At 41.4% G+C, this 248,123-nt stretch overlaps 4 protein-coding genes and 3 pseudogenes across 21 annotated transcripts; 3 read left to right on the forward strand and 4 right to left on the reverse strand.

Annotated features, from left to right (window-relative positions):
- Nucleotides 1-15,212: 15,212 nt before the first annotated feature.
- Nucleotides 15,213-214,809, forward strand: EPB41 (erythrocyte membrane protein band 4.1). Of its 16 annotated transcripts, none has more exons than XM_055332346.1 (21): nucleotides 15,213-15,411; nucleotides 104,049-104,509; nucleotides 110,473-110,685; nucleotides 113,126-113,230; nucleotides 126,384-126,426; nucleotides 133,971-134,046; nucleotides 137,126-137,344; nucleotides 144,491-144,578; nucleotides 147,463-147,615; nucleotides 151,418-151,515; nucleotides 154,979-155,151; nucleotides 164,686-164,891; nucleotides 168,105-168,161; nucleotides 169,321-169,383; nucleotides 174,437-174,613; nucleotides 199,475-199,924; nucleotides 201,109-201,237; nucleotides 209,579-209,680; nucleotides 210,838-210,918; nucleotides 213,799-213,903; nucleotides 214,554-214,809. In XM_055332346.1, the coding sequence occupies exons 3-20, from the start codon at nucleotides 110,632-110,634 to the stop codon at nucleotides 213,895-213,897; spliced, it is 2,373 nt and encodes a 790-aa protein (XP_055188321.1). In that variant the 5' UTR covers nucleotides 15,213-15,411; nucleotides 104,049-104,509; nucleotides 110,473-110,631; the 3' UTR covers nucleotides 213,898-213,903; nucleotides 214,554-214,809. The 16 variants fall into 16 exon arrangements, with proteins under 16 accessions (XP_055188321.1, XP_055188316.1, XP_055188315.1 ...); XM_055332341.1 differs by lacking the exon at nucleotides 15,213-15,411 and adding an exon at nucleotides 20,144-20,231 and having other exon boundaries at nucleotides 104,032-104,509; nucleotides 164,689-164,891; XM_055332340.1 differs by lacking the exon at nucleotides 15,213-15,411 and adding an exon at nucleotides 20,146-20,231 and having other exon boundaries at nucleotides 104,032-104,509.
- LOC129513904 (elongation factor 1-alpha 1-like) lies at nucleotides 116,165-117,744 on the reverse strand (the record flags this gene model as incomplete). The annotated part of the gene is made up of 2 exons (XM_055332358.1): nucleotides 116,406-117,744; nucleotides 116,165-116,217 (listed from the first exon to the last, which is right to left on the reverse strand). Coding segments are annotated over exons 1-2 (1,392 nt in total), but the record flags the coding sequence as incomplete, so codon positions are not given.
- On the reverse strand, nucleotides 119,063-119,686 carry LOC129513540 (zinc finger protein 575-like; annotated as a pseudogene).
- On the forward strand, nucleotides 149,647-150,187 carry LOC129513906 (chromobox protein homolog 3-like; annotated as a pseudogene).
- A 146-nt stretch (nucleotides 214,810-214,955) lies between the features above and the next one.
- TMEM200B (transmembrane protein 200B) lies at nucleotides 214,956-221,942 on the reverse strand. 3 transcript variants are annotated; one of them, XM_055332359.1, is made up of 2 exons: nucleotides 221,734-221,942; nucleotides 214,956-219,381 (listed from the first exon to the last, which is right to left on the reverse strand). In XM_055332359.1, the coding sequence occupies exon 2, from the start codon at nucleotides 219,359-219,361 to the stop codon at nucleotides 218,438-218,440; it is 924 nt and encodes a 307-aa protein (XP_055188334.1). In that variant the 5' UTR covers nucleotides 219,362-219,381; nucleotides 221,734-221,942; the 3' UTR covers nucleotides 214,956-218,437. The 3 variants fall into 3 exon arrangements, with proteins under 3 accessions (XP_055188334.1, XP_055188335.1, XP_055188336.1); XM_055332360.1 differs by lacking the exon at nucleotides 221,734-221,942 and adding an exon at nucleotides 221,214-221,306; XM_055332361.1 differs by lacking the exon at nucleotides 221,734-221,942 and adding an exon at nucleotides 219,985-220,085.
- LOC129513621 (collagen alpha-1(III) chain-like) lies at nucleotides 219,979-225,854 on the reverse strand. Its single transcript, XM_055331800.1, has 4 exons — nucleotides 225,682-225,854; nucleotides 224,747-224,959; nucleotides 221,392-222,790; nucleotides 219,979-221,139 (listed from the first exon to the last, which is right to left on the reverse strand). The coding sequence occupies exons 1-4, from the start codon at nucleotides 225,852-225,854 to the stop codon at nucleotides 219,979-219,981; spliced, it is 2,946 nt and encodes a 981-aa protein (XP_055187775.1).
- Nucleotides 225,855-231,300: 5,446 nt separating this feature from the next.
- Nucleotides 231,301-236,963, forward strand: LOC129513622 (DNA helicase MCM8-like; annotated as a pseudogene).
- The last annotated feature ends 11,160 nt before the right edge of the window (nucleotides 236,964-248,123 follow it).

Genomic DNA, 248,123 nt, shown 5'->3' on the forward strand with positions numbered 1-248,123 from the left:
ACTTTCGGGGTTCCCAGGGGTCTGACTTCTCTGCCCAGGTATTGGAGGACAGAGGACCGTGCTAGTCAGAGCTCCATGGATGGTAAGTGGCCACCGGGACTGGGTGGGGGCCTCTGAAGCACCAGTGTAGACTTTTCCTCCTGCCCACCTTGTGCCTCTGATAAGGACCCCTGGGAAATCCTCTTCCGTCTCCCAATACCTGGCTGCACCAGTGTGTCCAGTGTTTCCAGGGAACTGGAACTGCCCACACAGGGGCCTGTCTCTGAAGTAAGTGGGAGGAAGATGGCTTTTATGGCTACAGTGTGAGCATCTGTGTGCCCCTCCATTGCCCCCGCCCCCACCCGGCCCCAGCTGCCCCCTTCGGGCTGCTGAGGGCAGGTCCACCCAGAGCGAGGCATAGAAGTTTTTCTCTCCATGTGTTTGGCATTTTATTCAGGCATTCCTAGGTCTTTGCTTTCCTATCAGGGACTGTCCTTGTTCCCTATGCCTCCCCCGTGCTTCACCTCCTCTCCCCGCCCCCTCCCCCCACAGACACTGCCTCAGTCCCGCACCCCTGCCTCCCTATTGAAGCAGTGAGCTGACATCCTTGTAGAAACAAATTAATTTTTTCTTCCCTTTTTGGGACAGATGGAAAGAAACTGACGTCTTTGTCTCAAACCAAAAAAAAAAAAAAAAAAAAGGAAAGAAGATACCTCTTCTCCCTTTTGACAGTCATTTCCTTGGAACAAAAGCCTCTCCCTTGTCTGGGAGACTGTCACTCCAGCAGGGGAAGAACTACCATTCAGGAGGTTGGGGGTTTAGGCACCAGGATGGGCTTTGGGCACATTAGGGGTAGGGATGCCCTTTAGTAGACAAAGCACAGCCCCATCTCAGGGTGCAGACCCCAAGAAGCTCCAGATCTGAGAATTTTCTTCCTCCAGGAAATGGCTTCAGTAGCACTTTGGAAGATGTAAGGCAGTGCTCAGTGCCCATAGAGACTTCTGTGTTTGAATGCTTGAGGGGGTGGGGTATCAGCAAGGCGGGGGTCCCTCCTGGACACTCTTCGTGTGGGACCCTTCCTGCTAATGCCTTGGAGAGATGTCAGAGAGAGGGGACAATTTAGGGATGGGGGAAGACTTCTGAAGAAGGTGACCTTGGATCCAGGGCTGTTGATTCTCCCTGCAAGGGCTGTGTCCCCTTCAACCCTCTCTTAAGCTTGCCCTGGATCTGCTCACTGCCATTTCCAAAGGCTGTAACAGACCTGGCTGCTTTTTACTACTTTTCATACATAAATCTGTCCTGGAGTCAGCAGAGGCTGGGTCCAGGCCATGCGCATTTAAGGTAAAGCCAGCTTGTACTGAAATCCGCTTGGTACCAGGCTGTGTACCCCAGGCATTGGAACTCAGAAATAAGTCAGAGATACCCCTGCCCTCAGGAAATTCAAGCGCAGCCTGGGACACAAGGCATCAACAGATCATTGCATCTCAGTGCGAGGCATGCAGTGACAGGAAGCCCTAGGGAGGATGGCACGGGAAAGTATCTTTTCTAGCTTTTTACTAAAACCCATTTGTAGCAATTCTAGAAGACGTGGGAAATAGAGGGCTTTAAAGGATGTGTAGGAGTTGGCCACCAAGAAGAGGGGACAGTATGTGCAAAAGCATGGAAATGTTGAGGTGCTTGGCAAACCCGAGAAAAGCCATGTGCATCTCAAGTATGGAGCTTAACTGAGCACTTTCGAGTGCCAAGCTCTGTGCCAAGTGCTTTATGCACATTTTCCCATCCGAGCCTCATGACAGCCAAGTGGAAGTACTATTACCCTCATTTTAGACAACGGGTTCAGAGGTCAAGCCACTCATCCCTAGTCACAGAGCCTCAGGTCAGTAGAACTCCAGCGTCAGAGTTTCTGGTGAATTCCAGGCATCATCAATATAGAAGAACCTTAATTGCTGAAACCCCGGAATGAGGATTTTTGAAGACTTAAAACCAAATGGAAAAATCTGAAGGAAAAGGGCAATTTTCCCTGAACTTTTGTTCCTCCTGAAGCTCTCCAAATCTTCACATTTCAGAATGTACTGTGCATGATGCACTTTAAAGCTCCAAATTGACAGTGTAATTCTAGATCATCACAGGGCTCTCAAAACCATGAAGTAGGTCTGATCCCCCCCCACCAGGTTTCCACTCCCCTCTCTTCAGGAGGTGGAGGCAAGTTTTTGCCTCTGGTTTCAAAACGTCCTACGATTTCCTATCTTTTCTTGTGGTAATAGAAGTAGTGGTTAAAGCTAGAGTCAGATTTTGGCTTTCCCTCTCTGCCTCAGTTTCCTCATCTGTAGAACGGACTTTCTTCATGGGGACGTTGTGAGGATTTAATAAGCTAATGTGCAAACACAGGGTCCCAAATACAGGTAAGCTCTTAGCACAGGGCAAGTGGCTGTTGTTACTTAGAAGCGGTCCTGCAGCTCAAGGTCAGAGCTGGAGGCCTAGGGGGAAGACTAGATGAGCTTTCAGGGGCAGCAATGCAGAGAGAAGACACCGGGGACCTGGCCTGGGGATCCCACCGCCTTCTAGGCTCAGGAACCACAGCGGAGAGTGAGAAGCTGCCGGAGAAGCAGGAGGAGGATGGGGATAATATGCTGCCATAGAAACTGGAGGAGGAAGGCGTTCCCAGGGGGAGGAAGTGATGGATAATGTCAAGTGTCATATAAGAGAGGTTGGGGGTGGGGAGGGCAGGAGAGGAATAAACCAGAGCCTTCAAGTTCAGTTTCCTACATGGCTTGGGAAACCCTAAATCTGAATTCCAGTCTCCACTCTGAAGCCAACTGGCTGTGTGACCGAGGCAAGGGAGGAGTTGCCCTCTCTGAGCATCTGTTGTCTCTTAGACCTAAGACAAGGGAATGGGTCAGTCTCTGATGTTTCATCTCTAAAAAGAGTCCCAATTTTGCTGGGTTCTTGGCCGGTTGCTAGCAGTGTAATCGTAGGCAGGTCACTTCACCTCCTAGAGTCCCGTTGGAAGGCTAGAGATCCGGCAAGTGAGGCGCCTACCTAAGTGCCTGGCACACACAGTAGGTCCCTGACACAGAATCATTCTGCGACAATCGTGGGGAGCCAGAGGCAGCTAAGGAGGCTTGCCTAGCTTGGAATTTGAAACGCTCCTCAAGGTGAAGGAAGCCACCAGCGTCTGAGGAGGACTTAGAGGAGCCACAGTCCAGGCTAGGCTCCCCCCACTAGGCCTCTGCCCAAAGACCAGCCCCTCCGTTTTCAGCAGCAGATCCTTAACCCCCGGCCTCTGGCTGCCTTCTCCGCCTGGACCTAAGGCAGATCCAGGCTGGGAACCAGTTCAGAGGCTCCAGAGCCCCTAGGAAGTAACCCCTGCACCCGCCCCCCCCCAACTTCCAGGTCCTGGTTCTGGTCCCATTGCACCCATACAAAACACTACACACAGCTCTCCCTTATTTATTTACTCGTTATTATGCATTCCTTTATTTCATCCCTGGGCACCCTGGGGAGTGGCCCCCAGCTCTGAGCCTACCGAGGCTGGATCCCGGAGGAGGCCGCAGACGGCACAGCCCACCCTGCGGTTGTGGCGGCAGGTGGCCTGTGGCTTGGGACTTCAGACCCGGGCCAGGGGCTGCGGAGAGAGCCTTTGCCGATCCCGACAGACTAGAGCCCCGGGCCGGGTGTGGTCCAGGTTCCAGCCCCATCACTAGCCTGGCCGGGAGCCCACCTGGCGCAGGGTGCTCTCCTGCACCCCCGCCCCCCGGAGAGGCCATGTAGTAATGCCAGCAGGTGATGCCCCGCCTCGGTCCTCAGCTGCTTTCCACGGGTAGTTCACTTCATCTTCACAGCCTGACTGCGAGGCAGGCGCTATTAGGATTCCTGCCCCCACCTCCCAGATGAGGAAGCTGAGGCCCCGAGAGAGACGGGCCTGCCCCTGGCCACCCGGCTCATCCGTGGCTGTGCCGGTGGGGACCCCGCCTTAGCTCTGTCAGGTCCACTTCTAATGCCTGCCTCCCCCGAGGAAACCGATTACACGGAGGGCACCGGGGAGACCCCTGTGCCCCCCATAGACCCGGACAGAAGCTTCCTGGGGCTCGGGTCGGTGCCTCCTCACCTTGGCTGCAGAAGCGCGGGGCCAGCCTCCCAAGAAGCTGCCGTGACCTTGGCCGGGCCCTCTCCCCATCCCCTCCCTCCCTGCCTTGGAAGGCTTGCTTGTTCCGAGAATTTTTCAGCTCCCCGCTATGACTTTGCTGTGTGACCCTGGGTAAGTCACTTCACCCTCGGAGCCCCCCTTTCTCGGTCACCGGTGACCACACACACAAGGAGTTGTGAAGATTTACAAAAAGGCTTGTCTGTTTTGGTCACACAAGTGTTCCCAGCAAATGGCACTGCAGCCGGACGCGGTAGTGATCCCGCCAAGTGGATGGATGAGTGGAGGGCCTCGTGCAGAGGAAGTGTGCAAAAAGTGGAGCTTTTAACGTGACCTAACATTTTAGGTTGTACCTGCCCTGACCCACATCTCTTAACGCTGTAGGTGGGTCAGGGGCAAAGGACTTTGTCTTGTAACTATCTTGAGTTTCAGAAGATGGGACAGTGCACTGGAAACACTGGAGGAGTTTTCAAGAGGACGTCTTCTCTCCAAGTACTTTATGCATAACCGTCCCCTTTTGTCCTCACCAAGCCTGCCCTCCCTGGTATCCAAGAGAGGGAAAGAACGATCCCTGGGTGGCACTGGCCTGGGCCTTCTGGCCAGAACATTTGAGTCAAGGGGATGGAGTCCCTTGGCAGGTGTCGATGCAGGTGACACCCACCTGATGGCGCTCATCTCCCAGAGTCTCCCGTTGGACTAAGTCCAAAGCTAGGAGATGGAATATGGGTTTGACTCTGTCTCTACTTCCTTGCTGTGTGACTTTGGGCAGGTCTCTGTCCCTCTCTGGGCCTCTGCACAATGCAGGGACAGAGGTAAGAGTTGATGGCTTCTGAGGGCTTTGCCATCCTGGGACAGAACAGAGAACTTTCCCTCATGTTCTATGATCCCCAAAACAGACATCAACTGGTAAGATCCACTGGGCATTTGCCTTGAGGCAGAGGAAAGGGTACCTGGGGGGTCTGGTATTTGTATTTGAAGCTGCCCTACTTTGGGGGGTGAGGGGGACAAGCATGTCAAAATGAAGCTTGACTCAAACACCTGGCTTTTTGCCTACCCTACGTCCTAACTTGGTACCAAGGACCAACCTTCCATTTTCCCAATAAAGAAAAGCACTATTCCTGGTGTCCACATTGCTGGCTGTTTCTTTTGCTTACCTTCCATGGTCTCCTCAGGAGGGAGGGCCCTAGTCTGGGGGGTGACACAGAGCTGACAGCTCACGCTGGGTGGATAGTCTAGCCCTACCCTTGGGACCGGCTCAGAGGGAGATGCAACACCGTCCTTAAGAACCCTACCTGGGGCACCTGCCTGGCTCAGTCGGTAGAGCGTGTGACTCTGGATCTCAGGGTGTAGAGGTTACTTACGAAAAAAAATCTTAAAAACAAATCCATTTGATGGGAGACATACACAAGGCAGCTGCAGCCACTTCTTAAAGCATGCCCCAAAGCAAAGCTGGCTTCCAGAAGCCCCCTCTCTCCCCCAACCCTTCTGAATTGGCTCCCCCTTCTCTGCAGCCTACCTCCAATCTCAGTCCCTCGTCCTCCAGAGCCTTGCCCACCCCACGTGCCTCCTGGGCCTCCCACTAACTCCCCCTGCTTTTTCCCCTCCACCCAACCCCACTTCCATCCCATGCTCCTGCCCTACAGTGGCCCTTCTTTTGGCCATAGAAGCCCCAAAGTTCCTCTGGGTGCACTCAGGGAAGCCCTGGGTGTGGGGTTTGATGCCCCAAGAGACCTCCCCCCTCTCAGTGGTGGCTGCTTCTCATGGTTAATAAGTAATTCTCTGGAAGGGAAATTCCTGACTCAGGAGCTACCTCCCCCCAGGTGCGACCAGGTCTTTAAGAGGGCATCAGGGGGATCCCTGGGTGGCGCAGCGGTTTGGCGCCTGCCTTTGGCCCAGGGCGCCATCCTGGAGACCCGGGATCGAATCCCACGTCGGGCTCCCGGTGCATGGACATGGAGCCTGCTTCTCCCTCTGCCTCTCTCTCCCTCCCTCCCTGTGTGACTAAAAAATTTGGAAATAAAAAAAAGAGGGTATCAGGGCGTGGAGCCTCTCTTCCTTTGTGAGGTAACCTCCCTTCTGAGACCCTCAGCCTCGGCCGGGCTGCCCTGCCCACCCCAGGCAGGCCTGCTGTGTCAAGGTAACTAGCACCAGCACAGGTGGGCTGCCCTGACCCAACCGGGATCTCAGCCCCCCTCAGCTGCAGACGGTTTGGGCGGGGTGGGGGGTAGGGGGGTATGGGCGGGGCTGCAGACCTCCTGGCCTCACCTTACTCACAGGGAGGGACTCAGGTGAGGACGACTTCACAGAGGTCTGGCTGTGCCCAGAGCTTAACTCCCCATGGGGCTGGGAAGAACGGCTCTGAAGGGCGTGTGTGTGTGTGATCTCACAGCACATGTGAGAGCACCTCGGTGTTTCTGTGCGCACACAGTGCAGACCTTTTATTTGGCTTTGTGTATGCCCTGAAAAGGCATATCCACTCTGGGCATCACTTTTTCTTTTGTAAAACATGGTATTTTTATTTTTTATTTTTTATTTTTTTAAATTATTATTATTATTTTTTAAACGTGGTATTTTTATAGCTAACTTACCAGGACTCCCCTGGAGGACCCGGTGAGGCAACAGCTGTATGTGGTAAGCAGGGCACAGTGTCTGTGATGGGGAATTGATGGGGAAACGCAGTCTGCCCCTAAGCCCCTAACTTTCCATAGCTCCCAGTTGCTTGAAAACTCCAGATGACCTCTCCTGCCCCTTTCCAATGGGGGATTCCAGGAGTCGAAGTCCCATCTTGCCTGCGTGCGACCTCCAACTCCCTCAGAGGCAGGCAAGGATGCACTTCAGGAAGAGGACTGCCGAGGCCCAGCCCAAGGGCAGGCAGTGCTCCAAGCAGTGCAGCAGCAGGGCCCACTACAGTCATGAGCCAACTTCGCCGCCCTTCCGGGTCAGCTCCGCTCCCTCTGCCTCCAGGAAGCCTTCTCTGATTGCTCTGGACTGACCCTTCGCCCTGTTTAGACCCCCGACAGCTGCTATCTGGGCACCCACAGCATTGTCATATGCGAACCCTGCCCCTCCCTAAGGGGAAAGGAGAAGCCCATGAAAAGGGACACAGGTGTTTTCCCAATAATGTTTATGGTTATTACAGAATGCTCATCATAAAAACCAGATAAGTTTGGAAAGAACAGGCGAAAACATCAGTCATGGTTCCCCATTCTGTTAACATGTGAGTGTTCTTTTCTACCCGGGGTGGGGGGGGTACAGGTGATTCCAGAGCTCTCTGAGATGGGGTATGTGCTGTGTGTCACTGTGCCTGGCTGCAGGACTCACTGCATGTTCCAGGGGGCCAGGACCAAAAAAGTCAAGAGATGCTTCACTGAGTGTGTGTGTGTGTCCATACATGTGACACAGTCACATGCATATAGACCCACAGACTCGGGAGGCCACATGTACACACCTGACCGCACAAACATCCTCCCCGTGCACACACACCTTCTCTTACACAGACTCCTCCCTGGCACTTGTATACGTATTGCTCACAATCACGTGCACACGTGCGTTCATACCACAGGCACGCACACACTCCTCTCCTACCGGGGCACCCACTTTTATACACCTAGGTTTGTACACTGGAAGACAGCCCACCAGCTGGTCCCGGGAGAAGGGCGGCAGGGCGGGCTCATTTCGCAGACGCTGCTGCCGCCTACCGGCCACACGTGGCATCGTTCACCCGTTTTCCGGGACTGCGGGGTGGGGCTCGTCCGCCTCCCGGGCCCCACCGCATCCCTGCAAGCTGGGGGCTGGAGCTGGTTCCTGAAGGGGGCCCTGGAGCGAGGGAAGCATTCTGTTGGAAGACACTGGGTGAGTGTGGGCTGGCCGGGAACGATCACTGGCCACCCAAAGTCATAATAACGATTTCAAGTAAATAATTCTAAACACGAAAGTATTTTTATTAGGGGAGGCTGTTTATAATTTTTAAATTATTTATTTATTTACTCATGAGAGATGCAGAGAGAGAGAGAGGCAGAGTCACGGGCAGTGGGAGAAGCAGGCTCCACGCAGGATCCTGGGACCCCAGGACCACGCCCTGGGCTGAAGGCAGGCGCCAAACTGCTGAGTCACCCAGGGATCCCCTAAAAGATTTTTGTTTATTTATTAATGAGAGACACACAGAGAGAGGCAGAGACATAGGCAGAGGGAGAAGCAGGGTCCCTTCTGGGACTCCATCCCAGAACCCCAGGATCATGACCTGAGCCAAAGGCACTCAACCACTGAGCCACCCAGGTGCCCCAGGGGAGGCTGTATAATGCAAGGTGGGTATTTTTTTTAAAAATTTTATTCATTTATGATAGTCACACACACACACACAGAGAGAGGCAGAGACATAGGCAGAGGGAGAAGCAGGCTCCATGCACCGGGAGCCCGACGTGGGATTCGATCCCGGGTCTCCAGGATCACGCCCTGGGCCAAAGGTAGGCGCTAAACCGCTGCGCCACCCAGGGATCCCAAGGTGGGTATTTTTAACAAATGAGGAGATGGAGGCTCAGGGCAAATGACTTGCCCAAAGTCACACAAGAGCTTCCTCTGTTGCTCTGAAGAGAAAGTGAGGGAAGATACAGCAAAGCTGAAAATCTTTATAAGCTGGAGAGACCCAGTGCAGATCTCACCCCCAGGGGGACCAGGAGAAGTGCCCAGAGGTGGAGGACGTTGACCTGGAGGGATGGTTTCTTTACCTCAGAAGGTTCCCCTACCCTGAACCATTGCCTCAGATTCATTCAATTAAACTAATATTTATTTACAGTGTGGCAGGCTCTGGGCTCAGACTGAGGGTGAGCAGTGCATGAGCAGAGGAAAGTCTAGTCTCTGCCCTCATCCCGGTGTGGCAGCTCCAAAAGGGCCCCTTCCTTGCTCTCCCACCCCCAGGGGAGGGGCTGGGACCCCTCTGAACTTCTCTTTGCTGGCTGTGCTAAGCAGATGGGGGACCTGGAGTGACAGAAGGGAGATGGGGGGGGGGGTAGTTCGCCCAGCCATCCAGTGTTGAGATTGAGCCAAGAGCCTCCGACCTGCAGTCAGGCAGACCTACGTCTGCATCAAGCCTCAGCCGTGAACTAGAACTAGTCCAACCTCTTAGTCTCAGGTCAGCTAAAGCAAAGGTCTTGACCTTCCAACAGTGGTTCCAACTCATGGTTCCTCAGAAGGGAGCCCAAGCAGAGGGCGCCCCACACATCCCCTCCCGCCCAGCCCCCCTTCCCTGTTTCCCACTTTAGGATTATGAGATGAAGCGAGTTCGACAGCCCCTTGGAGCACTTGACCTCTAAATTATCCTCAGGCCTCAAAGTTGTAAGACTCAGTCCGTGTCTTACCAGATTCTCAGATGATGAGGTAGAGGAGGGCTGGGACCAGGTCTGAGTCCTCTCACCAGGCCCCCAATCCCGCAGGCCCGGCTGTAAGAGGAGGGGCTCAGGATGTGTCCATCCGAGATCACACATGTGGGTGACACCAGGCTCACAGCACTGCAGGGACTCAGCCAACAGCTCTGAACTGACTAAAGACCACTGTGCACACCTAGTGCCCGCGCTGCCCGAGGAGGTAAGGGCAGCCCGGGAAGGCTCCCCGGGGGCTTATGGGGTTGGACCTCCGTGCCTAGAAAGAAGGGTTCAGCTGGGTGGAACAGAGGCCCCCTGAGCAGTCCTGGCTGGAGCAACCCAACTGTTAGGATGTGGCCACAGAGAAAGTGGAGTGAGCGTGGACTCACTTTCAGATAGAAGTTCTGGAAGATCTGGGTGAAAGGCCTGCCTGGGATGGTATGGGGTGGCATGGGAGGGAGACAACCCAGATCCTTCCCTGGCTTCAGAATCTCCAAATCTCCCGTGGAGGGACCCCATACCTGACTCACTGTGAGTCTTAGGCAGTGATCAAGACTTCACACTAGCATGGGCCCTAGAGGAATCCTGACTTTGTGTTCACAAGGTCATGTATTTCTGTAAAATTTGCAAAAATAAAATATATTAAGTTGCATTGGCTAAGATCTTTCCACTCTGATTTCCTTTCCTTCCCATTTGTGTCCTACAGCCCTGAGCGGCTACAGGCATTTTGTATCCTTAACCTTTTGTTCTTTTTTTCCTTTTTTTTAAAAGTAGGCTCCATGCCCCATGTGGGGCTTGAACTCACAACCCCGAGATTGAGAGTTGCATGCTCTACGGGCTGAGCCAGCCAGGGGTCCCTTCATTTTTTTTTTCTTAAAGAGGCCCCCAGATAAGCTTTAGGCCCCTACAATCCCGGATCCACTGGGTCCTCCCTTTTCCCAGTCGCAAAGACAGGGCAAGGCTGTGAAAGGTCTCCACAGGAGTCCAGATGATCTCCTTGAGTCCTCTTTTTTTTTTTTTTAATTTTTATTTATTTATGATAGTTACAGAGAGAGAGAGAGAGAGAGAGAGAGAGAGAGATGCAGAGACATAGGCAGAGGGAGAAGCAGGCTCCATGCACCAGGAGCCTGACGTGGGACTCGATCCCGGGTCTCCAGGATCGCGCCTGGACCAAAGGCAGGCGCCAAACCGCTGCGCCACCCAGGGATCCCTCCTTGAGTCCTCTTGAAGGCACTGAGAATTGAGGAGCAAGAAGAGACTTGCTTGGGGACTCACAATCCAGGTCAGACCCACCTGGGCGCCCTCCCTTTCACTGACTCCTGCAGACCCCTAGCACCGAGAGGGGGCTACCCGCTCAGGAAGCCGGGAGGGCTGGGCTCTGTGGCTCCAGGACCACGAGGTGGCAGCAGACACCGTGTTTCCTTCTCCCCGGAGCCGGTTCCTCCACCGTTCTGGGGCCTCACGGAGACTGAATCTCGGCAGCAGTTTCCTTCAACTCTTTCCTGCCATCTCAGGAAACAGGGAGTCCCCGCCTCCAGCTTACTGGCTGAATAATGGTGAGCAGAATACTTTGCTTCTCGAAACTTCGTTTTACTTATCCATAGAATAGGGATATCTTAGCGAAGCACCGGCAGATATATGATAAGCTCACCATTAGCAACCACTGCTCATTCAATGGGGGCTTCTGGAGATGGTGCCTTCCCTGAGGAGTTCTCCCAGTGGGATTGGCCCCCTCCCCACACTGGAGCAAACCCAGAGGAACTCCTAGGAGGCCAGGCCTTCCAGAGCCCTTCAATGTTCATTGGTGGGCAGGCACCCTCTGCACCCATGCCTGGGTCCCTCCCCGGACTAGGGCATCTGACTTGGCTTTTCCTCCATCCTTCTCTTATAGGGAGCTCTGTAGCCTCGTGCCCACCTCAATGTCATCCTGGGGATCCGCCCCAGGCTCCAAATGGATTGTCCTGGGGTGGGTGTGGGGGTCCTTGAACCAACGCCTGCCGATTCTCCCTCTCCTCCCTCTCCTCCTGGAAAGACTGCCACACCCCTGCCAGGACACGGCTGTCTTTACCTCAAAGACCTCTTGGCTATCCCCAAGTCTTCTACCCTCACCCCACCTGGCCCTGTCTAAACCCGGCATTCACTCTGTGCCAGACATACCAAAGTGGTTTTTGTTCCCAGCACACAACCTCACCATCCAGGCCTTTATGCAGGCTGTTCCTCCGCCTGGAGCACCCTCTTCCATTTCCATAAAGTAAATCCATCCCTTAAAAATCTAGCTGGTAGGCCACCTCCTCCAGGCAGCCTTCCCTAATCCCTCAGTTGGGACCCTTTCTCCTCTCTGGGCTCCGGGTATAATGTTTCTTTAAGGCCCTTCTCATAGGAGGCCGTGAATCACAACGGGACTGTCCATTATGTTTGGAGATCAACCTTGTTTACCAATGGCTTTCCCTTTTAGTGTCTTGGACTCAGTAAAGGCAGGCAGGGTAGTGCCATTACCTCATTTGACTGACACAGAGACAGGCTAGGAGAGAAATATGACTGGCCAGGTCCCACACTCTCCCTTAAATGGTGGTCAGGACTGTGAGCACAACAGATCCCAGCCACTCCCCCTGCTTCAAGCCTGAGCTTGCTGGTCTCCACCATTCCTTGTGGCTTGGTCTTGTGACTCTCTTCCCCTCTTTGACAGAGCAGGGTGCCAGCCTGTTTTGAATGACGTGCTCAATAAAGTTTTGTTGAAGCAACAGATGCTCCCACATTGGCCCTGGCCCCTCTGCTTAGCCCCCAGTCCGTCCCCTGGCCTCTTTATCACCCAACTCAAGACCCAATCACCCAATCCAAGCTGGTGGCAGTGCTCAGGCTCTGGCAGGATAAGGAGCTGGCTGGAGGCCCAGGAAACTCAGCAGAGGAGGAGGGACACAAACAGGTGCCTTCCCCTGCCCCAGAAGCTTATCAGCGTCCCACAGGCTCCAGGCAGACTAGGTGCTCGGCTTAGGGAGGAGATCTGCCCTCTGCTTGTCACCTTCACGCCCTCCACTGGTCTTGAGCTGCATGACCTTGGGTTGTCACCTCCACTCTCTCAAGTCTCAGTCTTTAGAACACTTAAGGCCATAAACATTCGGTGAGATCCAATGAGAGTGCATGTTAAAATAACAGCAGTCTCTAAACGGGAGTTGTCTCCTCTGGAGGTCTTCCCGGCAGGGAGCAGCTCAGGTAAGGAACTGCTCCCTACAGTCTGGGAAGGGAGGTGGAGGCTTCATAGGCACAGGTACTGGGGGCAGGGGGGCCTGAAGTCCAGACAGCGACAGCACCACAACCCCCTCCTCCCTCCGCAGTGGCCAACAGGGTCAGGTTCACCCACCCAAGTGCAGACGTCACCTCAACAAGAAACGCACAGAGGCTGCCTAGGCAGAGAGGCCGTGGGGCCCAGCAGAGCTCTCTCGGTCTCCAGGGCCTGGGGGAGGCGGGAGGGGGAGGGGGAGGATCTGTTTATAAGACACAAAGAGAGAGGGTCACTCCGAGTCACACCCTTTATGCAAACTCACCAACAGGGACACGCCGTGACACAGATGCACCCCCCCGCCCCTCCACACACACACACACACACACACACAAGTACGGAGAGAAGAGAGCCACACACACGATCAAGATCACAAACACAACCCCGCTTGCACCCCCCACGCACAGACTCGGAAACCCGGAGCCCTCCCCGGCCACCCCAACACACAGGTTCACCGGCACACACTTATCAGGCCGGGGCAGGCGCTGGCGCTGCTGAGTCACCCGCGCGGCAGCTCGGCCCAGGAGCCGGAGCCGCGAGCCCAACCCCGGCCGGGGAGGGGCGGGGCCTCGGAAGGGCCTCCCGCGGCTCTGCGGGATTCTCCTCGCCCCGCCCCCCGCCCCCCACCCCCGGCCCGGGCGGAGCCTCGGGGCGCCGGCCCGGCCCGGAGAGGAAACCCCTCTGCAGAGACCGAATCTGGGCGTTCACAGCCTGCTCTCTCCTGGGTTGCCTGAATACACGTGGGAGCAATTAAAAAATAATACTGGATGCATTACTCGGTATTTGCATATGTATTTTCATCCTCTCATTTAATGTTTGCAACAGCTCTATATAAAGTTTGGGCGATTAATCCCATTTCACCCCCGAGGGAAAGTAACTTGCCTAAAGGCCACACAGGGGTAAAAAAGGCAGGGCCCTGACTCAACTGCTTCCAAAGCCCAAGCTCTTAACCACTGGGCATTACTACCTGTGGGCAGGTGAAACTGTAAGCACGTGAAAGGTGTGTCAATATCCTTAGGAGCCTGTATGTGTGTGTTAGCTTTCCCCGGGCGGTCGACAGGGCTAGGGACCCCTGAAAGGGTTCTCAAGTGTCCAGATTTCTGGCTAAAGGAACTAAAGCTTCTCTGGTGCTTTGGGGCCCGCCCACCTATATCAGAAAAAGTATCCGCTAGGCTAGATGGAGGGGCTCAGTCAGACCCTCTTCTAGACTGTGAGCTTCTTGAAGGCAGGGACCAGGGCCCTGAAGCCTAAAACAAGACCTGGCTTGGACCTCGCAGTGAATTTGGTGGGGGCAATACCTTAACTTATGACCTTGATATAACATTAACATCAATAATCATAATAAGTGCTAACACTTTTTGGATGCTCGTGAAACTGGCACTGTTCTTAATACTTTATATGGATCATTTCATTTAATTCTCACAACCACCCTTGAGGAAAATACCTTTTTAAAAAAATATTTTATTTATTTATTTATTTGAGAGAAAGAGAGAGAGAGCATGCGCCCACCCTGGGGGTGGAGAAAGGTGGAAGGCGGGCGAGAGAATCTTAAATGGACTATTTCTGAGCTCAAAGCCCCACACAGAGATCCTCAATCCCAGGACTCTGAGACCACAACCTGAGCGGAAACGTGGGGCCAGATACTCAACCCACTGAGCCATCGAGGGGCCTTGGGGAAAATAACCTTTGCTAACCCCATTTAACTGCGGAGGAAGCTGGCTTGGAGAGGGTTGTCCAAATCAAGGGCAGCGCTGGGGATGGAGACTCAGGCAGTTTGATTGCAGGGCCCATGTAATAGGAAGACCACTGAACTCCCAGGAAGTCACTTGCCCCCAGTGGGCCTGAGTTTTCCCCATCTGCCAAAAATGAGGTAGTGAGGGGAGTGACTTGGACCAGTGGTTATGTAAGCCCATCCAGTGCTGATGGGATGGACCATAAGGAGGCGGAAAGTCTCCGACAAGAGTGGCAGGATGGGGATGAAAGGAACAAGAAACAATATTTAACTGGACGCTATTGATTGGGTGCCAAACCTGTGCTTGGCACTTAACACATTATCATTAATTCTCAGAAAAGTATTGCAAGATGTATAGTTGAGGAAACAGATTCAGAGAAGTGACTTGCTCAAGGTCACACAGGACTAAATGGTGGGACAGGTGATCCAGGTGAGTCTCACCAGGGTCACTTCCTCAGGTTCCCTACAGCCAACTCCCTTCCTACCACCCTTCCAGCCCTTAGGTTAGAGGGCAGCACCACGTGGCAAATTGCATCATACTTTTGCCGTGTGACGTCAGACACCACACCACCCAATCCAGGAGCTCCTTACCCAATCCTCCCCCGACCCTCGGGTCAACTCGGGGCCGTTCGGAGCTCGGCCTCCGCGTCAGACCGCACCTGCAGCCCCAGCCCTTTCCCGGTTGCGACGCTCGCACTTCTCGGCTCCGTCCTCCTCGCCGCCCCGCCGATTGGCAGTTGCCTGCGCCAATCAGGAGGCCTCCCGGGCCGGGGGCGGGGCCTCACTCCGGAGTTGCCCTGTCAGTGCAGGTGGAGGCCCCCGGCGGGGCAAAGTGGCAGGAACCTCTTAAAGGGCGAGAGCGGCGGAGAGCGAGAACGCGGCCCGGCCCGGCCCGGCCAGGTCCCCGCCCCGTCCGGCCCAGGTGAGCCTGGACCGTCTGGGGACGATCCCGGGTCCCCGGGAGGGACGGGGTGAGGGACAGACGGACCCACTCCCGAGGGCCCGCGCCGTCCCGGTAGGGGCGAGACCTGGGTCTCAGGGTCAGGGGAAGGGGCTCTCAGGGTCCCGGCTTCCAGGGTCCGAACTGGGGTCCGCAGGGGAGACGTCTCGAAGTTCAGGGTGCAGGGAGGGGCGCGGGCGAGAAGAGAGGGGTCCGGGCGCTCGGGGTCCGGGGCTGGCGCTTGCCGCTGGAGGTCCCAGGAGGCCCCGGCCCGTCTGGGGCGGGGGTCCCGGGCCAGGTGCCCGCGGGCGGCTCCCTGCGTTGTGCTGCGGCCCCAGGTGCCCCCCCAGCCCCGCCCTGTCCGGCCCGCCTGCCCCCGCCGGGCCCGCCGCAGCGCTGGCCGGAGTGGGAGGGCGGGCGGCGCGCGGCGGGAGGGGGGCCCCGGGGCCTGGAACCCCGCGCCCGGCCCGGCCCTTACGTAACTGACTTTGAGTTTCCGGACTGAGGGACCCGTGAGCCGGGGTGCCAGCTGCGCCCGCCAGGGTGGCCCTCCTGTCGCCGCCCCGGCCCCGCACGCTCCCTTCCAGGCTCGGTCTCGGCGACTTTCCTGTGGGTCTCAGTCTCCGGCTTGCTCTCACCCCCCGATTCCCGGGGTCCCTCATCTGTCCTCTCGCTCTCTCTGCGGTCCTGTCCTTATCCTTAGTCTTTCTCATCCTAGCCCACACTTTCCCGCAGACCCCCACCTCTTTGGGGTAGAACAAAAGTTCTCCCCCTTGGCAGATTGGGGGCAGGATTTGTACAGACAGACCCCAGCCCAAGATTGCCCCCGAAGGGGGGAGGGTAGAACTATTCCTGTAGCGTTGGGGGAGGTTATTTCAAGGCCCATGGCTTCCCCCCGGGTGTGAGAGCTGCTGAATGTGACCCCTCAAGTCCCCAGACTAGGGCTGAAGGCGGTTCCTTGTCTGCTTCTGGAACCCTTTTCTCCAGAAGGAGGAGGCTTGGGGAATGCCTGGCCAGGCCTGGTGCTCAAGGCAGCTGGGAGTCCCTGAGAGCACTGCCTGGTGTCAGGTCTGGGGCAGATCCTCAGCTACTGAAGGGGAGAGGGCGGGGCCAGAGCACTGGCAGGGAGCCCCTGAGGTTTCAGCAAGCTCCTTACCTTCACCCCAGTTACAGGCCTGGGCAGGAGGCTGGGCGTGGGGAGGGGATCAACAAGAGGAGGTCAGAGGACTTTTGCATGGGGATAGGGGGAGGGTGGAGATAGAGGTGACAGACTGGCAGGTCTGAGGAGCATGTGCTGGGGTCACCCCCTGCCTTCAAGGCCCTTCTGAGTGCCAATGTGACAGACACCTCAGAAATAACTCCTGTACTCTACCGCTTTTGGGTGTGTGTAGACAAGCTGTTATAGCAGCCACGAGGTGGGAATGATTAATTCTGACTGGGACTGTGGAAGGAGAGAGGTGGAAGGTTTGGGAAGAGGGGGATCCAGAAGCTTTAGGGAGCAGAGAGGCGGGGGAAAGGAGACATCTGGTTCCCTGCAGGCTTCACATGCAACAGAACTGGGTTTAAATCTTGGCCCTGCCACTTTGCTGTGTGACCTTGCACGAGTTACTTCACCTCTCTGAGTCCCAGAGTTCTTCTTCAGTCAATAATCCAGACCTCACAGGCATTAGCAGAATCAAATGAGATAATAGTGTGCAGTGACCAGAATGAGTGCTGGTCTGGGAGGAGGCCAGTGGAGGGTGTTTTAAGAAGGAAAATGGAGTGAGGAGGCTCTGAGGTTTCTCTGCATATTAGGAGTCAGGCAGGGCCTGCCAGGTCCCAGCAATGTGTGGTGTAGCTGGAGCACCTGCATGTGGGGGCGATCCTTAGGGAGGTGAAGAGGTGCCACACCCGTCGGTCTCCTGATCAGCCCATCCCTTCACTGCTTAGACTAGGCTGACCTCCCTCCGGTAGGTGCAGGTGCCAGTAGAAGCTCCCAGGGCTCCCAGGCTGCCGCACCCGCTAGGCCAGTGAGGGTGGGGCCCCTGGTAGGGCAGGGCCGGCACCCCCTCTGCAGAGTGGACCCTGGCCAGGAGCCTGGCTGGCTGTGCTGGGCAGGAATATCCCAGCCTGGCTGGGAAGATGCTGACGCTGTATAGGCCTCTGGAGGCCCAGAGCTCAGCTGCCTGGGGTTGTGCCCAGGGGATGGGACCCAGACTGCAGGGTGAGGCCAGGGTGGAAGTGAGGAAGGGAGATGCAGGGAGACACCTCTGGAGGGGGAGGCTGAGCAGAACTTCTCTGCAGAGCCAGAGAGCAACTGCAAGGGTTGGTCCCTAAGCCCTTCCTGAGCACCATATATGGGTCCGCTAGCCGCAGAGCTAAATAGGGTACCCACAAAGGGCTCACCATAAAGGTCATGGTGGCCTTTGTTGGGGCTTGCAGAATAGATCTTTGTGATAGTTCCCCAGTGGGGGTGGGGCATTCAGATTTTTCTTGGGGCCTGGGATTCTGATGTTTAGTAAAGAGGGCAGGATTCTACTCCCATATAGTCTATGGGCCCATTACTTTTCTCCCCGGGTCTTAATTTCTCTTTCTGTGAAATGAGAAGGAAAGATGAGCCTACAGCCTCACAGGGTCTTTCAGCACCCATTATTATAGCTTCCAGGACATGGTTTGGGGCTTTGTCCACCTCTTACAGTCCACCACCCCCATGAAGGGGGGGGAGGAAGGATGGGGCCAGGGCAAGGTAGCATGTGTGCTGGGCCCTCATGTCCTATTCTTGGCCTGTGTTCTCTAATCATAATTAGAGCCACATTTACTGTACACTGTGCTCTGTGCTAAGCCTTTAAAATGCTGCATTAACTAATACTTAACAACCCCACGAGGGAGTAGATATTATTCCTATTTCTCAGGAGTTTAGGGTGGTGAATCTACTTGACCAAAGTCACACAGCTGGGGAGTGGCTGGGCTGGGATTTGAACCAAGTTCTGTCTGACCCCAAACCCCAGACTCAACTAGAGGGGAAAGTAACCACCTGGTAGGTACCGGCTCCCATAATGCATAGCCTTTACTTCCGGAACCTGCCTGACCCTTACTGGGTGAGCTCAGAGCTCTGGGTTATTTATCCTGGGGAGCTGAGGGATAGGATGCGCAGGTGCTCACCAGGCCCATTGTGGGGGGAGAACAGCAGAGGGAGAAACCTTCGGATCAAGGCCCTACTGGGGGTTTCCTCAGAGGGCAGCCCCACCTGATTACTGCCCAGGTAAAAGAGTTGGGCACTGAAAACCTACCTTGGATGCTGGACCTACCTGTGGATCTCAGTTTTTCCATTTATAAAGCTTGGATTTTAGTAGCTGAGTGTACACATTCCTTGGTCTATGGGTTGGTGGCTGAAGTAGGTAATGGGGTAAAAGTTTAGAGAGAGGGGTAGGGTAGCAGTGGCTGAGCCTGTGGAAGAAGAGTTTGGTTCAGGAACAGCTCGGATCCTGAGCTGACCATTTGATAAGTATTTCAGATGAAGGGGTGATGCTGGAGAGATTCAGAGTCTTGTCTGGGGCTGTGCAGCTAGAATTACAGACACAAGGGAAGACCTAGAGAACAAAATCCAGGCAGATGCCTTTTGGGATCCTGGCTTGAGCACTTCACTAGGCTTGAAGAGATGAAGTAACACACCTAAGAGCCCACAGAGCGGAGTCCTTGTGCTTCATTGTCCTCATCTGTAAAATGGGAATAGTCATCACTTTGCCTTGTCTACTTCCTGGGTCATTGTGAAGGTCAAAGGAGATGAGATATTTGTAACATCAGGTGAGAATGCTGGTTATTTTTCAGTCCAAAGTTGCAATTCTGGGTGTTTTTGGGGAAAGGGCACTTCTGACACCCCGTCTGCTGAGGGACTGTACCCTAGGGATGCACTAACAGAGAACAGCCCTAAGAATGCCACCACCATGTATTGGCTGGTTACCAACGTGCCAGACACTGGGCCCAGAGCTTCACCTCCTTTGTCTCTCTTAATCCTTACCTTGTCAGGCAGGTGATGGCCTGATCCACACCTTCAAAATCTATGCCTACAGCTCCCTGTAATGATAGTAGCTACCAGTTATGAACAGTTTACAGGGTGCCAAGCATTGTGCAGAATGTTTTATACATATTAACTCATTTAATGCCCACAGCAACCCTGGAGGTGGGTCCTAATGCTATCCCCATTTTACAGATGACTAATTGAGGCACAGAGAAGTTAAGAAGACAGGCCCCATGTCACAAAGCCAGTGAGTGCTAGCCAGGGTTTGAACCAGGGTTCATAAGTTTCCTCCTTGAGACAGCTCATCACAGTTGTAATTCATTTCTAAGTTACATGGTTGCCTCCTCACTGCCCTGGATGCCCCATAAGGGCAGGGGCCATGGCTGTCTTCTTCATGCCGTATCCCCAACACCCAGCACACCACAGGTGCTCAGTTAATATTTGTCTACAGGAATCCTGCTGCCTGCAGGGGGCTGGGTCTGGGTGCCATATCAGGTGATCAGATTGCCCACTATAGGGACCCTAGCAGGGCCCCAGAGGTAGAGCACTGATCTATGGGGTTTTTTTATTTTTTATTTTTTTTATTTATTTTATTTTATTTTTTTTTTTGATCTATGGGTTTGATTTAGGATTTTCCCCCTGCCCAGGAAGGATTTTTCCCCTTGCCCAGGAACAAGCGGGGCCCCAAAGAGCCTCTCTGTTGGTTGTGCTTATGTCTCACTGCTGTTCTTTGCTTCCATGTGTCCCTGTGATGGCTCCACGGCTTCTTCCTGATGGGCTGTGTGACCCCAACGGCTGCTGCTGGGTGAGTACTGGTTTGGCCAAATGACTGCTTCCTGGGCTTGATTCTAATACCTGTCCTGTAGCTCGGAGGCCACTGGGAGGTGTCAAGGGAGCCTAGTGGTAGGGGCGGAAGAACTGAAGGAGGGAGTTCTGTGACGTTTAGATCCTACCACAACCAGCTGACTTCTCTCCAATGCTTAACACACTGGGTGGTGATTTTTGAGACATGTGGCACAATGCAAAGGTCTTTGGGGCCAGACTGGTCAGGAATCCTTATTCTGCCCCTTGGAGCTGGGCCGCTCTTTGCATATCTGTTTCGAATCTCAACATTTACCTGACTCGGATGTTTGTTCTTTTCTTCACGTAAGCCCCACTAGGGCAGAGATTCTTGTGTATCTGTTCACTGCTGTATCCCCAGCATCTAGGACATAGTGGCACATAGTAGGTACTCAGTGAATATTTCTGAATGAACGAACTTATTTATTCATTCCCTGTCACTATGCCTCATCAATGTGCTTTGTGTTGGGTTAAAGGGTTGATTGCTGTAAAGAGACCAGCATCACAGGGACTCAGTGAACATGTGTTCTCTCTTTGCTCACTAGACTGGGAGGTCCTTAGGGTGAGGTCTCTGTTAAGTGAGGTCTGGGTCCTCTGAACTAAGGGTGGGGCCGAGGACCACACCCATCAATCAGCAGAGAGAGGACCTAAGCAACCAGACTCAAGGCTCTGCTTAGAACTGGGGAGGGAGCCTCTAGGTTTCACCAGGGCAGCTGGGGAGGTCTGGGGGTGAAGGTGGGAGGGGTGGGGAGGGACTCTGCCTCCCAGTACTGCCACATTCCTCACTGTGTGACCTTGGACAAGTCATTGACTTCTTTGTCTTGGAGACTTCATCTGCAACATGCATATCATAATGCCTCCCCCACATGGGTGTGGGAAGGAGCCAGTGAGAAGTGCTCAGTACTGGGACCTGCTTGGTAATTGTTGGTTTCTTCCCAGTCCTGAGCTCATTCTGGCAGGGGGCCAAGTAAAGTGTCCCTCTTTTTGGCTGCCTTCTCCTGTTTTAATTTCCCACCCAGCTGGACTAGAATCCAGGAGCCCCAGACTCTCTAGCAGTCTGGCTAGGGCTCTGGGCTGAGGGATGGGCTCTACCCAGTGTAGAAGTAGTTCAGGGGAGGTCCCAGTCTTTTGGTGGGGGACTTGATTCAGTAGCCTACCTTCTCTGGGTCTCAGATGCCTCACCTAGTAAAATAGAGTTACTAAAGGATGCTTCCCTTGAAGAATTATTTAATGAGCAAATGGGTGGGTCAGGCATTATTATCACTATTACTTTTGGGTCTGGCTAAGGAGGCTCCAAGGGAGGGCCCTGGAGAATCACATCCTTTCTTGGCCTCGGGATCCTGGGAGTCTAGTCATCGTATGTATTATTGCCATCGGATGTTTCTTGTATGCTGGGTGGGTTGTTATATGCTATTTTGGATGCATTATCTCATCTAGCCTTCCTGGAAATACAGGCATTATGGTCCCTGCTTTACAGGTGTGGGAACCGGTACCAAGTAAATCAAATGAGTTACCCAGAGTCACATAGTTACTTAGGGGTAGACCTGGAGCTCAGACTCAAGTCTGCTTATCCCAAGGCCCTAATTCTTAGTATAAAACTTTCTTACCTCCCCCAAGGGGCCAGAGACTGTGCCTGAGTCTGTGCTACCTCTAGTGCTCAGCACGGGGCCCAGTGAGGGCTACAGGACTGCTTCCTGAACACACACACACACACACACACACACACACACACACACACACACTGTACCCCCACTCAGGCCGGTGCTCTAAGAGTTTTGAAGACAGGGGACAACAGAAAGCAGGAGAAGGCCTGGCTCTGAATTCCCCATCTCTTGTTTACTAGATGTGTGACCTTCAGCAAGACATTTAACCTTTTAGAATCCTAGCTTCCTTATCTATAAAATAGGGATAATAAAAGAACCTATGTACCTCCTAGAGTTCTTATGAGGGTTAAGCAATGCAATGAGGTACACGGTGAGTGCCCGATGACAGTAATTATTGTTGTTATTATATCGTTATGAGTGTTATTTTAGGATTACAAAGATAGCCCTCTTGGGACAGTAGAGACCAGGTCTGGGAGGGGCCTGCTGGGGACAGGCAGGTAGCAAGCTAGTCTGACAGGTTCCAAAAGGTACCAGTAGGGTGAAAGGATGGAGGAGGCCTCTCAGAAGTAAGAACACAGCACCCTTTCCTAGCCATCTGCTTTCCCTCACATCTACTCTGTGCCAGACCCTGTGCTGGGCATGGGGCACTGAGATGAATCTGTGTGGTGTCTGCCTCCTTACTGCGACCAGCTCAGAGTCAAGCTGGGGGGAAGGACACAGAACTACCACCTCCACCTTTGATCGATGCACTGAAGTGTAAACTGTGAATATCTTCTCAGGCAAAGACCAAGAAAAGGGCATTCCTAGTGGAGGGAACTGTTTTGCCAAGGTACAGAGTCATGACCTGCACTTGGGGGAATGCAGCTAGAGAAACAGGCTCAGGAGAGTTAGGAGGACTTGTCCCGGTGGTGATGGGGAGCCATCAGACATGAAACAGGGGAAGGACATGGTCAGGTTTATATTTTGGGAGGATGGCCTGGTGTGGAGGACAAATGGGAGGGGGGAGGCAGAGGCAATTCTGCTGGTGAGGGATGCTGAGATGCAGCCTGGGACTGAGCCATGGGATGGGGAACAGTGGGTGGATGTGAGGTTTATTTAGGACCCGAGCCAGCAGGATGTGATCAGGCACTGCAGTGGGTGGACAAGAGAGGAAAGGGGTTAGAGTATGGGGTGATGGGGCTTGCTGGGGTCTCTGGCTGAGGGACATGTCCAAGAAGAGGAACCAGAGCTGGATTGGGGGAGGTGATAAAAGCCAAACCTCAGGCCACCAGGGCCCATGCCCTCCACTCCTGCTTTGAGGGTCGCTTGTGGTGACCCTGGATGGCCTTACAGGGATAAGATAGCTCTTTGGGGTGGGGGCCAGGCAGGGGTGTGTGTGGTGCAGAGAAGGCTTGGCTTCTAGCTCTACCAGTGTCACTAAATGTTTGCCTGACCTCTAGAAGTCACTCCCGCTCTCTTGCCCGCCTTTTCTGCGCCTTGATAGAGAGGACAGGAAAACCTGTTTTGCCTGCCTCACAGATTGGGTGATAAAATGCAATGTCTAGAGACAACAAATATTTATTGAGCACTGACTGTGTGCTGGATTCTGAGGGGCACAAAGATGACTCAGATGGGGTTCCTGTTGCACAGGAAGCAAGGAGCGCTTCTGAGCTAGCCCTAGCTGAGTGGGTGGTTAACTCTTTCTAGGCATTGGGTATTTTTTTTTTTAAGATTTAATTTATTCATTCAAGAGAGACACACAGAGAGAGACAGAGACAGAGACACAGGCAGAGGGAGAGGGAGAAGCAGGCTCCATGCAGGGAGCCCGATGTGGGACTCAATCCCGGGTCTCCAGGATCATGCCCTGGGCTGAAGGCAGGGCCCAAACCGCTGAGCCACCCGGGGATCCCCGGCATTGGGTATTTGAACTGGGATTTGAAGGATGAGTGAGAGCTCTCTAGGCAGGCAGTAGAGGGAACAACTTTGTAAGCATAGGGAACAGGATGTGTGAAGGCTTGAATCAGCATAATGTGCTCAGGGCTCTTATGTACATACGTGTGTACATACCTACATATGCCAGAACAGAGAGGGAGAGGTGATGTGGTGATGGGAGAGGAGGCTGGACCCAGATCATGCAGGGCTTTGGGGACAGTCACTTTGGAGGTGGTCACCCTCATAACTGCCTGCTCTCTTGAGACTGCTGGGGCCCTTTCCACCTTGTTCCCCTCTATCTCCCCATCCCTCACCCCCACCCCAGTCAGTCCCAGTGGCTGCCTCTCTGGGGAGTCAACAACCTGACTAGCTAGCTAGCTATGATGCTTATGAGCTGTGTAGTCGGCCTTCATCACCTGCCCTCTCTGCACCACTGTTCACCTTAGTAAAATGGGGACAGCAGGTCCTCCTCATGGGGAGGGGCGGCAGCTATGGCCAGATAATCCCCACCCACAGTGTCTCCATGTCATGGGCACCCCTAAGGGGCTCCAAGTTCAGTCATCAGTATTTGGATTTTCAATCTCTTTGCTCCCCCCTGCTTGCTTCCCCTGCCCGCCTCTCCTGGCAGCTGGCTCTGGCCAACAAAGGGAGGAAAGGATTAAGAAACAAGCCCAAATCTCCAGAGGGGTCCTGGCCCACTGCCCAGCTCGCCCCCATCTGCCCCTTGCCCCCCTTGGCCTCAGGCCCAAGCACTCTCAGTCTTGAGGCCTGGGCTCCCCCCAACTCCCCACCCCAGGGGCCCCTTCCTGGCTGGAGGCCAAAGCCAGCAGCCTTGAAACAGGGACAAATATTTTGAAAATCTGTGGCTTTATTTTTTTCCCTTAGAAGCTGATAACCAGGCCCTTTTTTTTTCTGGGTGATGGGGAGAAGAGTTAAGTGTGATGTCCTGTATCTTCGGGAGGCCCCACAGTCTGGGCAGAGCTGGGTCCTGGAGCCCCCTGGATTTTACAGTAGGGGCTCCTGACCACGTCCCTTATAGTACAGATGCAGGAACCTCATATCAGAGCAGGGGGCTGATGGTGCAAGGGTCATGCAGCAGGGACCCAGGTCTCCAGACCCTGTTTGCACTACACTATGAATGGGTATGATACAGTGACCTTGGCTGTCACTTCACTTTTTTGAGCCTCAGTTTCCTCTGCTGTAAAATGGGGCTGATTTTACTGCGAAGATTGGCAATGATGCAGATAAAGCACTTAGTCCAGTGTTGAGCACTCTGAGGCCGGGACCCTGGGATCATGACCTGAGCTGAAGGTAGACACTCAGCTGACTGAGCCACCCAGGCACCCTGATACAGTTTCTTTTTCTTTTTTTTTTTTTTAATTTTTATTTATTTATGATAGTCACATAGAATGAGAGAGAGAGAGGCAGAGACACAGGCAGAGGGAGAAGCAGGCTCCATGCACCGGGAGCCCGACGTGGGATTTGATCCCGGGTCTCCAGGATCGCGCCCTGGGCCAAAGGCAGGCGCTAAACTGCTGCGCCACCCAGGGATCCCCCCTGATACAGTTTCTTGTTGAACAAATGACACTCAATGAACCAGTGTCAAAGCCAGAGGCTCAGCATCTTTTACCCTCCTCCCCCGCTCCCCCCCTTCTGGTTGGCTGGAACACTCTAGCCTCACCCTCGGCCTGGCTTTGGCTCCTGCCCCCGGTCCATCCTGCCCTCCTGGCACCTAGCCTGCACTGTCTCTCTTCCAGGAGCCACATGAGGACGGTTTCCCTTTTGCTGCTGCCTCTGGTTAATGCCACTGCAAGCACTTTGGGAAGGCAGTCAGAAGGGTCTTGAATTACCCAGGCCTAGGCTGAGGAGGCAGGGGTGGAGCGTGAGCTTCCTGGAACTGTCCTCTGGGAGCTGGGACAACATGAAGCCTTCTGGAGGTGGGGGAAATGGGCAGGCATAGAAGAGAAAACCTAGTCCACAGCCCCCATGTGGTAGAGTAGAAGGGATGCCAGACTGGGGGCTGGTGGGCCTCATCCCCTCCCCCTTAGCTCTTCACCTGCCCTTGCTGAGCCTGTTCTCTGGTTTATAAAGGGAAGGGGATGGATTGATGTCAGAGGTTTCCACTAATATTATAGGATTAAAAAAAAGGATTTCGGAGCTGACAGACCTAGGTTTAAATCCCAGCTTCACCACTTACCAACTGTGGGACCTCTAGTGAGTTCTACCTCAAAGAGCTTTAGTTTTCTCACAAGTAAAATGGGGAAAATATTAGCACCTTCTCTTAAGATTACCTGAGGTGTGTGTGGGGGGGGAGGGCACGCTAAATTCCGGTTAAAATATTCAGTCCAGAGCTGACACATTGGAATTATTGTTGTTGTTATTCCATGATTAGTAGAGACAAGAAGGCCGGTCTGCAAACAGTTCATTGGGAGAGCAGGGCTTGAGAAATTTATTTGTTCATTCATTAATTCACTGGACGGATACTTGGGATTTGCATGGGCAGGACACAGAGAAGAGAAGCAGGGAGGCACCAGCAGCCTGGGGTCAAATAGACCTGCTCATTCTAGCTGTGTGGATCAGTTACTTGTCTTCTTTGGATCTCACTCCCTCATCGGGGAAATGGTGAGATGGTGAGCATAATCTTTACCTCCAGAGTTGTCCTAGGCTTAAGAGAGTTCAAGTACAAGTGGGTGATCAGTCTGTATGTGATTCCTTTCCTCTCTCCGCTCTGTCAGTGACTAAATGTATGATCTCAGGCAAGTCCTTGAATATACCCAGCACACTTCCACCCCAGGGCCCTTTCACTTGCTGTGCACTCGCCCTGGAACTCTCTGCCCCCAAATACTTTCATGACTTGCTCTCTCATGTCCTTAATGTTTTTGTTTAAATGTCACCTTCTCAGTAAGGCCCTTCCATCTTATTTAAAATGGTAACACTCTTTGCTGCCACAACAGGAACATTCCCTATCTTTCCTTTAGGCCTATTTTTTTTTCTCTCCATAGCATTTTATCATTCTTTGACTTACTGTATTTTATTGAACACTTGTTTATTGTTTGTCTCCCCCCCCCCCATTGGAATGGTCAGCTCTGTGACAATGGTGATTTTTGTCTGTCTTGTTCAGTATTATATTCTCTGTACTTAGAAGAGTGTTTGGCTCATGGTAGGTGCTAAATAAATAATTGTGGAGTGAATTTTTTTTAAGATTTTATTTATTCATTTGACAGACAGAAAGAGCACAAGCAAGGGGAGCAGTAGGCAGAGGGAGAGGGAGAAGCAGGCCCCTCGCGGAGCAGGGAGCCTGATGTAGGGCTCAGTACCAGGACCCTGGGATCATGACCTGAGCCAAAGGCAGATGCTTAACCAACTGAGCCACCCAGGCGCCTCTTGTGGAGCGATTTAATGAAAAAAAAAAAAATGAAGCCTCTTCTCTCTGGGTCTGGCACTCTGCTGTGCAGATAAATAATTCTCAATAAGTAATTGTACGAGTGGCCGACATGCTCTTCATTTGTCAGATAACACTTTTGGCTGGGTCAACCCTAAAGCCCTTTTGCTTCTGACATTTTCTGCTAGAGCATCAGTTTCGGTTGGAGTGCTCAAATCTTTTGTTCCTGAGACTGAGCTATGCAGAATTTCTAGTTGGGGCTGTTTGGCTGTTGGGCCCACAATGGTTATTATGCCATTATTGGTAATTAGCACGTAGGCCCAGAGGATTGAGCTTTTTGTTTTTCAGCAGAAATCACAGCAGAGAGCTGTGCCAGCCAGGGAAGCCCAGGCCTCATGCAGCTTCCTCTGTAATGACCCCCCCTTCCCAGCTATGGGTACATGGCATAGGCAGGCCAAGACACAGGTGTTTAAAGCTCTGGGCACCCAGGTAGTATCCTGGAAAGTTTCTCTTCCATACCCTCAGCTCTCTATGCTACAAGGCAGGGGGTTGTCTCCAATTCCCCTGGGAGACCTAGGTATAAGGTTTCCAGATACTCAGGAGGCAGGGCATTTTCTGATGCTTAGGATTCAGTAATAATATTGAAGGAACCCTAGGGAAGGAACCCTGGGTTCAAGTCCCTGCTTAGCTGCTTTGTTGTTGGGTCACCATAGGGATATCACTACCTCTTGCTAGGCCTCAGGTTTCTCATCTGTCAGAGAGAAAGACACCTACTTGGCCTCACTGGAAAGAGAGGCAGGATAGCGTAGTGGGCTCATAGCGAGTGCACTATATATCTTTGCTGGTATCAGTACAATGACCATTGTGAAAATGCAGGCAATCTGTAAACTATAAGAAGAGTAATAGCAATAAAGCCAGGAAGATGTAGATTTATATCCAGACTTGGACACTTATTAGCTGGGTGATCTTGGATAAGTGTTTTACTTCCTCACCTGTAAAATTGGAATTACAGTCATGTCTTTCTCAAGGGACTATAGTGAAGGTTCATTAACATACTGTTTATAAGAAGTACTTGGGGGCAGCCCCGGTGGTGCAGCGGTTTAGCACCGCCTTCAGCCCAGGGTGTGATCCTGGAGACCCAGGATGGAGTCCCACGTTGGCTCCCTGCATGGAGCCTGCTTCTCCCTCTGCCTGTGTCTCTGCCTCTCTCTCACTGTGTCTCTTTGAATAAATACATAAATAAAATCTTTAAAAAAAAAGAAGTACTTGGTATACAGCTTTTCTGCATAGATGAGGAAGAGAGGAGAATTGATTTGCTTAGACTCACATATCATCTCAGTGGTGGAATTGTGATTTGAACCCGGGTCTGCCTGCCTCAAAAGTCCACATTTCTTTTACCTCTTTTTGCCATTACCCATTTATGGGATGATAATAATGGCAATTTTTTTTGAAGATTTCATTTACTTATTTGACAGAGAGAGAGAGAGAGAGAGAGAGAGAGAGAGAGAGAACGAGAGAGAGAACACCCAACCAGGGGGAATGGCAGGCAGGGGGAATGGCAGGCAGAGGGAGAGGGAGAAGCAGGCTCCCTGCTGAGCAAGGAGTCCAATGCATGGCTGGATCCCAGGACCCTGGGATCATGACATGAACTGAAGGCAGACGCCTAACCAACTGAACCACCTAACCAACTGAGCCACCCAGGCACCCAGTGTTGGTTGCTCTTATTGTATGGGACTCGTTCATTCCATGATCCTCAGTGCCTATAGGAAGGAGATGCTCAATCCTGCCTGCTTCCCTGTGGCCCCTCCTCTGCCATCTCCTAGGTGAGGGTTGGGCCAGGCTGATTTTAGCAGTTTTAGAAGGGGCTCAGCTAGTTGGTGGCACCGAGTTTCTCTCCTTCTTTCTTGGGTAACCCTCTAGAAGATACCTGGGGCCCTGGGGAGAGAGAATTAATGGTTTAAGCTTGAGTGAGCTGGAGGCTTTGCTGGATCAGGGTCATTAGGCTCACTCCAGCTGTCGAGAGAAGGGGGTTAGGGAGGGTCACAGGAGGCCAGATCCTTGAGTCCCTCCTTGAATGTCCCAGGGCTATAGTCAGAAGCAGCCACAACAGCCTTTCCCTAGGGGTGTTGGGACAGATGCTGGTATTGCTCATTCATATCATTTCCAAACTGCTTTTCTGAGAGTGATATGAAAGCAGTGTGGAACAGTGGACAGTAGTATCAGACAGAGCTAGTTTAAGCTGTGTGATGTTGGGTAAATCACCTCATGTCTCTGGGCTGTAGTTTTTCTTTCTTTTAAAGATTTTATTGGGACGCCTGGGTGGCTCAGAGGTTGAGCCTCTGCCTTTGGCCCAGGGCATGATCCTGGAGTCCTGGGATCAGGTCCTACATTGGGCTCCCTGCATGGAGCCTGCTTCTCTCTCTGCCTATGTTTCTGACTCTCTTTGTGTGTCTCTCATGAATAAATAAATAAAATCTTTATTTTTTTTAAAGATTTTATTTATTTATTCAAGAGAGAGAGAGAGAGAGAGAGAATGAACAGAGGGGAGAGGCAGAGGGAGAGGGAGAAGCAGGATCCTTGCTAAGCAAGGAGCGCAGTGCAGGACTTGATCCCAGGACCCTGGGATCATGACCTGAGCCAAAGGTAGCCACTTAAGTGACTGAGCCACGCAGGTGCCCTGGGCTGTAGTTTTTTGACTGCAATTGAAAGTAATATTACTTTGTAGGACTGCTATGAGGTGTAACGCAATAAATGCATATAAAATACTTAGTATGTGCCCTGTACTTAGTAAATACCTAATAAATGCAGTTGTCATTATTCTTATTAATAAGTTATATCTAAGGGCCCTTCCAGCTCAGACATTCCTAGGTTTTTATAGCTGTAGAATTCAGCTTGGCCTGTAGCTTTTTTTTTTTTTTTTAAGATTTTATTTATTTATTATGAGAGACACAGAGAGAGAGAGAGAGAGGCAGAGACACAGGCAGAGGGAGAAGCAGGCTCCATGCAAGGGGCCCGATGCAGGACCTGATCCCGGAACTCCAGGATCACGCCCTGGGCCAAAGGCAGGCGCTAAACCACTGAGCCACCCAGTGATCCCTGGCCTGTAGCTTTGGAAGGGAAATTTAGGCGGACTCAGAAGGCAGAGAACAGAATCCTGCAGTAGGGATCAGAAGACTTGTGTTCAAGTTTGGGCTCTGCCACTCTCTGCTGTGTGACTTTGGACAAGTCCCTTCCAGTTTCTGTACCCATTTCCCCATCTGTTTAAAAGCTAGCAGCTGGAGCTTGAGGACCTCTAGGGGCATATCCAGTTCTAACATTTTGGGAATTAGAGGCCTAGAGGAAGTGTCTTAGCTACCATCTTTTACATTTTCAACTCCCTTCCCTTCTGCCCCTGTTTCTTCATAGCAGAAAGGACATAACTTGTTAACTCCAATGGATGTATTTCAATCACATTAAAATTTTTTAAATTTAGGGGATCCCTGGGTGGCTCAGCGGTTTAGCTCCTGCCTTTGGCTCAGGGCATGATCCTGGAGTCCTGGGATTGAGTCCCACATGGGGCTCCTTGCATGGATCCTGCTTCTCCCTCTGCCTATGTCTCTGCCTCTCTCTCTCTCTTTCTCTCTGTGTGTCTCTCATGAATAAATAAATACAATCTTTAAAAAAAATAAAAAATTTTAAATTTAATTATTCATGAGAGACACACAGAGAGAAGCAGGCTCTATGCAAGAAGTCGGATATGTGACTGGATCCTGGGACTCCAGGATCATGCCCTGAGCTGAAGGCAGATGCTCAACCACTGAACCACCCAGGCATCCCTCAATCACACTTTTTGTTCTTACTGTGCTTTAGAACCAAGCTTAATGCATTTTTTTCCAAGCAAAGTGCATTGTGTCAAAGAGGTCAAAGCATGCTCTGTGTTTTCAAATGCAAAAGACAAGATATTGTATAAAATTACTACATATGCTGATTACCTTTACATTTATCTCAAAAATGACCAGAACGGGCAGGCTTGTGTGTAATACTTTAGAAAAAAAAAAGTGCTGCAGTCAATGTATCCTAAAAAAATAATCATAGGTATGATTAGATAAAAGGATGTTTAAATGGGAAATAAAAAATGGGAAATAACCTAGCTGTCCAGTGTTTAGTGTTAACTAAATTATGGTATATCTACTTGAGGGCAGTATTAAAAATGGTGATGCAAACGTCAAATTATTAGGTTCCAATTGGTTCCAAACTCAGTTCCAAACAGTATGATTTAAGTTTTAAAAAAGCATTAAGTTGAACTATTCCTTCTTTTCTAAGATTTTATTTTTAAGCAATCTCTACACCCAACCTGGGGCTCGAACTCGTAACCGTGAGACCAAGAGTTGCATACTCCACTGCCTGAGTCAGCCAGGTGCCCTGTATTAACTATGTTTTCTATGAACAATTCAAGTACTACTACTAAAAATAATTGCCCAGGAAAGGCATACTACTGTATGAACAGTAATTTTTCTGCCTGATCATAGCCTGTTTATCATTTGTATTTAAAAGGTCTAAAATGACTGCAATTTTATGACCATGGGCAAGATGGAAAGATAACTCTACTCTTTTGTATTTTTTTTTTTTAACCAGGATTGGTTTTTATTCAGTAGTGACTGTTTAGAACACTTTGCTGGTGGGCCCAGCTTTTCAAAGCCCTCTTCATCTCTTGCCACTCCCCGACAACAGACAAATGTTTTCCATGAGCCCTATCACTGGGCCGTAAGGCCAGCTGTGTCCCTAATCCGCCCATGTCCCAGATTTGGGAATGGCTCAGACTCCAACTGTTTCCCCCACTCTACCCCCACTGTCTCCCAACCTCATCTCTTCCAGGTCATCGGAGGCCCCAGCTACCCTCCCTGGCCTTCCCCACTGATCACCACCTAATTTCGACACCTAATTTCACCCTCTTCTGTGCAGCTGGTGTTTGAGCTCAGTTTGCAATGGGAAAGGATTAGGACCCTTTCATGCTGTCTTTTTTCTTTTTGTTTTGTTTTTTCCTCAGTGCCCTTGACCGCTTTAGGGGCTGACAGGCAGCTAGCAGGGCCTGTATTCCCTAGGAAGGAACAGGAGGGGTGGTGGAGGAGGCAGTGGTGGGCTCAGCTGGCAGGCGGGATAGAAATGGCCCCTAGAGACCCCAACCTGGGTCTTGGAGCATGGCACAACCGCCACCCAGATGTGAGCATGAAGCAGGCAGGCAGGTTGCTGAATTTCTGCCTAGAAAATTAGCCTCAGGGATGGTGCTTGGGACTTTTACCCTTGGGACCCAGTGGCTGCCTCTGCGGGGTGAACTGGAACTGGATGTCTGAATTGCAGAGACACATGGGCACATGACTGTGGGTAGTGTGGGTAGCTTCTCTTCCTTCAGACTGGGCATTACTTATCCCCTCACTCTCTACTATGTGGTGGGCCTAGCTAACTCAGGGATTGAGGACTTTGCCTAATAGGTGATGGTGTATAACCTAATTAATAACAAAATCAGTCATGCATATATAGTACTTTCTAGTTTACAAAGCCCTTTCATCTCCAGGCTAAGAATTGAAAGTGAAAACTGGAATTCAGGTCTTTGTGATTCTAAAGCCAGTGCCAGCAGTTTTTGGTGTGGTGTTGCAGAGCACTCTCAATATGAGAGTGATTTATACTAAAGTGCCTTAGTCTAGCTATTTTTTCCTACCCTGAGACTCCTACTTTTTTTCAGGGTGGTGATTGCAAGTACTACACACTCCATCCAAACAGGCCTTTTGAAATATGTTATGTCATTGGCTAGCACTTCATGGGATAGAGACTATTGGTTTTTATGAATCTGAATTTGCTGGATTAGTGGTCATGGTGGTCATGGTAAGCCACCTGGTGATTGATCTTCAGGATTTATCCTCCATGGTACCAGATTTTCAGGTCTGATAAGGAGGAAGCCTCTGAGGCACAAACACGGTAGGGTGAGAGCTCCCTGAATCAAAAGTATGGCTTAACCTGAGAACCCGAGATAGGGGACCAGAATATTCAAGAATAGGTGCTTTACCTCTGGTACACAGAATGACCCTGGCCAAGTCACCTGACCTTACTAAGCTTCAGCTTCCTTATATATAAAATGGGGATAATTTGTTCACTTGTTCAACAAGTACTTATTGAATCTGCACTATTCCGGGAGATGAATAAGAGGGGGCAAAATCCCTGTCCTCTTGAAGCTTGCCATTTAGTGGATCTAAACTGCCACAATTTATTGAGAGGTGCAATAAATAATTAAATATAAAGAAAGTCAGGTAGAAGTAAGGGCTATGAAGCAAATCAAAGTGAGACAAGGTAAAAATAAAATCTTTAAAAAGGGGAGTGTAGAGCATGCAACTCTTGGTCTTGTGGTTGTGAGTTCGAGCCCCATGTTGGCTGTAGAGATTACTTAAAAATAAAATCTTAAGAAAAAAAAAGCAGGGCAAGGGTACTGTGGAGTATATTTTAGATAGGGTAGTCAGGTAGTGCTCAAGTGATTCACTTAGGATGTTTCAAACAGGTAATTCATGCCATGTGCTCAGCTCAGTGCTGACAGTTGAGAGCTTAACAAACACATTATGTCAGGCTGCGCTACATCTCTCAGTCCATATTTCAGTCTCTGAATAGCAGTAACAGTGAACACTTAGGTAGATCTTACTATGAGCTAGGCACTATTCTAAGCCCTTTACATATTTTAACTGACTTAATTCTTACAGTAGCTCTTATGAGGCTGAACTATCATTATTTCCCTTTATGGGGTTAGAGACAGACAGAAGTCCAAAGCATGAGGGAGGACTGAACCCAGGTGTCTGTGTCTAGAGGCTGAGCTGCAGATGGGAGGGGCTGTGATCAGATACCAGGAGAGCCAGAAGCTGGCATAAGGCAGGTTCTGGTTAGATGGCCTGGCTTCTTATCCTGACAGGTCTAAGCCTCTCTGCCTCAGTGTCTTCATCTCTAAAATGGGAATACCAGAATCTATCTTACGTTAGAGGGACTGTGCTTTCATTCTGCTCTGTGCGGTCTCAGCCTTTTCAGAGACCAGCCTGGCAGGGAGTGTGAAGAGTCAAGGGGCCTCCCGAAACTCCTTTTCAGGAGTCCATAAAGGCACATCAGGCAACTTGTCAGAGCAAGCCTAAGTTCAGCTGGCGTGCAGACCTCGGAAGCTAGGTCTTTATGATTTTGAGGGTGCCCGGAGTGAGACCCTTCCATGCAAAAAAGACAGGTGAAATCTTGGCTTGGCCACAGCGTTCAGCTTCCGCGTCGGGCCTGGCACGGCTGCCAGGAGCGGTAAAGCCTCCACGAATGTCAGGGTGGGAATGGCGCCTGGACACCACCGAGTTAGTAGGTGGGGAAACTGAGGCCCGGAAAAGCTAAGTGATTTAGCGAAGAAGGTCACGAGGTGCACGGGTGGGCGGTCGGCTGGCAGCATCCACGGCTTTGCTTGAGGCTTCCAAATCCCGGCGGGAAGGGCCTCCCCTCGGTCCGGGGAGCGAGCGGCCTCGTTCCCCACGTGGGTGCTGCAGGGGCCGGGAACACCCGGCCTGCGGAGCGAGTTGGACGTGCGCTTGCGCACTCGCGCCCAGCCCCTCGCCTTCTCCCCGCTCTTTCCCTCCCCTCCCGGGCGCTGACCGGCCTCGGGGAGGGGGACACTAGAGGAGCGCCCAACTTGGCCTCAGCCAATGGGCAGGCGGGCCGCGGGCCCGGCCCCCTCCCTCCCTCGGGCGCCGCCCAATAGAAATCTACTACAATGTTGTGGCGCACGGAGGGGGAGGGGCGCGCGCGGGCTGGCTGGCTGCGGGCCGGCGGCCTCGCCTCGCGGAGGGAAGGCGGGAGGGCGCGCGCCGGGGCCGCCTGCTCGCTCGCTCGCTGGCTCCCTCCCTCCGCCGGTGGGTTAGTCAGTCAGTCAGTCAGTCAGTCAGTCAGTCCGCCAGCAGCCGGCGGGCCGGCGAGCCGCAGAGGGCCCGAGTGTCGGCGCCGGCGCCTTCTCCTGCCATTGTTCCTCGGGCGGCTGCAGCGGCGGGCTCGGGAGCCCGGGCCCCGGGGCCACCGGTGAGGCGAGGCGGCGGCGGCGGCGGCGCGCGAAGCGGGGTGGGGGCGCGGAGCTGTCCCCGAGGGGACGGTCCTGGCGGCCGCGGCGGCGCCGCCGCAGCCCCTTTGTCTGCAGCCCGCCCCCCCCTCAGGCCCCGGGCCGGGGGCGCGGAGGCTGCGGGGCTGCAGGCGGGACGCGGCCGGCCTGAGCCGAGGGAGGCGGGCGGGCGGCGGGGGGGCGGCCGCGCCGAGGGAGAGCCCCGCAAAGTTGGGCTCGGGGTCTTCGACGAGGTCCGCCCATCGCGGCCCGCGGGCAGGAGCCTTGGAAGGAAACCAAATGGAGGAGGATTGCGGGTTCCGGGTGGCGAAGGTGTTGCGTGCAGCCGCAGAGCAGTTTCTTCGTGACGAGGTGGCCGGGCTGCCGGGAGACGTCTGGCGCGGTCGGAGGGCTGGAGGGAGCCTTCCCGCCCGAGACCCCCGCCCGGCGGGAGGACCCCCCGCGACCCCCCCCCCCCCGCGACCCCGAGGCCCTGCCGCGCGCCCGCCGGCCTTCGCGGTGCCCAGGGACCAAAGGGTTAAATCTATTCTCTCAGCATCGTGACCTCCTTTTTCAGTTCCTGCATCTGTCGGCTTGGAAGGATTTCCTCCTGCTCGCGGGGCTGCTTCTACCTGGGGGGAGGCTGGCCGTGGGCTCGGCCTCCCAGAGCCTCCCCTCCCCCCGCGATGGTTCCGGGGGCGCCCGGGGCGGGGGGGGGGAGCCGCCGGGACCCGGTCCATCCGCCTCAGGGTCGCGGGTTCTCTGGAGAGACGCTGATCTCACGTGCGACGAATTGCTGACAGACGGGTTTCTGGCCACATGATAGCCACTGTCATCCTGTTGTTCCTCTTCCCCGTGCCCTACCATACATGCCTAGTCTGGGGGGACTTCTGTTTTTTGTGTTTTTTTTTTTTTTTTTGGCATGAACTGCTGATTAGGAGATGGGTGTTCTGTTTTTTGTTGTTGTTTTGTTTTTTTTTTTTTTGTTTTTTGTTTTTTGTTTTTAAGTAGTCTGGGTGATTTCACAGTTGCTATTTTGTTCTTTCTGTTTTTAAGGAAAATCGCAAGAAATGGTTGTGTCTTGGATATTATTATAGTGGATTTATGCTCCGTTGAGGACATCCTGTATACGCTGTTGCTCACTACTGTTTTCTGTCTTCTCACTCCTGGCAGAAATTTTAGTTGGTTTTATGCTTTTAATCGAGCAGGTGATCTATATGTTATATTTCCCCCTTACTCTTTGTGGAAACTTGATGTACTCTTTTATTTCCTTTTTTCCTGTGAGTTGGAAGCATCCTGAGTTCTTTGCCAGTTGTATGATTTTTGGTTTTGTGGATAGTTTCTCGGGGGTGTTCTTGATATAATCCGTGTAGAGTATGTGGCAGGGTATCTGGCACACAGTCAGCACTCAATAAATGACATAAAAAGTGACTATAACTGAATGTCAGATTGCCTTGGAATCATGGTGCTAATTCAGAGTGCTTTCTACAAGAGGTTATAATTAAGATAAAGACAAGAGTTATTCATATCTCTGGGTATATCTGAAGTAGGGTATATCTTTACCACTATTAAAAGTGAACTCAAAAAAAAAATAAAAGTGAACTCACTGGGAGTGTGCTAATAACCTTCTGATTTCTTTTTCTGGTAGTAACCCGACAACACTTTTCTCCCTTATTTATATAGCTGAATTCAGGCTTGGAAATAAATGTTTTGAATTTTTAGGCCTCCCCAAAATTCTCCCAACATTTATACCAGTGTTTTAATGCCAAATGTCTTATACATAAGTCCCCAAACTACCTTTCCACCGCTATCCTCATTACTTGTGTTTTTCAACCAAGAAGAGCTTGGCTATCGGTCTCTTTGGCTGTGCTGTTCTGGATATGTTCTTCCTGACTGTTTTTGGACCTTTCACCTTAAAAATGCTCCACATATTAGGAATTTGAAGTATGGGGAAAAGTTCCATATGTGGAAGGAACGTGATGGAGTTTTTTTGTTTTGTTTTGAATTTTCTTAGAGATTCATTTGTATGGCTAGCTAGTTCAGTTTTCTTTAATGGGTGTTTGTTAAAAGGATTTAGGTCCTAAGTGTCCCATGGATATGGGTAGCCCTTAGTAATAGATGATGGCTGATGGTGGATTAAGAAAACTACTTAGGCTTCCATTCTACACAGAGCTAAGAACTCTACCAGTTGGCAAGTTTAAGTTTAATGCTTGTAAATTCTGACTGTCAGCAAATAGACTAAGCTAATAGAAATAGACTAAGCTAATCCAAGCTAGGAGACTCATCTTTTAGGTGTCTCTGCCTGCTTTATGCATCTTTTCTCTTTCTTGGTGGTCTAAGGGTCAACATTTCCTTAATGTTTGTTAAACGCTCAAATGATATTTGTTGTGTTCAAATAGTAGATATGTTGAACAAACCTGTTTTAAACTAGGCTTATCCTCAATACAAAATAACAAGATAGAATAATATTAGCAAAGTAGTAGAACAACATTAGCAAAGGAATACACGGTTTTGCATATTTAAACATGCTCTCGGGATCCCTGGGTGGCGCAGCGGTTTGGCGCCTGCCTTTGGCCCAGGGCGCGATTCTGGAGACCCCGGATCGAGTCCCACGTCGGGCTCCCGAATTAGCCTGCTTCTCCCTCTGCCTATGTCTCTGCCTCTTTCTCTCTCTCTCTCTCTCTGACTATCATAAAATAAATAAAAATTAAAAAGAAAAATTTAAACATGCTCTCATTTTATCCCTTCTCTTTTTCTTCTGAAACACTTGTAAGCTAATATCAAAATTAACAAATGATTTTATTATTTTGTTTTTTGAAGATACTTATTTATTTGGGAGTGCACGAGTAGGGGCAGAGGGAGAAGGAGAGGGAGAATTTTAAGCAGACTCTGTGCTGAGTGCAGAGCCCCACATGGGGGCTCTGCTCTCAGACCCTGACATCATGACCTGAGCTGAAATCAAGAGTTGGACACTTAACTGACTGAGCCACCCAGGCACCTCTAAACTGACAAATCATTTTAAATGATTCCTGTCTCCTCTGGAAAAAAAAAAAAAAAAGGTTGTGGCATTTGTTGAGGTATGACCTATATATTTTTTCCTGTTCTTTTTTGTCAGGTTTGTGCCCTACATTTAAAGTTCACCAGTGTGATGTTTTCTTGTCTGCAGCTTAAGTTTAACATTTTTGGAAATTACAGAGCTAGACTTCCATCTCGTTTTTCAGTTTTTATGGTCTTAATTTTAAACAAATTCATATTATGGGAGATAGTGTGCTTACAGTATTATTTGGTTTCCTTCCTACTTTTGCTAAGAATGCTTCAGAGTTAAGTCTGTCAGCAGTGTTGCCTAAACATCACAGGGTTCTTGAATTCTCTGCAGGTGCTTCGATACGCATATCCATAGATCGTGATTTAAAATATATGGTCTTAGGGCACCTGGGTGGTTCAGTGGTTAAGCGTCTGCCTTTGGCTCAGGTCATGATGCCTAGTGAGGGATTGAGCCTGCATGGGGCTCCCTCTTCAGCAGGGAGTCTGCTTCTACTTCTGCTCCTCACCCTGCTCATGTTCTCTCTCTCTCTCTAATAAATAATGTCTTTAAAAAATAAATAAATGCTTTTTAGTATTGCCTCTTTTTGAGATCTACTTCTGAAGAGTAAAGTCAGCCTTAGTAGGAGGCAAAAACCAAAAAAAAAATATATGATCTATAATATGTGATATGAGTGATAGAGCTTGCATATAGTGTCTTCTGAATGTTCAAATCCAGTTTAATATTAGTGATCTGATTTTATGACTTTAACATATCAGTGTCTCCTGGGGGGGGGTACTGAATTTGGTTCTGAAATCAAGAGGAGCACATGTTTAGACTACAATCTGTTTTCTTGTTATCTAAGGAGCTGGCCAGAACCAAGTGCTGCCGGTGTGTTTTTCCAAGAGTCTTATCAAATCCGTGATTGGTTACATGGCATGTTCAGATGCAGATTCATCCCTACCTTTGAAGAACTTGTTTTTTCCTCTATTTCTTGAGAATGGAATAATTTTATTTTATTTGTGAGCTAAGCAATGATAATTTTAAGAACTTTTTTTTTTTATGAATGGCTTTTTTCTCTAATACTCCCAATGTTGAAACTTAAAAACTTTTAAAAAAGGCCTCTGAATTTATCAGTTGTGGGCCTTATTTATGTAGAGGATGTAGACTTTTTGGAAGGTAATTGAGTCATTGCATTTATAATAGCTTTAAGTTAGAGAAGAGCCAGATTCTAAATATATACGTTAATTTTTGCTTTTATTTAAGTTTGTTGGAATGTCATTGGTGGCTTACTGTGTGTCCTTTTTATGAGTAGCTTCGTAGTATGTTCAGTAAAATGCAGTGTAACAAATACTCTGGTATACACACTGGGTTAAATTAGTATTTCAGTCTACTCTGCTGCTATTTAATGAATACACAGAGAGAAGGATTAAAGAAGCTATAAGCAACAAACAGTATTCAGAAACTGAAGGTGTTAGGAAAACTTTGATATTTTATTTTGAGTGCAGATCTTATTTAGAATTAACTGCCTTACTGATACCACTTCACATACTGGTTTTAGGAAAGTTTAGCGAGAGAATCTGATTATGATGAAAGTCTGTTTGCACTTATTTTTCTTAATTATTTTTATTTAAATGAGATTGTATCAGCCTTGAAGTATTTGAAAATAAATTGGCTAGCCCTTTGGACTTTAAAGAAAAACAAAATACCAACATTGGATGTGGTCAATACAATTCAAGGAATAACTTGGAGACTTGGAGAGTAATATACTCTACTCCCTAATCTTTATCAGCTTCCTCCAAAGTCACCCTAAATAAATATGCTACCCTTAAAAGTCCTTTGTATATAGAAATTCTGGCATCATGTTTATTTTATTATCTATTATTTTGTTATCGCACTTATTAAGACTGGTTCTCATACTGCAGTTATCTCTTGATTATCTCCAAGATAAATCCATATGGATTAAACTGTGGTTGTCTATTGCTGTCTCCCTATCATGGCTGAGGGTTCTTTGGGTCACTACCACAAAACTGAGTTAGGCCTTCCTTCAACTTTCAAGGGAATTTCTATTTGGAGAAATTAAAATTGTTTCTGAGCTATGTGGAGTGCAGCCTTGAGTAGGGTTAGAGTAATCTTGGCAGATTGGGTAGGAAGAGGCAAGATTGATGGAATAGATAGGAAGTATGACTAAATGTTTATATTGATATGTAAGATTGGAAGAAGCAGTAGATGCTCTATTAATCTTATCTAATTCTTTTTCTATCTGTATTTAATGTATATGTGTAATTCTGTTATATATTAATATTAATAGGGATGGGAACACCTCAATTTCTTTTTGGAAATAGGTGCAAATAATAAGATAAAATAAAATAGGGTATAATATATACTCCTGAAGTTAATTTTGATGTATAAATGCAACCTGCTTGCTTCCCTACAAAAGAAGGCTTCTCTGCAGCCTTCTGTTCTCTACAAAAATTATCCTAATCCAAACCAACTTTTGGTAGGCACTCTATATGTCTGAATTGTAGCACTGCATACAACATAGACTGAGGCTTACATATTTTCTATATTAATATATATATTTTAAAGTTTTTATTTACTTATTCTTGAGAGACACACACAGAGAGAGAGAGAGAGAGAGAGAGAGAGAGAGGCAGGCAGAGACACAGGCAGAGGGAGAAGCAGGCTCCATGCAGGGAGCCCAATGCGGGACTCGATTCCGGGACTCCAGGATCACGCCCCGGGCTGAAGGTAGGCGCTGAACCGCTGAGCCACCCAGGGATCCCCTCTATATTAATTTTCATTCAGAAAACTTTTGATAATATCTTCATTAAGTCATAAAAAGTTATGTTATAAAAGTTTTGAAATATTCTCAGTGATTTAGGAACATTAAACCACAGAGTTATTTTGAATTGGTTAAATTAAACCTGTGACCCACAAGTGAAATAGAAATGTATACTTTTGGTAATTTATGAATGTATAATACTATGTCCAGGTTGGGTTGTGATTGCTATTCAGTTATTAATTACTTAATGCTTTTACAAATAACCCTATTAGAATCGTTTTAACACAATGAGATCTTAACAGTGTATCTTTGAATACATCATTTTATAAAGAATTGATGTTTTCATTTATATGTCAAGTATTTTGACTTACTAATTTGAAGTTCTACATATATTCAAGTGAGAAGTGTTTCACTTTGATAATATACTTGGCACAGGTTATTGAAATTCATGTTTCTCTCTAGTTTTGACCAAATAGATATAGGTAGAACTGTCAAGAGCTCCAAGGATTTAAGCCTTCAAATTTTATTCATATATTTATTTTCGATTTTTGTTCATTTATTTTTAAGAGATTTTATTTTTAAGTATTCTTTGCACCAACATGGGGCGCAGACCCACAACCCTTGAGATCAAGAGTTGCATTCTGCACTGACTGAGCCAGCCGAATTTTATCTGTCAATCATTTCAAGGGGATAGGGACTCAAGGTAGGGATCTTAAAGTGATTTTTTTTTTTTGCTACCACCCACTTGCTATTTCTTGCCCTTTTATCTTTTTTAATGATTCAGAGAATTGGCATTGTTGCTAACTTACTACCTGTGAGTCCTGCTAATCTTGATGGTATTATGTAATTATATAAACCTTTCGCATGGTGTCATATGATGTTGTATATATGTCCTCCCACACATGTGTCTTTAGAGTAATTTCTTTCCATCTGGTGTTGGAAATGAGCTCTTTGTGAAGTTATTTTTAAATCTTCAAGCTTTCTGGCATCCTCAACTCTTGAAATAACATAGCTGCTTTTGAAGGCAAAAAAATCCACATAGTATATTTAGTGTTTTTTTCCAGTGAAAATGTAAATAGTATTTTATTTTAAAAATCATATCCTGTGTTCTAAACAGGCAAACGTATTTTATTTTTAGATAGTCTCCAGATAATTTTGTTAAAAGGTAGGAAATAATCAGTTGGTTGTTGCCAAGTAGATAAAGTAAAGGAGAAGTACTTAAGGGAAAGGATGCCAAGAATAAGAAACCTGTTAGAGGAAAGAGCTTTCAAAGATATTTATTCTCTGAAGGTTTATTGGTATCCTTTTCTGAACTCTTGCAGCATTTATTTGTTATATATCAGATTCGTTGTTTATTGTTTTATATTGTATATAAAACTGCTGTACCCCAATGAGATTGCCAGCTTCTGGAGGGCAGAGGGTCAATATCATGTCTTTCATTTCATCCTCATCCCCTAAACACAGATATTGTATAGTACAGTAGCTAGATACATAACATAGAGGGCACACTAGACATGTAGGGGTATAGTGAGAATATGATTTCCCAGGATAATTAAGATTTGGGATCTGAGTTGTAATTCTGACTGCTTCTGATTGCCTCTCTGTATATGTGTGTATCATATTTTCTTGGAAAGTAAGTCACAGATGTTATGACACTTTATACCTAAAACACTTTGGTATGCATGTCCTACAAACAAAGACGTTATCCTACATAATTATAGTACCACATTATACTTAAGAAAATTAACAATTTCCAGAATATCAACCAATATCCAATCCATCTATATATAGACACACACACATATATGGATTATGCATATATATATATATATCGATTGGATATTGGTTGATATTGTATGTACTGATATGTAATTACATAACATAGTGTGTGTGTGTGTATATATATATAGTATATATTGGTTGATTGTGTGTGTGTGTGTGTGTGTATACATATATATATGGCATGGAGCCCTGTATATGTGTATGTGTATATGTATGTGTGTGTGTGTGTGTGTGTGTATAGATAGCATCGAGTCTAATGTGGGGCTTGAACTCATGAGCCTGAAATCCAGACCTGAGCTGAGATCAAGTGTTGGTTGCTTAACCAACAAAGCCACCACCCAGGTGCCCCAATATCCAACCCATATTTTAAGAGATTATTGTCATCTACTGAGCAAGATTCATCCAATAATTCCTTTTTTCCAGATGCTGTTTTTGCTGACTTATTCTTGCTAGTTGTTTGTCTCTAATATGACTGTTAATGAACGCTGATATATTGTAGGACTGAAAAGATTAGGATTAGGGTGAATGATTGCATAATGATCATAGCATCATCTATAAATAAATATTCTAAAGAATATATCAGGTGGCCAAAGGGCAAAGTGTTTCTGTTTTGTTTGGTTTTTAGACTTTTATAATGCCTACAATGGTAGGCAACTTTTAAGATGGTCCCCAGTGATTCTTGCCTCTTAATATTCATGCTCTGTGTAATCTCTTCCCCTTGAGTGTGGCCTGGACCTAGTGACTAACTTCTAATGAATAGAATACAGCACAAGTGGTGGGATGTCATTTCCAAGATTAGGTTACAAAAGGCTGTGGCTTTTGTCTTGGTCCCTCTCATCTTGGGCACTATCTAGCTCTCTTCCTATCATTCGGATCACCAGCTGCCATAGCCTAAGAATGTATAGGCAGCCTATAAAGAGGCCCACATGTTGAGAAACCAAGTCTGTCAGCAGCAATGTTAAGTGAGCTTGGAAGCAGATCTTCTGAGGCCTGATAACAGCCATGTGAGTGAGCTTGGAAGTAGATCCTTCAGGCAGAGTTGAGCCTTGAGATGAATGCAAACGTGGTTGACACTTGACTGCAACATCATGAGACACCCTGAGCCAAAGGCACCCAGCTAAGTCGTGCTTGAATTCTAGATCCACAGAAATTGAAATAATGAATATTTGTTGTTTTAAGGCACCAAGTTTTGGGGGTAGTTTTTTTGAGATTTTATTTTTAAGTAACTACTACACCCAGTGTTGGGCTTGAACTTACAACCTGAAGATCTACAGCCTCATGTTCCACTGACTGAATCAGCCAAGTGCCCCATTTTGGGGGTAATTTTGTTGTAGATAACTAACATATCTACCATTTATTAATTTAATAAATATTGATCATCTGCTATTTTTAAAAAAGATTCATTTATTTTAGAGAGAGAGAGTAGGGGGAGGTGGAAAGAGAGAAGAGAGAAAGCATCTTCAAGCAGACTCCCCACTGAGTGCAGAACCTGACATGAGGCTCAATCCCAGGACCCTGAGATCATGACCTGAGGCAAAATCAAGAGTTAGCCACCTAACCGACTGAGCCACCCAGGTGCCCTGATCATCTGCTATTTACCAAGCATTGGGACATACAGTGAATAAAGTAGAATAGAAAAAATGTCTGTTCTTCTGAAGCTTACATTTTAGTGATAGAGAACAGATAATAAACAAGTACACAAATCAGGGGTAAAGTAAAAGATTTCTGTGGGATCACGGAAAGCAGGAAAAGGGGACAAAGAGTGAGGGAAGTGGGGTGGATACTTTAGATAGTAGATAGAGTGGTCAGAGATGACCTCTTGTACAAGGTGACTGTTGAGCAGAGTCCTGAGTGCTATCTAGAGTAGAGCACTCCAGGCAGAAAAACAATTGGCATAAAGGTTAAGCGTATTTGGTGTATTTGAGAAACATTAAGTAAGCCAATGTGGTGGGATCAAAATGATCTAGGGGAAAATGGTACGAGTTGAGTTCAGAAAAGTTGAGGTAGGACAACGAGTGGTTCAAGTAGTGCCTCTATGGCTATGCTATAGACCGTGTTTTTTTCTGACACAGGAATTCTTGGGAGGATTTTGAGCAGAGGAATGGCATATTCATTCATTTTATGCATATTAATTGATTATGCAGAATGAGCAGGACCTTGTGGGTGTATGTGATCACAAGAATACAGAAGACACCCCCTGACCTAAGGAAGTTTAATCATCTAGTATTAGAAGAAATGTCTGGGCATGCACAAAAAATTTAAGAATAGAGGCACTGTGTCATGGAAGCACATGTAGTTATGGGGAAAAGCACGAGTAAAACCTGGATTAAAATTCTGGCTCTTGTACTTGGTTTAATACATTTCGGTGACTGTTTACTGGGTGGTATAATATGCAAGATAAAATAATAATGCTAGTATTTATTGCTGACTTATTACGAGCTGAGCTCTGTGGTGGGTGCTTTATAGATATGACACAGGTGTTGAAGAGCATGAGCTCCAGGGCTAGAATGCCAAAGTAGAACATGGCACCAGACAGATGTTAGCCATTATTTTTGCATTTAAACCCCACCACAACCCTTACACAGCAGATGTGATTAATCCTATTTTACATTTCAAGTAGTAGGTTAAAAAGTTAAGTAACGTGTACAAAGTTGTACAACTAGCAAGTGAAAATTGTCTTCAAAGCCACCTTCTTTACTGTTGTACCTTTGCTTTCTCAGTATGTCTATGAGCAGGTGGGGAAGGAGAGATCTGGATACAGGCCTTTTTTTTTTTTAAGATTTTATTTATTTCTTCATGATAGTCACAGAGAGAGAGAGAGGCAGAGACACAGGCAGAGGGAGAAGCAGGCTCCCTGCAGGGAGCCCGACGTGGGATTCGATCCCGGGTCTCCAGGATTGCACCCTGGGCCAAAGGCAGGCGCCAAACCGCTGCGCCACCCAGGGATCCCCAGGCCTTTTGTTAAAGCTAATTATTTCTTAATAATTGTGCTCTTATGAAAGTACTTTCCATGCCTTAGTTTTCCTCTTTTGTAAAATGAATATCATACCTACATTACACAGAATACATAGTAATGACAAAGAAAAACAAACCTGATAGTGTGCCTGTTACCTGCAGATACTCAATAAGTGTTAGGTCCATTTCCCTCTTGGTAAAATATGGCCTCATGGAGATGGGAAATAATTTATGGTTAAGAAGGATAATTTTTACATCTTGACCCATATATTTTTTCTACTTAAATTGTGCATCTACGTGTCTGCTTGTTATATGTAAATAAATGTAATATAGCTATACAGAAATATATGTGGTTTTGTCTAGTGGTATTCTTTGGATTTGATTCAGACTTACACTGTAACATTTTTAAGCCTGTGTGTGAGTTTTCTAAAGACCCATTTCACAGCAACTCTGGTTTTGTAGCTTCCTTTCTGGGTTGGTAGGACATGATCATGTGGTTGATGTCCTCATTGTTGCTTTTATCTTTTGCAGCAGATGTGAAAGTAAACATATGAGGTTGAAAAACAGGAAGAGGTTTGGCTGATGTTCGTTGGAAGGGTATTTTTGCACGGGAGCTTGTACATAAGCCACCTGAAATCTGAAGTGCCTTAAATCTTTGTGATTTTTAGCAGATACGGAAATACCTTATTGTCATAAAGTAATAAAAAAAAAGCAAATGAAAAGAAAAAAGCAAATGATTGTACAGTTTAATGAATTCATGAATTTGCATATATTTCTGCTTGTAAACATATTGAGAAGTGACAGTGTGTTCCTGTTTTTGTTTGTACAGCAAACTGATGTATAACTTTATAATCACCCCAATTCTGGGTTCTTTTTACTTATGGAATGATTTTACAGTAAAGAAACAGAGAGTTTTTTTGTTTTTGTTGGATATCTGTTCTAATATCATTACACTTGATCTTCTTCAAAAGCCAAAACTTAAGACAGCATTTTTCTAGTTGGCTCTTGTCTTTGTTCCTAAGGGAGGGAATTAACACATATCAAATGCTAGCTATATATCAGGTACTATTCTTCATATATACTAAATATGTGCATATACTAAATGTAAATATTTCCATCTTTGACATTCAATTCACAATGAGTTTATTGCTTTGGTGAAATCTCTTCCTCTTTTTATTTCTCCTTCTCTCTCCTACCCTCCCTTTCTTCCTTCCTCCTCCTTAAATGATTCTCTCCCCTACTCTTGCTGAACAGTTTTCTATTAATAGTATTTCGGAGGCAGTATAATGTAGCAGCCAATAAAGAGGAATTTTGGAACCAGATAGACCTGGGTTTACAGTAAGGTTGTTTTTGATAGGGAAAAAACTTCTTTCTATTTTAATAAATAAAAGCTAGGAACCTCCAAAGTTGACTAAGGAGATTCTGCACAGGGGTTGGAATGATCCGAGCTCATGGCAAGGACTTTTGTTCTTAAAGATTCACTTCCTGAGGAATGCCTTGGCTGAGCTCAGGGGGTATTGCTTTCTCTTCAATTTTCTGTCCTGAAGGTGAGTCTTCTGTTAATACTCCTGAAGTACATAGCTGAGACCAGACTGGAACATTTAGTACTTTACTAAAGGATGGGAGATACAAAAGGGAAATAAACAAAGTTACTTGTGTGCTTTATTATAATCTCACTAGTAAGATAAAACTCCTTTTCAATTTGTGCCCTTTTATTGAGGTACCTCCCTTCTTGGCTTTTTTTTTTTTAAGATTTTATCTATTTATTCATGAGAAGCACACACAGAGAGAGAGAGACAGAGACACAGGCAGAGGGAGAAGCAGGCTCCATGCAGGGAGCCCGATTGGGACTCAATCTTGGGGCTCCAGGATCATGCCCTGGGCAGAAGGCGGCCCTAAACCGCTGAGCCTCCCAGGGATCCCCAGTTTGCTGTAATTTTATCTCACAGTTTTGCTTGAGAAGATTCTAGTACTTAATGAGGTCCAAAGTTTGGCTGAGAACAATGGTGACAAACAGCTTAGTGTGATGAGGATGGAACACCTGGTGCCCTGAGCAGGCTGAGTTTAAATGTTTGTATCACAGACTTTTTTTTTTTTTAAAGATTTTATTTATTTACTCATGAGGGACAGAGAGAGAGAGAGAAGCAGAGGCACAGGCAGAGGGAGATGCAGGCTCCATGCAAGGAACCCGACGTGGGACTCGACCCTGGGTCTCCAGGATCAGGCCCTGGGCTGAAAGTGGGCACTAAACCGCTGAGCCACCCGGGCTGCCCCATGTATCACAGACTTAATTCTGGAAGGGGATATGGAACAAGGTTCCTGGGTTTATTTCTAAGATAATCAAAGAGTATTAGGGTCAAAGACCTTTGGAATCACAGACCTGGTTTAGAATCGTGGCTCTGGGAATGCCTATGTGGCTCAGTTGGGCGTCTGCCTTTGGCTCAGGTCATGATCCTGGGATTGAGTCCTGCATCAGGCTCCCTGCTCTGTTTTCCCCTCTGCCTCTCTCTCTGTTTCTCATGAATAAATATATAAAGTCTTAAAAAAAAAAAAAAGGAAAAGAAAAGAAAAGAAAAGAAAAGAATCCTGGCTCTGATACTGGTTAGCTGTGTGTAATTAGGCAAGTTATCATTTCTGTTTCTCAGTTTCTTCATCTGTTAAATGTATACAACATTTAACATTATAAACCTATTTTTTAGAACTACTCAAAAGATTAGAAATAGTTGACCCTTGAGCAACTTGTGGGTGAGGGACACCGACCCCATATATAGTCAAAAGTCCATGTATAACTTTTGACTTCCCAAAACTTAACTACTAATGGCTTACTATTGACCAAAAGCCTTAGTGATACATAGATTTTGTATGTTATATGTATTATAAATGAATTCTTAAAGTAAGCTAGAGAAAAGAAAATGTTATTAAGAAAATCCTAAGAAAAGGGATGCCTGGGTGGCTCAGCGGTTTGGCATCTGCCTTTGGCCCAGGGCATGATCCTGGAGTCCTGGGATCGAGTCCTGCATCGGGCACCCTGCAGGAAGCCTGCTTCTCCCTCTGCCTATGTCTCTGCCTCTCTCTCTGTCTCTCTCATGAATAAATAAAATAAAATCTTAAAAATAAAAAAGATTTTATCACCACCTTTAAGAAAAAAAATCATAAGGAAAAATAAACATCCAAAAAAATTAAGAAAATCCACGTATAAGTGGATTTATCAAAAAAATTCACATATAGGGATCCTTGGGTGGCGCAGCGGTTTGGTGCCTGCCTTTGGCCCAGGGCGCGATCCTGGAGACCCCGGATCGAATCCCACGTCGGGCTCCCTGCATGGCGCCTGCTTCTCCCTCTGCCTATGTCTCTGCCTCTCTCTCTCTCTCTCTGTGTGACTATCATAAATAAATAAAAATTAAAAAAAAATTCACATATAAGTAGACCTGTATAGTTCAAACCCATGTTGTTCAAGAGTCAACATAAAATATAATAGGCTTAACATAGTACCTAGCACATAGTGGGCACTTTACAAGTAGAAACTAATTATTATTATTATTATTATTATTTTAATTATTATTATTTTAAATGACATTCTTTTAAAATCTAGCTTGTGGGCAGCCCAGATGGCTCAGCGGTTTAGCGCGGCCTTCAGCCCAGGGTGTGATCCTGGAGACCCAGGACTGAGTCCCACGTCGGGCTTCCTGCATGGAGCCTGCTTCTCCCTCGGCCTATGTCTCTGCCTCTCTCTCTCTGTCTCTCTCTCGCTCATAAATAAATAAATAAAATATTAAAAAAAATTAAATAAAATCTAGCTTGTACTTTGACTTACATATGTTCTGATTTTGGCTTTTATTTATTTATTTTGACAGGTTTATTGAGGTATAATTAACATACTGTACAATTTACCCATTTACAGTATACGATTCAGTGTTTTCTAGTATGTTCAAGGGTTTTGTAGCCATCATCTCGATCTAATTTTAGAACACTCAGAGTGTTTCCCCAAAACCCATTAGCAGTTAATCTCCATTCCCTACTCTGCAACCCTAGCACTAGGCAACCACTAACTACTTTATATGTCTATTGATTGGCTTATTCTGGACATTTTATATAAATGGAATCATACAATATGTGGATTTTTGTGACTGGCTTCTTTGACTTAGTATAGAATTTTCAGGATTTATCCACATGGTAGCATGTTATCAATAGCTCATTCCTTTTTTTTTGCTGAATAATATTATATTGTATGGATATACCACATTTTATTTTTATTTATTCAGTTTAAAAAATTGAAATTCTATATAATTAACATACAATGTTATATTAGTTTTGGGTATGCAACATATTAATTCAACAAGTCTATGTAATATTCAGTGCTCACCATGATAAGTGTAATTGCCATTTGTCATCATACAATGTTATGGTAATATTATTGATTCTGTATGCTGTACCTTTCATTTCCATGACTTACTTATTTTAAAACTGGAAGTTTGTGCTTCCAGTCATAATCTATTTCACTCCCTCTTCCCCCATTTTACTTATTTATTCATTCATCAGCTGATAGACTTTTGTGTGGCTTTCACTTTTTGACTATTATGAATAATGCTGCGTGAACATATGTTTTCATTTTTCCTGAGTATATGCCTAGGAGTGAAATTGCTGGTCATATCGTAGTTCTATGTTAACATTTTGAAGCACTGCCCTAGGCTGTTTTTTTAACCACTCTTTTCTCTTTGATTTCATGGTCTCCTGTTTTCTGTCAGCCTTCTTCACTGTTAGTTACCAGTAGCTTGCTGAACTATTTTTTTTTATCACATTCTTACTGTTTAGCTGTATCCCATCTTGCTTAAAGAGATAATGTCATTGCAAATGAATCTTTTTTTCTGTTCATATATCACCTATCCATGAGATGTTCTTTTCTATTTCATCACCTTTTTTTTTTACCTCTTATTTCTCACTGGCTGAAAATGGTTTTAAGAAATAAAAGTTCTAAATAAAATTCCATTGAAATTTGATCCAGGGCGTGGTACATTTCACCTGGTGATAAAAACCCCAAATCTTTGAAAGGTGAGAGGTCTTCAAACAGGTCTTTTTTTTTTTTTTTTACTTATTTATGATAGGCACACAGTGAGAGAGAGAGAGGCAGAGACACAGGCAGAGGGAGAAGCAGGCTCCATACACCGGGAGCCCGACGTGGGACTCGATCCCGGTCCCCAGGATCGCGCCCTGGGCCAAAGGCAGGCGCCAAACCTCAGCGCCACCCAGGGATCCCCAAACAGGTCTTTTAATACAGTGATACCAAAAATATGAGGCAGGCTAAATTATTTTAAGAAAAGGAATACAAAATTAGAGATGAAAAATATTTAGAATGAGAAAATAAGTCACAACAAATTACATTTTTTTTCAAATTACATATTTTTAAAAGTTGAAAAATAACACAAACGTCACAAAATTCAGAAGAGTAGCATAACATTTTAAATTAATTTTCTCCTATTTTTTTTGATTCGTGTTCCTCTAGAGATTTTCATATTATGGCTTTGTAATACCACTTGGGCTTGGCAGGGACCAGTTTAAATGAGGGCTCTGAAGCTTAAGCTTCTTTAGCTCTGCATAGTAAGTAATCTTAAGATATTAACCAAGAGGTTGAAATATGCCTTTTCTGTGTTCTAATCATTGATTGCAGTTGTTTATTATAAATTACTTCTGTGAATCATTACTTTTTGGACTTAATATTCAATTATACATTTATTTTGTACATTTCTATATCTTTCTATCAGAAGTGTTCAGTACTAATTAGTTCATCTTTGATTGCAAAAAGCTTTTTCATTTTTAAACACCAACCCCCTATCCCAAATGGAGGTATCTTTCTTTCCCAAATAGTTCGATAATATTAGTGTGGGGATAAAAAATAAGCCATGCCCGAGTTTGATATAGCCATGTGTTTTCAGCTTAAGATGTCTCTTCTGTTCAGTTTCAGACTAAACAGGCTATTTTTTCAAGTCCTCAATACATTTACCTCTTTCACATCAACTTTAATCCTGTTTATCTCTTCTTTTGGTATTAGTGCAGATCAAGTATGGTATTAAAGACTCTATGCTCTATAAGTCACTTAGAACTAAACTTGCTCCGTGGCAGTATAACCTTATTATCATTAATATTATTGGTCGTTTAGGTTTTTGGAGTGGCTTTCGGGAGGGAGGTCAGTGATTTACAAAAATAGCACAGAAAAATATGAGAAGTTAGTACAGTAGAACTAATGCTTTTTTCCCAAGGCATACACTCTTGTTTTATACATAAAAATTGAAACATTTTGTTAGATTTTTAAAAGCTCAATTGACAGTTTAAATATGAAGAGCATTGAAAATGTCTGATAATGTGTCCCAGGGAATATTTGAACTTTGTTTTGTCTTTCATATATATTTTTTTACATTTGAGCTTGAATCAATAAAAAGCAACATTAGGAAAGCATTTGGGATCAAAACATTGCTCTATTCATTGTGTTTTGATGTTGAATAGGTGGCAACATTTGTCGTTGAGTCTATCTTGTTCTGTTCAAAAAGCAGAAAGGAGACAGAAAGAAATAACGTTTATTGGGTAAAGGAGAGGGAAAGAAATAGCATTTATTGGGTATTCTTGTGCTAAGTACTTCACTTAGTTTTCTTACAGCTGTCCCATGAATCAGGTGATGGTATTTTCCTTTTATAAATGAGTAAACTAAGGCGAGGGGAGGTGAAGAAACTTGTCTAAAGTTCATACAATTAATAACTGGGTGCCAAGACTTAAATCCAGGTTTAGCTGATTCAAAACTGGTGTATAAAATTTTGATTAGGTATGATAGTCCCTTCTGTTACAGGTGGGCAGTGGCAGACTTTCATTTGATTCTACTTAGGATTTCACAAATCCTAATTTATTGTAATCTAAATTATTGAACTTATACTATGATGTTCTTATGCAACATTTTTGGAGTGAAATCATACTAAATTAATTATTCTCTATTTCAGTATTTCTTAAATCTTAACGTGACATAAATCATCTGAGAACTTGTTAAAATGTAGATTCTGATGCAGTAGATATGTGGGATCAGTCTTGGGATTTTTGCCATCTAACATGTGCTAGAAGACACCTGTTCGGCTGGTCTGGGTTACACTTTGAGCATTAAGGCCTGGTTAAATGAGAGAACAGTTGTCTCCATTTCAAGGTGATATAAAGCAAGGGTGAGAGTCTAGGTAGACAATAGACAGATAAGACATCTTGTGTTTTCCTAATTTTTGTTAAGGATGGCACTGAAAGTCTATTGATAGCTTTGCTCTGGTCTAGCTAGGTATTGATACTTTATGTTATTATGTATGCTTGAGAAGTAGGTGCAATCTTACTGTAGTTAAAGAAGAATCAAGAGCCAAGGTAATTTCTTTGCTTTGAATAGTTTTCTTTGAGTTTCCATTAATTATTTACTTTTGAGGATAAATAAAAATTTCATAGTCAGTCTTATCCTAGTTATGAAATACTTAATATAGAACTTGACTCCTACATGAATTAGTATCTTTTCTTGGTAAAATATTTGACTCACTTAAGTGTCTATGTGCATTCTTTTACCTGTTTTTGAAGAAATCGTTTCAATTACGTAGTAATTTAGTTATCAAAACTGTGTGTATTGTGGGTAGGGGGAAGGGAAACACTTATGATTGGATTTTTACAGTTATCTAATTTTGAGGTATAAATTACATATAGTGAAATGCACAAATCTCAAAGTGAACAATGAGTTTTGACAAGTGCATATATTTGTGTAGCCTACATCCTTATCAAGATATAGGACATGGGGACGTCTGACTGGCTTAGTGGGTAGAGCATGCAACTCTTGATCTTGGTGTGGTGAGTTTGAGCCCCACTTTGGGTGTAGAGATTACTTAAAAAAAAAGACACAGGACGTGGTATAGAACAATGGTTGTCAGACTTGAGTTTGCATTAGAATCACTGGTATTTACAAAGGTAGTATAGAGTTCTCATACCTATTACCCAGCTTCCTATAATGTTAACATCTTTCATAACCTTGGTACCTTTATCGAAAGTAAGAAATTAATATTGTTATAATACTATTGACAACTATAGACTTTACTTCAGTTTTTCACCAGTTTTTCCACTGTTGACTTTTCTTCTGTTCCAGGAGCCAATCTACGATACTGCACTACATTTAATGGTCATGGCTTCCTTATGTGATAATCTTTCCGTCTCTGCCTTTCATGCCTTGATACCTTTTTTTTTTTTAAATATTTTATTTATTTTTTTAGTAAACTCTACATTCAACACAGGGCTTGAACTTATGACCCCAAAATCAGTGATTCTAATGCAAACTCAAGTCTGACAACCATTGTTCTATACCATGCTCTACTGACTGAGCCCTTGGCTTTTACTTTTAAAGAGTACTACTTTTAAAATACTTTTAAAGAGTACTAGCCAGGTATCTTATAGAATGCCTCACAATTTGAGTTTGTCTGATTTTTTTCTTCCCTTCTTTCTTCCTCCCTTTCTTTCTTTTGTTTGTTCATTCATTTGTTCTTTCATTCTTTGGTTTGTTCTTTTGTCCTTTTTTTTTGCCTTGACATAAGAGCAGTTTATTTAAAAGGGTACATTTATTAAGATCAAAATCAAAATAATACATAAACAAAATGCCATATTAGTAAAATAAACAATTTGTCACTTTTGGGGAAGAGAACTCACTTTATTTTAACAAATCTTTTATTAGCTTTGACTCAAGATGAGTTGCCAGTAGAGTATAATTCAAAATTTACTACCATAAAAAATGGTCCAGATTAGAGGACATTCAGGGTCCAATTCTATTACTCTTGAAGATGAATAACTATCTTCTAAATACCTTAAAAATGGGTGAAAAATGGAAGGAAATTCTAACATTAGTCTGTTATTGAGATAAAATAGGTTATTTCTAAAGAAATGATGGGGGAAAATTAATAAGTTGGTCTTAAGGTTGTTTCTAATATTCATTTTTCCTGTAATACCAGTATGTTGCTCTTTGCTTAGTTTAAAAACTATAGGCGTATATCTTTAGGTGGACACAAGTGCTATATTTTGTCACTTTATATGTGCTAAAGTACAGTCTGTAACTTGGGAATACACTTTAAATTCATAATGTGTGCACATTGATCAAAGTATGAGAAATCTTTCAAAATTTGATATTATTGTTAATATCTGTTGCTTTGAGAGCATAATAAATTCTTCAAAGTTTGCAAACGTTGCCATTTGGCATTTATAAGGTAAGGGTGGGGCAAACTTGTCTAAGACAAATGTACAGCAGTTGGGAAATAACGGGTTATAAAAACTGGAAAGCTTCCAATATGTAGTAGGCACTTAATAAAGTTTGGCTGAATCACCATCTCTTAAAAAATGGCTGACTTATTCTCAAACCTTAATCTCAACTCTAGTTGAGTGATTAGGTCATGCTACTAGTACAAAGGAAAAATGAGGTATAAGAAATGAGCTAAAGAAAAAGAAGTTGGGCTGTCCCTGTTTTGGGGTCAAGGCAGAAAAACAGAAGCCACAAGTGTGGTGATGGGAGGTTAGCAAGATGCTGATCCAGGTGGGCCAGGGTGGGACTCCCAAAGAGAGTAGTAGAACAAGAGCAGGAGGTTGGACACAGGGCCCTGGGGGCCTCATGAACATTTATCAGGCCCAGGCATGTTTCCAGTGACAGCAGGCTCACCTTGTCTGATTTTTTTCACAATTAGGTAGGCTGTGCATTTTTGGGAAGAATAACACAGAGGTGGTGTGCCCTCATCATATGTCAGGGGATATATGATATCAATAATTATTATTATTGGTTATGTCAATTGTTACTGGTTAAGGTGGTATCTGCCAGTATTCTCTACTATAAAGTTTCTTTCTTTCTTTTTTCTTTTTTTGCTTTCCATATTCTAAGAAGCAAGTCACTAAGTTCAGCCTACAATTAAGGGAATCAAACCCTCTCCCTGGAGGGGAGAGTATGTAAGAATTTATGGATATATGTTAAAACCACTAGTAATTAATTAATATTTGGAGGGAAATACTTGGAAGCTATACAAATTTCATGGGTCTCCTTATAGTTTCTACATATTGATTTTTCTCTTCAGTGCTTTTTTCCCCCAGTAGATTGATTTTTATCTTTGTCAGGGATCTTGCCTGCAGTAGTTATTACTGTAGTGTTCTAATAATGATTCTCAATTTTTGGAGGGCTTTTTAAAACCAATTACTGGGGAGCCCCTGGGTGTCTGAGTCAGTTAAGCATCCGGCTCTTGATTTTGGCTCAGGTCTTCATCTCAGGTCCTGGGACTGAGCGCCATGTGGGGCTCTGCACTCAGGGTGGAGTATTCTTTCTCTCTCCCTCAGGTCTTTCCCCTGCTCGCAGAAGCACACACGCGCTCTCTCTCAAATAAATACATAAATCTTAAAAAAAAAAAAACAATTACTAGGTCTTATCCCTAGAGTTTCTAATTTAGTGGATTGTAAGTGGGGCCTGAGAATTTGCATTTCTAACAAGTCCTGGGTGATGCTAATGATACTGGTCTGGGGATTTGGGAACCACTGATTAGAATATTATCTTAATCTCAGGGAGTTTCCTCACATCCTTTCCCAGTTAATTCCTGCCTACTCAACCTTTACAAGCAATCACTATTCTGATTTTTATGTAATTACATTTTAAACATACTGAATCTATTTAGGAAAGCTCAACTTATGAAAATCCAAAATTTAAAAAAGATAAATATAGGGAGAATTGATTCTTGGCAAAAAAGTATTCCTTTTTGGAAAACAAGGAGGGGAGGGCTAAGGGAAGATATTCAGTAGGCCTTTTTAAGGCCAACCTCACTTTTCTAGTTTTTCCTGTTTCACTGGTTTTTTTTTTTTTTAATTTTTATTTATTTATGATAGTCACAGAGAGAGAGAGAGGCAGAGACACAGGCAGAGGGAGAAGCAGGCTCCATGCACCGGGAGCCCGATGTGGGATTCGATCCCGGGTCTCTAGGATCGCGCCCTGGGCCAAAGGCAGGCGCCAAACCGCTGCGCCACCCAGGGATCCCCTTCACTGGTTTTTATAATGGTGATGGTAGTCTTCTGTTTCCCAGACTTAATATTTTACTTTTTTTAATATCTTCATCCATCATACTCTCTAGGTCATCAAGTTGTTATGTCTTTCATTTTAATATGTCTTAGGCTTGTCCTTTCATTTTCATTCTTACTGATAGAGCATTAACCCAGATCAGGGCTAAATTGTGCATTAATTTCTTTTTATATATAAGCTTTTATTTTAGAATTTTAGATTTACAGGATTATTGTGAAGATTGTACAGTGTTCCTGTCTACCCCATACCCAGTTTCCTTATTATTAATATCTTAGTATGGCACATTTGTTAAAATTATTGAACCAATATTGATACATTAATGTTTTTTAAGATTTTATTTATTTTAGAGTGAGAAAGAGCAAGAGAGGGAGGGAGAGGAAGGGGGAAAGAATTTCAAGCAGATTCTGCTTTGAATGTAGAGCCCAAAGCGGGGCTTGATCTCACAACCCTGAGATCACAAGTTGAGCTGAAATCAAGAGTCAGTCGCTTAACTGACTGAGCTACCCAGGTGCTCCCAATTTTTCTTTGAAGATTGATTTAGTTATTATTTTAGAAAGAGCGAGCATGCATGTGCAGGGGAGAGGGAGAAGGAATGGGAGAGAGAGAATCTCAAACAGACTCTGTGTTGAGTATGGAGCTGAACGCAGGGCTCAGTATCACGAGGCTAAGATCATGACCTGAGCTGAAATCAACAGTCACCACTAAACCCAAGGAGCTGTCCAGGTGCCCTGATACATTATTATTAGCTAAAGTCCAGACTTTATTCAGATTTCTTCAGTTTTTTTCTGAAATATCCTTCTTTCTGTTTTAGGATCCCATCCAAGATACCTCATTGCATTTAGTAGCCAGCCATGTCTCCTTAGGCTCCTCCTCTTGGTTGTGACAATTTCTCAGACTTCCCTTATTTTTGATGACCTTGACAGTTCTGAGGAATGGTCAGATATTTTGTGGAATGTACCTCTATTGGGATTTGTCTCTGTTTTTCTCAGAGTTGGACTTGGATAATGTGGTTTTTAGAGGAAACCACAAAGGTAAGGTGCCTTCTCATTGCATCCTAATAAGGGTGCGTACTATCACATGACTTTTCTCTGTTCATGTTAAACTTGATTTTGACTTGAGGTAGTTTCTCTGGTTTCTCCACTATAAAATTTCTCTTTCTTTCCCCTTTCCATATCGCAGTGTTTGAAAGAATGTCACTATGCACAGCTTACACTTAGGGAGTGAAAAGTTATGCTCTTCCTCTTTGAGGGCAAAGTATCCACCTCAGTTACTTGAGATTCTGCAACAGAGATCTGTCCATTCTCCAGTTATCTATTTAGTCATTTATTTATATCAACATATATTTGTACTGATATGGGTATTTATTTTATATTTTGGGTTATAATTCACTATTACTTTATTTTGTTGCTTAAATTATTCTAGCTTTGGCCATTGAGAGTTGTTTCAGTTAGCCTCTAGGTTTCTCTGTCATACTCGTAGGGAGTGGAGGGCAAGTGAAAGAGAGGGAGGAGGAGAGAGAACAAGCAAGTTTTAACACTTTCTTACTTTCTGGCATTACACAGGGTCTTCCATGTTTACCTTGCATATTTCCTGCCCCAGTTTTAGAATCAGTCATGTCTTCATGACTGGCCCTGGTTCTTTTTACTAGAGAGTAGTATTAGAAGCAAGATCTGCACATTAACTATGTTTAGTTGGTCTTCTTGCCTAAATTTAGTCTTTTTCCTTTCCAATTTGTCCTGCCATATTCATTGTCCTTTCATAGTACAGGTAATTTCTCTCCTTAAGAGTTAACTGTAGCTAAGTACTTCTGATCAGATATCCTTAGTGTATTTTTTTTTAAAGATTCTCATTCTTTTTTTTTAAATTTTTATTTATTTATGATAGTCACAGAGAGAGAGAGAGAGAGAGAGAGAGAGAGAGAGAGGCAGAGGGAGAAGCAGGCTCCATGCACCGGGAGCCCGACGCGGGACCCGATCCCGGATCTCCAGGATCGCGCCCTGGGCCAAAGGCAGGCGCTAAACCGCTGCGCCACCCAGGGATCCCCCTTAGTTTAGGGATACCCCTTAGTTTATCTTTTGTGGCCATACCTAATTTCTTTCATTGTTAATTGTGTATCACTTAATTCCTTCTTAAGCTGTTCTAACCTTGGCATGATTTACTTTTCTTCTTTAACACTCCAAGTCAATTTACACTTTCCTTATTCTTGTCCTTGGGTTCTCTAGGTTTATGAATGCTTAGACTTGTTTGCTTATTATATTTGATAATATTTTTTAAAGATTTTATTTATTCATGAGAGACAGAGAAAGAGGCAGAGACACAGGCAGAGGGAGGAGAAACAGGCTTCATGCTGGGAGCCCCATGTGGGGACTTGATCCCGGGACTCCGAGATCACACCCTGAGCCAAAGGCAGACGCTCAACTGCTGAGCCAGCCAGGCATCCCTCATATTTGATAATTAATAGTCAAAATTAGAAGTCAAATCTCCAGAAGAAACTCCAGACATCATTTGGCCCATCTCTTCATTTAGAGGTAAGACAAGTATGGCCCCCAATCCTGGAGTGACTTGAGCATTTCATGGCAGAGACAGAACTCTGTCCTTGGCTTTCTCTCACTTTGTACAGTATTTTTTTCACCATGTGTAACTGGCCCTCCCATCTCTGTATCCTGTTTTAAAAAACTGAGATAAAACTTGTATGCATAAAACTTACCACTTAAAAATGTATAAATCAAGGGATGCCTGAGTGGCTCAGCAGTTGAGCATCTGCCTTTGGCTCAGGGCATGATCCCGGAGTCCCAGGATTGAGTCCCACATGGGGTTCCCTGCATGGAGCCTGCTTCTCCCTCTGGCTGTGTCTCTGCCTCTGTCTCTCTGTTTCTCTCATGAATAAATAAAGAAAATATTTAAAAATGTATAATTAAAAATGTATAATTTAATGAATTTTAATATTCATATCATTATTATTTAATTCCAGAACATTTTCATTACCCTAACAAGAAAACTCTTACACATTAATAGTCACTCCCTATATCCCTCAACCCCCAGGCTTTGCCAACCATTATTTTACTTAAAAAAAATATTTTATTTATTTATTCATGAGAAATAGAGACATAGGTAGAGGGAGAAGCAGGCTCCATGCTGGAAGCCTGATGCGAGACTTGATCCCAGGACTCTGGGATCACGCCCCGAGCCAAAGGCAGACGCAACCGCTGAGCCACTCGGGTGTCCCCCCTCCCTCTTTTAAAAAATATTTTATTAACCATTATTTTACTTTCTGTCTCTTTGGATTTGCATATTCTGGATGCCTTGTGGGATCATGTAATATACGGCTTTTGTGTTTGGTTTCTTTTACTTAGCATAATGTTTTCAGGGTTCATCCATGTAGTAGCTAGCATGTATCAGTACTTCATTGCTTTTTATTGCTGAGTAATATTCCACCATATGGACATACCACATTTTGTTTATCCATTTGTTGATGAATATTGTCTTGTTTTTACTTTCTGACTTATGAATAATACTGATATGAAGATTGGTGTAAAAGTTTCTGTTTGAATGCATGTTTTCAGTTCTCTTGGGTAGGACTGAGATTACTGGGTCATATGGTAATTCTGTTTAATTTTTTGAAGAAATGATACACTGTTTCCCACAGTTGCTGCACCATTTTCATTTTTTTTTTTTAAGATTTTATTTATTTATTGACACACAGAGAGAGGCAGAGACACAGGCAGAGGGAGAGGGAGAAGCAGGCTCCATGCAGGCAGCCCGATGTGGGACTTGATCCCGGGTCTCCAGGATCACACCCCAGGCTGCAGGCAGCGCCAAGCCGCTGCGCCACCGGGGCTGCCCACCATTTTACATTTCTACCAGCAACCTGTGATGGTAGGACCATATCAATTTCTTTACACCCACAGTTGTTATTTTCCTTCTAAAAAAATTAAAGTGGGTGTGAAGTAGTATATCATTGTGGTTTTGATTTGCATTTTCCTAATGACTAGTGATGTTGAACATCTTCTAGTGTACTTAACTAGCTATTTGTATAACTTCTCTGTTGAAATGTCTTTTCAAGTCCTTTGTCTATTTTTTAATTGGATTGTCTTTTTATTATTGAGTTATAAAAGTTCTTTATATATTCTATAGACAAGACCATTATCAGATATATGATTTGCAAATATTTTCTCCTAATCTGTGAGTTGTCTTTTCACTTACTTGATGATGTCCTAGGAAGCACAATTTTGGTGAAGTTCAGTTTATAAAGAAATTTTAGGTTGTTTGTGCTTTTGGTGACATATCTAAGAAATGGTTGCTTAATCCAAGGTCATGAATATTTATTCTAATGATTTCTTTTTTAAAATATTTTTTAAAAACTTATTTATTCACAAGAGACACACAGAGAGAGAGGCAGAGACATAGGCAGAGGAAGGAGAAGCAGGCTCCATGCAGAGAACCTAATGTGGGACTCGATCCTGGGACTCCAGGATCATGCCCTGAGCCAAAGGCAGACATTTAACTGCTGAGCCACCCAGGTGTCCTTCTAATGATTTCTTCTAAGAGCTTTATAGTCTTAGCTCTAATATTCATATCTTTGATCCATTTTGAGTCAATTTTTTGTATGGTATGAGGCAGGGGTCCAAATTCATTCTTTTGCATGTGGCTAGACAATTGTCCCAGCATCATTTTTTGAAAAGACTTTCCTTCACTGAATTGTCTTGGCACCCTTGTTGAAAACCAATTTGGCATAGGTGCATGGGTTTATTTATGGACCCTTCATTCTATCCCATTGATCTACAAGTGTGTCCTTATGCCAGTACCACAGTATTTTGATTACTGTAACTTTGTAGTAGGCTATGAGTGCTCCAACTGTGGTCTTACTTTTCAAGATTGTTTTTGCTATTCCTTGCATTTCCATGTGAATTTTAGGATCAGCTTGTCCATTTCTACAAAAAAGGCAGTTGGGATTTTGAAAGGCAGCAACTGCATTGAACCTGTAGATTGTTTTAGGGAATATTGGCATCTTAATACTGTTTATTAAGTCTTGGAATCCATGAATGTGGGAAGCTTTTCCATTTATTTAGGTCTCTGATTCTTCCATTGATGTTTTATAGTTTTTAGTGTAAGTCTTACACTTTTTTTGTTAAATTTATTCCTATTTTATTATTTTTGATGCTATTATAAATGGAATTATTTTCCTAATTTAATTTTCAGATTGTTTATTGCTGATGTATAGAAACACAATTGAATTTTTTTAAAGTAAGCTCTATACTCAATGTGAAACTTGAACTCATGACCCCAAGATCAAGAGTCTCATGTTCTACTGACTAAGCCAGCCAGGCACCCCAATACAATTGATTTTTTTAAAGTTTTTTTTTTTTTTTTTTAAGATTTTGTTTATTTATTCATGAGAGACACAGAGAGACAAAGACACAGGCAGAGGGAGAACCAGGCTCCCTGCAGGGAACCCCACGTGAGACTTGATCCCAGGACCCCAGGATCATGCCCTGAGCCAAAGGCAGACGCTCAATCATTGAGCTGCTCAGGCATCTCTACAACTGATTAAAAAAAACCCTACAACTGATTAAAAAAAAAAAAAAACACCCAAACAGATTTATTTGTTTATTTTAGAGAAAGAGAGGGAGCACGAAAACACATAAACAGGGGGAGGAGCAAAGAGAGAGGGAGAGAAGCAGACTCCCTGCTGAACACAGAGCTTGATGTGAGGCTGGATCTCATCCGTGTGAGATCATGACCCAAGCTGAAATCAAGACTCAGAAGCATAACTGACTGAGCCATCCAGGCGCCTTAATATAATTGGATTTTGAATGTTAAACTTATATGTCGTAACCTTGCTAACTTACTTATTAGTTGTAGTCTTTTGTGGGTTCCTTAGGATTTTCTATATATAAGATCATGTTGTCTGAAAAATGAGATAATTTTACTTCTTCCCTTTTAATCAAGATACTTTTTTTTTCTTGCCTTACTTTGCTGTCTAGAACCTCCAAAACACTGTTGAATAAAAGTGGTAAGAGCAGGCATCCAATTTTTTCCTGATCTTAGAGGGAAAACTTCCAATTTTTTTTCTCTGTGTTAAGATATATTGATGTTAGTTGTTTTTTCATAGGTTCTGTTTATCAGGTTTATCCTTCTATTACTCATTTGTTGAGTTTTTATCATGAAAGGGTGTTGGATTTTATTAAATGCTTTTCTACATCATGAAGAATCTTTTTTACCTTATAGGTGGTGTATTACATTGATGGACTTTTTTTTTAATTTTTATTTATTTATGATAGTCACAGAGAGAGAGAGAGAGAGAGAGAGGCAAAGACATAGGCAGAGGGAGAAGCAGGTGCCATGCAGGGAGCCCGACGTGGGATTCGATCCGGGGTCTCCAGGATCGCGCCCTGGGCCAAAGGCAGACGCCAAACCGCTGCGCCACCCAAGGATCCCCATTGATGGACTTTTCTATGTTGATCCAACCTTGCATTCTTGGGATAAATTCCACTTCGTTGTGGTGAATAGTCCTTTTTATACTGGATTTGGTTTGCTGGTGTTTTGTTGAGGATTTTTGTGTCTATATCTATAAAGGGATATTGTCCTGTTTTTTTTTTCTTCTTCTTGAGGAAGTGTTTTTATTTGGATTGGTTATTAGAGTAATACTAGTGTTATAGAATGAGTTAGGAAATGTTTCTTTCTCTTGTTTATTTATTTATTTTGAGGCAGGGAGAGGTTATGAAGGATTGGAGTTAAATTTTTAAACATTTGGAAGAATTCTCTAGTGAAGCCATTTACTCCTAGACTTTTCTTTGTGAGAAGATTTATTTATTTATTTATTCATGAGACAGAGGGAGAGAGAGAGAGGCAGAGACACAGGCAGAGGGAGAAGCAGGCTCCATGCAGGGAGCCTGATGTGGGACTGGATCCTGGGACTCCAGGATTGCCCTGGGGCGAAGTCAGGTGCTAAACCGCTGAGCCACCCAGGGATCCCCTAAAATTTTTTTCTATTTGGGGGCACCTGGGTGGCTCAGTGGTTGAGTGTGTGCCTTTGGCTCAGGTCGTGATCTTGGGGTCCTGGGATTGAGTGCCGCATCCCTCTGCCTATGTCTCTGCCTCTCTTTCTGTCTCTCATGAATAAATAAATAAGATCTGTAAAAAATTTTTTTTAATTTAAAAATCTTCTATCTCACTTATTTCCACTTTTGTCTTTTTTTTTCTCTTCTTTAGGTTTATTTTGCTCTTTTTTTAGTTTTTTAAGGTGGAAGTTTAGCCTGTCGATTTGATATCTTTCTTCTTTTTTATTGTAGATACTTAAAGCTATAAATTTCCCTCTGAGCTTTGTTTTCTCCTCACCCATAAGTGTGTTTTATTTTTATTTCCAGTCATCTGAAAATATTTCTAAGTTCCCTTGTTATTTCTTATTGGATCCATTTGTTTTTTAGGGATGTATTGTTTAATTTTCACATGTTTATGAATTCCTCAATTTTCCTTCTATTACTGATTTCTAATTTCATTCCCTTATGATTAGAGAACCAACTTTATATGGTTTTTATAATTTAAAATTTATTGAGGCTTGTTTTATGGTCTAGTTTATGGTTTAGGAGACTATTCTATGTGTGCTGGAGAAAAATAGGAATTTTTCTGTTGTTGGATGGCATTTTCTGTAAGATGTCTGTGAGGTATAGTTGATGTATTCTGGTGGTGTTTTTGTTTCTGTTTTTGTTTTAGAGAGGAGCGAGATTATGCATGTGAGGGGGAGGGCAGAGGTAAAGAGTGATAGAGAATCTAAGCAGGCTCCATGCCCAGTGCATGATCCTGCCTGATATCATGACCTGAGTTGAAATGAAGAGTCAGTCACTAACAGACTGAGTCACTCAGGCACCCCAGTTTATTCTGTTTTTAACGCCTTCTGTTTCTGTGCTGATCTTCCATCTACTTGTTCTATCCATTATTGAAAGTAAAGTCTGAAGTCTTCAGTTATTAATGTTGAATTGTCTACTTCTCCCTTCAGTTCTCAGTTTTTTTCTCATATATTTTGGTGCTCTCTTATTTGGTGCAGATATGTTATAATTATTTTATCTTCTTGATGGATTGGCTCTTTTATTATGAAATATCTTTGTTTTTATTTATTTATTTTTAAAAAGATTTTATTTATTTATTCATGAGAGATAGAGAGAGGCAGAGACACAGGCAGAGGGAGAAGTAGGCTCCATGCAGGGAGCTGGATATGGGACTCGATCCCAGGACTCCAGGATCACTCCCTGGGCCGAAGGCAGGTGCTAAACCGCTGAGCCACCCAGGCATCCCCTGTCTTTGTTTTTCATACAGTTATTAGCTTAAAGTCTCTTCTGTCTGATATTTACTGTTTATTGATATTTAGTGTTTGCATGATATGTCTATTTCTATCCTTTTACTTTCAATCAATTTGAGCAGATTCTCTGAATCTCAAGTTAGTCTTCTGGACAATGGATAATTGGCTCTTCCTTTTTAATCCATTCTGTCAATCTCTGCTTTTAATTGGGGAATTTAAATCTATTTATATTTAGTATATTTAATCATAAGGTAAGCTCTACACCTTTCCATTTTTCTATTTGTTTTCTCTATATCTTATGCCTCTTTTATTCCTTTATTATGTACCTTCTTTTGTGTGCTTTCCCCCCCTGCTCTCTTTCCCTCAATAATCCATTTCCATGTAGCGGCTCCTGTGATTTGTTCCTCGAATAGACTTTATTCATTCATTCATTCATTCATTTATTTATTTATTTACCTTATTTATTTTTTTAAGCAGTTTTAGGTTTACAGCAAAATTGAGAAGATAGAGGTATTTCCCATATGTTCCCTGCCCCCACATTTAAATAGCCTCCCCCATTATCACTATTCTCCACCAGAATGGCACATATTTTTATAATTAGTGAACTTGCATTAACACATCATTGTCACCCAAAGTCCATACTTTACATTAGAGTTCACTTTTGGTGTTGTATATTTTATGTGTTTCGATGAATGTAGAATGACATATATCCACTATCATAGTATCCTATAGAATAGTTTCATTCCCTAAAAATCCTGTGTGCTCCACCTATTTATCCTTCTTTTTTACCTAACACCTGGCATTCACTGATTCTTTTTTAAAGATTTATTTTATTTATTTATTTTAGAGAGAGAGCGCATGTGAACAGGGAGAGGAACAGAGGGAGAGGGATAGGGATGGGGGAAAGAATCTTAAGCAGATTGAGCTAACCGCAGAGCCTGACATGAGGCTGGATCTAACAATCTTGAGATCATGACCTGAGCTGAAACCAAGAGTTGGTTGCTCAACTGACTGAGTCACCCAGATGCTCCATGGCATTCACTGATTCTTTTACTATTTCCATAGTTTTGCCTTTTAGAATGTCATATAATTGGAATCATGTGGTATGTAGCCTTTTTAGGTTAATTTCTTACACTTGATAATATATATTTAAGTTTCTTCTATGTCTTTTCAGAGATTGATAGCTCATTTCTTTTTAATAATATTTCATTGTCTGGATATATCATAGTTTGCTTTATCCATTTACCTACTGAAGGACATCTAGGTTGCTTCCAAGTTTTGGCAATTATGAATGAAGTTGTTATAAGCATCCGTGTAGATGTTTTGTGTGAAAATAAGTTTTAAGTTATTTGCATAAAGACCAAAGAGCATGATTGCTGGATCAAATGGTAAAAACATCTTTAGTTTTAGAAGAAACCACCAAACTATCTTCTAGAGAGACTGTGCAGTTTCTCATTACCACCAGAAATGAATGAGAGTTCCTGTTGCTCCACATTCTCCCCAGCATTTAGTACCGTTAGTGTTCTGGATTTTGGCCATTCTAATAGGTAGGTAGTGGCATCTCATTATTGTTTTTTTTTTTTTTTAATATTTATTTATTTATTTATTTATTTATTTATTTATTTATTTATTTATTTATGAGAGAGAGAGAGACAGAGAGAGAGAGAGAGAGAGAGAGAGAGAAGGGCAGAGACACAGGAGGAGGGAGAAGCAGGCTCCATGCCGGAAGCCCGATGTGGGACTCGATCCCGGGACTCCAGGATTGCGCCCTGGGCCAAAGGCAGGCGCTAAACCCTTGAGCCACCCAGGGATCCCCCTCATTATTGTTTTAATTTGTATTTGCCTGCTGACATGATGTGGAACATCTTCTCATTTGGTTATTTACCATCTACATATCTTCTTTGGTTAAGTTATCTATTAGGGTCTTATGCTTATCTATCTATCTATCTATCTATCTATCTATCTATCTATCTATTTTTAAAAGTAAGCTCTATGGTTGAATTTACTACCTGGAGATCAAGAGTCGCATGCTCTACAGCCTGAGCCAGGCAGGTGCCCCTCTTTTGCTTATGTTTTAATTGGATTATTTGTTTTCTTATTGTTGAGTTTTCAGTTCTTTGTGTATTTTGGATAATGGTCCTTTATTAGATAGGTCTTTTGCAGATATTTTCTCCCAACCTGTGTCTTGTCTTCATTTCTTTTTTTTTAAAGATTTTATTTATTTATTTATGAGAGAGAGAGAGAGACAGACAGACAGACAGACAGACAGAGACAGAGACAGGCAGAGGGAGAAGCAGGCTCCATGTAAGGATCCTGATGTGGAACTCGATCCCAGGACTCTGGGATCACTCCCTGAGCCAAAGGCAGGCGCTCAACCGCTGAGCCACTCAGGCATCCCATGTCTTCATTTCTTGACAGTGTTTTCAATCGAGCAGAAATTTTTAATTTTAATGGAATCTAGCTTATCTGTTCTTTCTTTCAGGGACTGTGCTGTAATTGCTTTTCAAGACTTAAATATTTTTCTTATATTTTTGAATCAAAAGTCCTCATATCAGTTATCTGTTGTTACACAATTAATTGCCTCAAAAGCTAGTGACTTAGAATAATAACTGTTTTACTGTTCATGACTCTACGGGACAGGAATTTGGGTAAGACTCTGTGACAATGACTTGTTTCTGTTCCACATGGTATGGACCAGTGCAGCTTTTCTCTACTTCATGTGGTTTAAGTTACCATGGCTGGGCCAGAGGATAAAGGTGGCCTTACTTTCATGTCTGGTGGTACAACTGGAATAGTTCAGTCATTCAGAAGTTGGCTGGAAAGACTGGGCCTCATTTTGTGACTAACATTTTATCTTTTATTTTTTAAATGATTTTTAAAATTTATTTAATCATGAGAGACAGAGAGAGAGGCAGAGACATAGGCAGAAGGAGAAGTAGGCTCCTTGTGGGCAGCCTGATGTGGGACTCAATCCCAGGACCTCAGGATCATGACCTGAGCCACTCAGGTGCCCTGTAACTAACATTTTATGGGAAGAGTTATTAGTGGCTATCTTTGTAGCCCAATTACCATAGCTCTTAAACAAATGTTAAATTAGGTAGAGAACTATAAAATCTTAAATTTAAACTGCTGTTTTCTGTTTTTGATGTTACTTTTAGAATAATTATTGGAAGCACCCTGATGAAACTTAGGCAACTGACATTAAAATATATCATCTGGGAAATGATTAAAATAAACAGTTTTGATGTTATGTTTGGTTGGTTCAAAGATTACTGTTTTTTGGAAAATCACATCTCTTGGGGAAACTGTTCTAGTCTGGTTACAATTATGTTTGATTTTGAGATGAGTTATTCTAGTCTGAAGTAGGGAAACCAAAATATCCAGAGATTGGCTGCATGTTGTATAACCAAAATAAAATGTTTACAACTGTCTGACATGTGTTACACCAGGAAATGTGTATTAGGATATTCAGTGTGTTGCTTGATAAGAAAATGAAAGCATGACTTTTACTTTTCTTACTGAGGACTTTTCATGTCTGCAGGTCTTAATCAAATACCCATTACCCTGAGGAATGGGATATGAAAAGCACATAGAAAATCACTAGTTGGTGATTTTGGCTTTCAGAACATATTTTGCAGTATTTGACCAGATTATCATAATATTTAGTGTGGAGTCAAATAATGAGGAAGAATGAGTTGTCAGCAGTTATAGGCAGGTTTTTTTTAGAGGAGTGTTCTTTGGAGAAGCTGTTTTTTTTTTTTTTTTAAGATTTTATTTATTTATTTATTCATGAGAGACACAGCGAGAGAGAGGCAGAGACACAGGCAGAGGGAGAAGCAGGCTCCATGAAGGGAGCCTGATGTGGAACTCGATCCCTGGACTCCAGGGTCATGCCCTGGGCGGAAGGCAGGCGCTAAACCGCTGAGCCACCCAGGGATCCTGGAGGAGCTGTTTTTAATGAGTCCATACGGAGTTATAAGAAATACTTAATAAATATAATAATATAATTTATAATAAATAAATAATAAATAAATATAATTTATAATAAATGACTTAAAATGCTTTTTCCTCCTGATTTTAAAAGTAATAATTGTGGAGTTTTAGAAACTTGGGAAAGTATAAAGACAACACTAAAAATTACCCATAATATTACTAAGCAACGAGAATATTATAAACATTTTGTTAGATTTCTCTTTGACCTTTTATATTTTTCATTTGATGAGGTAATATGAAAATTTATTGATTTCATAGCTCCAACCCCTCCCTCTGATTTTATTGGGAAATCTTACTTTGTTCTTCTAGTTCTCATAGGAACTAGACAACAGGAAGCTCAGTTTATTGGAAGAAAAGAGAAAAGAAAAACTTCCTTTCTACTTATATACTGGGAGTGTGGGTTTTAACTGGTCATTGGAACAAACAAATGAAATCCAATGTTAGTTTGGCAAAAGCTTTTGACATAAGTTTCTTTGAGTCTAAGAAAATCAAGATTTCAAAACTAATTTGAAAAACCAGTTTTATTTATAAATCTATAAATTTGGAGGTAATAAAAAATAGTTCATTAGAATTGATATGAATTAAATTGGGTCTGATTTAATTGACTCTGATTGACTTAACTGACCACACTGTCCCTCTACTTATTTGGTTAGTTATCTTGTGATAATAATATTCAGACAATTTTTGGATAATATGAGTTTCTGAAGAGAACTGCACCTGGGACATAAGACATCTTTTTTAAGTTTAAAAACTTATTTTAAAATCTTATTGATAAAGATGGATTGTATGTCTCTATGGATGTGCCTGTCACGTGATAGGCGTTTGGTTAATATATGTGTATTATAATGAATGTTTGACGTTTAGAATTTTTAAACTGATAACTTTTAAAGGGACTATATCTCCAACCTAAAATACTGTTAATGAGAGTAGATCTAAGAAGGTATCTTTTACAGTGTAACATTCCATTACTCTAAAGGAAAAAAAGGACTTTTGTAACTCTGAAAGAAGGTATTGTGGACCAGTAGAATGTATGAAGTATAGATATTTAGTATTCCTTTTTTCTTTTATTTTCTTTAAGCTAGAAAATGAGCTAAAGCTATTGGATTGATGTGCACTGCTATTATTAGAACACTACACTATATATTAACAGCAAAATATCACCCATTTTAATAATTGTTTTAGTGGGGTTCCTTAAGTAGATTTGGCAACAAAATTAGAAAATAAATTTACTTTCAGTGATACAAATCTTGTTAGGCTGGCTGAGTTAGATTGACAACTAAAATTAGTCAAGATTTGCCAGAAATACTATAGTAGTGCTACTTAATGTAATCTAATTTTGCAAGATTGCCTTAGGCTGCTGTTATACTTGTGAATCAGTCAGAATGTCCTGACTGTGACAGGAGAATGGACATTGTATGATGTCTGGAAAGTCTATCTTTGAAAAAGATGAGTTTATGTCTTTCAAATAGATACTGCAAATGAATGTAAGGATAAATATGGCAGACACAGATTTGGGTTGTTGATAATGGGTAATACTTTTTTCCTTTAGTAAATATTTGTTGTTTTTTACTAATAGAGAATACTTTCATGATTGAAAATAATCTTAAAATTTACCTATTTCAACTTCTTATTCAAAACAGCAATCTCCTCTATTATCTCACCTATTCATAGCCAGCGGAAGTGGAACTTGGCAGAATGTGCCCTTAAACAACAATTCAGGATAACTAGGCATGATGTGAAAATTTTGGATATTTGATATTTTAGAGCCCACTTTTATTTTGGTTTGTTGATTTCTACTAGATGAAATTTTGGGATTTGTATAATGTGTAAGTAATGCTCAACTTGACCAGTAAATACTTGATTAGAATTTTACTTGCAGTAGTGACTCCTTTTTTCATTTTATTAAGGTAGCAACTGCATTGTCTTTCATGCCTATACTCCCTCCTCTCTCCAATATTCATAACTTTGACCAATAAAAATCAAGTCATGAAGAAGATGGCTAGCTGTTTAAATCTCCGGCCGTCCTAGGTTCCCTGGCCTATTTCATGCTCTTTGGTGTGTTAAAGATGTTTATAAGGGCAGAGTGTAGCGATTACTTCAAGTATTTTATGTTTTTAATGTGGAATAATTAGTAAACTCACAAAGGAGAGGTGGAGAAGCCTACATCACTGTTGGAAGATCCTGTATATGGAGAGAATATGCAGAGTATTGTAGGACAACAAAATGTGAGACAAGGGAGAGTGCATAATTATTCAGGAATGGGAATGGAGCAGCTGTGGGTATCTACAAATGGGGAGGCCAGATTAATGGGTAAGTGTAACTTTAAATTCTTTGCTTAATTATGAATCTTAAATAGACCTCTTAATCCCTCAAGGATGAATGGATTTCTTTTTGTTAGAGGCTGCTAGGGACTCTTCCAGTGTTTGGATGCCATTAAAATATGGTTATTTTAGATATGCCATGGAATAGGTAGAGCATCTTAATATTTAATTATAGGGTGTTTCATATTAATTTTAATTGGCTAAATTCTTTCAATTATGTTAGCCCACTGATGAGAATGCAGCTTGATTTGCTACAAATTGAAGTTATTTAGTAATTACATATGCAGTTTTCATAAAATATCCCTTTGAATTGTTATAAAAATAGTTGTGGAAATGACCACGTCTTGGTCTTTATACTATTCATGCCGTAGAAATTTTATTTTATATAACTCAAATCATGTGGAAAATTTGTTTCTTTAAGAGAAATTTGACACATAATCTGAGAGAAAACAAAGCAAATCAGGAGTTCTTGGAAATCTGCTAAAGAGAGTACTTACTATTATTTTACTTGTGCTAAGCGGTGAGATTGGTTACTGCAACTCTGAAGCTACATTATTTAAGTGCAGCAAGAATGGAATGTCTTTTAATGATTTAAATCAACTCTTGGTAACCTTTCACACTTTTTTATACTTATCATGTGGTATTTGATATATTAAAAGAATATATGAAACATAAAATATAATATAGGTAATATCTATAATTGTTACCCAACTTAAAAACTAGAACATTACTGGTAGTATTAAATCTAACAGTGTTGCCCTTATTCTTTCTCTTGCCTTCCCTCAAAGATAACTGCTACTATGTATCTTGTATTTTACATTCATTTAAAATATATGTGTGTATATATACATATCGTCTTAAAATACAGTATTTACTTTTGTTTTTGAACGTTATAAAAATGGCATATTTTGAATTCTTATGCTATTTGCTTTTTCCATTCTACATTTTTTAAAATTTTTATTTATTTATGATAGTCACACAGTGAGAGAGAGAGAGAGGCAGAGACACAGGCAGAGGGAGAAGCAGGTTCCATGCACCGGGAGCCTGACGTGGGATTCGATCCCGGGTCTCCAGGATCGCGCCCTGGGCCAAAGGCAAGCGCCAAACCGCTGCGCCACCCAGGGATCCCTCCATTCTACATTTTTAAGAGGTTCATTTGTTACTTTATGTAGTTGTTGCATATGTAGTTATGTAGTTACTTTCTTTTACTGGTGTATAATATTCCATTGAGTGACTATTCCACAATTACCTTGTGGTAATTTTCCTAGTCATAGATTTTGTAATGCTGCAGTGAACATTCTTGTACATGTCTACTTATATGTATGTGTGTGTTAGATGTGTAGGCATGTATAATCACCTCAAAGTTTTTCTAGGGTAGATATTTAAGAGAGGATTGCTGGGTCATAGAGTGTACATGTTCAACCTTATAAGAGAATACCAGGGATGGTACTAGGCATTAGTATTTAATAATCAGAACAACTCACAATTATCAACAGTTTAATAAAGAAACTGGTTTAGAGGTGCCTAAGAAACCATATAGGTATGAAGTGGCTGAACACGTTCAGACCCATGTTTATCTAACTTTTGAACCAGACTCTTAATCAGTAGTGTTTGCTGCTCTCTGGTAAGTGTTCCTAACCATGCTTTAGATATAGTATAACTGAGGTACTTTTTAGTGTAAATATTTAAGATCTATTTTAGAGGATAAAATCTATGTTTATATTAGTAAACAAAAACCTTCTTGGTCCCATGAAGTTGGGACTTTGTTTCCTTCTAAATTTATGCTTACTCAACCTTAACATACGGCTTTTCTTCTGAAAGTCATGAGATGGCTGCCTATCCCCCATTCAGCCATCTGTGTTCTAGGCAAGAAGGCAGAGTAGGGGGAAGGGTAGAAGGCCAAAGGGCAATGACTTCCATTTATATCTTACTGGCTGCCTCTATCTGTAAGGAGATGTGGGAGATGTAGCCTTTTAGTTGGGCACAGTCTGTCCTTAATTATATGGGAATTTTCTTAATAAGAAAAAGAGAAAGATCTGGGACAGGCACCTAGCAGTTTCTGCACAGGTATATCAAGGCCAAATGAAGAGATACAACCCTCTTTCATTTACTAAGGATGGTATAGTTGTTGGTTTTCAATTATTGAGGAAATGTATTTATGAATATCTACCTTGACATGTGATTAATAATTAGGCTGAACGTTGGGTTGAACCAGGTGTAATTTTACCTTTTTTTTTTTTACATTATCTTGATGTGTTGGTGTTTGGAAGTAGGGCAGGGTTTGAGCAAAAAAAGATATTAAAAAAATGAAGTGATTTGTTTTATGTTGGAGGAAATAAAGCAGGAGACTGAAAGGAGTATAATAATAGAGCAAAAACAAATCAGTTAGAAAAGACTTGAAATAAGGGGATAGTTACTAAGGGAATTCGGCCTACGCAGACAAGTTATTTAGGAAAAAGATACTAGTTTATGAATATTTCTTGAAATCAGGAGATATTATTCTTAAGAAACTAGAGCATGGCTTGATCAGTGTTAGCTATCCTTTGAAGTCAACCTATAGAGCAACAAACAGAGGTGACTTTGTCTCTTCACTCCTGAAGAGGATTGAAAAAAGAGGTCTACTTCATATTGGGGGTACAAGCAAGGATAATACCAGAAGAAAAAAAAATAGCCTATATTAAGTTGGGCCAAATTGCATTGTGTAATGGGACTTATACTTTACTATATAATGTGGTAAAATAAATTTACTTGTGTCCCTAGAGTGGAGAAATACTTTTTTTTCCCAGTTATTGCAAGTGATACATGCTCAATGTAGTAATTCTGGAAAATACAGAAAAGAGGAAAGGAAACCATCCCTCCACAGGAAGATAACCACAGTTATCTTTGCTATATTTCTTCAATAGTGTATTTCTAAACACATTGTATCCATAATGATGGTGTTAGACTATCAGTTATATATATTATGTAAATTTTGGAAGATAAATATTTCCAGATGAGGGCTGCTAATCTAGAAGTTTTTCTCTTCTTTTTTTTTTTTTTAAATTAATTAATTAAGTTTTTTGTAAATTTCTTGTATACATTAGGATGAAGATAAAGATTTAACTTGTCTTTTCTGGAAACTGTGACAGATTTCATGCAGAACCTCAGCTGTGGTTTCTCCATTACCCTATTTAGGTAGAAGTTGATAGAATGGCCAGAGGGAAGAATGAGCATATGTATACACACTGTAACCATTTAATAATGCCTTGGGCAGCTGAGGTCATCAACATAATTATCTGTATGGATCTGGATACTGGGATGGTAAAATACTTCTCTGTCATATAGTTATTTTCCTAGAGAATTAAAAAAAAATCAGGAAAGCTGAGCAGCTTACAAGAATGTACTTAAGAATGTCTCTTTCCTTAAATTGCCAAGTACAGTGTTTAGATTTGTGTATTTAAGCTCTAAAAGTCCTAAATAGACTTATTTTGAATCTTTTCCTGATGTCAGTATTTCAAGTAACACATGGGACAAATGTTGGTGTCATAGCTTTGCCAATCTCTCTTTTTTTTGCCAATCTTTTTAAACTTCACTTAAGACTACAAATTTTTGGATAATTTTAAACATATATAATAGAATAGTTGACAGTATAGTATAATGAACCCAGGTACCAATCACCCATCTTCGGCAGTTATCAAAGCAGGGCCACTCTTGTTCATCTCTATCATCTACCTGCTTTTCTTCCTACTGTGTTATTCTGAAGCAAATGCAAGACATACCATTTTATCTGTGATAATTTGATAATTTCCTTAAAGATGAATACACTTTAAAAAATAACCATACTATTTTTATACCTAAAAAGTGAGCAATAATTATTTAGTATCAAATATCCACTTAGTGTTCAAATTTCCCATTGTCTGAAATATAATTTTTTTGTAATTTGTTTGAGTTAGAATCCATTACAGGGAGTTGGTATGTCTCTTAAATTTTTTTCAATCTGTAGTTCTTCCTTATCCCTCTCTCTTTCTTATGATTTTTTTTTCTTTTTAAGAGATTAGAAGATTTATTTCTGTAGAATTTCTTTTCTTCTTCTTTAGTCTGTAGAATTTGTCCTCAGTCTGGTTTTGCCAATTTCAATTCCATGGTAGGGCTTAACAGGTTTCTTTGTTCTTTATATTTCCTATAGTTAAATCTAGACATCAGTTACTCTTGAAATCAAGAAAGACAAGTCATGTAGGGTCTGCTCCTCCCCCCACTCAAGTGTTGTAATTAATCAGCCAACTTGAGAAACTCCTCTGCTGCCTGGGCACCAGATGAATAGACCAAATGGCATGGTAATTTAGGAGCTCTTGTCTAATGCTGGGTGCATTTGTGTTTAAAAATGAAGCCTGACCTAAGAACTTGATGAATTAAACCTTTTTCAATATAGGTCGCATTAGTGTTAATTTAATTATTCGTAAAGACAAAACTAAAAAACTCTGGCATTATCCCCAGAGTTTCTGATTCAGTATGTCAGGATGAAGTGGGAGGATTGCATTTCTAACAAGTTACTAGGTGATGATGCTCCTGGTCAGGGGACCACACTTTGAGAACCTCTTAGGTGCTTATGTTTAACCGAGAGGGTCTGCATTAGAACCACCTTTGGAGCTTTAAAAACAAACAAAATACTCTTGAAGGTGCTAGGCTGGAGACTGGGCATCTATACTTTTTTAATATTTCACAACAATTCTGATGTGTACCCCAGATTGAGATCCACTGCTATAATCATTTATAGTTTATACCTCCATATTTTCTATTGTTTTCCAAGAAATGTGCAATCATCTTACATTCTAAAATGTTACAAACTTGATATTGTTATAAATGAGGTAAATGTTTCATACAGTGCTGCTATTGTAGAAGGCAAAGTACTAACCAACAAAGAGCCTAGGCACCTGTCCTCAATAAATCAGTATTAATGCTCTAGCTTGCTGCAAAATATATCTATGCTTTTTCAAGATTATTAATATTACCCAAAGGGAGATTGAAAATAGCTTGGTCTGAGGGACCTCAAAGTAGGAAACTCCTTTGTTTAGCATTAGATCCTGAACTTTTCATTAACCAATATGTTGTGTGAGCCAATGAGGAGTGATGACATTTCAACCACATTTATAGTAGAATCTTACAGATTAGACATGCCAGTTAGTGTGGTAAGTTTTTAGTTCTCGAGTAACATGTTTAAAGGAAAATTTCTTACTTCATGCAATATATTAATATTTTTACTTTATACATCACAAATCTCCCAGTTGAAGGGTTTAAAAATGTTTTACCAGTTTGAAAAAAACATGCAGAAAGTTGATTCAGAGTCCCCATGTTTAAGCACCTGTATTAAATAACTCGTGTGTGTCACTGGCAACAACTCTACATTATATGCATCTCCAGTTCAAGGAGTGCAGCCTTATAAAGTGTTTTTCAACCTTAGAAGTTAAGATTTTCAGCCTTCATTTTCAATGTCAGGATCACACCCTGAGCTGAAGGCAGCCACTTAACCACTGAGCCACCCAGGCATCCCAATCAGTAAATCTTTTAAATATATTTTTTATTTTATTAATCATAACAATATCTCTATATTGAAATGGTAGTGTATATGAAAGCCATTATTTACTCTTTAGGTGATATTGGTGCTTATAGCTTTTTGAACCCCTTGTTATAAAGGGTGCCTCCCTAAATTAATCAGTTTGACTGAAACTGTGACTTTACAGAAAAGTCACAGTAAACTGTTAATCTAACAGACACCACAACTGTTGTAGTATTTGAGAAAAATATTTCCTTGACAATTGTGTTTTACCTGCTTAAGGTTTGCTTTAGGACTTGTATTCATGATTTTACTCAGTCTCTGATTGTTTCCCTCCTTGAAATTAGGTGTGTGTGGAGTCAGAGAGAAAGGGATGAATCAATCTGCAGTCAGTGTTATGAGTCAGTTTCAGCTGCCATGTAAAGTGCTCCCATTTAGCTGTTGAAGGCTTGCGTGTGTAAAATATTTCTAATTTGTTAGGAACACACATGGCTGTGTGTGTATACATGTCATTGTGCTGTAGACTGTTCTTTATTAGAAAAGTATAGATCCCTGTGGGGTACTAATTACAGCTTTGGCTAGCAAGCTGCAGAAAGGCAAATAACAAAGGCAAGAGAAAAAAAGAGGAGAGAGGGAGAGATCTGGGCTTTGCTATTTTACACCTCTCGCATAAATGAGACATGGTGTGAGTAAACACAGCTGTATGGAAAAATTAGTTTTGAAGAACTGAAAGTAAATAACTGCTGGTTCATTCAGAAGATCTATACTACAAGTCTCTGAGAACAAGAACCTCTTCGTGAAACTAGAGAACTATCACAGATTAAGCTATTGGTTTCTCGGAAAGTTGCTTGACAAAATAGTCCTTGTGTTGGGTTGCAGTCAGTATTACCAATATTGTCTTTAGGTAATACATAACTACAAATAAACTTTAGGAATTCCATGATTAGAGAATTATGTTTAAAGGTTTATTATTAACATTACAAGGGGAACCTGGGTGGCTCAGTGGTCACCCATCTGTCTTTGGCTCAGGTCATGATCCCAGGGTCCTGGGATCGAGTCCCACATCAGGCACCCTACAGGGATCCTGCTTCTCCCTCTGCCTATGTCCCTGCCTCTCTCTATGTCTCTCGTGAATAAATAAAATATAACCCCCCCCAAAAAAAAACAAAGCAAAAAAAAAAACACATTACTTTAAGATACTTCACAAATAGTAAGAATCGTCTAAAAATATTTTTATTGAGCTCCTACTATTCAGTTACTCTGAATTGGTATTGTAGGATATAAGCCTTGCCTTCAAGGAGCTCACAGTCAAGTAGTATATGTGAAATGATAGAAGACAAAGAATTTAATGAAATACTGGACAATGTATAAACAAATTCTCTAAATTCCAAGGAGGAGAAGAGAGATTACTAAGGGCTTGAGTGAGGGAACAAAGGCTGCAACTTGAGCTTGGCCTTGAAATAGCAGTAAGAATTCTATAGGCAAGATGTGAAGAAAGCATTGCTTAAAAAGACTAGATTGTATGTAATATGAAGAATGGATAGGGATGTGGTTGAATTTGAACTAAATCAGCCCTGTTCAGAGGCTTTTGCTTTAAAGCTTTGGTTGGTATAAGCAGTGTATCCTATAGGTATGGCTTACATCTGTCATCTGATTTTGACAAGATAGAACCACACAATATAGTAAAAGGCTTTTCCATGAGGGATACTATATAGGGGAAGTTAGAGCACATTTGAAATGGTTTTTAGACATCTTCATGGATATGAACATTGATTTTGCTAATGACTGATTGCTCCTGGCTAACCATTTTCCCTCCCCTATATGGAGGGACTATCAACATAAAAAGAAAGAAAGAAAAAAAAAAAAAAGAATGCTCATTCTGCCTGACAGAAACATGGCAAGAACATTTTTATAACCAGCCACTGTTTTAAAGAATGAGTCTTTAAAATGGCCCGTTTGCAAAATGAGGAAATAAGAATCAATTTCAGTGAGTGTTTACAGTTAGCAGAACTTGTGCTGCTTCCTCAGTTCCTCAGACCCTCTTTATGTACCTCTAATTTGATTCTCTTCACCTTTTACTTAGTTGAAGCCACTATTCTAGCAAATACTTTTCTGTACTGTTTGAATTTCCTAATCACGAGAATGTATTACCTTTTTTTTTAAGCTTACGTATTTATTTATGTATGTAATTTCTGCACCCAGTGTGGGGCTGGAACTCATGACCAAGGTTAAGAGCCACACACTCAAAAAAAAAAAAAAAAAAAGAGCCATACACTCTTCCTATGGAGTCAGGTAGGTGCCCTGAGCATGTATTACTTTTATTTATTTATTTATTAAAGTGGCATCAGGGGGCACCTGGGTGGCTAACTTGGTTAAACGGTCTGCTCAGGTCCTGATCCCAGGGTCCTGGGATCAAGCTGCGCACCGCAGGTAGCACATTGGGCTCCGCTCAGTGTGGAGCCTGCTCCTCCCTTTTCCTCTGCCCCTCCCCCGGCTTGTACTCGCTCTCTTACTCTCAAATAGATAAATAGAATTTTTTTTTTAAAGAAAGTGTCAATAGGTATTAACTGATCAGTGGGATTATCGGATTAACTTTATATTCTTTACATTAAAAAAATTAATGCTTTAAAAAATTGTACACCTTTGAGTAAAACCTGTGGCATTTATACAGTGGAATATTGTACAAGTATTAAAAATAATGAGCTGGATATTTTTGGAAAAATATCCAATATATCTTAAGTAAATAAATATACTTAGATGGAAGGATTCATTCTGACTGGAAGGGTTAGAGAACTTTTTCTGGAAAACATGGTATTGACACTGAGCCTTGAAGAAAGGTTAGAATTTCAGTACATAGGGGATGCAGGGTTAGCCATTACAGAAAGCAGAGAGGCAGAATCAGGGAAGTGCAGGCTGTTTTAGGAGACAGCAAGTGGTTCCAGGTGGGATCAGTGGGAAAAAGGGCTGTAGAGGCTGCTTTTGGGCAACAAGGTTGAGTGATAGAAACTTGAGTAAGGGATCCCTGGGTGGCACAGCGGTTTAGCGCCTGCCTTTGGCCCAGGGCGCGATCCTGGAGACCCGGGATCGAATCCCACGTCGGGCTCCCGGTGCATGGAGCCTGCTTCTCCCTCTGCCTGTGTCTCTGCCTCTCTCTCTCTCTGTGACTATCATAAATAAAAATAAAAAAAAAAATTAAAAAAAAAAAAAAAAGAAACTTGAGTAAGCTAAAAGGGCCCATGGTTTTCCACTGAGCTGAATGCAAATACGCTTATTAAGGGACCCACCTGGAAATAGCCATAGGCCCTAACTAACCAATGGGCTACTTACAATCGGGGGCAGTTACCAAAAGGAAAATCCATATGTCCCCATCTATACATTCTCACTCTGCCCTAGAGCTGTGGCTCCTCACCACTGCCTCCTCGCAGACAGTCTCTCCTTTGAAGTCCTTCCTGCCTCTCCCTTGTGGTGTATTCAGTGAACTTCTATCTCTTTTGTTCTGCCTTGGGTGAACTCTTTCACCACCCATGGTGCTGGCCTCCACCCCATCAGAACGTCCCACATTTGGTGCCCGCACCTTTCAGTGGACACCCACAGAGACTAGAATGGTAGGGAGAGGATAAATCATAGCCAGGCTCAGGTGCTGTGGAAAAGGAGTTTGGATTTGGTATTGTAACAACTATAGAGCCTTTATAAGTTGATCTTTCAATAAATATTTAACTGAATGAATTAGAGTGACATAACTAAATATTTTAGGAATTTAACTTTTGTAGCAGGAGCAGGAGGGACTGGAAACAGTGACACGTTATTTGTAGTATCCTTCAGTACATCAGAGCAGAGGAAGTAAATTGGAAACATGTATAGTTGGACTCAGGATCAGTAGGATTTGGCAGCTGATTGGATTTAAGTAATTAGAAACAAAAAGGGGAGTAGAAGAATCCAAGGTTCTGAGTTTGAGAAAACAGGAACTGCCTTCTTGAATAAAGTATGTGGAATTGGGTCATTCTTTTGTTGGTGCTTGTGTATTATTATGAACAATAATAAAGACCTTGAATGATGTAGGATTTATTAGCCCTATAATAAATGGTCAAGATTGCTATACCTTTGGATTTTTGTGTTTCCTTCTACTTTACTTTCAGTATGTATATCCAGTAGAATCAGGACTGCTTCTACTTTATCTGTTAAATTAGGGCAAACAAACTTGTTAGAATTAGGCTTACAATGAAGGTAGATTTATTTATTTTGAGAGAGCATGAGCATGAGCATGAGCGGCAGAGGCAGAGAGAATCCCAAGCAGACTCTCTACTGCTTGGAGCCTAACGTGGGGCTCTATCCCATAGCCCTGAGATCATGACCTGAACCAAAACCAAGAGTTGGATGCTCAACCAACTGAGCCACACAGGTGCCCCTAGAGTGCTGTTTTTTTTTTTCTTAACTCCTGTGACATTTAAGGTTTTAAGATCAGTAGTCTTAGATGAGTAAGATGTTTTATTCCTAATGTGTATTTTATTTTCTATAGTTTCAGAGTATCTTGGTTATAAATATATACTATAATAAAAATTAGGGCAGCCCAGGTGGCTCAGTGGTTTAGCGCCACCTTCAGCCTAGGGAATGATCCTGGAGACCTAGGATTGAGTCCCATGTTGGGCTCCCTGCATGGAGCCTACTTCTCCCTGTGCCTCTGTCTCTGCCTCTGTTTCTGTGTCTCTCATGAATAAATAAATAAAATCTTAAAAAAAAGAATTAATAAGACTGTAACTTGGAGATTGGTTTGTTTTTCCTTAAAAAATATAGTGTTTGAGGGAACACTTGTTGAATGAAAGAGAAAATAGCACACTAAAACTAGAGAACTTTTTTTAAGATTTTATTTATTTATTCATGAGAGACACACAGAGAGGGGCAGAGACATAGGCAGAGGGGAAAGCAGGCTCTCTGTGGGGAGCCCAATGTGGGACTCCATTCCAGGCCCCAGGATCATGCCCTGAGCCGAAGGCAGATAGATGCTCAACTGCTAAGCCACCCAGGTGCCCCTAGAGAACTTTAATTTAATGAAAATAAGACAGACTGGGAGTCAGAATACCCAGTTCAGAGAGTCTTAGCTCAATCATCCTAGGACCTTGAATAGATCATGTTACCACTCTGACATTATCTTTTTTTGATAAAATGGAGATAATATCTGTTCTATCTACTTCACAGAGATAAAGTGAGATAATGTTGTTGACCAAATTGTGTTCCTTCTGTGTATTCATTAATAGGTAATACATTTCTCAGGAATATGTATTAATATACTGTTAATATACATATTAATATATACTTATTTCAGACTCTCATATTCTCACAAAAGAAAACTAAAAAATTGAATTTTAATGCATTTTACTGTCAAAACTTAAGTTTGATTCTCTCCTTCCACCAGTCTGTCATTGTTGAACTCCAAATACAAATATTATGCTATGTTTGTTAGTAGAATTGGTAAAGTCTTGAAACTGTCTCTTTTGATCTGATACTAAGGGTGTTTTTATATTATTTTGGTATCTGCTTAATCTGTTCATGGTAGTCTATATTAAGATATACTCAATTCTGAAGCAGTATATTTTTAGGAGAAAATATACTGTTGTCATCACCATAAGACCTATTTAATTTAGTTATATTAAGATATGTGTATAGTAGATAAAATAGTATGGATATAGAAAGAGATTCCACTTTAATGAAGCAGAATAAACTTATTAGCTAATATAGTACACTGGTCATTTATGTAATTTACAAATGTAATATTAAAACTTAATTTAATTTTTCTGTCAGAGTGATAGCTGAAATTTATTTGTATTTTCTCATTTAATCCTAACAAAAAATCCTCTGAAATACATGACTACTTTTCAAATGAAAAGACAAAGGTTTAGAAAAGTTCAATAATTTACCCAAGTTTCCAGTTTAGAAGAAGCAGAGCTAGGATTAGACCTCAGGTCTGTCAGAATCCAAAGCCTATTGCTCCTTAGTTGAGATCCTTAGAACATTTTGTTTATGTATCTGTTAGAGCATATATTGCAGGGGTGCCTGGGTGGCTCAGTCAGTTGAACATATACCTTAGGCTCAGGTCATGATCCTGGGGTCCTGGGATTGAGCCCTGCATCGGGCTCCCTGCTTAGCAGGGAATCTGCTTCTCCCTTTTCCTCTGCTGCTCCCATGCTTGTACTCTTTCTTTCTCTAATAAATAAATAAATTCTTTAAAAAAAACATATTGCACAGTCTATTTTGAATTATCAGTAGTTGGGTATAGGTCTCTCACCAGAGTCTTTGTTTTTTACTTAGGCATTTAAAATAAGTTGGCACAAAGGTGTTCTCTATTTCTTTGTTTAAACTTTCAGACATTTATTTGTTTTACTTGATGGATGACCTTGGGATTCTTAGATATATTTTGTATCTTTATGGCCTTGTATGTGGTATGTGGCAGTAGTACTTATTTAATTAAATTGTAATAGCATTCTTTATATTTAAAGAAACTTGTTCCCATTACGAAGATAAGTTTTTAAAAAGTAAAGTACGTATTTTTTTTTTTTAAAGAGAAGAACCAGAAACAAAGAAAGGACTTTACAACCAATGCATCTTATTTTGAATGCCAATTCTGTTTTTGTAAATGGGACACAATTGACTTTTGGGAAATGCCACTGGATCAAGAAAGCCTGATGAGGGCTCTGAGCTGCCTTCAGTCTGAATCCTGTGCGTGTGTGTGTGTGTGTGTGTGTGTGTATGTGATTTTTCACCTTGCATGACTGACTAAATGTAGATTTGAAAGAATCATTTCAAGTTGCTGGTAATAGTGGAGAAAAAACATAAATTGAAAGCCTGGGTTTTGATTTTGGCTTTGCTTCTAATTAGCAGTAACTCAGCCTAATTATATCTCAGTGCCTCTTTTTTTTAAAGATTTATTTATTTATTTATTTGACACAGAAAGAGAGAGAGAGAGAGAGAGAGAGAGAGAGAGCATGCGAACAAGCAGGAAGAGAAGCAGAGGGAGAGGGAGAGCCAGGCTCTCTGCTGAGCAGGGAGCCTGATGCGGGACTTGACCCGAGGACCCTGGGATCATGACCTGAGCTAAAGGCAGATGCTTAACCGACTGAGCCATCCAGGCACCTCATCTCTCAGTGCCTTTTGAGGGGGATGGATCAGGGAGTTTTCAACCCATTGTTGCAAATTTTGTTTTTGAAGATTTCTGAGGAGAAGGTCTATAGTTTTCATCAGATTCTTGGATGGTTCATGACAACAAAAAGATGAAGAACCATTCAACTAGATAATTTATGAGTTTTTTTAAAAAGATTTTTTTTTTATTTATTCAGAGAGGCCCAGAGAGAGAGAGGCAGAGGGAGAAGCAGGCTCCATGCAGGGAGCCCGATGTGGGACTACTCTCCGGGCTGAAGGCGGCTCCGGGCTGAAGGCGGCGCTAAACCGCTGGGCCACCAGGGCTGCCCAATAATTTATGAGTTCTGATTGAGGTGTAACATTCTCCGATGCTTTATTATAACTCTGATTAGATGAGTTTACACACACAGGGTTATGTAAACCTTTTGTGTTTACACTCTACATTGTTTTTGAGAACTCAGAATGATATCTAGCACCTTTAAACTATTTTGGGTATCCTCTAGACTCCTGAATAAGTCAAAAACCAAAATAATCACCTTCCACTTTAAACCTATTTCTTTTAAATTTACATTTACCCACTTATGACTTTAGTGAAAACCGGCATGTCAATCCTGATTTCTTTTCTCTCATGACTTATATTCAATGAGTAGGGCCTGGTCACTTTACCTTATGAATAATAATTGCTACCATAAAATGAGTATTTATCAAGTATCAATTACTGACCTAAGTAATTTACATTTTCTCATTTAATCCTTCAAAACCCTGGGAAATAGGGAAAATTTTACATATGGAGAAACTGAGGCTTAGAAAAGTTAAGGTATTGCCAAAAGTCCTATCTACTAAGTGGTTTTTCTTATGCTGAAGCTGGCATTGTAACCCACTCTGTTATACTGTCTCTCCTCAGTATCTTTTGAATCCAGTTATTTTTTTGGTCTCAACGACGGTGGTTCAGACTCCAGTGGTCTTTCTTCAAGCCTGTTATGAGTCTCTTTGTTTCCATATCCTCCCACCTCTTACAGCTACTTGCCAAAGAAAATTCTCTGAAAAGCAGATTTTGCTGTGGCAATTCCATATTTAAAAATCTTTTAATGGCTCCCTGTTTTACAGAGCGTAGGGTATAAATTCTTGAATGTTGCAAAGGAAGGCCTTCCTTCCTTAATCTACCTCTACTTAGTCCTAAGCCTGCCTCATCCTTTATTATTTTTCTGTCATCATATTATTATACTCTGTATATATGTAGGGACTGGCTTGCTGTTTCCCATTTAGGTGTTCATACTCCTTCTTACTGCTCATCCAGGTGACTATGCTCTTTGCTTCATCTAAACTCACTTCTGGGGTACCTGGCTGACTCAGTCCATAAAGCATGCGACTCTTGATCTCAGGGTCATGAGTTCAAGCCTCACATTGGGCATAGAGCCTACTTTTAAAAAAATAATAAAAATTTAAAAATAATAAACTCACTCCTACTTATCCTTTAAATCTTAGCTCAGGTTGTCTCTAAAAGGATTTTCCTTTTTCTTTGTGCTCTGCTTACTTTCTGCATAGAGGTTAGGTAGGAATGAGTAGGCTAGCTTCTCTCTGGACTCAGACTCCTGGGAGCTGACCCAGAACTGTATACTCTTAGGGAATCTGAGGTCATTGTCACTTGTGTTGAAGTTCATTCCTTTTAATGCTATCTTTGTTAGAGACTATCTGGACTACACCAGAAAATATTTGGAATAAACTTGAGCATTTTCGGGGGATCCCTGGGTGGCGCAGCGGTTTGGCGCCTGCCTTTGGCCCGGGGCGCGATCCTGGGGACCCGGGATCGAATCCCACGTCGGGCTCCCGGTGCATGGAGCCTGCTTGTCCCTCTGCCTGTGTCTCTGCCTCTCTCTCTCTCTCTCTCTCTCTCTCTCTCTGTGTGACTATCATAAATAAATAAAAAAAAAATTAAAAAAAAAAAACTTGAGCATTTTCAAGGACTTGGCATTTTAATTTCCTTTGCTGGTAGGCAAGACAATAATTTCGCTAATTGCTTTGTAATTAAATTGCAAAAGCATTCTTCTATGAGTGAATGTTTTCTTTAAAATAGTATTTACTGTGGGGTGCCTTGGTGACATAGTCAGTTAAGCATTGACTCTTAGTTTTTGCTCAGGTCATGATCTCAGGGTCATAAGATTGAGGTGTTTTAAACTCTGTGCTCAGTGGGGAGTCTGCTTGAGGATTCTCTCTCCCTTTCCCTCTGCCTCATTTCCCATCCTGTCTCAAATAAATAATCTTTTAAAAAATAAATAATCTTTTAAAAAATAATATTTACTGTGTAAAATTTAAAAAGTTTTTAGAAGAGTAATTCAAAGTTTCTGATATTGATTATTGCCCATCATCAATTTATTCTAAAAGGAATCAACCTCTCCACATCTGGAGTATTTGAATACATTGGATATGTAAATAAATCATTTGTATTCCTCTTGAAGATGTCTGGAGTCTTTTCATTTCATTACTCTTCACCAAATGACTTAAGTACATATTTTATCATGAGGAAAATAGTTTTTGGCTTTTGTGTGTATCAAGATCAGTTTCTTTCATTTATTCACTCATTTATTTGTTCAACTGCTATATATTAGTGCAGACTTACAAGTACTAGGGATGCAGCAACGAACAAAACGGGTAATATCCTTTATTCCAATGGAGTTTACATTCTAGTAGGGGTAGAGAGACAATTAACAGAATAAGTAAAAATTACACATATGTCAGTAAAGAATAATAAGTGCTACAGAGAAAACTAAAGCAGGAAAAGAAAAGAAGTGGAGCAGTGGGGGCTCCAATTTCAGGTAGGGTGGCTAAGGAAAGCCTCACTGAGATAGCGATATTTGAGTAAAGACCCAAAGGGAGCAAGCCTTGTTTCTATCTGGGAACCACTTTCCAGGCAGAGGAAGCAGTAGATATGAAGGCCCAGATAGTGTGCTTATTAGCATGTTTAAAGAACAGTGAGGAGAGGGGTGCCTGGGTGGCTCAGTTGGTAGAGTAACCAACTCTTGATCTCAGGGTCGTGAATTTAGGTTTCTTATTCGGCCTGGAGTCTACATAATAAAAAATTTTAAAAACCCCACGGATTTCACAGATTTTATTATAAACAAAATAAAAATACATTTTAGCAGGATCATTCTAGCTCCTTTATTGGAGTTTGCTATTCAGTTTTCAATTCAGCATCAGGTTATAAAAGGATTCATATAAGAACTTTCCTCATTTTAGTCATTTAGGATAATGTGTTTAATTCTGAGTACCACATTAGAAAGAAAGATACTTATACTCTGGAAACTGGAAGAATTTGGCCAGGATAATGAGGAACTAAATACCCCCAGATACAGATAGAAGGAACAGTTTAATGATCTTGGGATATTTAGCCTTAGAAAAGATCAAAGCAGAGAGGAGCAGTGTGAGGGGCAAAAAATGATGTATTAGGTTGAACTATATGAAATTGCTGTTTGTTTTTTAAGGTAAAAAAGTTGAATATTGACAATTTCATCTGGTTCAAACTAATTATCTTCAAAGATTTGAAAAACTGGAATGGAATCAGAAGTAGGCTTATTTTAGATGATGTAGTGGCTCAAATTAGAACTAGTGTGTGCAAATTATAGAGAGGCAGATTTGGGTTCAATGTAAGGGAAGATCTTTCTAGAGTGAATTACCTAACAATGGAGTATGTAAAGTCATCGTCCCTGCCATCAGAATTGTTTAAAAGAGTACTAGATTGCTTGCCTCTGGTTCGCAATAGGTCAGAAAGGATTCCTACACTGAATGAAAAGTTAGAGTAGGTAACTTATTAAAGTCCTTTCGGTGTTCTACAATCTTCATGTAATATAAACAAAAATAAAGCTTTTACTGGTGATTACGAAAAGGATTGAGATTTTTTAACTCAAAGATATATATATATATATATATATATATATATATATTTTTTTTTTTTTTTTTTTTTTTTTCTTCATTGAAGGAGTAATTGTTTTGGAGAGTTGTTCCTCCCCCATCTTGCTATAAATTGAAGATATAGGGCAGCCCCAGTGGCGCAGCGGTTTAATGCCGCCTGCAGCCCAGTGCGTGATCCTGGAGACCCTGGATTGAGTCCCACGTCAGGCTCTCTGTATGATGCCTCCCTCTGCATGTGTCTCTGCCTCTCTCTCTCTCTGTCTCAATGAATAAATAAATAAAATCTTTAAAAAATAAATTGAAGATATAATGAGTATTTGGTATAAAAATTATTTAGCTATTTCTTTTAATTTTTTTTAAAGATTTATTTATTTATTATAGACAGAGAGACAGAGAGAGAGGCAGAGACACAGGAGGGAGAAGCAGGCTCCATGCAGGGAGCCGGGTGTGGGACTCCATTCTTGAACCCTAGGATCACGACCTGAGCTGAAGGCAGACGTTCAACCACTGAGACACCCAGGTGCCCTTTCTTTTACTTCCTTAAAGAACTGTTCCAGTTATTGTAGGAAAATTATTTTAAACACGAATGCTTTTGTTTCTGTTTATAGACAGTTTATTTATTTTTTTTTTTAAAGGTTTTTTATTTATTTATTTACGATAGTCACAGAGAGAGAGAGAGAGGCAGAGACACAGGCAGAGGGAGAAGCAGGCTCCATGCACCGGGAGCCCGATGTGGGATTCGATCCTGGGCCTCCAGGATCGCGCCCTGGGCCAAAGGCAGGCACCAAACCGCTGCGCCACCCAGGGATCCCTATAGACAGTTTAAAAATTATTTGAACCCGGTTTTCTTTTTTAAGATTTTATTTATTATGGGAGACACAGAGAGGCAGGCTCCCTGTGGGGAACCTGATGTGGGACTCGATCCTAGGACCCTGGGACCACACCCTGAGGCAGATGCTCAACCACTGAGCCATCCAGGCATTCTTGAACCTGATGTTTATAGTATGTGATCTTTACTCGCACAATAAACTCTTTTATCAGGTGATTGAATTACATTTATAGACAATTTCAGATCTTTTGTTTTCAAGTCTGTGTTTCTCATACCACATTATCTATTGTTTCCCACTTCTCTTATTTCTATACTTGAAAACTGTGTTTTCTCATATTTTTAATATAAGCAGTATTAGTTTCTATATTCCTCCCTCATGATATCTACTAGACAAATATTATGTCATTATGTTGGTCTGGGAATTTCATGGTACTGTGCTAGAAAACAGTTTGTGCAGGAAGAATTGTATTTAAAAGACATAGGAAAAAAAAGGAATGAAGATATTTTTTTGCCCCTCCTCTAAAAGGAACAAGATTTTTTTTGACATGCTGATATCGGGGGTCATGTTTTATTTCCTAGTTGTTTAGTGTGGACTCGGTGATCTTCATTTTTAGAAATAAACTCAATAATTTCTATTTAACCCATTTTCCACGATGTGGGAAGTATGGACTTATTATTATGTATTTCTAGAACAAGGATTAAGTCATCTATTTCTATTTATACAAACTGATTTGGAGACATCAGTGTGGAAAATTGTGTCTGGGCAATATAATGAATACACTGGGAGGTGATGAACAGAGGATATAACCATGTCAAATGAAACCCATCATGACTAAGGGATGTAATTGAGAGAACTCAGAATAGATTTTTCTAACTTACTCTCATATTTTAGAACTATAAAGATTCTATGAAAGTCATTTAAATAGTTCCTATTTTTCTATGATGGGGAACCCTTATGGAGTCCTATAAGTTGCTTGGAAGAAAGCAAGTTCCAGTAATTTCGAACACTCATTGCTGGAGTGAGTCTTTACATCTTCAGCTTTTTAGTGTTGCCAGGTTCCTATGTACTACTTCACTGGGAGGGGAGAAAGAAAGCTGTTTGGAGATCATGTTGAAATATTGGTCAGATTATGTGTGTTTGTGCACGTGCATATGTATGTATGCTTCATGGAAAATGCTTAAGTTTCTGGGATTCTAAGTTCTTAGGATTAGAGCTGATTTATATGATGCCAACTGTCAGGATGTTAGACTAGAGTGTTATAAATATCTTATTACAGAATCGTACGCCCACTCGCAATTTTCCTTTCAAATATAGACAATTATGTATTAAAAGCTTTCAGTTCAGCAGAGTAAGTAGCAGAGGACAATTGTTACATATGGGGTGCCTGGCGGCCAAACTATGGCTATAATAACTGGATGGTGCTTGGAGAATTGTGTTAGTGTGATGTTTAAAAGGATAGAAACTATGGCTAGGATTTCCCATTTCATTTGGATAGACTGGCTTTTGAATTAGAAGCATCTTTTAGGGCATTTGGTATTTGCTTGAGATCACTTTAGCTAAAAGGAGACTCATCTTCCTTAACTCTGTCTTGTGCACTGTCACCCCAGTTCTGGTGGAACTCTGACTTGGTCCATATGATGTTGTAATGGAAATAGCAATGGCCTGAGGATCATAATGCCTGTGTTCCTACCAGCTGACTTAGTTATTAGCTAAAGTAATAGTTCTTAAGTTGAGAGTTATTAAGATCACTATTAGCTGAGTGATCTTAGGTAAATAACTGTACTTATCTACTCTTAGTGACTTCATATTTATTTTTTGTTTTTTTCCATGTAACTGAGTTTTATTTTTATTTATTTATTTTATTTTTTATTGGAGTTCAGTTTGCCAACATATAGCATATCACCCAGTGCTCATCACGTCAAGTGCCCCCCTCAGTGCCTGTCACCCAGTCACCCCAATCCCCTCCGCACCTCTCTTTCCTCTACCCCTTGTTTGTTTCCCAGAGTTAGGTGAGTGACTTCGTATTTGAATGAATTAGATAGGACTAAGGATTCCAAAATGCAGCTTAGAGGTTGAGAACAGGATGCTGAGTTAATGAACCTTCCAAATACAGGCAGTCCCCGGTGTATCGAGCATTTCCCAAATATAAATGGCCATGTCCATCCGGCTTACAGGAGTGGAAGTCCTCTCCTGCTTCTCTGTGACCAGGCTACCAGGCACCTAAACCCACTTCTACAGCCCCAGGGAGGGAAGGGCGGGGAGAGCAGGAAGGGAGGGCACCTGTCTGTACTGCGCAGAGGCTCCTGCTCAGTTCCCCTGTGCCTCCATCCCTACTTCTGCTCCCCACTTCCACCCAAGATCCCTGCTATGGACAGAACGAGGGAGCTCTTCCTCTCACTGGGTGGAGAGCGAGTGCAGGGGTGAAGCCACGGGAACCAGCACTACGACAGCAGCTTTCTTGGCAATTCAGCCTGGCGTTCACATATCAGTCTCTTGCATGTTAAAAACCACAAGACAGTCATAAGCGGTAGTTCATTTTTACCATTAGGACATCGTGTTAAGCAAAAGTTAGTGTGTTTGGGCTTAAACCCTAACTACCATTAATGACTTTTTCTAATGGGGAAAAAAATGTTCTGAATTCCAAACAACTTTCCTATAAATGACCATTTGCAGGGTACAGACAGGACTTGAGAGTCACTTGGAATGAGTTTCTTGCCTCCCAAGTGAACCGGGCAGTGGAAAGGAGGAAAACAGTCTTTGGTTGACAAAGCCACGTGCAGATCCCCCCCCCCCCCCCCCAGCGTGCCAGGTGTGAAAGGTGGAGCTCGGCAGGCAGTTAAGGGCTTTTTCAGTTGTAGATTTATATGATTTTAACAGTGATATCTGCCTTAGCATAATATCCTCACTTAGCATAATGTTTTTAAGATTCATCCATGTTATAGTACATATCAATTTCATTCTTTTTTAAGGCTGAATATATTCCATTGCATATATATATGCACCACATTTTACCTATTCATCTTACTCTTGCTTTTGTATTTAGACAACTGTATGGTTTCTCCCTTTATTCTTATTATCTTTCTTCTATCCTTATTATTCTCACTTCTTTTGATGGATTATTTGAAGTCATGGTATCTAGTCTGGATTCCTATCATTTTGGTCATTGAATACACTTTGTTTTGTTAATGTCCTGCTTAAAATGTAGTGCTCAGAATGAAACAATATTCTGTGGTTAATTAGAAAGAATACAGTGGCTCATTTATTTCCTATAATCTGGATACCACACTTCTATTAAGATTATGTTAACTTTTTTAGAAACCACATTGTATTTTTGGCTCACATGAATCTTTAAAAGTAATATTACCAAGTTAAATTTTCCTTATGATATAATTATGTATTTCTTTAAAATTATAAAATACTTAAGGAACAGAAAAAGATAAACATTACCCAATTTAGAAAATTGAACATTACTGATATAGCTGAGAGTCCTGGTACCTCGCCAATCTCATTTCCCTCCGTCTCTCGAGGTAACCACTATTCTAAATTTTGATATTATGCATTTCTTTGTACTTTTCATTACATATGTATTTCTAATTAGAGTCTAAGTCTAATTAGTTTTTCTATTTCTAATTATATAATTGTATTGCTTGTTTTTCAATTTTATATAAACAGTATTACATGAAATATGTAATACTTTTTAGTCAGCTCTTTTCTTCAAACATGAGATTCATCTATGTTGATGCATGTAGTTTTAGGTCATTTTCACTGCTGTAGTTCCCTTTCTATTCATAGTTAATGTATTCATATTTTCTGATTGATGAACATTTATTTTTACTTTTTTTCTTTGTAATTATTTCTCAAACTTCAATGCAGAAACCTTACATTTCTTTAAAATGCCGCCTTGTTGGTTTTAGTCCGTCTTTCCAGCTTGAGTTAGTTTTGAATGATGATCCAATCATATAGCTGCAAATTTGGTATGGACCCATGATTTATTAGTGAATCTGAAATCAAATTTGCAAATTACTTTGAAATACAGTTTTTCTAGGACTGGAGAACAAAACACATTTTAGTGTATCAGGTTACTATACTAGCCTCAACTGTCTTTGACTGTAAATTCTTCTTTTATATCGTTTGGTTTTGAAGAACATAGGTAATTTTGTCTTTGACACATGTTAACACTATTTAGTTTTTTTCTCAAGCTGTAGTTTGGATTTGACTTTCTCCCTCCTTCCCACTCTTTCTTGCCATTTTTAGAAGGGTTTTTTTTTCTTTTTCCTTTTTTTAAGCTCTGTCCTTTAGTGGCCTTAACCTTTTGGCTATTATTTTTATAAGAATTCTTTTGCTATACTGTCTTTTAAAACTTCATTATTGTACAGATATCCCCATAATTTCCCTGCTGTTCATGACTGTGTCTTTAATACTTTCTTCATTTCTTCCAAAAATTTCTGATTGTATAAAGACAATTTCACTGTCATATCCCAAGGCCTAGAAAAGAACCTGGCATTTACTACAGTAAATGAACATCTCTTTCTAGAATTGTCTGTCCTTATATGTTCTGTAATTTTGTAGAATCCTTGGCCATGTAATCATGCCTTTTCTTTCATGTGTTTTAAAATTTGTTTATAATAAACTTACACGTTTGACTGACCTACTTTTCTCAATATAAAAACTTTGTGAGGGGCACCTGGGTGGCGCTTTCAGTTAAGCATCCAGCTCTTGGTTTTTGGCTTAGGTAGTGATCTCAGGGTCGTGAGATCAAGCCCCATATTGGACTCTGCTCAGTGTGGAGTCTGCTTAAGATTCTCTCTCCCTTTGCCCCTGCCCCACATGTTCTCTCTCCCTCTCTCTCAAATAAATAAATAAATCTTAAAAAAAAAACCTTTGTGAAATTGTTATTTTCTGCCAAGTTTCCTGATATGATCATGTTATGAACAAATTGTTTTTTATTGCTCAGAATTAAGTACACAGTAATAGGATCCTTCCCTTTTAAGAGAGGGAAATGTGATCAAACTTAATACTTTTATTGAATTCTTTTAGCAAATATTGGGTTATCCGACATGTTCTACTGTTATTATTTTTAAGGATGAAAGAATTTTTTGGACTTTTGTTATTATGAAAACTTATACTTTTCTGTATGTTGTTTGGATAGAAGACATTTATTCTTCATTGGACAACAAATCATAACCTCCTTGGATTTACAGCTGTAGAATATTATTTTTATTTTTTGATTAAAAATGTTTTTAAGTTTTATTTTAGTTCCAGTTGGTTAACATATGGTGTAATATTGGTTTCAGGTGTATAATATAGTGGTTTCAGTACTTCATACATCACCTGGTGCTTATCGCAACAAGTGCACTCTTTAATCCTCATCACCTATTTCACTCATCCCTCCACCCACCTCCCTGATATACTCCACTGTTATTAAATCTTGTCTCTGTGACAGTGTTAAAACTGTGAAAGGAAGCATTTTACCTTCTGGTAGTCTGTGGTATATTTTTCACATTATCTGTTGTGGTGGTGGGAGACAACCATAGTATCTGTTCCAATCTTAGAATGTTTGCTAAAACAAGCCATGATCTAGTGCAAGTTTCTGATTCATACTTGTACACAAATCAGATGACATTTGATGTTCAGTTAATTTACTGTAGTCTTCTGGTCAAAGTGAAATTTTACCCATCTAAAAAATCTTAGAGAATTTCTTGAGTTTAGAAGTTAGTTAAATATTGCTAGCCTGAATTGGCTCTAAGATAATAAAATGAAAATAAGAGTGTAAGAAAAGATCCATAAGTCTTAGGTTAAATTTTTTTGCAGCTAGAAATTTTCAGGTTTAGTCTGCATTTACCTTGAGATTTTTGAACTTTTAGGTTCTTCCTTTCTGTTATTCCTTCAGACTAAACTATTTGTTTTTTTGCTTTCTAGAAGAGTTTAGATGGATACAACACCTGATATAAATAACAACGTTAAAGATTTTTGGTCTCTACCTCTAAAGAAAGACGATAGTCTTTATATTGGTGTAGTTTATTCACAGCCTCTACTTACTAGTCACAATGTATCTCATAGTAGGCCAGTCTGGTATTTGAAGGCCAAAATACTTCATAAGATATATGTGTTGCAGTTATTCCAGTAATACAAAGCATTAGTCTTACTCTTCTGTAGCACTTATTCTTATTTTCGACACAATTTAATACACTTGGCTATTTAGTTTCCTAGTCAATGTAGATTAGCAAATAGCAGATTAGAAGAGATTTTGGAAGCTACTTGTTGACAGGCCACGTGGACATCTGCAAGAAATCTGGATTAATTCTGCAAATAAGTGAATAGGAAAACTATTAAAGGAAGATACAAAAAATAAAAAAAACACAATCCTTTATGTATTCCTGTGATAGAGCTTACTGTCCCCACAGACTTTAGAAGCCCTTAAGGACATAAGCACTGCATAGTAATTGAAGTTCATGATGATGACTAAATCAGTAAAGGTTTAATTATGTTCTGTAGGTTATTTAGATGAAATGAGGAAACACATCCACTTTATAAAGATTCCCATTCAGAATTGCTAACCGGACACATTTTTGACACCCAAAGGGAGTAAAACTCAGTTCTTTGGAAAATGAATTTTTTGGTTTCACTAGTTCCTCAGTGATGCCTAGTAATCATGGGGATAGTATCCTTCTGGGAGGGCCCAGGTGATATACTTTGAGAATAAGTGTAGACATCGTCTAAGTATGAGCTTGAATTCTATGGAGAAGTGAAGAGCATTTCTTTAGTCTTAGAAGGAGATGAGTAAATTTGTTTATTTGAAAATATCTTTGAATGAACTGATTCAACGGTATTAGTCATCATAGAAATGTCTTAAATTAAAAATTAAGTTGTTGAAAACAGCATGTTCATGCCAAGTGACATTTCTGACTCATTCATTATGGCAAATATTCTTTACAAGTCTACCTAAGGAGTAGTTTAAGGTCAGAATAATTGCAGAAGGTTGGAGGGAGAACCACAAAGAAACTTTTTTGTGTATTTTAAATTACCATTTTTATCTGAAAACCACATAGGTGGTCACTGCTATTTTTCTAGAAGTATAAATTAGTACACTTAAATGAGTTATCAGGGAAAGATGCCTTCCTGTGGTTTTGAGGGGATTGATTTTTTTTAAAGATTTTATTTATTTATTCATGACAGACACACACACACACACACACACACACACACACAGAGAGAGGGAAAGACAGAGACACAGGCAGAGGGAGAAGCAGGTTCCATGCAGGGAGCCCGACATGGGACTCCATCCCTGGTCTCCAGGATCACACCCTGGGCTGAAGGCAGCGCTAAACTGCTGGGCCACCCGGGCTGCCTGAGGGGATTGATTTTATTGGGAAACTATTTTCTGCATATTTTTTTGAAACTTCAATACTTGAACGTTTTTTCTTTCCCTTTGAAAGAATGCCATTGGATTCCATTGTCTGATTAGAGAAGCAGATGGGCCTTTTATCCTTTTTTTTGTTTTTTTCCCCTTCTAACCCAATTGGTAATTCTGACTTTATAATATAGTCTTTTAAAAATAATCCAGTTACATCACTATTCTAATTTCCCTTTTGTTTTCTTTCTTACCTTCCTTCCTATCTGTAAAATCTTAGGATTGGGTGGAACCTTAAAGGTCAGTTAATGTAAGGACCCACTTGATGGAAGAACCTTTTCTCTGACATCCCTAATAGATGGTCATTCATCTTCTCATGGGGTGTTTCCAGTGATAATAAGCTCACTATTCCTAAGCAGCTCATTTAACTATTGATATCTCTAATTATTATGAATTTATTCTTTTTACTTTATTGAGATGAGCACTTTGTAATTTCCACAGATCAATCTGAATTCTGCCCTTAGAAATCACATAGAATTTGGCAGCTCTTGAAATTTGTGAGAATAATCATTTCCTTGCTTTCTATTCTCTTTATCTAGATTAAGTATCCCAATATCTTCTTTCTTTTCTTTTTTTTTTTTTTTTTTTTTTTTTAGAAAAGTAAACTCTATGCCCAATGTGGGGCTTTAACTCATGACCCCAAGATCAAGAGTTATATGTTCTACCGACTGAGCCAAGCAGGCTTCCTAACTATCCCAACATCTTCAATTATTTACCTGATGACATGGTTTCAAATTCCATCATTATCTTTTTCTCTTCTTCAGACAAATTCTGGTTTGAGCTACTAGATGGTATGATTGTGCTCTTTACTGGAATAGGAAAAAGAGAATCAAGAGTTTAATTTTGGATGTGTTGTATTGAGATGCTAATGAGATAGCCACCTCTCTTTCTTTCTTCTGTTTTGGTTCTTTTGCTATACCTCTTTTATTAAGCCATTTATCAGAGTGGATCTAGGAACGTGTATTATAAAAATGCCTCAGACTGAGACAGGAGACTGTCTGGGTTAATGAGAAGCAGGCTAGTGAAATCAGCTAGAAAAACTAAGGGGGATGGTTGTTCTTAAGCTTTGGTTGCAGGGCTTTTCAAATTTCTCGTCCCATATTGGTTTCAGCTTCCCTAGGGATCCCCATTGTGAATTTTTTCACTGATAACCTGAATTTACCCAATCATGTGTTGAATTTCTCTCTGCCTTTAGCCTCTCCTGCCTCTACTTTGTTTACCTACTTCCCTGCTTTAAAAACCTGCAGTGGCTCTCCACTGCCTTCAGGATGAAGTCTGAACTATGTATTTTTAAAGATTTTATTTTTTTATTTGACAGAGAGAGACTTGATGTTGAGATGAGAAGTGTAGTTCCGAAGGAGCTTGGTGGTGCCATCCTATCGCTGCTCAGGATGTGCGCTGTCTGTAATGGCTTGCTGCAAAACAAATGCTGGGGGCACCTGGGTGGCTCAGTTGGTTAAGTGTCTGATTCTCGATCTCAGCTCAGGCCTTAATCTCAGGGTGGTGAATTCAAGCCCCATGTTGGGCCCACGCTAGATATGGAGCCTACTTAAAAAAAAAAAAATTAATAGCCCACCTTCTCCAAGAAAAAAAAAGAAAAGAAAAGAAAAAAAAAAGCACAAACAAACAAATGCTAAATGCCATTTTCGCTTTTCATTTTTTTGGTAAAAGTGCAAATCCTTTTCAGATTTCTTTGAGTTAATGAAAACAGGCATAGATGGTCCCCACTTTATAATGGCTTGATTTATAATTTTTCTGACTCTACAACACTGCAAAAGCTATTATGGATTCAGTAGAAACTATGCTTTGAATTTTGATATTTTCCTGGGCTAGTGATATGTAATACTATACCCTCTTGTGATGCTGAGAAGCCATGCAGTCATGAGGGTAAACAACCAATATTCTTAGAACCATTCTGCAACAAGTTTTTTTCATTTTCAGTACAGTATTCAATAAATTACATGAGATATTTAACACTTTATAATGTAGTAGGCTTTATATTAGATGATGTTATCTAACTGTAGGCTAATGTAAGTGTTCTGAGCACATGTAAGGTGGGCTAGGCTAAGTAAGCTATGATGTTCTGTGGGCTAAGTGTATTAAGTGCACTCTCAACCTGAAATATTTTCAATTTACTATGGGCTTATCAGGACGTAACTGCATCATACATAAGTGGTGGAAGATCTCTACTAAGTAGGTCTTTCTTAAATAAGCAAAGTGGCATAACTCAAACTTTTGAAAAGCAGAGGATACCTGTATGTCTTGTCTCCCTAAGAATTGTGTATTACTCTTTTTTTGGGTCCCTTTTCAATTGCTAAACCCAAGCCTTATACACGATTAGTACTCAGTAAACCTTGATAGATGTTCACAGAGCTAATTTAAAGAGTATTACTAATACCTAAATCATTACATTTCATCCATTAATGGTGATTATAAGGAATTTTCTTAGTGGTGCCAGGCTGTAGTGTTTTTATAAAGTTTTCCACCAAAGAAGCATTAATGGAGTACTGACTGTACTAATGTTAGAGAGAGATACAAAAAAGATGAAAGATACCATTTAGCCCTTACAAATTTGCTCAGTATCAGATTTTTAAAGATCCGATTTGCCTGAAGTCAACAGGTGCACACTGTTAAAACAAGTGTATCTTGTTTTATACCAGATGGGGTGTAATTCCAAGGGTTTGGAAGATTAGGATTGAAATGGAATGGGAACTCATTGCTTTGTCTAAAATGCTGTTGTTGTTTGTGTTTTGTTTTTTTAATCAAAAGACTTCTTTTTAACATTAAGTAAAAAGATACCCCCTTTTGGATTTTGTATCCAGAAGGAAAGGAATATCATTTACTGCAAACAGGAAGGGCCTGTTTGTAGAGCATTTATCCTGTCTTTGCTGCCTTTTTTTTTTTTTTTTGTATCTTTTCCTCTGGTTACCCATCTTATCATTTGTAAAGCTAAGAACTTGGCTGCACTTGGCTGCACGTATAACAGGTTAATCAGGGTGAGTTTATTTGAGCTTTTAGTAAATGGTCCACAGGATATTTTCTTTCTGCTATTTAGTTTTTAATTCTGATCAGCCTCAGAGCTAACTGGAGATACTTGCCTGGTTTATTGTTTGCATTTAATATTCTCTGCTTAAATTCTCCTTTGCTTTTGTGGCAATTACTAATAGTGTTGCTACCCATGTGTGCATGGCTAGAAGGAACATGCATGAAAACTGTCCTTAATTTATTTTTCCTTGCATAAATTGTAGCATCTCTGTTGAGTATTAATTACATTGTCTGATTTCCTGCATTTAATATATGATACTACTTAAAGTTGGTTTCACTATGTTCCCGTAGAATTCTCTTGCCCTTCTGCTTGTATGCGTGTTCCTTATATTGTGCTCTTATCTGTTCTTTACTTATGTCCAATTATGTGGCAAAATGTCTCCATTTTGCATTGATAAATGTTATTCTCTAATTCTTTACTCCTTTTTTATTTAAAAATATTTATTAAAGGGTGCCTGGATGGTTCAGTGGTTGAGTGTCTGCCTTTGGCTCAGGTCAGTGATCCCAGGTCCTGGGGTCAAGTCCCACATCAGGCTCCCCAGAAAGAGCCTGCTTCTCTCTCTGCCTGTGTCTCTGCCTTACCTTCTGTGTCTCTCATGAATAAAATCTTTAAAAAAATTTATTGGGCACTTCCTATTTATCAAACACTTCTGCGTATTTGTGAGTTTCTGTTAAATAAGACAGAGACACTGCCGTCATGTGTCATACATTCTATTGTGGAGGGAAGACAATTCAAAACCAGGAAAAGAGAAAAGTAAATAAGATAATTTTAGACAGCAAGTGCTATGCAGAGAGTTAAAATATGGCGATTTGATAGTGTGTTGGTAGCTAATTTTTAAAAATTTGAATAGAGTTAACATGCAGTGTTATATAATAATAATTCCACTATTGAGTGTTTATCCAAAGGAAATGAAAATACTAATTTTTTTTTTAAAATACTAATTTGAAAAGATATATGCACTCCTATGTTCCTATGTTTATTGCAGTATTATTTACAATAACCAAGATATGGAAGCAACCTAAATGTCCATCAATAGAGAAATGGATAAGGAAGATGTGGTAAATATATATAATGGAATATTATGTAGCCATATAAAGGATGACCTTGTGCCATTTGAGATAACATGGATGGATTTAGAGGGTATTATGCTAAGTGAAATAAGTCAAATTGAGAAAGGCAAATACAATGTGATTTCACTCATAAGTGGACTCCAAAACAATAATAAAACAATGAATGAATAAACAAACAAAAAGCAGAATCAGACCTATAAATACAGAGAATAAACTAATGGTTGCCAGAGGGGAGGAGTTTCAGAGGGTTGGGCAAAATGAGTGAAGGGGGGGAGTGGGAGATAACAGGCCTCCAGTTATGGAATAAATAAATAACGGGATTAAAAGACACAGCATAAGGGATACAGTCAATGATATTGTAAAGGTGATGCATAGCTAACCTGTGTGAACGTAGTACAATGTATAAACTTGTTGAATCACTTTATTCATATACCTTGATTATTCATTCGTAAATGTGTCAAAGAGATCATCATACCAGTGGACATATCAAGAATACTAACTCTGGGCAAGTGTCATGACTACTTGGTCAATTTGGAATTGCCATAGGTCTATAGTTAAAATTTTTAATTAACTTTTGATTAGGCAACAAAAGGAATTCCAAAAAATGTTAATGGTTTAGCTTCCACATTTAACAATATGTTGAATTATTTGCTTCATTCATTAATTCAGCAGGCATTGTTGAGCATTTATTGTGTCAAGTATTTTTCACTGTTCATATTCTATTTTCTAAAAGTAGCTTTTTGCCATCTTTATATCAGGCATTTTGAGTATGTTCCAGAAGTAATAGTGTTTTTTTATGTCTTGCTACTCAAAGAGTGGTCATTGGGCCAGCAGCATTGGCAACCTCTGGGAGCTTGTAAGAAATGCAGAATCTCAGGCTACCCTCCAGACTTGCTGAATCAGAATCCGTATTTTAAAAAGATCGCTAGGTGATTCAATGCACATTAAAATTTAACAAGTACATATATAGCATATGGATTGTTACCATCTGTGTGTGTTTTTAAACAATTGAGTACTTTTACCCATTCAGCTACTTTGAGATTCCCTTTCATGTGAAAGCAATTATAGGAATATCCTTAGACAATCTTTTCTATTTTTAAAACTATATGAAAAAAATTATAAAACACAGGAGTAAGTAAATACTCTTATTTACAGAAAGATACAAGTAAAAGACTGTTAGAAGTGGAGCTTAAATGGTTTTCATATCTGCTAAAACTTTCACAAAAATTGTAATTAAAAAAAACATAGATTACGAGAGACCTTGCTGCAAAATTTGTTGAGTGGAAAGGTTTTATTATTTTTTTAAATATTTATTTAAAGATTTTATTTATTCATGAGAGACACAGAAAGAAAGAGAGAGAGAGGCAGAGAGAGAGAGAGAGGCAGAGACATAGGCAGAGGGAGAAGCAGGCTCCATGCAGGGAGCCCGATATGGGACTCCATGCCGGGTCTCCAGGATCATGGGCCAAAGGCAGGCGCTAAACCGCTGAGTCATCCAGGTGTCCCGGGAAGGTTTTAACACAGAGGTCCTTTCAGTACCTTTTCCATAGGGTGAATAATAAAGGCATATCTGAAACCCATGGAAAATAATGCTAAGTTCTCATCCTGTCCTTTATTTTTACAGAGGAATATGAAGTAAACTAATGTTCTCAAATCATTACTCTTCTAGAAAAAGTAGTAGTTTGATATCCAGGTTTTCTTTCTGGTTGTTTGATTACTTAGAGACTAAAGAAAAATAATTTTTGGAAAATCAATTGTCTACTCCTAATATGACGAGGAATGGAAGACAATTTTATTTCTTTTATTTAAGTACAAGTGTACCTCACTCAAGGGTAACAAATTAAGAATGTAGATTGATCAGTAAATGTTTTAAGTAGTATTTATAAAGACTGAATTGTATATTTTATTAGCACAGAGTAATTTTTATGATGTAGTAAATGAGAATAGAAAATGTGCTTCGGTAAATTTTTTATTGCTTAAAATATTTTAATATTTTTATTGCTTAAAAAAAATTGCCAGAGAAATACATCATAGGTAGAACAGCAAGTGTGAAGGGCCTAAGAAGGGAATGAGCTAAATATATACTTCATTAATTTGGATTGTGAACATTCAAAAAAATTGCTTCATCTAAACAGTTTGAAGCAGATGTTGAAGACAATGTAAATGCTGCTTTTTGAGTGGAGGGCTTTTACGTATAGCAGTGAAAGTGTGAGATCATCCATAGTCAACTTTATTTCCTGGTGTCACAAAAGTTCCCTTGTGTGTTGGTTTTTTTTTTTTTTAAGATTTTATTTATCTATTTTAGAGAGAGAAAGAGCATAAACAGGGGAAGGAGCAGAGGGAGAGGGACAAGCAGACTCTGTGCTGAACATAGAGCCCAACTTGAGGCTTGATCCCAGGACCATCATGACCTGAGCTGAAGTCAGACACTTAACCAACTGAGCCATCTAGATATCCCTGGTTATTCTTTAGTAAACTATATGTGACAATGTTCTTTGGCTATTATTGTGAGAACTGATTGATAATACTGGGATTTTGTGATCAAGAGGCTAGAAACTGACAAGGGTGAAGTATGTGATATCTACAGCCTACCTTCTTTGTTTTTGCTCTCAGTATTTGCTTTATGAATCTGCCTTCTATATTTTGTTCCTTAATTTTTTTGTTATTTTTCAATTTTTTTCTCTATTGTAATAGCTTTACTGTCTACTCCTAAAAATGCTGAGCATTCAAAATCATATTTTTTAGAAGGAAAAAAGGTCTTGAATTTAGAGCAGGGTACCTGCTTTAAAGGTAAGCAGGGTATTATGAGATTATATTTATTATTATAACATGAAAATTTAAGGATTTTTTAGTGATTATTTTAATTATATATTTCTTATTGGTGTCTGATGAATGGTCACAATTTGTATTTGCTGTTCTTAATAGAGAAGTCTATGCATTCTAAGACATATAAGGAAAAAGAACAATAAAGAGTTGCGGATCTTTGAATCTCATCATTTCTTGGAGTGTAGAGAAGTTTGCAAAGCATAATCCTTGCAAACTTTGCACTTTTATTAGATTGATACCCTCAAAGCATGGTACACAAATAAGATCTTTTTTAGGAAGGATAAAATGGTATTTGCTATATACAGTTCAGAGCATCGAATTTAAAATATGCATTTCTCTAAGTTGGCCTCAGGGGTAAGGTAATTTCTCCATGTGCATATATTTAGCAAGTCAAAGCATTAAGAATTTATTCAGAATGTATACAGGTAAGATATTTTTGTACTTTATTTTTTTTTAAAATTTTTCTTTAATTTTTATTTATTTATGATAGTCACAGAGAGAGAGAGAAGCAGAGACATAGGCAGAGGGAGAAGCTGGCTCCATGCACCGGGAGCCCGACGTGGGATTCGATCCTTGGTCTCCAGGATCACGCCCTGGGCCAAAGGCAGGCGCTAAACCGCTGCGCCACCCAGGGATCCCTATTTTTGTACTTTAATGGAAAGTCTCATGCTTAATGGACTGGGGTACTGTCTGTTGGTGATTAAATACCTAAATATGTTAATTTTGGCACACTTGACATAATTTAGGGTTTTGTCCACAGAAATCGGTTTTGATTATAAGAGCTCCCCTTTTCTGTCTTTTTAATAGCAACATCATGACAACAGAGAAGAGTTTAGTGGCTGAGGCTGAAAATTCACAGCACCAACAACATAAGGAAGAAGGTGAGGGAGTCACAAATTCAGGCCAACAAGAAACTCAGCTGGAAGAGTTTTCTCAAGAGGCAGCTGAGGGAGATAATCATTGTGAGCAGAAGCTGAAAACATCTAATGGAGATACCCCTACACATGAAGACTTAACCAAGAACAAGGAGCGGACATCAGAAAACAGGGGCCTGTCACGGCTGTTCTCATCATTTCTCAAAAGACCAAAGTCTCAGGTTTCTGAGGAAGAAGGCAAGGACGTAGAGTCAGCTAAAGAGAAATGTGAAGGAGGTCAGAAAGAGATAGAATTTGGAACCAGTCTTGATGAAGAGATCATTTTAAAAGCCCCAATTGCAGCTCCTGAACCTGAACTCAAAACAGACCCATCCTTGGATCTTCATTCATTAAGCAGTGCAGAAACTCAGGTAAGGATGTGCAAATGTGTGAGACATGTGTAATAAAGACAAGTTATACACCTTATTTTTCAGTTAATAACCTTTGGTGTTATTTCTTACTAACCAGCTAATTTAGGCATTGATTGATAGGAATAAGTAACATTAAGCTTCGGAATTTCTGTTGTAAAGAAATTGATGTAGTCAATGGAAACTTGACTTTTTAAAAGATATTCTCTGTACTTTTATATTTACATTTTATAAATCAAGTAAAACAAAATGAAAGAAAAGTATTTATCAAATGAGTTTATTTAGCCTATGTATCAGCTGTGATGATAGAACAAGTCCAAGATTTTTAATAAGAGAGGGGAAAAAGTGAGGTGGTTTAAAGTTCATTTTGTTGGAATTATTAGGCATGGGACAGTTTATCTGCAAACATGGCCCTTTTTATGAAAATCCTCATAGAAGCCATGTAATAGATTCAAGCCATCCAGAAAGAATTATGTGCTAGATTAGAGCCATGCCTGCCTTATCTTTATTGTTTTCTCCAACTAGATGATATAATAGAGTGTAAGTTATGGATAAGAAAGGCTAGTTATTTATTTCACCTTTGTAATAAACAATAGTTTGGGGCCTTAACTGTGTCACAGTTATGCCTTGCTACTCAAAGAGTGGTCCTTCGGTCAGCTGCATTGGCAACCTCTGGGAGCTTGTTGGAAATGCAGAGTGTCAGGCTCCGCTGCAAACTTGCTAAATCAGAATCTGCTTTAACCAAGATTGCTGGGTAATTTGATGCACATTAAAATTTAACAAGTACGTATATAGCATGTACTAAATATGAGTTGTGAATTTATTTATCTGTCAAAAAAACATCAAAAGTATTAGTACTATAACTCCGACTATTTTCTAGGAATCCCATTTGCTTCTAGCCTTACTATCTATAAATTAAAAACTATTTTAAAGGTGTTTTTATTTTTTTATTTTTTATTTATTTTTTAAAGGTGTTTTTATTTCTGAAGCATGTGAGCATTATTTGCATTGTTAAAAATATAAATCCTAGGGCAGCCCCGGTGGCGCAGCGGTTTAGCGTCACCTGCAGCCCAGGGTGTGATCCTGGAGACCCGGGATTGAGTCCCACCTTGGGCTCCCTGCATGGAGCCTGCTTCTCTCTCTGCCTGTGTCTCTGCCTCTCTCTTTCTCTCTCTCTCTCTGTCTGTCTCTATGAATAAATAAATTAAATATTTAAAAATCTTTATATATATATGTACATATATATGGGCTACATAGTTTTATTGGAGTTTTCTAAAAATATTACATGTATTTCTAGAAATATTACTTATATATTAAAAGTGCAGATAGTAAAATTTAGGTTAAAGTTGTAATTTTACATACTTGCTATTTGTGAAATGTTGAAAAGAAGATTTACTATATAGTATAGTTGTTAAAAATGCAGGCTATGAAATCAGTCTAGAAAATCATAGCTGAGTGACACTTTTGCTTTATTAGTTTCCTCCTCTGTGCAATAAAGATAAAATTCACCTCCTTTGGCTATTACAAGGATTAAACAAGATAAACATGGAATGCTCTTAAGATATTGCTTGCCACTCATTAAATGTTAGTTATTATTACTCAGTTCATCAACATGAACAGTAAAGGCAAAGAAACCCTATGTATTTTAATATCATGAATTTAATTTTATTTTAGAAATACCAAGAGTTAAATTTACATTATCTTTCAGGAAACCTTGTACTTTGAGGAGGTTTTTAACTGCCATTTTTCTCCTCTGCTTTATGTAGGGAAAAATTTATATTTTGTTTTAGTTAGCATTTGAATCAGGGCTAGTCTATTTTATCTAAAAATCATAGCATTTGTACTGAAGTTAAAACAGATGACGGACAAAGTTAATTTTAGATTTAACTAAAGTCTCATTCATTGAAACTTTATTAAATCAGAATAATGATAAATTATATGCAAGTGTTTATATATAAAGAAAAAGAAAAATAGTAATAATAAATTTCAAGGAGATATTGCTTAAAGGAGAAAACTCTTTTGGGCTTTTTAGAAGCTAGTATTTATAATCAAAACCTCATGGATCAGAACCTTGTACGTAAATGTTTATTTGTTTAACCATATTTCTGTATGTGTGGTAGAGTTTCACTTGAGTGGTCCTTTTCCATCCAGATTTTTTAAAAGTAAGTTTGCATTATAGGACTGTACCAGTCTTCATGTAGGGTACCTTGGATTTTTTGGAAGCCATGTATCTGTTTTTAATGTTATTTATTCATTCAACAAATACTTCCTGAAAACCTACTATGTATGCCAGGCCCCAAGCTGGATATCATTAGTAAATAAAAAGTACAGTATGACAGAGAGGTTTAAGATCATGAATTCTGGAGCCAGACTGGTATGTAACTTATTAACTGAATGATGCTGTTGTATGAGTTACTTTAACTTCTCGGGCTTCAGTTTCTTTTCTTTTCAACTTTAATGCAGTATAGTTACAATACAGTGCTATATCAGTTTCAGATATAGTGAATTGACAGTTCCATACATTACTCAGTGCTCATTATCAAAAGTGTTATTGATCCCCTTCACCTTTTTTTTTTTTTTTTGGTAATTGAGTTATTTTTTTAATTTTATTTTTTCATATCATAAACTTATTTTCTTTTTTATAAATTTTATTTTAATTCCAGTATAGTTAACATCAGTGTTATATTAGTTTGAGGTATATAATATAATGATTCAGCAATTCCATATGTTAGTGTTCATCAAAATAAGTGTGCTCTTAATCCACCTTCCCCTATTTCCCCCATTCTCTCCCCACGAACCATCTGTCTGTTCTCTATAGTTAAAAGTCTATTTTTTTGGTTTGTCTCTCTTTTTCTTTTCCCTTTGTTTTGTTTCTTAAATTCCACATATGCGTGAAATCATATGGTATTTGTTTTTCTCTGACTGACTTACTTAACACTGTATTCTCTAGATCTGTCCATGTTGTTGCAAATGCCAGGGTTTCATTTCATTCTTTTTTATGACTAAATAATATTCCATTGTAGATATATACCACATCTTCTTTATCCATGGACACTTGGGCTGCTTCCATAATTTGGCTATTGTAGTAATGCTATGGTAAATATAGGGGTTCATACAGTAAATATAGGGGTTTAGGTAAATACCCAGTAGTGCAATTACTGGATCATAGTGTAATTTTAACTTTTTGAGAAACCTCCATACTGTTTTCTGCAGTGGCTGCACTGGTTTGCATTCCCACCATCACTGCATGAAGGTTCCTTTTTCTCCACATCCTCATCAATGCTTTTTGTTTCTTGTGTTTTTTATTTTAAAGGTTTAATTTTAAGTAATCCCTATACCCAATGTGGAGCTTGAACTCACAACCCACAGATTAAGAGTCATATGCTTTACCAACTGAGCCAGCCAAGGTACCCCATGTTTTTTTAGCCATTCTGATAGGTGTGAAGTGATACCACATTGTGGTTTTGATTTACATTTCCTTGATGAGTGATGTTGAGCATCTTTTCATGTGTCTTTTGGCCATCTGGAGGTCTTCTTTGGAGAAATGTCTGATCATGTTTTCTGACCATTTTTATTTTTTTTTAAAGATTTATTTATTTATTCATTCAGGGAGAGCGAAGAGAGAGGCAGAGACACAAGCAGAGGGAGAAGCAGGCTCCATGCAGGAAGCCCGATGCGGGACTCGATCCCGGGTCTCCAGGATCACACCCCGGGCTGCAGGCGGCACTAAACTGCTGCGCCACCGGGGCTGCCCTCTGACCTTTTTTTTTTTTAATTTTTATTTATTTATGATAGTCACAGAGAGAGAGAGAGAGAGAGGCGCAGAGACACAGGCAGAGGGAGAAGCAGGCTCCATGCACCAGGAGCCCGATGTGGGATTCGATCCTGGGTCTCCAGGATCGCGCCCTGGGCCAAAGGTAGGCGCCAAACCGCTGTGCCACCCAGGGATCCCCCTCTGACCATTTTTAAAGTGGATTATTTGTGGGTTTTGGTGTTATGTAAAATTTTAATGCTAACCTTTAATCGGATATGTCATTTGCAAAAATCTTCCTCCATTCAGTAGTTTATGTTTTAGTTTTGTTGATTTTTTTTCCCTTGGCTGTGCAGAGGTTTTTATTTTGATGTAGTCCCAATAGTTATTTTTGCTTTTGTTTCCTTTGCCTCAGAAGATATATCTAGAAAAATTTGCTACAGCTCTGGCCTCTGTTTCTTTTCTGTCAAATCGGGATAATATTAGTCTCCTCCCCACAGGCTTATTATGAGGATAGAGTGAGTTCATATAAATAATGCTTTTAGAATAATAACTGGTCCATTTTAATTGTTATACAGTATTGTTGTTGTTGTTATAAAAGAAACATAATCCTTACTCTTGATGACTTTATAGTCTAAGGGAAGAGACAGAAAAGTAGTAAATATAAAATAATTATTTATTATAAATGTTATGAAGGCAATAAACAGGGTACTGACATGAATAGCAGAGTGAGGATAGGATAGATAGGATAACCAATTGAAGGCCTCTCTAAAGAGGTCACATTTAAAAGGATCATGAAGGATGAGAAGGAGCCTTTTAGACCACCTCCAACATCTAAGGCAGGAGCCAAATAATTAAGTCCTTTTTCCTTTATGTCAACCATGTATTCTGAAAGAAAGAATTAGTGAGGTTTAGTTAAGAATCTTTCAGTAGTTTTATTATATTGGAAGAAAGTATGTACCACAATGTTTCATTTACCTCTGTAACTTTGGGGTGACTTCATGAGAACCCTAGGAAACCCAGATTTCAATGTCTCTTGCTTCTTTGAATCTACTTCACATTGAGCATGATTGATAAGTGTTAGAATGGAGTTAACTGGCAGTTACAGTTATTAGCCTAGTTTATATGTTGCTTTATGCTCTAAATTGGTCCCAGAATCCCTCTTATCCATTCACAAGATTTAGAATATGTGATAAACCACATCTCATTTGTAACTCATAAAGCTACCTTGCTAAAATTGAAGAGCATGGGGCAGAGGTGGTAAGGTTTTGATAAACTTTAATAATATATAATCGTTGGGATGCCTGGGTGGCTTAGCGGTTGAGCGTCAGCCTTTAGCTCAGGGCCTGATCCTGGATTCTCAGGATCGAGTCCTACATCGGGCTCCCTGCATGGAGCCTGCTTCTCCTCCCTCTGCCTGTGTCTCTGCCTCTCTCTCTCTGTGTCTCATGAAGGAATAAATAAAATCTTTAAAAAATAATAATATATAATCGCATAGTCAGGAAGAATATATAATGCTGAGAGTAATAGATTGGTGTCTTCTAGTTGACCTGAAACCTTCATTTATTGATTTGAAAGATAGGATTCTACCTGAGAAATTTCAAGGATAGCATAGAATATGGATCTTTTAGGAGATCATAATATCTTTTATAGATAAATTATTTAATCTTAATATCACTTTTTTTTTAAGATTTTATTTATTTGAGAGTGAGAGAGTGAGAGAATGAGCAAGGCCCTGGTGGGAAGGGGAGGGGAGTATAGAAGAGAAGCAAACTCCTTGCTGAGCAGGGAGGCGAGTGGCAGTGCTGGGCTAGGTCATGACCTGAGCCAAAGGCAGATGCTTAACCAACTGACTGAGCCACCCAAGTGCCCTTCACTTACAATTTGTTTTTAACAGTTTTTCTTCTTCACTGCGTTTATTGGTAGAATTATTATGGTTATTAAAAATGTATACAGCAGGGGGCACCTGGGTGGCTCAGTGGTTGAGCTTCTGACTTCAGCTTAGGTCGTCTAGGGATTGAGTCCCACGCTGGGCTCTCTGCATGGAGCCTGCTTCTCCTTCTGCCTGTGTCTCTGCCTCTCTCTCTCTCTGTGTCTCTCATGAATAAATAAATAAAATCTAAAAAAAATAATAAATAAAATCTTTTTTAAAAAAATGTATATAGCGTATTTTGTGAAATGTCCTTATTCCTGACTTGATGTCATGGATATGTAGCCTGCTCAGGAAGAACACAGAGAAGATCCAGATTTTGAAACTAAGGAAGGAGGAGGACTTGAAGAGTGCTCTAAAATAGAAGTAAAAGAAGAAAGTCCTGAGTCCAAAGCAGAAAGAGAGTTAAAAGCTTCCCAGAAATCAATCAGAAGACACAGAAACATGCACTGCAAGGTTTCTTTGTTGGATGATACAGTTTATGAATGTGTTGTGGAGGTGAGTGCATTTTAATTTCTGTAGTCAGAACTCTTACAAATTGCTTTATGTAAGGTTGAGTAAGTAGTGTCAGTGACTCTTTCTGTGGAAATGTTAATAGTGATTTTCTGGAAGCAGAGGTCTGGAAGGATGATGAATGAGTCCTATTTTCTTCTCCAGTTTTTTCTGTATCTACCAAATCTTGTGAATGGAGCATGTGTTACTTTTATAATCCAAAACAATTTTGTGTAAACACAACTTGGTTTGTTATTTATAGAGTGATCTGCCAGGCAGCCTCAATTTCTGATATTAGTTCTAGCTATCCCCATAATCATATCTGTCAAAAAATGTAATTTCTGCTGTCCCAGATCTAAACCTGAGTAAGCCTTGGTTTATTCAATGTATATCTTTATCCCTATGAAGTAGTATATAAAAAATTTAAAGCAAATAATGTCATTTCTTAAAATACTCTATTATTTTCTGAAAAAATAAGTAATCGAGTCAGGATTGAAGAAAAATGTCAGTTACTTGGTTATTCTTTTGCTGCTTCAAGGCAACTTAAAATCCTTAAAAATCTACTAACCATTTTCTTAACTAGAGCAGTAATTATCAATTATGATATGCTTGATATAAAGCAATTATTGTTATAACTAATTGTAGCCTTCATTGTAAAACATATAATTCACATATACTTGTATTTTAGGTATATAATTATGAATTGAATTATTTATATGCAAATGCAAATATATCAAAGCACTAATAGTTGAAAATATCACACTATATCTATTAATAGACATTCCGTCTCCAAGTTTTAAACAAGAAGTCAAGAAAAATACACTATTGCACTTTGAAAATAGCAGCTATACCTGGTAACTAGAGACTTCTGGTCTACTCTTTCTGCTTCTCACCACTAGCTAGTTGAGAGAAGGGAAAAACTATTCTACACATTCTTCCCATTCAGACCAAGATCAGATATGGGTTCTTTGTATCTGAAACATTTGGAGGCAGATATGTTTCAGAATTCAGAATATTTTGGATTTTAGAAAGGCAGTAAGTACTTATGCTGCATATTTCATAACACACCCAGTGGGGTATGTGGCAGTACCAAGATTCATTTTTTTTTTTCTTAGAGACTTTATTTATTCATTTGAGAGAGAGAGCACGAATAGGAATGAGGAGCAGAGGGAGAAGCAGACTGCTGATCAAGGAGCCCTGCTCAGGGCTTGATCCTAGGACCCTGAGATTATGACTGAGCCCAAGGCAGATGCTTAACCAACTGAGCCACCCAGGCGCCCCCAAGATTCATTCTAAGATGGGTACATAAAGATCATATATAGCCTCATAACACTTAAGAACTTTGGAAACGCCCCCCCCGCCCCCCCCCCCCGGAAAAAAAGCCCAAAATTTTACTTTTTAGAGCTTCTGGATTTTGGAATTATAAATAAGGGAGTAGGGACCTTTTATGAAGAATTCTCAAATCATTTCTGTCATTTGGAGTGAAAACATAAAAGGGAATAAATGAAAAAAATGATTACCTAAGTGTGGAAATAAATTAACATCTATATGAATTACTAACAGTCATTAAAAATAACTGCTCATTGAGAAGAGACATGTATATCAAAAAATTATTTCTAATTTTTTGAAGCATTTAAAAAATATATTTCTCATTAGTATGTTTGAGTTTTTTCAAGAATTCCAGTGCATAGTTAGGGTACATATAAATATTCTTACCATTTTACATATGAGAAAGCTAATGTTCAGAATTATTAAACAAAATGACCTAGTTTGTTTAGCTTGTAAATGGAGGAGCCAGGACTTTTTGACTATACATCTTAGCTTTTAAGTTAGGCTAACTAGGAATATTAATACTCAAATTTGGCAGTGGTTTGCTTTTCTAGGTAAAGAAACATTAAGAAAATGATTTGTAACACAACTGAAAAAGCTACTGCAATAGGTAACATCTGTAGGGCATCTAAACTTTGTGTATTTTTCAGCAGGGAGTTGAGACATTGCTCATTCTCTTGGAACATTTGATCTAAGAACGGTAGAAAGTCTAATGACTTCCATTGTTGCTATTAACCGTCAATGTTGACATTAGATTCAGTGAACTTAGGTGGTCATGATGACAACAGCCCATAGCAAACTTCAGGAAATACTGCACAAAAAAATAAAGAATATGATGTTTAAGATGGAAGTAGGGAAGGGTTGATGAAGAGAAGGTAAAATTTTGCTTTGAATTCTAGCACTATTTCTAAACCACTGTAAGTGTGTTGCATATTTAAACTGACAAATTAAGAAACAGGATTTTTTTATAACCCACATTGTTCTACTTATGCTATATAAACCATCTGAAAGTGGTGGTAACAAAGGATAAAAGAAGAAATAGGGAAGTGATGTTTTATCTTATTTGGTGATAAATACAGAAATAAGAGGTAACCTCAAAATATTTATGTCTTTGCAGAAACATGCTAAGGGACAAGATTTGCTTAAACGAGTGTGTGAGCACCTCAATCTTTTGGAAGAGGACTACTTTGGTCTAGCCATTTGGGATAATGGAGCCTCTAAGGTGAGGAGACTGCTTGTCAAAATACTTGTTTTGGGGATCCCTGGGTGGCTCAGCGGTTTGGTGCCTTCCTTTGGCCCAGGGTGTGATCTTGGAGTCCCAAGATCAAGTCTCACGTCAGGCTCCCTGCATGGAGCCTGCTTCTCCCTCTGCCTGTGTCTCTGCCTCTCTCTCTCTCTCTTTCTCTCTCTCTATGTCTATCATGAATAAATAAATAAAATCTTAAAAAAAACCCACAAAATACTTGTTTTGATTCTTTTATTGTTGTTAAGAGTGTATTTATGCCTGCCTCTCCAAGGCACAGTGTACTTAAGAGTATTCTTGCTTATTCTTGTTTCTCAGATTTTCCTCTAGAGCAAACATTTTAAAGAAAAGGCCATTTCTGTTCTTTCATCATTGAGAGAAAAAATGTACTGTACTATCTTTTTAAAGGATAGGGGATGTACAGAGCTATGATGTCCTGATTAGCAAGTAGATACCAATAACTTCATATATTATGCAATTAGTATTGTATCTAATAGATTCATAATAGATATTTGTTGAATGGATGATCTATCAATATTATAGGATAATTATATATATTTAAAGTTTGAGAGTAATATTATAAAGGAGAATAAAGTTCCAATATTATTGAAAAGTCCTACAATGAATCTGACATTTTCTTCCAGCCCAAAAGGAAGCTAGTAGTTAACTTTTGAAAGAAGTAAAAGAAAATATGAGAACATGGAGGAGGAAGGAAAGGTTAAAAGTCAGGTATTTACTTCAGGGAACTTGAATTATTTCCTAGGCCACTTTACTGAAAATTATAGACAGTTATCTTAAAATCTAATGATGAAAAAAATCTTCAGTCCAGTTCCATAAGTCTTTGCGGGTGCTATCCTAGATGATAGAGATAGGGCTGTGAATAAGATAGACATGGTCCCTGCCCTCTAGAACTTATGGTTTAGTGTGACGAGTGTTATGCAAAAGGAAATACAAGATGCAATGACAGGGTATGGCCAGGGAAGTCTTCTCTGGGAAGGTGACGCCTGAGCCAAGAACTGAAAGATTAAATGGGCAAGTGAAGCAGAAAGATAATGACTTGTATAAGGGCCCAGAATTGAGAGAGTGGCATTGGAGGAACTAGGAGACTGGTTAAACATAGGTAGTGAGGAACAGAGTGAGAAATAAACCTGGAGAGCTACACAGGGACCACATCATGGAAATAGAGTTTTGTATACAATGTATTTAAAGCCGTTTTTGTTGGTTCTTTCTTTCTCCAAGGTAATTTATACTTATTAAGAAAAGTTGAGGGACAGCAGGCTTTAACAACTGCAGGCTCTATAGATTGGATTATTTGAGCTAGATAATGCAAGCTAGAAGACATGGACTTGCTCTTTGCCTAAATAGAATCTATTTGTAAAATGTACTAGTAGTTACCTAGTAGTTTGCAACAGTTTGTCCTCCTGTGTGAGTGATTGTTGTTTCAAGCAGAAGAGCTATGTCTACCAACACTAAGTTAATATTGTTCTTTAAGGACTCTTTGGTCAAACCAACTTGCACTGAAGCATCTTAAGTTTCATTAATAAGGGAAGATATAAAGTAATTAAAAAACTAAATACCCCCCCCCCGAATTATAGTGAAAAACATTCAGCAGCTGTGAGCTAGGAAAATTCTTCCATGGATCAAGGAAAATACTCTGAAAAGTATTTTATGTTATACAAGTTCAGTGAGATAAAGTTCAATGTTTTAACATTGTGGGTCCAAAAAAAAAAAAAAAAAAAAAAAAAAGAAAGAAAGAAAGAAAAAGAAAAAAAAATCCAAAGTTGATTTGAGGATGTTTGAGAATGCTTGAATTTGGCATATCAGTAAAGTCACTGAATACTTCCTTATTTAATATAACTGGAAATAATTTTTCAATGAACCATGTATAGTTAAATTTCAAGAAGTTAGCTCATCTAAAGACATTCAGCAGAGGAAATTCCTTTCCATTTGCAGTTGAGCTTCTAGGGCCTACATTGCTTCCAAAACTTTTAACCATTCTTGGTGTCATCCATACTTGTCCTGTCAGCAGGTTTTATTTCCTTTATAATACTTTTTAAAATATTAAAAAGCAAATGTTAAATTGTTTTATTTACATTCATTTATATATTTATGTGTAAAGTGATATCAAAAATGGCTAATATAAAAGCTGAATAGCAAAGTACTAACCCAGCTGTATAAAAGAAGTCATTATTATCCCTCTTAGATAAAAATATTTCTGAGAGAAAAAGCTGTTGTTTCATTTTTTTTTTGCCATTAACAAGTTTACTTCATAGTGATAGAATACAAATTTTATATGCAACACACGAACTTTGGTATTACAGAATTTAACCTGTTTCTATAAACTATCATACGGTGTTACTCTGCTTATCTAAGAGAAAGTGTGTTGTGCCAACAGACCCCTTTTTCCTATAGCATTGTTTTTACTATGTATTTTAGCTTTCTTGCCCTTTAACAAGATGAAAAAACTTCCAAGTTCCTATCAGGAAAAGTTAACCCAAATTTCAGTTTAAACACTAGAAATAAGGTTCTGTGCAACTCCAATCTTTTACCTGAATACTATAACAAGGCTACAGTGTTGACCAAAACAAGACACAGGTTTCTCATTAAACTTTTGTTTTAATGGGTCTCAAAATTCTGTGACAGATTTTTGGTCAAGTTGTTTCCATTAAAAAGTACTGATTTTAAAAACTAATAACTTAAAACTGCCACACACGCACACACACACACAAAAAATGGTCCACAAAACATTCTCCTTTCCTTCTGAAGGTTTTACGATGCATTGTTATCATTAACCAGTCTTTTACTATTAAACTTAAATGGCCAATTGACACAAACAGTTCTGAGACCGTTCTTCCACCACTGATTAAGACTGGGGTGGCAGGTATTGGGGATAATATTCATTTAGCCTTTCTGAGCTTTCTGGGCAGACTTGGTGACTTTGCCAGCTCCAGCTGCCTTCTTGTCCACTGCTTTTTTTTTTTTTTTAAAGATTTTATTTATTTATTCATGAGAGACACACACACACACACAGAGAGGCAGAGACACACAGACAGAGGGAGAAGCAGGCTCCATGCAGGGAGCCCGATGTGGGACTCGATCCCAGGTCTCCAGGATCACACCCTGGACTGTATACTGCAGTAAACCACTGAGCCACCCAGGCTGCCCCTGTCCATTGCTTTGATGACACCCACAGCAACCGTCTGTCTCATGTCACGAACAGCAAAACGGCCCAGAGGAGGATAGTCAGAGAAGCTCTCAACACACATAGGTTTGCCAGGAACCATATCAACAATGGCAGCATCCCCAGATTTCAAGAACTTGGGACCATCTTCCAACTTCTTTCCAGAACGACGATCTATCTTTTCCTTCAGCTCAGCAAACTTGCAAGCAATGTGAGCTGTGTGACAATCCAGCACAGGTGCATATCCAGCACTGATTTGGCCTGGATGGTTCAGGATAATCACCTGAGCTGTGAAGCCAGCTACTTCCATTGGTGGGTCATTTTTGCTGTCACCAGCCACGTTGCCATGACGAACATCTTTGACAGATACGTTCTTGACATTGAAGCCCACATTGTCCCCAGGAAGAGCCTCACTCAAAGCTTCATGGTGCATTTCAACAGACTTTACTTCAGTTGTACCATTGACTGGAGCAAAGGTGACCACCATACCAGGCTTAAGAACACCAGTCTCCACTCGACCCACTGGGACAGTACCAATACCACCAATTTTATAGACGTCTTGGAGAGGCAGATGCAAGGGCTTATCAGTTGGACGAGTTGGTGGCAGAATGCAATCCAGGGCTTCAAGCAGTGTGGTTCCGCTGGCATTCCCATCTTTACGGGTGACTTTCCATCCCTTGAACCAAGGCATTTTAGCACTTGGCTCCAGCATGTTGTCACCATTCCAATCAGAAATTAGCACAAATGCTACTGTGTCAGGGTTGTAGCCGATTTTCTTAATGTAGGTGCTGACTTCCTTAACTATTTCCTCGTACCTCTTCTGGCTGTAGGATGGTTCAGAGGAATCCATTTTGTTAACACCAGCAATTAGTTGTTTTACACCCAGTGTGTAAGCCAGAAGGGCATGCTCATGGGTCTGCCCATTCTTGGAGATACCTGCTTCAAATTCACCAACACCAGCAGCAACAATCAGGACAGCACAGTCAGCCTGAGATGTGCCTGTAATCATGTTTTTGATAAAGTCTCTGTGTCCTGGGGCATCAATGATGGTCACATAATACTTGCTTGTCTCAAATTTCCACAGGGAGATATCAATGGTGATACCACGTTCACGTTCAGCTTTCAGTTTATCCAAGACCCAGGTATACTTGAAGGAGCCTTTTCCCAACTCAGCAGCCTCCTTCTCAAATTTTTCGATAGTTCTTTTGTTGATCCCACCACATTTGTAGATCAGATGGCCAGTAGTGGTAGACTTGCCTGAATCTATGTGTTCAATGACGACGATGTTGATGTGAGTCTTCTCCTTTCCCATTTTGGTTTAGGTTTAGTGGTGGTTTTCACGACACCTGTGTTCTGGCGGCAAACCCGTTGCGAAAAAGCAAAGCTCTTGTTTCAGAATCATAATCTAGTTTCAATTTCCCTGAGAGTTTATAAGAGTCCCTTTTGGGGAAGTCAGTGGGTAAGTGAATTCTGGGAAACAGGGCTTATCATATTCAGGGCATTTGACAGGTCTGTAGTAGGGTCCACGTTCATATAGGATATCCAACAGGAACATGGTCAGAGGCAATGAGGTGTTCGATATTTTTTGCTTCTGAATTCACTGTGACCAAACTGGCTCTCAGAAATAGGTCAAAGCAGACTTTTTCTTTGGGTCAAAATTGAGGGTCTTTAAGCCGATCCAGGAAGTAGGGCATAGAAGGGAAAACAGTAACTTGCCAAGCAAATCTTGTACAAAAATGAATTTTGGGAAGACTTACCTTAGCGTTGTCAAGTTAAAGGGCCAATACAGTAGCAAAAGTCATCTTGGTGATGACAGTCCTTCTTCAATTTGCTATCTCTTGAGTCATACTTGTTCAGTATGGATGAATTGTCTTTTTGTCGCCATCCCTGGTATTTACCATCATCCTCATCCTAGGGATATGATTTGCCTCATTTCTGTGACGTTTCTCCTATTTCCTTTGTCCTAGCTTTTCCTTGTGTTTTGATAGAGTGCTGCTTCTGAGAAATGGCACATGAGATGTAATCTTTTTGAGACATTAGATGTCTGAAAAATGTCTTTCTCCTACCCTCACATTTGGTTGTTAGTTTGGTTGGGTATAGAATTTTACACTTGAAATTATTTGCCACCGTAATTTTGATGGTATTGCTTCATTGTCTTCTGGCTTCCAATGTTGCTCTTTTTTTTTTTTTCCCAATGTTGCTCTTGAGAAGGCCAAAGCCATTCTGATTCATGATCTTTTGTATGACCTTCCCATTGTAGAATTAAGCTAGTAGAATCATATTGTCTCTCTCCCTTCCTTTTTTCTTTTCTGGCCAAAATGGATGTACCAATTTAACTTAAAACAATAAGGAGAGACCCTGTTTCCCCACACTCCTCACCAAACCACAATGATAGCAGACTTTTTAGTTTTACCATATGAATGAGACAAAAAAACCAGAGTTGGGACTTGCTTTGGAACCACAGCCCCAAGTCCATGGTTTGGGGCCCAGTGCTAACGCTCTATGGGCGACATCTTTCCCTCTCCAAAACAAATGAGGAAAGAGTTCCTCAGCCTTGTAAGTTTGAGCCCAGTGTGGAGCCAATCTCCTTCCAGTTATCTGGAAGAGCCCATCTTAGACATGCCACCTGTTTATTGACTCAGGCTGGTGGCAGAGGGGAGTGTGAGCCAAAGGGAGGTCTCACTCTGCTCCCCCTGACTGTCAGCTTGGTGCTGGCTGCTTTAGTGAAGGAGCAGGACTCGTCTTTGGTCAGAGGCCTATTTGCCACTTGGAGAAGGGATAGCAGGCTGTGGTTTGGCTGCCTGGTGCCATGGGGGGTTGTGACATAGGCTTTGTGCAGCCAATTTAGAGAAGAATGACAAAGCCTTGAGGCAGTATGAGCAAGGTTTGGGGTGGGCATTGGTGGCATGGTGTGAGTGGCCGTGGGTTGCAAGCTTGGAGGGGTAGCAGAAGGCCTTGGGGCAATCAGGGCACAGATAGGGGTGGGCACTGCCATGTGCCATCCAGTACATGGCCAGCTTGGACCTGTAAGAAAAGACGCTGTCACAGTCCCAGCAGCGGTGTGGGTGCTGGAGTGGGGCTGCTGGCGGGGCCAGGAAGCCCCCGCCCAAGAAGTCTGCAGGCCCTAGAACCAACTGGCTGGGTTTCTGAGGTAAGCCCTGGTGGGGACCACCAACCTAAGTTACTGGTTCCTTGCCAGTGGAACTAGGATCTGTGTCTCTAGCCATGGACTCTGCATCTCGTTCCAATATCATACTGGCCCAGGAACCCAGAGGGAGGTAGGCAACACTGGTGATTATCAGGCTGATGGGGATAGGGCTGTAGGGTCTGGGTCTTGGTTTAATCTCAGTCCACTGATGCTATGTGAACTGCTTCCTTCTTGTTGCTAAATTTTATCCCTGGTATGGAGTGTAGAGGGGGCACCTGTGGAAGGCCCCTCCTGCAGTGGCTTCTGCAGCTGCTGAGCTGCCCTCAGACAGACACTGTGGAGTTGTTCCACCTGTCATGCTACTCAATTTTATTTTAGTTATCATTACCTATACATATCTACTGTCAGTAAGCCAGATTTCCAGATACTCTCTTTAGTAGTATACGAGATTCATGAAATCATTAAATGTGTAAAGCCATTAAAGTTTGTTAATCATTTATTCAAATTTTCTGTCATTCTGAAAACACAAAGGACACTAGAGCTACGAAATCTCCTGGGGCTCAATTCCCTCATTTTAGAGCTGAGAAAACTAAAGCATATAAAGGCAAAGTGGCTTCCTCCCAGCTACACAGTTTGTTCCCTCCTAAAATTCCTTGCCTCCTGCTCCTCCTAAATGATTTTCTTCTGCAGCTTTTTATTCCTCCTTCCTTGATTTTTATGTTTTATCTTTGTCTCTTGGTTTTTGTTTCCTGCCTATAGAATTAGTTCCTATACATTTTAAGTATCTAATTGGCCTTAATAATTAATCATTTCATGAATTGGGCAGCGTTCCACCTAGTAAGTTAGGGGGGAGCTCTGAAGGGCTACAGGAAAGGAAAGGTTTTTTAAGGTAGAGAGGGAATGGAAAAGAAATTCTTAGCAAAGAATTCACTGTTTTAGGCAAGGTCACCCTCTAAGGGGAACTGAAAGGATCTATTAGTAAATTTCTTAGTGCTGACCAGGAAATTCCCATGTTGACTTGTTACATTTCTGAGTGTTGAAACTGTAGTTAGGTTTCAACCACCTAAGTGGGGCCTTCACCTAAGTGACGCCATTTCAGGCTTATGGTTTTCTTTTTAACATTCCTCAAATTGTGGGAAAAATGTGAACTGTAATAGAAACAGAGATGACTACCCTCTTAACATCCCCAGTCTGTTGTCTTTTGTGTGTGTGTGTGTGTGTGTGTGTGTGTGTGTAAAGATTTGTCCTTTGTATATGTAAGTGCTCTCATGAGCTTCTGGATCTTTGCATTTTGTAGACAATCAGGTATTTTTAGCAGAGAGGAAAGTTAATTGAATTGACTTTTTCCTCACATGGAATGGATTGCTTGCTCTCTTTTCCTACTGACTGCATAATAACAGACATGTTGCCAGACTGATTCTGGCTAGAGAAGAGGAAAAGCAGTCAGAAGCAAACTTCTGTAGCCCTATGAGACTTTTATTACCACTATGAATCAAAGTTATATGAGTTAAATAGTTGTTCCCTATGTTTTATTCTTGCTTAGCTGTTTATGAATGAGTCAAGGATTTTTTTTCCTTGAAGAAAAGTCACCCACATTAATTCCTACCCCCTCTCCAAATTCCCTCCCTAGACAAATCTTGAGCTAATTTGGTACATAATGAGAATTTTAAATGAGGAGTTCATTCAATTCAATGGTATATGGTTTTCTTTCTTCTTTCTTCCATTTTCTGTGTTGATGAATTTTCTTACCTTAGGAGTCAATTTTTTTTTTTTTTACTTATTTATGATAGTCACAGAGAGAGAGAGAGAGAGAGAGAGGCAGAGACACAGGCAGAGGGAGAAGCAGGCTCCATGCACCGGGAGCCTGACATGGGATTCGATCCCGGATCTCCAGGATTGCGCCCTGGGCCAAAGGCAGGCACCAAACCGCTGCGCCACCCAGGGAATCCCCCACATCCAGCTTCCTGCCTGGAGCTTGCTTCTCCCTCTAGCTGTGTCTCTCATGAGTAAATAAATAAAATCTTTATTTTTTATTTTTTAAATTTTTAAAAAATATTTTATTTATTTATTCATGAGAGAGAACGGCAGAGACACAGGCAGAGGGAGAAGCAGGCTCCATGAAGGGAGCCTGATGTGGGACTCAATCCTGGTTCTCCAGGATCACGCCCTGGGCCGAAGGCAGGCATTAAACCGCTGAGCCACCCAGAAATCCCCTTTAAAAAAAAAAAAATTCTCTTGAGAAATTAGTTTACATATAACTGTCTCTAGTTCCTCACTGCCTATTAGTCTAACATTGGAAAATATGTAAATCATCATGCATATTTCAAAGAATTTTATAAAGTGAACACATCTGTGTAAATACTCCCAAGATTAAGAAAATAAACATTACCAGGACTTCAGAATCCCCTTTTGGGCCACCTTCCAGTCACTACCTCCATCCCCAAACAGTCATTACTCCCATCCCACCCTTTAAAACTAACAGATATGTTCCTGACATCTATCACCATCAGTTAGCTTTGCCTGTTTTTAAACTATGTTGTAAAAATGAAATCATATATATGTTCTCTTAGATATAACTTTTATTTTGTTCAGTATTTTTGAGATTCATCCATGTTGTGAGTAGCAGTAGTTCATTCATTCTCGTTTCTGTATTAAAAGTTTATTGTTTGAGTATACCATAATTTATGTATTCTACTGTTGATGGATGTTTGGCTTGTATATAGTTTGGGCTTTTAAGAATACTGCTGTTAAGGAACATTCTGGTACATGTCTTTTAATGCACATCTTTTTTCTCTTTAGAGAGAGAGAGTGGGAGAGGGGAAGGCAGAGGCGAGGGAAAGAGAATCCCAAGCAGGCTCCATGCTCAGTGGGAATCCTGAGATCATGACCTGAGCCAAGAGCAGGAGTCGGACACCTAATCAAATTGAGCCATGCATGGGCCCCTAATGCACATCTTGTCATATACATTTCTGTTGGATGTGTTCCTAAAGAGAATTGCTGGGTTATAGAGAACACATTTATTCAGCTTTAGAGGATAGTATCAGACAGTTTTCCACAGTGGTGTTACTAGGTTGACACTCCGCCAGTACTGGATGAGAGTTCAGCTGTGCCACATCTGCGCTTAGAATGACTCACTGCATTTTGATTTCTACCCTTATCACTCTAATGAAACTACTCTTGGCAAGAAGAATCTGAGTTTTTTATCCTTATGTTACTTGTCCATTTTGCAGCAATGATGATCTTGTCTACCCATCCTTGAAGCTTTCTGTTCTTGAGATACTAGGATACCAGAGTCTCTCCTGTTTTCTTCCTACTGTGTTGGTCATTCCATCTCCGTTTACTGCTCAGTTCTCCATCCTTTCCCCATGCCTTGAATGCAAGCGTTCCCCCGAAGGTCTATCTTGAGTTTCTTTCTTTTCACTCTACTGTGTGTTCACTGTAATTTTTATTTTTATTTTTCATGGTTTCATCTATCGTCTATATGGGGCAGATTGGGGATGATCCTTTGCCTTTATACCTTACCAACTCTTGTCATCCTTCCCGTGTATTCCATCTACTCAGGCATCCTAGCTTCTAAATATCTTTCTTCTCTGTCCCATAGACTTCATTTTTTTCAAGCCCTTTTTATCATCAGTATTAGCACAATTAATTGAGTGCTGGTTATGTGCTTCTTATATACATCAAATAATCCATAAAAACTCTATCAGGAAAGTAGGTTAAAAAAAAAGATTCATTTATTTATTTTAGAGAGAAAAAGAGTGGAGGGAGGGACAGAGGAAGAAAGAGAATTCTCAAGCCGACTCCATGCTGAGCAGGGAACTCGGCATGGGACTTGATTCCAAGACCCCAAGATCATGACCTGAGCTGAAACCAAGAGTCAGATGCTTAACTGACTGAGCCATCCAGGCACCCTGAGGAGGGTAGTTTTATCCCAATTTTATATATGAGAAAATTGAGATTTTGATGATCTTCTATAAGGTTACACAGCTAGTAAATGGTAGAGAGATTGAGACAGGATTCAAACTCAAGACTGACTTCAAAGTCTATACCCATAACCATTATTCTCTTCCTGTACTACAGGTATTCTCAACAACCTCTCATGTGGTCTCCCTTTCTATAGTCCTGCTTCCTTTAATTCATGTCACTCCTTTATTTTAAATCCTTCAATGGCTTCCCCCTTGCCTGAAACCTGATACAGTCCAAGTTTCTTACTGTGAAATAGTGTCTTCCATGATCTCTTACCATTCTCTTCCATTCTGTATCTCCTCTTCTCACCTATGTGTTCCAGATATGCTCACCTATATATAGCAACTGTGATGTGTCATGTTCTCTTATACCCTGTGACTTCCTCTTCTATTTGCCTGGTTAACTCTTGTTTGTCCACGAAGACACAGTTCTTTTGAGAACATTTCCTAACTGCCTTTTATCCCCAGTCCATTCTGGTGCACCTCCCCTGTGCTACTAGAACACCCTGTGTTCATACCCTGTGTTCTCTCACACATTGCTGTCATCATCATTTTCTTTTTTTATATATATATTTTTTATTTATTTATGATAGTCACACAGAATGAGAGAGAGAGGCAGAGACATAGGCAGAGGGAGAAGCAGGCTCCATGCACCAGGAGCCCGACGTGGGATTCGACCCCGGGTCTCCAGGATCGCGCCCTGGGCCAAAGACAGGCGCTAAACCGCTGCACCACCCAGGGATCCCTGTCATCATCATTTTCACACCTAGAACAAACAAATCAATTGTTCACTATTTACCTCTTTCATTAGACCGACAGCTCCTTGAAGACAAGTGCTATTTTTAAATCCTTTTTTGAAACTGTAGTGCTTAGCACATGGGGGCATTCCTCAAATATTTGTTGGCTAAATAAAATGCTGTGAATTGAATCATTTAAATTGAGTGTAAAAATACCTATTCTTGTATACATTGATTTTTATCTTTTACACATTGTTTTTTATTTGGATTTGGAGGTCTAGATACAGAAGCAATAATAATTTGTTCTGTAAGGTCACTTATACCCTGGAGTCACATGTGATTGACACAAATCTGGGTTTGCTCTCTTTATGTCAAATTAGTGGTAATTCTTGCTCCAGAGTCATAGAATGGCTGAAGAATCCCTTTAAGAAACTTGAAAGCTTCAGGTTACTTTGGGAGCTTTGTCTAAAAAATAGTGGAAAATATAGAGTTGCCTCATTATGGTGAGAGATGTTTTATTCCAAAGTGGTAAGAAGTAGCCTTTGTTAAGAGTTTTGGATTGCGTGGTATAAACGATGATTCTCAGAGGTTACATGAAACTTATTAATTGGTGCTTTTGAAGTCTTCCTTTGCCTTTGGGCCTACAGCAACTTAAAGTTCTTTAATCATAATGAGAAATGAGGGTTATTGGCTTTCTGACAAGGGTTAAACAAGTGTGTGTTTAGTTTTTATTCTAAGGAACAATTTTATAATAAGTTGTATATTTTAATACATATTTGTTACTCTTTGTGTTAATAGTGGGGAGAGGGGAGAGAAAAGGAAATTAATCCTCACTCCTGTGCTTATTGTCTATTGTGTTGACTACTTTTATACAACAGTTTAAGTAGTATATAATCAAATATAAGACTGTGGTGTTCAAATTCATTTCTTGGGCAGGGCAAATAGGATGGTAACCTTGTACCTTTTGTCTTTGTTTATAGAGGAAGGTATTTTCTAAATAACACTAAAATCCAGTTTTAAACCTTTTGGAGGAGGGAATGGAGAGGGATTGGGAGGAAGTAGGAGAGGGGCTCCTGGGTGCTGATAATGTTAAACTTATGTGTTCACTTTGATAAGTTATTGATCTATACACTTATATTTTAGGTACTTTTCTGTCTGTCCTTATATGAATGACAATAAACAAGGGTGCCTCGGTGGCTCAGCAGTTGAGTGTCTGCCTTTAGCTCAGGGCATCATCAGTCCTGCGTCAGGCTCCCCCCACAGGGAGCCTTCTTCTCCCTCTGCTTATGTCTCTGCCTCTCTCTCTGTGTCTCTCATGAATAAATAAATAAAATATTTAAAGAAATACTTTAAACAATTTAGAAATTTCTGTCTTTAAACATTTCCCAGGGAGCCTACAGAAGATGTTAATAGTGAGGCTCTTTTTAAGTGCCATTATTTTGCATGGTCCACCATGAGTCGAGGAACCCTGCCCTAATGATGTGTAGACTCTAAGTGGAGTTGGAGAATGGTAAAAGGAGAGATTAGTGTGGGAAAGAGTAGTCAGGGAAAACAACTTAATCATTCATCCGGTAAATATTAACTGAGCATGAAACATGTACCTGATGCTGTGTTGACATAGAAAACTTAAATGAGATTGGAGGTCAGAGTTAGAGGCAAAAATAAGATCGGGGTGATGTTTATTAATCTTGGTTATATCTCTACTGTTCTTTACAGAATGATAAAAATAGCAAATGCTTATTTAGCATTTTTTGTTTACTAAATGCTTTACATGTATGAACTCATTTATAATCTTGACAATAAGTCTGTGAGATAAGCCCTACTACTAGTATCGCAATTTAATTTCCTCTGGTAGATGAGAAAACTGAGATACAGAGATGCCTAAAATCACTCACCTAGGAAGTAGTGGAGCTGGGATTCAAGCCTGTCTGGCCCCCTACTTCTCTGCTCAGATTTACTATGCTTTGTGAAGTTAATGCAGAGAATATCGGAAATGTAGTTTGACCTGGAGGCTCTTACTCGAAGATGGTCAGTAATTCTGCTCTGGTACTCTGTGGTTTGTGTGTTTTGGAGCTCTGAATGCTTTTTCTTCTTTTTACAGACGTGGCTGGATTCTGCCAAAGAAATAAAAAAGCAGGTTCGTGGTAAGTGAATATAGCCCTTTTTATAGTTCTTTCTTTCTTTTAGTAGGTCAGAGGATTTTCACCCGTTTTCTGGCTATGAGTCACTTTAGAATCCTGGGTATGGCAGGTGGCTCTGAAAGTGAGATAAAGCCTTCCCTTGGAAGGAGGAGATTCCATGATAGAAAGATACAGCAGAGGTGGACACAATTGAGATGTAGGTCAGAGCTTGATTTTTTTTTCTTCACCACTAGGCAAAATTGGGGAAGATTGGAATGGTTGAGAAAAACAAGTTAGAGAAGAACAAAGATGAGAAGAGAAAAAAGATATGGGAGTCAATTCTCAAAGGAGTTTGCTGCCTGGTCCTGTTCCTTTTAAACTGTTCTGGACTATTGCATTCTAACCTTCTTCATATTTTCCTCTCTGTAGTTCTTTTTGTCCATTTTCAAGTCTTCTTCCAAACAGTTCTTCTTTTGCCAATGGCCCTCTGACATTGTGTTTTTTCTCCTGCTCCAAGCCTTCTAGTATATATTACTGTTGTACCCTCCTGCTCAGACTGCTGTCCTGAGATAAATATTTCTAGGTTGAATAAAGTATAGAATAGTATTTTGTAGCTCCAGGCCCAAATGGCTAGCTAAGCGGTGGAGACTCTTTTTCTCCTATTTATAACTAAATGTCCTTTTAGTTTAGTTTATTTTTAAGGAAACTTCTAGGAACTGCAATAGAGATTATTCATCATGGTTAGTAAGTTTTAACTCTATTACCTGAAAACAAATTTTATTTTTCATTTGTTCCTTAAAACAATCTTGCTGTTGTGAAATGTTTTCCTTTAGACACTATTTATAATTTGTATTCCTTGAGATAGGGAAACAGAATACTCCTTTGTATTAGCAACTCTCCATATTTGTTCTTTGCCTATAAAATGTTATTTTAAAATGCAAAGCAAAAAAAAAAAAAGAGGAAGAAAGAAAGAATAAAATGGAAGTCAGAACAATAAATTTTTGGAATATTTGAGGCATAACAAGAAAAACGTTAACTCCAAGTCCCTTTCAATGAAAATTCTTTTAATACTCAATATTACTCAGGAGCAAATGATTATACAAGAAGATTGATTAGGAGGAAAAGTTAAAACAGAATATATAATGAGTGGAGAAGGGTATCAGGTAGATTATCCCTCTGGCTATGGAAAAAAATCTTGCTAAGAAAAAGAACTTGTTTCATAAAAAAAATTACAAAAATCATAAAAACCTTCCTTTAACATATGAAAGGAAAACCTTGTCTATGGCACAAACTTAAACAGGGAGTGAAAATGTAAACATTAAGCCAAAGAGAAGTTCGACACTTATGTATTGCAAAGATTTTGTTTTTTTTTTTTAAATATTTTTCATCACACTCATAATATATACCCATTGTGAAAGACTTAAACATTATGGAAAAATATCATGGAGAAAGTAAAAGTCCCCTAAATTCTATCCTCTAGATACAATCACTGTTAAGTTAACATAAGCTACAAGATTTTTTTCTAGGTATATATGTTTTGGCTTTCAAAAATAGAATTATGCTAAACAGTATTCTTGTCCCCCACCATGTCCACAGGAGATACATTCCAGGTTTCCCGTTAGATGCCTGAAATTGCAGATAGAATTAAACCCTATATATATTGTTTTTTCCTATACATATGTATCTTGATAAAGTTTAATTTATAAATTAGGCACAGTAAGAGATTAATGACAACAATAATAAAATAGAACAACTATAACAAAATACTGTAATAAAATTATATGAATGTGGTTACTCTCTCAAAATATTGTATAGTACTGTACTCACCCTTCCTATGATAATGTGGTGTGATAAAATGCCTCTGTGATAAGGGATGCCTGGGTGGCTCAGCAGTTGAGCATCTGCCTTCGGCTCAGGGTGTGATCCTGGGGTCCAGGGATTGAGTCCCTCTTTGGGCTCCCTGCATAGAGCCTGCTTCTCCCTCTGCCTATGTCTCTGCCTCTCTCTCTCTCTCTCTTTGTGTCTCTCATGAATAAATAAATAAAATCTTTAAAAAAAAATGCCTGTGTGATGAGATGAAGCGAGGTGAATGATGCAGGCATTGTGGCCTAGTCTTAGGCTACCATTGATCTTCTGACTATATATCAGCAGGATCATCTGCTTCCAGATCATGGTTTACCATGGATAAGGGGGGACTACTGTACATTGTTATATATTATATATTTCATTATATTATATATGCAGTATGTATTATGGTATATATAGTTAAAAGTTTCTTTAAATAGGTGATATATATACATGGAATAAAATTAAAAGATATAGATGAATCAGATGCAAGGTAAATCACCCTTTTACCCCATCCTTTAATTCCTTGTGTTCTTTCCAGAGATGTTCTGAGTGTACATAGATATACACATTATTTTAATATAAATATGCATTTAATACATATTTATTTTATATGCATATTATACCTTACTATGCATATTTTACATAAATATGTATTTAATAGGTATATTTTATATGTATTTAATAAAAAATGTAACCAATATTTTAAATTTAACATAATTTAAATATTTTTAATTTGACATAATTTAACATAACATAATTTTAATTTAACATAATGGAGTATTCTTCATTCCAACATATATAAATTTATTTTGTTTAAGAATTTTTGTAATGATTACATAGTTGTAGCACAATATATATATAAGCAGTCCTTTTGATGGACATTTTGGGTTATTCTCAATAGTTTGCTATTACAAACAAGGTTGCAGTGAACATTTATATAAGTTTGAGTTCACTTATATAACTTATATAAGTGCATGCAAATATATGTTCCTGTAGGTAAGTTCCTAGAAAGATAATTAAAAAAATGAATATCTAAAATTGAAATAAGACACACTTTAAGAAAAGAAACGTGCAACTGATATACAAATAAGCATGCAGACTATATAAAGAATATTTCAATTAAAAAAAACAAAGCACTGCAAAACATTAAAAAAATAAATAAAATTGAAATAGATATTCACTAGAAAGATGTTTCCATATTAAAAACATATAATAAAATATGGAGACTAAGTTTTGTCTTTTTTGTTTTCCTCCTAGTCATATCTTCCTTTCTCCCTGGCCATAGATATCTATTTTCATGAGTTTGGGGTGATTCAGTCCATGTTTTTATGTTTTTTTCTTATATATCCATACCTATATACTGTAGATAATATTGCTGTGTCTGTTTTTCTGAAATTTCCCTCAGACCCATTCATCCATTTGAGTCTTTTTTGGAGGTTTGTCAGTATCTCTCTCTCCTCCCAGCTTAATTCCCTGGTTCTGAATAAGAGAGAGCTCCCCTACTCAATGTGGCTGTCCCCCTCTGTGCCTTTGCTCTGTAGTGCAGAGCAAAAACAAGTCCTTATACCTTCAAAAAAAAGGAAAGAAAGAAAAAAAAGAGAGAAATCCTTATGCCTTCTATGTATTCTGAAAAATACAGATAAATAACTTACATAAATTAGTTTTTAAAAATTCTATAGGTGTACCCCTTATAAATGCATCTTCTCTCCTTTCCCTGCAAGAGGTCACAACTGTCCCAAATTTTGTTTTAATGCTTTCACTGTATTTTTTAAATAGTTTTTACTACCTATGAATATATATCTAAAAATGTTGCTTTACCTTTTGAACATATGAATTTAATTACAGAATAGCTAACTTGTGTCTTGCTTTTCTTACTCAATATGATTTTTGAAATTCATCTCAGTTGAAAAGAAAATTTCACAAAACAATTCTTAGTCTTTACTATGAAGGACATGCTCTGATCTATTTGTATTCTACTTCATTTTTTAAAATGCTGTTTTTGACCTACTAAACTGATTTCACAATGGATCATGATCCACAGTTTAAAAAATACTTGATTAAGGATGTATACCGAAAAGTGGAATTGCTAGATTATAGGGTATGCTTTACCAGACATTGCCAAACTGCCATCCTTCACACTGATCGTAACAGTTTGCCAGTAACAGTAAATCAGAGTTCTTAGTTTCCTGTGTCCTTAGAAGGCAGGAATTTTTTTCAATTATTAATTTAAAATATTTTTGACATAATTCCAGACTTTTTTTTTATAAATTAATTTTTATTGTTCAATTTACCAACATACAGAATAACACCCAGTGCTCATCCCGTCAAGTGTCCCCCTCCGTGCCCGTCACCCATTCACCCCCACCCCCCGCCCTCCTCCCCTTCCACCACCCCTAGTTCATTTCCCAGAGTTAGAAGTCTTTATGTTCTGTGTCCCTTTCTGATATCTCCCACACATTTCTTCTCCCTTCCCTTATATTCCCCTTCACTATTATTCATATTCCCCAAATGAATGAGAACATACACTGTTTGTCCTTCTCCAATTGACTTACTTCACTCAGCATAATAATTCCAGACTTAATAGAAAGTTGAAAGACTGCGACAAAGAATTCCTGAATGTCCTTTACTAAGATTCCTCAAATGTTAATATTTTTACTACATTTGCTTTGTCGTCTTTTCTGTTTATCTATCCAATTACATACATACATATATGTATATATATATATATATATATATACACACAGATGTTTTTTTCTGAACCATTTTAAAGTTGCATCGCAGCAACACTATTCACAATAGACAAAAGGGAGAAACAACCCAATGTCCATCAATGGATAATGAGTAAGCAAAATGTGGTATCTACAGAGTGGAATATTACTTATCCTTAATAAGGAAATACTTATACATGCTACTGTATAGATGAACAGTGAAAATATTATATTAAGTGAAAGTAGCCAAATCTTAAAGGTCATACATGATTCCATTTATTGAAGTATCCAGAATATGTAGATCTACAGAGACAAAACAGATTAGTGGTTGCCAAAGGTTGGGGTGTAGGGTGGTAAGGGAGTGCTCTGGATATAGAGTCTCCTGTGGGAATGATGAAAAGTTTTTGAAACTAGATGGAGATGATGTACAACATTGTCAACGTATTAAATGCCACTGAATTGTACATTAAATATACTGAATTGTATACTTTAAAATGGTTAATATTATATGAATTTCACCTATTTCACCAATAATAAGTTGCAGTCATGATACCTCTCTACCCCAAAAATATTCTAAAAACTAGGAATTTTCTTATATAGCTATAATATAGTTATTAAAAGCAGGAAATTAACATTGAAATAATACTACAACCTATAGACCTTATCAGTTGTCCCAGTAATATTCTTTATAGCAAAAGAAAGTCTATGGTGATATTTTGCATTTAGTTGGCACATCTCTTTAGTTTTTTGACCTGGAACTTTCCCAGATCTTTAAAGTATTTTATAACATTGATAGTTTTGAAGAGTCCAGACATTTGCTTCTAAGTGGTCACTTTGAGCCTGTCTGATTTTTCTTCCATGGCACATGAATCTTCAGGTTATGCACTTTGCTGGGAATGCCACTGAAGTGTTGCTGAGTTAGAAGGCAGAAATTTTAATGTTAAGATTTTTTAGACCTTTTCCAGCCACCATTTTATCCACTAAACATTCTCCATAAGATATTACTAATTCTCCTGGGTGGCACAGCGGTTTAGCGCCTGCCTTTGGCCCAGGGCGCGATCCTGTAGACCCAGGATCGAATCCCACGTAGGGCTCCTGGTGCATCGAGCCTGCTTCTCCCTCTGCCCCCCCCCCCCCCGCTCTCGCTCTCTGTGACTATCATAAAAAAAAAAGATATTACTAATTGTATGTATCCTATTCTAGAAACAGTCACTGACAAAAGCTTAACTTTAATATTTTTTTAATTCCAAGTGATTACCTTTTTTAGTTTCTTTATTGCATTGAACCCTGAGCTAGTTTGCAGTGAACCTGAATATCTTCATTAGCAACTTGAATATCTAAATTTGAATCTCTTACATGGAAAAGAATGGGAACTGAAAATTTGGGTTCCTCTCCTTATGATTAACTGTTAACAAAAGTAAAAGAGTTAATAATTGGGACATTTCTGTTTAGATATGGTTATTTCTAAGACAGTTAAACTTCCTTATTTTGGGTTAAATGGAGAGAAAAATTCAGTCAGAATGCAGAAGTTTTGTGTGTGTTTTTCTTTTCATTTGATTTGTTCTAGTAACATAAGGTTATTGGTGGATCTGGATTAATAGATAATTTAATATATTAGTAACTTTTTTTTTCCTGGAGCTGTAGCATCCTCATATGACCTTCATAACAATGCTGTGAGATCTGTTACTTTATTTTACTCATTCACTCAACAAATATTTCTTGAGCATCTATGATCTACCAAGCACTGTTTGGACACTAGGGATACACACCAAATAAAACAGAAAAAAGTTCTTATGCTTAGTAATTTGCATTTTAGTGGGAGGAGACAAAGGCTATCCTTTAGAAAAGTTAAATGTTTATATTTAACAAGTAGTACCCCTACAAAATTCAAATGGTATAAAAGAGTATACAGTGAAAATAAGTCTCCATCCTATTTTCCCTATCTTCTCCATTTTCCTTCCTAAAAGTTCCCCTTCCTAGTTTCCCAACTCCTATAACTGGTTTAGTATATATTCTTATAGAGATTGTCTATGCATATATAAATGTACCCTAATATATACTTCTTTCTACCCCCTAATGTTCATGGTTGCTTTTTTTAATTTAAATTTTACTTTTTGAAAGATTTTTATTTATTAGAGAGAGCAAGGGGGAAGAGGCACAGAGAGAGGCATACTCTGTGCTGAGCAAGGAACCTGATGCGGGGCTTGATCTCACAGCCCTGAGATCATGACCTGAGCAAAATCAAGAGTTGGATGCTTAACCAACTGAGCCATCCAGGTGCCCCTTATGGTTGTTTTCTATATGTACTGTTCTTGACCTCAATATTTTTTCACTTAACAGTGTATTTTGGAAATATATCTTCTCTTGCTAAATAAATATATGTTTAGATTATCTCCAGATATTTGCTGTTACAACCAATGTCTTATAAATATATCATTCTGACCACACTTAAGCATACTTATATATTTATAGAAATAGAATTGGGAGGTGTTTACCCAATATGACTACTACTCAACCATCAAAAGAAAAAATGAAACCTTGCCATTTTCAATGATGTGGATGGGCCTACAGGGTATTAGGCTAAGCAAAATAAGTCAATCAGAGAGACAATTATATGATCTTACTCATATGTGGAGTTTAAGAAACAAAACAGGATCAAAGGGAAGTGAGGAAAAAATAAAGACAAAATCAAGAGAGGGAGAGAAACCATAAGGGCACTCTTAATCATAGGAAACAAACTGAGGGTTGCTGGAGGGGGGCCGGGGTGAGGTAACTGGGTGTTGGGCATTAAGGACGTCATGTGATGTAATGAGCACTGAGTATTATATAAGACTGTTGAATCACTGGACCCTACCTCTGAAACTAATAATATACTACATCTTAATTAATTGAATATAAATAAAATTTAAAAATAAAAAACCACAGGAAAAAAAACTTTGAATATACTAGGCACTCCTAATAATCACAAACTTAGGTATAAGCATACAATTCTTTTTCTGTTTACTCTTACAGGTGTCCCCTGGAATTTCACATTTAATGTAAAGTTTTATCCACCTGATCCAGCACAGTTGACAGAAGATATAACAAGGTAAATAATTTATTAATAGTTAAATATATAATAAGTAATTCTCATTATCATAAGCTCTGGGAATTTTTCTGTTTAGAACTGAAGAGAATTAAACATAGGATGGAAAGTATCTGGTCACTTCAAGGCAGGTTTGCAAATAAGTGAGCCTAAAAGCCTCATATATCTGTGATGTGCTGGAAAGAAATTGGCAGGGGAATTAACCTTACTTATCGTGGCTACTATGTCATGCTGTGTATAAGGCACCTATAAACCACATGCCGTCCAAGGGCAAGACAAAAATATAAGTGGTAAAATAGCTCTGCTACTTTCTCTTTTCAATACTCTTTCCCCGTGTTTTCTGTTATAGGGATCAAAAAAGCTGAAGTCTGAATTATTATTATTATTTTTAAGATTTTATTTATTCATGAGAGACAGAGAGTGAGGCAGAGGTATAGACAGAGGGAGAAGCAGGCTCCCTGCAGGGCACTCGCTCCCAGGACCCTGGGATCACACTCTAAGCCAAAGGCAGAGATGCTCAACCACTGAGCCACCCAGGCATCCCTGAATTATTATTATTTCATGTGTGTGTTATTATTTCTTCTCATTTCTCTTTTAAAGTGTATAATTAGGTACATAATCCTCATAAATTGAATCTTCCTCAGTAATTTTTGAGCTCAATTTATAAAATAAATCTTGTACTCTTTGAAAAAAAACTTCCTGATATTAGGAAAATGACCTTAATTGGATTCTATGTAAATATTAATTAAAAAATAAAATGGAAGAGTAGTATATTATAAAGAATACTACTTTACATATTTATATCAATAACACCTTTATTTATTTATTTATGATAGTCACACAGAGAGAGAGAGAGAGAGAGGCAGAGACATAGGCAGAGGGAGAAGCAGGCTCCATGCACCGGGAGCCCGATGCGGGATTCGATCCGGGTCTCCAGGATCGCGCCCTGGGCCAAAGGCAGGCGCTAAACCACTGCGCCACTCAGGGATCCCTCAATAACACCTTATGTGGATCCTTATACATAGTAGGTGCTTGGCAAATGTTTGTTCAGTGGAACTGTTGGTTGCTATGAGAAACTGCATTCTAATTCTCATTTTGCTATCCACTATCTGTCTTCAGACAAATATACAGTCTCTGTACTTCAGTTTTCAGATTTCTCAAATAAGGGAATAGCCTAAGTAAACTCTAAGTCTGATAAGTACAGTGAAATATTTTTTAATTGTTTCATTTATTTTATTTATTCATTCATTCATGAGAGACACACAGAGAGAGAGAGAGAGAGAGAGAGGCAGAGACACAGGCAGAGGGAGAAGCAGGCTCCATGCAGGGAGCCTGACGTGAGACTCGATCCTGGGTCTCCAGGATCAGACCCTGGGCTGAAGGCGGCGCTAAACCGCTGAGCCACCCGGGCTGCCCCAGTACAGTGAAATTTTAAAAAAATTATTCTGGGCAGCCCCGGTGGTGCAGCGGTTTAGCGCCACCTGCAACCTAGGGTGTGATCCTGGAGACTCTGGATCAAGTCCCACGTTAGGCTCCCTGCATGGAGCCTGCTTCTCCCTCTGCCTGTGTCTCTGCCTCTCTCTCGCTCGCTCTCTCTCTCTCTGAGTAAATAAATTATCTTTAAAAAAAATAAAAAATAAATAAAAAGATTATTCTTTGTCTAGTTAATCCTTTGCACATTCTTAAAGTTGAGATGCCATCTCTGCCTGAAAAAATTGTTTTGGTGATTTCTTTTTCTCAAGCAATACTTGTCTCTTCTTATTCATCTTTCTTCATTGAGGTTATGTATAAAACAGAACAAATCCCTAAAATTCTTTGCTAATTACCTACATTTTAGAGGAGTTTAAGATCCTTGTGATTTGGTTGGCATTCTTCTTTTTTTAAAAAACATGTATGTGACTAATCATAGAGAGCAAAAGCGATTGTTGATGCCTACATTATTCAACATCTTATTATGGTCAAAACAAGAATATAATTCTAATTAGTACAGGAATTTACAATGTCATCATATCTCCCAGCTTTTCTGTTTGGTGAAACAGTCTGTATTAGCTCAGCTAGAAAGAGTGACTAAGGAGGTCAGGATCATAGGTGTAAACATGATACTGACAGAGATGAGTGTCTAACATATGTAGGGGCACTCAGTTGGTTTGTTCTCCTGAACAGTGTTGACCCCAGTCTGAATTCCCAGTAATTTAGCACACAGGTGGAATTAATCTTACAAGATGATAGTGTGTAGAAGGCTACATACAACTTAGCCCATCTTGAGGGGAAGAGAACTGTAACTGTTCATACCCTAGTAAAAATGTGTCAATAATGCCATCTTTATATATGAAGGACAGTATCTACACATTTGGCAAAGCAGTATGATAGAGGAAGTCCAGTTTTGGAGCCAAACAGCCTTTATTACTATATGACATTGAGCAAACTTAGTTTTTGAGGCTGCCTCCCTCCCCATCTGTAATCTGGTAATGATACCCACCTCTTAAGTTTTCTCGTGAAAATTAGATGAGATAATCTATATGTATATGGTACTTAATGTACTCGGTTAAATATTAATTTCTTTTCCTCCGTCAGACTTTTCCCAACTTTACCTCTTCTTTTTCTTCCTTTTTTGTTATTGAGATATAAATGACATATGCCATTGTATTAATTTCAAGCATATAGCATAATGATTCAATATTTGCACATATTATGAAATGATCACCACAATAAGTCTAGTTCACAACCGTCACCATACATAATTACAAAAATGTTTTTCCTGGTGATGAGAACTTTGAAGATCTACTCTTAGCAACTTCCTCTTTCTTTTTAAATTGCCTTCCAAACATGAGTCCAACATAGTTACAGGATTGTTTAACTTTTTACATGGAAAAAATTTAAACACAGAAAAGAAAAAATAATAGTATGATGAACAATCATATACCCACCACCTAGATTGAACAATTATTAATATTATCTCATATTTATTTAATATCTCTTGTTTTTCTCCTTCTTCCCTCCCTCTCCGCTTTTCTTCCTCTTTCTCTATATTTTGTTTTTGTTGTTGCTAACATGGTAACATTTTTTTCTCTTTTGGCTCTAGATATTATTTATGCCTTCAGCTCCGACAGGACATAGTTTCAGGACGTCTGCCCTGTTCCTTTGCAACCTTAGCATTATTAGGTTCTTACACCATCCAGTCTGAGCTGGGAGACTATGACCCAGAACTTCATGGTGCAGAATATGTTAGTGATTTTAAACTGGCCCCAAATCAGACCAAGGAACTTGAAGAGAAGGTCATGGAACTGCATAAGTCATACAGGTAAATGTCTCCAGGGTTTTTTCTGTATTTGTTTTGGCAATAATTTTAAACTATGGCCTGGTTTTGAATCAGTGTTTGCAGTAGAGGGGATGTGGTGCTGTAGTGTCAGCTCAGGCCCCTTCACTGTTTGACTTTGAGCAAGTCATTTAAGCCCTCTGAACCTCAGTTTTCTCATCAGAGTAACAGGTGTTGTGTTGCAGGATGAAAATTAAATGAGGTAATAGGTGTAAAGCACTAAGCACTGTGTCTGACACATAGCAGTTGCTCAATAAATGTTAGCTATTGTTGCTTTACCTCCTCACCACCCCCCAGATTTTAAACTTATTATTCTATGTTAGGTACTTTAAGACTGTTAAAGCAGGGGTTCTTAGGACTTGTGTACATGGATAGACTTCAGAGAGCTGATGGAATCCCTGAAGGTATTTTGAAAAATCTTTATTAATTTGTTGCTTTTTTCCATGGAAATTATTGATGATGTTGAGAGTTGTCATAACAAAATGATCAAAAGCAAGAGCATAGGTCAGGCTGAGATCTTGGCTCTGCTTGGTTCTGGCCTTGTGACCTCGAGTTATTCACTTAACCTCTCAAAGCCTCAGGTTCCTTATATGTATGATGGAGCATATCATTTCAGAGGAAACAGGGTGACAGATAGGATTAGAAAGGGTAGAAAAACTTAATACAGTGTCTTACACTTTGTCAAAATTCAGTAAGTGTTAGCTAATATTCAAGTGCCAACATAATTTGTGTTTCTTCCTACTAGACATCCCATGGTTATTTGAGGGACTTGCCAATGCTAAATTTTACAGGCTGCCTTAGCTTATTAACGTGATGTCTGATGTTGCCTTGAGTTAGTAGTACCCTGAGTTATGTTAGTCTGAATTAGGAGAATCCAGGTTTCTTCTAAACCAGATATTTAAAAAATTTGTAAATATGTGAAACAATGTCACTTTTTTTACTACATTTTGGGAAAATATTGTTACTTTTCATATAAAAAAGTTACAAATGTTAAAATATGAGCTTATTACTCTTATTTTTTAAAGATTTAATAAGTATTTTTAAATTTTCTTAGTTTTAATTTCTAATGTAGTAAGTATTGATAGATATAACCCACATAAAGAAAAGCTCTTTGGAGTCCTCCATAATTGTTAAGAAAGTGAAGGGATCCTAAGGTCAAAAAGTTTGAGAACCACTGAACTAGACAGTGAGATAGAAGCATGGGCTCTGGAATCAGCCTGTCATACTTTGAGTTCAGATTCTATTCCTTTTTTTTTTTTAAGATCTTATTTATTTATTCATGAGAGACACAGAGAGAGAGAAGCAGAGACACAGGCAGAGGGAGAAGCAGGCTCTATGCAAGGAGCCTGATGTGGGGTTCGAACCCAGGAATCCAGGATCACGCTCTGAGGCAAAGGCAGGCACTCAGCTGCTGAGCCACTCAGGTGTCGCAGATTCTATTCCTTATTAACTTTAAGACTCTTAGTAAATTATTTAAGCTCTCTAAGCTTTAGTTTTCTTATCTGAAAAATAAGGGTAATATGAATTTTGTGATTGTTAAAAATGTGATGTACTTCGCAGAGTGACTAGTATATAGTGAGAGTATTTGCTAGAATAGTAATTCTTTTTTTTTAAGATTTTATTTATTTATTCATAGAAATGCAGAGAGAGAGAGAAAGAGAGGCAGAGACACAGGCAGAGGGAGAAGCAGGCTCCATGCAGAGAGCCTGACCTGGACTCGATCCCAGGACTCCAGGATCATGCCCTGGGCTGCAGGCGGCGCTAAACCGCTGCGCCACCGGGGCTGCCCTAGAATAGTAATTCTTAAACCCATTTTACAAGTGATGGATATGAATCTGGGTTTACAGAACTACTTTTTGGAACTTAACAAAATTTAAACCCAAATAAGTGAAATGACCTCAAAGGGGACAGGTACATGTGGTCCAATTGATGTTCTGTTAGGTATATGGATAGAAATTAAGCAATAATGGATCTCCATGACTAGAAAATTTAGATGTCTGATATCTTGGAATTTTCTTGCTTCTTTTTGGAAAGATTAGCACTTTTTTAGAAACAAAGCTAAATGGAAATTTTAATTATGTTCAACAACATGGCATTTTTACTAATCCAAAGAAACTTCTACTGAGGCAGAAGCATTTTACTATGCATTGAAAAGTACAAGCAAATACCACCCTGTTCTCAGATAAATAGAGGACCGCCTACATACACGAAACACTTAGTTAGTGGCCCTTTGCCCAGATAGAGACTTTGAAGTTATAATTAACACTATAAATTTATACTAACAAATCAAGCTTTAAAATTAATTGCCCTCCATTTATGGGTAGTAGGAAAATATGTAAACTTGTCAGTTGTCTCCCACTTAATTATTTGAAATCTCAGTCCTTAATTAGGAGATGTAACAAACATTATTAAAAGGTTGTCACATAACATTGGAACTTACTGAATGGCTCTGTATCTGGACCCCACTTGCTGAAAATAAATACAGAGAAACTTTGTTTTAATTTCTCTTTTTAATGAGCAAGAGTTTTAACCAGTGCCAGAGCTTTCTAGTTAGATACTTCTGTAAGCTTTCAAGTGGTAAATTATTAGGTGGTACTGAATAAATTCTTAATGGCTTAGAGGTATATAACCTCTTCTCAGCTAGTTTATTATACTTCAAGAGTTTTGGAAGATCTAGGAGAAACCATGATCTTTAAAATTTTAAGTTGAAAATAATTTAAATTTAATTTGTGGTATTAGATTTATAAAATATATGTGTTGTATTTGCATGTACAGTTCTGTGGGTAGTGGGATTATGAGATTTTCTTTCCTCCTCCATGTTCTTATACAATGAATTTGTATGATTTTTATAATTAGAAAAAGCTTCCTGAAACATTTGTTTTGCCATTAGGCAGGGTAGAGCAAGAAAGTCATCCATGCAGAGAAGCAGTCTGACTGATATATTGGGGTCCCAGCAGGGTGGAGAGAGTAGAGTATTCATGGGTAGGGGGCCAGCCTGGCATGAGAAATCAGAGCTCAAACAGTATTAAGAGAATAGTCATGTGCAGGCATATGGTGGTAGTTATCAGAGACAGAGCATATTGAGAAGGGCATCCATATGGTGGTAAAGCCTATATGGGGTGGAGGCCATCCACATAGGGAGGTACCTGATACAGGGTATTAAAGCCTGGGCAAGATGAAGCTGTCCATGAAAGGGGTAACCTAACACCAGGAGTTAGAACCTGAATGAGGTAAGGAGGGCATCCCTGTGTGGGGAGCACTCCCACATGGGAGGGTTCAGAGTCCAGTCAAGGTGAAGAGGGTATGCATGTAAGGGAGGAGTCAGTTGCAGCAATGAGAGATTGGTTATAAACAAGGTGTTGATCAGATTAGTCAATATATAAATGATAATGGGAGTTAGGTGTTTTACTATCAGTGAAGGGAGATACATATTATGAAGAGGTAGAAACTGTAGTATTGTGTTAAAACTGGAGGTTTCAATGCTAACTCATGATTTCTTATAGATAGATGTATAAGTAGGCACACACACATACATACACACATACTTATTAATATACTCTAACTCTACATTGTTGGGGAAAGGAGATGCTCAAAAAATGACAGCAGTGATCAGAAGGATACAGAATCCAACTTGGAGAGGCTCCCACTGACCAAATCTGGCCAATTTAAGCACTAAAATAAATAAGGAAAATAATTTATTATATTGCATTGAATAAAGTGAGAATGTATGAATCCATACTGATAAAATTAATAAATTTAAAGTTTGATAAGGAATTGGATATTCAAAAGATTTCCAAATACATTCCCACAAAATAGTTATTAATTACAAAGAGATAAATAAGAATTTCACAGAGGAGAAGCCTGGCAGACATCAGTGATCAAAATGAACTTGTCCATGAAGGGACGAATTGAAGTTGCATACCTGCTACCTGATAGGATACAGTGAGAACATGGAGCCACGTCTGTGCTATTCCTATCAAAGATGCAAAACCTGAATCAACTCATGGAGAAACATCAGACCCAAACTGAGGGACATTCTATAGAATAACTATCTTGGATTCCTCAAAAGGTCAAGATTATGAAAGTCAAAGAAAGATTAAGGAACTATTTCAGACTAAAGAAGAAGACCAGAGACATGAACTAAATGAAACTCATGAATGCTAACTAAACTGGGCCTTTTCTACTGTATAGAACATTTTTTTTAAATAACTGGCTAGACTTGAATGGGGTCTGAGGATTAGATAGTAGTAATGTAATAATATTTATTCCCTGCTTTGGATGGTTGCATTGAGGTTATATAGGAGAATATCTTTGTTTATAGGAATTACACCCTATAAGCAACACAGTTTTCCCAAAAATAGTAGAGGAAAAAATGATTTGCATTGTAGGTAACTTTTAAGTTTAAGCATGTTTCAAACATCAGCCAAACTTTAAATATAAGTATTATTTTCAACTAACAAAGAAATTCATAGTTTTAAATAAGTTAACTCTTCTACTACCTGCCCTTAATACAATTTGATTGATTGATTAACAATATCTAGTTATTTAAGTAATCTCCACCCTACATGAGACTTGAACTCATAACCCTGAGATCAAGAGTCACATGTTCTTCCAACTGAGCCAGTCAGGTCCTCCTGTCCTTAATACAATTTTAGAATGTGCTTACTTAGAGAAACATTTAAATACATGGTTTGAAACTTAAATCTGTATTTAAATTGACCCAATTAACATCCCTTAGAGTTGGAGGAGTAAGTATAGAGAAGATTTTATCATGATTGCCTCATTTAATATTTTAAAATCTGTCTTCAAGTTTAGGTGATCAAAATTTTTCTCTTCTATGAATTGTGTATAGATGTTCCATTGTACTATCATCAGAAACCTAAAGTTGCATCAGTTGAGTGGCTGACCCTTGATTTTGGCTCAGGTCATGATCTCAGGATCTTGGAATCAATCCCCATGTTGGCTATGTGCTCAGTAGTGACTGCTATGGATTCTCTCCTTTCCTTGTCCTTCTGCCTCTCCATCTCTGCTCACACACACACACACACATGCACACACTCTCTCTCTTAAATAAATAAATAAATCTTAAAAAAATTTTTTTAAAAAGGAACCTAAAGTTGCAATAATAATAAACATTTATATTTGCAGAGCAGTTTCACAACCATTTATCTCATTTTATCCTACTAGTCACTTTCATTCATTCAGCAAAGATAAAAAGTCATTGCCTAACCTAGTCTCTGGAATTAGATATTATTATGGATCTTACTTTATAGTTAAGAGATTGAAGGAGACACCAGGTCACCACTCTAAAGTGCAGGAGACATGATTCCAGCCTGAGTAATGTGACTAAGTGCTGACTAAAGCTTGCTGCCTTAAACTTGAGAGTCACAACTTGCCCATGACTATGTGATCTCTCAGGGCCTATTTCTTCGTCAGCAAAATCAAAGTGTTGGATTCTGTAATATTCAAGCTCCGTTCCACCTTCAGAATCATAAAATTGAAGCCATTGATAATAGTAACAACAACAAAAATTATAAAATGATTGGGAGTAATCTTAACTAGAAAAGTATGTAACTTTACATGGGGGAAAAAAAACTATAAAAACTTCCTGAGTTTTTTTTTTTTTCCTGTGGTTTTTAAAAGATTTTTATTTATTTGAGAGAGAAGGGGCAGAGTGAGAATATCAAACTGACTCCACACTGAGCTCAGAACCTATCCTGGGGCTTGATCCCATGACTGTGAGACCATGACCAGTTTAGAAACCAAGAGTCAGTTGCTCAACCGACTGAGCCACCTGGGTGCCTGGTTCCTGGGGTGTTTTTAGGGACTTGAATACACAGACTTGCATATGTGTTCATTTTCCCATTCTCCTTTTGTGTGTATGTGTGTTCAATTTTAGATCTAGTAGCAAATAGAACTCAGGTGTAATGATTTAGTGCTTGTGTGTGTGTGTGTGTGGGGGGGTTATTTGGGGAGGCTGAGTCATTAACAAATCTGCAGACTGCCTCCTGAGATTTTAGTTGTTGTTCCAAGGAACCTTTGTTCTTTTTAATGAGGGTAAAAGACAGATAGGTTTAGAAGAGACTTTCTTCTGTTAAATGAATAGGCCACTGCTGCTTTGTATAGTTTAAGGCGGTCCTCTGGGAAACAGCCATTTACACGGTTTTTCTTTAGGGGTGTGGCGGCATTATTGTTAGTATGAAGTTAAATTTGATTGGCCTGAATTGTGTAGCACTAGGAGTGATATCTTTTTCTCTAGAGCTCAATATAACAGCTCATGAGCACTTCTCAAAAAAGGGAAAAGTTATAAAGGAGAAGGTAAGACCATCACAGTGAGCATTTAGATAGTGAGACTGATTGTTTTCAAACAAATCAAATTCATTATATGCGTAGTAATGAAGACATCTTAATAACAGAGAAAGCAGCCCCATTATCTACATGCTTCTATTAACCAATTTATTTTGTTTAGATTAGTGGGCAGGACACCATCTGTTACCAGAAAATTTCTTTTCATCAAGCCTGCCCCTATTAAGAGTCGCCAGTTAAGTAACTTCAGCTGCCCTCCTGTTTAATTTCCATAATAATTCAGCAGTATGGAAAGAAAAAGGCAGCTAAGAGGATATTGTAAATTGTACCATGCCCTCAGAGGATTTAATTTGGTCACCTCCTTGGCAAGAAAAATTAGTGGGAGGAGTTTGTGTGTGTTAGAGAAAAAAGCTGAGGAGAGGGAGGGGTAATAGAAACGATGATGGTGAGGCAGCTTTTAAGGAATTAACAGGATACTTTTTAAAACTTTTCTTTTAATAGTTTTTTGGTGACTTTGTTTTTCTCCAAGATCTCTTTTTACTGAGGTATATTTCAATGATTTAGACACAGGTAGTGGTAAAACTCCTTTTCCCTAATATTTTATTTTCAGCACTATGAAATATATCCGTATACGTATTGGTGTGTGTGTTTGTGTGTGTATATATATATATATATTTATATTTATATATAATATATAAATATATAAATACATAATATAAAAAATATATATATACTTGTGTATGTAAAGTGCAACTAATATACAAATGTTATTATTGTAAACGTTGGTACTGTGATGCTGAATTTTCAATTTTTATTCTACCAAAGGTCCATGACTCCAGCTCAAGCTGACCTGGAATTTCTTGAAAATGCCAAAAAGTTGTCTATGTATGGTGTTGACCTTCATAAAGCAAAGGTAATGAATGATATATTTGGCCTTTATTAATATACATGTATCAGACCTGGGTCATATAATACTTGTTGCCAACTTTTATCTGGAGTATTATAAAAACATTCAAAAGAGATGGTTCTTGTTAGAATTTTGTTTAATCTTTTTTTAAGATTTTATTTATTTGAGAGCAAGAGCGAGAATGAGAGAGAGAGAGTGCGAGAGAGAGAGAGAGAGAGAGAGAGAGAGCCAGCAGGGGGAGCCACAGAGGGAGAGGAAGAAGCAGGCTCCCCACTGAGCAGAAAGCCCTGCATGGGGCTTGATCCCAGCACCATAGGATCATGACCTGAGCTGAAGACAGATGCTTAACTGACTGAGCCACCCCGTGCCCCTTAAGTGTATAATTTGAATTGCCCCTTTGTGATTCCACTATCAGAATGAAGTTTCACATCAAGGCCCCTATAAGGATCAAATATATAGAGCAGAAGTGTTATTTTCCTAAAATGCAGATGCATTTGAAAATATAGAGTGGCAGCAAGGCATGTTTCACAACCAACATCACCTACATCAAAGTCACCTGGGCATTTATTTAGTAAGTATGCAGATTCTCAGGGTCCTCCCAGATTTACTGAATTGCTTCGGACAAATTCTAGAACTCCAAGTTGAATGAACATCTTAGATTACTCTTTTACACCTGAATCTGAGAACCATTGGCCTGAGGTAGTGGTTTTCAAAGTGTGGTCTTCTAACCAGCATTTAGCATTATCCAGGAACTTGTTAGAAATACACATTTCAGGTCCCATCCCAGACTTAATCAGAAATGCTGCAGGTGGAGCCAAGAAATCTGATTTTACCAGCTCTCCAGGTGATTCTAATGCACATGGGATGAACCACAGTGGTTCATTTGGAAACTGCTGGGTTAGGGCATTGGAAACTTGAGCTTTAATCCTAGTTCTGCCTAATACAACCTAAGAGGATAAACTTAAAGGAAGTTGCTTGACTTCTCTCATCTTCAGTTACTGAAAAGGCCAGGGGTTGCAAGGGAGTGTGAGGAGTTTGTGAGGGAATGGGCTCAAGGAATGATGTGAGGTTCATTTAGAGAAACTTAACTAGGGTGCTTGATGAGGGGACTCAAAACCATGTCTAGTGGGAAAGCAAAGAAATGTATACTTAGCTCATAGAAGAGAAGGTTTAGGGAAGACATAATACCTATCTTTGTGTATTGATGGATTGCTGTGTGAAGTAAAGATTTTACTATGGCTCCAGAAACAAAACTAGAGCTAGTAAAATGGAAATTACAGGGAAATACTATTCAACATAATTTGACAAATTACCTAACAGAGCTTTTCTAAGATGGAAATGGGCCCCCAGCTACCATAGTAATTATTTAGTGGCTAAAACATGAAAGGTCCTGTTAGTCCAATCACACACCAGATGTTTGAATGTCCTTTTTTCTAAATTTCTACAAAACAATTATTCTAACCTATGCTGGAATAGCTCCAGTGACAGAATGCTCACTACAGGGGATCCTGGGTGGCTCAGCAGCGTGATCCTGGAGTCCCGGGATCAAGTCCCACATCGGGCTCCCTGCACGGAGCCTGCTTCTCCCTCTGCCTGTGTCTCTGCCTCTCTCTCTCTCTCTGTGTCTCTCATGAATAAATAAATAAAATCTTAAAAAAAAGAAAGGAATGCTCACTACCTTCTATTTCAGGGTAGGTAGAATAATTGCTTGGTAGGAATTTAGAAAGAAGGACATTCAAACATCTGATGTGTGATTGAACTAACAGGACCTTTTATGTTTCTCTCACCCTGAATAGCTGATACCTGAAGATTCTTCCTTCTTTAGATTCTATTAAATCTAATAAAAGTTTATTTTATGTTAGTGGTTTTCCTTAAAATGTTGCTCTGGATTGTTTTGGCCTGGGTGCTTCTGTGAATCTCTAAAGTAGATGGTAGAAAGATCAGAACTGAAATTGTTTAGTTTTGCTTCTCAATTCATGCTGTAGGCTGATGTCGATGAGGTAATTATCAGGAGTAATGAGGAAGTCAGGCAGCATGCTCCTTTCCCAAATGTTGTAAAGCAAATTGTTTCTCCAAAACATATAATTAGGAGAGAGATATAGTTGTACCCACAGGCTTTAAGACAGATCTTCTGGGAAATTCTCAGTTATAGAGTCATTGAGTTAGAGCTGTTTATTATTTTTACTTCTCAGTTGTGATTGTACATAACACATATAGGCACTAATGTGTTTCTCTATACTCAATTTGGGAAAAGGAGTAGTCAAGAAGCATTTAACTCTGGGTTTTGATTACCTATTTAAATAGTCATCAGTAGAGATTTACTCAGGTGAAATTTATTTTCCTATTTGAAAACACATGATTATTATTGTACATTTAATTTTTAAAAATTACTAAAGAGGCATGGAAATGTGACTTTATCTTGCTGTTCCTTCTTGACTTTGGGTTTTTATAATTTAATATACTTAACATCAATAATTAAAAGAGTCTGAGATTCTCTCATACTGACTTTATAGAGGAATACAGTCAACTCCTTTATGATTTTTGAATGAATGACCACATTATCATAAAAAAAGTTGTGACATTTCATGGTGGTTTTGAGGAATGGCGGTGATGGCTACATTACTTCTAGGAGTTCCTTCAGTGGTAAGACGTGTGCATGTCCATGTTTCTTGGACAAGAGAAGAGCAGATGTTCACTTCACAGTGATATAGTAACATTTTTACATAGACTTAATAGTTCCATGGATTATGATTGTTAATTTAAGCTTTGCTTTTTAATGTATACTCTTGTAAGGGTTTTTGGTTATTGATATCTTCAGATTATCAAATAATAGTCAACAGTGTGTTGAGCACTTTGCTGAAACTGAACTGCTAACACTATACTTTTTCAGGACTTGGAGGGAGTGGATATCATCCTAGGTGTCTGCTCTAGTGGCCTTCTGGTTTATAAAGATAAGCTGAGAATCAACCGCTTCCCTTGGCCCAAAGTTCTGAAGATTTCTTACAAACGTAGCAGCTTTTTCATCAAGATCCGTCCTGGAGAGGTACAGAATTCATGCTTCTTTCCTCCTGAATCAAATATGGACCATGTTGAAAACATCTCTTCATTCTTATTTTTCTTATGTCATCTAAGACATCTCTCTAGCTATTCAGGAGCTGGTAATTATGTTTTCTAAATTAATCAGCCCCGTAATGCTTCTTATTTTCCTTACTACTAATCTGCTGGACATTTCTCTTTACATAAGTTAATATACCATGGCCAAAAGTGAATCTTGGATTAATAAAACTTGTTCCTTGTTTACTGTAGGTAAAGTCTTGATGGAAAAATATTTATAAATATTTATAAATAAAGTAGCAAGAGATTTTAAAATCATGAGGTTAAGATACTCATGTTTTGTACCACTGACACCTTACCTCGTGCAATTAAGATTTATTTGTATGTGGAGCTTCTAGTAGTTACTAAGAATGTATTCTAGGTCAAGTTCTAGATTTTTAATAGAGATAACTGTTCAACTTCATACCAGACAACTCAGTTATTAATTGGTATTTAAGATTTGGGATATACTAATGCTGACCAAACTTAACTTTTACATTAAAGAGCTATGGCACAATAGAAAATCATTTAAGTAGGAATTTAAAAAGTTCTAGCTCCTACTTGCCTCAGCCACTAGTAAACAAAATACCCAGGACAAATCTAGGGCTCAGCTTCCTTATCATTTGAGTGGGATAATACCTTCTCTGTCACAGTTGATTTGAAGATCAAAGAGATGACAGCTATAAAGCTCTAAACAAGAAAGTAATGCACAAATGTAATGTGGCTTTTTTTGTGTCTGTATCACCATCTGCTGGTGGAAAATGGCTCATTATTTTAGCTTGGAAATATTGAATGTGCAGCCTTAAAAATTTTGGATAAACTCAATGAAGCATTTACTTAATACCATCATTATTTACCTGTGCTTAGTAAAAAGGAATCAGTGTCTTCCCTCAAAAGTTTCAAATCTGAGAGGCATTCATTCACCAAATATTTATTGATTGAGGGCTTTCTTTGTACTAGGGACTATTCTAGGGTAGGACTATAATAGTGAATAAAAGAGTTCATCCATTAACCAATCTTAGATTTTAATGTGGAAAGGCAGGACATTTACACACAGACATGCAAATAAATATGTTATTTAAGAACGATTAGGAACAATGACTGGATTTTCAGAAGTGGAGTGTTAACGTTTATAGAGGATGATATAGCAGTAGTGTAATATAGTAGAAACCATGAAAGTCTGCAACTTGATAGCTATGATAGTGAACAGATAACTTCTCTGATCTTGGTTTCTTCATGTGTAAAAATATGATACCGTCTAATCATAGCATTACTGACAATAATAGGCACTAAATATAAATGTCAGTTTCTTTTCTACCTTATAAAGTATGCTTAAGGTAGAAACAAAGAGGCAAAAGACTAACAGTATAGTGTTTCTCAAATCCTTGGCAGGTTATGATTTGCTTCAGTCAAAGAGGTCTCCAGATAAATTAGTGGTCAATCAAAGGAAAAAAAGAAAACACTGAATGATTTAGGAATCTGGTTTGAGCCAAAGTCTTTATTAGCTCCTCTTACTTAAAACAATTGCATAATAATGATTGATTAATTGGAGGAATCATGCTATCCCATTCCCTGATTATATAGTAGTCACATATCCCGGCTGAACACAGTGATAAGGAAGAGTGATGTCTGGACAGTCAAAAGGTCACTTAAGTATGTCTCAGAAAAATGTACAGTGTGTGTGTGTGTGTGTGTGTGTGTGTGTGTTTGTGTGTGTGGTGTATCTGTAGAGGGAGTAAGTTCTGAAAAAATAAGATGCATAAATAATATAAGATGCATTCCCTGGCTTTTCTGCTGTGGAAGTCACCTCAAGTGAGTAGATTTCTTTTGGTAAGTAAATTTCAAGTGAAAATTTTCAATTTCAATTGAAAAATTTCGATTTCTTGGAGATGCCACAGACCCGGGACCCAGAGCAGCTTGGAGGCAGTGAATAATAGCTCTTCAAGTCTAAAAAAAAAAAAAAAAAAAAAAAAAGGCCTCCAATAAAACTACATTGCAAAAAATGGGAAAGAAACAGAATGAAAAGTGTAAAAAAGTAGAAGAGGCAGAGCCTGAAGAATTTGTGGTGAAAAAGTACTGGATTGCCGTATAGTGAATGGGAAGGTGGAGTATTTCTCAAGTGGAAGGGATTTACAAATGCTGACAATATTTGGGAACCTGAAGAAAATCTAGATTGTCCAGAGTTAATTGAAGCATTTGTTAATTCTCAAAAAGCTGGTAAAGAAAAAGATGGTACAAAAAGAAAATCTTTATCTGACAGCAAATCTGATGATAGCAAATCAAAGAAGAAAAGAGATGCTGCTGCTAAACCAAGAGGCTTTGCCAGAGGTCTTGATCCTGAACGAATAATTGGTGCCACAGACAGCAGTGGAGAACTAATGTTTCTCATGAAATGGAAAGATTCAGATGAGGCAGACTTGGTGCCGGCAAAAGAGGCAAATATGAAGTGTCCTCAAATTGTAATTGCATTTTATGAAGAGAGACTAACTTGGCATTCTTGTCCAGAAGATGAAGCTCAATAATTGTTTGTGTTGCTTTTTATGTGTGTGTGTGTGTGTGTGTGTGTACACATACACATAAAATCTGGGTCTTTGTTTTTTGATTTATTAGTGTGAGAAAATAACATTCTAATGAAAATCAAGTTTGATATGTTTGTTTTGAAGTAGTATTGGGGGAGTTGTTGGGGTTTTTTGCATCTATAGCACTGGTTACTTTGAACAAATAAAAGCTTTCTGTAGTTGTTTCCTTTATCAGAAAAGAATATTTGAGACCGTGGTATATTATCCCCCTGCATTAGAGAACACCTTTTTTAAATGTTGGGGGAAATCTTCATAGTTGTTAATCAGTTAGAATTTGTGTTTAACTCCTATATGTCTAGGGATCATTTTGGTTTTTTTGTTTGTTTGTTTGTTTGTTTAGCGCTTTTTTGTGTATATACTTAAAAAATACATACATAAGTGGTTTTCTTTTTGTTATTTTTGAAACATTCACCAAAACAAAAACAGCATTTTATAACCATGGATAAGCCCATGTTTCTGGGATACTATCATTTTCAGCAACTTAAGAAATAAATCACTTAAAATTACATTGAAATTTTTCCTGAAGCCTTAACCTTTCAAATTTTGTAATTAATTGGACAATTTAAATGTAATGTAAGCAGTTTAAATTGAACAATTTAAGAGCAGCCATATTAGAATCCATATCCATAGTTACAGTCATATAAATGCAAGTTTATTTGCAAGATCCCTGAAAAGAAAATTTTATCACCACCAACAAACTCTTCATCCAAAGGACATTGACATGATTCATGGAGTGTCTAAGACTTTGTTCATGGAAACCTAATCATAACCAGATGGTTAGAAATGTTGGCAATTTAGCACCTGCTGAAATAAATGGGTGGACAGACTTCTATAATCCAAATTCTTGACCTGCGTGTTTTTTCTTCACCCCAACTCATTCCTAACATGTAGGCTCAGTCCTCAGTATTTGAGTTACTGGTTCAGCAGAAAACAGGAAAAACAATAACTTTGTAGTCAGAATGTTATCCAACTGTATATTATTTACTTTATTGTAAATACTAGTAAACAGTGGTCAATAAATAGTTTTATATTAAAAAAAGAAAAATTTCAATTTCTTAAACTAGTAACATTCTTTTTTTATTCACAATGTACTCTTCTGTAACATCATATTCCTCTGGTACTGCATCACTTCTGTTAACTAATCATGTTTCATGTTCATTCCTGTTTTTATAGCAAGAACAATATGAGAGTACCATTGGATTCAAACTTCCCAGTTACCGAGCAGCTAAGAAATTATGGAAAGTTTGTGTAGAGCATCACACGTTTTTTAGGTATTGTTCTCGCTTAAGTATTTTTCAAGGATAAATTATTTATGCATGTTTCTATTTTAAACCTGCTATTGAAATTCCCTTCTTTGTATGGCTGGGATTCTTTTATTTAGCTCAGGTGAGATCATCTTAAGCAAGACAAAGTAAATCCAGTTCTCCTCCCTTGGGTTGAAAAATATGCTTCAGCATTCCCAGAGCACCTTTCTGTGTGTGGTAAAGGAATATAGAAGGGAGGAAAAGAAATCTGTGTTTACTAGGGGCTCTGTAATCACCCTAACTGGAACTAAAATTAGTCTGTGAGGGAAAGTACCCTGACTTACCTCCACATGGAATTTCTTTAAGCAGTGCTTAACTACTTTCTGTGGGACTATTAGAACATGAAAGGTAGGAAGTTGATCCGTAATCTTGGCTCTAATCAACTCCAGAAAAGAGGTACCTAGAACCTTCTTTGAAGCCCAATTGTATCAGATAATCAGAAGATAAAAGAAAGTTTCATCTGTTCTGCTTTTTTTTTTGTTTTGTTTTTTTTTGTTGTTGTTCTGCTTTTTGAAAGACCACATTGGTAACCCCTTGTATTCATTTACCAAATGTTTTCTTTGTGCTTACCCTTTGTGTAGGCACTCTAGTAGGCACCGAGAGTATACCACAAGATAGTTCTAGTCCCTGTCCTGAGAGAGCAATCAATCTAGCAGAGAAGACAGACTTTAGACAAATAATCACCTGAACTGAGAGGAGAGCAAGCTAGTTGCTGTCAGCTTGTCTTTGGAAGAAAATTTTATTATTGTAAAATGCATCCATGGTAATAGTAAAAAAAAAAAGTGGTATAATGAACTATCCTTGTACCTACTCTTATATCTGTCACCCAACATCAATATTATCACCCAAAGGCCAATCTTGTTTCATCTATATCCTTACCCATTCCTTCTTACTCCCTCCCAGAGTATTGTTTTTTAAAGATTTTACTCATTTATTCATGAGAGAGACAGACAGAGAGAGAGGCAGAGACACAGGCAGAGGGAGAAGCAGGCTCCATGCAGGGAGCCTGATGTCAGACTCGATCCCGGGTCTCCAGGATCAGGCTGAAGGCGGCGTTAAACCGCTGAGCCACTCGGCTGCCCCCTTCCCAGAGTATTTTGAAGCAAATCCCAGATCTTATGTCATGTCATTGTAATAAAACTTGGCCTTTTTTTTTATTAAGATTTTTATTTATTTATTCATGAGAGACACAAAAAGAGAGGCAGAGACATAGGCAGGACTCAATCCCAGGATCTTGGGATCACAACCTGAGCCAAAGGCAGATGCTCAACCACTGAGTCACACAGATGCCCCAAACTTGGCTCTTTATGAATAGCTCTCAAGAGAGATAACTATGATATCCTTTAATTCTTTTTTTTTAAAGATTTTATTTGTTTATTTGACAGAGAAAGAGAGATAGAGAGAACAAGCAGGGGGAGCAGCAGGCAGAGGGAGAGAGAGAAGCAGGCTCCTCGCATAACAGGGAGCCTGATGTGGGGTTCGGTCTCAAGACCCTGGGCCCGAGCTGAAGGCAGATGCTTAACCAACTGAGCTCTCCAGGTGCCCCGATGCCCTTTACTTCTGTTTGTATTTTCATATCATACCTAGCAGTATAGCAGAGTAGACATGAAGACAAGTCAGGGAAAATAACATTTTAATTTTCATTTCAGGATAAACATGAAGGAATAACCAATTAAGGAATCTTAATTATTGGCATTGAGATATTTCTTTATTTATTGTCCTCTTCTTTAAAATCAAACCAAAAGGGGTTACCTGGGTGGCTCAGTTGGTTAAGTGTCCGACTCTTGGTTTCACTCAGGTCATGATCAGAGGGTCATGAAATCAAGCCCTGCATTGGGCTTCCTGCTCGATGTGCAGCCTACTTCTCCCTCTCCACCACTTGTGCTCTCATGCATTCTCTCTCTCTCAAATAAATAAATTTTTTAAAGAAAAATAATAAAATCAAACCAAGAAAATAGAGTTTTAAAAAAGGGGTGGAGCACCTGGGGGGCTCAGTTGGTTGAATGTCCAACTCTTGATTTCGGCTCAGGTCATGATCTCATAGGTTTTGGGAATGAGCCATATGGTGGGCTCCATTCTCAGCAGGGAGTCTTCTCGAGATTTTCTTCCTCTACCCCTCCCCCATACTCAGGCTTGCTTGTGCACTTTCTCTCTCAAATAAATAAATAAATCTTTAAAAAAAAGTAAAAGGGGGGGGGATGCCTGGCTGGCTCAGTTGGTAGAATGTGTGACTCTGGGTCTCAGAGTTGTGAGTGTGAGCCCTATGTTGAGTGTAGAGATGACTTAAAAAAAGTAAAAGGGTATGGATGAGAAAGAGTTTTTTGAATGTTTAATATCTGTGGTATAGATTTCAACCACAGCCAAAGTATTTATTGTAGGACAGTTTGTTTAAATGTTTTATCAAAATAAGAGAATATATTAACATGTGGCACTTCATCACTCAAAAGAAAGTAAATATTTGCTTAATTAAAATAAACTATCCCAAAGGGAAAAAGTGCTCTCTTTTTGAAAGTATTTGATGTAGCAGTTTATGTATTTATTCAGCAAACATTTATTGAGTGGTAAATTCATGCTAGGCACTATGCCAGAAGTGAAAACAGAGGTAAATAAATCATAGTCTTTATCCTTTACCCGTAGAGAGCCCATAGCCTTGTAGTGGAGACCAGCACATAGATTGTTTCAGGTTAGTGCAATAAATGCCTTGGAGGAAGAGTATAGCCCAAAAAGAAGATAGGGTTCCTAACTGCGGTAAACACACCAAATGACCTATTAAATAGGTTAACAGGTACTAGTTGAGTTTGGAGTGCTTTGGACAAAATTATTATCTTAATAGAGTAGAAGAAGTGCTCTGGGCTTGGATCCTGTTATTGCCCAACCTCTTACCAGCTATGTGATCTTTTTTTTTTTTTAATTTTATTTATTTATGATAGTCACACACAGAGAGAGAGAGGCAGAGACATAGGCAGAGGGAGAAGCAGGCTCCATGCACCGGGAGCCCGATGTGGGATTCGATCCCGGGTCTCCAGGATCGCACCCTGGGCCAAAGGCAGGCGCCAAACCACTGTGCCACCCAGGGATCCCCAGCTATGTAATCTTAAAGCAGTATCTTATTTTTGGAGGCTCAGTTTCTTATATCTATGAAATGATGAATATATTACATGGATGTAATGAATATATTACAGTGCTATAAAAGCATTTTGAAGACCATAAGGCCCTATCTATAGGGATAGATGATGATATTATTAATATAGATCACAATTATACATGTTGTTTTGAGAAATTGACATAGAATTAAAATAATGATTGCTTAATTGGAATGTTGTCTTAGTAACTATAAGGAAACTATGAAACTAATTCATGATTTTTGTCTTTAATCTCACACTCTCAATAGAGTAAAATAATATATATAATTATGTTTTCTCCTCCCTAGACTGACATCAACAGATACCCTTCCTAAGAGCAAATTTCTTGCACTGGGATCCAAATTTCGATACAGTGGCCGGACTCAGGCTCAGACCAGGCAAGCTAGTGCTCTGATTGACAGGCCTGCCCCACACTTCGAGCGTACAGCAAGCAAACGGGCATCCCGGAGCCTTGATGGAGGTTTGTATTGAATATTAATGATTTCTTGTGATTCTAACTCATTAGGGAGAGATAAAAGAAGTTCAGTTGTCTACATGGGAGCCAAATTAAAGAATCTCAGTGGTAAATGAAATGGGTCTTACTAATTGTCTGTTTCAGTAGAATCATCTTATGAAAAGTAGAACTGAATTTCAGAGAGAGTAGTAACTAGATCAAGGTTCTGCTGCTAGGTAGTAGTGGATGAACACTGTTAGAATTTGAATTCAAAATCTCTGACATAGCATGAAAACCTTATCTTGTATACTGAATGAAAAATTACTCTTGATTTAAATAGTTGTTTTTTTCAAGTAGGAAAGAGGAGAAGGGGTCTGACTCTCTAGAGCATTCATTTAAAAAGTTTAGATCAGGGCAGCCTGGGTGGCTTAGCAGTTTAGCACTGCCTTCAGCCCAGCGCAGGATCCTGGAGACCTGGAACCTGGAATTGAGTCCCACGTCAGGCTCCCTGCATGGAGCCTGCTTCTCCCTCTGCCTGTGTCTCTGCCTCTCTCTCTCTCTGTCTCTCATGAATAAATGAATAAAATCTTAAAAAAAAGTTTAGATCATTTGACCTGTGGCAATTAGAGACAGAGAAAGCAATAGTATTATTGGAGTCTCTAAATTTTGTTTAAATAAAATAGGGAATAAATAGATAAGTTTTATGATTGTATACACAATCATATACCAACATCTTCTGTATACCAACAGAAGATCTTTCAGAATTTTTCCTAGTCTCAAGGATTTGAGAGTATTCCTGAAACGAAGTAATAAGCCATATTCATTTCTTTATGCCACGTAAAAAAAAATGGCTAATAAATAAAATTTCAGAAGGCAGTAAACAAAATAGAGTAGTGTTGATTATATTTATTAGGGGCTCACCAGGGCCCAGCTCTATGCTATGTACTATAAAAGTAAGGTGGAAAAATGGAAATCAGAACAGGAGAGGGAGTTTTCTTTCATATCATTAAAGTGAGGGCCTTTATAAAACAATCCCTGTAAGTTTCCCTAATATGCCATCTCTAGCTTAGAGGCATATATATATAAAGAGGTGGGGGCAACCCAGGTGCCTCAGCGGTTTATTGCTGCCTTCGGCCCAGGTTGTAATCCTGGAGACCCGGGATCAAGTCCCACATCAGGCTCTCTGTGTGGAGCCTGGTTATGTCTCTGTCTCTGTCTCTGTCTCCCTCTCTCATAAATAAATAAAATCTTTAAAAAAAAAGGGGGGGGGGCCTAACAGGGAAAAGTCTCTCTCTTAAGATGAATCGAGAAGGATCTAGGAAAAGGAGGGAAAAACAATTTCCATACACTTGTTTCTAATTCTCGTACTGAGAAGACAGCACACAGAGAAAAGAAGACATTTGGAAACAAAACTAAAAAAAATTGAGAGTCAGGATGTGATTTCTGAAAGCAATACAAATCTCTCTATAGGTAGGTAAAGCTTTCTAATTTGTTCAAGATACCAAAGCTCATTAACACTTGAATCTTTGGTTATTTTTGCTATTAGAAAGAAAGGATACATCAGTATAATATCTAAATAATGAGTTTCTATTTAATGGAAAACTCCATGGGATATGGTATCAGGTCTAGCTTTGCAGTGTATTCTCCGTGAGATTGAACAAGTCACTTAAACTTTCCAACCTCAGGTTCTCACTGAAGATTGGCAGTAAAAACAATAAAAATAAAAAAAAAAAATAGCTACCCAAACCCAAGGTAAACTGAAAGTAAGACACTTTACTGGATAAGGAAGGAGATGCCTGATGATGTTACATAATAATGGTAGACATGAGGATCAAGTGAACATATCTAAAATTTACCTTGTCCGAAACAAGTTTTGATTTTCCATGTCCCCAGCTGTGCTTTTCTCTGACTTTCCCATCAAGCCTAGGATTAAACCTTGATTTTTTCCCCCTTACCATCTCTAATGCTTAAATTAATCAGTAATTTTGTCTAGCCTACCTCCAAGTGTATCTCTGACCACTTTTCTCTGTCTTCATTGCCAATACTCAAGTTCCAGCTGTCCTCACCATTCACCCAGATCCAGCAACAGCCTTCACCATGCTTCTGCTTTAGTCCCCCATTGACCCAATAGTCAGAGTGGTCTTTTAAAAATGGAAATCAGGGACACCTGGGTGACCCGGCCACTGTCTTTGACACAGGGCGTGATCCCAGGATCCAGGATCGAGTGCCACATCAGGCTCCCTGTGGGGAGTCTGCTTCTCCCTCTGCCTATGTCTTGGCCTCTCTGTGTCTCTCATGAATAAATAAATAAATCTTTAAAAAAAATAAATAAAAATGAAAAATAAAAATGGAAATCAGATAATATCAATCCCTCTAACAGCTTTCCACTGCAACCACAATAGGATCTAGATTCTTTAGATGGCCTGCAAGGCCTTACACAATCTGGCCCCTCCTACTTCTCTGACCTCACTTATTATTTTTTTTTTTACTTTTTTTTTTTTTTTACTCCATTCTGCTCATTCACTAGTATCTAGATCTGTGCTGCCCAACATGGGAGCTACCCACCACATATCGCTTTTAAAATTTAAATTGAATTAAAATTCAGTCCCTTAGTTACATAGCCACACTTCAAGTTCATAATTGGCCACATGTGGCCACAGGCTACTAAACTGGATATCACCATATTTCCATCAGAACACAAAGGTCTACAGGATGACACTGATCTAGACCCATGCCGAGCTCATTCCACCTCTAGGTCATCGTCCTTGCTACTCCCTCTTTGAGAATGTTCTTTCCCTGGATTTTGGGATGGCTGACTCCTTCTCATAACTCAGGTCTCATTTCAAACAAAGCTCCTTGAGGGACCTTCTTTTTTTTTTTTAAAGATTTTATTTATTCATGAGAGAGACAGAGAGAGAAGCGGAGGGAGAAGCAGGCTCCATGTAGGGAGCCCGATGTGGGACTCGATCCTGGGACTCCAGGATCATGCCCTGGGCTGAAGGCAGGTGCCAAACTGCTGAGCCACCCAGGGATTCCCCCCTTGAGGGACCTTCTAAATTTAGATATAGACCACTCAATCACAAACAGCTACCTGGTCCCCCGCATCCCCAGACACTCTTTATCCATTTTATTTTCTTCATAGTACTTATTGCTGTCTGAAACTGTTTTGTTTGGTATCTGTTTACCCATAGACAGTAAGCCCTATGAGGGCAGAGACCATGTTTGTATGTTTACAGCTGTATCTCCAGTGACTAGAACAATATCTGACATGTAGGGAAAGGTAAAGAACATTGTTGAACAAAGGAATAAGTGAATAAATATCTGAAAGAACATGGGTTTTGGAGTTAAACCAACCTATTCTCCAATCCACTTATCAGCTATCCAATCTTTAAAAAAGTTATTTAATCTTTGATCCAAATTCCTAGTGTCTTCATGATTGAATAAGACAAAGCCTGTAATCTGTCTTGTACTGTTACTATTAAAGCAGCCCCTTCGAACTCAGGACAGCAGAGAAACATGAGAAAGAAGCATGACTTGTATGGAAGCACAAAAGTCTTACTCCTTGGGTAATCTCTTTTCCAAGTGTGGCTGACTCATTCTGATTCCTCTTAAACTGAGCAAGATGTCTCTCAAATATATGCTCCCATAATGGAACCAAAGTATGGCAGCATAATTCTGTATGATACAAAATAAAATAACAATGCTGTGGCCAGAATATTAACAATAGTTTAATGATAGCTAATATTTTGGTGTGACTTACTAAATGTCAGCCATTGTGCTAAGTACCATATATATATATCATCTGATTTATTCCTCATGAAAACTCTCTGAGGTATTATTATATTATTACCGTGCCCATTTTATAAATGAGAAAGCTGAGGCACAGAGATTGAGTAACTTGCCCCAGAAGACAGATCCTAAATGCAGGGGTTGAGCTTGGAACAAGGTCTATCTGAGGGTAGAACCCAAACCTTTAACTTCTTTTTTTTTGTTTTTGTTTTTGTTTTTGTTTTTGTTTTCAAACCTTTAACTTCTATAACTGCATCTAGGGATCTTTTTCGTGGGGGAGTTCCTTATTTTTAGATTCAGTGTCTTTATTAGGTAAAGGACTATTCCAGTGTTCAAGTTCTTATTTTGATTTTGGTTATTGTGTTTTTCCAGGAAATGTCTCTTCCATCTAAAATTTTTTTAAAGATCTACCTATTTATTTTAGAGAGCAAGTGCAGGGGGGGGGTCAGAGGGAGAGAGAGTCCTAAGCAGACTCTACATCAGAGCTGACATGGGCTCCATCTCACAACCTAAGCTGAAACCAAGAGTCAGATGCTTAACTGGCTGCACCACCAAGGTGCATATCCACCTAATTTTTAAATTTATTTACATAAAGTTGGGTATCTTTTTTAATATCTCTATGAGCTATAGCAGTGTCCCCTTTTATGTTCCTGATTTTGGTAAGCTGTGCTCCTTTTTTTCTTGTTACAAATCTATTAATTTTATTTATTGCTTCAAAAAACCAACTTTTGGGTTTTTTTCATATTATATGTATTTAATTTATACCAGCTAATATCTCCATTATTTTCTTTCTACTTTCACTGAACTATTGTTTTTCATTTCTCAAAGTGGATGATCCCCTTGCTGTTTATTACTTCTTACAACTTAAGGGGCTTGCCTAAGGTCACATAGCAACAAAACTAGAAGTAGAGTCTAGGACTGTTCTCCCAGACTCATGTTTTTTACTCTTCACCATGATGACTTTTTTTTTCCAAAAAGAGGAAGAATAAAAAATTTTTTTTTTAAGATTTTATTCATTTACTCATAAGAGACATAGATAGAGAGTGAGGCAGAGACACAGGCAGAGGGAGAAGCAGGCTCCATGATGGGAGCCCAATGTGGGACTCGATCCCGGGTCTCCAGGATCATGCCCTGGGCTGAAGGCAGGCGCTAAACTGCTGAGCCACCCAGGGATCCCAGAATAAAAAATATTAATATTCATTGAGCACTTAGTATATGCAGGCACTGTTCTAAATATTTTACATGTGGGTACTCTTAAGCCTCTAAACTACATATAAACTGAATAGGACTAATTTTGTCTTTAGTTTTGTTTCCAAATGTCTTCCTTTTCTCTGTGTGCTGTCTTCTCAGTACAAGAATTAGAAACAGGTATATGGAAACTGTTTTTCCCTCCTTTTCCTAGATCCTTCTCTATTCATCTTAAGAGAGAGACATTGCTGGGCAGCCCGGGTGGCTCAGCGGTTTAGCACCACCTTCAGCCCAGGGCGTGATCTTGGAGACCTGGGATCGAGTCCCACGTCAGGCTCCCTGCATAGAACCTGCTTCTCCCTTTGCCTGTGTCTCTGCCTCTCTCTCTCTGTCTCTCTCACTCTCTGTGTCTCTCATGAAAAAGTAAATAATATCTTAAAAAAAGAGAGAGAGACTTTTCCCTATTAGACCCCCCCACGTGTGTGTATATGTATATACACATATGTGTGTATATATATATATATATATATATATATATACACACACACACACACACATACACACATATATATGTCTCTAAGCTAGAGATGGCACATTAGGGAAACTTTTACAAGAATTGTTTTACAAAGGCCCTCACTTTAATGATTCAAATGAACACTCCTCCGTTTTCAGTTCTATCTGGTGCTCAGAGCATCTGCTTCACCAGCTGAGAAGCTAAAACTGGTTCAGATCCCAGTTTATACGTTAGAGTGGTAAGTCACAAGGATAGCTAATAATGATGACAAAGATTTTTCAGCTTATATTTTTGTTGCACTTTTTGCATTTCAAACCATTTCCGTATATTCCTATTTAGTACCAACAACCTAAAGAATAAGAAGCATTTAGGAATTCTTGGTTTCAAAAAAAAAAAGGAATTCTTGGTTTAGGGGCGGGCACCTGGGTGGCTCAGTCGGTTAAGCATCTACCTTTGGCTCAGGTCATGATCCCAGGGTCATGAGATCGAGTCCCAAATCAGGCACCCTTCTCAGTGGGGAGCCTGCTTCTCCCTCTCCTCCCCACTTATGCTGTCCATTGCCATCTCTCTCTCTCTCTCTCTCTCTCTCAAATAAATACTTTTAAAAAAAGTAAATAAATAAAAGAAATTCTTGGTTTAATCATGAGGAAACTGGGGCACAAACTATATAACTTGTTAGAGTCACACAATTTGTTCATCCACTCGGTGAGTAGTAGTTGCAGTGATTCTTGCTAAGGGAGTACACCCATATCATCTTCAGAACTTTAAAATAAAACAAGTATCCAAGCTTCACTTTTAGATACTTCATCTGTCTGTGGTGGACCTGAGCATCAGCTGGGGTTTTTTTTGTTTGTTTTTCAAGATCTGCAACAATTCATGTGGGCCCTCTGGTAGTAGAACTATTGATCCACTATATACCTATTGTACCTGTACCATACTAGCAGAAATTGTGCTAGTAAGTAACAGGACCTAAAATTTAAGTCTCCTTTTACTTAATATGATGGTTGTGAGTTTTACTCCTCACTGCTGTAATATGTAACTGTCTCAAAGTTTCTGTTGTTTTTAGACAAGAGCAATATAATACTGGAATTAATGGGTCCATAAGATTATCACAACACTTCTTTGTCTAGACATTCAGAAATGGGAAATAATCGAAGTTTTAAAGTTAATCATTCTCTGTATATGCACCTAAATATTATAATAGCTAACAAATTCACAAAATTAAAGAGCCAAGGCATCTTAAAAAGCAATCACTACTTCCAATAAATATACTGAAAAGCATTGGCTCATACAATCTAAACGAGTGAATTATATGGTATGTGAATTAAATCTCAGTAAAGATGTTTAAAAAACAACAACCATAGTCACTGCCATGATTCTCTATTATGATCTGTACTTTGTAGTCTTCTTATTGAGAAAAGGACGGGATACCTGGGTGACTGAGTCAGTTCAGCAACTGCCTTCAGCTCAGGTCATGATCTCTGGGTCCTGGCATTGAGCCCCGCATTGGGCTCTCTGCTCAATGAGGAGTCTGCTTCTCCCTCTGTGTGCACACTTTCTCTCTCTCTCTCAAATAAATAAATAAAATCTTTTTAGAAAGAAAAAGGAAAGAAATTTGCTTCTCTCCAGGGCTTCCAGGTAAAATCCTTCACTTGAATTGCATATCAGTGTGTGCATAATTAATTTTTTCCCAACATACTGTTGAAATGACACTGACCAATGACAAAAAAAGTATGAGGACTTAGAGGTATGACATTAAAAGTTACTAATATTTAGTGTTTATGAAGTATTTTTATATCCATTGAATATGCTTCCCTTACTATTCTATAGAGTTAATATCTTCTACATTTTACAAATGATGAAACTTTATGCCTCCGTTTCTAACTGCCAGTTTCCACACTTATACCTACTTTTCCACAGACAGTGCAGATTGCCAGGGCTAGGAATACTACTGAAGGCATAAATCATTTGGCTCTGCAGTATTAGTATTGGATTAAAACCAAATGCAAGTGGCAAAATAACACATGGTGAAGCATGGGCTATGTTTCTATGATGCCAGGCAGAGTTGAATTAATTCTTTGAGAGGAGGTGTGAATACACATGTATAATGATAGTTTAACACAACTGTGAGCAAAATATTTTGTCACATTCCCCTGTGTTGTTAGATTTGGTCTGCCATCTGCCATTCTTGCATTGAGTAGCTTAGAGCACCCATGAGTATCAAGGACTTGCAAGAGGCCAGAGTTTTCATTGGAAGATAGATGATTCTTGTGTTTCTGCTGTTTTTCCTAAGTATGCTTTCTTTCACTGGAGATCACTACAGAGTCACAAGCATTTTTTTCTTGAAGTTGTATGTATGAAGTAGTTGTGAATTCCAAATTTTTATGTGTTTTGATGAATGGAATTCCTTTGTTTTAGCTAGTATTTACTCCTTATACATCAAAATGTGTCAAGATAAATTCGGGGCATTGGGGTGGCTCAGTTAATTAAGTGTCAGAGTATTAATTTTGGCTCAGGTCATGATTTCAGAGTTATGAAATGGAGTTACCAAGTTGGCTCCACGCTCCACATGGATTCTGCTTGAGATTCTTTCTCTCCTCCTCCTGCTTTGGCATGTTCTCTCTCTCTCAAAAAAAAAAACAAAAACAAAAACAAAAAAACAAAAACAAAACTTTTTTTAAACAATGGTAAATTCAGTATATTCAGTTTAAGAAAGCAGGAAAACATATACTAAAAATTCTAAGGATTTCCATGCAAAATAATTAAAAATTTAAAAACTCCTACATGAAAGGATAATGATCTGTTATCAGAAATATTAAATTACATGGAGGGGTACATGGGTGGCTCAGTTGGTTAAGCACTGGACGAGAGCTCAGCTCAGGTCTTGATCTGAAGGTCATGAGTTCAAGCCCTGAGTTGGACTCCACGCGCAGCATGTAAAAATAAATAAATCATGTGGAGACACACAGCATTCGTAGGCACTGCCAGATAAGTAAGGTTTTACTACAAAGTATGTGTAGGTTTTTTTAATCCCTGAAAGGATGAAGATAAGGCATAAAGAGTATGAATAGGTGGTTTTGAAGTAAGCAAACTGAAACTTAGATGCCTAATAGTCCAAGCCAAAACAACTATTAACTCTGAAAAGATTAAACTTTTGTCATAAACCTATATTGCATATTATCTCTAAAACAGTCTGTAGAGAGCCTTTTCCCTAAGTCAAGGTTTCTTAATCTCAGCATCCTTGGCCTGTATACACTAGATGTCAGTACCCCCTCCTACTTCTCTTCCCAGCTGTGACAATCAAAAATGTCTCCAGACATTCCCAAATAACCCCTGATTGAGAACCACTGCCCTAGATACATTAGAGAAGAGGAACTGTAATACAAATTGATAAGATTCTGAGAGATGGTAGGACAGAACTCAGGTTTTTTTTTTTTAGGGACTAAAGGCCATGGTTATGAATTCATATTATTTTAATCAAATGACTTATTAAAAAGGAAAATAACTGGTTCAAAGATTTGCCCTTTAACAAGCATCAGAAGAGTGCATATCTTACCAGAAGACCAATTTATCAAGTTATTTTGTAATCACTACAAGCAGGCTTCACAGAAGAAGTCAGACTTGATCCTTTCTCCCTAGAACATATTTTTTTAGGATCCTAAAATCATCTATAAATAAATGGATCTATATTTCAGTATGGCTTCATGAAAGAAATCAGACTTAACTAACCTCTGTATTTTTCTTTATAGACAATATTGGAAGTTTTTGAAACAGTATCAGAGTATGAAGTTGAACAATCTTGCTAACTTTTTAAAGAAAAGTGTTTTTAATTTCTATTCTTATTTTGATCCCCTCTGCCCACTTCTGGAACATGATAGCACAGCTCAGCTTTTCTTTGTAGCTTTTTTTATTGCCATGAGTTACCTGGCAAAGCACTAATGATTTTTTTTCATCTTCTGTATGATAGCCCACTGGACACTGTGTCCTGGATTCACAACTATTTTACCTGATGATTTTGAAGTAGTACAGTGGCTCTTACCTTCACTTATTCTTTTCCCTTTCTCACGTAGCAGCAGCTGTTGATTCAGACCGAAGTCCTCGGCCCACCTCCGCACCAGCCATTGCTCAGAGTCAGGATGCAGAAGGCACCGTTCCAGGTGCACCTGTCAAAAAAACAGTCGTTTCTAAAGCACAGAAGGAAACAGTGAAGGATGAAGAGAAAAAGGAAGAAGGGCCACCTGACCAAGCTGAGCCAGAGCCCACAGAAGTGTGGAAGGTATGCTATAAGTCTACATATCTGGCTAGTTCACTTTCTGATTTAGATATATTAACTCCTTGGCCAGGAAGGGTTTCAAAGCACTGATTCTTGTAGAACTCTAACGAAGTTATTTATTCTTTACTCTTTCTAAAAGAAAGAGTATGAATAACCCCATGAACCTACAAAATACTTTTATAAAATTATGTCATGAAGACTAAGTCATCCAAGTTTTCAGGTGGCCTACCTAAACTATTACCTAACTTACATCTTTTTATAAAAAGGTAAAGCACATCAGCACTGTGATCACCTGCTTTTAAAAATAATTTGGACACATCCAGAAGGAATCTTTTTTTTAAGACTAAGCTCTGCTAATAGGATTAAAATATAATTTGATTTCCTAAGATGAGTATACTTGCAACATACCCAGAGAATATCCCAGTTAGTATAACATAAGACACATTGATGTGGTTGTTCAACTCAAATTGTTTACAAAAAGGGGAAAATCCTTATGTAGGAGAGATTATGCCACTGAGTTGCTTACAGTTCTAAGTCGATTGTATCCACAGTCCCTGACCTTGTTGAAAAAAATGACCAATTAGCAGATTTCCCAGGACTAACAGTAACAGGACTGATCTTTTATATGTTGATAAGCTTTTTAAACAAATTTAAGCAGTGATGGAGTTGAGGTGTTCATATTTACTGACATAAATATAAGTATCACTGTTGACAGCAGGAGTTAATAGAGGCAGTTTTTAAAAGAAAAATTACATTTTTATATGTCTGTTAAGAAATTTAAAACTGGAAAAAAATTTTTTTTAAATGATATAAGACCTTAGTAAGTGCTCTCACCTTGCCACATGGATTAATCCTATTCTTTTGGACCTGGTTCAATATCTAGTTTATCTGTAGAGCAGTGGCCAATTTGGCTGTTTTGACTATATTTAAAAAAAAAAAACAACTGTTCAACATGACATGCCATTTTTACTGTCCTTTGAGGCCAGCTTGAGTCCAAAGAGAGAAAAAAATTGAACAAATGGTGGATATTTGTCCTTTAAAAAAATTTTTTTTTTACCTAGGCAGATGTGCATGACATTGGCCGTCAGCTTCAGTATCAACAGCGCCTTTTTAAGGTTGACTACCTCAGTATTTAATGTTAGGGTATCTCCTCTAGCACTTTTAGCTATCCCTCTATTTGTTGTACTAACTAGAAAGTGTTGGATTACTGGAGTTGTCAAAGGAATCTTTTTTAAGTGGCTAAGATTTCTTTGGTGTTCTGCTAGCATATTTGTTCTTTAGCCTATAAGTCAGACACAGGTGTCTTCAAGAATAAGTTCCCATTGCTCTTGGGACCTTGGCAGAATGAAGAGATCACTTCCTGGTATGTGCTTCCCATTTAAGTGCCAGTAGGTGGTTTCCTTGCCAGTTAATTCTGTGTAAGTATATGTTTTGAGATACTCGTGTGGAGATCAGCCTGAAAACTACCTCTGAAAACCTTCCATTACTGTAATAGTAGTGACAGAATTAAGGGTGACTCTGAGTTGATTTTATTTGTAGCAATAGAAAATAATTATGGAATTTACCTGAAGCAATAGGTATTATATAAAGCAAGAGTAGTAATAAAATAACCTTGTAACTTTGTAAATTTCATTATCTAACATGAATTTGGTGCCAGATAGAGGTAGCTTTTTGGCATCTTGAGTCATTTGACAAGACCTATTTTGCAGGTGTGGAATAATATTCTTCCCCTGTGTACACCATTATCTCATTTAATGTTCTCTGAAGAGGCATGACTACTTTTACTACTTGGCCTCCACTCTTAGACTGAATTAGAGGCTCTCAATTTCTTGCTGATAGAAAAAAGCAAAAGGTCATTATTCACTGAAACAAGTAATTATTTTAAACTACCATTTGCTAAACATTCACAACTCTATGGATATATTATCTTCACTTTATCAATAACAAACTTAAACTCAGAGAGGTGAAATAACTTGCTAATGACCACACAAGCTAATGTCAACAGGATTCATAGAGGAAATGACCCAAATTGTCAGTTATCCTGGTTGTTAAAAGTACTATCACTGGATGTGCTTATGATTTAACAGTATTGCAAAGTTTGGTGTTATGTTCTCTACATTCTGTCCTGGGGAAAACAGCACAGTGATATTGTACTCCAAGGTAATGCTGCCAAGTGTGATTAAAGAGAATGTGTCAAAACCACAGATTGGTTAGGTTCTATAAAGAAGTTAATGATACAAAGTGATTGATTTGATCCTTAATCAAAAGTTTTCTAATTTTGAAATACCTACTGCTTTAGGCATTGCTGACTCTAAAATGCTTCCTCTTAATGGTCTGTTTGGGTTTTTTAAATTTATATTTTGGATATATAAAATGACTATTTTGGATATATAAAATGACTATTTTGGATATATAAAATGACTATTACTAAAGGTATTTTGAAGCTAGACAGGAGGCCTTAGTTTTTCTCTTCCTACTATTAAGGACAAATCTTGTTCATCCACCAAACACATGGGCTCCAGCTCCCTGGAGAGGAGATGACAGAGTGCTGAATGTTGCAGCTGAGCCCTATGTGTGCTTATTTATAAATCAGCCTTGGAAGTAATTGCATGCATCAGTAACAATTTGGATTGAGTTTATTTTGATGTTTTGTTGTCTAATAAACTCAAGAGTTAAATTGCCTCCTTAAATATATTGATCAACTAACAAATTTTTTTTGTATTTACCTGCTTTGTGTCATATGTGGTTTATTATATCTGTGCTTTAACTGTAAAGATTTTGTTTCTGTCATGTATGTCATACCTTGATATCTTCATTTGTAAATTTGTTTTTAAATGTTAAAGTACTTCCAGATCATAAAAAAAAAACAAAGCAAAAACACATGCCTTATTTAAGCCCAAATTATTCTTTGTATAAGTACTTTTTTGTGAATAAGTATAAATATGTTTTCTTCATCAGTAGAATAATTATCTTAATTTTCTTTTATAATAATTTGGCTGTCTATATTACCTCTTCAGCCTTGAAAATACGATTGTGAACTAACAGATTACTGTTGAGAGTAACGTCCTTTCCTGTAATACCCCCCTAAGACTGCATCATGTTGATTACATATCAGCTCATTTTGCCAGCTTAAAGATGCGGCTTATTTGGAAATAATACTATTCATAGAAATCTACTAATCTAAAATGTTTTTGCCACTCTATTTCTTAAATGTAGGTGGAAAAAACCCACATCGAGGTCACAGTACCTACCTCAAATGGTGACCAAACACAGGTTTGTGCCAACAGGCCACTTGTTCCTTTTCTCCTCCCTCTCAATTTTTTCTTCTCCCCAATTCCCTTTCCTTAAAAAATATTATAAAATAAAGGTTCAATGAGCCAATATTTTATCATTTTTCTTTTTTTTTTAAATAATGGCAAAACAGAAGCTTGCAGAAAAAACTGAAGATCTGATAAGAATGAGGAAGGTCAGCCATTTTTCACTTTCACAAAACCACATTACTGTCACCCATGCTGACTTCTACAGTACATTAAAAAGACAGTGATCCATTCTTTTCATTGATTTCTCTTAATCAGAAATTACTTCAAATAATAGATATATATTTGTGTATATATATTTGCATATGTATACCAAAAGAAATTATAATCCTATACTATTTGTTGAAATTTTTCATTAAAATAAACTTCCCAGTAGGAAAATATCTTTTCAAACACAATGAAATTGGTGAAGACCAAACCAATCCTTCATATTTAAACTTTATAAGAAATATTTCAGTGGCACAATATTCTTGGAATCATTGACAATATTTGATAAATACTTATTATGGAAACCATCATAGCAGCAACTCCTGGTATTGTTCATAACTATGTGTTTTGCTGCTCTGTGCCTATTCTTCCCAACTGTAGAGTGGGCTATATCAGTTCTTACTGAAGAGAATGTTGACTCTACTCATGTATAAAGTACCATACCTTAGATCTTTCTTACAAAAGGTATTAGAGATACACCTACTGTGTTATTACTAAGTATGAAATATGTTTCAAAAAGGTAAATAATGTTTTAAAGCACTTCTCTGTGCCATGAAACATGGAATTTCAAAGCTTCTTAAAGTATTGTATTTTAAGGTAACCCCCAAACAGCTCAATTTCAAAAATGAAATAAGATAGCTTATTACGTAAAGAAGCCAATGAAGCCGGGAGCACTGTCTATTTAAATAAGATCATCACTTTCCTCCATCATTCATAAACAGGGTCATCCGTTTTCTAGTGGTAATGTGTTTTGTGTGTGTCCTTGTAGTTTTGTGACCATTTCATGTTGGCATATGCTGCGCTGTGGACATTTAATTTTTTTAGTTTGCCAATTTGCAGTTTTTTCCCGCAAGAACAACATTTTAATTTTTTATGCTTTTCTGTTTTTCCCTCTTTCATTTTCACAGAAAAAGAGAGAGAGACTAGATGGTGAAAACATTTATATCAGACATAGCAATTTAATGTTGGAGGTTTGTATGAACTTGAAGCTTATTTCAGTTGGTTGCCTATAACCTTCTGCATTCTTTGCTGATTGCCCTTTCTTTATGCTGCGTTTGGTTTTGCATGCCATTGCATGAGAGAATTTTAGGTTCAAAATGCTTTTGCATGTTGATAAACATGAAGATACGCAACCATCTCTCCTTCTGACTCTTTAGTTTCCATCTGTCATACTTATCTAAAAAATATATGATTGGAACTATCCCCTGCCTTTTGTGGTTCCATTGTTTATCACTTGGAGAAAATTCTACATCGCTGTTTAAAATTCCGTGAATTTTCCAAGAGTATACACTCCTATTATATGTCCCAAGCATCAAATTTGTACCATTTTTTTCATCTTTTGAACTGAGAAAGTGGAAAAGTAGGAGAAATGATCACAATCAAAATGGACTTAAAATATTGGGGATCCTGGAAAATGACAGGATGGTCAGGAAAAAAAAGATACAGGAAGGAAAGAGGCGACCTGATATTTAATCAGTAGTTAGTATGATATAAGATAGTTTAATACAAAAATAGGTCTGTGGGCATAAGATTATTATTTTAAAGACAAGAAAATTGAGCCTTAGAGAAAATTAATTTCCTTTTGGTCACAAAGCCAGTAAATTAGTAAAGCTAGGATTTCAGTTAAGGTCTATCTACCTCTATTAAACTATACTTATTCCATTCAGAAATAGCAACATACTGTCTACTATTGGAATTGTGAGGTCATTTTCTCAGTACTCAACAGTGATGAGAATTTTACCAGGCTTATATTATATTAGTATACTTATCTAGTTTGGAGCTCCACATTGGATGGGGAAATATAAAACTAATTAGAAGACTCGGGGAACTCTATGAGGAAAAAAAAATGAAGAACACGGAGTTATCTGTGTGGAAAACACTGAGGCTACATTAATTTACACCTCACAAAGACTCTTTTTTTAAATTTTTTTTTAATTTTTATTTATTTATGATAGTCACACAGAGAGAGAGAGAGAGAGGCAGAGACATAGGCAGAGGGAGAAGCAGGCTCCATGCACCGGGAGCCCGACGTGGGATTCGATCCCGGGTCTCCAGGATCACGCCCTGGGCCAAAGGCAGGCGCTAAACCGCTGCGCCACCCAGGGATCCCCCTCACAAAGACTCTTATATAAAAGTTGACCAAATTATCTTACTTTTGCTCAAGACAGAGCCAAAAGAAATGAGTATAACTCTGCTACTGGGGATTTAACTAAAGTTTGAAGGAAATATAAATGTAGAGGAAGATGATAAACATTGTTTTTGCCTTCAGGAAACTTAACAATGTGTAAAAGTAGGGAGGAGAAAAAAACAAATAGCAATAAAATGATTTCAGGTTATTTTAGAAGGTAAGAAGGAAATAAACTGTATGCTGTGCTTTAAGAAAGGAGATCTATTCTGAATAAGATGGACAGGGAAATTCTCTCTGGAGAGATAGCATATTAGCTGAGACCTGAAAGATGAACATATAAGAAATGTGCTAAATATTATTAAACTGGAAATTTGAAGAAAATTTTAGGTAGATCTCTGGTTTAATATAATCGCCTCTAATGGTTACTTAACCTTGTCTTATTTTTTGTCAAAACACATATTTTGAAAAAAAAACACATATTCTGAATGCTTGCTATATATAAGGTGCTTTAATAAAAGTAACAGAATTTGTGGCCAGCCTTTATGAATCATATACTGTGCAGTGGGCACAATACCAAATGCCTTATATACAGTTAACCTCACACAACATGAGGGTTTTTGGTTGTTTTTTTTGTGTTTGTTTGTTTGTTTGTTTTTAGATTTTATTTATTCATGAGAGAGAGGCAGAGACATAGAGGGGGAAGCAGGCTCCTTGCAGGAATCCCGATATGGGACTCGATCCCCGGACCCCGGGATCACGCCCTAAGCTAAAGGCAGACACTCAACCGCTGAGCCACCCAGGTGTCCCAACATGAGGTTTTTTTTAAGGCTGGACTCTAGGATATTTCAAACTCAGCAACTAGATCTCTGCTTTAGCCCATAACTGAAACTAGACGTAAATGGTTCTGCTTCTGGTATTCAGAAGAATTATGGATGTCAGTTGATGTCCTTCTTGGCAATGTAACATCTCCCAAACCCAAACATGCCTTATTCTTCACTGGTCCATCTTTAGTGCTTCCTCTTGACTGGAACCTGCAGTACCAATCATATATTTGTCATTTGTTCAATGAGGTGTGTTATGGCTTCTGAGACTCACAGAGTCCCTGTGTGTGATGTGTTTTTTCTCCCAGCATTTCACTGATAGCCACAAGAGGAGATTTCTAAATAAGTGTGTGTTTGAAAATTAAAACTACTAACTACTTTTTGAGAACATTTTATATTTAATGGTTTGGTTTGGCTGCTGCTAAAATTATAAGATGATAAACATTAAAAAGTATCTACCCTAAAAACAGCCAAAGTAATTTGGCTAGCCATCATTCTCTAGTTATGGTAAAAAAAAAAAAAAAATTCTCCCCTCTTCCCCCCCAAAGGATGTTCTCCCAAATTATCTGTCACTCTAGCGGGTTTTTTTTTTTTTTTAAAGTATCTCTCCTACCCCACCCCCACTAATGTTTTGTTCTGGCCAAATAAGGTCGAGTTCATTTTTAGATCTACCGCCTCCTCCTCCATCTCCCAGAGAGAACCTGTAGCAAGTGTCTATGACAAATTCTATTTGGAACAGGTCCCTTTGAGATCTTAATTTTACTCTGTGCCCCCACAGGTTTCTAACAGAGTCAGCTAAGAAGGATGGAGAAAGCTCCTTCAGAAGCTATTGATTTTATTGAAATGTTTATTTTCTCAGGTTCCAAGCCAATCAAAAGCTAGGCCAGAAAAGTAACAAATTACTACTCTCATATTAAGAGGCTAACCCAGAGAGTTATGGATTTGCCATAGCATCTCTTGTTCATTTTTGTTTTGCACCATTCATATTTGTAACTCTCCCAAATGTGTTAAATTGTTCTTGGACCAAACAGATTTAATTTCCAATTAGGAGCTGGGTCGTGGAGCTTTACATGCCTTGTGGGTCTCAGTTGTTCAGCTTACACTGAGTCTTTTACCAAGCTTGTTCACGCTTTTTTAAAGCTAATAAACATGCTTTTCTTGCTTTCAGCTAGAATAAAAGTGCACACTGTTGTTTCCCCATGGTAAAGCCCATATTCATGGGCTATACTCACAATTCACCCCAACAAGCAAGAGGTACTTTTATGTGGAAGCTACAGGATTGCCCTTTTTGGGTTAGTTTTTTCTTTGATCTCAAAGCAAATATACATGGTTTAGTCTTGTAAAAATAAAAAGAATGGACTAATAAATGAATTTTCTGAATGAATATTTCCAGAATCAAAATTATGTCATGTGTCTCACTAATACTTTTTCCTATGCCATTTCCCTTTGACATTGATATTGAAAAAAAAAATTTATTTACTTGAAGCATACTTTGCTCCAGAAAAATTTTTCAAATAAATTTTTATTTAAATGAGTTCCAGGTTTTTTTCCCCAGAATGTGGTGGTTTCCCACAGAGAAAGAAAAGAAAAGAAAGACTAATCCCAAAATTTACACAGCATATTAAAAGATATGTTTAATATTGTGCTTTTCTTGGATACAGAGCTGCCATGATATATAATAAACACAGAATTTTTAGCAGTCATCAAGTGACAGGCTCCCACATATTTTGATTTCAAGCACAGATATTCTGAGCTTTTTTGGAGAAGTATGTTGGACAAAGAACATTTCAGTTTTTGTCTTTAAATTGTATTTCCTATTTATTTCTGGCCAGATCTACCTTTTGAAAGTTTTATATGTCTACTGTTATATAAACCTGAATATTATTTCTAGCTTTATTAACCTTAGTTTTGATCCTTTCTCCCTGGAATATCCCATTTAAGAACTTGAACCTAGTTGTCCAGTATCCAAATCCGCTGGAACCGTTGAAATTTTAAATTGTCCAAGAGATATATAAAGTATTTGATGAATTCTTGTTAATCGCTTCCAATCCATTGAAAGTTACTGGAAGAAGATCCCTATTTTGAATTATACTAAGGGATGAAGTAAAGCTGTCAGAAGCTGTTGGAAGGCATAAGGCTTTTATTTGTTTTTAAAGATTTTATTTATTTACTTGAAAGAGATTGAGCATAGAGGGAGAGGGAGAGGGAGAGGCAGACCCCCACTGAGCGGGGAGCCTAATGCAGGGCTCAATGCTAGCTGGATCTAGGACCCTGGGATCTCGTGACCTGAGCCCAAGGCAGACACTTAACCACCTGAGAGCTACCTAGAAGTCCCAGAAGGCATAAGGCTTTTAGTTTGCATTAGTAGTATTGGTAAAGGAAAAAAAACATTATATTGCATATCTGAGTCATTTTTCATAGGTAGTAACAATTTGCTCTCAAGGCTTGAGCCAGGAATTCTAGTAATAAATTCTTACAACAAGAAAGGGCTATTCCTGTTTATCAAAACCAGTAATAGCCACCTAATAATAGGGAAGCAAAACTATCTCCAAGTAGAAATAGAGAGATGCTGTATGATTGCAACTCACCAAAGCAAAGCAGCCAGTGGTGGCAGTTGCATCTTTTATCACGTCCTTTGTTGAACAGTTGCTCCTTATCTATTGCTGTCTCCATCCTGCCTGAGCTGAGCCTCAATCAGTTCATATTAAGCTGAGACTAATTGAGCTGTGAGATTACCCTCTTGGGATGAGGAGTTTGAGATCTAGCACTGTCATAATGAGAAGAAAAGTTGGAAAATTAGGGAGTGAGGTTGATGGGTTACGTAACCACTAAGGGCTGTGGGGTTAGATGCCTCACTGCTTCCAAGAAAAGCACTTCATTAAAAAAGAAAAGAAAAGAAAAGAAAAGAGAAAAGAACAAGCAAATATGCCATGTCATATATTTAAAATTTGAATGCAATTTATGGATTAGTAACATCTGCCCTGGATGTGGTGTGTTTTCTACCAGTGCCCATAGTCTTGATGTGTTTTTTCTCTGAGTATTTATTATTCTGCATTTTTGTCCTTTCAACTATAGGATTTAGACAAAAGTCAAGAAGAGATAAAAAAGCATCATGCCAGCATCAGTGAGCTGAAAAAGAACTTCATGGAATCTGTACCAGAACCACGGCCTAGTGAGTGGGATAAACGCTTATCCACTCACTCCCCATTCCGAACACTTAACATCAATGGGCAGCTTCCCACAGGAGAAGGAGTGAGTACTTTGTCCATGTGACCACTTGTGAGAATGAATGAAAGAGGTGTTACTGTATATTAATGTTCTGTATATAAGTAAAATAAGGAAGTTTAGAGCTGAAATTTAGCTTTGGTTCCTCACCAGTTCATTGCAACTTTAAGGCATTCATAATCAAACATTTGTTTTTTTAAGTCATGTGGGCTACCCAGTCAAATTAGAGGAGCCATTTAGAGCTACCATTAGATGACTGAGCTCTTGAGAACTGCCTCCTTCTGGCTAGTGTGTGTTTACAAATTGACCATAAGCCAGCAGAACTTTATGTTCAAACTGTGCCTCCAAGGACCAGAGAGTTTACTAAATTTAGTAAGGTCAAAACAGGAACAGGATAAACATTTTTTTTAACTTTATTTGAACATTTGCACAACTTAGAAATGTCTGGAATGGTTGACCATAATTATATAATAAACTAAGAAGGCCTCTAAGTCAGAGAGTGCAAACCATCACATATTAATGATTTCATTTCAATTTTAGAAAAATTGTTGACGATTCGTCTTTATGAGTAGCATCAAACTTTTAACATGTTGTCTTGTAAGGTAGTCACAATTAGAAGAACTCGGAGATACCTTTCAGAGGCTGCTCTTTCTGTATTGTTGTCATTACCTATTGTAGAAATCCTACCTTTGACTAAATGAATCTGTGTGATGGAATATTTTTAAAGTTACCTTAAGCATATATCTAAAAATTCTTTACTTAATCTTTAGCTTATACAGTTTAATATTTATATGAGTAGTCATAATGATTTAATGAGTGATTATAATATTTTTAAAAATTATATGCCTGGTTTTTACCAATAGCAATTGCAATTCTAATTAAGAAAGGTAGTATTGTCTTAATAACTTAAACTTGTTTTTATATTCAGAATTCATGGTATATTATCCAACTTTGTTTAGTTTCTGGAACTGGAGATGATAAAAGTTGTCTCACAAAGGGTACTTTTTCTATTTTTCAAAATGCAGTTGAAATTGGCTAAGAATTCTCCCAGTACAATCGAACCAGTTTCACCAAGTAAGACTGGAGAATTCCTGAATGCTGGGTAGCTAGTTACCACAGGTGATAGGATGTAATTGTTCTTATTCACTGTCCTGTCAGCCTCCATTCCCTGATGTAAATGGACATCACTTTTGTATTCTAAATATAGATAATATACCCTAAACTGAGACAGTGACTTTGCTTTCTGTAAATTTAAACTCCAGGAGAAATGCCTTATTGCTATCTTGCCTGGTTAACCCTCTCTGTAAACCGTAACTGCATATTTTCTAGAAGTTTTCTTTTTGACTCTGTGGAAGTAATAAAAGGTGCTCTATTACTTTGAAAAAGTAACTTAATACTCTCTTGGATGAAGTTTGGTAAATTTGAGTCAGTCTCCATTTCCAGAAAAATATCTTATATCTTAATATAAACCTTCCAAAAATCATCTCAAGGCTGGTTGGAAATGGGTATGTCATCCTGTAGACTTTGAAGAAAGGACTTTTTTATAAATTAGATTAGTGGGGAATATTTGAGCTACTTTAGCTCTATGCTTATGTATATTACTCCTCTAAGTGAATAACAAAATGAATAAGAGCTGTACTCTGATAACCATTTATATAGGATAACTCCACTTTCTGGCATATCTTACTTTTTCTTTAATAATTAGGGCAATATTTCTGTTCCCTGGGGATACCTCTTCCGTCTTTGGCAGCATTGTTGTATTGCAAGGCTACTGAATTTTATATAATTTGTGTATGACCAGGTGAAGAAAACCTCTGTCCTTCCCTCGGAAAGAAAGGTTGGTGGGCCAGAGGTAAAGCTGCCATTATGACTTGTGCTTCTCAATCTAAATTTGCTCCTGTCATGGCACTAAGCAGATAATCCCCCAGAACTGAACAGCAGCTGCTGAGTAATTTTTTTTTCTTTTGGCTCTACTAGTAAATTCACACCCCACTGCCTTTTGACCTAACACATAACATTTCCACTGCTGCAGCTTTTGCAGCTTTCAATTTGCTTATTTCGGCGCATGGCTGGTTGAAAAGCTGCATGAAGATGTAAATATGTATTCAGAGAGAAAATGAATTTAATTGTACCCTATTCTTTTTATGTTGTCTTTCTTCTCCCTCTTTATATTCTTTTAAAAATCATTATAATTTTGCATCCTTTCTTTTCCTTTTCTTTTTTGCTGACCAGTCCCCCAGCTACTTTCTCCCTGATACATATCACTTAGGGGTGTGCAAAGAACCTGTATTGAAATACCAAACTGACCAGAGAAGGCTGGCCCAACTGAGAGAACTTAGAGCCAAGTTTTTCCTTTCATAGATAACATCTGTCCCGACTAAATGGCAGAGCATGGAAATTGGGGGAGGGGGAACACTTAAAAGTGTTAAAAGTACTTGCTTTAATGTGATATATAAGCCTTCATGATGGTTGTTAACTGCTATTATTTTTAATCATGATTCTGCAAGAGGGAGGGAGTTTACAGTTGTTGAGATGGCGGTGGGCTTTGTTTTTGATAGACCTTGGAGGCACATATAAACTTTTATACTCTTGTTTTTCTTTTGCAAACTTTAAAATGTATGGGATTAAGATTTTTATTCCCTTGAGCAAAAGCTAATTGCCGTACTGAATGAACTGTTGCAGTTTTTTAAGTCTATGTGAAAGGATATGAGGATAATGTTTTATATTCTGCCTTCTATTTGTAATAAAATAACTTTTCTGATGGTGAGAAGAATGCTTCATTATTGGTTTTGCCCAAGTGATCTAAGAAAAATTGGCAGCACTAAAACAATGAAAAATGACCTAAAATTCATCTGTGAGTCTCCTTGAAGGAAGAACAAATACTATAACTAAGGAAGTCAAGTAATTTCTTGAACTTTCAGAACTTCTAATGTTCATTCACTCAAAAAATTATCTATTGCGTACCCTACTGTGTTATAGAAACTTCGCTGGGATAAATTGCCAAAGTAAAGTAAGATAAAGAGTGTCCAAAAAAAAAAAAAGTGTCCAAAAAGATCTTCCCAAATCCTTTGCACATCCCCAAGTATCATTTTTGAGCATTTTTCCATCTGTCATTTTGTTCATCTTTCTCTGTCTTTCTTGATCTTCTACCGTGAAAGCAGACACAGGAACGTGCTCTGTTAGTGCAGGATGAAGAGAAAATTAAAAGGAAAGAGAGATCTGCTGAGAGAGCCTTGCCCCAGCAAGACAATGAAGAAATTCCTCCCAAGGTTTCTATTCCAATCCCCGAGGATCACAAGTCTCTCAAAAAGTGCCACCTCTACTCTAGTACTTTTCCATCTCCTCGTATTCCTTTTATGATGTCTTTTCTCGTGATTCTTGTGTTGGCTGTTTGGTGGTTGGTCTTTCTGTGATCGGAAAACAGGGTGCTCATCTGAAATGTCAAGATTAAAACCATTGAACTTTTGTCATTTACTTCTGCTGTGTTATCTCCTGTATGATACCCTCTGATCTTGATAGTTCACTGTCCTAGGGGAGCTCTTTGCATTCATTTTTCTGTCAATAAAATGTTACTCTTTGTAGAATATGTATTGTGGGGTACAAAGGAGTAGGGATGGATTGCCCAAGCCAGCTTTCCTCACTGACATTTAGCAAGTTGAGGCAAATCAGATTTAAGTGTACGACAGTACTTTCCCCAAAAGCTTTAACTCTTTTTATCCTGCATGTTCTTATTGTATACTCTTGTTGTGTCCTTCTCTCCAGTGTTAACATGCAAAGCAGGATACTCTGTAGAGAACATTTGATGGAATATTTCATAATCTATAGTCATTTGTGTGGCATAGGCTCTGTAGTTTAAGAAAAAAATTCAACTTGCTAATTTTTCAAAAGCCTTAAAATGATACATTTTAATCTATGAGTCCATAAACACTCCTTTTCTTGAGATATCAAATTAGTATATATACAAAGGCCTTTTTTGGAAAAGGGCTTTTGACTTCTGTGGCCTTCTTATGTGTATTTCTGAGACGTATATGGAAAAACACCTTTATCCTGCCTGGTGTATAGAAGGGGACCTGCAAAGGTTAAACTCCAACTTTTCATAAGTAGAATGTTGTTGGTTTAAGGAAAATGGTGCTGGTGCCCCCTTAGTCTCTAGCCAGGGCTGAATTCCCAGACCACCGTACCCATCTTTAAAAGTCCTGAAATACAAATTAATTCAAGATCTGTACATAAATATACCCTTCTCTGAAGTAATACTGTGTTACTTCTTTATGACTTAAGTAATTATATTGCTAGAAGCAATATTTAGCCATTATCATAAGCTTAAAATATATATTGATATATTGTTTTCCTGATTGACTTCAGACCTGTTTATTCTTACATTTGTGTTGAAATCAATTGTTTTTCATTGATAGCCTTGTTGACCTAAAGTTCTGTTGTGACAAGTATGTGTCCCTGTGTTTGCATGTTGATTTTTAAGGCTTCCCTGAAGTACATATGAGTGTGTTCTGTCTTCACAACACAACTCAGATGCCTAACCTGTTATTTTTTACCTCGGTATTAATCACACCTTGCATGTAGCTTACTTTCTATGGCACTTGAATGTACCAATATGGATGATTTAGTTAATGTTGTCTCAAATATTTGTTTTGAAATCTGAGTCCATGAGGTTATCAAACAGATTTTTGCACTCTGTTTTACTTCTCAACACTTTTTAGTTGATGAAACTTTAAGACTTTGTGTTTTTAAGATGATGGCTTCTTACAGCAAAAAAAAAAAAAAAAAAGAGAGAGAGAGAGAGAGAGAGAACACTAATGGCAAGAATCTTTTGTCCTTCAACGCCCACCACTATTCTATTTTTCTCTGGAGACATGTAGAAATAATTATCTGGTATTTCCTGAAAACTGCTATTCTGTCATTATAGGCTTTCCCCAAAAATGGGAAAAGAAGTAAGGGGTGGGTTAAATTTTAAAATCTGTTATGGGTGTGTATCTTTCATGTCACAGGCTATGTCTGTTTATAACAAATATTTTGTAACTAAGCATATTTCTTGATTTACTCATAATAAGAAGAGAGAGACCTCAATCAGCCTGACACGTTGCAAAGATGTCCTCTGATACAGAGAGTGATCATCATAAGTACTCCCCTTTATCTTTGAAATAGAAATGCAAGAGCTTTCCTTATGGAATAACAAAACTATAATATTGTTTAGGGTTCTAAAATTTTTTCAAGGAACTGAAAAGGAAATAATCAGAATTTTATTGATACTTTTATAACTGTTTATGATTATATTTCCAGTTTTCATCCTGGTAACAGCTTTTTATTAATTATTGTAAATTTCACCTTAGATTTTGTTCTGCTTTGTATTAGAGTTATTCTGAGTCCATTAAAAGTCTACAATAAGCCAATAATATTTTTCAGTTTTTGGAAGTAGAGCAGGAATCCTCAGAGATCCTTACTGATGTAAGTTAAAGAAGAGGCCCTTTGTTTTATTTAGGGTAAGAATGGTTGAGAGCAGAAGGGCCAAGTCTTTGTATTAGATTAATCTTATCAGCGCAGGTTCAAAAGATATACCCATCACAGTTATCAGAGGAAAAATAGTAGACATTATAGCTTTGTATTAACTAACATTAATACTGCTGATATTTATAACAAAGCTGTAAATTGTCTTAGTTTTCTTCTCACATCTCATTCCATTCTGAACACCAGAGACAGATCCAAATAACTGTGTGTTGGTTTTATCCTGGTTCAGCTTCTGAATGGCCAGTGGATAAGTAAAAAAACAATTTCGACTAAAGGTATCAATACAGACCAGTAAAAAGTCTTGGGGTTTTTTTTGCCTTGGTTTTGCTATTAATCATTTCTAGGGTGACTCTAAGAAGTTCACTTAACTACTTGGTGCCCAGATTTCCACCTAGGAACATAGAGACAGACCTACCTCATGAGAATGAATCTGTAAGGTATTCCAGGAATCAGAAGCTTTGGTTGTTGTTCGTTTCTTGGTCTTTTGGGGACTGGGAAGACAAACACTTAAAAACAGACATTAATTTCTTGGAATTTTTCATATGAAAGCAAGCTGTGAAATAGTTGTATTGATTTGCATCTACTTGTTACTGGTATTTGACCAGGCACTTAAAACTACTGAAGGTCAAAATGTCTTTCCAAATTCATCATACTCTTAAAACTCATCTTATCCTTTTGGTAGTCTTCCAGTGGACCAAACTTGAAAATAAACGCAGCATCAATCTTTCAGACCTTTTAGCCATTTTCTTATGCTCACAGAATATGAAGGAGATTCAGTTCACATGGGTCAGGTTTACAACTTGTTTACATCTCTGATACAAGTTTTGAAGGAGGAAGATACTGACTGTTGAGTAACATTAGACTGGGGATTTCCACTTGTCATCCAAGTTCCTAGTACATTTCTTTCTAGTAAATGTTGTAAATTTTTCTCTGAATTTTCTGTGGATATAAGCCAGTTTACTGTCTCCTACATTCCTAAGTCACTTTCGCCATATTTCCTACAGATAGGCATGGAGAATATACTAGGCATTAGAGGTTTGGTTATTTTTTAGAAGGCATCAGCAAGCAAAATTTATACTTGGGCTCTACCTAATGATCACATATTAACAAAAGGAAGACAGAAAATTAAAAAATAATATGAGACACTTTCTCATTGTTGCCGATTTTGTTGCGATTTTTTTGCCAAGAGTATTGAGTATAGTGAAGATATATAGAACTTCTCTATAATTTCCTTCCCTTGTATTCTTCACAGAAATTATAAAATCCCAAACTTCTTTACAGCATTCTCTACCACACTGAGAAAGAAATTTTGCTTGTTTTCATTGCACTTAAACTAACTCTGTTGTTTGTAATTTTGGTACTAGAAATGGAGACGAATCCTTATTCTTATTCTCCATTATGCATGGCATGTGGGATAACTGTATCGGCCTCCTCCACATTGTAGTGGATAGTAGATCAATGAGTCTGCTCTCATTTCTGTTTCTGTTACCCCTCATGCCTTAGGATCTCCTTCTTTACTGCAGCAGAGCATGATACAAACAAACAAACACTGGTGTGGACCCGGGATTGGGCACCGGCAACACTTAAGAAGAAGGTATGGCTGTTAGAGCAAGGAAACCATGTAAGGTTAGACCAGAAAGAAAGCAGAGGTGACTGTTATCAACAATTACAAATTCAAGGAATATTTTACTTCATAAATGGAATTCTTATACTAGAACTTGAAAGACAAAAAGAAGAAAAAAGTAGTTTATTATTCCCACAGATCAGAAATATAGGCTAAAAGCTAAATAACTTCAATCATAGCCTAACTAAATATGTGGGTGACAGATTATTAAGGAAGTGTATGCTTTAGGAATGCATTTCTAATCTTTTGTGATTGATATCTTAGAGGGTAGCCTTCCCCTTTATCATAGTCAGAATCCTGTTTGCAGTAAATAATAGAATATATCCAACATTTCAAAGATTAGAGGGCAGGAGAAACGTGTTACAATGATTTCTTAAACAGATCATTAAACGGTACAGTTTAGTCTCTCATTTTCTACTGTCTCCTTAAAGAAGAGTCTTCATATGGACAGGATCCCATCTCAATAAAACACAGAGAATAAGAATGAAAGGGAAACCATGTTTACTACTATGCATTCATTCATTGCCCATTAGGGCAATGTATTGCAGAGATGCAAAAAGGTAGCATTTTCAGAATTTTAGGGGTGGGTAAGCCCCCAATCCAACTCTTCTTCACTTCGCTTAACTCTTCTATACAGTATCATTTAGTGATTTAAAACCATTTATAGGACATTTATAGGTCTCTGGCCTCCCAAGATACAGCCTACTACATCTTTGGACAGCTCTGATTTTTGCCTACAAATCATTCTTATATTAATTCAAAATATGTTTCCCTATAGTTTTCATTTCTTGTTCCTGAATAGAGGCCTTCTGAAGAATTTTCTGTCTTCTATATTATAAGCTCTACACATTGTTAAATGTAACTCTCATATTACATTAGTCATAATTCTTACCCTCAGATAACATACCATCTGATATCCAGATCTGCCCCAGTCTTCCTCCTAGCATGTTATCCTGATTTCTTCTTTCTTTTTCTAGCTGTCTTTGTTTTATCAGCTCTTTTTCTTTCTGGCTCTGTTGCCCTTAGGTTGCTTGCCAATGATTTATTCATCTTATGTTTTTACCCATTGGCTTTCCCTCTCTCTTAAAAAAAGAACATTTTGAAATTCCTGGAAATCCTCAAGCTTCTTCATAAATGACACAGGCACGTGGGATTTTTTTTTTTTTTTTTTTTTTTTAGATAAAAGAGTGGAGGTGGGATAGTTTTGTAGCTTCGGAAACTTCTTGTAGCCCAGAATCTGTTGACAAGACAGACTCACTATTCTATTTTGAAGAAGCATACCGCCAGAGCCTGCATTCTAAGTTTGCTTGCCTTCTCTGACTGAGTAATCTTTACATACTTTAGCACCCTCATGTGATTTAATTTATATCATTGTGATATGATAAACTTATGGAAGCTTACTTTCTGTTTAACATTCTGATTATGGCTTAGATCCCCACCAGCAAAAGTGGTTTTAAAGATTTGAAATGTTGTTAATCCATCTCTTTTAGCTTGTACCTGTCTCCTCAAAAGCATGAGGTTCTCAAAGGTGAGAGGCTTTGTTTTATTCATCTTTGTTTGCCAGTCAATCACCTTTGTATCTCAGATATATAACAGATAATTAAAATTTGTTAAATTGGATTAAATGATCAGTCACAGATGGTAATGGATAAACTAACTTTTCATATAGAATCTCTCATATTGTTGGGACACAAATTTGTGCCAAATTAATCACTATATGCCTAATCAGTATTTGCAAGTAGCCCAAAAAACCCATATATGGCCCAGAAGCCACTATCTCTATTATTAATCCTGTAATGTGGTCCGTGGTTTATTTAAAGAATTTACTATGGTAGATGTTAGTCTCTCTTATTAATGTCTTATAATTTGAATCAGTTAAAAGCTCTTACCCATTTACTAAAGGTAACAATCAACTATTTTCCATATAGAAGATATTATTGAGACTGGGTGCTTGTTTGTATGTATAAATTCATTTTGGATGAATTATTTTATTCTGATACCATAAAGGGAACCTGATATTTGGCAATTTGTACTTATCTAAAATACATTGCAGAGAAGAGTTTGATCATTTTTTTCTTGTGTTTCATATGGTATAAAGACACCAAATGTATCAAACTCTTATGATATCAAGATTTTGGTATATCAGACAGACCAGGAGTTAGGAAACTTTTTCTATAAAGGTCCAGATAATATTTTAGGCTTTGCAGGCCATATGGTCACAGTCATAACAACTCAACTTTGCCTTTATATAGTGAAAGCAGCATAGACAATAAACAAACAAATGAACATGAACGTATTCCAATCACTATTTATGGACACTGAAATTTGAATTTCATATAATTTTTATGTGTCACTAAATATCATTCTATGTTTCCCAAACCATTAAAAAATGTAAAACCATTCTTAGCTCATAGCAATACAAAAACAAGGAGAGGGCTGGATTTGGACTGTTGGCTATAGTTTGCTGACCCCTGATATAGGTCTAGAGAACCAGAGAACTGGTTAATTTACCCTTTCTGCCTTTGTATTGTTTGAAAAGCTGTAGATGTGACCTTAGCATCTTTATTCAGTGTTGAAGTATTTTTGGTCTTGTTTATGACTAGAAATGGAAAACAAAACACAAGGCATTTATTTCTATTTATTTAGCAGTTGGGGTGCACCAGAACTGTAATCTAACATACCTGTAATCACCACAACACCCCTGCCTTTGTCAGTTTTCCAGATTGTTCAATGTTAACTGTGCTTTTAACATATTTGGTGATGAATTCAGTGAGGCCCTTTGGTTTGGTTTTCAAGGGTCTGCCTCCATTTCCCCCTAAGGAATAAAGAAACAAGTCTCCAGTTCCTCTTTTCTTTAGACAGGTTTTAGAGATATCTAACAAACATGGCAAAGGAAGTGAAATGAATTTTCACTTGGAAGCTTTAGTATACCTTACTCTTTCAAGTAGTTGTATAAATTTAAGGTTGGGAATCTAAGGAAAACATTTTAGAAGGGTTCTTCTTTCTAAATAAAGAGATTTCCCTAAGAGGAATTCCTCCAATTCAGGGCCTATTGGGGCAGTATTTACCAATAAGTCAGAATAAAATAAATTTATATTCTTTCAGAAGTGTCTTTGCTTCCTAGTTGACATGGACATGATTGTGTTCTGAAGGAGTCCTTGGTCTGTGTTTAGCTTTGGGAGGTGCTTTCTAATCAATCCATAAACTTATGTTCCTTTCCTTTCCCTGGTCCAAGATGCTTTAGCTCTGATACTAGGCTGAATAAATTGTTTATCCCTTAGCAGTTCAGCAAGATATTTAAGCCTGAAGAAATCTGCTAAGAACTTCTCTTTTGGAACGTTTTCTTTGATATTTTTCTCACGTTATTTGCTGTTAATATGTAAATTTTTTTTAATATGTAAATTTATCACGAATAAATCTTATTGAAAATCTGATTCTGGTTGATAGTAGTCATTAAGGAAATAGGAGCCAGCAATGTGGTACATACTCATTACAAAACAAAACAAAACAAAACAAAAAAACGAAAAGAAACCTCTGCTTCAGAGGATCAGTAAGAAATACTGACAGCCAGCGTTTCTAGAAGAGTTCCCTTATTCTTCCACATTTTCATTCTTCTCTGTGTCCCAGTAATTGTCTTTTGCTCAGTCCTAAAGCAGAGATACCCTTGACATGTAATCAGTTCTTAGAAGATTATTAATGTTTTAAAATCAACTTGGAACTCATTTGACTTATTTATACCAAGTTTTAAAAATAACTTTTTTCTAACCATCTTAATCAGTCACTACAACAACAGTAATTGTTGCATCTGTTAGAAGCATTTTTAATATGCTGAGTTTGTCTTTTGTTTTTTTGAAAAGCACTTTACAAATTAGTGGTTATTAACCATCCAGTATTGCCACCGTGATCATAGTGAACAGTGAAGAATGGAGTGGGTGTGGATATGTGGGTGTGAGGAGAGCGTGCTCCTGTAATGTGGAATTAACGGAAGGTATATACCACTTTATCTTTCACTTTACCTTGGGTAAACCTTATCTCTAATGTTACTCTCAGAGTTCTAGATTCTATTGTATTACCCAGGTAACTACTTAAAACCAACACTCAACATTTTGAAGTGGTTTGTTTATTAGTTCAAAGTATGTACTTTGTGGCCATGTCTGAGTAGTATAAAAATTTTGAAGAGTTTCTTCAAAGCCATGTTCTTTTTAGGAACTTCTTGAAAATGTTAACATGGAAAGCCATTTTAAATATTATAGGATTTTTCAGGAAGAGAAGACATAGCTACTTAATATCTAATAATAGTTTCCTGTTGTACTTAGTTTTGTGGAATCAAGATGTTATTTTCTAGATATTAAATTGGGACATAATGTTTTTTTAAGTACTTATTATGTCTTTAATCATTTTTGGAATTGGGACTTCTGAGAAATCCTGCCAAATATACTTGTGTTCCCTACTAAATGATCATAGTTTTTGTACTGGTTATAATTCCTTCCTTTCCATCTTCATTTCTCTATCTCAGCCCTTCTTAGTATCTTGAAATTAAATTGACCAACCAAAGACTTCTGGTCTTCTAGACATGTTTAGTATAACTTTTAATATTTGCTGAAAACTTTGACTTCTATAGCTCTATTCAGGTTTGAGAACACTCATTTGAGCTGTGGAGTCCTTGCTGGTGAGTGCAGTGTTAAGGCAAAATTTTCTATTACCTAATAGTTAAAATTTTGCATCAGGCACTGATTTTGAAGCTGTTTGCTTTTACAGTCACCTTTTCTGGGGATAATCTAATAACAGCACTATTAAGGAAATTATAAATATGTTTGAAGGATAACTGTCATTGGCAGATTTCATTTGCTGGAATTTGTGAGAGGCTGCGTAATGGAGTGATTTTCTTATACTAAGCAGTTTTACCAACTGTAATTTGATAAAGACCAACATCTCCTAAGCAAGCTCCTTTATTCAGATGTAATCTTTCTATGCCAGAGAATAGCAGTGAACCATGAAAATGACTCAAGTTTTGTGGAGAAGCTAGTGAGCATTACAAGGATGTATTTCTAGCTAGGACCAATAGCATACAAACTTTATTTTTAAAAAAAAGCGGGGGTGGATATAGCTAAGAGAAAATTTAGAATGAAGAGAAATGTATTGCAAGATAGAGAATGGCACACTAGAGAGGAAAGAGAATTTTTAAATCATCTTTTGCTAGCCACGTGGTTACTCTGTTGTTAGTTTATCCCCATCCTGAGTGTTTGTGATTCTAATGTCCTTTCTCAAACTGTCACTTGGCCTGAGTTTTCTACAGAAAGTGTACCAAAACTATTATTTATAAGGCTTTTGGGGGCTCGGTGGGGGACCAGGGAATGATTTTCTTTTTAGTGATTTTTGTTCTTTCTTCATTCGTTTCCTTTTTTGGCTGAAGAATGGGCTATTGCTGCTTGACTTGTCATCTTTATGTGCTGTTTATACATGGCTTTTACAAAAGAAGCTCTTACCACATCTGATTTATCTTTTATTGCAAGTGCCCATATAAAAGCATTTGTTTTACCAAATTTTTTTTTAAATCACCAGGTTGATGTTCCTACTGATTATTATACAACCATAGGAAACACCAGTATAATTAATTTTCAAAATAGGAATAAGATTACAGATATTGATATTAAATTAACGTATAAAGACATACGTGTTGGTTTTTTAAGAGCTTTTCCCCAAGGCATTTAAGCCGTTCTTTGCTGAAACATAAACTTGCCGTGTTTTGCTAAAGAGAAGAATGTAGAAACAGAGCACTCGCAATTAACTGATCTAATCAGGATTGTATTCTACATTTTTTAGTTTGCATGTTGCAGACCATTTGGGGGTATTATTTAAATAGATTGTTGATAAGTTAAGTGACTGTAATATTTATTGTTTACTTTAGTAAAGAACCAGGAGCTGGACACTACTGCTGGGTATCTTCCTTCTGTGCTTAGCAAGATAACCTCGATTCCTGCTGGTTCTGTGGGCATTTGCGGTGCAAAGCATTTCTTACTGGGTTTGCAAAGCAAGGGTAATGTGCTCTGTGGGTGTATGTGTGTCTGTGCACAACCCTATCCCTCAGTCCCATTGCCACCTTCTGTTCACTTCCTTTTTCTTATCAAATTCATTTTTAAATTATATAAATCTCATTAAAAAGTCTAACGAATACCTAAATACCCTTTTTGTGACATACAAAAACATTGATAACAGTTTAGTGTATTGACTTTCCTTGAGGTATTTGTATTTGAACAACCCACAAAGTCATTGCAAAGATGGTAACATTACAGAACTGATCATATCAGTAAGTAGTATGTGCAGGGCCAGTCATAGGTCTCTGGTAAAATAGAGGAACGCCTGACTGGCTCAGTGGGTGGAGCATGTGTCTCTTGATCTCAGGGTTGTGAGTTCGAGCCCTATGTTGGGTGTAGAGATTACCTTTAAAAAAAAAAAAGGAATAGTAAAATAGAATGAAGAGAATTTGAAAACCAGTGGTAGTTTAATAGATGTGGTAGATTTAGGGTTCCATTGTGGAAAGTAACTATAGAGGTAGTATGCTAAATCTTAGATTCCTTTTACTGAAAATTCAGTGATTTTAGGAAAAAATATCTACGAGTATAACATAGATATGATTTATGCTTAGAAACAGCAGTAAATCTATTAAGCTTTAAAATGGTTGTAAATTTTATGGCTAATCAGAAATATTTTTCTTTCTTAACAAACAGTACATATCTCAAAGCTATTAAAAATGGCCCATCCAGTGTTTTTCATGAGGATCTTGGCTCAGCAATATTTATTAAATATTCTTATAGTATGCCTATTTTAACTCTTAGATTCTGTAACAATTTCTTTCTTCAAAATTCAGTCAGGTGATGTTCTCTAAAATATAAGGAGAACTGGCTGAGAACTTGTTAAACTGAAAGGAGGACCAGCCTTAGTTAAATCTATAGGGTTGGCCCACTTTGAGTGCTCAGAAACACTTCCAAATAGGGACTAGGTGTCTTTCTTGCTCTGGTTCATGTTTCTTTGCAAAAAGTAATATTTTCAGAAATAGAGTACAAAGACAAATAGTATCTAGTATTTGCCGGTCACTTCACGGTGAACACCTCTGTAGTGAACCCTCATAAAAACCATAGCAGTGATCTTCTTGCTTCATATGATAAAACTGAGTCTCAGAGGTTGAAAGGCCTGCCAAAGAATAATCAGTTTTTAAGTGAAAGAACTGGAACTAGAACCCAGGTCTTTTGATGTTTCAGTCCAGTTACATTCTGTAATGCCACAGCTGTCTCCTACGTTACTCAGTCTCCAAATGAAAATGTAAAAATTACAGAGTGTGAATTAAAGAGAAGGTTAGAATTTGAGACCCTAATGACTTATAAAACTGGGTATTAAAAATGGCTCTCGAAAAGAAAATGGTTCTCTAAGATGCAGAAGCAACTGATGAATTGATTAATGCTGGACTCCTTTATCTTAAGTTGAATTCCCCAAGTTGAGTCCTGCACAATGTCCCAGAACCTGAAATAGGATCTCTTTCACTGTGTAGGAACCAGAAGATAAGGATGAGGAATGAGGCCTTTCCTGCCTTTGAAACAGGGATCTCAGGGATTTTGTCTGGTATAAAGGTCATTCAATAGGGGTGCCTGGGCAGCTCAGTTGGTTAAGCGTCTGACTCTTGATCTCAGCTCAGGTCTTCTTTTTTTTTTTTAATTTTTTTTATTTATTTATGATAGTCACAGAGAGAGAGAGAGAAAGAGAGAGAGGCAGAGACATAGGCAGAGGGAGAAGCAGGCTCCATGCCCCGGGAGCCCGACGTGGGATTCGATCCCGGGTCTCCAGGATCACGCCCTGGGCCAAAGGCAGGCGCCAAACCACTGCGCCACCCAGGAATCCCCTCAGCTCAGGTCTTGATCTCAGGGTTGTGAGTTCAAGCCCCGTGTTTATACATCTTACATATATTTACATATATAAATACATAAAATATTAATATTTAAAAATAATAAAATAAAAATCAATCAATAAAAGGAATTGAACTTTTTAGAAGAAAATAATTAGTAGTTTCCTAATAGTAGTTTATTGGGGATATTTAGATCAATAGATTAAATTCCCATTAATTAGATCAAACCTTACACACAATGTCAAAAGAAACCTAGATTGGTATCCAGAAGCAAACAAACCAAAAACATATTGTTGTCAAACCAATGACATTTTGTATCTCTAATAATTATTCATGCTTCATCAAAAAAATTATTTTGGGTGGCTCAGAGGTTGAGCATCTGCCTTTGGCCCAGGTTGTGATCCTGGGGTCCTGGGATTAAGTCCCATGTCAGACTTCCTGCGTGGAGCCTGCTTCTCCGTCTGCCTCCCTCTGGACATATATGAAGACAATTTTTTCACAGGTATTCTAAAGGAAACATCGAATACAATATTAGGGAAAAGCATCTTTTTCACAGACTTAAAATTCAACATATATTGATTCCAGGACTCTTGTTAGAGGTTAGCTTTATAATTGACATGATTATTGTCTTCTTTCTTTCAAAATTGTTCTGTCAGCTGTCTAATTCTGCTTGTGTGGACTCAGTAACATTACTGACTGGTTTATTTTGGTGCCTAGTGTAACATTATATATAATATATATAAATATATATAAATATATATAAATACCTGAGAATGCACCAACAAATTAAAAGTAAGTTAATCTTGAGACCAGCTCTGATAAAAATTGCCTTCTCCCCTAAGGTCCTACCATTGCCACCACCATAAGACAAATTTGTCTAGTGTAAATATATTTAACTGCCATCTCTACATATCATTTTCAATAGCTTCAGCCAAATCTAAGTACCCTAGGGGTTAAATCACTTATTTCTTTCATGTATTCCCAAATCGCACCAAAGATGTTTTTCTCTTCTGAGATGGCAATTAAAAAACCGTTTATTGAATTTGTTTAGTCATTCTGTCATACTTGATTTCAGTACAATAAGATTTAAGCCTGAGGTGCATGCAGGACACTCGATCAAAAAAATAAAAATATAAATCATTCTTATTGAAGTGTGATAGTGTTGATTTGTAGTATATATCACTAATCCAGAGTTACTGTTCAGATCAAGTTTTAGGATTCTTTGATATTTAATATTTTCTTTTTTTAAAGAAGTTTTCTTTTTATATCTTTTTTTAAAGATTTTTATTTATTTATTCATGAGAGAGAGAGAGGGAGAGAGAGAGAGAGGCAGAGACACAGGCAGAGGAGAAGCAGGCTCCATGCAGGGAGCCCGACATGGGACTTGATCCAGGGTCTCCAGGATCAGGCCTTGGGCTGAAGGCGGCGCTAAACCGCTGAGCCACCCGGGCTGCCCAATCTTTAATATTTTATATTGCCAGTTGCTATCATGACTGACAAGACAATAGTAATTTTCTTTGTGTGTCTTTACTGATTTCAGAGGCGGGTTATCTGATGAAAAAAATCTACTGAGGAGTTAAATCACTGATAGAACCATATTTTCACTCACCCTGTATCTTTAAATCAGAAAACATTAAAATATAATGAAGTTACACCTTAAAGTTGAGCTATTTCTTTTCCACCCAGATACATTAAGTCTATAATCACTGACTTTCACTTTTAAAATCCACTTACTAAGTTACTAAGGTTTTATATTATATTCTTATAAAACAGAATGTTTATGTAAGTTACCAATTGCTTACATTACTTATCATTTTTTCTATTAACTATTTTTTCTTTTAGGAAACTATTAAGGTTTCTTTTTCCTTTCTTTTTTAAAGATTTTATTTATTTGGCAGAGAGGGAAGAGAGCACAAATGAGACGAGTAGCAGGCAGAGGGAGAGAGAAGCAAGAGCTTATCCAGTAGAGAGCCCGACATGGGGCTTGATTCCAGGACCTGAGCTGAAGGCAAACGCTTAACCAACTGAACCACCCAAGCAATCCTGTTTTCATTTTTTTTTAAGATTTTATTTTTTATTTGAGAGAGAGTGAGAGAGAGCATGAGTGGGGAGGAAAGGGGGAGAAGCAGGTTCCCTGAGAGCAGGGAGCTCAACTTGGTCTCCATCCCAGGACCCCAGGATCATGACCTGAGCCGAAGGTAGATGCTTAACTGACTGAGCCACCCAGGTGCCCTTATTTTTAACTGTTTTTAAACAGTTGGAGGACATTGAGGATTTATCAGCACTTTATTTTTTTTTAAAGATTTTATTTATTTATTCATGAGAGACACAGAGAGAGAGAGGCAGAGACACAGGCAGAGGGAGAAGCAGGTTCCCTGCAGGGAGCCCGACGTGGGACTCGATCCCGGGTCACCAGGATCACACCCTGGGCTGCAGGCGACACTAAACCGCTGTGCCACCGGGGCTGCCCTGATGAGCACTTTATAAATTGTTTACCAGACTCTTCAAGTTTTGTAGATCAGTCATTTACTTATGAAACCAGATACAAAAGCTTGCATGAGAAAATAATTAAATAACATTTTTATTTTTTTATTTTTTATTTTTTAAATAACATTTTTAATAACAAAAGTAATGCATATTCATTTTAGAAAAGTTAGGAAATACAGAAAAACACAAAGAAAGAAATTAAATTATTTGCAATTCTTGGGGCCCCCATGGCTACTCAGTCGGTAGAACTTTCGACTCTTGAGCTCGGGGTCGTGAGTTCGAGCCCCACATTAGGCATAGAACTTACTTTAAAAAATTATTTGCAATTCTACTACTACTACTGATATTTTAGTATGCCTTGAAGTCTTTTTCATGTGTGTAGTAATACACATAGCAAAATAAAAATTTTAAGTGGATAAGAAAGAAAACATAGCATGTTACCAGGGAGAAGGTTTAGTCTTTGAAGTTAGCTTTTTCTTTTCCTTTTTCCCTCATGCCAACATTTTAATTATGGTCCTGAGGTGAAAGTAGTTCCCTGAAATCACATGGCAAGTTGGGAGTGATAATGCTGTTCTTCTCTTGATCCTTATCTGTGTACCCAGGATTTTAATACATAGAAAGATAAAGTAAGACAACAGCAGGTTTTTTTCTTCCTTCTAATACAGATAGGAATTGCTTTTCTGTTGCCACCCAGAGGTAAAATCAGTCTTCACTAAAGAAGGAAACAGGCAATCAAATGTGTGTGGGAAAAATAACTACCTGGCCCCTCCAGGAAAAAAAAAATTGTATGTTTTTTTTCCTTACGTGCCAAAATTTTAGGAAGGTTTTCAGGATTTATTTTCTTTGTCATGCTTATTGGATAAGATAGTCTTGTAAACAACTATGGTTCTTTCATTAGTCTAATGTATAAATACCTTGCTTCAAAAATAACCTGAACAGAAAAAGACTGTGGATTGCATTTAATGTAGTGGCAACAAAATAAAGCAGCCACTTCCTGCCCTTAATGATGTCTGGAATCTTTAAATCAAGGGAGCAGTAATTTATAATTCACGGGATCACATACCTGCACAGGGTTTGGTGATCCTGAGACATAATCCTTCTATGATAAATACTTTTCAAAAGAAAACCTCTAATTTAGAAAGCAACAACAACAACAAAAAAAAACTTTGTTTTTTTTTTTTTACCCCAAAGATAATAGTGAATTACCATACTTAGCAGGAACCATTCACTTTTTAAATAAAACTGAAATTTTTCCAATAGTGTTCTCAATTAAATATTTGTCTAACATTCTTGCTTCTCCTGTACTTGAAACCAACTAGATAGCCTGGCTGGACTTTGTACAGGCAGCTGGTCTTACTCTTGTAGCATCTTTCTTCTAGATCCCCCATCAGTCTAGATAAGCAATGGCTGAATTAACACCTTTGAATCACATTAAGTTTCAATTTTGTCAGTTACTGTGGGAGGTTCAGACACAGTCCTATATTTGTTCATACACTGAGATGATTCCTTCAAAGTTTCCAGGCCAATTTGGTATATGCTGTTGTGCAGAATCTTATATAATCCACTAGCCCTTGCTGATGGTCATAGCTAAAGGCACAACACTGTCAGTTAACATTCCTCACTTATGTTGTATGCCAAAGTTTGGGAGTCATGTCATGGAAGTTTTATATCTTCTTTTTGCTTCAATCTTTTCTTCTGGCTTTTCAGCCTTCTCCTTATTTTTAAAAGTATAGTGTTGGACACAAATCAGACTCTGCTAAGAGGACTTTGGGGAGTTTGGTACTTCTCAATTCAGACTCTAAGAGGACTTTGGACAGTCTTGGTACTTCTCAAAAGTACAGTCATGTTTGGTGTACCTTCTTTTGAACATAATAGGACATGTCCTCTGGTCTTACTTGAAATATTTTGTTGTCATGGAAGAAATGGATTTTAGAACTAGAAACCAACTTGGTTTTATTTTTTTAAAAAGATTTTATTTATTTATTCATAGAGACAGAGAGAGGCAGAGACACAGGCAGAGGGAGAAGCAGGCATCATACAGAGAGCCCGATGTGGGACTCTATCCAGGGTCTCCAGGATCACGCCCTGGGCTGCAGGCGGCGCTAAACCGCTGCACCACCAGGGCTGCCCACAACTTGGTTTTAAACCCTATCTACATCACTTAGCTAGGTCTGAGTTGCTTAATCTCTGTTTCTTCATCTATAAAATACAGAGTGACTACTTCATAGTGAGGTTGTGAAAAATAAAGTGAGAAAACACATTAAAGCGACTAGTGTACTACCTGGCATGTTGTGAACACGAATAACATCAGTTTTCCTCTTATTTTGCTGATGTAGGAGATAAAATGCTGGACGAGACTGTGGCTCTGATCAAGTGGGCCACTTTCTACATACTTTTTTTTTTTTTTTTAGAAAATGTGTGGGAAAGGCAGCGGGAGAGGGAGAGAATCTTTTTTTGTTGTTTGTTTTTATTGAAGTTCAATTTGCCAAAAAATAGTGTAACACCCAGTGCTCATCCCATTAGGTGCCCTCCTCAGTGCCCATCACCCAGTTACCCCAACCCCCCTGCCCATCTCTCCTTACACAACTCTTTGTTCGTTTCCCAGAGTTAGGAGTCTTTCATGGTTTCTGAGAGGGAGAGAATCTTTTTTTTTTTAATAAATTAATTTTTATTGGTGTTCAATTTACCAACATACAGAATAACACCCAGTGCTCATCCCGTCAAGTGTCCCCCTCAGTGCCCGTCACCCATTCACCCCCACCCCCCGCCCTCCTCCCCCTCCACCACCCCTAGTTCATTTCCCAGAGTTAGAAGTCTTTATGTTCTGTCTCCCTTTCTAATATTTCCCACACATTTTCTCTCCCTTCCCTTATATTCCCTTTCACTATTATTCATATTCCCCAAATGAATGAGAACATACACTGTTTGTCCTTCTCCGATTGACTTACTTCACTCAGCATAATACCCTCCAGTTCCATCCACGTTGAAGCAAATGGTGGGTATTTGTCGTTTCTAATGGCTGAGTAATATTCCATTGTATACATAAACCACATCTTCTTTATCCATTCATCTTTCGATGGGCACCGAGGCTCCTTCCATAGTTTGGCTATTGTGGACATGGCTGCTAGAAACATCGGGGTGCAGGTGTCCCGGCGTTTCATTGCATCTGAATCTTTGGGGTAAATCCCTAACAGTGCAATTGCTGGGTCGTAGGGCAGGTCTATTTTTAATTCTTTGAGGAACCTCCACACAGTTTTCCAGAGTGGCTGCACCAGTTCACATTCCCACCAACAGTGTAAGAGGGTTCCCTTTTCTCCGCATCCTCTCCAACATTTGTTGTTTCCTGCCTTGTTAATTTTCCCCATTCTCACTGGTGTGAGGTGGTATCTCATTGTGGTTTTGATTTGTATTTCCCTGATGGCAAGGGATGCAGAGCATTTTCTCATGTGCATGTTGGCCATGTCTATGTCTTCCTCTGTGAGATTTCTCTTCATGTCTTTTGCCCATTTCATGGTTGGATTGTTTCTTTGGTGTTGAGTTTAATAAGTTCTTTATAGATTTTGGAAACTAGCCCTTTATCTGAAATGTTATTTGCAAATATCTTCTCCCATTCTGTAGGTTGTCTTTTAGTTTTGTTGACTGTATCCTTTGCTGTGCAAAAGCTTCTTATCTTGATGAAGTCCCAATAGTTCATTTTTGCTTTTGTTTCTTTTGCTTTCGTGGATGTATCTTGCAAGAAGTTACTGTGGCCAAGTTCAAAAAGGGTAGAGGGAGAGAATCTTAAGCAGGCACCACACCCAGCCCAAAGTGTGGCTCGAACTCACAACCCAGCGATCATGACCTGAGCCAAAATCCAGAGTCAGATGCTTAACCGACTGAACCATCCAGGCACTCCCACGTTTTAGGTTCTTTCTAAGCATGCCTTTTCAGTTTTTGAATAGCACAAGATCAAGCAGAAGTTCTCAAGTTACCTGGATTTATTGAATATACTTTCAGCAAGTTTTTACTGAACATCTATTACATGCCAAAAACTGTACTAGAGAGATACAGAGCTAACTAACATAGGAAGTCCTTATCTCCACCCCACCCCATCCTCCAAGGAACTCACAGTCTAATAAGAAAGACAGATTACTAAATCAGCAATGACAAGGTGCAATAGGAACAAAAGAGGAATAGCATATGCGTACTTTAGGCAGTTAGGGGAAAACTTCCAGAACTGACACTTGAGCTGAGGATGGACTTCCAGGCAAAAGAAACAATGTTGACAATATTTACAAAGGTGGGGGGGGGTTTGCAAAGAGATCTATGCTCTGTTCTAGGAACTGCAAATAGTCTTGAATTAATGAAAAGAAGAGTGTCTGTGGAGGTATGACACGGTGAAGCTGGAGAGATAGGAGTCAGATTTTAAAGTATTTTCTTTCTTTCTTTTTTTTTTTTTAAGTATTTTCTATGTCTTACTAAAGGGTCTGAACTTTAACCAGAGGCAGTGAAGAACCACTGAAGGGTTTTAAGCTGCAAAATGAAGTTCACAGTGTTTCATTTTAGAAATACAAATTCTTTAGCAGCAGAGTAGAGGATGTGTTCAAAGAAGGTTTGAGATGAGAAAGAAGGAAAGAAAGAAGCAAGAAAGAAAAACTGGGCATTAGTAGTAAGCTAAGTGAGGCATTACGATAGCCTAAATGAAGACCGTAAAGGTGGGAATAGAAACAAACACAGATAGGGGGCGCTTGGGTGACTCAGTCAGTGGAGTGTCTGCTTTAAGCACAGGTCATGATCCTGGGGTCCTGGGATCCAGCCCCGAATCGGCTCCCTGCTCAGTGAGGAGTCTGCTTCTCCCTCTCTGTCTCCTCCCCCCTGCTCGTGCTCTATCTCTGTCTCTCAAACGAATAACTAAAATTAAAAAAAAAAAAAAAAGAGAGAGAAAGAAAAAATGGAATAGAATGGAAATGACTTGATGCAGTTTACGGGGGTTGGTGGGTGACTATAAGGAAGGCGTTGAAGATGATTTCAGGATTCTGGCATGGAAGACTGGATGGATAATGGTGCCACTTACCAATATAACAGAAATGATGGAGGAAGTTGGGGTGGCAGGTCTAGGCAGCTACAGAGATGAGTTTAGTGTGGGGCATATTGCATTCCATATGGCTGGGAAGATGTCCAGTAAGTAGTTGGCTTTGTCCAGATCTGGACAACAGAGCCAACTGGGGAGGTTCATTTGACCATATGTGAGAATGCTCTAAGTGGTAATCTAACCCAGCTGTTATTAATTTTCCTTTTATTGCCAATGACTAACACATTTTAACTGATCAGTAAATATTTGTTGAATTGATATTACTCTGGCTGCAGCTTTTATCTGTGGTCTCCACCATACATGCTTTGAAAAAAAAAAAAAAGATTGCTCGATCTAATTTTACTCAACAGTAGGCAATTTTGGGCCAGGTGTTGCTGGCCTAAGCAATGTTCAGTTCACAAAAGGCTTCTTGATGACAGACCACCATGTATCACTTGAGCAGACTGGTCTAAAATTGGCTCGAACTTGATTGTCTTAGGTATTTTCCTGGTTATAAATCAGCCTTCTCAATTGTGACAAAATTGTTTGGAAAAGCTGTGAAGTTTTTCTCCATGTGAGTGGGTTTAGATGTGCTATTCACAGTGCTAGAGCTAGCATATAGCAATTTGAAAAAGTCTATTTGTTTATTACCAGCTAATCTATTTTTGGACAGCTCTAACAGCTTGTCTGACTCAAAAGAAATGGTGAGAAAAGTGCCCTAGAAAGTAATACAGTGTGTAAATAATAACAACTAATTTATTCTAGTAAGTAAGGCCCTGGCATATTATAGGTGCTCAGAATGTTGGTTGAATTAAGTGACTCTATATGGTACTTGAGAATTTACAAAGTGCTTTCACATGTATTATTATATTTGATCTTCAGAACCCCATGAGTCAAACCAGGTATTATTCTCATTTTAAATATGAGGAAATTCATATACCCTTAGCAAGAATATTTTATGTACCTCTGATTCGTCTGCATACAGAAACAGTTTCTGTTGTCCTCTCAATTGCATTTTTCATGCCGTATGTAATATTCATATTCAGTCCTGCCTGGTCTGAATTCAGCTTGTACCACTCTGAGATGCTCTTGAGTTGACAGCTTCAAGATGGCTTAGAAGTAAAGTTGGCCTGAAGTTCTTGAGTGCAGTGCGTCTTTTCTCACCTTAATAGGTCACTGGTTTATATTTATCACCATGTAGGTTGGTTTACAAGTTAAAGAGCAGCAGTGATTTTTTAAAAAATAGAATGCATAGAACGTGATTTGAGTACTAATGTGTGTGAGCTGATCCAGGCATGTGTCACTGGTTCCAGGAATACCTTTTTAAAAGAGTCCTTTCCTAGGTGGTATGTACTATGGGAAGTTGATATTTACCAAAATTCCAGGCCTACATGGCTTTCTGGTGAGCACAGGTACATGGTTACTTTTCCTGACATTTGGCTTCAGTCAGACTGTGTGTTTTTCATATGGCTCATATTCTTTTTTTACTCACATGAATTCCTTCTCTTCTACCTATAGTATCTCCCCCTTTAAACTTTTAAGATTACATACATCCATGGTGATGTTATCTTGTCATCCACAATCTCTTGGAAGTACTGTTTTTCCTATGGTGTGAGGCACTTGGCCTAGGACGGAATTGTTTCTAGGACTTACTTCTTAGGGGTCAGACATAGGTCATTCATCTATGAAGAAATCTATCTCAGCTGCTGGGTCACTTTTATTATATACCTCAGTACTTTTGATATTTAATTGCGTGACAATGATTGGATTAAGTCTTTTCTGGATGTATTCAGTATTTTAATCCCTACCATCCAAAGTCAAGATTTAAGTTCTCCATTAGAGGCTAGTGTGATGATATTTATGGCTTGGAGATATGAAACGTTTTTCATCCTGATCAGGCTCCCAGTGAATATGTTTTGATTGGCTGATAAATTGCATTGTTCCCTGTGCATAGTAATGAGTTAGGTATTTAGGAATGGCAAAGTAACTCTTTTAAGTATGAAGAATATGTGTTATCCAGGGAAGATCATAGTAACACAAAGTACTTGGTATTGTGTGAGGCTCATCAAAATTATTTCTCAAGTTAACAGGGTTATAGAAATATGACCAAAATGAGGTCGGAACTGCTTAAGCACTAATATAGTGAACAGCAGTTCTTCCTTTCAACTACCTTAGGAGCTAAGTTTCTTGGTTTATATTAGTACTAATATTTTTGAGACCTCTTAAAAATCATTGTTGATTCTCAGAGTTTACTATATTCCCCACTTATTCCTAATCTTCTTGCTTTTGTATGTGTTCATTCATTTGTAGAATATGAATGGCATTCTCACAGAGGAGGTGGCTGCCATGACAAAGGAGCCATCTACCAACCCTGACTCTGAATGGGATGGTCCCAAGCATTCAGTAATCTCTAGTAAGAGCCAAATAACCACCCTGTCGGAGTCTCCACAAAGCTTTGAGTTTGGCTCCCTCTCCATAAGCAGCAAGGAGACAGAAGAGAAGGAGCAGGGGGCAGCTGGCTATCTTGATATTAAGGAAATGCCAAGAGGCTCAAGTGGGGAATGTATAGGAGTGGAGGAACAGGCCAGTGCCTTAAAGTTCTCAGTATCACCAGCTTCCTCTCAGCGACAACTTGGTGAAAAAAAGGCAGAGAGTAGTGAAGAACATGTTACACCAGGAGAGCCACTTGGAAAGCAAAATGGATCATTTCTTGACTCTCATGTGGGTAACCAGTTCCCCACCCTCATTCGAAGTTTCCAGGTAGTAACCGATTCAATGATGCAGGTCTAATGATTCACTTTGGGAGAGGGCCAGAATCTGTTCTGTGGAGGAGGTGGTGGTGGTGGTGAAGGCAGTGGCCTCTCTGCTTTTTTCAGAAGCAAAAGTCGAAGCCCTTGATTACTACAAATAAATTTATTCAGAGGAATTAACTCCATGGCTAGAAATGTTTTCTCCCCTGATGACTTAAAACTCTTGAGGGTAAATTCCAGCTATTTATCTCTATGAAGCTGGTTCAAGTGGGTTTCTCTTCCTTGCTCAAGTATGAGCTATATAAAGAAGCGAGTTTCTGAGACTCTTATGATGAACAGCCATTAGTGTTCTGAGGCCATGCCAAAAAAAATTCAAATACTCTTCATTAAAAGAGGGACTGATTGAAAACTGATTTCTTTTTGAGATTTCAGACCCCAAATAATTATTTATGTATTGCTGCCACATAGTACAGCCCACCACTCCCACTGACCCCACTCATAAGGGCGTCCATGCTCACAGGCACTAATCTATGCTAAGGTGGATGGCCACTTTATCACAATCAAATGGTAGTATTAGGGTGATCTGTAGTCTTTGGCAAGGTGAACTGATGGACAAGAAGTCTTTGATACTCCACTAATGTTCATTCTTCTGAAATTCTGAGATTAATCAGCAGGTGGTGGTAGAAGTGATGATTTTCTTTCCAGTTTTCCAAATATTGTTCCTTCTCAATAAATTCAAAGTGAATGTCTGACATTGATTTGAAAGAAGTTAATAAATTCCAGGATAAAGCAATCCAATACTATTGCTGTTTCATGTACTACCATTTGTAGTTAGTGGAGGAAATGTGACTAATTTTCTTAATTATAATGGCACAGTCACAAGGACAAACAAAAGTGACTGTTATTTGGCAAACAATTTTATATTCAAATTCTGAAGGTCAGTCTAAAGTGTTTTGTATATTACAGCTTTCCATTAAGCATATGAAAATGATTACAGTAATGCTGTTTTTTAATATCCCTCATGATTTGACACTTTATCAAGGCTACTTTGGAATAGTGTCCAAGTCTTGGGCAGAGGTTGAGCTAGCCCTTTGCTTGACTAGAGCTATCACTTTGATCAGATCAATGTCAGAAGATTAGTTCTCCACAGCCATCAGGAGACTCTGGTAACTTTGTTTCTTTACTGCTTCACAGCCTCCCCTGGTGAAGACTCAAACCGTCACCATCTCAGATACTGCCAACTTGGTGAAGAGTGAAATCCCAACCAAAGATGTCCCTATTGTTCACACTGAAACCAAGACCATCACTTATGAGGCTGCCCAGGTGGGACATGATATTATGTTTCAGAAGCAAAGACTGGAGTAAACACAATAAAGAACCTTCTTTCTCAATCATTTGCTACAGATAATGCCAGGCTTTTCTGGGTTAATTCCTTTTAGAAGAGATTACTGATCTTAGATATCATATACCCTAAGGATGATCTAAGGATGTCCCAAAGTACTTCATTAAAAGCAAAGTTGTCTTGCATCTGATTTCTTATATCCACCCAATTCAGTTAGGGAAGGCAGTCTAGTGTAATGGTTCAGCACATGGGCTTTGGGTCACACAAACCTGAGTTCAGGTTCTGGCTCCTCCACTTACTCCAATTACTACAAGTAACTGAACGTCTCTGAGCTTTGATTGCCTGCCACCCCCCTCCACTCCCCACCCATGATGTTATTATCTGCCTCATGATTTTATTTTTTATTTCTTAAAAGATTTTATTAGAGAGCATGAGCTGGGGGAGGGGCAGAGGGAGAGGGAGAAGCAGACTTCCCGCTGAGCAGAGAGCCTGACACCAGGCTCCATCCTAGGACCCTAGGGTCATGACCTGAGCCTGAGCCGAAGGCAGACACTTTAACTGACTGAGCCACCCAGGCACCCATGCCTCATTATTTTATTATGAAGATTATGTAAGATATGACACTGTATGGACTTGAATTAAGCATCATGTGTGAAAGTATAAATAAATAAATAACAGCTACAATATAATTTATGGGGCACCTGGAGGACTCTGTCAGAGGAACATGCAACTCTTGATTTTGGGATTGTGAGATCAAGCCCCACATTGGGTGTAGAGATTACTTAAAAATCAAATCTTTAAAATATTATTGTTATTATTTGTTACAATTAAATTTAAAATCACACAAGAGGGGCGCCTGAGTGGGTTAGTTGGTTAAGCATCTGCCTTCAGCTCAGGTCATGATCACAAGGTTCTGGGATCAAGTCCTGCATCGGGCTCTTTGCTCAGCAGGGAATCTGCTTCTCCCTCTGCCCCTCCCTCCTGCTCGTGCTCTCTCTCTCAAATAAATAAATAAAATCTTAAAAAAAAAATCACACAAGGGGCACCTGGCTGGCTCAGTTGGTTAAGTATCTGCCTTTGGCTTGGGTCATGATCTCAGGGTCCTGGGATTAAGCCCCCATATTGGCTCCCTGCTGCTCAGCGGAGAATATGCTTCTCCCTTTGCCCCTCCCCCTGCTTATGTACACACACTCTCTCTCTCTCTCTCTCTCTCTCTCTCTCTGTCTCAAAATATATAAATAGATCTTTTTAAAAAATAAAAAAATAAAATCACACAAGAATTTAAGTATTTAAAATTTTGTTTAAATAAAAATTTTGTTTACTTTTAGTAAAATTTTTCCATTGTTGGTAATTTGGATGAGCTAAGAGTTGCTTTATGTTAATTTTTTTTTCCTTTTTTTATTCACAGAGGCCAAAAGGTAGAAAAAGTTTTCCTTCTATAAACTGATAAACAAATATAAACAGATATTTGTTGAGCATTTATGTATTAGGCCAAAGCAATGTACAAAGTAGACAGAGGCCCTAGTCACTGGAACTTACGTTATAGTTAGGAGAAACAGATAAAACATATAAACAAGTTACAAATTTCAGACGTGATAAGTGTTATAAAGAAATTAAATAGGATAAAGAGTTAGAGAATATGAGATTATATGAAAGGTTGTTCCTCTGAGGCTGGCATAGTCAGGAAAATCCTCTGAGGAGGCCACATTTTGGCTGAAGCCTGCATGACAGGAACAAGGTGGCCATGTGAAGCTCTGACTGAGTGTTTTCACCTAAATCTTTGCAGCTAATCCTCACACCATGAACTGGAGGAGATATCCCTTTCAGGAAACAGTGTCACTTGCCAATTAAAAGCACGTGCTTTGCAATTAGACAGATGGAAATTGTATCCTAGCTCAACTAACTACATGCTAGTTGGATAACTTTAAACAAATCGCTAATCTCTCCCTCCCTCTGTTTCTTTGGCTGTCAGATGGGGCTAGTCTCACCTTCCATTGCAAGATTTGGAGGAGGATTAAGTGAAATGATGTCTGTACAGTGTTTGGTGTGTTCGTGGATGCTCAGTCACTGTTAGTATGCATCCCTCGTCTTGCTTGTGTCTATAGTGTGGAATTGGGTAAATAATGAGAGGTTGTTTAAAGTGTTTTAGCAGGGGTGATAAAGCAGCATCATTGAAGCAGTGATTTTTGGAAGATGATTCCTAAGGCTGTGTGCTAAATATTTTAAAGTAGGGGGATGCCTGGAGACAGGGATATGACTAGAGCAGGTCTGGAGAGATGCTTATAAAGAACTGAAGTGTAGCTGGAGGAAATGAGAAGAAAGAGCTGTGTCAAGAGAGCCAGAAATGAATGAATAGGACTTGACAGTACAGGGAGTTGAAGAAGGAAGGAATAGGAAATTACTTTAAGATTGTGCACATCATTATTAACCAGAGGATATAAGAATTATTTTCATAAGGTAGAAAACTCTTTAAATTGTGACTGCCATGGAAACAACCTAACTAGCCATCAGTAGGGAACAGGTTAAAGAAATTATAGTATATCCAATTAATATAATTCTGTGCAGCTATTTAAAAACACTTCTGAGGCAGCCTGGGTGGCTCAGCAGTTGAGCGCTGTCTTCGGCCCACGGCGTGATCCTGGAAACCCGGGATCGAGTCCCACATTGGCTCCCTGCATGGAGCCTGCTTCTCCCTCTGCCTGTGTTTCTGCCTCTCTCTGTGTATCTCCCATGAATAAATAAATAATCTTTAAAAAATAAATAAATAGGGCAGCCTGGGTGGCTCAGCGGTTTAGTGCTGCCTTCAGCCCAGAGCATGATCCTGGAGACCCAGGATCGAGTCCCACATTGGGCTCCCTGCATGGAACCTGCTTCTGCCTCTGCCTATGTCTCTGCCTCTGTGTGTGTGTGTGTGTGTCTCATGAATAAATAAAATATTTTTAAAGTAAATAAAACACTTCTGATAGGAATAACCTATGTGATAAATTAATAGATAAAAAAAGCATGGTGAGTGGCACCTGTGTGGCACAGTAGGTTAAGCATCCAACTGCTGGTTTCAGCTCAGGTCATGATCTCAGGGTGTGAGATTGAGCCCCGTGTCAGGCTCTGTACTCAGTGGGGAGTCTGCTTGAGAATTTTTTCCCTCTCCCTCTACCCCTTCCCCACCTACCCTCTTTAAAATAATAAATCTTTAAAAAAAATCCATGGTAGAATATGGTATAAATCATATGCTGTTTATAGGAGGGAAAGAAGAGGGTTGTATATGAATATATTATCCCTGAATAGGTACTCAAAAAATCCCAAAACAAAACAAGAAGCAGGGGTGGCCTCTAATGAAGGGGACTGGGACTACAGGACTGTGGTTAGGAGTGGGAGACTGACATTTCACCGTATTCCGTTTTGAAGCAAATTTTGTAGCATATGCATGAAAATTGTTAGGTCCCGCCTGCCCACAAAAGCCCACATGGTTTGAGTGTAGTCCCTACAAGAACAGGAAAAGGAGGCAGCTATTTTAAAATATACTCATGTGTAAGAGAAGTGTAGAGCCAGCATGATGTGCTAGATAAAGCATGTGGGCTTTGGAGTTAGACTTGGATCTTAATTCCAACACTTGCTAGTTTTGTGACCCTTGGCAAATTACTTATACTTTTCAAGCCTTAGCTTTCTCTTCTAAAAAATGCCTTTATAAGTTTATTCAGATCAAGGTAATGGTAGCTATATTATATTGTTACATATCTATCTTTATTTCATTTTAACCAGGCTTAAGATAGTCATTCAAAATACAAATACTTATTTATGCTAAACAGTGGAGTATAGTGGGGAAAGTACTGACTTTGGAATCAAATTTCTTAGGTTCACACCTGCTACATCACTTATGTATGTGGTCAAGTTACTCAATCACTGCGTGCCTCATTTTCCTCATTTGTAAAATGGGGCTAGTAATAGTTCCACCTCATAGGGTTATTGCAAGGAATAAATTAATGTGCATTTCAAATTAAGTTGTCACTACCATGGAAACAACCTAAATGTCCATCAATAGGAAACAGGTTAAATAAATTGTGGTACATCCAATTAAGGTAATTCTATATGGCTATTAAAAGCCTCTGAAGGGAATGATGTACATGATAAATGGGGAAATGAAAAAGCATAGTGCAAAGAAAAAAAAAGCATAGTGTAATATGGTATAAATAATATGTAGAAAATGTGCCTGGTAAATTATAAACACCAGGTAATTATTTGCTATTGTTGTTATTTATGTACTATATTTCTGCTTTAGTTTTTATTATCTTGCCAAACAAGTTAGCCCAGGATTTAATTGAAAAAGAAAAAAAACAAACTTTTAATTATTCTACAATTCCCACACTTTGGGGAACATGGTGAGAAGAGAGCCAGAACAGGATTTTACTGCTTATGTATATGTGCATGTGTGCATGCTTGAGGCAAAGCCTGTCTGTATACAGGGATGGGCACAGATTTTAAGTATTCAATTTGATTGATTTTGACAAATGTATTTACCTGTGTAATCAAGACACATTTGAGATATAGAACATTTCCATTGCTCCTGAAACTTTCTTCATAGACTATTCTAGTTGCTCCTGGCCCCTCTAGGCAGCCACTGCTTTGATTTCTGTAACCGTAGCTTAGTTTTGCCTCTTTTTGGACTCCATATAAAGAGAAGTGCACAGTAGTACACTTTTGTGTCTGAACATGTTTTTTTAGGTTCATCAAAGTTGTAAAAATCTGTAGTTTCCTGTTTTTTATTGTTGAGTAGTATCCTATGAGTGTACCACAATTTGTTTATCCTTTCCTTTGTTGATGGACATTTAAGTTGATTCCAGTTTGGAGCAAATGTGAATAAAGCTGCTGTGAACAGTCATGTGCAAGTCATTGTGTAGACATATGTTTTCACTTATCTTGGGTAAACACCTAAGAGTGGAATTGCTGGATCATAGGATAAATGGATGTTTAACTTTATAAACAACTGTCAAAGCCACAGCACCATTTTGAGGAAACATTGGTTACAAGGTCAGTGAAAAGAGTCCACATGTGGGAAGAGTATAAGTCAGAAATCATAACAATGTCTCCTCCATCTTTCGCTTCTTCAGAGACAGAAAGCAGGGAATAAGGGAGTCGGTGGGAGGTAGGAAAATATGATAGTGTCACTGATTTATTAGAGTGGAGCTTTTTTTTTTAAAGGTTTTATTTATTTATTTATTTATTCATTCATTCATTCATTCATTCATTCATTCGAGACACAAAGAGAGAGAGGCAGAGACACAGGCAGAGGGAGAAGCAGGCTCTATGCAGGGAGCCCAATGTGGGGCTTGATCCTGAGTCTCCAGGATCAGGCCCTGGGCTGAAGGCGGCGCTAAACAGCTGAGCCACTGGGGCTGCCCTTATTTATTTATTCATGAGAGACAGAGAGAGAAGCAGAGAAAGAAGCAGGCTCCATGTAGGAAGCCCAGAGTGGGACTTGAACACGGGAATCCGGGATCATACCCTCAGCCAAAGGCAGGGGCTCAACCACTGAGCCACTCGGGCTTCCTGAGGTAGAGCTCTTCAAAAAGGTTTAGCCCTCCTGGCATGCAAATTTTTATTCTTATGATAATGTAGAAAGTAATTTTACTTCTACAATCTCTTTAGATCTTTACAACAATGCCATGGTGGGGCTGTATTAACAGTATTGCCTGTTACAAATGAGAAAACTAAAGCTCAGAGAAGTCGGGATGACTTGCCCAAGATCCCATTGCTAGTTATGTCTGAGCTGGGACCCAGACCTCAGTCTTCAGACAAGAAGTTTCTTGTCCTAAGTTCTAGTCCAAACACTGATTAGCCATAGAATCTTGACAAATTGTTTAACTTCTCTGGACCAACGGAACTGCGAGGATAATAATAGTACCCACTTGAGATATTAAGAGGTGGAATTGAGGTAACAGTTGTATCCTGTGCTTGGCACATAGTAGGAGTACATTAAACATTCATCAAGTTTGAATCTAAGGTAGATAAGTGGGTCTGGGCTGAAGTGTTAGTGAACTAGCCAATAATCTAGCTAGCATGATGATGGCATGTATGTAAGATTTAGGTAGTACAGTCATGTCCCCTCTCTTCGTTTGGTCTAGATTCTTACCTGAAAGGGAACTCAGCCAGACTCTTCTTCCTAATTCTCTTCTCCTCCTCCTATCTTCCACCCCCCATATCAATGTTTTGCCTCAGTGAATGTGGTCCTGCTCAGAAACAGGTTGGAGGCCTCTGCTTATAATACAAATGACATATAAAGAGGGTGGGAAAGGATAGTAATGTAACACCTTTTTTACTGCAGAGTTCCTTTTTTTTTTCCTAAGATTTTATTTATTTATCAATGAGAAACACAGAGAGGGAGAGGGAGAGATACAGAGACACAGGCAGAGGGAGAAGCATGCTCCATGCAGGGAGCCTAATGTGGGACTCGATCCCGGGACTCCAGGATCACGCCTTGGGCTGAAGGTGGCACTAAACTGCTGAGCCACCCAGGCTGCCCGCTGCAGAGTTCTTTTTGAAAATAATTGCAATTCTCTAAATTTCCTCTGAGCCTGTGTATAATACCAGGACCAACTGGTCATTATTTTCAGGACAACATGGGCTCTGGGCAGCCCCTAGCACCCAGCCTACTCATCTTGTCTGTTTCCATCCCGGTCAGAGAACTGTTGGCAGCTCTGATTCCTGCTACCAGCCCCAGGGGTGCTGATAGCCATCTCTCTTCATTTTTGCTAGTGTCATTTCTCAGTCTGATCATAATACATTTGTTTTGGTCATAATATGGTGAGCTTTAGAGAAACAAGAAGTAGCTGCAGCCCTCATTCTCTGTATGGATTAGTTGCATAGCCCAGCATTCTAAATACTTTTAAGCCCTTTCTAATAAGGATGGTCCATTTCAAAAATAGGTTTTTTTTCTGTCAGAAATGTCATTGAGATTTCCTATAGGTTTCCTCCCATGGTGTCCTTTTTTTTGTTGTTGTTTAAGATTTTTTATTTATAGGGACGCCTTGGTGACTCAGTTGAGCATCTGCCTTTGGCTCAGGGTGTGATCCTAGAATCCTGGGATCGAGTCCCACATCGGGCTCTCTGCAGGGAGCTTGCTTCTCCTCCCTCTGCTTATGTCTCTACCTCTCTCTCCGTGTGTCTCTTGTGAATAAATAAATAAGATCTTTAAAAAATAATAAAAACTGGGGATCCCTGGGTGGCGCAGCGGTTTGGCGCCTGCCTTTGGCCCAGGGCGCGATCCTGGAGACCCGGGATCGAATCCCACGTCGGGCTCCCGGTGCATGGAGCCTGCTTCTCTCTCTGCCTGTGTCTCTGCCTCTCTCTCTTTCTCTGTGTGACTATCATAAATAAATAAAAATTAAAAAAATCCATAAAAAATAATAAAAACTTAAAATTTTTAATTTAAAAAAAGATTTTTTATTCATTTATTTGAGAGAGAGCATGCACGCACACACACAAGAGAGCACAAGCAGGGGGAGTGGTGGAGGGAGAGGGAGAAGTAGACACCCTGCTGAGCAGGGAGTCCAACACAGGGGCTCGATCCCAGGACTCAGAGACCAAAGATAGACACTTAACCAGCTGAGCCATCCAGATGTCCCTCTCCCATGGTATCATAAAGGGACACTTCCTACATCGTTTGCTCCAGGCTCCCATCTCAGTCTTCCAAGAAGACAGCCTGACATTCTCTGGCTCCTTAAACCCTGGCAGGGACCTTTCCTGGTCCTTTCTGGAAAGTTCTGCCCCATGATTCAGGACCTACCCCTGGCTTAGCACACAAGACTTTATACTTTTCCTGCCTTGGGTGGTGTGTTAAAGAGCTTCAGGTTTGTAGAGAGGACAACTTCCACTTACAAGTTTTGAGTCCTTGAGCAAAAAATCATCTACCTTCTCTGGACCTGAGTTGTCTTACCTAGGAGTGCTAATCAGCCTCTGTCCTTAGTATTTATTTCACAGGACTTGTGTGGACATCCAAAAAGACAATGTTTTGGAAGCCATTTGTGAACTCTGGCACGTTGCATACACATGTGCAGTCACTGTCACTCTTACTGAGCCTGTGGCTGTAATCTTGCCTTTTTCTGATCCATTCCTTTCACTGACCCAGCACCGAGTAAACTGACCCATCTAGCATTCTTAGAAGGAGCCTTGTCACCAGGGGATTGTTTTCTTTATGAAGTCATTACCATAAGGGAATCAGGTTTTTGCTTGAGAACATACAGCTGAAGGACAAAGCTGCCTCCTGCCACATTTGCCCACAAAGCTTTCCTGAGAGGCATGATGATGAGTTGTGTTTTTTTTCTGCAGACTGATGACAGCAATGGGGACTTAGACCCGGGAGTCTTGCTGACAGCTCAGACCATCACATCTGAGACCACAAGCAGCACAACCACAACTCAGATTACTAAGGTAACAGGCCAGTTAGAACTTCCTTCTGGAATCCAGTGGCATGCATGCTAAGCTTGCTGCCTCTCTGCAAGAAGGACCTTGGTCTGGAAGCAAGGGTTTCCAGGTCCATCCCTTCTGAGCCCAATGATTCCAAGGTCACAGGTGCAAAGGCCCTGCTGCTTCCCCAGCAATAAAACCAAGGGGACCCTGAGAGCACCCTTGCCTACCTAGTTAGTAGACTCCTAAAGTCACCTGTGGTTGACTTTACACATCTGCTCATCTCTCCAGTCATCTGGGCTGTGGAGGTAAGTTTAAAAAGTCTATTTAAGGACAGGTGTCATTGGCATTATTATGCAGCCATATTTTCCAAGTTAAAATTCAAAACTCAGGATCCAACAAAGAGTTTCTCTATCATGTCCAGTGCCCAGGCCATGAGGACTATAGTTTGCATGCTGAAATATTGGAATTATTAGAACATTTTTTATGGGGGCAAGCCGGAAAAATTATCTAAAATTGAAACTACTCCCTGAAAATCAGAGATACAAGTCCATATTTGCTGCAGCACTAAAGGAAAATATATTTTCTTGTCCATAAGAAATCTAGATTTCTAACGAAACTCTGTTATCAATGCACAGAGGACTGGAAGCTAGTTATTTAATGTGTCTAGACCTTGGTTTTCCTCATCTGTCAATTAGGGAAACCTACCCACCCTGAGAGGATTATTTGAGGATCCTTTGATACCAGTGATACAAAAATGCTTGAAAATAAAGAGCCTAATTTCAAGCTGCATGACATTTTTGTTCATAGTCTTCTGAGTTTTCCTCTTGAAAATAATCAAAACGTACAGGAAAAGAACAAAAAGAAACACCTGTCGGTTTTGTTTACTCACTAAATTTCTGTGATTTTTGAGAGGAAGAAAAAGGGAAAAAAATAAGTAGAGACTTGTGACTTTCCATTTTGCTTATTAAAGATTTTAGCAATCCAAGGGAATAGAGGTGTGCTCATTTTAGCAGGTGCAGCTAAGAGTTTGAACAAGTGGATAAGAAAGCTAATCTAAAACGGTACCCAGCAGCAGATTAAAATTTGGAGTAGAGCTTTCAGAATAATCTTTTACTGTTTCTCCCTCCCCTCCCCTTCTTTCCTTTCTTTCTCATGTAACGATCTCTCTTTGGTTTCAGACTGTAAAAGGTGGGATTTCAGAGACCCGGATTGAGAAGAGAATTGTGATCACAGGAGATGCCGATATTGACCATGATCAGGTGGGGATGCTGAAGAGATTCTGGGCATGGAAGAGGTCCCAGGGTGGGAAGATGGATGGAGACAGGAGTTAGCTTTCAGAATATGCCTCGGCCAGCTTCATCCCCAGGAACTCTCTGGGCTATTCTAGTGCTTAAATGAGAAGGGTGAAGGGAATCAGACCACAGAGGTCTGTGGGAGGGGGGCTGCAGGTGGGGGAGCATGAAGTGTAATAGAACACAGGCCTTAGACTCAAAAGCTTGGGTTCAAATCCTAGGATCTCCCCATATTCTAGCTCTTAACTTCCTAGGCCTCAGTTTCCCCATCTTTAAGATGGATGTTATGGCACCTTCCCCTCAAGGCTGTTGTGAGAATCGTGGGATGTTGGACTGTGGGGTGAGGTACATGGTGGGCTCTGGGTGGGTGGAGCTGTTGCTATTCGGGAATATCGTGTACTGAACCTGTGCTGAGAGAGAGGAAGGTAGCAAGACAAAAGGAAGAGGTAATCCCTGCCCTCAGAGGGTGGAAGTGGCGGAGGAGATGAGGGAAAGCAGAGCCAGATGGACTTCGACTTCAAGTCTGTCCTAGATCTGTCACTAACTTACTATGTGACCTTGGACAAACCACACTACCTCTGATTCCTTTTTGTCTCCTAAAAAGAGAGCAGGTTGATCTAGATAATTTCTAGGCCCTTCTGAGCACTAAAATTCTATGTTTCTGTATTAATTAGGTGCTAATTGTGTGCTGCAAGCAATTAGCAAATAATAAGGTCAGGATTAATGCTTCCCGTTCTCTGCTGGGTGAGGTTAGAACAGTAAAGCTGCAGAGAAGAGGGGGAGGAAGGGACTGCATGCAAATGCTTCTGGAATCACTGACAGCAGTGTTAGAGCAGTAATTCCATGGCCTTTATGCTGATGTGCCTAAAAAAAAAAAAAAAGAAAACCTGAGCTGCACTGCTGGCAGTTCCCTTGGTAGCAGGGTTGAGACTCCCAGCTGAGAATGCCAGGCTCGGGGTCCCAGCAACAAGGCTGCAAAGCCCAAGTAGGAGGCCTTGCAGCCTCTTGCCCCAGCTCAGGAGATCCTGCTGTGCTACCAGCTTCTGCACCCACCCACGTGGTCTGATTGCTTGAGCCCCTGCCATGTGCTCAGTCAGTGCCAGACAGCAAGAGCAGTGGGACCGGAAGGTGTTTGGGTTTGGAGTGAGACAACCTTGGGTTGACTCTTGATTCTGCAACGTACTGGTTGTGTGCCCTTGAGCAAGTTATTTTACTTCTCTAAGCTATAGTTTTACCACCTGTAAAATTAAGATAATCATAGATTTCTTTCTGGGTTGTTGTGATACACACACTTGATAGCTCAGATAGATGCTATGTCCCTCAGTTCTCCTGGGTATGAGGGATACGTGGTGAGGCTAAGACATGGTGTACTATGGGCAGGTGGGGAGGCACTTAAAGCAAGAAGTAGTAGTGCAGGCTTTCATGGAGAGATAGCTGTAGGCCAGGGTAAGCATAGAGGGGGCTTGGGCTGAGCTTTGACACATGAGCAGGTGGGTTGGGCAAAAAGGATCAAGGAAAATGACCAGGGGCCTATAAAAGCATTCCAAAAATGTCTTTCATAGAGTCAACTGGGAACTTCCCTTCATCCCTTGTTCCTCCTATAGATAGTTCTTTTCTTTTTTCTTTTTTCCTTAATATTTATTTATTTATTTATTTATTTATTTATTTATTTATTCACAAGAGACAGAGAGAGAGAGTGAAAGATATGCAGGCTCCACGCAGGGAGTGCGACATGGGACTCGATCCTGGGTTTCCAGGATCACGCCCTGGGCTGAAGGCAGGCACCAAACCACTGAGCCACCCAGGGATCCCCTCCTAGAGATAGTTCTTAAGAGCCAGTGTCCACAGGCAGGTGGTCAGATCTAGCTAGAGTCCTCTTTGATGGAAGGCATGTCTCTTGAGAATCCCCACGTCATCATTCCCCAAAGCTCTTCCACCTTGGGTGCTGTGAGCTTGAGGCTCAGAGACTTGCTGTCCAGCTAGAGAGTAGGGCTGTCATTGCTCTGACTTTCCCTCTGCTTCATTCAGCTTTTCTAAAATGATCAAAACTCCTCCAGATGCCAAAACAGGGTCTCTCAAAACTCAAGGACAGTGTAGTAAAGAAGAAAGCCTTATAGATTCAAGTTAAAATCCCTGCTGCATCACTTACTAGCTGTGAAACATTAACCACTTTATTTACCCACTGAACCTCAGTTTCCTTGTCTACAAAATGGAAACAGTGAGAGGTGCCTGGCTGGTCAGTGGGTGGAGCCTGCAACTCTTGCTCTTGGAGTCATGAGTTTGAGCCCCATGTTGGGTGTAGAGCTTACTTTTTAAAAACAAGTGGAAACAATGTTACTGCTCTAATTCACTGAGTTCTGAAGATTAAGTATAATAATGATGATGATGGTGGTGGTGATGATGTGCTTAGGCCAGTGCATGGCATGTAATAAGCTGTCCCATCTTACTTCCCTCTTTGTTAGCCAGAGATCTTTTCTTTTTATAGCATGCTTCTTTATTTCTCTCTTCCCTTCTGAACTTCTCGGTTACCCTACACTGAACAGAGATTTTGCTTTGTCCTTCCGACTCACTTCTTGAGTGAATCCTCCCAGACCTGCCCAGCAGGTACAGCTGTCACCCCTGAAGTCCCTCTTGCCTTGCCTGTTTCTGTGCTTCCAATCTAGGACCCTCCCTCTGCAGGATGGGGGGTATGGGGGAGAAGGCTGTCAGCAATTTGCCCCACCTCAATGCTCCTTGGTACTGCAGATGGAAAGATTCAGTTTGCCAGAGAAATGGTGTCCTGAGACCCCTACCTTCCTTCACCAATCAGGCTTTCTGCCTGATGGGCATGGTTTCTGTCTCTCTCAGGTCCTCGTACAGGCCATCAAGGAGGCAAAGGAGCAGCACCCAGACATGTCAGTGACCAAGGTGGTCGTCCATCAGGAGACTGAAATCTCTGAGGAATGAGCTCAGGTATGAGCTGTTCTTGGTGGGGTGGACGGTATTCACTGTGCCCGCCTCAGAGAACTCTGAACAGGGACATTACCCAGAGGCATCCACAATGGTGAGGGAGACAGAAGTTACCAAGCATTTGGCTCCAACAAAAGCAACAAGGTCTCCTTATATCATCCTGCCCTTAGCAGTGTCGGCAGTGGTGGTCCAGAGGACGTCCCCAGGCATGGCTGGAAACCTCCCCACTTCCTGAATCTTCCTGTTCCCTGCCTGCTTCTTCACCTAGCCTTCCCTTCTCTCTGTACTCTGTCATGGGTATCTTTGTGTCTAACCATGGGAGTGCCAGAGGAGGAGAACAAAACCAAGACAAGCTGGGCCTGGCTGTCCATAAATGAGGGCTTGGGGATCAGGGGAGAGATGACTGACGCTTGAAGCCCAGACTAGAGAATTGGAAACAGCATAGCTGCTTTTGGGGAGCTGGGGATCCAGATAAAGTTATGCCTAAAAGTAGTCTACAAACGACTTCAAGAAGCCATAAATCACCAGGGAGGACTGGGCTCTGTAAAGCTGCTCCGACCCTGCTTGGCACTTGGGACCCCCAGAGCTTGGCACTGGGACTGAGTAGCTGTCTTCCTTTGCAGGATTTAAAAAGTTTGCTTTCTTTCCTCTAGGAACTGTCCTACCCCAAATCCCTGCCTGTCTCCCATCCGAAAGAAAAACCAGCAAAATGATAAAGAAGCTTACCTGCAATAGTCAGACATCAGGCTTTCAAAATTACTCTAAACCACCAGAAAATTAATTTCATTTTCTATTTGGAGTTTATACCAAGAGAGTCTTCTAGACATCACTGATTCTTTTAATACCTTTTTCTATATTGTGATACCAGAAATTGTTCAACTTTTCACTCGATGGACTGTTTTTAAAGAGCTTTTTGGTTTGTTTGTTTTTTTATGGGGTGGTTTGTAACCCTTTCAACCTAGCTTCTCCCCATTTATTTCCAACCCAGATACTGACAGGTCTACAGAATTCTTGGGGAAATCCTCCAAAGACTCTGTCAGCTGTGTTGGGGGCCAAAGCCAGCTTAGTGGGGCTTCCTGCTCCTCCTCTAGTTTTATACCCTTTCGATGTCAGCAGAAACTCCATTAACCAGCCCTTTCTCAGAGCCAATGATGGGACTTTACCATGTGAGGCAGGGCAGCTGTCCTGATCCACAGACCCCAGGAACACATCCCTGTCCTTTTGTTGAGGGTGATTTTGATGAGGCAGAGATCTCTGCTAAGAATATAGTATTGTTTTTCCTTCTTTCCTCCTATTCTTTCTTTTTTGGAGCTTCTTTAGATCAAAGACGTAAGAAGTTGTTTCAGATATATCTGATACTGTGAATGTTTAAACGTATCTGTGGCCTTCGCCTTCCTGCCCTCCCTCCCCTTTTACCTCATCAGAAGCAGTGGCTCTGCTAAGTGCTCCCCCTACCTCCCATCTCAGGAGACCAAAATTCACAGAAAAATAGGCACTTTTGGCCAAAAGCTCTAATGGCACATTTTTAGTGGTGATTTGGGCAAGGAAAATTGATGAGGTTTAAAAAAAAAAAAAAGCTTTCTTGTTCTGGGAATGTGCACTTCACACAGGGGAATGGTGGGGTTTACCTCAGACAGATCCTGCTAAGAAGTATTTCCAGGTGACCAACCCTGGGCCTTTCTCTTTAATCCTGGGATGATAGGAAGTGTGACTCAGAGAGGAGGTGGTGTTCCTTGACCTTTCTTCTCCTGCCTGGTACCTGCCTGCAGACACCCTTCTGGAGCCAGGGAACTGACCTTTATGGGCCATCCTTCCCACAAAACCCCACACGACCGGGGACACACACACCAGCTCTGCTCATTCCCACTCGCCATCTGAGGCCTGTCAGGTTTTGTGGGCTTGATTTTTGTGGTGGGTTGTGGGTTTATTTTACTTCTAATTTTTTTGTGGTTGTTCTTTGGTTGGTTTTAAAAATGTGCTGACTGATGGGCCCAATTCCACCGTTCCTGGTAGATCTGGGGGCATTTTTACTCAACAGTGCTTCTGTAATCTTCCAGCTGGCTTCCCACAAACATATCTGCCTGGAAGTTCTTAAGAGTCTTACAGTGGGACAGAAGTGAACTTCATGAGAGAGACAGCGGAGCACAGTCTCTGGGAGTTCAAGTGCAGTGAGCGAGGGAGAGAAGTCTGAAACCTCTGCTCCCCACGATGGGAGCCAGCTGCGTGTGGCCAAAGCCTCTACTGGCTGAGCCTCGCTTTAGACAAACTCAGTTGGTTCGAACAGACTTCGGATGTGTGCATTTTTCGTTTAGTACTGACGTGAGACTATTGCTAAGAGGCAGCTCTCTCTGGAGAGTGACAGGAAGACCTTGGGCAGAAGGACTGTCCTGTCTCAGCGTGTGGGCACAGGGTCTGAAATGATGGTGTTTGCTTGTTGGTGTCTACGCCTGGGCCCTGTGGCCCGGAGCGGTGGGGAGGTTAGGAACCCAGCTCCCATCAAACAGCACAGTAACGTGAGCTCGATTCGCAGTGGCCAGCTGTCCTGCCGAGAGCTCCCAGCTCCCAAGGCTAACAGCTGGAGTGAAGAGGGTGCGGCTAAGGAAGAGGGCACAGCGTAGCATCAGAAACCTGGCCACACTGGTGCCGCAGCTTTCACAGCGCAGGCCCGCTAACAGGGGCCTACACGTCCCCTCGGCTCTGTCACCAGCTCACAGAGCTTCTCTCTGCTTCCTTGACTGTAAATTGGACCAGAAGATCTCAAATGCCCTTCCAGCACTGAAAAGCCATGATTTGGACGAGCTAGGGAGAGGGTGTCCTTCCAAGCCTCTTTCCTATCTTCCTTCTCTGGTAACAGATCTGGGGGTTTGACAATTGTTTGGATTTTTTTCTTCCTGCAGTTGTGTGTGTGTGTTTGCGTGTGTGTGGGTGTGTGTGTGTGAAGAAAAACAGATTCTGTCCAGGTGGAAATGGTAAAGAGGGGAGGAGAGAGCTTCATTTCCAGGGTCAGAGACTTGGCAGCAGTTTTCCCGAAGTGACTCAGACACACCACAGTAACATCTTTCACTGCAATTTTATTTTTATTTCACTTGAGAAGACTTCCTCCAAGCCACACGAGGTCCCTGCCACCCACCCACCCACCCACCCACATAGCGGGACCTAAATTTCCGAGCTTAGGGCCCAGAGAACCTGGCTGCAGGGACCTTTTGGGGGCCTCTTCACCCTCCTGCCCAGCCCCCTACCCTTGCATGTCCTGCAGGACAGACGAGGTGGAGGGGACAGGTGGAGGGGACGGCCGTCTGCCCTGGGAAAGGAACCAGAGCTCCCGCCTGACCGCCACCAAGGAATGCTCGTGGGAAATATCTGCCCAGGATCTCAGCCCCAGGCTGGTTGTTTTTACAAATCTCTCTCAAATGTATTATTTTGATGACAAAAATGAAGGAGCTTTGTAAATTTTTTTAAAATTATGAATCATATCAAGTAGTTGTTTACATTTCTTGACAAAATAGGAATTATGCCAGCAGAATCAAATTGGCAAAATCCTTAGATTAAAAAGGCAATAATTAGGTCTGCTGTTTTGGCCTTTTGTAGTAAGAGACGTGGTGTAGTGTTTAGATATGTGTTTGGTCTTGCTTCTTGTATTGCATTTTTCAATAAACTTAAAAAAAAAAAAAAGACAGTCTGTGAGAATTGATCAACTTTGAAAGTTCTCTCCTCCTACCAGCCACCTGGGAAAAACGAAACATGGGGAAGGGAGACCCCTATTCAAGCCCTTTTCTAAAGTAAGCTACCCACATTGGCCAAAATGCAGCTTCAACGCTGTGTAAAAGGAGAACTGGCAAAAGCTTCTTGCCAGCCAGGGGGAGATTTTGCAGCACAGGCTGTGACAAAGGAGAGAAGGGGGTTCCTCGGACCTGTTCAGGGAGGGGCCCGACCCTCAGTAGGAAGGCTTTGGCAGTAGTGTAGCCCTAGTGGGGTGGACCCTGCAGGGCTGAGGGGAGAGAAGGGCTGAGGTGGTGGGAGGTAAAGCCTCAGTCCCCGTCCCAGATGGCAGTGGAGGGTCTCAATTCAGCCCCGTTGCCCATCTTCCCCAACCCCACAACCGGTGCCACCGTGCAGGGAGCCCGGCCCAGCCTGTGACATCCCAGCCAACCTACCTTCCAAGTCTTAGGGGTCGTTGCCCACCACTTCGGGTTTGCTGAGACACCAGCTGCATCTCCCAGCGACCCTGACCTGGACCTCCAGCCCCCTCAGGTACCTGTCCAAGGCTAAGGTCACTTTTGGAGGCTTAACGAGCTCCCGAGGCCGAGTCATGCTGGTCTCCAGGCTCCGCATTAAAACACACTCTCTCCAGCTTTTTGAACCCTTGTGCAGTTGGCATTTCTCTGCCGACATGCAAGTCAGGAAGCCTTAGCAGATGCTGCGGCCAGAGCATCCATCTCGTCTGGGACGTGGCTGATGCATCTACTGGGCATTGGGACTTCTGGTCCTGTTAGCACGGTCCATGCTGCAGCCTCCTAGCAGGCTGTCCCCCTGCTCTTCAAACCCGGGCTCCCAAGTCCCCTCCTCCTCCCAACTTGGCATAGCCCCCCAGACTGAGGCGGTCCAGCCGTGGCCAGCTCCGGTGAGCACAGTCCCGAGCTGCTGGGGCCCCAAGCAGGAGCTCCCCAAGGCCCAGATCCAGAGACTTGGAATGTTCAATGCAGGAACCAGAGGGCTGCACGGTGATAATCACATGGCCAGTCTGGGTGCGTGGACCCCAGGGTGGGGGCAGCCCCGGGCCCTTCAGCGGGTAACTGTTGAGCAGGGCAGGTAACCCCAAGCGAGGATTAGCAGGCTCTGAACGCAGGCTCCGCACTGATGGGACAGGTGACGGGCCCCGACGCGGGGACAGGTCCCAACTTTCCGGCTCCGTGCAGCCGATGGCTCGGGGAGTCCTGGGTCCGGGGCTGGGGAGCAGGGCGCAGTCCCAGCCGGGGCCGTCAGGGGGCCGGAGCGCCTGGGCCCGCAGCACCCCCTGGCGCAGCCGTCGCGTCTCCAGGTCGCGGTTCTCGTAGAGCAGCGTGTTGGCGCAGATGAAAACGAACAGGCCGACGCCCATGACCACGGGTCCAAGGAGCCGCAGCCGCTCGTGCGGGCCGTGGGCCCGGCCGGCGCCGCGACCCTCGCGTCGCAGCTCGCTCGGGGGCGGCGCGCTGGCATTGGCGGCGCGCGGCCCCGGGGTCCCGGCGCGGTGCGGCCAGTAGCCGGCCACGGCGATGCCCATGCCCACCAGCACCACGAGCGCCCCCAGCGCCGCGAACGCCCCCGACGGCGAGCGCAGCCGCAGCCGCGCCCGCACCCGCAGAGGCTCGGGCGGGGAGCGCGGGCGCCGGCGGCGGCCCAGGCGGCGGCCCAGGCGAGAGACGCGGCCCTCGGGGCTCCTCCGCACCTCCCCGCGGTCTCCGGGGCTCCCGGCCGTCATCTCGCCGTCGTCTGGGCGCTCTGCGGAGAGAGGGGAGGCGGGGACTGAGCCGACGGGCCTAGGGTCGCAGCGCCAGCTCGGGGGCCGGGGCCGGGAGGCAAGAGCCGGCTGCCTCGCCCAGGCCGCTTGGAGATCCCTGGCGGCCACCCCCGGGTTTTCCCGGGGCCGCGAGGCGGGGAGCCGCCCCCGCTCGGGTTTTCCGCAGCGCAGCTCGGAGCCAGGGACGCGCGGCTGAAGCCGGAGTTGGCCGGGCCCGCGGGCGGCGAGGAGGGAGGGGGGCGCGGGCTGCTGCTACCTGGCGCATCCTCGGCTGCGGGGCTCCGGGGCTCCGGGGCTGCGGGGCTCCGGCGCCGGCTCCCTCCTCGCCAGCCCCGCGGCCCGGGGCCTCGGGAGTGTGCGGGCCCCCGCGGCGGCGTCTCCAGGGTAAGTCCCGCCCGGGATCGCCCTCACCCCCGCACGTGGCTGCACCGTAGTAAGGGAGGGAGGGGGCGCTCGGCCCGCCCGGGCCGCCGGGGTCGCTCGCGGGCCCCACCTCCCCCCTACTGCGCGCTACATACCGCAGCGTGGGAAGGAGGGGGTGTCACCGACTCCCGCCTCTTCCTGCCCGCCCCCTCCTTTCAGACCTCCTCAGCCTGCACGGAAGCTGCAGCAGGAGAGACTTGAGCTAGACTCCAGGAAGACCGTTCTGACCAAGACCAGCGGCCGACTTCGCCCAGGATTGCTCTCCACTCCGCGCAGAAGAGGCCTCCCCTCCTCCAGCGGCCGGGTCGCGGCCCGGACAGGGCGCGGGGAGCGGGGGTGCTGCAGGTGCTGGGCGCGGGGCCCCGCCGGGAGAGCTTCCCCGCTCCCCGACTCTCCCGTCGGCCCGGGCAAGGCTGTTCCCAGGTTGCAGCGTTTCCAATTCGAGCTCCTCGGGATGAATCATCCCCCTTTCCCGCCGCCTGTCCTCCTTTCCGGCCTCCTCCACCCGAGGCCTCGGTGGCCCGCGTCCCGGACGGAGCAGCGCCGCCCCAGCACCTCGGGCCGCCCCATCTGGCCGCCCGGTTCAGCCCTTCCCGGCCTGTGGCCCGAGGACGGAGCGCGGGCCGGGCAAGGAGCAGCTGCGCCGTGAGCCGTGTGGCCCCCGCCAAGGGAGGGCGTGGGGGGGAGCGGGGCCCCCGCCCAGGCGCCCTGGGTCGCAGGGGAGGAGGGGAGGAGGGCCGGGGCCGCGCTGTCCAGGGGTGCGTCTTCCCTGCCCCCAGTCCGGGTTCTAAGCCGCTCCGGCGCTGGCACCCGTGGCGAGGCCCCAGGGAGGACGCCTCGCCGCCCCGCTCAGTCCCCATCCGCACCCCGAAGCTCAAGGCACGACACCCCCTCCCTGCGCCGAAGGGGTGCGGAAGGCCGGGGCCTAGCACCGAGCCGCAGTCGGCCGCGTCCAAAGCCTGATTCTCGCAGCTGGAGGCGGCGGCCCAGAGCGGCCGGGGGGCCCGCCGGGGTCCCCCGAGGAGGGGGCGCCCCCGGGACCCGGCGCCGGGCCTCGCGACCCCCGCCGACGCCGGCCGTTCCCCGGTCGTCTCGGAGTGTGGAGCGACTCCGGAGGGCTCCCCGCGGGGACAGAGGCGGGGGCGTGCGGGGGCCCCGACGCTGCGGCGGGCGCGGAGTCCTGGCCCCGGGGAGGCCCCGGTCTCGCGCCGGGAAGTTGCCGCGGGCCGCGTCCCTCGCGCTCCGGGTCCCGCCTCCGCCCGCGTCCACACTCCGCGGGGGTGGGGGGAGGGAGGACCGGGCTCCCGCCCCAGGGCCTTCCCGGACGGACGGGCCCAACAAAAAGTTGAGGAAAGTGGAGCGCGAGCCCCGGGGCCCTCGTCCTGCTCACCTGGCGCCGCCGCGCCCCGGCGGGTCCGGGTCCGAGTCCGCGCGCCGCGGCTCCCGGCTCTGCCGCCGGCTCCACCGAGGCCCGGCCCCGCCCCCTCCGGGCCCCGCCCCCTCCGGGCCCCGCCCCCTCCGGGCCCCGCCCCCTCCGGGCCCCGCCCCGTGGACCTGCGGGCGGCCACCCCCGGGGCCCCGCCGCTGGAGCCCGGCAGCCGCCCAGGTCGCAGGGCCGCAGGTGAGCGCCGTGTGCGCGCCCGTGGCTCGGAGCGTCGCTCGCAGAGGCCCGGGACGGCCGCGCCTTCCCACGTGGGGAAACTGAGCCCGGGAGCCAGAGCCCTGCCCGGCTCCGCAGCGAGCGCGCGGCCCGAGCACTTTGGAAGCCCGCGCGCCCGCCCGCGCCCCTCATGCCAGCGCCGGGAGCGGGCTCGCGGGGGCGCCGTCCGGGGAGCTCCCCGGAGGAGGCGGCCCGGTTCCTGCCCCGCCCCCCGCCAGCCTGCCCCCTCCGTGGACCTCACCGCCTTCACCTGGAAAATGGGCTTCATGGGTCCGCCCCGCAAGCTGCGGAGAGGCGAGAATCCAGCGTAGCGGGCGGGCACGCGACACGGGGCGCAGCCCCCGGGGACCCCGCGAGCGCCCAGTGACGGGAGCCCGGGGCGGGCCGCTGAGTGCGTCCACCGGAGAGTCACGGGCAACCCCCCAGGAGGACGCGCCCGTCTGGAGCCCCAATCCCGAGGCTCCGGGGGCGCCCCCCGCCGCGGGCCTGTCGGGGCCGCCCAGCTCCCGAGCCCCGCCCGCCCCCGCGGCAGGAATGCGGAGCGGAGCGGAGCGAGGGGGTCGGCTGGCGGCCCAGTTTCCATGATGCGGGGGGCGGGCTCGGGGGAGGAGGAGGGGCGGCCGGGCGGCCCGCCAGGCTCCGAGCCCGCCCCCCGCCCCCCCCCCCCCGCCCCGGCCCCGCAGCCCGGCCGGGCCCCTCGGGAGGAATTTCCGGCCTGGGATTGATTAGGAGGCGCCCCTCCCCCGGCCGCCGAGACCCCCCGGGGCGCGGGGGAGGGGGCGGGGCGGGAACGGGACCCGGCTGCGCCCGGGCGCGAGGGGAGCGCGAGGGGGGCGCGAGGGGGGCGCGAGCGAGTCGCGGGCCCGGGCCGCCCCCCGCGGAGGCCACGGCGCAGCGAGGCTCGAACCCTGCCCGGCGGGAGCCTGCGGTGGCCTCGGCGCCCAGCCCGCGGGGACACATCCCCGGGAGCGACCCGGCCGCCCGCGGGGCGAGGGGGCCCAGCCGGGGGTCGGAGGGTCGGAGAGCCAGGCCAGGGTGGCCTCCCTGCCGCCGCGTGGAGAAGGCTCCGCGACCGGACCTCGGAGGAGACCCCCCCAGGCCCGCGCCGCCCCCGAAGCCGGGCTGGACGCCCCACCCAGCGCTGTCCGCGTTTCTGTCGCCCCCGGCTGCTTTTCCTGGGGACACCAGCTCGAGGCCAAAGCTCCTTGTGGTCGCTGCCCCACCTGCCCTGGCATTTGCCACTGGCTCGCCCAGCCCGCCCCTCCTGACCTTTCTTCCTCGGGGCCTCCAGCCTGGGCCCAGCCTCACTTTCAGCAACCAGACACCTCCCAGAATTTTCCCTGTTCGCAGTGATCCTGGCCCATTCCTACTCCTCCTCTTGTCCCCTCTGTAAAGGGCCCCACTGCCCACCAGAGGGTCATCTCCACCAGGGGTCACCTTGGGCTCACCCCTGCCCCAAACCTTCAAGTCCTGTGGACCCTCCTCTCTGGATCCCCCATTAGCTACCTTCTCCCTGCCCCGGGGCCAGGGCTCTGCACAGGGCCACCAACCATCTTCCCACCCTGGACCTAAACCAATCGCTCTGCTTAAAACCCTCAGTGGCTCCCCTGCATTGTCTGGGGAGTTTAAAATCCCTGCTCACCTGCAGAGTGGCTCCTGCCCCCTCACCCTCCTCCCTCACCCTCCTCCCTCCCTTGTAGCTGAACTCATCCCCATCCCCCTATCCGTGCTCTGGCCTTGGGGTTGGCCCCTGCCTTGAGTCTTGCCAGGAACTCCCACTCTGGATCATCCCTTTGGCTCCTTGCCGTCCTTCAGACTTTCTCTGCACCTCCTGTGGGTCCCCAGAGCTTGTCAGCCTCGCCCCTCCCCACTCCCCCCTGCCCCCACCCCCACCCCCTACTTACACACCCTGACCGGAGCCTCCCCTTAGCAGCACCGCACACAGAATGAAAATCAGTGTTTGGGATTTGAGCCTCCGTCCTGTGTCCCCCTGCTGGTGAGCTCTGACGGGAGGACTGGGCCTGTCCCGTCCCTCCCTGAGCCTTGGCCTTCTACTGGCCTGTGTGTCCCCCACCCTGAGGTCCCTGCTAATCTGTACCACTTGGGGCTCCAGCCTGAACAGGAAAGGACTCAGCCCTGAGTCTCAGTTTCTCCATCTGCACAAAACGGGGGGAAATACTTACCTCCCAGTGTTGTTTAGAAGCTTAAGAACACACATCACATATGGTCAGCACCTGGCATAAAGTGGATGCCCACCAGACAGTTGGTCCTTCCTCTGACGCTGAGGTTTGGGGCACAGAAGATGGTATTTAGGAGTTGTAGAAACCTCCCCTGGGGTCATTTGGGGGTAGCAATGAGAAAAGGATCCTCTCCCTCGATATAAGCCCACTTGATTGTCTTGAGAACTGGGAAGCTAGTGATAGGCCCAGTTTACAGAAGAGGACGCTGGCTCAGAGAGGCCGAGACCCGCTGGCAGACACACAGCCAGACTGGCAAGTGCTGGCGCCTCCCCGGAGGGAGGGCCCGGGGCCTGCTTGGTTTGGCCCTTGTGGGCGGCCAGTGGCCTGGAACTGCCTCTGTGTGGCCCTGACTCCTTCACTCCTGAACCAGGAGGGGCCTGGAAGAGAGATGTTCCCTGGGGCCACTGTGGTGGACATTTCTCCCCCAAGCTTCTCTGGGGAGGCAGGGAACCGGACACAGGCACCCTGAGGTCCCTGCCTACCTGAGGCTCCATGTCCTCTCCAAAAGCCATGATGGGGAGGGAGCAGCTGTCATCTGTGTGTCACAGCCCCACCCGGGGCCACAGAAGAGCAAGCCCTGGGAATTGATGTTTGGGAACAGCCCCACTGGCTGGCTGGGTCCGGGCTGCCCCGGATTTCCTGTCTGAGCCCCAGGGCTTTCTAAACCATCCTTGTCTCTGGGCCGCCCCAGAAGCACTTGGAGGACACAGCTGAGTGCCCGTGTGGCCCCAGCCCAGCAAGACCACAGCCTCAGCTAAGAATCCCAAACCCCGTGCAGAGGAGAGAGCGTGGCTCTGAGACCCAGTTTTGTTTCTTCTGCTCATTCACTGGGTGACTTTGGGCATGTCACAGGATTCCCTCAGCGCTCCCTGTGGGGCCTTCCCAGGAAGAACGGGTGGGTCAACTTGATAAGAAATGATTGGCAGGTGGAATCCAGAACCCCAGTCCCAATGTTCCATTTTGTAATGCCCAGAGAGGCACACAGTGACTTGAGTGACCCCACCAGTGAATGGCAGAGCTGACCCTTGGGCAGTTACAGGTCCCCATGTGGACTCAGGCTTCAGGAGTTCCTGGGATGTGAACCCCAAGCCCATCGCCCCACCCACAGAAGCTCTGAGCTGGGCAGTGGGTTTCCCTGGTGGCTCCGTGCCACTGGCAAAGCTCTTGGGAAGAGTGAGCTCACGTCTCCACTGCTCTCCAAAGCCAGAGAAGAGAAGGAGCAGAGCCGGGGTGAACCTGGGAAGGCCAAGGAGGTGAGACGCCCCTGGGGCCAGGGCAAGGCCAGCCTCCTGCCTGAGCCCTTAGGGATGATGGTAGGAAGCCACCAACTTGCCAAGCTCCCCCGGGGTTCCAGCCCCTTCATACCTGTTACCTTCTTAAGTATGCAAGAGCCTTGAGAAGGAGGTGACACTGTCACCCCTTGTCCTACATGCGATGCTACACTATTTCCCGCTAGCCCTGTGACCGGGGTCAAGTCAGCTCACCCCTTATGTCTCTGTTTCCTCCTCTGCAAAACAGGACAATGGTAGCAACATGTGCGAAGGCCTGTAATGAGGACGGAACTCCACGGGAAACGTGGTGGCACTAGAGCTTTTCTGGCCTTCAACTGGTCTAGTCCCGTCCCTCCCTGAGCCCTGGCCGTCTACTGGCCTGTGTGTCCCCCACCCTGAGGTCCCTGTTAATCTGTACCCCTGGGGCTCCAGCCTCAACATGCGCAGTTTGCTCTCCTATAAAATGTGCAAGTGAGGCTAGTGATTGTGTCTTCAGCCACCTCCTCTGGGGATGCGAGAGGAGCCAGCCCTGGGTCCCATCCAGATGCCCATCCAGGGGGTGAAGTGAACAGACCATCCACCAAAAGCTGAGGAAACAACAGCTGACTCCATGTGGGGGGCAGAGAGCAGGGAGGACTTCATGGAGGAGGGGGCATTCCTGCTGGGTCTCAGGGTCAGAAGAGTTACCCAGGCTGCAGCGGGGAGGATATTCCAGGCTGCAGGAACAGCTTGCAGACAGCCTGGAAGCCTGGGCAGGGGGTCAGGTGCTGGAGAGGGAGTGGGGAACAGGACGCAGGGGCCAGCGCCTGATTGCAGAGCTCCTCCAGTGTAGGGCTCAGCACTGTGGCGCCGGGAGCCATGGGACGTTACAAAGCAGGGGAGTAGCCTGCCTCATAGGTACCTGGGGAAAGACTACAAACTGTTAACGTGGCACCTGTCACAGTTTCTCCAAGAGCACCGAGGGAAGGGCGTGACAGGGCCCCAGGCCCAGCCAGGAGCCCGGATGGCGCTGGGGAAGCTGACCGCCTGCGGAGTGGCATGAGGCACCTGGTGGCCGCCCAGGTCCTCTGGTTCTGTCCCTGAAGCCAGCTGCTCTGGGCCCCTCCCACCCCAACCCGTCCCGGCTCCCTTGCTTTGCCCCGTCCCCACCCCCTGGGACCCTCATGGCGGAACGAAGGAAGTGATTCAGAGAAGAGCCCAGGTCTAGGGTCTAGGAGTCGGTGACAGGCTTCGCTAGTGGCCTAACCACTTCCTGGCTGTGTGACCCAGTGAGGATCGTTTTGTCTCCCTGAGCCTTTTCTTTTTCTTTTTTTTTTCCCTTTTTTTTATTTTTTATTTATGATAGTCACAGAGAGAGAGAGAGAGGCAGAGACACAGGCAGAGGGAGAAGCAGGCTCCATGCACTGGGAGCCCGACATGGGATCCGATCCCGGGTCCCCAGGATCATGCCCTGGGCCAAAGGCAGGCGCCAAACCGCTGCGCCACCCAGGGATCCCTCCCTGAGCCTTTTCATGCCCTGGAGAACGGAGAGGTGCCAAGCCTCCCACTCCAGGAAGCGTTGGGAACGTGAAGTGGGGGTACGCACGAGGGGGCCCAGCGCAGACTCTGGGGGACCCGCCTGAGGCTGGTCCTGCCCCAGGGAGGCCGATCCGCTCGGAAGAGGGGACGCCACATGTGTCCAGGCTGAGTGCTGGGGGCCCAGGGCACCGTGGACGAGGGACAGGGAGGCTCCCTGGAAGAGGGGGCCAGTTGAGTGAGGGCTTGGAAAGAATGTCGGGGAGAAGCTGCCGCGGGGCAGGGCCCGGAGGAGCGCAGGGAGGAATTAGGGGCCGCCTTGGGGAGGGCAGTGGGGACGGCAGGGGGAGAGGACTGAACACCCGGTTGGAGGGGTTAATCCCAAAGGAGCCACGTGCCTGGATAACTTGGGGACAGTCACCTCACCCGTGAGCCTCCGTGTCTTCATCTGACCACATGCCAGTGGCCCGTGTCACAGGGTCGCGAGGCTCCCGAGCTTGCCCGGCCCAGAGCCTGCACGCAAGTGCCCGGCAAACCCTGGCCGCCCCTGCTGTCTGTTATCCATACTGCTCTGAACTTAGCTCTGATGTTTTGCTTCATCTCTGTGTTCTTTTTCAATTTCTTGAACATTCTGATTGGCTCAGCTGGACCTAGGTGGCTCTCCCTGGCCCAGCAGCTGGGGGGAGCCAGAGGGAGAAACTGCTGTCAGGAGGTCCAAAGGGGAAAGGCCCGGAATGCGGATTCTCTGATGCCTGGGAGACGGCGACAGGTCCCTACAAGTGACTGCCAGCCCTGGGGGTGGGGTAGGACCTGGGGAGTTGGGTGATCTACCAGGAGCTTAGATAGGGCTGCTGGCCAGGAATGTGCCACCCACACCTCAGCCAGGACACGTGGGTGCAGCGGGAGCCTGAAGCTGGGGTTTACCCACGAAGATCTGCCCCTCCTCCTCGGGAAGTGCTCGCAGCATCAACCACAGCAGCAGAGAAACCTCAGCTGAGACGCTTCAATACCCGTGCCCCCCACCCCTGGAAGTTAGGAAAACAGTGAGAGGGTGCAGGGGGATGGGCCTCAGGCCACAGCAGGGCAGTGGTGGCAGGTAACACCTGCAAGACATGCATGTAGGTTGAGGTTGGAGCGGTTTGTCATGCAGCATAGACCGCCCAGGGGAGCGCCCAGCATGCAGTGAGCACCTGCTACACAGGGGCTAAGCACAGGACTGTCCAGGGACAGAACATGGCCCTGGCTGACGTTGCCACAGAATTTCAGAACCTCAAGTGACCGTGAAGCAAGCTAGAAATGCATTTCTCCTTCCCCTTCTGGCTGGAGCATTAGCTGCCTAGTGTCAGCAGGGAGGCCGCCGGTGTTAAGGACCCAGGCTCCTTCCATCTTGTTGCTCTGCCGTCCCCGAGGTGTGGCACCCGCCTTGTCTTCGTGGCTGAAGATGCTCACTAGCCCTCCTCCCTGAGTCTGGGGACTGGACTCCCTGGCTGGGAAAGGGGACTGTGCTCCCCTCTCCTTGTATTTAATTACTTTTTAAAAAAAGATTATTCATTTATTTATTCATAGAGACGCAGAGAGAGAGAAGCAGAGACACAGGCAGAGGGAGAAGCAGGCTTCCTGCGGGGAGCCCGATGTGGGATTCGATCCCAGGACCCCGGGATCACAACCTGAGTCAAAGGCAGATGCTCAACCACTGAGCCACCCAGGTGCCCCTCCCCTTTAAAGGCAGGACACCTGATGCACACATGGGGATGCTCCCTTCTATTCCAACAAGGAATAGGTGTGGGCCACCCCTAGCCACGAGGGAGGCTGGGAAATGCATCCTGGGAGACAGCTAGGAGTCCTTGCTGGGTACCCCCGGGATGTGGCTCCTCCACTTGGCAAATCACAGTGCTGATGATGCTCCCCCAGGGGGAGCAGAGGCCGGCCGCTCTGGAGCCTGGCACTCTGGGGGAGAGTCCTCCAGGGCAGGTTCCTGGGGCCGAGGGCGCCCTGGGGTTGGCAGCATGCAGGCCAGCCGTCTTCCGCCCTTTGTGCCCTGAGAAGCCTGGTGGGGGGGGGGGCGTGTGGGGCTCGGCGTCCACCCACCAGCCACCGGCCCTGCAGAGAGCAGCCCCCAGGCCCTGAGACCTCGCTTCTGTCTCCCCCGCACTGCAACCCTGGCCTGGTCCCAGTTCTGGCGGTGTCTTGGAGTCCAGTGCCAGCTTCCAGATCTCGCATTCAGTGCAGTGTAGACGGGGTGAGTGGCAAGCCCACAGCTCCGGCTTGATGAGGTGTCGAGGCGGGACTGCAGTTCCGGGGCTTGGTCCCCGGGCCGCGGGCGGGTCGGTGGCGGGAAAGCCGAGGCCCAGCGGCGGAGCCCGGGCGCTTGGGGGGCGTTGGCGCCACCTGGTGGCGAGGCCCTGCACCTGCGCCCGCGCCCCCTGCCCCGCGCACAGCGCCCGCCGGTCGCGGTCGCGGCGATCCTGGGAGCGCGCGTGTGCTCCGCGGGGCCTCATCCGGGATCACGGCCTCGGACCTCAAGGATGAGCTTCCTTGCAAACCGTGGTTGCCTCCGAACAGAAAGGACTCGGCCTGGGAGGTCGGGCTGAGCGGGGAGGGAGGACCCCGAACGGGATGCAAGCCGGGGAGGGGTGCGGATGGAGGCAGATTTACCCCGTGGGAGCCCCTTCGAGGCGCCGCTGGGACACGGGCTCCCGTATCTGCAGCAGAGGACACCGAGGCACAGAAACCCCAAATGGTAAGTGACAGAGCCGGGCTGCGCCCCAGGACCCCTCGACCTAAACCCAGACTCGGGCCCTGGATTACTTGCCCCGCGCCCTGCAGTGCCCACGCCACCCCACGCTTGCCCGCCCAGCCCCTAGCTCGGGCATCCAGCCCAGGCCTGTGGAAGTTTGCCTTTGTATCAGGCCACAACCCTGGGATGTCTGCGATGACCTTCACCGCTGCAGAGGGGACCAGAGGCCCAGGGAGCTCCCCCACTTACAAGTGTCCCGTCCGCCCTCCACTTGGAATGCTGGAGATGCAGGGGACAGCCAGAGCGGTGGCATCCACATCAGCTCATATTAGGGACCAGGAGACCCAGGAGGTGGCCGGGCTGCAGTGGCGCCAGCAGGTGCCTCCCTCCCTCCTGGTGTCAGGGCTCCAGGCCTGGAGGGGTGGGGCTGGGGGAGGCAGCCCAGGGAGGAGCAGGTGTGAGGTGAGCAGGTGTGAGGGGCAGGAAGGCACGTGGGGCCGGGAAGCCCTCAGTAACTAAGCGCTCACTCTAAGCCAGGTGCGGGTGAGGCAGGTACTGAGCTATTTCCTGTTTCCAGATTCAGGGCTGAAAGGACCCCCCGCTCCTGAAATCACAGAGTATGGGGCAGCATCAGGACTCCAGGCCAGGTCTCCACACGGAGCTGGGAAACAGGGATATGAATTATTATCCTTATTTTACGAATGGGAAACTATGACCCAGAGCGAAGGAACCTGTCCAAGGTCACACAGCAAGAAGGTAGTGAGTCTCCTGTCCTGCCCAGAACCTCTCCTGTCCTCCTCTAAGATTGGGACAGCATGCTGACGTCCCCAGGGTGTTGTGAGGACCGAGTAACCTGACAGGTGTAAGCCGCCTCCACCGGGCCAGGTGTGGAGTCGGTGCTGGGTCCGTATTAGCTCGGTCGCTTGGCCTCCTACTGACATTTTACAGGAATCTCCTGTCTTATTCCGGTACGAAGAGATATTCCAGTAAGAAGGGGTAGCCAAAAGGACAAGGAAAAAATGTCCTGGATGGTCACAGGTGCCGGCAGGTCCTTTATAGGGACCCCAGCGCCTCCAGTCACTAAGCCGAGGTGACCCTGGGGACCACCAGGCACCGGCCTCGCCGTCGGCTCCAGCACAGAGTTCTGGCTCGAAGAACCACTGACGATGCTCCAGGAGGCTCCTCAGGTCTCTTGCCAAGAGATGCCCGAGAGGAAACATTAGGATGACGGAGGATCGTTGAAAGCGTCTCCAGTCAGCTCTCGTGGCAGCTAAAGGACAAAACAGTACGACGTTATGTGGTCACCGGTGTGGGGTCGTGAATGTTTCATTTCTTTTCCAGTAACTGCAGTCTCCCCAGTGACGGGGATTCAGTAAATGATCTTTACCATCTAAGCCTTTGTAGGATGTTTCAGGGAACTAAATGCAGGAAGGGGGGGGGGGTGGCTGCAAGTGGCCCAGGGACGTCAGGGCCTGGCTCAGGGAGCCTCCGTGTGGTGCGGGCAGCCCCGGCGGTACCCGTCCCTGTGTGCTTGGGGCCCGTCCCTGTATTTGCGTTGGGGCCTCGCGAGGGGGCTGCCCAGCAAGCGGGCGTCCAAGCCCTGCAGCCCCGACTTCCCCCTCCTCTCTGGGGCTTTCGGCCGCAGTGAGGATCACGGTGGCCGCGGGCTCCATGCTGAAGGCCGGCTGTAACCCTGACCTGTGCGGAGCTCCAGTTTGCATTTCTTTAGGAATGTCCCCCGAGGTTCCGAGGTTCCCGATAGATAGGCTCGAAGGGACACCAGGGGTTCCTGGGACTTGAGGATTCAGTATCCCATCTCGGGAAGAAAGGGGTCTGATAGGATCTGATTAAATCTCCACCTGCCTTCTGGCGAGACCCTTGCACCGCGAGTATAACGCACCTCCAGGAAAGCAGGGGACGCCTGCACCCCGCCTCGGTCAACTTGCAGGAGGCGGCGTCCCACCGCGCGGCCACCAGTCAAGAAGCAGGACCCGGCCAGCGCGCCCAGAGGCCCGGGCGCCTCTCCCTTTGGCCGGAAGCACACGCCACCGCTCATGCTGTGGAACAGCGGCGCTTTGGTTGGCCTGTTTGGAAAGTTTGTGTGGGATTACGGTCAGTGGGTCAGTGCTGCTGTGTCGGGCTTTGTGCCTGCGCGGTCTGCCCGCGCTGCTGGGGGACCCTGATCTGGGGGCCGGGGCCTGGGGTTCTGGGGGCTGGGGGCCTGGACGCAGGGGGGCTGGGGGACCTGGAGGCTGGGGGGCCGGGGGTCCAGGGGGCCTGGGGGGCCTGGGGGCCCAGGGGGTCTGGATGCTGGGGGCCTCGGGAGCCAGGGCCTGGGGGGCCTGGAGGCTGGGGGACTGGGGGCCTGGGGGCCCAGATGCTTGGGGGCCGGGGGGCCCGGGGGCCTGGGGGCTTGGGGGGCCTGGCGGTCTGGGGGCCGGGTCATGCCACGGCTCCTCCACTCCACTGTAGGGTGGACTTTGGGGGACCTCTACTTTGGGGCTGTTACAGACACAGCCGTGAGGGGCATTCTTGTGGCGCCCTGTGGGACCTGCTCACTTTGGCCGTCTACACCCGGAGGCCTGGGCTTCTCCTTGGCTGGCCTTCCGTCCTGTGGTGCTTGGAACATTCTGCGTTCACACCTGGGCATTTTGCCTCGCAGTTTTCTCTGTGTTCCTGTTCCAAACTGGGGCCGATTTCAGTTTATCTGGAGGCTAGATTGACAGTGAAGCTCTCTGCACCGAGCCGAAGCTTCTCGAAGACTATTCCACGTGTGGCTCATCTTTACATCCTCCTCCAGATGGGCCACCACGTTCGGCGTCTCCGGGGAGGGAGCCCTGTGCCCCCTCGCTGAGGCTCCCAGCCCGCTGGGACCTTCTGCCTGGCCCTCCCGAGGCGCCTGGATCCTGCCCCCGCTGTCCAGGCAGGTGCTCCAGCTGCCCCTGGGACAGAAAGGAAGTCCCCACCGCTCTTGGGGCCCAGAAGCTCAGGGTTCAGGGCACAATGAGCGCAGCTGCAGCTTTTTACCCAGACCCGCCCGCTTGCCCCTGGTGCCCTGACTCCCGCAGGGAGCTGCTGGGGGCGACGGGGGTGCCCTGAGCTGTCCAGGCGGCCCCCTGGGCTCTGTCCTCAGACCGTCCCCGGGGCCTCTCCCCGACGGGGCCGCCGAGCTCCAGCGCCTGATTCCACGCTTGCTCCAAGGACACGGTTTTGCGGCGCCGCTGTGGACAGTCATCCCCTTGGTGAGCACTGCGGGTGTGATGGCACCTGAGCCTCTCCTTCCTCTCATCTGGCTGGGCGCTCCTGATTTCCGCCTCCCCCTGAGGGGCCTGCAAGGGGGGCTTTGGTTCTCTTAACCTCCTTTTCTTGCTTAAGAAAACGCCGATGAGGAAACCGTTTGGTTCAGGTGGTGAGGCCCCGCCGTGGGCAGAGCGCTCTGGGCTTCAGGCGGTTTGCTGCTGCTGCAACTTTTGGTATCTTTGGATAAAACCAGCTGCGTTCTAATTGGAACCTGGCAAGTGACGATTTGATTCCCAAATGCAGCCCTTGGGCCTCTGTTCTCCAAAACCGGGCATTTGCTTTTTGCAGCACTGCTTGGCCATGACATTCATTAGGCTCTGGAGGAAAATGACCAATGAATGGATCCATAAATTATAATGCGTGTGTTAACTCGGAGTTTAAGATTGTGTTTGCATCTGGTTTGTGGTGTCCACGCACGATGTAAAACGTTAGTGAGCTGTCTTCTCTGCCTCTGGATGGTGTTGCTAAAATTAACTTGTAAAACAGCTCTATGCAGTGGCTTAAAGGCAAGGGCTTGTAAGAATTGGGCATTCTAAAACTCAAGTTCACGTGATCTGGGAAAATATTTGACATTAAAGCTAATTTAAGGTCGTTGGTTTAATGAAAATGAACATGTTTTTAGAGTTGTCAGCATTAGATGTAGAACATCTGTTCCGCTGTGTTTACTGCAAGTTGGGCAGGTTCCGGTCATCTCTGTTGCAAAATTTCTTAGGAAAGGGGGAAAAAAAAAACTTACAACTTCGTCTAATGCTTCATAGTTTTATGGGCAATCTACACAGAGTTGCTGAGAACAAATAAACGGATGTAAACAATTACTAAGTCTAGGTTTATCTGCTTTGGACTCCTATTAAAACTGGTACAACAGCTCATAATTATTACTTTTCAGTAGAAACTCAGCATTTTTAGAGTTAAGAATAAATGTAATCACGACTACTAGAAATAATGAGAAACAACTGTATGCCAGGAAAGTGAGATCGGTTAAAGACAGAAATTGAGGGCACCTGGGTGGCTCCATCGGGTCGTCGGTTAAGTGTTTGCTTTTGGTTCAGGTCAGGACCCTGGAGTCCTGGAATCGAGTCCCCTGTCGGGGTCCCTAAGTCTACTTCTCCCTCTCCCTCTGCCCTTCCTCCCCAATGATGCTCTCTCTCTTTCAAATAAATAAATAAATAAATAAATAAATAAATAAATAAATAAATAAATAAAATCTTTAAACAAACAAATGGGGCTCCTGGGTGGCTCAGTTGGTTGAGCATCCGACCTTGATTTTGGCTCAGGTTGTGAGATCAAGCCCCGTGTTGGACTCTCTGCTGGACATGGAGACAGCTAGGGATTCTCTCTCTCCCTCTCCCACTGCCAAAACCCCAAAATCCAAATAAACAAAAATTCATCCCTATGGAATAAAGTGAGTTTTAATATCAGAAGTACACCGGTATAAGATTGGAATTTGGTTTTTCTAAAAATGATAGTTTGGGGGTGCTTAGCTGGTTCATTTGGTGGAGCATGAGACTTTTGATCTTGGGGTTGCAAGTTCAAGCCCCACATTGGGTGTAGAGATGACTTAGAAATAAAATATTTTTTAAAAAGTTTGGTAGGGATGCCTGGGTGGTTCAGCAGTTGAGCGACTGCCTTTGGCCCAGGGCATGATCCTAGAATCCCAGGATTGAGTCCCACATCAGGCTCCTTGCATGGAGCCTGCTTCTCCCTCTGCCCGTGTCTGTCTCTTGTGAGTAAATAAATAAAATCTAAAAAAAAAAAAAAAAGTTGGTTTTCTTAGTAATTGGTTTACCCCTAATAAGAAATTGTAAACAAAGGTTTCCCTTTATCTTTAATATTCATAGAAAAAGTTTCCATGTTGTGCCCTTACTAGGTCTTTGATTAAAGTTGAATCTTCTCAATATTGAAAGAGCTAAGTTTTGCTAACAACTACATAACTCTGTGTGTTTGCCTTTTTTTTTAAAGATTATTAAAAATTTATTTGTTAATGAGAGACACAGAGAGAGAGAGGCGCAGAGACACAGGCAGAGGGAGAAAGAAGGTCCATGCAGGGAGCCCGATGCAAGACTCATTCCTGGGACTCCAGGATCACGCCCTGGGCCAAAGGTAAGCACTCCACCGCTGAGCCACCCAGGTGTCCCTGTGTTTGCCTTTAGAATCTGTTATTGCCACTTTAGCAAAATAGATCATTAGGTTTTGTAACAATCTGTAATCCTATTTAGTCATGTGTTTAAAATGTTCTAGTATTTCTGACAAACTTCCCAAAATTCAACTTCTAAATGAAGTGTTTTGTTACTAGTTGGGGTTACTTGGTATGTCCAATTACATGGGAAACATTGAAATAAGTGATGATAAACCTTCAGAGAGGATATTGTGTGGGTGGAGCTGCAACCATTGCAGAATCCCTAAGGTTTTTTGATATATCCTGGTATAATGTCATCACTTATAATTCTAATTATTAAAGTGTTAATGTGTCACGGAAATAAGCAAATTTCCTTGTTGATTGCATTGTAATGATCTCTAAACCAGATCTTTAACCACAGCTGCTTCTGAGTTTTTTTGTCCTTTGCAGTTGTTGCTTTAATTTGACACTCTTGAAAACCTGTTCCAGTTTTAAGAAGATTTGTGGAGAGGACTTTGACAAATACGGGGCTCTAATAATTTCTGGAACTAATAGGAAGACTGCATTCAAACAGAATAAGAATCGATTGCATGGGACTAAGATGAATTGGGGAAGATGAGTTGTCAAAGTCTCAAATGCCAAAGGTTTGACAAATACATGTTCCGTGTGTACACTGGAGATTTTGTTAGCAAGAGCAAAAGAAGACAAAGGCTTCTGAGGATGGGTGTAAGCATGGAGGGTTGGTGGCGTTCTTTAAAGACCTTATACCATCCCAGAGATTGAAGCTGAAGCTGAACACCTGCTTAAACTCATTGTCATCCTGCTTTTGCCCTGTCACTTTTGCTCATGGACTTTTTTTTTTTTGAAGTTGTATTTACTTAAATAATCTCTACACCCAACGTGGGGCTCAAACTCACAACCCCAAGATCAAGAGTCGCATGCGCTTCTGACTGAGCCAGCCAGGTGCCCTTGCTCATGAACTTGTCAGAGCAGGTTTGGCAGTAGCACTCTTTGGGGGAAGCCAAAAATACGCAGATGACAGAAACAGAATTCTGACTTGAGGAGACCCACATGTCCTTGTCGTTAGAGATGCAGGCTTGGGAAAGAGTCTGACGCCACAGGCAGTATGCAGCATTGCTCCGTGTGGAGTGTGTTTGTGGTGAGACCACACCTCTGGTTTGACTGTAACTCTTTCAAAACCTAGTTCTTCCTGGGATGCCTGGGTGGCTCAGTGGTTGAGCATCTGCCTTTGGCTCAGGACGTGATCCTGGGGTCCTGGGATCGAGTCTCATATCAGGCTTCCCACAGGGAGCCTGCATCTCCCTCTGCCTATGTCTCTGCCTCTCTCTTTGAGTGTCTCTCATGAATAAATAAATAAAATCTTAAAAAAAAAACCAAACAAGTTCTTCTGGAGATTTCGCTTTGGAAGCCGGTGTCCTGCTACTTGGTGATCAAAGTATTTGTGGAATAGATGAATTTGATAAGATGGGTAATCAACATGAAGCCTTGTTAGAAGTAATGCAGCAGCAAAGCATTGAGGCTGGTATGGTTTGTAGCCTCCCTGCGAGAACTTCCAGTGTTGCTGCTGCAAGTGCAGTTGGAGGACACAGCAATAGACAAACAGCTTGGGGTGCCTGGCTGGCTCAGTCGGTAAAGCATGCAACTCCTGGTCTCAGGGTCATGAGTTCAAGCCTCACATTAGATACAGAGTTTACTCAAAAATTAAAGACAAACAGCTTCTGAGGATTTAAAAAGGGGGAGCGCCTTGCTGTCCAGGTTTAACTTGGTCTTTATCCTGGTACACTCCAAATGAGAAACAGGACCACTTACTGCCTGAACATGTGATTGCATTAAGAGCTAGAAACCTGAGAACCATGGCAGCTCATATGGATCAAGATTCAAATATTTCTGTACTTGAAGTGGTTTCTGATAAAACATCATGAGAAAGATTAAAGGTAGTTTCTGGAGAAACCCTAGATCCAATCCCCACCAGCTATTGAGAAAGTAAGTACACTGGTCATGCTGTATGTCCATCCAAGACCATCCACGGAAGCTGCTCAAATTCCTCAAGAATTTTTCCTTGAGCTCTGGAAGCAGAGCCAATGGTTCAGTGGCCCACCAGTCACTACTGGGTAGCTGGGATCTGTGATTTGTCTAACAGAGGCACGAACAAGGTTAGAATGGAAAGAGGAAACAACCAAAAATGATGCTGAGGATTTCAATCTCATCACCTTCCGCAGATTGCTGAAGAGTGATAAACATTTCAGGTTGCTGATGTTGAAAATTTTATCCGATCCCTAAAGGACCAAAGCTATTTCTCAGAAAAAGGCCCAGGGGTGACTGGGTGGTTTAGCAGTTGAGCATCTGCCTTTGGCTCAGGATGTGATCCCAGGGTCCAGGGATTGAGTTCCACATCAGGCTTCCTATACGTAGCTTGCTTTTCCCTCTGCCTATGTCTCTGCCTCTCTCTTTCTCTGTGTCTCTCATGAATAAATACAATCTTTAAAAGAAAAGAAAAAGGCCCAAAGATTTACCACCTTCAAACTGGTAAACAATGTAGTAGGACTACCTGGGACCTACTAGGATTATTATTATTTTTTTAATTTATGATAGTCACACACACACACAGAGAGAGAGAGGCAGAGACATAGGCAGAGGGAGAAGCAGGCTCCATGCACCAGGAGCCCGATGTGGGATTCGATCCCGGGTCTCCAGGATCGCGCCCTGAGCCAAAGGCAGGCGCTAAACCGCTGCGCCACCCAGGGATCCCCCTACTAGGATTATTAAAGAATATGGAAAAAACAAAAAACCCCAAAACTGCTGGAAGACAATATCCCAAAAGTAGTAATAGGAAAGGTATTGATTATATATATGTATATTTTATGATTCTTGCTTGAAATACATTGCTGGTTCTCTGATGTTTGCTCTTTCAGATTTAAGAAAATTCTTTCTTTTAAACCATCTATGACTTAAAGAAATTTGGTGAAATATTCCTTTGTAAACAAATATAAAACACTTCTCTTTTCTCCCTACTGCATCCTTCCAAAATTCAGAGACTCTCAGTGAGTATTCTTATATTCTCATGGCAGTGTATGTATTTATGTAAGTTCAGTAAGAATCTGCTCCCCTTCTCACAAGACACATTTGGAAACATTGTGTGACCAAGCCTTTGACTGGAATGTCCTATTTGATAGAGACATGCATAGACTCAGATATGAGCAGATGACTTTAAGGAACTGAGGTTGACTTTATGAAACCAACGAGCCCCTTGGAAAATTGGCCTGGTAGCTTGCTAACAGGTTCCCAGCAGCCTTACCAGGTGAGTAAAGAAAGTCATTTCCTGGCGGGTGCCAGAACCTCAGGATACTTTGGGGACTTTTAGAAGGGAGGAATTTACTCAAAACTATAGGCATTGCAGGCAAAATCTGATGGCAAGTAGTTGGCTTGGCTGCTTCGCCTTGAGAAGTTATTAAAAGTTCTGAATTTCCTTCTGAAAAGCTCCAGCAAAGCAGATTAAAACAAAATACAAAAAACAAATTAAACAAACCCCAAACCCTATATGGCCACATTCTTGCCGTGCTTATGTAAATAATTATGGCAACTTTGCTAAAACTGGACAAAATAAATTAGTCTTAATATGTATATCTTTGGAAATGAGCATGATTTTAGAGAAATTATGTTTCAGGGACACACCTTTTAGATGTTAGATCAACTGAGTTTGTGTTGTTTGCCTCTAAAACTGGGCTGGATTCTGGATTCTGGTTTCCTTGAATATCTGGCTATGACTCTCCAAACTAAGGTTTCCAATCTTCCATCCTCTTGACTTGGCATTACTGAGAAATAAAATTTCCCTTTTTCCTGAAGCTCTGCAGACTGAAGCTGGACAACTTGAGGTAGGCATGCAGAGAAATTGGCACTACGGCCCATGTTGAGACCATCCTGGTGCCCGCTGCTCTGTGGGCCACTCAGAAAGATCGCCAGAGACCTTCAAATTGCAAACTGAGGAAATCTACCCGATTGCTACTGTCTGCCCTCACTCCATCTGAAGAGTCGGATCTCTAGAACAAAATAGAGGCTGGAGAAGACTTTACCATGGTGCCAAAGACAACTGTAATTTTTCGATATTTGCTCGTTCCTGTAGATACCTTTATGGGTTGAGTTGAAACTTTTCCATGGATTCAGGGAAGGGCTCAGAAGTTGTCAAAACACTTTAAAATGAAATAATTCGTGCAGTCCCAGTGGCCCAGCAGTTTAGCGCCACTTTGGCCCAGGGCGTGATCCTGGAGACCCGGGATCAAGTCCCATGTCGGGCTCCCTGCATGGAGCCTGCTTCTCCCTCTGCCTGTGTCTCTGCCTCTCTGTGTGTGTGTGTGTATGTCTCTCATGAATAAATAAATAAAATATTATAAATAAATTAAATTAAATGAGATAATTTCTACATTTGGATTCTTGCTAACAATTCAGAATGACAAGGGAGTGGCATTTGTGCTGAAAGTCACATGAAGTGCCCAGTGCCTTGGGCATTCGCTGGAAATTACATGCTTCCTGGGAAAAATGAACCATCTATGTAAAAGAACTCTGGCAAAAATTTTCCAAGAAACCAAGTTGGGAAAAAGCCTTGCTGGTTACCCTGCTTTGGGCAAGAGTGGCCTCTAGAAGTAGGCATGGTTTAAGCCCCTGTGAACTATTATATGGAGGACACTTTCTATCCCTTTCATGATTTAGGAGTTCCTGATGGGACTCATGGAACTGGATACTATGAGGTACATCCAGTCTTTGGGGAATACTCTTTTTTTTTTTTTTTAATTTTATTTATTTATTTATTTTTTATTTTATGATAGTCACAGAGAGAGAGAGAGGCAGAGACACAGGCAGAGGGAGAAGCAGGCTCCATGCACCGGGAGCCCGATGTGGGATTCGATCCTGGGTCTCCAGGATCGCGCCCTGGGCCAAAGGCAGGCGCCAAACCGCTGCGCCACCCAGGGATCCCTGGGGAATACTCTTAAGTTTGCTCCTGGCAGGTTGATGTACACCACAGATGTGCCCTTACACGGCCCGAACGCTGGAGATATGGTGTCACCAGGCCCTGGAAGAGCAGGCATCTGGAGAACCAACTCCAGCCTCACTCCACAGGACCTCCTACCCATTCTTCAGTGAAACCAAAGAGAATTAAGTGGCAGATTCACCACCACTTTGAGCTGGTTCCACAAGAATCCTCAGGTTCCTGGCACCCTGTCAAGGAGAACATCAAAAAGAATCCTACTGGGGATCCCTGGGTGGCTCAGCTGTTTAGCACCTGCCTTCATCCCAGGGTTTGACCCTGGAGTCCCAGGATCGAGTCCCATGTCGGGCTCCCTGCATGGAGCCTGCTTCTCCCTCTGCCTATGTCTCTTCTCTCTCTGTGTGTCTCTCACGAATAAATAAATAAAATCTTAAAAAAAAATCCTACTCTTCTCTCTCTCCCTCTGTCCCTCCCTACTGCTAGCTCTCTCTCTCTCTCTCTCTCTCTCTCTCTCTCTCTCTCTCTCTTTCAGAAATACATAAATAAAAGGAATCCTGCTCGGACTAGCGAACCTCTGATGGACCTGAAACTATTTTGGAGAGCTGGTCCCAAGAAATCAAAGAATATTTCTCTTTTTTAAAAAGAGTTTATTTATTTATTTGAGAGAGAGAGAGAGAGTTCACACAAACAGGGGAAGGGGCAAAGGGAGAGGGAGAAGCAGACTCCTTGAGGAGCAGGGAGTCCGATGTGGGGCTCCATCCCAGGATCCCGGGATCATGACCTGAGCTGAAACCAAATGTTCAGCTAACTGAGCCGCCCAGGCGCCCCTCAAAGAATATTTCTAAATACATAAAGTTTCCATTCCTCCAACCCCATTTCCCCAGGAAGTAACTAGAGTGGCCAATGTCCCAATTCCCTCACTAGTGAGGAATGATCAGGAGACAGTGGGGATAGAAACTGGTAACCAACAGGACTAGAAGCACAGCTGCAATTTTTAACCCAGGCCTTTTCTGTTGGCCTTAAATATCCCTCACTCCACTCCGGGGAGGCGGATTTGAACCTTGCCTCCTGGCTTATTGTTGCGCTGCTTCTTGAATGAACCCTCTCCTTGCTGTACACCTGATGTCTCAGTGATTGGCTTTGCTGTGTGTTGGGCAAATGAACTTGGGTTCAGTTACACTAGGGACATAATGATTGTCCTGTAGCTTGATAATAGGTGGCCTGCTGAGTCCTTTTAAAGCATCAGCTTCATCGAGGTATTATTTATGTCCTTAAAATTTACCCATGAAGGAGAAAAGAATAAGGTAAGCCAAGGCCTTCTGACTAGTTATAAAAAAAATAGAATCATATCTATATTTATGCCTGTTTTTACTTTTTAAATAGATCATGTATTCATATATATATGTTTTTGTATATATATATATATATTTTTTTTAAGATTTATTTTTTTGAGAGGGGGGAGGAGCAGAGGGAGAGAGAATCTTCAAGCAGACTCCCTGCTGAACAAGGAGCCCAAGGTGGTGCTTGATCCTGGGACCCTGAGATCATGAGCTGAAATCAAGAGCTGGCTGTTTAGCCAAGCTACCCAGGTGCCCCTCCATTTATTTATATATATATATTTTTTTCTTTTTTTTAAAGATTTTATTTATTTGGCAGAGAACACAAGCAAGGGGAGCAGCAGCCTCCCCACTGAGTCGGGGAGCCCGATGTGGGGGCTCTATCACAGGACCCTGAGATCATGACCCGAGCTGAAGGCAGATGCTTAACTGACTGAGCCGCCCAGGTGCCCCCATTCATATACTTTCAATAGTTCTCTTTCTCTTTTTCCTCATTATCATATGTAGGCTGTGGTTAAATTTACCATTTAGTATGGGGGTCAGCAAACTTTCTGTAAGGAGACACACAGAAGTATAAATATCCTGTCCCGCCACCCCCCTGCCACAGACACACCAAAATGAGCCACACAGTAAACATTTTAGAATTTGAGAACTAGTCAATGTTCCACAAATGAACACGGCTGGGCACTGAGGGTGGGCACTGTAGCTCATATTTGTATAACTTACATGTATCATGAAATATTTTTTTCAACCATTTAAAAATATAAGATTTATTCTTAGCTCATGGGCCATGTGAAAATAGGCAGCAGGCTGGAGTTAGGTACAGGCTGGTTTTCGCTGACCTTATTTTAGTCCATAGGCTGCAGAAGATGATGAAGAGTAACTGAAAGGCCCAGAAGTATGTGTACATGTGTTCCAGCTGCTGCACCAGTACTGATGCAGTACTCTTAGCTGACACCCGTCCTTCACATTCGGGTTCTCTATGTTCTCTATGTTGTGCGTTCGATGGGCTTGAACAAGTGCATGATGTCATACATGCACCAGTGCAGTCTCCTGCACAATAGTTTCTCAGCCCTAAAAATGCTCTGCGCCCCCACATAGTCTCCCCCTCCCTTTTCCTGAGCCCCTGGTAACCACTGATCTTTTCACTGTCTCCACAGTTTTGCCTTTTCCAGAATGTCCTCTAGTTGGGATCTCAGAGTATGTGGACTTTCTGATCAGCTTCTTTCACTTAGTGACAACATTCGAGGTTCCTCCATGTCTTGTAGTGGCTTCATAGCTCATTTGTAATCACTGAGTAACATTCTGTTGTATGGTTGTACCACAGTTGATCTGTTCTTTCACCTATGGAGATATCGGATATCTTGATTGCTTCCAGGTTTTTTAAAAAAATTATCTTTAATTAATTAATTAATTAATTTTTAAAAGTAGGCTCCACACCCAACATGGGGCTCAAACTCACAACCCAGTCACATGCTCTACCGACTGAGCCAGCCAGGTACCCCTAATTGCTTCTAGTTTTGACAGTTATGAATAGAGCTGTTATAAACACTCATGGGCAGGTTTTCATGTGGACATACTTTTTCAGCTCATGTGGATAAATACCAAGGAGCATGACTGCTGGCTGGTAAGGATATGTTTCCCTTTGTGGGAAACTGCCAAAGTGGCTGTCCCATTTTGCATTCCCTCCAGCAATGAGTTTCCTATTGTTCCACATCCTTGTCAGCATTTGGTGTTGTCAGTGTTTTGGATCTTGGCCATTCTAATAGGTGTGTAGTGGTCTCTCATTACTGTTTTACTTTGCATTTTCCCTGGTGACATATGAGGTGGAGCATCCTTTCATCTACTTCTTTGCCATCTCTAGGTCTTCTTTCATGAGGTGCCTGTTCAGATCTTTTGCTTATTTTTTTTAAAGATTTTATTTATTCATGAGAATACACAGAAAGGAGAGAGAGAGGCAGAGACACAGGCAGAGGGAGAAGCAGGCCTCATGCAGGGAGCCTGACGTGGGACTCGATCCCTGGTCCCCGGGATCACACCCTGGGCTTCAGGCGGCGCTAAACCGCTAAGCCACCAGGGCTGCCCTTTTGCTTATTTTTTAACTGGGTGTTTGTTTTCTTACTGTTTTAAGAGTTGTGTGTTTTGGATACAAGTCCTGTGTTGGATATGTGTGCATTTTGCAAATATTTAATTCCGATTTGTCACTTGTCTTTTCACTCTTTCAGCAAAGCCTTTCACAGAGAAGTTTTTAATTTTAATAAAGTCCAGCTTGCTAGTTTTCTTTTTTTTCATGGATTGTGCTATTGGTTTTATATCTAAAAAGTCATTGCCAAGCTGCACGTGGCTGGCTCAGTCAGAAGAGCATGAGACTCTTGATCTTGGGGCTGTGAGTTTGAGCCCCACGTAGGATGTAGAGATTATTTAAATAAAAATAAACAAAAAGTCATTGCCAAATGGAAGGTCACCTAGGTTTTTTTTTCCTATCTTGTAGCAGTTTTGTGTTTTATGTTTAGGTCTGTAATCCATTCTGAGTTTTTTTTTTTTTGTGTGTGTGTGAAAGGTATAAAGATCTTTGTCTAGATTCATTTTTGTCCATGTAGTTACCCATTTGTTCCAGCACCATCTGTTGAAAAGCTATCCTTTCTGTATTGAATTGCCTTTGCTCCTTTGCCAAATATCAGTTGGCTATATTTGCGTGGGTCTATTTCTAGGCTCTCTATTCTGTTCCATTGATCAATTTTATTTGTCTTTTTGTTTTGTTTTGTTTAGCCAGTACAACTCTGTCTTGATTACTGAAGTTTATAGTCAGACTTGAAATTTGGTAGGCTTGGTCTTCTTACTTTATTCTTCTCCCTCAATGTTGTGTTGGCTATTCTTGTTTTTTCTCCCCCCTTTCCATATAAATTTTAAAATCAGTTTGTTGATAGCTACAAAATAACTTGCTAGGAGTTTGATTGGGTTTACATGGAATCTGCAGTTATTCTAACAATATTGATTTTTTTCTATCCATGAACATGGAATATCTCTCCATTTATTTAGATATTTGATTTTTTTCCCTCCAGAGATCTTGTACATATCCTGTTAGATTTATACATGAAGTATTCCATTTTAGAGGGGTGCTAATGTGAATGATATTTACATTAAATGGTATTAAATATTCAATTGCAATAGAATATTTTTAATTTTTTAATTTTTATTTTTTTAAAAATTATTTATTTATGAGAGAGAGAGAGAGAGAGAGAGAGAGAGAGAGAGAGGCAGAGACACAGGCAGAGGGAGAAGCAGGCTCCAAGCAGGGAGCCCGATGTGGGACTTGATCCTGGGACTCCAAGATCATGCCCTGGGCCAAAGTCAGGCATCAAACTGCTGAGATACCCAGGGATCCCTCAATATTTTTTTAAAAGATGCATTTTTTTCAGATGGGGGGATGGGCAGAGGGAGAGAGTCTTAAGCAGACTCTGCACTGAGCATGGAGTCTGTAGCAGGGCTGGATCCCAGGGCCTGAGTGAAACCAAGAGTCAGATGCCTCCCACCTAGGCACCCCTGCAATTGACTTTTGTTTTTTTGCTTTTTTAAAAAAGAATTTTTTTTTTTTGTTTTGAGGGAAAGAGAGAGAGAGCGTGCACATAAGTGGGGTGAGGGGCAGAGGGAGAGGGAGAAGCAGACTCTTCACTGAGCAGGGAGCCTGATATGGGGATTGATCCTGGGACCCAAAGATCATGACCTGAGCCAAAGGCACGGACTTAACTGATTGAGCCACCCAGGGAACCCTGCAATTGACTTTTGTATATTAATCTTGTATCCTGAAAACAACTTGCTTTAGTGGCAGGGGTTTTTCTGTAAGTTCTTCAGGATTTTCTACAAAGATGATGGTATCATTTGTATATGATTGTCTATATTTGTGAATAGACAGCTTTATTTTTTTCTTCTCAATCTGTATCTTTTATTTCCTTTTTTGTCTTATTACATTCCTTAGGACTTTTATATTAATGTTAACTAGGAGTGGTAAGAGGGATTATCCTTGCCTTGTTGCTGATCTTAGGGGGTAAGCATCTAGTTTCTCACCATTATGTACAATGTCAGCCAGAGTTCTTTTAAAGATTTATCAAGTCTATTCCTGTCCTAGTTTGCTGTGAGTTTTTGTCATGAATTAGTATTAGATTTTCTTAAACGCTTTTTCTGTACCTATTGGTATGCTCATGTCATTTTTCTTCTTTAGCTTGTCATGTGGTGGATTACTTTAATTGGATTTTGAATATTGAATTAGTTGTGCATACATGGAATATCTGATTGTGGTATATAATGTTTATTTTTTTATTATAGAACTTTTATTTTTTAATTATTTTTTGTTTTGGTAGTTTGTGATTTTCCAGAAATGTGTCCATTTCTTCTAGATTGCCTAATTTGTTGGCATACAGCTGCTCATAATGTTTTTAAAATTGTTTGTATTTCCTTGGTATTGGTTGTGATTTCTACTTTTTCATTTGTGATTTTATTAGTCTTTTCTCTTTTGTTTTTAATAAGCCTGGCTAATGGTTTATCTATCTTATTAATTCTTTCAAAGAATTAACTCCTGGTTTTGTTGATCTGTTCTACAGTTCTTCTGGTCTCTATTTCACTGAGATCTGCTTGAATCTTTATTAACCCTCTTCTGATTGGTGCAGGTTTTATTTGCTGTTCTTTCTCCAGTTCCTTTAGGTGCAAGTTAGCTTGTGTATTTGAGTTTTTTCCAATTTTCTGAGGGATGCTTGTATTGCGATGTATTTCCCTCTCAGGACTGTTTTTGCTGTATCCCAAAGATTTTGAATGGTTGTATCTTCATTCTCATTAGTTTCCATGAATTTTTTCATTCTCTAATTTCCTGGTTGACCCTTTCATCTTTTAGTGGGATGCTCTTTAACTTCCACGTGTTTGAATTTCTTTTGTTTGAATTTCTTCCAAATTTCTTCTTGTGATTGAGTTCAAGTTTAAAGCATTATGGTCTGAACATATGCAGGGGACAATCCCAATCTTTTGGTATTGGTTAAGACTTGATTTGTGACCCAGTATGTGTTCTATTCTGGAGAAAGATCCATGTGCACTTGAGAAGAATGTGTTGCATTTGGATGTAAAGTTCTGTAGATATCTGTGAAATCCATCTGGTCCAGTGTATCTTTTAAAGCTCTTGTTTCTTTGGAGATGTTGTGCTTAGAATATCTGTCATTTGTAGAAAGCGCCATGTTGAAGTCTCCCAGTATTAGTGCATTATTATCTATGTTTTTACTTTGGTTTTTAATTGATTGATATACTTGGAAGCTCCCACATTAGGGTCATAAATATTCATGATTGTTAGGTCCTCTTGTTGGATAGATCCTTTAAGTATGATATAGTGTCCCTCTTTATCTCTTACTACAGTCTTTGTGATAAATTTTAATTTATCTGATATGAGGATTGCTACCCCTGCTTTCTTTTGAGGACCATTTGAATGGCAAATGGTTCTCCAACCTTTCATTTTCAGGCTGTAGGTGTCCTTAGGTCTAAAATGAGTCTCTTGGGGATCCCTGGGTGGTGCAGCTGTTTAGCGCCTGCCTTTGGCCCAGGGCGCGATCCTGGAGACCTGGGATCGAATCCCACGTCGGGCTCCCGGTGCATGGAGCCTACTTCTCCCTCTGCCTAAGTCTCTGCCTCTCTCTCTCTCTCTGCGTGACTATCATAAATAAATAAAATTTAAAAAAAATAAAAAATAAAATGAGTCTCTAGTAGACAGCAAATAGATGGGTCTTGCTTTTTATCCAGTCTGAAACCCTGCGTCTTTTGATGGGATCATTAAGCCTATTCACGTTCAGAGTTACTATTGAAAGATATGAATTTAGTGTCATCGTAATACCTATTCAGTCCCTGTTTTTGTGATTATTGCTTTGGGCGTCCTCTTTCTTTTACAGAGTCCCCCTTAATGTTTCTTGCAGAGCTGGTTTGGTGGTCACATATTCTTTCAGTTTCTGCCTATCTTGGAAGCTCTTTATCTCTCCTATTCTGAATGAAAGCCTTGCTGGATAAAGCATTCTTGGCTGAATGGTCTTCTCATTTAGTACCCTGAATGTATCATGCCAGCCCTTTCTGGCCTGCCAGGGTCTGTGGAGAGTTCTACTGTTAATTTAATATTTCTCCCCATATAAGTTAGGGATCTCTTGTCTCTTGCTGCTTTAAGGATTTTCTCTTTATCTTTGGAATTTGTAAGTTTCACTATTAAATGTCCAGGTGTTGAACGGTTTTTATTGATTTTAGTGGGGAGACCTATCTCCTGGATCTGAATGCGTTTCCCTCCCCAAATTAGGGAGGTTCTCAGCTATGATTTGATTCTGGTCCTCTGTCCCTCTCGGCGCCCTCTGGAACCCCAATTAAACGTAGATTTTTTTCCTTCTGAGGCTGTCATTTATTTCCCTTAACCTTTCCTCATGGTCTTTTAATTGTTTTTCTCTTTTTTCCTCAGCTTCCTTCCTTGCCATCAACTTGTCTTCTATGTCATTCACTTTCTTCTACCTCATTAATCCTCATCGTTAGGACCTCCAGTTTGGATTGCATCTCATTTAATTGATTTTTAATTTCGGCCTGATTAGATCTAAATTCTGCAGTCATGAAGTCTCTTGAATCCTTTATGCTTTATTCCAGAGCCACCAGTAGCTTTATAATTGTGCTTCTGAAATCAAACTGTAATCCAAATTCTGTGTGGCAGAGAGTACTGTTTCTGATTCTTTCTTTTGTGGTGAGTTCTTCTTTCTAGTCATTTTGCTCAGTGCAGAGTGGTTAAAAACGACTTGTACTTGTTAGAAGTGCAAACTCCTCTCTCTGTAGCATTCCAGCTGTTCTCTCTTTAAATCTCAGGTTGAATTTGTAGGTTTACAGGATGATTTGAAAGTTATCTAGGTAAGTTGGTGGGGACGGGTGACTTGGGGACCCTACTCCTCTGCCATTTTTATATAAAACTTTTAATACAATATTAGATTCTATTTGCTACTATTTGTTGAGGATTTTTGTATCTATGTTCATGAATATTGGTCTGTAGTTTTCTTGTAATGTTTTAGTCTGGTTTTAGTATTGGGATAATGCTAGTCTCATAAAATGTGTTAGGAAGCATTTCCTCAG

This window comes from Nyctereutes procyonoides, unplaced genomic scaffold (assembly GCF_905146905.1).
Source record: "Nyctereutes procyonoides isolate TBG_1078 unplaced genomic scaffold, NYPRO_anot_genome, whole genome shotgun sequence".
NCBI lineage: Eukaryota > Metazoa > Chordata > Mammalia > Carnivora > Canidae > Nyctereutes > Nyctereutes procyonoides.

Bases quoted from the DNA above. Each gene is read 5' to 3' on its own strand.
- LOC129513621 (XM_055331800.1), bottom strand. From the start codon at position 225,854: ATGGCTCCCGGCGCCACAGTGCTGAGCCCTACACTGGAGGAGCTCTGC. The intron at 224,960-225,681 runs GTAACTCTTCTG...TGGCCTTCCCAG, and splicing joins TCCTCCCCGCTGCAGCCTGG to GTTCACCCCGGCTCTGCTCC. The intron at 222,791-224,746 runs GTCAGCTCTGCC...GGTTGCTGAAAG, and splicing joins GGACCTGTAACTGCCCAAGG to TGAGGCTGGGCCCAGGCTGG.
- EPB41 (XM_055332340.1), top strand. From the start codon at position 20,200: ATGGGCTGTGTGACCCCAACGGCTGCTGCTGG. The intron at 155,152-164,685 runs GTTTGTATTGAA...TTTCTCACGTAG, and splicing joins ATCCCGGAGCCTTGATGGAG to CAGCAGCTGTTGATTCAGAC. The intron at 199,925-201,108 runs GTAGTAACCGAT...ACTGCTTCACAG, and splicing joins CCCTCATTCGAAGTTTCCAG to CCTCCCCTGGTGAAGACTCA.
- TMEM200B (XM_055332359.1), bottom strand. From the start codon at position 219,361: ATGACGGCCGGGAGCCCCGGAGACCGCGGGGAGGTGCGGAGGAGCCCC.